This window comes from Anoplopoma fimbria, chromosome 12 (genome assembly GCF_027596085.1).
Source record: "Anoplopoma fimbria isolate UVic2021 breed Golden Eagle Sablefish chromosome 12, Afim_UVic_2022, whole genome shotgun sequence".
Taxonomy (NCBI): Eukaryota; Metazoa; Chordata; class Actinopteri; order Perciformes; family Anoplopomatidae; genus Anoplopoma; species Anoplopoma fimbria.
In genome coordinates, this window is record NC_072460.1 from 18,731,451 (window position 1) to 19,016,529 (window position 285,079).

Genomic DNA, 285,079 nt, shown 5'->3' on the forward strand with positions numbered 1-285,079 from the left:
TCCCTTGGGTCATTGTGAAAACCACACCCTATTTTAAAAACAGACTGGGGTTATGCCTCAGTTCTTCTCATGTAAAGAACAAATCACTTTCATGAGTACATGGAGACTGCAAAATGGCAGTTCTGTTATGCAACACTGCCCCCAAAATGACAAAAGTGAGCTCTGTATGCAAACCATTCTTATTCAAAGTCACTATCAAATGTGTAAGTAACCCGTTTTAGATAAGTTAAGTATAACTTTTAAGTTAGTGTATTAAAAGAGAAAACACAATAACTTCAGTCAATGATCAAACTTTATTTTTTGACAATAAAATGCCACAGAGCAAAGATCATTAAGGGGAATGCATGCCTGTTTAATACTCTTCTCCCTCTTCCTCTCCATCTCCATCAACAGAGTCAGCTCCAACCTCCTCATAATCCTTCTCTAGAGCGGCCATGTCCTCTCTGGCCTCAGAGAACTCTCCCTCCTCCATACCCTCACCCACATACCAGTGGACAAAGGCACGCTTAGCGTACATCAGATCAAACTTGTGGTCAAGCCGAGCCCAGGCCTCTGCAATAGCAGTGGTGTTGCTCAGCATGCACACAGCCCTCTGGACCTTGGCCAGGTCTCCACCAGGAACCACAGTGGGTGGCTGGTAGTTGATGCCAACCTTGAAACCAGTGGGGCACCAGTCCACAAACTGGATGGAGCGCTTGGTTTTGATGGTGGCAATGGCAGCATTCACATCTTTGGGCACCACATCACCACGATACAAAAGGCAGCAAGCCATGTATTTGCCGTGGCGAGGGTCACATTTTACCAATTGATTAGCTGGCTCAAAGCAGGCGTTGGTGATTTCTGACACCGTTAACTGCTCATGGTAAGCCTTCTCAGCAGAGATGACGGGGGCATAGGTGGCCAGAGGGAAGTGGATACGGGGATATGGCACCAAGTTGGTCTGGAACTCTGTCAGATCAACATTAAGGGCGCCATCGAAACGAAGGGAAGCAGTGATGGAGGACACAATCTGACTGATCAACCTGTTCAGGTTGGTGTAAGAGGGGCGCTCGATATCGAGGTTCCTACGGCAGATATCATAGATGGCCTCGTTATCTACCATGAAGGCACAGTCAGAGTGCTCTAGGGTGGTGTGGGTGGTCAGGATGGAGTTGTAGGGCTCCACCACAGCGGTGGACACCTGGGGAGCTGGGTAAATGGAGAACTCCAGTTTGGACTTTTTGCCGTAGTCGACAGACAGACGCTCCATCAATAGAGATGTGAAACCAGAGCCGGTTCCACCTCCGAAGCTGTGGAAAACCAGGAAGCCCTGAAGGCCGGTGCACTGGTCAGACTGAGGGAAGAGAAGGAGAGACAGTGATTACACATGAGATACAGTTACGTAGTTTAATTTGATCTCAAGAATGGATACTGGGATATCATGTTACCCACCAGTTTGCGGATCCTGTCCAGAACAATGTCAATGATCTCTTTGCCGATTGTGTAGTGTCCACGGGCGTAATTGTTGGCAGCATCCTCCTTACCAGTGATCAGCTGCTCAGGGTGGAACAGCTGACGGTAAGTCCCACTTCGCACCTCATCTGAAGAGACAAAAATATTGAATCAGTTGAGGCTACCATTTACATAAAAAATGTTCCTAAATTATTGCTTATGCATAAGTGATGACACTTACCGATGACAGTGGGCTCCAGGTCGACAAAGACTGCTCTGGGGACGTGCTTTCCGGCTCCGGTCTCACTGAAGAAGGTGTTGAAGGAGTCGTCTCCTCCCCCAATGGTTTTGCCACTGGGCATCTGTCCATCCGGCTGGATCCCATGTTCCAGGCAGTAAAGCTCCCAGCAGGCATTGCCAATCTGGACACCAGCCTGACCAACGTGCACTGAGATACACTCACGCTGTGGAAAGAAATACATTTTTTATTTTTTTAAAAAGGCATGCTTTGCTGATTCTTGTGCCAATTTTAACCAATTCGATACTGAAGGTCACGCATCACATGTAAAGGACTGGGATAATGCAAGATTTAAAAGGGGAGGGGAGGGGGGGCTCTTTTGTAAAGAAACAGATACCAGACAGTCATGACTAAAGGCACTTGACGCAGTCCTCTGAACAGAGGACTACGTCATGATGGGGGAAAATGGCCTTTCTTTTATATATATAAATTTAAAAAAAGGACATTTTGTATGTATATAAAAGGCTCTTTTTTAAAGAAAGATGCCAGACTGTCATTACTAAAGGCACCTGATGCAGTCCTCTGAACAGAAGACTGCGTCATGATGGGGAAAATGGCCTCTCTTTTATTTATATATATAAATAAAAGAAAGGCCATTTTCTCCATCATCGGGATTATTGTGGTTGCACTTGTCACACACAGCTGTCTTTCATACAAAAGGTAGTCAGCCCTTCCAACATCAAAGACGAAACATAAAAGGTGCATTAGACTTTGGGTGAATAGGTTTGGGGTGAAGAGCCTGTGGTCGCAGTTTCATAAAAGGCAAGGCCTCTGCAAACAGGCGGTAAATGTCTCGGGATGAAAGCACGCTGACCTGCTCTAACTGGGTCACTGTGCAGACCTGAAGGCCGGAAATTGGGATGACGACTGTGCACAAATCTACCTACGTCACAATTTATTTAAGACGAAAATTCGATCAACACGTGACCTTTGTGTTTAGATAGTTAACACTCCTTTAATATTGATAGCTGCAGCACTAGGCTGCCACGTGATGACACTTCAATAGCGTTGAATTAGGTTGCATGAACACATAGATAAAGACAAACAATATTTTCATACTCACCATGTTTTCTTGAATTTGTAGGAGATTGGATTTAGAAGAGGACAAAGGCAAAGTTAGCTCTCACAGCGAGGGCGTTATGTGTCCAGTGTGAGAAGTAACTGACGTTTTTTTTTCTAGGCGGGGCTATTTATACTGTCTCACCCGGTGGAAAAGTGCGGATAAATCCCATTGGTCGAGAGTCACGTGATCCGAGCTCCTATTGGTTCAAATTGAACAGTGGCGTGCTCCAAGAGCTACGCAGTAAAAATGTCTGACTGGCAGCCGCGGGTGCTGCAATCCCATTGGTTGACGGAGAACGGCAACGCCCCTTTAACTTCATTGTCTAGCTCCTGTCAATCAAACTGGTGGCGTTGCATCGCTTTAAACGCATGATTTAACTCGCTTTTTGGTCCAAATCTTTAAAATGTTTTCCATTATGTGTGGCTTTGATTAAACATATAGAGCAAACTAAGATGAATAGTTGCTTCTAGTTGCATTAAGATAAGGTTATTTGCACCAAATCGAGTTAAACAAAGGGGGCTGTGATGCTCCACATGTCATGGTGTCCTCACAAAGCCTGAAAACAGCTCATCCTGGTTTGTTGTCTGCTTTCATTTACTGTGTGTTTTCCAGATTAAGTATGAACGTTTAATGGATGAACTGATGAATTATCAGACTACAAATGAGACGGGTGTTGGCATGAGACAGCTAGCGGGCACACCCTGCGGTCCTCCGGTCCTCCCCCCCTCTCCCCTCTCCCCCCCCGGCACCGGCTACTTCTCCGGCCGGAGGTACCACATTTATGCTCAGTCTGCCGGATCCGCACGGCTGTCTGCCGGCGGCGGAGAGTGAAGAACACGGTGATAATTAAAGGCCAAAACTGCACTTTACATATAAATCACACAATAGACATCAACAAAGGAACTGTTCCAGATATTAGTAGAGCAGAAGGAGCTCTTTATTGATAAATAAGAGGATTAGGGAGGAGGAAAAAAAGTGGGCGTTCCCCTGCTCCAAACGAGCCAATCAGAGCAGCGGGTGTTCGTCGTCGCTGTGATACCGTAGCATGTATGTTAAAAGTGGATGTAGTTGTCGTGACGTCACCTGTCGGTTTGAAACCTCGACGGTCCCAAAGCTTCGCCATCTTTGAATACGGACCGTCGCCATCTTGGTACTTTTTGCATCCGATAGGCGGAAGTTACCATATTTGGAATGAGGAGGAGTGACGTAATGACGCCTGATACGGCCCCTGGTAGCGGCAGCGACCTGTCAATCACAATAAGCCCGCCCTAAAGCATACTCCGCTTAATGGTCCATTTGACTCCAAATGGGAGCATAATTTGATAAATTAACATCATGTTGTATTGAAGAAGACATGAAACTAGCAATTGAGACCGTAAACTAATGTGCACAATGTTTACTGGGGTAATGAATCCAGTGAGAAGTAGGGCCATCTTCTCATAGACTGCCATACAATCGGATGTGTTTTTGCAGCCAGACCAGTCGCCCCCTGCTGTTTCTCATAACTTTTATTCCATCTCAAGTTTATAAAAACAAAAAGGCACAGCTCAATTCATGGTCAACGTAACAGATTAATATATAATCGAATAGCCAACAAAAAATTATAATGCAATACAAATACACTGTGCAATAATAGTTATTCTGTCTGTATATACACACGTGGACAAAATTGTTGGAACCCTTCCGTTAAAGAAAGAAAAACCCACAATGGTCACTGAAATAACTTGAAACTGACAAAAGTAATAATAAATAAAAATTTACTGAAAATTAACTAATGAAAATCAGACATTGCTTTTGAATTGTGGTTCAACAGAATCATTTTAAAAAACAAACTAATGAAAATGGCCTGGACAAAAATGATGGTACCCTTAACTTAATATTTTGTTGCACAAGCTTTTGAGGCAATCACTGCAATCAAGCGATTTCTGTAACTCTCAATGAGACTTCTGCACCTGCCAACAGGTATTTTGGCCCACTCCTCGTGAGCAAACTGCTCCAGCTGTCTCAGGTTTGAAGGGTGCCTTCTCCAGACTGCATGTTTCAGCTCCTTCCACAGATGTTCAATAGGATTTAGATCAGGGCTCATAGAAGGCCACTTCAGAATAGTCCAATGTTTTGCTCTTAGCCATTCTTGGGTGTTTTTAGCTGTGTGTTTTGGGTCATTATCCTGTTGGAGGACCCATGACCTGCGACTGAGACCAAGCTTTCTGACACTGGGCAGCACATTTCGCTCCAGAATGCCTTGATAGTCTTGAGATTTCATTGTACCCTGCACAGATTCAAGACACCCTGTGCCAGATGTAGCAAAGCAGCCCCAGAACATAACCGAGCCTCCTCCATGTTTCACAGTAGGTACAGTGTTCTTTTCTTTGTACATTACATTACATTACAGTCATTTAGCAGACGCTTTTATCCAAAGCGACTTACAGGAAGTGTATTCAACATAGGTATTCAAGAGAACTACTAGTCACCAGAAGTCATAAGTGCATCTCCTTTCTTAAACAAGCATCTTAAGGCATAAACCAGAGCAAAAGTATAGTGCAGAGGCAAATTACTACGAAAACAATAATTGCAACAGACTAATACGAATATAACAAGTGCTACAAACTTAGGATAAGTGCAGTAAACGAATACGAATTCAATAAGTGCAGCGGACTGATACGAATACAGTAAATGCAACAACTAATATGAATGCAGTATGCTGTATGCTTCATTTTTGCGTCTGTGAACATAGAGCTGATGTGACTTGCCAAAAAGCTCCAGTTTTGTCTCATCTGTCCAAAGGACATTCTCCCAGAAGCTTTGTGGCTTGTCAATATGCATTTTGTAAAATTCCAGTCTCGCTTTTTTATGATTTGCTTTCAACAGTGGTGTCCTCCTCGGTCGTCTTCCATGAAGTCCACTTTGGCTCAAACAGCGACGGATGGTGCGATCTGACACTGATGGACTTTGACCTTGGAGTTCACCTCTAATCTCTTTGGAAGTTGTTCTGGGCTCTTTGGTTACCATTCGTATTATCCGTCTCTTCATTTTGTCATCAATTTTCCTCTTGCGGCCACGTCCAGGGAGGTTGGCTACAGTCCCGTGGACCTTAAACTTCTGAATAATATGTGAAACTGTAGTCACAGGAACATCAAGCTGCTTGGAGATGGTCTTATAGCCTTTACCTTTAACATGCTTGTCTATAATTTTCTTTCTAATCTCCTGAGACAACTCTCTCCTTAGCTTTCTGTGGTCCATGTTCTGTGTGGTACAAACCATGATACCAAACAGCACAGTGACTACTTTTCACCCTTTAAACAGGCAGACTGACTGATTACAAGTTTGAAGACACCTGTGATGCTAATTAGAGGACACACCTTAGTTTAACATGTCCCTATGGTCTAATTATTTTCAATCTTTTCTAGGGGTACCATCATTTTTGTCCAGGCCATTTTCATTAGTTTGTTTTTTAAAATGATTCTGTTGAACCACAATTCAAAAGCAATGTCTGATTTTTATTAGTTAATTTTCAATCTTTTTTTATTTATTATTACTTTAGTCAGTTTCAAGTTATTTCAGTGACCATTGTGGGGTTTTCTTTCTTTAACAGAAGGGTACCAACAATTTTGTCCACGTGTGTATGTATATATAATATTTCAGTTTTTGTGGATTCTTTACTGTTTTTTATTGCTCATTTGCTTATTTATAATACTTATTTTGATCTTGTTTTTTTATTATGTCTCTTGTTTGCACTATCCTCTATGCTGCTGTAATCCTGTAAATTTCCCCGCTGCTGGACTAATAAAGGATTATATTATCTTATCTTATCTTATCTCTTATGAGTGATAAATAAAAGGTCATCCTGTAAATTTTGTTTCCAATTTGAATGCAATAAAAGTAAATTACACAATGCTATAAAAGAATGTTAACATTTAGATATTTTACTTGAGAAAAGCAATACCACAGTGTATAAATACTCGGTTACAGGTAAACTCCTGAATTCAAAATGGTACTTGTGAAAATTTAACAAAAGTAATATCACTCATTATGCAGAATGGACCATTTCAGAATAATACATTTTATATTATTTGATTATAATCATTGATGCATTGATGAGTTCACCAATGAATCAATAAAGGTGGTGCTAAGTTTAGCTTCACCTTAACTATAATCTATTAGTTATTCAGTATATTATTTTTTTGTCCATTCAATTAAGAAATGTTTAATATAATGTAAAAGTTATTTACACTGGGCTATAAAAGAAGGTGAACATTTAGATATTTCACTTCAGTAAAAGTAAAAAAAAATAGCATTAAAATACACATAAAGTTCCAAAAGTAATAGTACTCATTATGTAGAATGACTAATTTTAGAATATAATATGAAGGCTATAATTTGATTGGAATGAGTGATGCATTACATTACAGTCATTTAGCAGACACTTATAATCAGTAGTTCAAAGCTTATATTACATATCATTCACCCATTCACACACTGATGACAGGGCTACCATGCAAGGTGCCACCATCAGACTCTAACTAACATTCATGCAACATCCAGTCCACACTTGGGGTTAAGTGTCTTGCTCAAGGACACATCGACTGCCGAGGCCGGGAATCGAACCGCCGACCTTCCGAATGGAGAACGACCCTGCTCTCCACGGCGCCACAGCTGCATTAATTTGTTTATTAATTTGCGTAAATGCATTAATTTGTTCATGTTTTTTTTACTGTCTAAATAGGCTTATATTGAAGCACTTAATGAAAAGGAGAACGTTTGACTGGTTGGAAATTAAAACTTAAATTATTGGATTTAATGTCTCCAAGGTTTAAATAAAAAAAAATGAAACCTTTGTTCAGTGAGTATCAAATATTTACATAACACACACAATAACACATTGATTGATTTAAGAGCATTCAAGCAAACCTTTCCAGTAGGTATTTAACCCAGACACATATTTAAATGCAGTCGGTTACCAGAGTTTACATTGCCAATAGACTCCACAGCCCCCTGAACCAAAACATTAAGACGTCTACAAAGTGGTCATGTCTCGGTTTCGGTATCTTTTGTTCTGGTTCTGGATGTGAAACAGTTACTGCGGCAGAAGGAGGAGGAGGTTTTTTTTTTTTTATTTCTGACGCTATTCACCTGTTCTCCTCAAGAGGCAGAATGGGTACATGAGTGTGGTGCATCTGCAGATCTGCATCAAACACCGCACCCCTCAGACACAAACTCTCCTCTGGCTTGTCTCGTTACATTGCATAATATCGACGAGCCATCATGGTAAGTAACATTTTTAGAAAAAAAAAAAAAAAAAAAAAAAAAAAAAAAGTTATTTCCAGGGTTATTGTTTATAGAGGCAAAAAGAACGGGAGCAAAGGAGGTAGATCATAGATCATATTTTACTTACGTCACCCTCTCGTCTCTTTATTATAGTGAATGGTGGCTGTATATAGCGTTATTGTCTTTATGGCTGCTGATAGACAACTGAAAATATTGGTGATTCGCATGCTTAATAGACATTTTGCCTAATGTATCCCTGCATGCAAGCCCATTACCCTAATATTTATTTTAAATTAGCTTGATTAGTGTCTCTATGTGTTTTTTTTAATTGGTTAGTAATCCTGATTCAAAGACGCCTTTGATTATAAATTAATACACCTTGTTCTGAAGATGATTGTATGTTCAATTAATCATCCCGCTGACCCATCAGAACCGCAAGCCCTCTAAAATATGACATATAGATATATTTAAGATATAAATCACTTTTATTCATTATTCTCTAGAGATGCTACTGGATGTGAGCCTTCTATTCCCAGCGGAGGATGTGAATGTGGCTTTTTAAAGAGACAGCACACTGCAACCTGTCTGACCTAGATAATCCTCTCCCTACAGTAATTATGCATGCAATAGATACGATTTTATGTGGCAGCAGAGAGCAGTAAAAAATACATGTTCCTGTAAAATAAATGAAAGCTTGAACCTCAGACAGACATGTGTGCTGTCATGTGAGGAGTGAGGAGAACGAATTGAAACGGTCTATGATGAACTGCCATTTTACAGTTTATTTAAAGCCTATTTGATAAAGAAAAATAAATATGTGTTTAGCTCTGCTATTTCAACAGTAAAGGCAGTTTCTGTGAAAATTTCCTTTTAAAAGGTGATGATTTTTGACAAAATCTATAATACAAATCTTCTTTCTCTTCTCCACAGCGTGAGTGTATCTCTATCCACGTTGGTCAGGCTGGCGTCCAGATTGGCAATGCCTGCTGGGAGCTTTACTGCCTGGAACATGGGATCCAGCCTGACGGACAGATGCCCAGTGACAAGACTGTCGGAGGAGGAGACGATTCCTACAACACCTTCTTCAGTGAGACTGGAGCTGGAAAGCACGTTCCCAGGGCAGTTTTTGTCGACCTGGAGCCAACAGTCATCGGTAAGTGTCATCACTTCTGGCTGAACTGAATATTCATTTAGATGAATTTAAGTGTGCATAATTGGCCACAAAGGATTCAATGTCTGTTTTTGTCTCTACAGATGAGGTGCGCACTGGGACTTACCGCCAGCTTTTCCACCCTGAGCAGCTGATCACTGGTAAGGAGGATGCTGCCAACAATTATGCCCGTGGGCACTACACCATTGGCAAAGAGATCATCGACATGGTGCTGGACAGGATCCGCAAACTGGTGGGTAACATGATATCAGGAGGGAACCATTCCTAATTTTGATTTTAAATGTTTAATTAAATGGATCTCATGTGTAATAACTTTCTCTTCCTCTTTATCCTAAGGCTGACCAGTGCACCGGCCTTCAGGGCTTCCTGGTTTTCCACAGCTTCGGAGGTGGAACCGGTTCTGGTTTCACCTCTCTGCTGATGGAGCGTCTGTCTGTCGACTACGGCAAGAAGTCCAAGCTGGAGTTCTCCATCTACCCAGCTCCCCAGGTGTCCACCGCTGTGGTGGAGCCCTACAACTCCATCCTGACCACCCACACCACCCTGGAGCACTCTGACTGTGCCTTCATGGTAGATAACGAGGCCATCTATGATATTTGCCGTAGGAACCTCGATATCGAGCGCCCCTCTTACACCAACCTCAACAGGTTGATCAGTCAGATTGTGTCCTCCATCACTGCTTCCCTACGTTTCGATGGCGCCCTTAATGTTGATCTGACAGAGTTCCAGACCAACTTGGTGCCATATCCCCGTATCCACTTCCCTCTGGCCACCTATGCCCCCGTCATCTCTGCTGAGAAGGCTTACCATGAGCAGTTAACGGTGTCAGAAATCACCAACGCCTGCTTCGAGCCGGCCAATCAGATGGTGAAATGCGACCCTCGCCACGGCAAATACATGGCTTGCTGCCTTTTGTTCCGTGGTGATGTGGTGCCCAAAGATGTGAATGCCGCCATTGCCACCATCAAAACCAAGCGATCCATCCAGTTTGTGGACTGGTGCCCCACTGGTTTCAAGGTTGGCATCAACTACCAGCCACCCACTGTGGTTCCTGGTGGAGACCTGGCCAAGGTCCAGAGGGCTGTGTGCATGCTGAGCAACACCACTGCTATTGCAGAGGCCTGGGCTCGGCTTGACCACAAGTTTGATCTGATGTACGCTAAGCGTGCCTTTGTCCACTGGTATGTGGGTGAGGGTATGGAGGAGGGAGAGTTCTCTGAGGCCAGAGAGGACATGGCCGCTCTAGAGAAGGATTATGAGGAGGTTGGAGTCGACTCTATTGAGGGAGAGGGAGAGGAAGAGGGAGAGGAATATTAAAAAGGGACAAAAAGGCACTTAAACAGGAAACAATTGATTTAATTAGTCCTAAAATACATTCCAAAAGAAACATCTGTTAATTACCAGTTAGGCTGTTTTGAAACACTCCTGGAAATGTTCATTTGGATTTTAATTAAATTTGATAGGAAAGGTCAGAGAGGACATAAGGTTGTTGTTAGGTTGGAGTTTAAAAGGGACATAAAGCAATATTTTAACAGAAAAACATTGTTTCAAATTAAAGGCATTCCAAAATAAATGTTTGGCTTTTCAGACTAAGTGATCCAAGAAAAATGTCAGTTTGGCTCTGTTCTAAATAAATATCCTGAAACATGAAGTTGTCTGTGTTGTTTTTTATTTATTTTATGGTCTAACAATGAAAAATAATAGTCTGTAGTTAAAGCTACAGTAAGTATTTTTGAAATATGGCATTCCTTTACAAATTCACATTGATTTTTTTCCAGCTACATCTTTGTTTAGGTAAAAGATTAGGCTCTGTAGTTTATATACACCTAACATTTTAACTTGTGCTCCATTATGCAATTCAATGTTTGATCCATGACAGCTTAAGCTATATATTAGCCTTTTTACTTCAGAAGTCAACCTTATTTGTAACAAAAATGTAATAGATTAGACATGTTTTTGCTACAGAGCTCTTTATTTATCCTTATCCCAGTAAATAATGTGTCATCCCAGGGAATTATACATATCAGCAGCAGCTTATTTAAGTGTCAGATCAAGACACGAAAAACATTTTATTGTGTGTGATTTCTATGTGCTAATTCACAAGTGCACCTGCCTCTCAAAATGCCCTAAAATGAACCCCTAATTCTTTGTTTTCTTAAAAAGATAAGACGTGAACCGTTTTGGCTACATTTCCAGCTGCATGGTTTGTCATCACACCATCTCAGGATACACCTGCATCCTTCATTTATAGTGACAGAAGATCTTTTTTACAGGAGAGTATCTCTGTTCAACCTTGAGTTTATCTGTCACTAGTGTTCATTCAGTATCAGTGTTTATACTGGATCAAATAAACTCATTAATCTGTAATAATTAGCAACATTAAAATCGGTTTATATATGAGCTGTAGTTGACAGTCACTATTAGGACAAAAAAAACTAAAAGGAGAACAGTGTTTCTTAAAGTTACATTTTCTTTAGACAACATATTATTTATACTTTTTCCAGGCAAATTTTAGTTAAAGTGCATTTTCTAAATCATGTTAAGATGAATATGACAAAGTGGGTGATCTGCATTATATTCTGAATAATACAAAGCCTGCCATAGACCAACTCACACATAATGTTAATCCCACTGGACATCACACTGTCTGAGCACACAGCTTGTAAATGCAGAATTTTCCATTTGTATTACTACAGGGCCATATAACAATAGGTCTACTTTAAGTTATGCAAACATAACTGAAAAGCAAAAGTGGTCTGGTGTTTTGTTTTTTTTTTTTTTTTTGCTTAAGAGAAATCTCATAGCTGTTCTAATTTGACTCATTCAACTTGGATTGCAGAGAATGTAATTTGGTCAAAATATCATTACAATTTAAATTGGACTTACAATAGCTCTTTTTTCACTAGCAGTATTAACTACTATAGGGCCTGTAGGCCTACAGCATGAACTTGGAAGGTCAGCTGTTTTTTTTGCTGAAACCAGTATTAAAATGTTACCTATGAAAACACATTAGATCACTGTCTGCCTGGTATTTTTTGATGTTGTTCTATAAGCTCAGTTAACTAAATTTTCAGTTTCAGCCCAACCAATGACGCTGATTCTTTCATTAGACCTCTATGAAATGTGGTATAACATGCAAAAACCTACATTATTAATGTGTATTTCTGTCTCGTTTGTGTTTTCTTACTTTGTTTTTTTCTAAAAGCTTTACATGTGTTGTCAAAATGCTTCGGTTTTGTCTATTTGTGTGAGTCTTGAATTGCAGTACATTGATCTCTCTAGGCCATACTGTGGTTAATCCTGCCAGTTTAGAACTGCTATCATGAATGAATGAAAGAAGAACGCTTTCAAGGCACATATGTTTTTTCATGATATTTTGACCAAATTGCAGTTAAAAAGTAACTAATTGCTTTATCATCCTGTGCTAATACAAATGGGATATCAAGCATTTTCAAAAGCATACTGTGTGCTCAGACAGAATGCAGGGGTTTAACAGTGTTTCTGTGGGGAACATAAAATATGGGGATGTTGTGAGCTGGTCAGTAGCAGGTTGTTTAAAATGAAGATCAAATGCATTTTGTAACTTTTATAATAACCAAATGTAGGCTATGTGGTGGAGAGTAAACACATAATTTCCTCTTTATAGGTTGTACACCAATCTGGACTGTCACCTACATATAGCTCATATTTATACCATGGTATTTATTATTACTTATCATTAGAAAATCTGATAATTAAATGGGACAAGCAGGTTAATGAGTTCACATGATCCCCTACAAACCCTGATACTGAAAACACATTAGTGATAGATGTTTACAACAAATACACTGTTCTCTCATTTGATTACATTTGATTTCCAATACATGTGTGTCCTGAGGTGGTGTGATGGGCATTGATTTAGCTTGAAATGTACCAATAAAGGTTTTGGTTCTCTTCATTTCAAGAAAACTAAGGGTTAGGTGTTGATTTTGGATATTGCTGAGTGGCATGTTCACCTGTGCATTTAGTCACAGAAAATGTACACTGACACTTAAAGAAGCTGCTGTTGTAATTATCATATTGTAGTTCCCAAATTGTGGATAATTCAGTTGGTTTAGCTCTGTAGCAATACCATTCACACATTTCAATAATGTTGACTTCTGAACCATTAAAAAGGCTAAAATATAGCTTAAGCTTTCATAGATCAAACCTTTAGTTTCATAATTTGGAATAAGTTCAAATATTTGATTCATATAAGCCAAAGAGCCTCATTTTCTTTATAAGTCTTGAAAAAAATCACTGTTAATTTGCATAGGGAAGCCATAATTAAAATATGCTGACTGGTGTTTTAACTAAAAACTGTAACCTCATCTAAAAGATTTAAAAGTAGAGTGTAACACTGTTGGTACTGTATGTATCCAGCAACTTGTCAAACTAATGTCCTTATCTCATCACACAAACTAAACTCCCGATTGAAGGTTATTTTTCCTTCTCAAACCAACATATAGAAAGAAAACAACACAGACAACTTCATGTTATATGGAATTTATTTAGAACAGTGTCAAAATGGCATATTTTTGCAACAATTTGAAACAATTGTTTCCTGTTTAAATAAAGCTTTAAGTCCCTTTTAATACTCCTTTTCCTCACCCGCAAAGGAGTAAACTCCAACCAAACAACCTGCTCTGACCTTTCCTATCACGTTAAATTAACAGCCATATTGACATTTTCAGGATTTTTAATCTGACGGTTAAACTGTTAATTAACTGACATTTATTTTGGAATGTATTTAATGATGAATTTCCTGTTTAAGTGCCTTTTTGTCCCTTTTTAATATTCCTCTCCCTCTTCCTCTCCCTCTCCATCAACAGAGTCGACTCCAACCTCCTCATAATCCTTCTCTAGAGCGGCCATGTCCTCTCTGGCCTCAGAGAACTCTCCCTCCTCCATACCCTCACCCACATACCAGTGGACAAAGGCACGCTTAGCGTACATCAGATCAAACTTGTGGTCAAGCCGAGCCCAGGCCTCTGCAATAGCAGTGGTGTTGCTCAGCATGCACACAGCCCTCTGGACCTTGGCCAGGTCTCCACCAGGAACCACAGTGGGTGGCTGGTAGTTGATGCCAACCTTAAAACCAGTGGGGCACCAGTCCACAAACTGGATGGAGCGCTTGGTTTTGATGGTGGCAATGGCGGCATTCACATCTTTGGGCACCACATCACCACGATACAAAAGGCAGCAAGCCATGTATTTGCCGTGGCGAGGGTCACACTTCACCATCTGATTGGCCGGCTCAAAGCAGGCGTTGGTGATTTCTGACACTGAGAGCTGCTCATGGTAAGCCTTCTCAGCAGAGATGACGGGGGCATAGGTGGCCAGAGGGAAGTGGATACGGGGATATGGCACCAAGTTGGTCTGGAACTCTGTCAGATCAACATTAAGGGCGCCATCGAAACGAAGGGAAGCAGTGATGGAGGAGACAATCTGACCAATTAGCCTGTTCAGGTTGGTGTAAGAGGGGCGCTCGATATCGAGGTTCCTACGGCAGATATCATAGATGGCCTCGTTATCTACCATGAAGGCACAGTCAGAGTGCTCCAGGGTGGTGTGGGTGGTCAGGATGGCGTTGTAGGGCTCCACCACAGCGGTGGATACCTGGGGAGCTGGGTAAATGGAGAACTCCAGCTTGGACTTCTTGCCGTAGTCGACAGACAGACGCTCCATCAGCAGAGAGGTGAAACCAGAACCGGTTCCACCTCCGAAGCTGTGGAAAACCAGGAAGCCCTGAAGGCCGGTGCACTGGTCAGACTGTGGATAAAGAGGGAGAGACAGTGATTACATTTGAGATACAGTTATGTCATTTAATTAAATATTTTAAATCACAATTGGGAAGGGATCCGTCCTGATATCATGTTACCCACCAGTTTGCGGATCCTGTCCAGAACAATGTCAATGATCTCTTTGCCGATGGTGTAGTGTCCACGGGCGTAATTGTTGGCAGCATCTTCCTTGCCAGTGATCAGCTGCTCAGGGTGGAACAGCTGACGATAAATCCCACTTCGCACCTCATCTGTAGAGAAAAAAAATACAGTTGTTTACAATTTTCTGATATTTCACTTTTAATTTGCCTAAATGAAGGTTCAGCCAGAAGTGATGACACTTACCGATGACAGTGGGCTCCAGGTCGACAAAGACTGCCCTGGGGACGTGCTTTCCGGCTCCAGTCTCACTGAAGAAGGTGTTGTAGGAGTCGTCTCCTCCCCCAATGGTCTTGTCACTGGGCATCTGTCCGTCAGGCTGGATCCCATGTTCCAGGCAGTAAAGCTCCCAGCAGGCATTGCCAATCTGGACACCAGCCTGACCAACGTGGATGGAGATACACTCACGCTGTGGAAAGAAAAAAACAAGAGGTTATTTACCTTTATGCATTGTTGACATGTGACAGGGGGTAGAAAAAAAAAAACACACCTGTATTCTAATAAAATAAATATAAAATCTATTAGCATTTTTTGCAGAAATTGCAGCTGAAAGTAAGTATTAGGATTTAAAATGTTATTGTCAATATACATCTAATATGATCACAAACAACTAATCAATGGTGGCCTGGATAACCAACGGTACTCTAGACTAGTCTTTTTTTTTCTGTCTGGCAACGTGTGACGGAATTCATTTGATAATGTCAACCTTTAAACTAAAATGTTGAGAGAAAGTTAAATCTGAGGAAAAAAATATAACAACTAGTTATAAAACAACAGGAGACAAAACTCCTCTTGGGGCCGTTCTGCGTAGCTATCAGGAGGACCACTAGTGTCCATTAGTGACCAGCATGATTTATTTAATGCCTTGCGCCATGCTGAATGCGCACTTAATCCATTTTGCCTATGGAGAGGCTTTCAGTGGGTGTGGGACATCTGAAGACGAGCATCCTCCCTGTCAGTAATGCTGCAGTGAATTGCCCTTTTACAAATGACTTTAGGCCTGCTGCTGATGTGCTGAGACAGAAGCAAACAGCGCAGAGAGCATTTGATTGTCCCCAAGCCCTCATTATTCATTCTGTCCACATTGCTATCTGATGAAAACCTCTTTTGTTCATTCTAACCTCCGGGTACCGTAATCTAGCAGTCTCCTCCATCCACAGCTCCACCTTAACATCTCCCCACAGCAAATCTTATATATTAAGATTAATGATACATTTAAAATGATTTGTTTAAGAAAGTAACCTCACACCTTTGACATTCTCGAGATTATTCCAATTTGCCCTTCAGTGTTAACTAACGCTCCCTCGCATCACTTAAACAGACCTCACATTTTTCTTTTTATATAACATTTTAAAATGTCTTACCATTTTTGTTCTGTTGTTGAGGCTCCTGTGCAATCTTACAGTTCGACAGTTATGAGGTCGATGTAAGAGGTAATGGCGTGCATGAGTATGGACAGCGGTTTATATACAAGTGCAGCGCCGTCGCCGGGGGCTGCTGTGAAGCTATTGGTCAATGACCTGTCAGTCTGACGCTCGGAAGTCATCCGCGGTTTTCCATTGGATGAGCGTCCCTCTCGCTACAAGGACCGCCTCCCAGACCACACCCGAATCCCTCCATCACCCATTTATTGTGTAGCACCCATCTGAGGAAAATTTATGCCTCATTTTCAACGTGCTGGTACCACACAGGCTCAGTTTGGCATACATTAAACAGTTCGTTTGCATGTCCACATTAATAATGAAGAAATGAATTAATGCAGAAAAACATAACAGCTTATAGTAAAATACAAAAAAAATTACATAAATCTATCTTTATGTATGTATTTATAATAGAACAGAGTAGAATATAATAGACTCTGCAATTTGGGAATATATCGCAGTGTTGTTAACTAGTCACACAGATTGTTTTGTTTTTATCTTTGTAGGTCTCATACACTGCACATGATTGATGTCTGAACAATGGCAATGAGTCATCCAAAATATGAATACTAACCATCCGTTTGACTGCCTAACCATCCAAATCATGGTTTACTTCCAAACTTCATCTTACTCAAAGATTGGGATGCTGGTGTGTTATTATTAACCCTCTGCCTAAAGATAACATCAAGAAATATGCATCTGCAGTTCATGCAAAATGTCGTTTGAGCAGTATATTTAGCAGTATATTACTTGAGCAGTATATTTAGTTTATTTTTATTTCCACAATTATGATTTTATTTTAAGTCATAGACAAAAGAGGTCAAACTGTCCAGAGATGAGGGACATGTAGGCCACAAAGATCCACAGACGCCCAACCCCCAGCCCTCCTCCCCCCTAAGATTTAAGCGTTGCTAGGAAATGAATAACGTAGTTGCCTGGATACAGCCTAGTATCCACATGGACCGCCTTTCTCTGGCAGTCACGTGTTTCGGCTTAAATGGCAGCATTAACGGGCTGCAGTGCAGCTGACTCTGTGGGGGATGTGAGGCGCATCAGCCACCTCCTTTTCCAAAAATCTTTCAGCCTGATGTCCTGTGTCTGTAAGAAAACACACTTCATCTGGCTTTCAAGTGCATGTGTCCTCCCTTTCTCATAAAACCTATAACAAAAAAAATGAATAAAGACTATCATGAGGATGATAGGGTGTGGCCTCTGCAGACTCAAGATGCATGGCATCAATGTAGGTCAGCTCTTTTGTTCACACACATCAAGACAGTTATTTCTAGAAACAGTATTGTAACTGGATGTGCTTCACAGCTCTGTTTGTGTTAAACATTCAACTTACAATGAGAAAGATAATACATTGTTCTTCTGTGGACCTAAAGAAAATAAAATAAAACTAACAGACAGCTAAGCTGCTTAGTTGCTTATAACAAAGGAACTCTGTGAAAACAGAACGATACCTCTATGAATGTGAGGTGGCTTAAAATAAACCACTTTGAGATGCAAAGTCAATAGAAGATCTCTATCTTCAGTGACTGCATGTTACCTGCAGCCACAATCACAGTGAAATATCTTTTTTACCACTCTTTTTGGTAAATTATTTTCTAGACCACCACTCCACCTGTATTTTTATAGTCTATGCATTGCATTTTTGTCTGCTATCTGATGCCTTTAAATTTTAGACATTGAGCCAGCTGATATTATTAATTTATTATGAAATGATGAGTCATTCTAAATCTTTAAAAAGAGCTACATGCAATTAAGATTGAAATTGAAAGATTGCTGCGTCAAACTTTAAACAATTTATTTGCTTGAAAACATTTTGCTGTTGTTAATTCTGCTAGGTCTTCCTCACTCATCACTTTATATGCTAACTCAAATTATATAAAGGTTTTTAATGAGGGTTTGGTTTATTACTTCTAAATATTCATAGTTTATTAAGTCATAACAAATATGATCATTTAAGTATCCGAATGTTATGATTTTAACTATGCTGAAAAATAGATTAATAATCTATTTTATTTGTCTGAACATTTTTTAAGAGCAGATAGAGTTGGTAAAGGTGGTGGCATGGCAATATATTTGAAGTCTTATATACATAAAATTTCTCAGACTTCAGTGTCAATTCCTAAATATTTAGAATTTACTTCCTTGAAAATGTATCTGGGTCACATTAACTCAATAATAGTATTTGATGTCCACAGACCTTCTGCATTTTCAGAAGCCTTATAAAATATTTTAAAATGTGTATACAATTGAGGAATTAGGTCACTACTGCTGTCAGAAAAGCATAAACTGACCTGCACACTTTTACCTTTTCTTCTAATAACACAGGTACATTTTGGAAAACAGACATATCTACCATTAACAACACTAGCAAACCTCTTCCTGCCTATGTTATTGATGGCCTTACTCAGGTGACTGAACGAAATTACCACTGCTTTTAATGTTTTTCTTTACAGTTAACCACTAACTTATTTTACAATGACTTTTTTCTTGGGGATTTGACCGTGGAATCTGCCTGTCTTTCATAATTATCTCTCTGATTAGTCTCAGTGTGTCAAGACAGGTAATTTTTTTCTCCCCATTTCAAAGGGAGTTCCCCAGGGTTCTGTCCTTGGGCCAGTCTTATTCACTCTCAATATATACATACCTCTTCATTCTACAATTTTAACTCATCTTTAAGCAGATGACGCCGTCCTTTATTCCCGTCCAAATTCTATTCATGCCACCCCCCTAATCTACAGGTATCATTTAACCGCCCTAAACTGTGCTAACACAAAATGGATGTTGTTTTCAAGTACAAGAAATACTGACTATGGAAGTTCTGAATATTGTTTTGCTAATAACCCCATAATAGAGAAAGTGGAACATTCTAAATATCTAAGCATTTGGGCCGATGAAATACTTCCCTTTAAAGTTGATATTGACATATTGTGGGCAAAGCTGAGATGGAATTGGGCTTTCTTTTTTAGAAATAAATCCTTCTTTCCATTATTTCTATTTCTATTTCTATTTCTATTATTATTCTATCTTTATTTTGTTGTATAGTATGTGTATTTATTGTCTGTGTCTGTGTAGCTGTATAGTATGTGTATTTATTGTCTGTGTCTGTGTAGTTGTATAGTATGTGTATTTATTGTCTGTGTAGTTGTATAGTATGTGTATTTATTGTCTGTGTCTGTGTAGTTGTATAGTATGTGTATTTATTGTCTGTGTAGTTGTATAGTATGTGTATTTATTGTCTGTGTAGTTGTATAGTATGTGTATTTATTGTCTGTGTAGTTGTATAGTATGTGTATTTATTGTCTGTGTAGTTGTATAGTATGTGTATTTATTGTCTGTGTAGTTGTATAGTATGTGTATTTATTGTCTGTGTCTGTGTAGTTGAGCTGCTGCAACACTTGAATTTCCCCCATGGGGATCAATAAAGGAATATAATAATTTACAACAAAAAAAAAAACGTGTTGAAGCTGTTTCCTTCTTTGGTCTGCAGCCAGTTCCGATTCTTGCGAGGTTAACAAGGATAACGCAACCTTCCTTTTTTATCTGACAGAAAACTTTAGGTAACTTCCATATGCATTAAAACATTCAACATAAGGATTATGCTGTTGCAGATGGAAAATATGATTTGTCACTTTGTTGGGTATCATATTCTCTCTTTGCAGGATTCAGTGTGGTCAGTTTCATTCATGCTATGAAGGACCACTCCCATAGCATTCCCATCCTCCCTCTCTCCTCTTGGTGTGCAGCTGCTCAGACCCTCCCTGTTTCACAGCTGCTTGGGAGGAGGAGTAGGATGGGGAGTGGAGAATGTTCTCTCAAGAAGTCCTGGCTGAGAGCCGTGGCTGCTTCCTGTCCTTTTATTTCATCCCCTGCAGTTCTCATTGAGTACTTCAACCACAAAAAATGGTTGTAGATTATTCATCCTCAATTCCCTGCTGAATAAACAATAATAACGCCCACATTATGGTGGCTCCTCTAAAGCATAGTTTGGAGTTTAAAGATGCTTATTATGTAAGACGCATTATGCAAGCTTATTTTCATTCCCTTCAGGATTCCAGACAGCTTAAAGGGCAGGGATTTATTTGTTCAAGAAGTCACGCTTTGAGTAAGGACCTTATGCACATATGAAGTGCTTCAGTGCAACCATTAAGTCACATAAACTGCAATTTAGGCAATTTTCATTTCCTCAAACAAGACCAGAGGAAGCACGCCCTAAAGTCAGTGCAGCTGAAAGTCAGTGCAGCTAAAAGGCAGTGCAGCTAAAAGGCAGAAGGAGAAACAGGCTGACATGCTGCCACGTGATCAGCCCACTGGGTGACATCATTGCAGAGAATCTGGAACGAAGAGGGAGGGGAGCTGGCAAGCTGGTATGCCGGGCAGATACAAAGGCAGGCCTCAGCATCAACATGGACGCTCAGCTGATATGAGTTTGAGTGGTACAGAAGCATCTTGAGCAGCAGAAGCATTCAGCCATCTTGCATCATTTATAATGCATTGGGTTTGCAGCCACAAGAATAGTCACACAATGTGCTTAAATGCACCAGGATATGTTTAGCTTTGTATTGATTGCCTGCATTATAGATGTCCTTGCGCATTCCTCGGCCAACACATTGTCTCTATATGCATAATAAATTGGCTTTGTTTGAACTAGCCCTTAATCCATAAGAATTACCTTTCATTTATCTGCGCAAATAATATATGGGGTTACAGTGTATAAAACAGGGTACAACAAGGTTTCAAGTTTTTTTTTTAATCCATCACATTATAATAATGTTACTAGTCACATCAAAAATACCCTGCAAATAGTATAGGCTGTATCTTATTGTAGTGCACTTTAAGTAGCACGTTTGAACATTTTGTATACATTTGAACTCACAAAACAGTACAGATTGGTTTAAACAGCATTACCAAATGGAAGTAGTTAAACTCTTTTTGCCCACAATGCACAGAAGTTAATCCCCTCCCTCCATGTGGTTCCTATAAATTCTGCTAGCACCGCCCTCCCAGACAGCAGTTGTTGCATCGACCCCGCTGGGTACAACACGCAACGCAAACAACGTTTTTAAAAAGCCCTGTTCTTCACATTTTCTCCGTCTTCTTTTCCTCCTCCAACCTCAATCAAACAAAATGGTAAGTTGTTTTTCTGTCTGTCTGTTTGAGGCAGTTTTTTTTTGGTGAGGTAAAGATGATCAGCAGCCGGCGTCTTCGGCTGTTACATGATGTCCTTAACCGGTCTCCATCTCGCTGGACGAGCGTTTCCGAATGAAAAAAAACCAGACTAGACTTCTTAGTTTCAAAAATAGGTCTACTATGTTTTTGGATGAAGGTGAACAGTATAATGTTGCTGTTGATTTATGTGCTGCTTGGTCTGCACCACTGGCACGATGGCATTGTCATTGTGTATAGATGAGAACAATGCACCGACTGTCTCCATTCAAGCTTTAGGAACAAGACACTCAGGTGGATAAATCTGATTATCTTTATAAAGCAGCAGCATTACTGTCTTTATATTTATATTATTGTCAAGTTTATGGTGTAAATAAGATAAAATCGGACACCTTTCAAATGCACTACCCCGTTTGAAGGAAGGGAGGGGCCGATTGGGTGGGGATATATGACATCAGCAAATATGCTTTTAATCCAAAAAAAAACAATTATTATCATCTTTTTTTTTTTTTTATGCAACACAAAAGCCTCTATTTTAAGCCTAACGTGAAATATAAAGGGTTTATTTGATTTCATTTGATTGAATCCAAACTGCTAATTTAATTTGGGTCATACGCAAATATAATATAAAACGTTGTGATAGGGCAGATGATTTTCTCCAAACATCCGCTGTGATTGCGAGTCCTCCACATACAAGAGCAAGTGGAATATTCCAGTTGATGACGTGATGGGGCGGATAAATTTGCATTTGTGCTTATCCTTGCAAAGCAGGGAGATGGTGGTGTAAAGAAGACAAGAGGACAGAAAGGGCTGCAGGAAAGATGAGAAGAGCGTTCTGCCTCAGCGGAGGCTGCTGTCAGGCATTTCTGTCCCCTGCAGATTGTGGTGCAGGGAGGTGCCTCCTGCTGCAATGCCTGTTTGTGTCAGAAAGGGGGAGCAACTGAATGTTCACAATGTTGAGAAGCATTAATGTTGCAATTATTGTGGTTGATTTTATGTAAAAGCCAGCAGCATCAGACTGTAAATGAACGTGAAAATATCATTAAATGCTTAAATAACCTAACTCGCGTTTTTTCTTTCCGCAGCGTGAGTGTATCTCCATCCACGTTGGTCAGGCTGGCGTCCAGATTGGCAATGCCTGCTGGGAGCTTTACTGCCTGGAACATGGGATCCAGCCTGACGGACAGATGCCCAGTGACAAGACTCTCGGAGGAGGAGACGACTCCTTCAACACCTTCTTCAGTGAGACTGGAGCTGGAAAGCACGTCCCCAGAGCAGTTTTTGTCGACCTGGAGCCAACTGTTATCGGTAATCTCCAATTAAATATAGATGCCATAGATGGCTTTTGAATTTTTTTAAATTAAGTCAAACCCTTGAGCCATTTCTGATCGACTCGGTCTCTACAGATGAGGTGCGCACAGGTACTTACCGCCAGCTGTTCCACCCTGAGCAGCTGATCACTGGTAAGGAGGATGCTGCCAACAATTATGCCCGTGGGCACTACACCATCGGCAAAGAGATCATCGACATGGTGCTGGACAGGATCCGCAAGCTGGTGGGTAACATGATATCAGGACGGATCCCTTCCCAATTTTTTTTTAAGAAAGCTAATTAAATGACATAACTGTATCTCAAATGTAACCACTGTCTCTCCCTCTTTATCCACAGTCTGACCAGTGCACCGGCCTTCAGGGCTTCCTGGTTTTCCACAGCTTCGGAGGTGGAACCGGTTCTGGTTTCACCTCTCTGCTGATGGAGCGTCTGTCTGTCGACTACGGCAAGAAGTCCAAGCTGGAGTTCTCCATTTACCCAGCACCTCAGGTATCCACCGCTGTGGTGGAGCCCTACAACGCCATCCTGACCACCCACACCACCCTAGAGCACTCTGACTGCGCCTTCATGGTAGATAACGAGGCCATCTATGATATCTGCCGTAGGAACCTCGATATCGAGCGCCCCTCTTACACCAACCTCAACAGGTTGATCAGTCAGATTGTGTCCTCCATCACTGCTTCCCTTCGTTTCGATGGCGCCCTTAATGTTGATCTGACAGAGTTCCAGACCAACTTGGTGCCATATCCCCGTATCCACTTCCCTCTGGCCACCTATGCCCCCGTCATCTCTGCTGAGAAGGCTTACCATGAGCAGCTCTCAGTGTCAGAAATCACCAACGCCTGCTTTGAGCCAGCTAATCAATTGGTAAAATGTGACCCTCGCCACGGCAAATACATGGCTTGCTGCCTTTTGTTCCGTGGTGATGTGGTGCCCAAAGATGTGAATGCTGCCATTGCCACCATCAAAACCAAGCGCTCCATCCAGTTTGTGGACTGGTGCCCCACTGGTTTCAAGGTTGGCATCAACTACCAGCCACCCACTGTGGTTCCTGGTGGAGACCTGGCCAAGGTCCAGAGGGCTGTGTGCATGCTGAGCAACACCACTGCTATTGCAGAGGCCTGGGCTCGGCTTGACCACAAGTTTGATCTGATGTACGCTAAGCGTGCCTTTGTCCACTGGTATGTGGGTGAGGGTATGGAGGAGGGAGAGTTCTCTGAGGCCAGAGAGGACATGGCAGCTCTAGAGAAGGATTATGAGGAGGTTGGAGTCGACTCTATTGAGGGAGAGGGAGAGGAAGAGGGAGAGGAATATTAAAAAGGGACAAAAAGGCACTTAAACAGGAATTGATTGATTGCAATGTGTTCCTAGAGGGCATTCCAAACACAAATATTTGTCAATAACCATTTTGGCTCTGTTATCAATAAAACTCCTGACATGTGAATGTGTTTGTCTTTTCATAAATTCAACCTTAAAACATATTGAGTGTCTGTCAAGAGTTTTGAGCTATCCAATGTCATCAATTTGGAGGGATGAATACAGAAATCTATCATATCTTTAGGAGCTCATCTGCACCAATAATTAAACTGCTTCATGAGTAAATGTACTGTTAGAAAGGTGTCATGTTTGAGACAAAGTTTATTGGAAAAACATTCAAATTTAGTTTTGTCCAAATGAAGTAAACACTTTTAATACCAAACGTATAGGTACAAAAGATCAGAGCATGTCTTTAGTATATTCCGGGAATTTTGTTATTGAAAAACCCAAATATTACACACACATGAGTTTGTCAATAGAAAATATGTAAAAAAAAAAAAAAAAAGTATAAAAAGACATCTCAGGTGCAAAAAACTTCCAAAGTCGTAAGTTTCTTGGGTTTTGTATGTGGCGGTGTGAGGCTGCTTCACACCGGTCGCTCCTGCAGCAGGGGGCAGTCGTCTGCAGCTGCCCGGCTGCTCAGAAGCTTCCAGAACATGGAGGCTCCGGAGCGGACGTGGGCCCGGCCGTCCTGCGGGTCTGGAGCGATCAGGTGTTCCTTCAGAGGACGGTAGGACTTAAAGCGCCTGTCGAGTGAAGCACACAATACAGACACGTTCACTGCATTGCACCTGCTTTACGGATAAAGCAGCCGTCATGTTTTATTATTTTCCGCATAATCACATATTAAAAAAAAAACAAAAAAAGCCTCCAAAGACAACTGAACCAGGGTTGAGCTCGCGAAGCAAACACTGTTCTGTGAGCTCGTGCCGCGTGCACGTGCCTTGATTTTTGGTGCCCAGGTTTTAAAACAATATCAAATTTCTGGTTCTTTATTATCGTACAAGTTCCCTTCGACAATGCTCACTAATATGTATATTTAAAAAAATAAAATCAAAACAAGTAAAAGCATTTTAAACTTAAAGTTAACTTAGATTATAGCAACATATAAATATAATACATAAAATATAAAAGAATATTTAATACATTTGTGGTATATATATATATATATATATATATATATATATATATATATATATATATATATACAGATAGAGAGAGAGAGAGATGTGAACTAGTTCATTTTTTGGGACTATGAATATAAAAAATTGTGAACAATAAACGTGAACTTCAGTTTATTTTAATCAGTGTGAACTGAACTTTCAGCTAACTCCTGTGAATTGTGAATTTGCACTACACTTTACTACACATACTAATTGAATCGATTATTATTATTACATTATTATTATTAAACAGTTGATAAGGTATTTCCTTAAAGAACTGGGCTTTGTAGTTTTTAGAAAATGTTACTCAAACAGGAATAAATAGTTAATTTGTGGGGCACTAGTTTCTGCAGCGGATTAATACACACCTTCAGCTGTAGCAACTATTCACCAGCATGCCTGTGTTTTTTTAAAAATCTTTTCATGGGATTTGTTGGTAATAAGACATATCTAAAATAGCAATGAATGTATCCCTTAAAGGCAGGGTTGGTAATCTCGATAAACTAGCAAGAGTGTGCTAGATTTTTTAAATCATCCAAGTCCACAAGTGAAAACAGTTCTTACCTATAAGAGTATGCCACTACTCCTACTGCTAGAACGAGCACCAGGGAACCCAACACCATGCCGATGATGCCAGGAGAGGACAGACCTGAACCTGAAACAAGAATCACACGTTCAGTAAGCAGGATAAAGCAGAAACGTACTGGACTGTTGTGTTGTGGTTAAGTTGCGTACCTATGTCGACGTTGACTCTGGCACTGGTGACGGCTAAACTGACGTCGTTGGCCATGGACACGTTGATGCAGTAGACGCCAGAGTCGTTGAAGAAGTGACGCAACACCATTTGGCACTCTTTGGAGGGCTCCACCATGTTGCATGCCGTGTGAATCGGCCTCAAGCACTCTGCATCCAGAATCACGCTGCACACCTCTTTTGGAAGGCTGGAGGAAGAAGATGCTATAGTGAGTCAGGATAAACAACATGCTTGTAAAGGATTGTTTGATGAAGTGTAGATCGGGAGCGTTCACCTTCCCTGGCAGGTAACAGTGATATCCAAAACATTTCTGTTCATGTCCGCTGTTGCCATCACAGAATTGTCCATTTGCACAATCTCCACTTTTTCGATGCCCTCTGAAAACAAAGACAAGAGGTCACTGACAGTCATCTCAAAGGTTTTCATTGTTTTAATTTTTACATGTTGTTGAAAGGTTACTCACCAAAAATGTCGATGCCCGTGCAGAAGGAGCCATAGCGATAAATCACGCAGTCGTCATCGGACGGTTTATCATCAGCATCCCTCTTTGCAACGACTACCACCGTAGCTCGGCCCGTCAGGGTCACTGGGCGCTTTGCCCCTGGAGGAAATAAACAGAGCAAAATAATTAGTTTACTAATAACAGATCATTTTTACATTGATACCGTGTCAATTTGATTATGTCTGTTCTACTTGGTGTAGTGGTTTGACCATGGCAAATATTACGGAATGCATCTCCTTAAATCAGTGGTGGAAAGTTACTTTTAAAATTTGCTTCATCTTGACCAGCTGCAACATTAAAGTGATGTACAAATGAATGCATCAATAGTTAGAATTTAATAATATAATATACATGATTCTGAAATAGGCCATTCTGCATAATGTTTTAAGTATAGGTTTTATGCTGTTACTTTTTGAGTTTTTTCTACCTCGACTTTTTACTTGAGCTATAACTTTTCTTACCTTAATGTTTCTAAAAATAAATATAATTAAATCAGAAAAACTGAGCTGAACACTCTCAATCAGCATGCGAATCAAGATACAAATGATAAAGCACAACAGAGCATGTCATTTTGAAGTGCTTTACGTGTTTAACACAATGGCGTCTTTAAATATTTACATCACATTTACATTTAAGGAAATCGGCTGATGCTCCTCACTTGTTTGTCTCAGCCAGCTAGTACCAACTCAGTGTTTTTCACTTTCACAGGACACATTTCAGTCGTTGCACACACTACCTCAGATGGGGATTAAACAAATTATCTTCTTATAAAATGATATTCTAGATTATGTACAACTATTTAAAGAGTTTACCTTTCCTCGCCTCATTGTCAGCTGGCATATCATTGACGTGATTGACGGGAGAGGGAGTCTTGGCCACTGTGGGTGCTTCCTGGGCCGGTTGAGTGTTGGCCGCACTGGAGGCCTCATCCTCAGTGTTGTCCTCCTCTGTGTCCGAAGGAACCATGTTGACAGTCAGACCAGTGGCCTTGGTGGAGACCAGTATGGGGACAGCGGACGCCAGTGCAGCAGCTTTCACTACGAACAGGGAGGACTGTTGAGTTATGTCTGGGTTTCCATAACAAGTACATGTAAAGCCAAGGTAATATAAATGGCTACAAATACTGTGAACATTGTTTTGCTTTTGGATATTTCAGAAAATATTTGCAACAGCTTAGCTTAGCATGGAAACTGGAAGCAAACCGCTAAGCTGGCTTTGTCTAAAGACTGTACGTCCCCACTTAACAGCTCTAATGCTCATTAATTAGCACGTTGCATGTTGTTTGTTTAACACCCGTTCTTTACCTGTGGTGCCCTTGTGAGTTGGTGGACCTGGGGCCTTGGTTGAGGTATCAACCGGTGGGTCGCAGGCCTTATCTGGGATGACCGCCTGGATCACCACCTTAGGCTTGTACGAGCCAGAGGTGACGTAGGTGTGAGTGACAGTCAGCTCTCTGGATATCAGGGCGCCGCTTTCATCCCCAAAGTCCCAGTTGAAGGTGATGTCTGCGTTGCTGAGGTACCGGCTGGGGTCGTGGAGGGTGATGGTGAAGGCTATCGCCCTGTTCTGGATGAAACGCATGTCTCCGGCCACGATGTCGTTGACTTGGTCCAGGGACACAGCGAAGGGGATTTGATCTGAGGAGAACACAAAAAAATTGTGTCAAAAAAAGTTAATTTTACTTTTTCTGGCTTTTAATTTGAGCCTTTTAAAGGTCCTTAATGGATCATCTGGAACCTTTCAGTTAAATTGGTACATTTCAATGGAAAACGATCCCTAAAATGGTTTAAAGTATTTTAAGTAAAGTGTAAAATCCCTTTAAATGTACAAAATAACAATGTAGGTATCTAAGCCTTAATTGTAACCTTAAGGATGTGTATTTTTATTTTTTAAGACGAGTTTCTAAGCTGATCTTACCTTATGAATCTCTGAGTCATGTTGGAAAAAACACTCCAAACCTTTCAGTGGATTAAAGGTGATGCAGTTCCATAAAGGCTGTCCCACAAGCTAGAAAGCTTTTTACGATTTATTATCTCTTCCATTTAAAATGTTGTTATGTTTTATGGCTTTTAAAATGAGCTCATCTTTATTAAGGGGTTTGAATGGATTATCTGCATGATCTAGTGTTATTTATAAGGGTTAACAATCCCTTAAATCAGGAAGTAAAAAACTGGTCATGACAACTTAGTGAACACTTATTCAGTCTCTATGGTAACACATGGGAATGGCAAATTTTTAGTTTTTCATAAAGTCCCCTATAACTCACCAGTGATGGAGAACTGAGTGGAGGCGTATCCCAGAGGAATGAACTTCTCTCTGCTGCGGTAGTGGTAAATAACAATGTCCATGGTGTAGGAGCCCAGTGGGATGTCATCTGTATCGATGGTCAGGGAGGAAGAGGAGTCGTCTGCCACCTGCCAGTACTGACCTGCCAAACGAGCATCCAGAGTACATACTATGTGATACACTTTGTGCCTCTTCACTACAAATAACTTTACGTTTTCTTAGTGTATTTATCTAACAACATCAGGTTAAAATCCCACACGTTTTTTTCTGATGTGTTTAGGGTCAAAGCTTGCTTGAAAAGAAGAGTAAACATGAGTAACCTTCACATTTTCTACTTTTTAGTAATAACTGAAGCCTTGTGCTATAATGTATAAAAAGTCTGATTCCCTAAACTGAAATGCATGCATTGTTTGCTTAAAGGATTTTTTTCTTACATGTAGGGCAAATGAGGTGATATAATCTGATCATATGCTAAGGCTCATACATAATCCTGGCTCATGTGTTACGGTCATGGCATGGGCCTCAAGAAACCCTGTGACCATCAGAAAAGACGAAAAGCTCCACTCACCCCAGGTCTTCCAGACAAACACGTAGGCTGGCTTCTTGTCCTTGTTAATTGGTGTCCCATCAGGAAAAACAGCTTCCCAGTCTGGGTTATGAGTTGGGTATACTGGCTCAGACTCACGGTACTTTGTTCCTGTAACACAAGCAAGAATGTTGTGACTATAATTAGTCAAAAAAAAGTTTGACCCTGTGATGTTGCTAAATAAAAAGTTTTTACAATTCAACCTGAGGAGGACAATAATTTAATGTCTGCACTGATCCATCCAAAAGTTGGTGAGACATTTCACCAAATAACACACATGTGAACCTCATGGTGGTGCTAAAGAGGAAAGTTCGAGGAATCACCAGAGCTCTTAGGTTTCATCATCTAGGTATCATGAATATTTGCACCAAATTTCATGGAAATCCATCCAGTAATTGTTAAGATATCTCATTGACCACAGCCATGTTGCTGCCGTGGCTAAAATTACAGTAAAGTGTGTATTTTGCAGTGTGTGTGTAGCATTTTACCATTTTGTGTGTGTGTGTGTCTGTGTGTGTGTGTTACCATTGACTGTGCAGTCTTTGGCCCAAACAACGTCTCCATTAGGCTGCACCTTCTGGTTGTGTGGGAACACCAAGTCGATGTTGAAAGTAACTTTGGCTCCAGTCAGAGTCGGGGAATCGTTTCCCACATCGAAAGTAACTTTTCCACCTGGAAAAAGAAAAACAAGAAAAGTAATGGACACAAAATGAAGTCTGCGTCTCCAAATAGGTTTAATGAGCCTCAGATCAAATACATAATTATTTTCTTTCCAGAAGCATCAAGTTATAACTGCTGTGTAAGAACATTTAATCACAATATCCTAAGGGATCTTTGTTGCATATTGATATATTTTTTTCTCCTGACACTATTTAACAAAAATAAACATAAAAAGATATATAAAGTAAAGAAAATATGAGCATATAGAAAGTATTTATACCAACAACACCTACCTTTCCAGGACTCTTTGTATCGTGGGTCTCCATCCTTCCAGATTGGGTACATCTTATTGTTCCATGATGGATAACGAGTGAAACGGTTTCTGGGCTCTGAAAAATCAAAAATGAATATTGAAAACAGAATGTGAACACTGGTCCTTACACATGTATTTTCCCGCAATGCTTTTCAAGGGTCTCAAATTTTCCAAATAACGTCAAAGCTTTTCCTTGAAAGCTGTATTAATATTAATAATCATTATTGTAATAGTGGAAATACAGAGACAATCTTCCCTTCGTAGACTTGAAAGTAGTTCATTCCAATTAATTCTTAATCTGGAGAGACTTTCAATTAGTGCTCTGCAGGTCAGCTGAACAGGGAAAAATGTGAAAATTTGTCTACAGCGAATTTACAGTTCAAGATAGAATCAGAATAAAGATTCCAGTTAAATTATTAAAAATTAAAGATGAACCTTTGGATTATATTAGCTTTGGCTTTAAGGACCTTCCTGTTTTAAGCTTAAAACTTCCAAGGAAATTTTAAGGAAGTTACAGACCACTAAAATCTCTTCTTTTGAGATATATTTAGATCTAATTTTACTCTCTAAAGTTTCCAAAACACCATTGTTGAAATGTATATGTTTTATTATAATATATAAATTGTTATATTTACAACCAATGATTTGACAAAGGGTTAAAATGAAAGAAATTGCCCGCCGGAGCCAATGTAAATCTCTCTTTCCTTCAATCCCTCTCATGTGAGGCTCAGCTGAGTGCGAGCAGGATTTTTATCACAGATTAGCAACATCACACGGCTGGATTTGGATTAAACACAAAGGCAGATAACAGTGAACTATGAGCGGAATCAGACACCTTTTGAATGTGATTATGATTTCAGCCTGTATTATTGTTTTACAGTAATCACTCTCATTTTTCTTTTTCTCTTGTGGTTTCAATTAATGATGTTTCAAGTGTGAAAATTGTAAAATGAAAGTTCATACAATCAATGTGCCGGAGCAGCTAATTTATTCCTCTGAATTCCTTCCTGACACTTCATTTCTCAAAATATTATATATATTATTGAATTGAATTCTTTGTGCTTTAGATGTTTTTTTTATCTGTTATTATTCCCTGGAAAAATCTCTTCTGGTACAGAGAGGAAGAATTATTATAATGACATAAAAACTCTTTCAATGCACACCTAATGTAATGTGCCTAATGCTTCAAGTCATATTTGGAAGAATGTTGAATTTACCCTTTAAATTGAGAATAAAAGGATTAAGATAGATTGTCTGCACTTTGCTTTACGAAGGTCACATTCTGTGTCATTTACATTCATGCATGGTTGAATAAAGAGGTCATGGGAAAAAAACATGAGACTGGATCTTCAAATCTATACATCAAAACACTCACAGTAATTTATTTAGTAGAAAACTGGGTTTACCTCCATGTAAGGAAAGAAAATGTTTACGTTGTTGAAAGTTAAAGGTCGCCTCACAAAACTTTGATTGACAGCTGTGTGCCAGGTATCTGAATATTGTCTTTAAACAAACTAATGTTTGAAGATTAAAGAAGATTCCTACGTCCCCGCTGTGTGGGAACAGTTATGACAAAGTGAATACATTAAAAATAAAAAGTCCTGACTGGAAATTAAATCTTTACTGAATAATATAATTAAAACTCTAAATGTAATATCATGTAATATAAAGTCTGTTTATGTTTTGGAAAGCAATTATGGAAAGTATCTGAGTATATTTACCCAAGTACTCTACTAAAGTACACACTTGAGATACTTTTCAAAGGTAACTTTATACTTCTCCTTTACTACATTTCAGAGATAAATATTGTACTGCACTCCACGACATTTATCTGACATTGAGTCAAGTAACAACTAACAAAGTATTTTTGTAGATTTTACATACAAAACATGTTATCATCCAAAATACAATGTTCAAACTATGCATAGTAGATGAAATTAGCTCCCTCTTGATCAACTTCAACAATAAAATGTTTATTGCACATAAATGCATCAGTATTAATAATCCAATAATATAATATATACTTGAATAATACTCAATTGGGCCATTTTCCTGAATTATGAGGACTTTTACTTTTAACGCTTTAACACAATTTATCTAATAATACGTACATGCATGGCATTTCAAATGCAGCACTTTAACTTATAAAGAAGGTCAAAGATTGCAATATATATAATATTGAAAATATTGACACTTTTACTTAAGTAAAGGATCTGAATACTTTATGCATCACTGTTGAAAGGACTAATAACTGATTATTATCGTTAACTATCTTTCAGTTTGTGAGAGTCGAAATCTCCTTTAAATGCTGTGAATGATTTATTTCGCTTCTTATCCAGGGACTCCAATAAGAAATAAATAGTCACTCTGAAATAATGAATAGTTATTTTGAAGATAGAAGATGTATTTTCTGTACTTACTTGCCACAGTGTGTGAGGCCGCTGCCAGCAACACCAACAGCACCAAAGACGTCCACATTGTCAGGGCTCCTCCTCAGTATGAAATATCCCTTTTGAGAGCACCAGACAACAGAAATCAGGCCTTATAAACTGTGTGATGTTTGACTTCACTCAGATTATATGAAGAAGAAACGCCTCCTTCCTCACAAAGCCCTGTAGACCTCCTCCTATCAGAGTTTAGGGGACCGGGACTGGTTTGGGAATTGTGCATTTACAGTACAAGGCACGTCTCGAGGATTTAAGACGCAAATACTGTATAGAGAAAGGAGTTCATAATCACATAAGAAAGGTTGAATGCCACTAGTTTTTTTTTTTGCATGCATGCATGCAACAGATTTGGTCATAAGACATGCTCGAGTGTGCATAAACCCATCAAAAGAAGTAACAAATAAACATCCTAATAAAGCTGCACTTAGTGATATCAATACAGTTAGTGGTGGAATGTAACGTTGCTTATATTCTTCCTCCAGTTTATGCCACTTCATACTTATAACCCACTGCATTTCAGAGAGGAAATTATTGTACTATTTACTCCACCATGATTATTTCACGGCTGCAGTGACTTTATGGATCAATTTACATACACAATAAATGATAAACTTATAAAATATGATTCATTGTTATAGATTTAATTGTGCAACAGTGATAAAGTAGTTTAAATTAGCTCCAAATAGACCAGCTAAAACATTAAATGCTGCTTTAACATGTGATAATAAAATTATCTGCATAATAATGTTGATTTTGGTGGTAATATCTCTATACTTTTACTTAAGTACCATTTTAAATGCAGTTATTTTACATGCAAGTATTTGTAGATTGTGCTATCCGTGCTTTTACTTTGATAGAGAGCTGAAATACTTTTTTTACCGCCAAATATATTGTAGTTCAGTTATATCTGTGTAAACATGTGTTGTGTCATAACATCAAAGTCGTGTAATTATTCTTTCTCATGCTGATTTTTAGGATCCTTACAGTTAACCTGTTTAAATATTTTTGGCATGTGTGTATTTTGGATTTGCAAACAGTGTATTTTTTTATTTGCACTCTCTTTATTGCTCTCTGTCCTACTTAGTTTTTCATTCCCTCAGGATAAATAAAGTCATCGTATCCTGAACACAATGAAAGGCCCCTGTCAGAATAATAAAAAACAACGAAAATGTATAAATTATTAATTAATATTAATTAGACTTCTTAAAGGTTTGTGCAATACCAATGGATTGTACTGATATCATGAGGTTACAGTGTCATGGGTCTTAGGTGACAATTCCAAAATTCACAAATCACATGTTTTCGAATACAATATGAATAGTCACCTAAATCTCTGCTGAAATCAGCTGACACATTTTGGGCTGCCCGTCTAATTTTTCCTAATTATGTGCGGATTTACTCTGAAATTCAGGTTGCTGCTGATGATTTAATCCATGAACTCTAAAAACAACTTTAAATTTGTAGAAGTTATATAAACTGATATACTTGGATATGATGCTGTGATGAAATATAGTGTCTTGAATATTAATGTTTAAAGGGAAGTTGTTAATTTCTGTGTCATTAGAAAAATAGGTCACACAGTCTGCTAGGAGACGTTGTGCTTGGGGGAAAAAAGGGAGGAATGCAGCTTTAATGAGGATTATTGAAGCACTTGTGACTCCCTAAATTCATCCGGCTTTGTCCCTCTACCCCCCGAGAACTCTCAAGTGACATTGTTGAAGGATTATTTGTCTCCATATCATATGTGCCAAACACATACCCTGTTTAAACCTCTTTTTTTAAACAATGTCAGCATTCACACCAAATCCTGTTCGGACCTGTTTCATCACGAACCCTTTAACTCCCTGCAGGCCTCAACATACATGTAAAGACCCATAATATGAATGAAAGCATAAATACATGACGTCTCTGGTTAAAAAAGACTGAGGCATCAGATAATGGGATGAAAATTAAACCTGGCTAAAGCTTTTAGTAAGTAAGAGTTTAGAAGATTGAGACGACTCTCATATCTTCAAAAATAGGCCTGCTTATTCACTGATGTAGTAATAGTATCATTATGAGATTAGATTAAAATGTATTGTTATTGCACAGACTAAAGGTACTGAGAAATTGACGTGCAGTTTAGCACCAACACATAAGTTGATCAAATTAATATATGGTAAATATGAATATGCAAAATGATATATAGTTCAATCATGTGCAGCAGTTATATTAGACAAAACATATATAGTTCAGGCATAAATAGTGCAGGCATACATTTTTTTAGTTATCTGGAGAAAGCCTGGAGACACACAAAACAAGCTCTTTATCAAGATAAACTGTAGGTTTTGTAGCAGTTCTTCATCAGTGTACAAAGCATTTGCATTCAATCAACATTTCAAATCTTATTTGAAAAATATATGTGCTTTATAATGTGGTAATTTATTTTCACCACATGTCTTGATGTTTAGTATGACAAAGAAATTTGAATCTAACTAACTAACTAACTAACTAACTAACTAACTAACTAACTAACTAACTTACAAGCTTTCACTTACTGTGATGGACTATTTTTGCATTGTTTCATTAGTACTTTAACACGAATAAAATGTTTTGCTTCAGATGTTTGAGGCTCAAGGTCAAAACTGACAACTGACAGTGATAACTAAAGATCATTATATTGTTTGGTGAGGAGTTTTCCAAGAGACTTAAAATGGTTTCTGATTTGTTTTTTTAATTCTAATGTAGTGCTTTCATGTATGTGTACATGTGTGCAAATAGACAATATGTTGCTGAAACACAAGGTCAGTTTTTAAATAGCAAAACACACCGGCTATGATTTTGACATTGCCTGGTTGGCACCCTACACTGAGAAAACCTGTTTAAACATTGGCAGCAGTTATATTAGACAAAACATAGATAGAGCAGGCATAAATAGTGCAGGCATACTTTTTTTTTTAAGTTATCTGGAGAAAGTCTGGGAGAAACATAAAACAAGCTCTTTATCAAGATAAACTGTAGGTTTTGTAGCAGTTCTTCATCAGTGTACAAAGCATTTACATTCAATCCACATTTCAAATCTTATTTGAAAAATATGTGTGCTTTATAATGTGGTAATTTATTTTCACCACATGTCTTGATGACAAAGACATTTGAATCTAACTAACTAACTAACTAACTAACTAACTAACTAACTAACTAACTAACTTACAAGCTTTCACTTACTGTGATGGACTATTTTTTGCATTGTTTCATTAGTAATTTATTTTCACCACATGTCTTGATGTTTAGTATGACAAAGAAATGTGAAACTAACTAACTAACTAACTAACTAACTAACTAACTAACTAACTAACTTACAAGCTTTCACTTACTGTGATGGACTATTTTTTGCATTGTTGCATTAGTACTTTTAACACAAATAAAATGTTTTTTGGGGTTGAGAAAACCTGTTTTTACACTGACCTGCAGTTCGTCCGTCCGTCCATCGGGGGGCGCTGTGATTTCCAGTGAGTGAGAGCGGAGGTGTTCAGAAGTAGAGCCGCTCCAGTTTGATTGGAGGAAGTAACACATCAACAAAGAAAGATGGCCGAAGTGATAGAGTTGCAGAAACTGAAGGTTGGTAGTACCATAAAATTGTATTCATAACACACACATGTTGCTTTTATTGGTATATATTGTGTGGGATGTTGTTAGTGGTGATAGTTTAACAGAAGCGGGGTTAAAGAGAGGTTTGAGCCGAGAAACGTGTCCGCCGGGAGGAGAGGCTGACCGCCGGCGTGTTTCACGTTGTTCATTCAGATGCGCAGCGGGACGAGTCCACCGCGCAGAGACACGATTAAAACCCATCCTAGCCTCTAAAACCCAGTCGGGGAAGTTATAATATAATGTAATGTTTTAATTTAGACTGTAAATATTGACCCTGATGTTGGATATAAAGTGTCCCGCCATATGTGCCCCTGGTCCAATCAAATCAGCCAATTTACATCGGGTGTGTTGGATCCGTGGGTCATGTGATTTAAATTCACGTCTGTTCCGTGTATTTCCTCTCGTGGCCCAGTTCACGCGCTGTTGGCTGATCTTAACAACCTTTACTTAATTAACTACAGTCGCGCGGATGCTTAACCTAATCACGACATGCTCACGAGCAGCGGTGGAAAGTAGAGCTACAGTTTTAGGAAGATGGGGATATTATTGTACTGTTAGGCTTTTCTGTTCAGGTCAATTTAACATGTAAAAGATTTGCTCTCTTTAAAGGATATTATTCATACTTAAAATATATTAAGTTGTTAATTTGCCCTACATTGATATTATTTAATGCCTCTAACTTAAATCAATAATAATTGTAATCAGTTATATATATATATATAAATAACACTTGTTGGGTTGTTCTGCACAAGGTGTACCTTTTTTACTTTTTGATGCTAATACTTCTTTACTTGTATTCTTTGTTGCTTGTAATGGAGTATTTTTTATTACATTACATTACAGTCATTAAGCAGATGCTTTTATCCAAAGCGACTTACAATAAGTGTATTCAACATAGGTATTCAAGAGAACTACTAGTCACCAGAAGTCATAAGAGCATCTCCTTTCTTAAACAAGCATCTAAGAGCATATTATACTGTGGTATTACTACTTGTACTTGAGTAATATATCTCACTACTTCCTCCACCACTTTACTTGAGTACTGTGGATAATGCAGGTTAAATTGGATAATCCACACATTCCTATATTAGCAGTTTTATTTGGGACTACTCCATACCAAAGAAATTGTCCCAGTGAAAATCAACAGCAAGGCTAGGTCTTTAAATGTTACGTGTTGTATTAAAAGTGCTGTTTCTTTTTCTCGTTGTTTTTTTTTTTAGCTTGCTGAGCTGAGGCAGGAGTGTGAGGCCCGAGGTCTGGACTCAAAGGGAAACAAAGGAGAGCTCATTGCTCGACTGCAATCCTATCTTGAGGAGCATGGTGAGGAGGCATCCTTCACATGTAGACATGGTATATATACAGTATGCGAAAGATGGGCTGTAATCAGAAACGCATGAACTGGTTCAAGTTGGTATGAATTGTATCTATGGGCACTTCTGATATGAGATGCTGTTGGGTCCTCATATGTAGTGACTCTGTGTCTGGTTAATTGTCCTTTATGGATTTAAAAGCACCGATCTCTCAATCTGACCTTCTTTCTTTCTGCTCTCTGGTGGTGTGAATTTATTTTACCCTTTAATCCAAACAACAGAGGAAGATGTGGACGTGGATGAAGTGCTGGCAGAGGATACAGAGGTAATGGGATTGTTGATACTTTAACATCCCCTCAGACATCATTAGACCATTTTGTGAAATAATAATAAATGTTTCTATTTTCCTTTTAGGACTTCAATAAAGTTGAGAATGCCGACAATGGAAAAGAAGAGAAGATTCCAGAGTCTACTGAGCCTGAGCTGTAAGTTTATTCTCATTTAGTCTACAGTAATCAAACAAAACAAAATAAGCATATTTTCCAAACTGCGGCACCTTTCCTTTAATTTTGGATAGTATTGGTAATATATGTGGCTTCAAAAGCAAGTCAATCCCCATAGACTCCCATGTTAAAATGCCAAGCTTTACAGCAGAAATAGACATGTTTGGTCTCTATAGCTAATCTCTCCATTTATGACGACTGTATTGGGGTTGAAATTTTATTACAACCTACCCGTTGAAATGATATCAAGGCTTAAAAGTTAGGGAATATTTTCGGCTTTTGGCAGCTTTAATTCATAAGTTGGTGCAGTCTCAGATCACCAACTGTCTGCTCTGCAGCGCCACCAGAAGCCGCCTCAGCTCCACCAACGGTCCACTTCTTTGCCCTCTTTTAGAGGTAGTCTGTGTCGTCACTACCAAGATGGCGACGGCCGTAGCTACCCACTTTGAGTTTCACAACGGCTCTTTACAGACCTATGGGTGACTGCACGGAGACTACCACCTTATTTCAAAAAGGTCTATGGAAAGAATAGAAGCAGTAGTCTTTGACCTAAGATTGGACTTTATGACTGAAATGCATGTCATGCTCAATCTTGTCTAAAGATTTGTGGGTGTTATTGGGTATTATTAAACAGATCGCTCTAATCAAGCAATCTGGTTGGTTCATAACCGTGATATAATACAACCAGGTTTATAATGGGTCTTCAGTTTTCACCACTAATCAATCTATGTTCTTTCAGACCCGCTGATAAGAAGGTGGTGAAGATAGCTCCTCCATCATCTTCCACTGAAGTACGTATGAAATGTTTGCATGAATTAATAATCCGATTAGAAGCCTTCAATCTGCATACTTTTATACGATAATCAATATCATGTGTGTAAGGGTGTTCGACCCTAGAACTCATAATAAAACCTTCCTTTGCACATATAAATCAGCAGAACCAACAGCGTTACCGATAGCTTGTGTTCTGATTTTAAATCTAACATTCTGTTGAGCAGAGACTACAAAAGAGGGCAGAACGTTTCAGCATTCCTGCAACAGCTGAAAGCAAAAAGGCCATACGTGCAGCAAGGTAAGACTTACCCAGGATCCTTCACTGACTGGCTATGCCCTACACATTACTGCATCAGTAACTAGTTCACTGTTAACATAACTTATAGAAATGTTGGCCAAAACTGTAAAAATAAAAGCAATATTGGTATAAACTTGTATTTATACTTGAAGTATATATACTATGCCATGTTAAATTGATTATGCTCCTTTTCTTCAGGTTTGGTGAATCCACCGAGAACTCCAGTCCAACTCCAGGTCTGTAGTCACTCTCAGCTCTTTTACTGTTTGTTTGCTATCCAACAGATAGCAAACAAATAACTTGATAGTACTTTGTCAACATTTAGTTTTACTGTGTTTTTTATAAAGTTTTATGTTCAAGGTCTCATTGTTTTTTACCGGCAGCTTCTCACTACAAAATTTTAATAATCTGTCTCCCTAACAGGTGTCGTTGCGAACAGTAAAGCTCCTGTAAGTGTTGCATCATTTAGTTGACACATTTCCTTAATTTTTCTTTAATTAGATAATATTTATTGAAAATGTTTTTGTGTCTCATGAAGGTGAACGTCGATCAGCTGAAGAAGAGAGCAGAACGATTTGGCATAAACGTTTCATCCGTTACACAAAAGGTGACTATGAGCTAGGACTGAGCTAAGTGACGTCACGTTATCGGTCATTTCATATCTCGATAACAATGTATGTCACAATATAGCCTGCTTTCTGGTAATTCAATAAGTAAATGGTCTATTTAAAAGTTCCACATGGTTCTGTATAATCCTGTGTTGATTCAAAACTTGACAAATGTAAAGAACAGTAGTATTTTTGCATTTAGTAATTAGAATTTTTAAGTGCAAAATTATAAGAATTTCTGAGAAACTTTAGTAAGTTATTTATTATCAGTTTAGACGACATTGTGTATCACAATATCTTGTTATCTGATTTCATTATCATATGATTCCATTGAAAGACGATAAATTATCATATTGTATTTAGTGCCCAGCCCTTCAGATAGCTTAAATTCATAGTTTATTTATATTCTTATGTTGACATTTCACAGGAATGACATAAATTTGTCTTTTTAAATGGGGGTTTTTCAGATTGAAGAGGATGAAAAGCTGAAAAAGAGGAAGGAGAGATTTGGGGTCTCAGCCGGTGCAGTTGTCGGTTCAGCCGAAGTTGAGGTTTGTGTGGATTTTTATTTTTTTTTGCGTTGATGTTGTTTGACACTTTAGGCGATTGTGGTCATTTATATTTCATATTGAAGTTCATTCAATTTAAACAGTTCAGAGGGAATTAAAAAGGAGTGATTGGGTTTTAATGTCAAGGTTTTCTTTCTATCTTTTTCTACAGGCAAAGAAAGTGAAGCGTGCTGAAAGATTTGGAAAAGTGTGAATAATGTTTTAGAGCCTATGTTTTTTTTTTTTTTTTTTTTTTTGTAAAGCATTTTCATTGCTGCACAACAGAAATCCCTGAAGACGACAAATGTCTCTAATAGGATTCCTGTAAATCAAAGGTATAATTAAATGCAATGATAAATTTGTGAGTTGTATCATTAAATGGTTTGGAAAACAAAATAATAGAAAGAAGCTCTCAATCATTTATAAATCCTCAATGTCAGTGGCTAATGTAAATTAGAAAAACATTATCTTCAAACCACCTGTTTAGTATCTACTGGCGCACCATTTTCTTAATCCTGAGAGGCCTTTGAGCGCGTAATCTTTAATTTCCGTTACTTTTAATAAATGAATTAGAGGTTTGTTTATACCACACATGGCCAGTATTAGCTAATGTGTAACATAGAGGTTTTGTTTTCCCCTCTCTACTAAACACACTGTTCTCTGCTTTCTCAAAGTTTCAATGAAGTCAATTTAAGTCTTTATCCAGCCACTAGTCAAACAGATCCTGCAGTTGCTTCACAGTAAAAGCATTCCAGCTGTTTGTAAGGGAGAAGTAGTTATCCATGTGTCAGGTGATGCTTTACTGTCTAACCTTAAATCAAAATGGTACATTAAACCAATCAAAATTTCACAAACCAAACAGAAAATGTGAGCGAATGAAGCAGGGAATGCATTTACTATGAAGCAGCTGTAGAAGGCAGTCTGAAAGTCTTTGCATGATAAAAGATGTCTTAAATCGAGTTCCGGACATGTTGGAGCTTTTTTTGTGGGCGTGTTACTGTGAATAGACTTTTTGTGGCAAAGCATCGTAAATAAGAGCAGGTCAGAAACCAGTGAGGCTCCTACTAGTTGGATAGAAACAAGAATATAAACTAAACTCAAACTGTATCAACTCCTAGAGTATGCAATCTCTTTGTCATACAAGCAACAAGGAAAATGGACAAACTTTTGGTTGTTGGAAAAAGGAAATTGTTCAATACATATCTTCAAAGACCACAAAAATTCAAAAAAGTAAATTCTAACAGCAAAATGATCTAGTTTACTTTAGTTGAAAGAGTAAAATGTAAACCATTTAATATTAGTTCATTGTTAGTAATGCAATTAACAAACCTTTTTCTAATAATCAATTACAATTATTTAACTCACTTATTTGTGGTTACGATATGTATTTAATTGTACTTTTGATTTTTCAGATAACCTATTATTTTTGTGTTTTCTCTTTGGTGCACTGCTTCAGTTATCTGTCCATTTTATAACATTTTGTGATTTAAAATAAATTGTTTTCAACTTTTGGATATCTGCTTCATTTGACTCCTGTTTTTTTTTTAATTTATTTTTTATCTACGGAATGTGTATCTTTATTGTACCCACTTGGAGTTTGTTTTACAGAGTCACTGACTTGGCTTTATGAAGATGGTGAAGATAAACTTAATGTTCAATATCTACTTGAGTCACCTTTATTATTCTCATCAATACTACGACTGTCTCATATGAATCCTTTTGCTATTGTAGACCTATAGCTATATAACATTTAGGGTGATTATTCTTAAAATAAGGCAGGGGTACTAATATGTAAACAATTACTTGCTCAAATACAACACATTTACAATTTGATCACAAAACTAGATTTGGATATTGAATTGTTGGTGAGCTTTCAGCAGTGAAAATGAACCATGAAGTGACAATTCTTGTAATAGACTATTTAATGTGTGCAGCGCCATTAAATAATAATTGTTGCTTTATGGGACAAAAAGTGTTTATGAACTGCAATCAGAGGAACTGCTGTGGCCTCTCTGACATTCACAGAGGTGGAGAAGATTGAAGATTTTAAACTAAGGACTTTGCTCCTGTCTGACTTCAGTAAATGTCACTCGTGAATTCATACAAATCTGAAAGTTATTTCAGTATCATAATGAAGGTACAAAACAAATCCATAAAAAATGAAAAGTAATAGTTTAGGTAATGTGGAGTGTTAAGTCATCCTTTCTCATTTTTGTGATATATTTGAAACTTGATTGTATTGTTATTTGATATTATAATTATAAACAATGTTAATATATTCTTAAATGGTTGCTAATGTGCTGCATGGTTTGAATCTACTGTCACATAATAAAATATACTTTTGTGGATTTATAAAAATACTTATATAATACTGTTTACAATTGCATTCTCTGTAACGTGGGCAAAGTACAATGCGTCTCTTGAACTAACTCATTTTACATCCAATTTGCACACCGTACAGCATTACACCATACACTTTATACTTTTAGTACTTGTATTTTTGATATTTGTTTCTTTGCTCGATTCTTCTTCAGTGGGGTTTCATTCGTGTACTGCTGCTGTGACATTAGAATTCCCCCCCAGGGATAAATAAATCAAAATCAGCTTGATTGATGAAGTATTTGTACACACAGAAGGAAATTGGCTCCGGTAGCTCAATTTACATACATAGAAAACGAAATACAGCTTAAAACAAGGGGAACAAGGCTTGATAATACACATACACACACACACACACACACACATATATATGTGTGTGTGTTTATATATATATTTATATGTGTATATTTGTGTAAGTATATACACATATATATTTATCCTGCTTACGCATTTATATATATATGTATATGTATATACATATATATATGTGTGTAAGTATATACACATATATATTTATCCAGCTTACACGTTTATATATATATATCCAGCTTACACGTTTATATATATATATGTGTGTAAGTATATACACATATATATTTATCCAGTATTATACGTACATATATATTTATATATATATATATATATGTGTGTAAGTATATACACATATATATTTATATACACATATATATTTATCCAGCTTACACGTTTTATATATATATATATATATATATAGTTTATATATATATAGTATATACACATATATATATATACAATATATATATGTGTGTAAAAATACAGACATATATATTTATCCATCTTACACGTTTATATATATATATATATATATATATATATATGTGTGTAAATATACACACATATATATTTATCCATCTTACGTTTATATATTTATATATATATATATATATACACATATATATTTATCCATCTTACGCATATATATATATATATATATATATATACAAAACAGAGTTCCCTTTAATCCCCAGTCTTCCCCTTCATGCCCCCTGCTGGCCCTGCAGTGAACTACACCACCGTTGCTGCTCGATGTGACGTAGGTTCCTGTGACGCGCAGAAATTTTAAACTATCGTCCTTCTCAGTGATGGCGGCTTCGTTTGGTTCTCTCCCTGCAAGCTGTAATAACAAATGGTACTACACCCGACAACAGATCGACAACAGCCCATCTCGGCGAGCTGGACTTGATCCGGACAAGGAGCTGTCCTACAGACAACAGGCGGCCAACCTGCTGCAGGACATGGGACAGCGGCTCAATGTGTATCTTTTGTCGGGGACGACTAGCCTGCGTTAGCATGCTAGCTAGCTAGCGACGCTTAGCCGGTCAGGCGAAAGAGCATGCCGTGTGGGTTGTTGTTGTGTTTACTTCGAGGGCTTTTTGTTTGTTTTCCTGTCTCCCTGTTTGTTTTCACGCAGTTGTTTGTGATGTAACCACGTAGACGTCACCGTGTCTGCTGTACCTCGGAGCGGCGTAGTGGGCTAAAGTAACCCGGAGCCACGGAGGCCTGAGCGGTCTGCAGGCCTCCAGGACGTTAGCATTAGCTTCACCTCTGACTGTGGGTGTTTGGGGAGAGAAGGTGGAGATGTAGTGGGACAACACTCTGTAGAAACGTTGTGTTTAAGCGTGTTTAAGTGTTTTAAATAGTCTATATGTTGGGTGGACACTTGTATTTACTAAAATAGCTAGCTTCCGGCTAACACCTGGAGCTAGCTAGGGTGTCTGTTTGTGTCCCACTGCTGTGATCATGAGCTTCATTTAACCTCCTTTAGTTATGTTATTTCACATGTAGACCACTCACCCCTTGTTATAGTCAAGATGTACTATAATGCAGATGTTGCTATTGTTTACTACGTTGTCCTTAACAACCATGTATCAGGTCCCAACTCACAATAAACACAGCCATCGTGTACATGCATCGGTTCTACATGGTCCAGTCCTTCACCAGATTTCACCGAAATGTAAGTGTTGATGTCACTTAAAGTCCAAGGTTTTTCTTTATTTTTTATTTTTTTCTACATTGTAGATTAATATTGAAGACATCCAAACTATGAAGGAACACATATGGAATTATGTGGTAAACAAACAAATGCTCAACAAACCAGAATATGTTTTATATTTTAGATTCTTAAAAGTAGTTGAATGAGAAGGTGTGTCCAAACTTTTGTATGTTCAATCAACTCATGAACTTCTTTTGGTTTTCCTCTCAACAGGTTATTTCTCCTGCCGCACTCTTTTTAGCTGCAAAGGTGGAGGAGCAGCCCCGAAAGTTGGAGCATGTTATCAAGGTGGCCCATGCATGCCTCAATCCTCAGGATCCTTCACCAGATGTACGCAGTGATGTAAGTGTTGGGCTGTTGTCACAATTGCCTGCAATTGTGCTCTGTCTCCCCCCTGAGCTTCTCTGATGGGGTAGAGATTTAATCTCCAAGATCAATATTGCTTTATTCATTTTAATAATTATTTCGTGATTGATTTTCGTTCTGCCAAATTAAGTTTTGTTTTTTTCTCCGTCCAATAGCTGCTTCAGTTCTGATGCTCTTATATGGACTGTTTTTTGGCAATAAGTTAACCCGCTGAGCTTTCTTCTTTCTTCTTGTTTTTTTACATTTGATTTAAACTGGGTACAACTCCTTGACTTGGTGTTTTGTTATCAGCCACTTCAGGTTAGGAGTGGATGATCTGACAATTTTCGATTTTGATTGATCCTTTAAGGTGTCCATAATCTCCTTTTCAAGCGAATTCCAGATATTGCGGTATCTAATGTATTACATCTGTTCTCAACTTCCCATGACCACAGCGATATGTGAACAAACCAATAGAGTGATGCAGCTAAATAGATGACTATTTTGTTTAGATGTGGCTCGTTCTTGGGTGACGTATTGTAAACAATGCAACATAGGTTATGGCTAGTGGCATGGCGGATGTAACCTTGAAGGCAGCTGGATTATTGCAATGTCTCTAGTTCACATGATACCTACAGGAACACGTATCACAAGAAAATCATTGGCATTGACCAATCAGTTACCTGTGAGGAGCTAGTGGCTTTAGGTGTGAATTAGGTGTGTGCGTGATAACGGGGAGAGGGGACTGTTTGTTAAAAACTACAATGGCTGCTCCTGAAGAGGTTAGTGTAGATGCAGCTCAGTTATATCAGAACTCTAGAGTATTTCCTCATTGAAAGAACTCTACTGAAGACTTTTCTCAATGGAAAAGATGTTTACGCTCTGCTCCAGACTCGCTTCAGTAAGCGTTTGATTGACAGATGGTGTATCCAATCACTTGCCAAGTATTTTTTGAAAGTTCCAATCGGTTACCAGTGACAGCTTCTCGGAAGGTTTGGTTTATCAAACCATCTTGTTGGTCAGGTTATGGTGGATGAGCAGCTTAAAGGAGAAGGCGCAAATATATTTCCAATACTCACATCCAATATTTTTATTTTCAGGACGTATTTACCAATGTGTGATTAACAGAATTTCAAAAGTGTATATTTGTGTTTACATTTTTACTGAGTATTGTTTTGTGACATTTTGCTTTTTCTATCTGAGTTTTGAGTACTTGAAGTGTTATTTAATGATGTTTGATTTTGGCTTCTGTTTAAAACTTAAAATCCAATGGTTTTAATCACCATTTAAAACACGTGTAGTATCTTACCCTACCTCAGGGGTTTTTCCTTTTTGATAAGTGGGTCTGTGTAGGTTTTCAGTGACCCAGGTTGTGTGATGTTTAGAAGTAAAGCAAAAGCATCTGTACTTACTGTTCAGCTTTTAATCGTCTCACTACTTATCTGTGAGGCTCCGTCAGCTCTCCGTGAAAGGTGGGTTTAATGTGTTTGTCAACGGATGGAGGCCTCCCAGTTAGTAACGTGCCTGTCCTCTCAACCTCAGGCCTACCTGCAACAAGCCCAAGACCTGGTCATTCTTGAGAGCATAATACTCCAGACCTTGGGTAAGTTGGGAAGGAAAAACTGGGTCCCTTGATTTCCCTCCAGTAATGATAATAATAGTGCTAACCTGTTTTACCTTTGTCCACAGAAAGCCATATGCAGTTAGCAGCACAGGAAAGAGACATTACGTTTAACATTAGCAGCACTTACCCACTGTTGCATTACAGTGTTGCTGCTTTTGTCTATAACTTTTACATTTCCCTCCTTTTTTTTTTTCTCTACATATTTAAAGCCATTTGTTTAAGGACTAAGTGACGGATCTCTGGTTTAAGCTTTTTTACCCTGTTTTCAAGCTTGTAGGCAGTTGAAGAAGATAAATGGTTTTAATTGAAAACTCCAAATTGTGATTTTGTTTTTTTTGTAAAACAAGACTCAGTGTCATGCAACAAAAGGATGGGAATCGAGAATTTTATCTGCATGCTTTTAATATTTTTTCACATTCATCTGTTTTCATCTCGTCCAGGATATTATTGAAAGACCCAAGTTAATCTCTGCAACACTTAGTTTGTTATAACAGTATACATTTCTGGTTTTCAGGGACTTGAGTGAAATCTGTGTGGTGCATATGTTAGTTTGACTTCTGCATTTCATTTATCGAGCCTTGTCTCTTTTTGTCCCTTTTTTTTTTTTTTTTTTTTTAAATTACAGCTTTTGAAATCACCATTGACCATCCTCATACTCATGTTGTCAAGTGCACTCAGCTCGTCAGAGGTGAGCATTAACTCTTCAACTTTGCTAACTCGTGCTTGTATATGTCAGCATGATAGGAAGTTTGCATCTTAAATTGTTAATACGCAGGTTTTAAGTGTGTTTTTTTGCTCTATTGTTGTTCCAGCGAGTAAGGATCTGGCTCAAACATCATACTTTATGGCAACTAACAGGTATATACGCAGTTCACTGTTAAATAATAGCTTCTGTCGTTTTTTGATTAAAAACAGTAAAATGGCGCAATATGCTTTCATATATTTTGTATTTATTATGTACAATCCTCTAACTCAATATGTCTGCTCTCTTCTCTCTCCTTATTTTTATGTTTTTTATTGCCTTCTGGGATGTATCCTGCCACGTAGTCTGCACTTGACCACGTTCTGCCTGCAGTATAGTCCGCCGGTTGTGGCCTGTGTGTGCATCCACCTTGCCTGTAAATGGTCCAACTGGGAGATCCCGGTGTCTACAGACGGCAAACACTGGTGGGAGTATGTTGATCCCACAGTAACCCTGGAGCTGCTGGATGGTACGTGCTGTAAATGACCTCTTAAATCAAGTACAAACAGGAAAATTGTGTCTGAAAAGGAATGACAAGTTATACATCAGTTTTTTTTTTAAGCTGACGTTGTCTTTACTTCTCCATAAATTATTTCAGAACTCACACACGAGTTCCTGCAGATTCTGGAGAAAACACCCAGCCGGTTGAAACGGATTCGCAACTGGAAGGTACATATTTTATTTTCCATTTCTCCTTTGCGACCAAACAAAGTACAGCTAAGACATCCTGCAGTGTGTGGACATTTATCGTTGAATGACTTAACCTTTGATGCCCCTTTTTTTTTTCTCGGCTCCCAGGCTGGAGGTCAGACACCAAAAGCCAAGACAAAAGCTCAGGAGGAGGGTGACCAGAGGGACGCCATGATGAGCATGATCTCTATGTCCTCATCGGAGAGCACCGTGGCAGGCTTGATGAGCCTCTCAGCTCCACCTTCTGCCTCCTCTTCCTCATCCACCGGTGACAAGGACAGGGGTGAACCTGGCAGTGCTTCGACTTGGAGTGGAAAAGGTCAGGCTGGATCTGAGCAGCAGCAGCCCAACAACGAGGTTCACGCTCCAGCTAAGGTGTCGCTGAGTGAATACAGAGCCAAGAACGCAGACGTCCTGGCCGCCCAGAAGAGGAAGCTGGAGAACATGGAGGCCAGCGTAAAGAGGGACTATGCCAATGCTGCCCAGGCTCTCATTGGTCAGCAGCAGAGGAAGGAGAAGCATCACCAGCAGTCCAGCTCATCCTCGTCTGACGTGTCCAATCCGTCGCCCATTATTCTGAAAATCCCCCTGGAGAAGGAGCGGCACGAGAGGACCTCTCTCAAAATGCGCCTCCCCCTCGCTGGGGGAGGTGGCAGTGCTCGAGGTCAGGAACAGGACATCAAAGTTAGAATACGAGTGCCTGATAAGCAGAGGGGGAGCTCAGGAGAGGAGGGCAAGAGCAGGGACAAGCACAGGGAACGGTCTAACCACCACCACCATTCCCACCATTCCCACCATTCCTCCTCTACCGGTGCTTCACTCTCCTCTTCACACAAACATTCATCTAGTTCTAGTGGGACTGTCGGAGGCAGCAAAAAAGTCCCCAGCGACTCGTCTAGAACGAGCTCCTCATCCTCTTCTGCATCACGTAAGAGGACACACACCCAAGAACCCACTGCAGGAACTCACCCTGTCACTAAAGTCAGCAAGTCCTCTAGGAATCCGTACCAGCTACCCTCCCTGTCTTCCTCCTCTGGGCAAACTCTGGGGCACGGCTCTGACATTCTCCCCGCCCTGGGTCTCCCCCACCACCAAGGGAGCTTTCCCCACTCCAAAGGTGACAAAACAGACACTAATGGGCACGGTGCAGCGGGGGGGCCCCAGTCGAACGAGTACCAGGACACTTTTGAAATGCTGAACTCACTTCTGAGCGCACAGGGGGTCCAGCCATCACAGCCGTCCATGTTTAACTACAGATCCCAATATGGGGAATACCGGTACAGTGGTGGCTCCAGAGGGAACAACTCCAGGCCCCCACCCCTCCCTTCAGAACCACCTCCCCCACTGCCCCCACTACCCAAATAGGTTCCTGATCAGGAGACGTATTATGTACATTGTACTTGACATCACCAACATCCATCTTGTTACATAAAGTATTGTATAATGTTTTTTTTCTTTTTAACTCACCCAGCAATTTTTTATAGGTGTTGGTGTGACAGCAGTGAAATGTACCGGTGAGATAAATGAGTATTCAACCTTATTGTTTTTACACTTTTTGGGCAATAATGAGTGGTTTTTAAAAGCTTGCAAAATGTGAGAAGAAATACAGGAAAGTGTAGATAATATTTTTTTGCTCTTCTGTTAAACTCAAATGAAATGTGATAACGGGACCTGGTAATTTTAGCATCACTGTTTTGGTGGAAGTTTTTGTCTTGAAATCATGAGGAAAACTAAAAGATTTCCATCACATACCTGTTAGGTCTTCTTTCCGATTGTCTTTTTGTAATGTTTTTATAGTATGTTATTTATTGATTGAATGCTTTTTAAAATAACATAGCCCCCTTTTATACCTTTTTTTTTTTTTTTTTTTTTTTTAAGGTTTGCCCTCTTTGTTCTTTTTGGGCAGAGGGATATTTCTTCATCAAGACTGTACAGGCTAGATTGAGAGTGCATGTCTCCAAAGCCATCTTTTCAATATTTTTGTCCTTTTTTTTTCTCCCTCTTTTTTTTTTCAAACAGCCATAACCTAAAAAAAAATGTGCGAGCCCATCCCTGGTGTTTATCTATTTTAATTCTTTATTTTTTTTTTTGGTAAGCTTGTACAAAGACTGTAAAATGTTTAAAACAAACATGAAATATTTTTTACATTTTGTTATGAAAAATTGCAAAAAAAGATGTAAATTAAGGAATCTTGTACCTTTTTTGTTTTTAGATTTTGTGTGTTGCAGTCATTGTTTTAAATGGTTGTAAAATATTCATATTCAGTTCTCTAATTATTACACTAATGGACAAAGTTCATACCAAGAATATACATCTATGGTTTTATCAAAGGGTTCAAACATACACAATTATGGTCACAATGAAGGAATTGCCAACAAAAAAAAAAATCCCTCTAGAGAAGAAATGTGAGTTTTTAATTCTGTCATGCAATTTGGCACATATGCATCTGTTTCATCTGGAGAACCAGTCTTTTTATGATCAATGCAGAGAAAGAAATGGGCGTAATGTTTTGCTAAACAACATTCTTAATGGTGACAGCAGTGCCCTAAACCTGCCAGAAAGAAAACAAGTTTTCCTGCTGGTGCTCACATACATTAATTGAATTTATGATGAATTTGTGTTTTTAAAAAAAATTGTGGAAGAGGTGCATCATCTGTACATTTACTTCATACTAAGCTTTATGTGGTTTTGATTGTATAGAAATACTGCTCTTAACCTGCTTTCGTTTATCAGTTTGTAATCAACTTAAAAAACTTAAACTTTATTGCAAGCGTTATATACATACAGGTACATGCATTAAAAAAAAAAAATACCTCTGTATTTAACCCATCCTAAGCATTTCAGGAGCAGTGGGCTGCTGTAAAGCGCCCGTAGAGCAACTTGGGGTTCAGTGTCTCGCTCAAGGTCCCTTCGACATGCATAGAGTAGGGGCCGGGTATCGAACCCCATACGTTCAAGGATCACCCGCCGAACATTAGCCGCCCTCAAAAACACATTTGTTTTAGGCTGTTCACAGCAATGCAGTACAACAAATCATCAGCCATACAATTGTAATATATTTTTGTTCCCATGATTATATGGAAGACAAGCTGAAAAGATTACAGCTCTTTGCTCAGGCAGAAGAGGTTTATTGGTTATTCAACTCTTGGTTGTAACAGGGAAACAGTAAATGCACTGAATATTTATCTCAGTAGGTTGGCCTACAATGCAAAAGATAAAGTGTTACATGTATAATGGTTAGGCTGTTAGATTATATGTCCACTATTTTGCCATTTTCGAAAATTTGTTTTAATTGGTCTGGACAATTCTTCAAATTTAAGTATTGACCTTTTGTTGTGAGAAAGTCATAAAAAAGGAAGCTCATTTCAAAGTAAAACAAATATGTGAGAAAAAATGGAAGACACTCATGCAACCTAACAATGCAAAAATCCAATAGCTACAGTTAGTTTCATGTTTTTCATGTCTTGGTGTATTTAGTGACACTCAGGTCTGGAAATGAAACGTTTTGGGATTTTATTTGTTTTCAGTTGAAACGTTATATGTGAACACTGTTCTTTTTGATAATATGTGGTTGCTTTATTCTCAATTAAAGTCAATAAATATTTTAAGAAAACTCTTGCTGCATTACATGTATTTATTAAACGTCCCTGCTGCAGTATTGTGGGCGGAGGAGATTTTTTTTTTTTTTTTTTTTTTTCGGTTGGTGCCACTTTGATTGGCAGCTAGATTGGCCAATGAAATCCCCTGAGCTTTGACCAATCAGAGCTCAGAGTGGGTGGGCTTAAATTGAGCTCGCTGTGGCTGTGGCAGTTATCGGCGAATGCAGGGAAACCTCTGTGGTGCGTCGCGGAAGCAAGTTGAGCCTAGTCGGACCTTTGTGACGAAGGTAAGCAGTTTTAAACAATAAATATTCACTTTCAGACACGGGTGCATTTTGACGTTATCGATAAAGATAACAGCCTGTTTGCTATTGTTCGGAAAAAAAACTCCCTTCTTGGCTGCAAATGGTGAAAAGTAGCGGTCGGCTAATGTTAGCAACTGCTAAACAAAGATGGCCGCGCCATAACTGGAAGCCTGACGCAGCACGTCGTACGTTCGAACCGTTCACATTGTTTTGATATCAGTGACGTCATCATGGTAATCACTCATTAAAGTGAATGTAACTCACAAAAATAACGTCTGAACCTCTTCAGACGTTATTTTTAGTTATCACAATTTTTTTTAATTTTTTATTATCTAATACATTTATCAATATTGTGACGTATTTCACTATGATTTAAAAAAAAAAAAATATATATAATTATAAATAATCAACAATAATGTGGGTGAATTAAATTAATAGAACAGCTGGAAATGTCTGGTAAGTTCACTTTACTGTTATGACATTGCAACACCCAAAGATATTCAGTTTACTGTCATACAAAAAGCCAGAATGAGTGATTGCTAGTTTTTCCTAATTTAAACAAATGACTTGCCCACTCTCAAAATAGTTAATTGGTTAATTGGTCTGTCAAATGATTAATCTCAGAACTAATTGTTTCAATTCATTATTTCTTTTGCAGGCTTGCAATGAACAGAATACGAATCCACGTTTTGCCTTCGAGTCGGAACCGAGTGACCCAGACAGCTCGTTCTCAGGAGCCCCAGACGTGCTCCTTTACCCAGAGACCATGCTCTCAACCCCGCCTGGACGGCCTGGAATTCTGCATCAAACACATCTTGGAGGATAAAAATGCCCCGTACAAGCAGTGCAGCTATGTCTCTGCCAAGAACGGCAAGCGCTGCCCCAATGCAGCACCAAAAGTCGAGAGGAAAGATGGGTGGGTGCAAAGTCAAAATTTAATTTGCCTTTAACATCTAGAAACAAGTTGCACCTCAACTTTATTATTAACTGTAAGTCTTAGTATGGAAGACACTTTCTCACATTTCTTCTCCAATGACTCTTTCTGTTCTTTAGAGTGACGTTCTGTGCAGAGCATGCTCGCAGGAATGCCATGGCCCTCCGAGCTCAGATGAGAAAGGCGTCTTCCGGTCCATCCCCAGAGTCACTGTTGTCTCAGCTTAGTGGTTACAACCGTGCAGAGACTCACAGCATCGACGGCGGTCGCTCTGAAGCTAGCCGCATTTTAGGTACAAGGTCTTGTTTAGTTTTTGTCAATTGTTGGCACAAGTTAATCTCGGGTGCATTGACATTCCCTCTGTTGTGGGTTAATCGAGGTGGTCGGTTCTTTTGCAGTTAATGTTTACATATGTAAATATAATTTTTAATGTTTAACTTCACCTGCTCTGGACAGACGAGGACAGTCTGAGTGAGGAGGAGCAGGGCCCCTTGGTTCTAGACCAGACGTGGAGAGGAGACCCTGACAGTGAGGCAGACAGCGTTGACAGTGATCACGAGGATCCTCTGAAGTAAGCTAAATTAAGTTTTTGCTCTAAAGTTGCATTGTGATTTTATTGGATTTAGATTGTAGTGTTTGCTTAGACTTCCAAAAGCTGTGACTAGTGGTCTAACGGATCATAAAACTCATGGTTTGGATCGTTTCATGATAGTCAGACTGGTTGGAAGAGTTGAATACAGAGTGACTGGGCCCTTTTCTGGTAAATACATTTGTTTACTTTTTTCTTTTTGTAAATTCCAGACATGCAGGGGTGTACACAGCAGAGGAAGTGGCCCTCATCACCCGAGAAAAACTCATCAGGCTCCAGTCCCTCTACATTGACCAGTTCAAACGCCTTCAGCACCTGCTTAAAGAGAAAAAGCGCAGATACCTGCACAACCGCAAAGTGGAGCACGAAACTCTAGGTAAATATAATACTTATGGGTAACTAACTACACTTTTGCCTTGTTGACATACCTGTTTAACAGTTCTTTGTAGAAAATCACCCCACACCCTGTCACGTTTACGACCTCACAGCCCTGAACGTTATCTGTACTTGTTTATGTTGCTGTCAGGGAGCAGTCTGCTAACAGGGCCTGAAGGTCTGTCCATGAAGGAGAGGGAGAACCTGAAGAAGCTCAAAGCGCTGCGCCGATACCGTCGTCGGTACGGCGTTGAAGCCCTCCTGCACCGGCAGCTTAGGGATAGGAGGCAGGCTGTGACAGACGGAGCATCTCAGGTGTGACCCCATCACAGCAGTAGTAAAACTAGTAAGCGTTAATACTAATGTTTAAGGGTCAGTTCACCAAACCCTACTCCCACTGGTATCTGGCCTTGAAAATAGTTTCACGTTTGCTTGTACATGTTTCCAGATATCCATGTCTGAAACTTCATTGGCCACCCTAGTGTACTTGTGAAGGGAAATATCTTTGTTTTAGAGTGTTATCCAACAGCACATGTTGTTTCTCTCATAAGGGATAACAGTTGAGGGGTTACTCAATACTCGTTTAGAGCTGGGCCATAAACAGATTCCATTAATTCAAATTAAATGTTTAGGACAAATGTTAAAAGGAGCAATATACAATATTAAGAGCATTAATATAGTAGCAAACAACTATTTGCTATTTAATGATATAGTGGAGTAATGTCTACCTGGCCACAGAGTGAATGCACGCTCACTCTCTGTGTGTAGTTATCGGAGCTTCTCCCTGCTTTGTTGACGTAGCCTGGCCGTTCAGCATGCCCAACCGGCCAGCTCACGGCTGTCGCGCTGCACTGCTCTCATATGGCGGGTTCAGCTGACAACGTCTATAGTACCCAACCTCTAGTTGGCTATAAAGTTTGTCGAAAAGCCTGTGCTAACTGAAAGAAGCGGCACAACTGATTTTATTCTAGCATCTCAAACAGAGGCACTCAGCCAAGTGGGAAAAGCATGTTTTATTTATTTAACAAAGACTTAAGTATGGTGAAAGCTAGGTTTAATTAATCCCAATAGGGGAAGAAATCCATGTCTGCATTTACCTATCGTTAAAATAAAAACAAAGTTTGTTTGAATAATTAGTTGTCTTTTAAAGGCCCATTTTGTTTTAAGTGAAACGTGTTTGTGGCCATCTTCATGGCCACTTACCACTGAGAGGGATATTTCTGGGTAATTTTGGTGCACTGGCCCTTTCTGAGGTTAACTCAAAACATCCAGGATGTTGAGCATAAATGTTGTTCCTAATGTTTTGATTGACTAAATGCAATCTTTTTATATTAAAAAAAAAAAAGAGAAAATGTCCTGTTTTCTTAAATGTAGCAGGTCAGTAGTTTCCAATAATGTATAATACTACACTGGATGGGGGAGATGATGCATACCAGTGGGTTTGGGATAATGCTTAACATATTTGAGTGTAGCAAACTGGAATTTCCTTCTTTTTTTTTTTTTTTTTTTTTTTTTTAATTTTTATAGACATTTTCTTATAATGGTTCTTTTGCAATCAGGAATTATATTTTTATTTTATTTAATTTTTTAGGGTGACTTTTAGTTATAAAGGAAATATATATATATATATATATATATATATTTTTTTAATTCTGTTTTGACTTTAAATGACTCTTCTTTACTCTGTTGTAGCCACACACAAGAACAGTGCACGAGAAGTGCATCTCCTTTGAGGAGGGAACCCGATGTACCAACCCCTGCCTGCCCATGACCCGTCACTGCATCTCACGTATCCTCAATGATGTTTTCATTTTGTGTTTGGAAAATGGTGTGCTCTGTTTACATACAAAACAACCTGGGCCCTGTTTCAGAAAGCAGGGTTTAACAAACTCTGAGTCTAGCCTTTACTCTGTCTTGACTAACCCTGAGATGCAAAACCTTCTTGTTTTTAGTCCAGAACGGCTGATCAGAGTTCATTCAATCTCATTCAAGTATGAGTTTATTTACAAGCGTGGTGAATGAAAATATCCATCATCAATGGAGCTCAGATTCCACACTTTATTTATTTTTAAAAGAAATTGCAAAAAGAGACATTCAGAGGGTTTTTTTTCGGCCGAGGGTGACTTGACTCTATAATACTTGAATGTGAGCAGGTTAGGATCACAGTCCGTTACCACGGTAACACACCTGTCTTCCTGACATTGAAAACCCAGAGTTTCCCTCCTCTCAGAGTTAACCAACTCAAAGTTTTCACTAAACCTGTCCTCTGAAACAGGCCCCTGTATAAGTTGAATGAAAATATTTACATGTAATCATTTTCACTTCACTTCATAATGGCCCTGATCAAGACCAGTCGCTTGCAGTAGCTGCTGGTTTCAAAGGGTGCCTACATAAACTCCTTCCTGTGGTCTGTTGATTTTTCCCAGAGTTATAAAGGGTCTAATCTTTTCAGTTGGAAGGAACAAAATCCCTTTTCAACCTGCCTTCCTTTTTTGCCCCAAATCCTTGAGGCTAGTCTCATACTTCTTCTATCTTCAATACTATTTTTATATTGTAGATTTTCCTCAGCTAACAACAACAAATAGTAATAGTCTTCTTGCCACTACTTAAGTTTGTGTGCTTCTAATTGTTGTTGTAGTTGGAAAAAAGATTTTACAAATCTGCTCTGCAGTTAAGCCTTTTGCAATAGGACTGGAGCGATATGTTGTCATAGATGACAAAAATGCATCGGAACTCTGCAAATTGGAATTGGCGTACCACAGCAGTACAACTGCTACGCATGAGAAAATTGCGGACCGGATTTCAAGCTCCGCGCATGTACGGAGGTGTTTATACTCTATGCACTGTTCGTTGCATTGTTCTCCAGAACACCAGAGGGCGTACAAACAAAATGAACTGTAAATATTCAAAACAACCACCAGTTATATCCCTAGACTGTAGGTGTAACCGGCCAAAAGCCATAAACCAACCTCAACGACGCCGAGGAGGGATTTTAATTATCTGTAAACTCATCTCATATTCATGAACTACGGTATTGCCTTTTTATAAGCCCTGTCAGGAAACTATTTTAGTATTGCATGTGTTATAAAGAAACAAAGGTTGAATATCCTGTAAACTATTTTATTAGGCTGCAAAATATTTACTCACATTAAGGTTTTTAAGACTTCCTGTGTCTTATTCAGCTTAAAAATGTGTTGGCCTTCTTTTGTGTGATTCCCTAGACATGTAAATGGAGCTTTAATCAATGACTGCTATGTGATTGTGATTGCGCATGCAGCGTTACAAAATTTATGCGCACCACATGCCGACTTGATTATGACATTTTCTGGTGGTCTCGCCGTCTTCACAATGGCGAATTGACACTAAGCTTAACATTTCAGTCTTGGATTGTTGTTACAATCTGAAAACTGTTTAGATTTTCCTTGCCCCACACTGATCCATTTGCTTGTGATGATCTTAACTTCATATTACTCAAGTTATTAATTATATCCATGTTTAACTGATTAAAACAAATCTATGTGCTGCCCTATAAAAGATTCTAGTCATCTGAAGGATTTTACTTCATGCAATAATTATCCAAACTTGTGAGGTTAAAATTTCTCGTTTAATAATAACCACAGGTCAGAATTTCATTTAACCTTTTAAGATGAGAGGTTTCTCTTCATTCTTTGAGTTATTTTTTTATTTTGTGTTTCTGTGTTGACGTCATTGTCCTTGACCACCAGACACTCAGACATCTTCCAGGACAGCAATCAGTTGCTTTTCAAAATGTGCCCGGGCCTGCAAGATGTCCCGTGTGAACGCACCGTGCACATGGGGCAGTCAGACGATCCTCGCTGCCCGCTTCACCTCACCCTGCCTCCCCCCATGTACCAGCCTGAGCAGGAACCTCCACCACAGGAGCAGATCACCACTGCAACCAGAGACATGTATCTGAGTGCGGCAGAGCTTCAGCCCACAGAGAGTCTTCCCCTAGAGTTCAGTGATGTACGTAGAAATGATGTATATGCATTGTATTAAAAATGTCATGTGCCACACTTATCGTTAGGACAGATTGCTGGTGTGCTAGGGTGCTTTCACAACTACGCAACCATCTTTTAATGCGGTTCAAACTAACTCTGGTGCTGTCAGAGTGGTCCTGTTTTTGTTAAATCTAAAGAAGGCAATCCACTGTTTCTTGCTCAGGTCAGACCTCGACATGCTACAGGAGCAGTCTAGCTCAAACTTGCAGTGTATGCCATGTAGTTGAATCAGAATCATGTTCCGAAAACAAATGCAAAACTAAGCCATTTGCTTGTGACGGGACTGGGGCCACTTCTAAAGGGTCTCGATTCTGTTGTTTTGATCCGCACCGAGTACGATTGTTATGCTCAGCTCTGCCAAAGTGAAGTCAACAAAGGGGGTGAAACGACCCAGAGTCTGATTACGCAGGTTGGAAAACACCTTAACGCCAAAAATGCACCAAGCAGTGATTGTAGTGTGACGAGCTGAAGCACAATGTGTATGGGAAGCTGTGGCTGCTGCTCCAAACTTGGTGACAGCTTGATTCTGCAGTGCGGCTAAATGTTTGGGATAATTTGACTCTGGGTAGCAAATTGCAGCCAGAAAATACCCGCAGCCAATCAGTAAACTGACTCCTGTTACAAACATTTTTTTATTTATTTTTTTAACCTGCTTTAAACGCATGAACACGCACCCTGGCAGCAAAAACATTCCACCACTTCGCTTGTTGCTTTTCAGGCGTAACTGATACGGACAGAACATCCCGACCCGGTCTCTGTCCTCTCTGTGAAAGTGGATCTGGGATTTTTAGCAAGAATTCAAAATGATTGTAAATTGTTAATATATAGCTTGATGGATGGATGGACTTTAGCTCTTGCTTTGTTTGTACAAAGTCAGTGTGAACCAGACCAGAACCATGAAAGGCAAACATATTTTCAGCAAAAAATGTACACATTTGAAACTACTGACATCTTTAGAAGATGGGAAAATGACGTGTTTTTAAATGTAGTGACTGTTTGCTACTCTTAACAAGCCACTGAGGGTCTGCTACTGCCAGATTTAGTTGTGATGTTTTTCTGATGATCAAACATTTAGATTTATTCCACAAATCTCTGCAGCGCACCGTTTTCAGTTTTTAGTATTGTACAATGTTTTATAAAAAATATAAACACAAAATTGGGCTTAAAAGAATGCTGGATCACAAGTGCAAAAACGGCATGCTCCTCCGACATACAAAGCAGCAACACCTGAAGCTGCTTGCATTAATCTAATCATCCCAAAACGAGGACGCTCCACCGGGTGGCCGGAGGTGTAAACATAAATAAAACATATATACATACAACGTCAAATGGCTCCTACAACTTGTGTTAAGCTTTAGATTTCATCCTATTATACAGGACCTGGATGTGGAAGGGGACGGTATGCAGGGTCCTCCGTCCCCCCTACAGTTTGACACGGCCCTGGCCCTGGAGGACCACACCATCAGAGCCATCGCCGAGGGCCCGATGGACATCCTGACCGGAGGGGACCCAGACCAGGTGGACATGGACGCCTCGGGACAGGAGCTCTCAGAGAGAGATGTGGATGCCATCATGCATGACCAGGTTAACTCTCAATCAGGGGCATCTTGAGTTTTTTTCTTTTGAATGATTGCGCCCATACACTGTTCATTATATGTAATGTGTAGGTCTAATAAAATATTGGTCACAAAATTTGTCAGTACAATATCAATTTTAAGAGGTGTCAGATTGTGTGATGGATGACTGGTCAATTGTTAAAAAAAAAAAACTTTAATAATAAAATGATATACACTCATATTAGCTTCAGTTAAACTTTGGAATATACTCTTTGCACAGAATCAGCACTGTGTATTCTGTCCCTCATCTTGTGCATTGGGAGAATGTTAGGATGGGATCTCTTCAACAGCCAATACCAAATAGCAGATAAACTATTTGTTAATGAAATCTCTCTGCCTAACTAATGTTTGTAAAATGTAGGAAAACAATCAACCAGCCTTCGGCTTTAGTGCATCAAAAAACCTAAAAAATAAAAAGAGGCGAGAGAAGCCAGTCATGTCCAGGTAAAAGGAAAATATGGATTGAGATGGTTCGATGTGAATGTCTTTTATTGGGGTTTCTTGTTTGCTCAGAGTTTAAGGCACTGACTATGAACTGAATATTTCCCGGTTCAAGTCTGTTTGAAGACCTTTTGTTGCAAGTCATTTCCCTTATTCTCTTCCCACTAATTATCTGTAATTTATCTACTGTTGACTTAAAATAAGGACAGAAAATGCCCTACATATATATATTTTTAACATTATTGTTTAATTTTATTCATCCCCCAAAAAAGATGCAAGTTTCAGTGCTCACATCTTTATCAACCAACGCTGATTGACCAAAACATCACAAAAAGTCACCCATTAAATAAAAAAAACAAAACTATATTATTTATAATAAAACAATTAAAAACTGTTAAACAGAACCTCTCAAGCTGCAAAATGAAAGTAGGCTAAGATTAAAGTCATTTAAAATCACAGTTGATGTCCTACTAAGGAATCTCTATATGTGCTGTCACATCCCCTGGTCTTACTGGGAATTAGTTCACTCCACTTTAACCTCCACTCTCTGTCCTCTGAACCAGCTGCCAAACTGTCTTCATCTGGCCCACTGAAATGAACTGAACAAAAATCATTTTGTTTCAATCTTTTTTTTTTTTTTTTTTTTTTTTTTAAATGAATACATTGAATAATTTATTTTCTGTCTTAGTCACACAGGGAGGGAGCCTTTATCAGTCGTTATAGATAACGTTAATAAGTTCACAGCATATAAACAGGGCTGGATTTGTGTGATGGAATCAGCTGGAGATTAGGCTTCACTAATTGCACTGGAGGAAGAAAAAATAGGCCCTTTAACCTGCCGGTGTGCTGAATAAGACTATCCACACTGTCCACAAGCAGCAATGTCCCTCATCCTCCATAACCCAAATGAACATATAATATACTCAACAGAGTATTTGGTTCTGTCTGTTATTCAGCACATTGATTAGCAGCAGTCACATTGTGGGAGTTTGGCTACATTTCTTTTATTGTCAGATTTCTGAGGCAGCCTGTCTTGAGCAAGGTTTCCATCCAAATCCGTTGTACATTTTAACTCACAATCACATTTCTCCCACAATCCTCTGCCCTAAAATCTGAACAGGCTTTAAAGTGAGATGTTATAAAAAAAAAAAACTCTGAAGCAAGTCAGAAAAAACTCCAACATTCTTGTACTTCATCTCAGACAAACATATGTAGGATTTCCACCATGACATCAACACAAGTAAAAGCCTTCTTTGTCTGAAAATGGCACTGTATGTAGTCAAAACAGCGGAGCAGTAAATGTGTCACTGTCCTCCTAACTTCCTGTTCTTCCACCTAGGTGGTGTCAGAGGTTATGGGAGGTGAAAAGGAAGACGCCACTGATAATCCACTCCAAGACATCGTCTCTGCTGCAGTTGATGCTCCTTAATGAAAATCCTCGGCGGCTATATATAAAGAATTTGTTTCACTTTCTCAAATACCTTTACAGACCATTTTCAATAGTTTATTAGGCAAAACATTCATTGATTGTGCTTATGTACGTCATGTTGAGGTTTTTTTTTCTGGGTTCAATTGCCATAAATTGTACTCAATCTGTTCATCTGTTTTCAATAAAAAGGAGGACACTCATCTTTCATCCACAAAATCAAACAATTTGATGATACATTTGTTGAATTTAATGATCTCCAGATGGTATTTAAAGCGTATTAGGTAACGGTTGCAGTTCAACAATGGGATTCACAGTGGAGTGCCAGAACCCAACATCCAATGAACATAAAACAATGTGATAAGATAGCAGAACAATCCCAGACTTCAAAATCAAGGAGGACCAAACACTTCACACTTCCACTATTAGATTGGCTTACAGCACAATACACATATGGAGACCTCTGCAGAGCGTTTGAAGTAAACAGATTCACCTCAGTATTATACATATATTAAACATATGCCAATGCCTGTTTCATGGAGCTAAAATCATATACAGCTTTTTTTCAAAAAAAGTATATTGAAGTTATGTTTGGCAGCATGGGGACAGCCTCCCTAAAAAAGAAAAAAAAAAATTGGGGCGGGTAATGCAATTTCATGCAATGACATCACTTTTCCTCAACCCAAAACACTAAACGCCGAGCAGAGAGAATAGAAAGCGGCTGCTGCTGCAGGGGAGGACGCTCCAAGAATGAGCACAACATAGACATGTTTTAAAAGAAAAAAAAAAAAGAGTATATTTCTGTATTTTTTATTTATCATGCAGAGGCAGCGTCGTCTTCGACAGTTTCCAACCAAATGAGGTGAGTTTTTAAAAAAAAGAACCAGGAAAAATGTCGTTTCATGTCCGCTGTGTCGAGAGGATTGTAGGAATACCGACAGAGGCTTTTGGGGGCTTTTCATTGATTTAACAGCACCGGTGAAGGGAAGGTCTGGACGGCTGTAACCTGAAGCTTACCGTGCGGGTATCTTTCTCTAACGCCCCGGTGTTTGTGTGCGTTTGTGTGCGTTTGTGGGAGAAACGCAAAGGGCGTAACGACATGAACGCTACCCGGGTCCAAGGGGACGCATGTCGGTGCAGGGTTTGGTTTTTCTTTTTTGAAAGGCCTGTCCCAGGAAAAAAAAAAATACATTTTTTTTTTTGTTCAGTTGCATGCACATGTTTTCTTTAAGGGGTGAAACCTAAAAGGGGAACATGGAAAAGGAACTGAGATCCAACTCCTAACGGTACTATTTTTTTTTTTTTTTTTTTTTTTTCACAATGACGATGAAAGGATGCAATTTTTTTTATGATGGAAATAAAACAAAGTGTGTCAAGAGACAGTTGCACACATTCACCAAGCTTAAATCAACCAAATAATGAATGCATTAAGGTGTGAGGGTGTCTGCAGCAGGGATTTAATGGAGGATAAACCACCCTGGTGTATGTAATGGATCGTTTCTAGGGATAAAATAACATTGATCAATGTTTGCCTAATGCATAGTCTGCAGGGATGTGAGTCTATTTTTACCAGCTGGTTTAAAGTTCCTTTCCACTCAGAAATGTGCACATATTTGCATCACATGGATGTTTGAGCTTCACTGTGCAGAGTTTGATACAATCAGGTTGTTTATAAAGAGGGGAAGTTTTGTGACATCTCAACTTATGTTAGTTTGGAATCTAATAGTGATCTGATTATATAATAATAATTACATCTTGCATCACACATAAACTGACAAAAGATCTCTCAGTAAAGTGGAACGTGTTTTAGGAAAAGGGAAAATATGTACGTATTTGTAGATTATTGTTTTTTCAATGATGGAGAAGTAGATAATATTTATTTGTGAAACAAAAACATAACAGTATTTTTAGTATTTGTATGTATCTGCATTGTTAAATTATTGAAAATTTATATCAGTATCTGTGTATTATGTTGGCAGATAAGTGATACAATTACATAGTTTGTACACCAGAGATTTTAGCATTGGAAGATGTTCCACTAAGTATGTATCTTGGTCACAATTCAAACAAAACCTAAAATTCATCCTAGGGATCCCTTCTAAGAAAGATATATGTTGCAACCAGATTTTTTAACTTTCAAATATCAGCTTAAACACCAGAAGGTTAGAGGAAAAGGAAGTGAAAACAGTCATTAGACAGACTTCCATCCAAATGTCGCCCACATTTTAACCGCCTTACAAGCAAATTTGGCAAAAGAAAATTCAAATGAATGTATGTTTACCTCCCCTATACTGTTGCATGACATGACATAATTTAAGACCGCCAGTCAAATCTCAAATGGTGGAAAACTACATAGAAGTTTGGCATTTATGTTTGTTTCATGTATTAATTTAAGGGAACGTTATAGTCTCGTTGGTTGATGCAGATCTGATGTTTACGTCAGCTGCTATTTTTGGTCTTTTTAAATGTTTTTAAGTCACATGCTTCATATATGTCAAGACTTATTGTACTAAGTTTGGCATTGTTGTTGATTTTTTCTTTTATCTAAACACTAGCTTTTCCAAACTTTCTTGCATTATTTCTTGCGTTGTTTTTTCTTCGTATCTTCTCCACTTTAAGTCAGGTTTTTTATTCACAAATTGCAAATGTGCACCAAACTAATCACTATTTTCATTGTCCTATTACCTATAAGTGTAAGGAAACAGAGAGAAAAGCAGTTGTCACAGTTTCTGAAAGCCAAAGGTCACTTCCTCAAATTGCTTGTTTTGTCTGACCAAACTTAGTGATCATATGAAGACAAAGAAAAGCAGTAAATCCTCTCAACTAAGAACCTTTAACAGGGGAACGTTTGGTATTTTAGTTTGAAAAATAATTGACGAATAGTTTAAGCTTTATTAGGGGTGCTCCCCTCAAAGTAATGGACTGGATTGGTGCCAATATTGGCCAGTACAGAAACTTATTTGGAGCAGTATTGGCAGTGGATTCCCGTTTTTGGATCATACTCTAACAATGCTGCTATTCAGTAAATGTGATACCACATTTTCTGAATGGCGTTCCAGTCACGAGGAGTGGATTGTTTCTTGTTTGTTTTCACATTGTTAGGGATTTTATTGGCCATAACACATGTGCCAGTAATCTTAATAAGTTGTGAGGAATTTTCTGAGATTAAACAAGTAAGACATCTAAAATATTGCTGTGTAGCTTTTCCAGATTCCTTTTGAAAGGGAAAAACATCCACGCTTAATGATCTGTGTGTGTTGGTTTAAGGCCAGATATAAGCTCATGCTGTTTTCATTGTCTCGTCGTCTTCTGAACTAAGACCAAACCTTAGGTCAAAAAGAAATGAGGATGGAAGGATTGTTTGAACTCTGGCCGGCGTTCAGGTCGTAAAATATTTAAGTTTCACTGAAGATCTCCTATGAAATGCTCGATGAATCTTTGCAGAAATGACGTGTCCATGGTGCCTTTTCCAAATTGTATGTTGATGTAATGTTGTAGTTTGTTGATGTTGGCCACTAAGGACAAATACAGTATATCATGTAATAAATCCTTGTAGACTTCATGGCACAAAGACACATTGAAACAGTGACCTCATGATTGGAACAAAGTGATGGAATCGTTTCTTGAGAACCAAATCACAAGGTTTTTACTTTGCATGTTTGCTTGTCAAAACCGCCTACATTACCCGAAGTGGGCCCAAAAGGGCGCCCCAGTAGCTCATCTCTTCCCTGTCTATCAGTCTGTCCTATCATATAAAGGCAAAAAATAATCCTAATGAAAATGCTAATATTAGCATCTAGCTTGCTGCAAAGATTAGGAGCATGCTACAGACATCTGGTATCTCACTTCTTTCTAACTCCACACCCACAGATTGTTTTACAAATCCGGTTCCTTCGGTGACGTCACTTGAGGCACTTTGAGGAATCTTGAACTTTTTTCACACATGCAGTGGTTCTCCTAAAGACCTGTAAACATACGTTTAAAATATGTAAAACCGGTGTTGAGTTGCCAAACATCATTTCTGATATGTCTTTCCTCAAAAGTTGCTCAATCGGTTGCGTTATAAATTCTTAAGATTACATCTACACGTTCCTCTTATTCGTCTCTGAAATATCCAGAATCACATTTCTCATTAGATCTGAACTAGTGGACCCGAGATGTCTCCTACTTCACTGAAAAGTCCATTCATGAAGTTTCCACGTCACATACACCTGCGTGAGTTGCACATTGGATTACCATTGTCTACTTGGTCGGCTGTAATGCCACAAAATCCAGCAGATTATTGTGATAAACAATCTTCTGGCACCAAACATAATCCTGCACAGTTAAGGTCAAACATCCAGGTGAAGAAAGAACAAGCAACAAACATTTATGGAGTGGATGGAGACGTTAAAAATCAACCACAAGGGCAGAAATGCAGCAACGTTAATATTCAAAGTATACTCTGTTGATTGGGTTAACTTATTGCTTCTTTTTGGGGGGGGAGTCTAGGGAGGATTTAAGAATGAATGTGTCACATTTGGTCAAGAACATAAGGACACAGTGGAGCTGTGAACATTTTTGTCCTGAGGAATGACCTCAGAGCTGCAGATAAATCTGGTTCCACTCTCCTCTCGCTGCATTACATTTATGGACCGTGTGCTCCATGTTTGAGCTTGATTGAAGTTTTTGTGAGAGGCTCGGTCCCAGCGCAACTTTGAGATTGCATATCCCAAGCCGCGCCGCATTACATCACGAAGAGCGGAGCCAGTGACTTATTCAAGTGTAATGGGCAGTATAAGTGCTTGCTCGCTCTGTTCGCCTCTAATTGTTCACAGATGTTCTGCACGCCTTTGTGTCCCACATCTTGTTGCAGCCACAGACGGTGTTCAGACTTTATTATAGAGGGGAAACGTGGCATGGAGTAAGTGTTTATTTTGGCTGTGGATCCTGTTAACTGGTTTTGGTTATTTAAAAGGCGTTGCAGTCCACAAAACATGATGCAGATGAAATGATAAGTCCAGTACTTGATCATAATTATAAAGGTGTTTTTAAAGCATCATAAGTATACAGGTGATTCAAGCAGGTATTTATAGCCTGATGACAAACAAGAAGAGCGTCACAGAGGAATTGAAATGAGGAAGCATCATAACAAGCAAATTCTTCTTCACTTCTGTTAACTCATGAAGCCGGTTTTTACTACAAACTGTCACTAAGGAACAAATAAAATGCTGAGACGATTCGTCACAATTGATCTACTTTGATAGTTGTTAAATCATTTAAGGCATTTTTTCTAACCAAATTATCATCTTCTCACTTCTCACTCGCAATTTGGCGATATACCAATCAAATGATGATTCAATTAATTGATCAGCAGCTCATTTGAAGACATGACTCTGGGTATATGTGATGGCCATATGGGGCATTTCATAGACTAAATGATTGATCAGTCACAAAATGAATCATTAGCTGCAGCCATGATGCTATTTGCTGCTATGATTGAGGGCTACAGCTAAAGATGAATCAATTTAATGTGTTTATTAATCGTTGAAACTCAGTCCAATTTGACATTTTCAAATGTCTTATGTCCAACTTGTAGTCTAAAACCCAAATATATATAAATATATGGGTTCCAAAAGATTTAAAAAAAAAAGAGAAAAACAGATCATTCTCACATTAGATAACCTGGAATCTGAGAATATTTACCATTCCTCTCAATATTTGCTTGAAAATCAATTATTCAAATAGTTCCCTGTTGATCAGATAATAGACTAATAGTTTCAGCTCTATGCAGCAGCAGCTGTTGCGATTATGACTCCGTCAACCTGAAGCAAAAATTGGGTTTTATGGAGCAAAAGACATTACAGACTCTCAAGGTCAGTCCGTCTGTGAAATATCATTTTATTACGTCGTAGTTCAGCAGTTTTACAGAGAGGCAAGAGCAACGGGACAGTATTTCAGTTAGTTTGAAGTCTGGTAGGGGGGCGCAGACGGGTCAGAGCCTTCTGCAGTCGGCCTATCTCTCCACTATCGCACCCCCCCTGCTGTATAAACGACTTCTTTGAAGATAGGCCAGGCTGGGGCTGAGACCTCCTTATCAGCCACGAGTTAAATCACCCCCGCTGTCTGATGCCTTGTATGCAGGTACTGTAGTTACCATGGTTATACACCAAAGGCACTTCTGGGGCCTGCATTAGCATCGCGAAATATTCATTAATTACCCCGCTGAGTCGGTGCGATACAGCAGAGCTCACAGCAGGAAGAGAAGACTGGGCTCTGCAGCATCATCATCATGGCTGTTTACACAATGCAGATATCGAGATCAAAGGGATATTATCTTCTCCTGCATTGTCTCCTCTGAGCCCTGCCACCTCTACTCAAGTCTTATCGTGAATATTTGCATGCAGAAAAAAAATCAAAAGAAGAAGTCGGAACAACTCAAAAGCGCTGCCTTGTCTTCTCCATCTTCACATGGAATGTATTTGGTGCCTTCTGTGTCTGAAATATGCGTGATTGAATATGCTCAAGGAATCCTAATAGTATACGAGAGAGAGAGAGAGCGGAAAGAGCTCACACTTATTCAAAGCCCACCCTTCGGAGGAATCTGTGGTCATACAAACATTAAAGTTGGCAAAACACTGCTTTAGCTGCTGCAGCTGCAACAAACATTCAATTCATCAGTCTGGCCAAAGAAAATATGGCCAGGAATTTAGCTTTAATCAATTCAAGCAAACCGGGTCCCCTCCACGTCCTGTTTGGACAAAAAAGGATTAAGAAGCCATAATTTTATTCCGTTTTTTTTAATGCCCACACAACCTATTATCTTCCTCGCTTGGATTTATGACCCGTGATAGCTTGGATTAACACTGTGTAGGTAAAGAATAACGGCGACAGTGGGAGGTATTTTGTCTTTATGCAGGCCGTCTTGTATCCTCACAGTGTTTCTTTGTGTACCCCTGAGGTTTATTTTCATTTGTCTTAAAATAAAGTTGTTATGGAGGAGCTTTATGCCGCCCCTCCCCCCACCCCTTCAATCCCTTAACCCTCTTCCACAAGGTGCTTCAGTGAGCTGCTGCTGCTTCAGTGTTTTTTCAAATCCTCATGAGCTTCCTGTTTCACTACTCCAACCTATAGGCCTTGAAAAACACCAGCAATCCTCCCATGGAGGTCGTGTTTGTCGGCGTGATGGAGAACAGATTGTTTGGAGGCTTAAAAAAGAATCTCCATATATAACCCTCCACATTATCTTTGACTCTGTACCATAAATAGGTTTTCCTCTTGGCCAGACCTTGGGAAAAGGATGTGGATGATGAGTATGCCGACTGCTGGTTGACTTTGAGCTGTAGCGGCTGGTGGCCAGATGTGGAGACACTGCCCATCGCCCAGACACTCACTCTCCTCCTATACCGTCTTTTATCTGGTCCGTCGTAAAGTTCAATTCTGTCCAGCTGTTTAGCTCACCTGGCTTAAGGTATTGAAGGTATTAAATTGGGAATCTGGATAATTGGGTTTATTAATCCTACTCAGTGGTGTTTACATTAAATCAAGTACAGAACTTAAGTACAGTTTTGAGATACTTGTACTTTACTTTACTTGTATTTTTGTGCTACCTCTTTCTCCAATATAAATCAGAGGCAAATACTATGCTTTTTACTCCACAAAAAAAATCTCTGTTTTAAATACAGAGGGAATACCTGGTGCTGTATGTTTCATCTTTGCAGCTCTTTAACGCTATTGTAAACTCCTTGTTAGGTTCTTGTCTGAAAAGTGACTCCCGTTTGCCAGTGAGCTAGAGGTGTAACGCTGCATAGAATAGAGTTTTGTTCAAATCCCGTTTTTGCAGTCATGGTGTGCGAGTTATGTATAGCAGAAACAAAAACAAATGCCTAAGGATACGCTTCTTTTCGTTTATTTTGAACAAACAGTAGTCGTGTCAAAGACGCAAACGTCATGCTTGGGACCGAAGTAGCATTTAGTGGACTGGCAAGTTTGGTAAACTGTCTGCATGAAAATAAGGAGCATTTCAACCACTTCTGTATTGCAAAGTACGGAAATGGAGCAAACACAACATGTCACAATAGGCTATGAAATTGAAAACATCTCTTATGCTATAAAGTATAATATACAAAATAGTACCGTAGTATAATACAATAAATAAAACCTGTGCATTGTGACTGTTTTAATTAGCACATCTCTGTGATGCCGTTGAATGTGCGTTAGCTTGTTTGATGTGTTTAATTCACACCCCTACAACAGTAGAGCAAAGGCGACACCCAGTCCTCGTCTTATACACACTTTCTCCGTTGCTGTGACTGTTTAGCATGCCAATCATCACATGTTATCTCACGCCTGTGTCTCCTTACCGTGTATTCTACGTGCGGCTGCATGCACGGAGCCGTGACCACCGTGCCATGACTGTTTATTACGAATACAGGAGCCATTACAGCCCGACAGCGAGCTGATTAGTCAGTATTCGTGCTGATTTAACACGTTTTGATCCTGGCAGAATAGGTTACAATATTGATCTACTACAGTTACCATGGTGATAAAATGGAGTCATTGTCATGATACCAGAAAACCTGATTTAAGCCCAGAGATGGTTGGACTGGTCTGGCTTTGTGGTGGTTTTTGCTCTGCAGTGTGGTACTATACCAGCTAAAACTGGACACGATGACCTGGATTAACTCGTCTGGCCTCCTCGTCAGCGTGTCTTGTTCAACCTCCACATATTTTCCAGGCATGTCAGGGTTCAGCAGTTTGGTGCGAATATGACTCACTGAGGAATCAGGTATTGAAGACAATTGTTGACTCAAATGGAAATGTAGCGTGCAGCTGGACAAAATGTCAGTCTGGTTACACCGCTCGTAGTCTGGGTTGGCGGGGGACGCCACCTCTCCGTGGAGTATTTACGGTGGTATGAAACCTGACTTCAATAGAGGCCACGACAAATGGTTTTCATTACTGGGCTTTTATGATTGCAGAAATGAACTCGAGTGCATACTTGCTGAGTTTTTGTTTTTTTACATGTGAGGGATTTGTTAAGATCACTGTAGCTCTGGAGTGAGACCTTGATCGAAGAAAAGTTACTTACATATCTAGACCTATGTGTTTGGCATTGCATGTATTTTGGATTTTGCACCTTTATTGATAGTTTATATTTGCACTCACGCAGAATTGTTCTGCACCTGCTGCACAACAATTTTGGGATCTCTGGATGAAGAAAGTTCTGTCCTATCTTATAGGCCTATTCAAATCGCTTGTTTTGTCTAAGAAGCTGTTCAAAACCTGAAGATATTCACCTTGATATCAGAGAAGGCAAAGAAATCCTGTAAATATTTATTTTTAAGAGGCTGCAACCAGCGATTGTTTTCTCAGGTTACGACTTACAAAATGACTTCAAAATAAAGATGCTGCCAATTGATTTCTTCTTGATTGTTTAATCGTGAAGGTTATATCTCCTGGCTTGGCACAAACAGCTAACATAGTTCACAAAGCCACTGATGGCTCACCGGCTTCAACTCCTGACTTCCTAATGAGGTCCGACTGAGCCGAGGCTTCATGCAAATTAACACAAGAGGCCTCCACCGACACCGACGGGGTGTTTACAGCCCCGGCTTTAAACCCTGCACATCTCCTCGCCGAGGCCCGTGTGTCACATTTCTTGTCGGTGGATTAGCTCTCCATCCTCTCATGGAGCTGCAGCCATCAGTGGCCATTAAACTGTCGACCCCTCAATGGAGGTTTTTACCCCTCGAGTCTGATTTACAACTCTTATTCAGAACTTCCCTGACAGTTCCTTCGCTTCTGCCGCCATGACTACAAACGATGGACCATCTGCTACCGGATCGTTGCTTTTTGTATTTTTACATGGCCTGCCTGCACCAAACAATCAATTTAATTATTGGCTAATCATCTCATTGATTGTTTAGTCAATTGAATGTCAGAAAATTGGGGAAAAATGTCCCAGAGTAAAAAGGTAACGTCTTCAAATCACTTGTTTTGTCAACCAAAGTCCCTAAAACATTCAATACATATGTGACAAACATATCCTCACATTTAACTTCTAATTTACATAGTTAAGTTCTCAATTATGCAACAAAATGATACTTTATCAAACACTGCACTTATTTTCATAAATTGTTAATCCATTGATTATCTTTTCAAATATTTGTTGCATTGTTTGGGCCACGACACATCTGAAAATCATGAAAAAGGTCCAACTAAATTTGACAAGAATAAGTGCAGAGCAAAAATCTTCACATTTATACGCAATTAAATTCTCATTTATGCATCAAAAGAACACCTGAAAGAAAAGCTGCAACCAGCAAATTATAATATTTTTGCTTGAAATATTATTTAATCGACCGCTGTACTCCATTTCATTATTCATCTGATCCATTGATTATTTTGTTTTGTAGTTGTTTATTAGTTTGGGGCAACAAAATGCCCATCATCATTTCCTAAAAACATAGACTTTAAATTGCTTGTTTTTTCAAAACACAAAGATTAAAGATAAATGTTAATTTTCAGTCAATCAGCTCACTGGTTAATCGACTAATCTTTCCAGCTCAGGCCTTTTTTGTTTGGATGATATTGTTCTTTGTTTTCTGAAGTTGAGGCATTTCCTTGTTGTCATTTTATCTAATCATGACATTATGAGCTACATGTTTTTGAAAAAGATGTGCGACGTCCTGCTTTACATGTTGTTTGCATTGAATTTTAAATCCGTCACATGTGTTGGTCCAGTCCAGTTCGTTCCACTTAGTTTCCAGGGAAAGTTTCCCTCCATTAAGACACACAGAGGGTTTTATTGCCCCTTGACTCTCTTTATGTCCACATTAACTCTGAATTTTTTGAGTTGGGGAAGCTCCTCACTTGAGGTGAAAGTGGATGTAGGAGGGAGGTGACAATAAGGCTTTTATGTCGAGAGTTATCCTCATTTCCCTTGTGTTAGCTCCAGGGGACCATGTGACCGGTTCTCATTCAGGTCATGACGGCCTGTTCAGCCTTTGACCCTCTTAGGAGGGAAGCCGGTCCCTCAATGTCCCATTCATGCCATACAGATGTCTGTGTGCGTTAACGTCTGACACAGCTGAGTATGACGATCTCCTGACAGTCCTACATTCATTGGTTAACTGTTTCTTTGCTGAGCTGGTGACAACAAGAACAATTCCTCTACTTGGTGATAAAAGGTCAAAAATGTTTATCTCTGTCTTAAAACAATACTTAGATGCCTTAATGACCTTTTGAAATAGTTTTTGCTTGCTGTAGTAACTCTCTGTTTCCAGAGAGTTACACTCCCTTTTAGTTTGCATTTTGAGCCTGAAAAGTTGGTGTGTTGATGAAAGCAACATGGGAGAAACTGCAATGGAAACGGACTTGTTGAATAAATCTTGTTGTACATGAAGCTAGGGCTGGGCAATGTGGCATAAAAATGAAATCACATCCGATTTACAATTTGAAAAAAAGTATTTTATCCCTTAAAGCTACATGTGTTAGATAGATAAATGTGATAGAGACAGACAACAACTGTGCATAAGCATGTTGTTCCATTTACATCATCCCTTAAACAGTGGCCCAACAATGACACATTGTTCTCTTACAGGTCTGACAGCGTTTTCATTTCCTCTCGCATTCTTCTCCCATGGGAAACTACAAGAATATGATTCTACTTATGTAAAATAGAGTAGGTGTTTTTAGTTCTGCCGCCTTCTTGTGCAACTCGCAGAGCCGCACGCTTCCTCTTGGCCGCGTGCCTCTGTTTGAGATACGGCAAGAAATCAATCAGCTGCTGATCTCTGCCGCCACAGACTTTAGATAATCTTTACATCCGAGAGCGTTTTGCTCGATGTAGCTGAGGACACGGTGCCTTTTTGGTGAACAAACTCCTCCCTTTTATTAGCTCATGCTAGTGTGGACTAAAAGACAAAAAAAGTACAAGTATGTCAATTTTGCCGTTAACTACAGTTTTTGAGTACATGTCCTTAGTTTGTTCTGCATCTTAATCATTCATTGTTGGCACATTATGAGATCTTTTAGCGACTGTTGATTTATTGTACATTTGGGCAGCTGACTGTTAACATATCTTTTACAACCCGTTTTAGTTGATGCAGCATTGCTCCCATGCAGGTTGTATACATGTCTTCCAGCCACTAGGTGGACAGAGATTAGAGGCCTGGCGAGGAGGACAGACTGGGCAGGACGGCCATATGTGTTCAGTAATAAGAGGATAAATCCTCACTGGACACAAGCTCTTTTGATCTGGGTGATGTTTTATGTCAAGCTCAGCGTCTGTCGAGCTTCTTTTTTTTCCTTTGATGTGGTTCAGTCTTTATGACTGGTGCAGTATTTTGTCTTTGGGGTTTCCCCTGATTGTACATATTGTATTTATCAGTGTCTTTTTGTTTGGGCAGAGCAGAGCTCACCTTCTCTCATTTCAGCAGTGGCTGAAGAAGTATTCAGATCCTTTACAAAAGTACTAATACCACACTGTAGAAATAATTCTCTACAAGTAACAACCCGCATTCAAAGCTTAAGTAAAAGTATATTCAGCTATATGTACTTTAAGTATGAAAAGTAAAAGTAGTCATTGTGCAGTAAATTAATTCATATTACAGCTGCATTAATGTGTATTTTGCATTTTACTGCTGTAGATAGTTAAGGTTGTGCTCATTTTAACTGCTTTCATATACTGTTGGGTAGTTTAATCTACAGAAATGCAACATATTCTATAAAATCATAATGTGTTTGTAGAGTTTTTATTCTGTGAGAACCACGTATCTCTAAAAAGTCAACTTCTCCTGATCTCAGGAAACAGCCCTGTTTTCAGCTTTGTGATGATGAAAGAGGGGTTTTAAAAAGATTATTTAGCTTAAGAAGAATGAGGATTTCTCAACACATATGGAGAACACTTAATCCTTCAGTTTATCAGAAACATTTAAAATCAACACATCTGGAGATTCTTGGTCTTGTCTGGGACAAGTTGTACACTCGCCAGCATGGCTAGACTGTTTTGGTCAAATCTGAATGACAATAGCTTGAAACAACTGACATTCATGTGAGCACCCTGGGGCGCTTGATTTTGGCTAAAGGAAGTCTGTTGTGGGGGCAAAAATCGATTCAGGTCAGGTCCTTGTCGACTCAATTAGGGTCAAATTGAAAAAAGCTCAACTTTGAATTGAGTGCTTATAGATCTGTTTTTTTAAAGAATAGTTTGCAGATTCAGTTGTTGAGATGTTTTGTCTTCCATTATTACTTTATCCTATCATTCTCTCACATTCTATACCCGAAACCTGTTTTTCCTCCTCCTGTTGTTGTTGTTGCCTTGGTGCCCAGTCGTTTTGTCATCAGACTGGATTTAGTGTGTCTGGTATGTCTGAGCATGATGTGGCTTCATTAACCAGGAGAGCAGATGAGTCACACGGGGGAGAACCTGCAGAGATAAATCACACTGAGACACTCGTTTAGAAAGCCTCCATGCTGCTGAGCAGTTTAGACATGACACAGTTTAGTTTAAACATGCTGCTGCTGTGATAATCATTCACAAAAACCCTCACTGTATGTGAGAAAGTAACTGCAATAGAATTGACACTAACTGTTGGTTGATTGATGAGGTGAGCCTGGAGCTATTTGGATTAACAAATGTTAAATATCTCTTCTTCCTGCTTCTCAATGTGTAGTTTTAATTTTTTTGTTATATATGATTGTAAACTAAATATTTTTGAGTTTGGGACTGTTGGTCTGACAAAAAAAACATCTGAATAAGTCACACTGGGCATTTTTCTAAAGCTGAAACGGTTAGTCGACAATCAGCAGCCATTTTGAAAACGAATAATCATTAAAGTCCATTTTTTCCTCAAGAAATACCAAATATTCACTCATTCCAGCTTCTCAATTGTGAAGCTTTTTATGCGATAGTAAATTGAGTATCTTTGGGTTTGAACAAAACAAGCTCTCAACATTTTAGATTCAAAACAATGAATCCATTGATCTACAACATAATCAGCGGATTATGATTATTTTTAGTGTAAATTGATCTAACATTTATTTTTCATTCAGTTAATCAATGTAATCGTTTATCTGTCAAATGTCAAAATAATTAAGGGTGCCTGCTATTACAGTAAAAAAACAAAACATTTAGTTTATATTCAGATATGACAAAGAAAAGCAGCGAATGATAATGTTTAACAAGTTTTTACCAACAAATGTTAGAATTATTTTGCATGAAAAATGACATACGATGAATCGTTTGCCGAATTTTTTTTTTGTCGATCGACAAATCAATTAATCAAACAAATTGTTACAGCTTTGATAATTGATGATGGAAAGTACATGCCAACCTAAATTGTTTAAATAATGTTGTGCAACAAAGAAGCCATACATTTTAAAAAATGTTCTACTATTCGATTATGTCACCAAAAAACTACCGATACTGGATGCTTGAGCCCGATACTGATGTCTTCAAACATAAATACGTAATGTAAACAAACAATATTGTTTAGTCATTGAGTCATGATCTTGATACTTTATTTTTGTCTTAAATATTTAATCGTGACATTTTACCGTGTAAAAATCATCTTGTCAGCGCCCTCTGGTGGTAAACATTGATGTCACAGTGTCACTGGTTTTAAATGACCTTAAATTGCAATATTATTGATCTGCAATAAGGTTAAACAGGGCCGATATGTTTGCGTCGCTCTCCTTCCCGCATACGACAGTCGAACCTCAGCGCAGCCTCATTCCAACACTTATTACCGCTGTGATTGAGAAAGACAATCCTCTTAGCACAGAGCCTGTTTTCTTTCTAGGGCACTGAATGCCTCTCTGCAGAAGTGCTGTCAGTTCAGCGGGCCTGTCGGATATCCTCTCTCTGTTAAGTTCCTTTGTCCGTTACATGGTAGGGTCTCTTTTGAAACACAACCCCCCTCTCCACCTCTTTTATGGGCCTGAGCCGGCAGCTGCAGGGTTAATGTTTAGAAGCAGCAGCAGCAGCAGCAGCAGCAGCAGAGAGAGGCAGGAGTTGTAGGAGGAGGAGGAGGAGGGGAGGGTAGAAGGAGAGCGGCAGAGAGGTGGGGGCTGGTCCACAGCTGTTGTAGTAGGCAGGGTCTATTGGGGTAGGAAGCCAGCCTCACTCGCCCTGGAACAATGGGAGACATGGCAGCCTCTGCAGACAGCTCAGACACACACACACACACAATGCACATGCCCAAGGACAGGCCTTTTTCTAGCTGAAGCGTAGAGGAAACCGGCTTCCTCGCCTCACTGGCAGGGTGACGGCACTTTTAACAGGGAGGAAAATAATCTCCTCCTCCACCGCAGCAGCCACCGGAAAACAGAAATGTAAGGTTGTGGCCTTTCTGCTGATCTTTTTTTTTTTTTTTTCCACCTCTTCTTCTGGTGCCTTTCATTCTGCTGTGAGGAGATCTCTGGATGCGCCGACTGGATGACTGAAAAGGCAGCGAGAGGAAGGTGAGCTGACACAAAATGTGTGCTGGATGGAGGGGGTGGATTTGTGTAAACCTGTGAATACTGATTGAATTTTAACAGCTGACATGGTGTTTTCTGGGCTTTTTAGTTGTGTCTTCCTGTTGTGACGGGGCTCCTGTGTCAAAATGAAGCTGGTTTTCACTTGTGTGAGAATCAAGTGGTGTGACAGAGAGGGAACACGTGTTTATGTGAGGTTTCATGGTGTTGACTTAACATGAATGGACTGGATAATGACACTTAGGGCAAGTCTGGTTTGCTGTTTATGTGTGTATGTTTAGGTTAGCATTGATATCCCCGGGCTAGCTTACATTTTAGGAGCTGTTTTACTTCAAGCTGTCGTTTTTTTATTTTGGCCGAACAAACACAGAATAATGTCGGGATTGTTTTTGGTCGCAGCGAACAATGTGTCATAAATCTGCCAAATGTCTACGCCGATGTTGGAGAGCGCCGCCTAAATGTTGTTGGCGTTTGATGAAACAAAAACACAGTTTGTGTTTTATCAGAGATGGAGAGGAGCCTGTGATGGGTTTCCTCCTCGGGGTGTGCAGGTCGCCTGGCACAGATTTGAAGAAGCATCCCTGGAAATCAGTTTGGTTGCTCTCAGTCGTACATGGCGCACATCCAACCTTTCAGGCCCTTTTGGGAAAGGAGCTCCCTTCCCCTCCTCCATCCCCAACCCCCCATCCCCCACCTCATCTCCACCGCCTCCGCTCCTCATCCCAAATATTGCTTGTGTACGATTCGTCTCGGTTCTCGTAGCCAAACATCAGACAGGAAGCCGCACCGAGGGGAGCTCCCCCAGCCTGATTCTGTCTCACCCACACCCCTCCTCCTCTTTGATATTTATCAGTATTAATGATGCAGACAATCGCTTGGTGATGGTGTGTCTGCATTAAAATAAAATAAAAGACTTTGGCCTACATTTTCAGTCTTCCCCGATCTTGTTTAATTCCACCATGCGGGGATTTAGGTTTTTGTCACATTGTTTACATATCCCGCCTACACACTTTGTCTACACAGCACGAACTTCAATCTCCCAGATTGGCAGATGGAAAGGGTGGTGTTTGACATATCCTGAGACAGCCTTGCCTATGCCAAATCCCCAAGAGTGCGACTGACATGATTTAAGAAGCTTTTGTGCATTTCTTCCTCTCACTGCTTCGGCTCAGTCGCCTTTGAAATGGTTTTTCATCTCTGCCCTCATTCCATGAATCTCATCTACTCATCGTCTTCTGCAGCATCATTCGCTCAATATTGCATCATTTTCTCAGCGTCCAGCTGCCGAAAAATCAAAGCCAGCCCTCAGTAAATAAATACTGGTGATGTGCAATCGTCGAGGTCTCTCGTGCTTTTAATTTTTGATCCCTCTGATCTGCCGTCTTTGTGATCTCGCTCTCATGACACAGATCACAGATCACGGTCTGCCTCGTTTCTCAGGACCAGGTGGACTGAGGAGGATTCTGCCATAGCAGCTGATCTGCTGTTGCTCTATTAAAACCCAGATTGAGAGGGCAGATGCTCAACACCTCTAATCCCATTTCAGTTTGACAAGCTCTTAAAGGATCAGGCCTTGTTACCCTTTTGGAAATGAAGAGTTAACGCCGTGGCTCGACGTCTAAACATATCTGAAGTGATCAGACAAAACGCCGGCTGAAGAGATGCCGCAGCAGACGGAGCGTCACATTTAGGTTCCAAATGAAACCTTTGTTGCAAAATGAACATAATTAACAAGGGACTCTGTTGAATGGGGAATCACACATTAGACGGAAAACTTTAAGAATAAATCATTGTGTGGCACTAAATGTGTACAGTCCTGTGTTGGCAGAGAGACATAAAAGGGGAATTCTTAAACGCTGTGTCTGCTTAATTATTCATTCATCTTTCTTTCATTACACTTTACAATGACTCAGAGATGAAAGGGAAGACGAGCGGAGGGGAGCGAGATAGAGGAGTGGGGGGTTTGTGGTCTTGACATTGCTGGCGTCTGCAGAGGGCTGGTATCTCCCGAGAGCAATGGCGCGTCTCCCTCTCCTCCCCGGTTTCCTGTTAACGAGGAGATCGAAGGAAAGCTGTAGCCTTTGCCCGCCAACAGAGGTGACATTGGTTTCAACCCCTCGCCCCCAACGATGACCCTAAAACACCCAGAAATCTTTAAGATCTCATGACAAGCGGGCAAATCTTTTGGTTTCTGTTTTATGATTTCAAGACACAAATTCGGTTGGCAGAGGTGTCAGTGTTTTTTTTTTCACCAGAAAGCCTGATGGAGAAGGAGGAGGCTTTATGGATGTTTGGAGGTTTTATGAAACTTAAAATGTGTCCTTTTGTTTTCTCTCCTTTCAGCTCCTTGGTTGTGTTGTTGGGAGACAGAGGTGCCTGACAGGAGACTGACTCCTCTTCAAGGATCATAACGAGAGCTGAAACTACAGGTGAGTGTCTTCATCATGTAATCAAATGTATCAATGATCTAGGGTTACTATTATTTGATTATCTTTTAATCTGCAGATTAATTGTTTGGTCTTTTAAAATGTCGCCCGAGAATTTCCCAGGGAAAAGGTGATGGTTGTTTTCGGGATGCCACTAACAATTGTTTTCATTCTCGGTTAATCTGCCGGTTGTTTTTCTGGATGGATCAGATCTCTGTTTCGTCCACAAAATGTCAGACAGAGGTAAACAAAATGCCCTCAACATTTTTCGAGAGTCCATGCGGTCATCTTTAAACAGCCTGCTATGTTCAATACCCAAAGATATTTTCAATTTACAGTGATATAAATCAGGGAAAAGCAACAAATCCTCACATCTGAGAAGCTGGAACCAGAGAACGTTTATAAATTACTTAAACGATTGTTTATTAAAATGATTTTCTGTCGATCCAGTTATCAATAAATCCCCATTTTTTCAGCTCTAATTTGCTTGTTTTGACGGACTTAAAGTGATACGCTCGTTGGTATCACTGAAAATAAAGAATTATAAACACGTTCTGTCTCGGTGATAAAACACCCCTGAAAAGTTACCCCGACCTTTGCAGAAGTTGTTTAAAGGACACCATGGATATTTTTTTTGACAGTAAATGACACATAAGTTTTCCTCTGGTGTCAAGTTTCACTTTATTTGTGTGCTGATGAATGCTCACCAGTGTGTCCACAGCTCACATTCTTCATGTACAGGTACCTGTCTGAGAACAAAAGCAGCACATGCTCACTTGGCTCAGAGGCGAACACATGATCCTCTCTGTGTTGTTCAGTGATTGGACCTTCCAGCTGCGAGCGCTGAGCCTCGTTGCTCTTTGTTTACACTTGGCAATGTCGCATTTAGAGGCTGGATTTTTTTTGAGAGGGCTGGATTTTTAAGAACAAAACAAAAAGCTCTGTGCTGACGTTGACCTTCAGCCTAATCTGTTCTTATATTTGTGTTCTTCCATCGTCCTTTTTCCTATCTATTACAGCATCCTTTCTTTATTCACTGCTATAATCTTTCTTTTTTGTAGTTGAGGTAAACAAAACTTTTATGGCTCGATCATTGCAGATGTTCTGTAGAACCGTTTGTTACTGGGCAATATGCATTACACCTAGATTAACCCTTTGAAGGTATCTCATCAGGGCAGCAACTAATGATTAGTTTCCTAATCTACTAAATTGATGATTTTTTTTTCTCGCTGAATCGTTTGGTTTATAAAACAGAAAACCCTTTTGCTTCCACATTCCACAAGATAACGTCTCAAACAGTCCCGAAGTCATGTTATATTATTCATTGGAAATACATCACAAAGAAAGGCATTTAATTGTGACATTTGAGAAGCTGGAACCAGCAAATGTTTGGCATGTTTTCTTGAAAAATAACTACAATGATTGATTATGAAATATAGACGGATTCATTTCCTCTTAATCGACTGATCCATTAACCAACTAATAGACTAATCGTTGAAGCCTTACTCATGAGGCTCTCATCCAAACAATTTGTGTCTCTTATCTTAAAATTGACTTTTACTTTTTTTGACAATATTTTCTCCACTGTGCTTTACAGTGACACTTCCATAAAGGGTGGGGACTTTAAGAGAGAGATTTAGAAACCAGATTTGGTAAAAAAAATTGATGTAGCAGAGGCCAAGATATTTTTGGTTATATTTAGTCTCTAAATGTCAGGAAAATGATAGATCCTACCCTCCTTTCCCATAATGCAGCTGCAACACTTCTTTCGAGCTCCAGACCTCCAGTTTATAACAAACTGATGTAATCCCTGATGACATCACCATGACATCATCATGACATCTTCAGGGTTAAGTTCCCTTCAGAGCCACAGAAGACAAAATAAAACAGTTTTCACATATAGTTTCACAGTCAGAGGGAAATATTAAACATTTTGATGCACCACATTTATCTGACAGCTGTTGTTTTGCGAAAATGTGTAACAATAATCTATTGATATAATAATATAACAGTCACAGGAGTCATTTTCCTGATCCTGAACTTTCACGCTTTTACTTGATGTTGGAAGCAGGACTTTCCCTTGTAACAGAGCAGCATCATCAGCTCGGTTTGCATTCCCCCCGTGGCTTCTCTCTGACAGCACCAGCGGCTGTAAGTCTGCCAGCAGAGCTCTGTGGAAGGAGCTCCCTGACACTGCAGCCCCACTGGGACTCACTGACCCTCTCCTCTGCCCCGTCAATGAGCCTCTGTGTGTTCACAGTCACTGGCTCCGAATCCTCCAACATGATTACAATACTGCAGTTTACAAAGCAGCTGGCAGCTTTCTCCCTCTCTCTGCATTTCCAGAGGATTTAAATTCACACATAAAGAGCTTAAGTAAGTGCTGTATATCTGAGATAAAAAGGGGCATTAAGGTAAGATATAAAAGGAACACAAAACAATATACAAAACAAACATTTTGACAGATTAGAGCTTAAACGTGCTGCAAAAGTAAGTTGGATCGTTTGTGTTGCCTGGCAAGCAGATGTGGAAGCAGATCTCAAGTTTTCTGGGAGTTTGTTCCGTATTTGTGATTTGTGAAACGTAATTTAACAGAAAATTAGTTGTCATCTATTTTGATCATTGATATTTATAATTTTAGTCATATTTCAATTAAAGACTTGATCATTTTGGTTGCAGCTTCTACAATAAGAGGATCTGCTGAATATTTTTCTTTTTCAGACTGTTGGTCGGTCAAAACAAGATATCTCAAGACATCACCTTGTACTAAACTAACTAGTAGGAAAACCATTTTTCACTGTTATCTGTTTACAAACTAATTGATCAATCATGGCATAAAGTTGGCAGTGTAATTAATTGTTAAAATATTCGTTAGTTGCAGTGTTTTGTCCCTAAACATTTCAGTTTTTTATAACCAACAGTGGTATTTAAAAATAAATAAATATAAGAACATAAGAAGCCAGTCCAAAGATGAGATCACTGGAGTGATTGTGTGATTAATAATGACTGAACCCCTTCATGTTCTTTCATCAATTGATCTGCTCTTTGATCGGATATCAATAGGTCCTCAGATCCAGCACTTGTTTTAGGCCTGTTGAGTTCTGGATGAAAGGGACTCAACTTGTTTTAAGAGATTCTTCATTCTGGTGGCATTTTCAGTGAGGCTTGTGATGTGAACTCTGCACATCAAAAAGAAAACCGCAGCAGCAGAACCACATTTTCATGTTTATATTTAGCTGCACTTTGTTTGTCTTTTTCTCCACGCTGTAATTTCCATGTGCATGTTCGCACAGGGAGATGAGTGCTCGTATCCCCGCCCCTGCTGCCCCGAGCTTTAATGTGCATTAGGTGAAGAGAAAAGCCGGTATTTATAACCGCTCAGCATCCCAAGGTCAAACGGGCGGCTAATATCTGCTTCCGTTCTTAGATGGGCTTCATTGATCCGCCCTCCATTATACGTGTAGATTTGGCTGCATTCGGTCAATCGCTGCTCAATAAGCGCTCTACACTTTGGATGGTGCTGCTTAGGTTTGGCAGTCGGGCTTCACAATCCACAGTGACGTTCAATAATCTTCCTGTAAACGCTTTGCAAACAGCTCCGGTTACATGAGGCCCAGCAGGTCTCTGCTGATCTCTTATGAAGGCTTCCCACTAGTGAGTTTAATGCTCCCAGTATGTTTGATACTGGTGTCAATGAGGTTGACGCATTACAGCTGCAACTAACAATTATTTTAAACATCGATTAATCTGATGTTTATTTTCTCAAATAATCAATTTACCTTTTAGTCTATAAAACATAACGTAAACATAAATTCCATGAATAAATGCCAGTTAATTTTCAGTGAATCGTTGCAGCTCTTCTTCATGCTGAGTACTATATAAAAAGGCTTTTCTACAGAAGCTTTTTTTCAGTTTAAGGACAAGGCTGCTGTTAATATGCATTTTTTAATCTATGTATTTTAAATCACATGAAAAGACCAAAACAATGTGTTAGTCTGTTTCTCAGTACTTTCCAGTTTCACCACGCTGGCTCTAAGCCCTAAGACCATTCATTGTTGCTGAAGACATAAATCTTTTAAGCGGCTATAATCAATAATTTTATCCTAACAATGGATCACATGACTACTTGTATGTGAAAGGGGTCACTTATGGTTATGAAACCACAGATAATTATTAACCGACTGAACTGCAGTTCAGTCTACAGAGACAGAGACTTCACAGAGCTTTTAAGCGTGATTCAGCTCATTGTTATGGTTAATAGACACAAACACGACTCCCAATGAATGAAAGTGTTTCTCTGTAACTGCCGGATGTGTAAATAGAAAGCAACAAATATCTGTGAATGCAGGTTTAAAACAAGCATATAGATATATATGCTTTTTTATGTTATTAAAAAATGCATGGTATTTTCCTAAAACAGCTGGACACTGTAGTTTTTAGCAAAAATGACATAAACGGGGATTAACGTGCATTTTTGGGGACTATTTTCAGCTGCGGATTAATCCACACTTGATACTCTAGTGAGTATTTGGACAGCAGGACTGTATATGAGGGATTAAATCAAAGAAATAAACTACAGTGTGTGTGTGTTCATGCTAATGAAAGGACATTTCACCCAGTGCAACAATGTGGTCCACTGGTGTGTATTTTTAATATAGTTTCTGGACGTCAATGGAGCTCCAGGGCACAGAGGAATAAGATATGTGAGGCTTTGGATACACAGACGATCCTTGTTGGGAAGATCATTTATTTTTTGCTTTTGTTTTTTTCATGGGTTTTAAAGACAATAAAAAAAGTAGGCTATAGGATATAATTAGGAAATGTCTGATCAAAGAATAAGTAAAATAAAGTCTGATAATCTGACCAAGAATTTAGGTAATGACAGTTTTTTTCTAATGCTTAAGACGCATTTTAGTTGGTTGGATACTGGTTGGTCTCTAAACATTTGAAGCTAACTGTGTACATTTACACATATACGGTCATTTGTTTGTGTGTGTCACCTGTAAACTGTGCCAGTTCCTGATTGGCCTCCAGCCAGAGAATCAGGCTCGTCTCATCCGCTCTAATGACTCCTTAAGATGTGATGGTTGGATCTGGGTCTGTTTTGACTCACCTATTTCCCCTCTGTCAACACACACACACGCACACACACACACACACACACACACACACACACACACACACACACACCTGACACACCTGGAGCCATGCCTACTAGACTGGTCCTCGGCCATATGTCCTGCAGGGTAGCGTGCTCACAGACTCAGGCAGCCTGTGCAGCTCAGCGTGGTTTCTGCAGGTTGAGCTGGTGAACTCGTCGAAGCTGCAGAGGAATATGGACGCTCTTCTTTCTATTTCAAGTCCATGTATCTGAAACGATGCAGGATGGATGGATTAATGCACTCGGTGATTCCTAAATATACAGTAGGTTTGACGTCTCAGCCCTGTAGATGTGTCCATGTCAAAACTCTGAAGTGGTGTTGAAGAGAAATGTTGTGGCTGTAAGATAAACAGAATATAAACTTTGTTACGTACGGTAATAATGTTAATGTCAGTGTTGAAAAGAGAGCTGGTTCTGATGTGAAGCAGATGGGGTTTACTGCAGCAGGACATATCAGATACAGACATGTAGGGCTGAAAGGGTTAGTGCAGAGTAATATACAGAATAAACTGTATATAGAATAAATATAAAATGTAAATTGATGCTACAGTACATACAGTATGAACAGCATCAATATCTGAATATGAATAATCCTCCGCTTTTACAGTTTTCAGTTTTATTTACTTTTATGTAATCTCTTCAAACGGCGTCCTCCTTACTGTCTGGCCTCCAACGTCTAGATGAGCAGAGCCCTGAGTAGATTATAATGTTGATACATTCATTATTACTGTGAGCTCAGCAATTATCTTTACAAGGCACAGCGAGTGCTTAGTGGACTTCTTTTGCCCTGGGTTTCACCTCACAGACTGCATTAAGGCTGCACTATGTGATTAAGGTTGTTGGGAGAGGAAGACACAGCTATCGGCTAAAAATAAAGATTCAGCACTTCCAATTGTTTTTGTTGGATAACCATCATTATGGAAAGCACGATAACCTATTTCAATGTCAGTCACAATTGGGAAAGTCATTTAAATAAATCTATTATGATAAAGTATAACACATAACATTTTAGTATTTGAAAGCTATTGTCGTTAATTTCTCTGAAGAGAAAGACGGTTGCTTATGATGAGACTGAATTGATCTTTTAAACCTGTAACCTTTAATTTATTCATACATAAATTTTGATATGGATTTACTGCTTTCTGAAAATGTATTTTGCTTTTCCACAGACTTTAAGGAAGTAGTGGTAATTCTGGAGAATAGAAAAGAGTGCTGCTACATTCATCATAATGTGTTGTGTTTTAGTTTATGAATTATCATATAAATGATATTATATTAAAGAGTTATTTTTTGGGTTAATGTGGTGAAAGCCCCTGACTTCATCGTATCTCCCCATCTATGATTCTGACAACTCAACTCAGGGTATCTGCAGATACAGAGTACGAAAGTCAGACGCTGGTATTCACTTTTTCACAAATTTAAAATCTGCATGCCTTACTGTCCTGAGCTCATTGCAAATATTTTATGTGAGTCAGTCAGCAGCTTGTATGCAACTAATAACAGAAACAATACTTTTTTATTATGATATTGATTGAAGTATTTCATGTGCTGCATATCAGATCTGTGCATTCAGTAGGAACAAGATAACGGCTTGTTACAGGTCAGCTGTGAGGTATCAAAAATAATTAGTTGTGCATATGAGAAGAACATTATATAGAAGCGATTGTAGCTACAGCGCAGGGCAGCAAAAAGATATACGATGTGCTGAAACTTTTAAGAAATAGAGGGCATTCTCATAAAGTTGGTCACCTTCCAGAGCTGCTGGTGTTATATTGCCGTGCGTTGTTTCTGGAAGATCACTTTTTATTGCTTTAGAGATTGTGACGGTGATAGTTGCAGTGTCACCTTGTGTGTTTACAGATGAGAACAATGTCTGATGAGACAGAACAGAGGATGTGTGATGAAGACTTCGGTTCGGACGAGGAAGGCGAGGAGGGAGACGTGGAGTCCTTCATGGAGGACAACAGCAGCGAGCTCATGGACCGACTGAGGGAGCTGGAGGTGAGGAAAAAAATAAAACCACGCTTTATCACTAATTTAGAATTAAACTGATAATGAACAAATTAAATAGTAGTTAGTCAGGTGTGACTTTTGGGAGACGCAATGCTGCCATGATGGTCAAAATCTGGAAGGTTTGTTTGTCAAAACTGCAGTAGACATAAGATGTATGTGTGTGTATGTAGTCATTCATGAATTAATTATAAACATAGTTTTTATAATTATACCTTTTTACTTCTACAGCAGTAGAATAAAAACAAACCATAGGAATAACTAAACAGAGAGAAATAAATACCCATACACATAAGAATAAATAATATGTTGGTTTCTATTACAGTAACTGAAAAATAGGATATAAAAGGTGTACATATTTTGCTATCACTGCAGTTAACACTTTATTTGATCTTTAATTAAGTATTATTAAGTCAGGTTTTATTCTTCCAAATACAGTGTAATATTCATGACTCTAAGCGTTAGCGAGAAGTTTGGTACAAACATGAAAGACCACCACAGAGTGCACAGACTCTTTTGTGAACCAGAATTAAACTAAAAGTCTAAAAGATCCCTTAGTTTTAAATAGAGAAAGGGTTTAAAAGAAAAGACCTTGTTTGTCACTGAGATTAAAGAGTCTATTTCAGGTTTTACTGCTCGTTATATGATGTTTTTAAAGGAACAGCATCTCTAGAAGGAAGATCATAAATGAACACGTTGTTTCAACCATACAAAGTGTAAAGACAACAATTTGCAATTTTACGCGACTGGGACCAGTTTACCTGCATTTAATTGTTAAATATAAGACAAATGTTTCACCAATGCAGCTGTATTTTTAAAAAAATCATATATCCACTTGTGCTGGACAGTTAAATGTGCATGCCACGATAAATAAAGTAACTAACTAAATGACTGTTGTTTTGTGTTTAATTGCTGTTTACCTCACAGGCAGAAAACTCATCTCTGATGTTGGCGAATGAGAGTCAGAGAGAAGCTTATGAGAGATGCTTGGATGAGGTGAGTTCATGTTGCAGTAAATAATGTTAAAAAAAAAGAGAATATAATTATAAGCTCATTCGTTTTGTGTTAAATGTGATGTTCTCTGGTGTTTATCAGGTGGCCAACCACGTGGTCCAGGCTCTTCTGAATCAAAAGGTAACGAGAAGCTACATTTCTGCCTCTGTGTTTGGATTTTAACCACCTGTGGCTTCATCCGTTGTCTCACTGCTCCGTGTGTCTCTGAACAGGATCTGAGGAGGAGTGCATCAAGCTGAAGATGTTGGTGTTTGACCTGGAGAGACAGAACAGAGCACTTTGTGAGCTCTTTCAGCAGAAACTGCCCAACCACCCCACTGCTCACTACCAGGTAAATCAAACTATAGTGATTCATAAGTGACTTTGTATCATATGCACTCTGAACTTCTTCCACTGAAGCCTTGCGGAGTACTGCTGCACATGTGAATCATTTGAATCAGTGTTGTTTGAGCTGAAGACTACACATTTGAAAATGTTAAACCTCTTGTGATGAGGAATTAGAAGAAAGTGAGTTTACTGGACCTCTTTAAGCCTCTGCTAATCTCCACTTCAGGCTAACAGCTTGAGATTACATTAGCCACGACTAGCATAACACACCCAAAGCTCCTGCTGACCTGTCGGTGGTCAAGTTGCATTGTGGGTAATGTAGTCACCATTGTCAAGGAAGGAGAATGTGTGAAATAAATAAAAAATGTCTCTGGTTCTGCTGCATGGATTTTTGTCCTGATCTTTTTATTTCTGATCATATGTTTGACATGTAAAATCATAATCTGCAAATTAACAAGAAACTACAGCTGTCAGATGAATGTTTTGAAGTAAAAAGTACAACATTTCCCTTTGAAATATAGCGGAGTCAATGTATAAAGTAGAAGAAAATGGTACCCCACAAATTCACTTAAGCACAGTACTTGGGTAAATGTATACAATGCACAGCTCTGATTCTCATAAACCGAAGGAAGCTGCTAATTTCTTTTTCACCTCAGCCTCATTCTTTCAGACGCTGCTGGGCCAGTAATGTAGAAGAAAATCTCAGGCTTTTAAGCACAGTACTTGAGTAAATGTATACAATGCACAGCTCTGATTCTATATTTTCTTTTTCCAACAGATGCAGTAGAACAATTGTTCCAACAGATGCCAGAACAATATAGCTACTAGTTATTTGTGTATACGATAGCCTCTAGTGTATACAGTGTCATCATAATTGCCTCATGAATCTCCCATTACAGGTCCAGGCGGGACCCCTCCCAGACTACAATGCACAGCTGCACAATGACTCTGCCAAACAGGTGGAGCCTGCACAGACTGAAGCACAAGCCAAGGTGATTATTCCAAAGCCTTTTGCAAACATTAAGAGTGAAACAGTGGGATTATGTCAAAGCCTCTTAGTGAGACCTGTGTTTGACGCTATAACGAGCTCTGACATTTGCTCTGTTTTCAACCATTGTGCTTTCAAAAGACGATCTGCCCTGCTCTCATTTCCTGTACGCAAACACTCTAAAGGTCTCGGTGAAGTAAATTGTTTGGCTTCGCATTGAATTTTATGCTGACGTAGATCTTTTTCTGTCCAAAGGGAAATGGCTACCGCACACAGCATGCCTCCCCCGGCCCTCGTGGCCCAGCCGCCTCCATGGAGGCCCTGTCTCCCTTCTTCAAGAAGAAAGCACACATCCTGGAGGTACTTCGCAAGATGGAGGAGACGGACCCTCTGAAATTCCACCCGTCGACCGCAAGCTTGTCTTTCTGCGACTACAGCCAGGTGCTAATGTCCACAGAGGCTGTTTTAGCTTCTGCGGACCCCCTCCCACTACCCTGCAAATCCCACCACACACACTGCCACTACTCGTGCTCTGACACTGACTCACACCAGCATGTCAACGGCGACGGGGCAGTGAAGTGTGAGGGAGGGAACACCTGCTGTTTACACTGCAAGAGGAGCCCAGGCAGTCCTCCAAAGCCATGCAACCACGTCTGTAGTCCTTCAAAAGCCCACTCAGCCACCCAGAGCCATGTAGTTCCTGCAGCTGCTATAAGCGAATGTCACAGTAAGAACCGAACGGCGGAGTCTGTTCCCCCGTCTAAACAATGCACCAAGAATGAAGCCCACCAGCAACCGGCAGGCGCCACCGCCCTCTCCTCAGTGACCGAAACAACCGATCAGAGTCTGGAGGTTATGGAGGTGGAGCAAGAGCAGGACAGCTCTGAGAGTTGTCCAAACGCTAGTGTCTCTGAAGAGCTCACTGGTTTCTGTCCCATCTCCCACCTGCCCAGCTCTGTGAAGGAGACTGCACAGGTCTCCCACGCTGATATGGAGACAAGTGATGGTGTTCACAACGGCGTCAAGCCTGCCATGTCGAATGACCCCTCAGCCGTCCCTGAGAAAGATTGCACAGATCAGGAGGCCTCTTCCGTGAGAGCCAGTGCCTCCGTCAGCCCCAGCACGTCGTGCCTCAGCGACGTCAAAACCGCCGCCATCAACTCGCCGTCCAAACTGCTCAAGTTCTTGAAGATTCCCTCCATAGGGGAGAAGTCTCAACCTTCAACCTCTGCCGTCCGTCTGAGCCCCCAACTCACCCGCAGCTCCAGGATCCCGTGTCGCACAAACAACTACGAGGTCTACCACTCGCCTGTTCCCACACGCAGAGCCACAACCACAGAGAGGTGCAGGCAGCCCCCTCCACCACCCGCCAGGTCTGAGTCGTACCCCGCCACGCACTCAGCACCGACTTCCCCTCCTCAGCCCGAAGACATCTCCCCCCCGCCCGCTCAGGATATAAGCTACAGCAGCCTCTCTGCACCTAAAGCCAGTGCTGCTACGAAGATGGGAGCTCCGTCCTCCGCACCCTCCTCCTCACCCAAAGTATCTCAGAGGGTTCCTCATTATGAAAATGTCTGTGTTTTGTCTACCAACTCCAGAGAGGAGGAACCACCCCAGGTCCTTGAAAAGAGAACCACACTTCCATCCCAAGCAAAGGCGAACGGGAGTGAGAGGAAGCTTGTTAAGTCGCTACCAGAGAGTGTCCTCAACCCTCCTCCTCCTCAAAGGAAGCAGTCGTCCTCGTCCACGTCAGAATCCTCATCAGATGAAGATGAGGATTCAGACAGCCCAGTATGGGTTAACCACCACAGCCTGCCCAATACGTCCGCCATCAGCAAGGTCTCGCAAGGCAGAGCCAACTACTCTCAAACCAGAGAGAAACAGGTGGCAGATGTCAGGGAGATCACCGCGCAGAGCTCTGAGGTTGCCCAGCAGCAGCAGCAGCCGCCGCCACCTCCGGTCAGGAGGAGCGACTCTTCCATCCCCAAGAGGCCTGCCGCCGGGGTGGCCAGACCCCCGGCTGATTCCAGTCACCACGCTTTCAAGGACAGGCTGGCAGCGCTTGGAAAGCTGAGGAGCTCTGAGGATTTACAAGTCGGTCTCAGGCCGGTCGACACGGTGAATGAGGGCGCCTACGAAGAAAGACTGAAGGAGCCCATGGAGCTCCAAAAAGAGGAGCAGAGACATTCAAAATACACAGACGCTTCGGATGGTAAACCCAGAGTCATCAGTGGTGGTTTGAAGTATCCTGCCTCGTCTCAGCTGTATGAACAGGCTGTAAAATCTTCTGGTTCAGCGGTGGTTAAACAAGAACTGTGCTTGACCAAGACAGAGAGTCCCAAGAGTAAAATTGGTCTGCCGTCCCCCAACGCAGATGCTCCGCAGGTACTACGCAACAACATGAAGTGTCCTGGCTCCCTGAATCTGGCCTATAACCTCAAACCAGTTGTTGGTCCTCACAGTAGCAACAGCCCCAACAAAGTCCCCCCAAAGTCGCCGTCCAAACCTTGCCAGGCCACGTCCGTCCACAGAGGGGGGAAGCCTGCAGAGGCCCCACGTTACTCGTCCAAGTCAGAAGAGAGGACCAAGATCGGCAGCAAAGGGAAAAAGAACCCTATGTACGGAGACAGCCTCCCACCTCCTCCCCCGAGACCTCCGATGTCAGAGGGGGAGAAGCCATTGCCGCCGGTTCCCAGCCCACAATCCGCCATCGAGCAGAAGGTGATGAAGGGCATCGAGGAGAACATGCTGAAGCTCCAGGAGCAAGACCGAGGAGGGCAGCCCAGCGAGGTCAAGCAGAAAGCCTCCAACGGCATCGCAAGCTGGTTCGGCCTGAAGAAGAGCAAGCTGCCAGCGCTGAGCCGCAAGACGGACGCCACCAAAGCAAAGGACGAGAAGAAGGAGTGGAAGATCAACATCCCCTCGGTGGGCAGGGACTCTGTGAAAATGGCCACCAAGTGTAAAGAAGGAGTGGAGGGTCTGAACATCTCGACTCTGATGGAGAAGGCAGAGGGGCTGAGGAGGGCGCTGGAGGAGGAGAGGGCGTACGTGGAGAGGTCAGGGAGGGGTCACTCCTGTGAGGTGGTGATGGACCCGGCTCAGGGACAGCTGGCTGTCATGTACAGAGGAGCACGCTCTGACAACTTCATGCAGCAGCTGTTGAACAGGTGAGGACTCAACAAGGTCAAGTGGATTGTAAGGATGCTTTGTAACAAATAGTAATTTAAATTAAAGGAATAGTTTGACATTTTGTGGTTCATTTGGCAAAATCAAATACACTGGAGTTTTTTGTTCTTCTCATCTTATTTTCAGCTTTATAGTGAATGAGTATGTTTCCAAAATAGCAAACCATTTTCTTTTTATTCTTTGTGAAATCATATGATTAGTTTTGCATAATTAAATAATAAAACATTAATATATAATACATGCTATTTTAAGGTAACAAAGAAAAAAAAAACGAAGACAAATATACTAACCAATTTGAGTCATAGCAAATAAAATAAGGAAAGATGAACATATCCATCTTCTGGGGATTAGAGTTGAGGTACAGTTGTCACTACATTAATGATCCTGGTTGAATAGTCTGCATTGCAAACTATCCTTTTCAATGGGAGAATTCTAACACTGACTTTTTGTGGTAAAGCATGGACAACTTAACTCAACTTAACTTGTGTCTGATAAATATAGAGTCGACGGGAAAGACGTGATCAGTGTGCCCCAGCGTCGGCTCTCGTTCGATTGTAAGAGCTCCAAGCCGGTGTTTTGTCAGCAGGGCGACATCATCAGTCACACCACCAGTCGTGACGATATGGAGAAGGTACTTCATTAGTTTCACTTCAATTTATTTCTTTGTAGTCAAACACAAACCGACACGATGTTTACATCAACAATGGTTATAAAACCAACTGACCTAGAAGGAAAACACGACTCACTTTCATCCAATGCATCAAGCTCTCAGGTTTCAGTAGTGCACCACTGAAATTCAGTACACCACATTTACTCAGGTATTGTACTTCGATGTAAAGATTCAACGTAATTCTACCTAATTGAGTATTTCCCTTTCATTCAACTATATACTTCTCCTCCACTACATGTAAACAATACAGACAAATGTAGTCTCTGACAGCTAAAGCAACTTTCAGGTTGCAATTTTTTATTCCCTTCCTGTCCAGTGAAAACCGAACTATGTCTCTCCAGATGTGTTGATTTTTCTAAGCTAAACATACTAATAAAAAACCATCTTTTTCTGAGCTGAAAAGATGAGTTTTTAGATACATGGTTCTCACAGGACAGCGAAAGTATATGAAGTATGTTCGGATTGTGGAATTTGTACTTTTACTTAAAGTTACTACAAGGAACTTCATTTCGTGTTGATTTTCGGCGGTCCCTGTGGACGTAAGTGGTGGTGTTTCCGAGAGCCAGAGACCCTTCAGAAAACCTCTCATTTTACTGCAGTAGGGTCTGACAGTCTGCTACGAGCAGTCCCTACAGCGGGTCCAACAATAAGGCCCAGGTCTCCACCAGCTTGGTTTCTATGTTGGCTTCCTGCGGGGACCGGCAGAGCAGCGAGGCGAAGCTCAGCGGTGGTCTGGTTCCCTGCCAGAAACCCATCTGGAGTCTGAGCTGACGGAGTGTCTGGTGAACCTGCATGAATTTATCTGATTTTGTGAGGAATCCGACCCGATGACACCAATAACAAGTATTAAGATAACTATATTGAAATAGCCAATCTTCCGCTGATGGTCTCTTTTATTATGTAGGTCACATACAGATGTCAGTCTTAAATTGAGATAGTGTCATAACAAGTTCAAAGTTCATCACAGTAACTTTAATTGAACGATCTGAATACCTCTTCTACCCCTGGGGAAATTTGTTCATCATCATATAAACTTTCACGGCTAAACTTGAGTTCAACTACTGTTTGAATAGTTTCCTGCATACTGATGTGAAGAGCCGACTTTTGGTACATTCACTCCATCTGCTGCTTTGTTGTTCTTTCATGCAGGGATCAGACAGAAACGGCAAGATAACATCAGATGAAAATCTTGCAGATTCAGTTCACTCTCAACACTTTGCAGGTAAGAGTGTCTCTCAGGAATATATAAGAGGAAAGAAATATCACATAATTTTTAAGGTTTATGAGCATTACGACCTCGTTAAAGATCAATCAGACTTGTGTTGAACTAGTCTGGAAATAGATGAATGACTAAATAAAGAATTTCAAAGTGAGAAATAAAGTAAATGACTACATTTTGATGTATAATCACAGGAACAGATCACAGATCATCCGTGGTGGAATGTACATTTACTAGAAGTTATCAACGTGAGTCATAAAAAAGTCAACTCATAGCATGAAATAAAAAGTAATCGTATAGTAGGCAGTGAAAAATCAAAATAAGTCATAGCATAGTATGCCATAAAGCTATGATAAATATTATATATAAAATTCATAGTATGATTATGTTGAAAAAAGGTGAAAGAAGTCATAGTATCGTATGTTTCAAAAGTCATAGTATAGTATGTCCAAAGAAGTCATAGTATAGTATGTCAAAAAAAGTGAAATAAGTCATAATATAGTATGTCGAAAAAAGTAATAATATAGTATGTTGAAATAAGCTGAAAAAGTCGTAGTATAGTATGTTTAAAAAGTCATAGTATAGTATATCGAATAAAGTGAAAAAAGTCATACTATAGTATGTCATGATAAAAGAAAAAAAAGTCATAGTATGTTGAAAAAAAGTTTAAAAAGTCATAGTATAGTTTGTCTTTAAAAACTCATAAAAATGCCATGTATACTATGTCGAAAAAGGTCATACTATAGTATGTTGAAAAAAGGTGAAAGAAGTCATAGTATAGTATGTTAAAAAAAAGTCATAGTATAGTATGTCGAAAAAAAGTGAAAAAAAATCATAGTATGTTGAAAAAAGCTGAAAAAGTCATAGTATAGTATGTTGTGAAAAGTGAAAAGAAAGTCATGTATAGTGGGTTGAAAAAGTCAGTCTAGTATTTCAAAAACAAAGTTAGTATAGTACAGTAAATCATAGTACAGTATGTTGAAAAAAGGTAAAAAGTCACAGTACAGTTTGCGAAAAAAAATCATGGTATGTTGAAAAAAGTCACAGTATAGTATGTCGTAAGTAAAAAAAAAAATATTAATTCTATAGCATGTCAAAAAAAGTCATAGTACAGCCAAAGAGTCATAAAGTCATAGTATAGAACGTTAAAAAATGGAATAGTTTAGTATGTCGAAAAAAGTGAAACTATAGCATATCAAAAAGTCACAAAAAAGGTTCATAAAAGTCATAGTATAGAATTCCTATAACTTAAAACAATTATCAATCCCCACTAAAACATGAAAAATGTAATTTATTTTATTTACAGTGCAATTGCTATATTAATGATTCATAAACATTTCCATTTAAAAGTAAGTAAGAATACACAAATGTATACAGATACAGTTAATGTATTTGTGTATATATTATCATAGGTCTATGTTTCATAATGGGTTGATTAACTTTGTAATTATTATAATGAAGGAAAAAAATGACACACTTGAGGCACATACACATGTTTATTAATACGCACATATGGAGTGAACAAAGACACTTTTAAATCCTTTTTCTTTTGAGGACAATAATCTGTAATCGGTTTTATCACACTGTTGTATTACTACTTATACTTAAGATCTGAGTGTTTCTGCCAGTAATACAAATCTTCATCAATCCATACGGTTTTCAACTAACCATAATTTGCACAATGAGGGAAAATTAATTGTCTCACACCTTATTTAGCATATCAATGGTAAATAAACAAGGCCATGCTCCAGAGGAGTATCCATTCAGAACTTCAGTAAAATATCAAATAAATAATGGGATGTTCATTCATTTACACATTTATCTCTAAATTAATTTGTGTATTTTTATTTATAAAACATTTTTTCAGTCAGTCACAGAATTTCTCTTTTCAGGTTCTGGGGCTTCCACGTACACCCTGGACAGCGGCATCGGTACGTTCCCCCTGCCCGACTGCAGCAGCGGTGCAGCAGGACGGAGCCTGTCGAAGACGCGGGCCGGGGCCGAGCGCCACTCCTCCGGCTCCCCGGGGAGGGCCGGCCGACGGGCCCGCACCCTGGACAGAGAGCCGACGCCACAGGAGGAGTGCTACGCTCAGCACAAGCAGATGATTCCGACCATTCAGTATGGCTCCATGATGGAGGGAAGAAGCTCCGCCGGCATCATCCATGAAGGTGCCATTAAACATCCCACTTATTCATAACAGCTGAACATTCAGAGCATTGTTAGATGTCACTTAGTTATTTTATATAGCCTCCAAACGTGCTTCTGTACAATTGTTACATTCTGTAGTAATATGATGTAGTCTGCAAACTCGTACTGCACTCATGAAAGCACTGATTCTGGTCATCTATTAGGGAAATATTCTTATGATATATGTTAGTTCATTTCTGACTCACAAGGTTGAGCTACTTCCCATACTGTCGCTCAGACTGACTTTCAGTACTGACAAGGTACTGAAAATGAAACAATACTACAGTCATGCTGTGAGGATGTAAAGAACACAGACATTACACTCAAAACTAGAAAACCAAAAATAGTACAGATACACCCTCTGGGGAGCATGAACGTCTGTACAAAATATCACAGCAATTCATCCAGTAGTTGTTGAGATATTTCAGTTTGGATCCAGAGACAAGACTTTGTGCTCCTGATAGATTATATTTAGTAATGACGTGTAGAAAGAAGATAAAACGTGTCTTAAAATACTCCATGTCCAGACAAAGAGGCCCACGGAGCGAACATGTTCTCCCCTCGCTCCAAAACCTGGACCTTCCCCAACCTGAAGACACCAGCAGGGCCTGCAGAGGTTTACCTGGCAGTGGAGGAGGAGGAAGAGGAGGCGGTGTCCTTTGGATCTCCATTCAGAGGGGTAGGGATGCTATTGTATTAATAATGTAAAAAATGTCAGAAAAGACATATAAACTGTCATAGTATAGTATGCCATTTAAACCTTTTCATTACTTTTCTTGACATACCATACCTTGGCTTTTTAGAAATAATATACTAGGATTTTTTTCATACTTTTATGACGTTTTTCATAAAGATATGTCTTTTTAATGATTTTTTAAGACAAGCTATACAATTTTTTTCCCCCGATATACTAAGAATTTTGTATGATTTTTTGTTTACATACTAAACTATGATCGTTTTACTTATTTTGACTTAAAATACATTGAATTTTTTTAAAACATTCTATACTATGATTTTTTTTTTTAATACTATAGTATGACTTTTTTCACTTTTTTTCGACATACTATACTATGACTTTTTTAACATACTATACTGACTTCTTTCACCTTTTTCCAACATACTATACTATGACTATTGTCTACATTCTTAACATGAATTATTTCATCATGCTATACTATGACTTATCTCAACAAACTATACTATGACTTTTTGATGAGCTGTTTTAGATTTAGTTTATGATGTATTTTTTATGGGGTTTTCTTTCATCATGCTATAGCATGACTTTTTTTTGCAATACTTTACTAAGAAAAAAAAGCAAAAGAAAATCAGGAGACAATATTTAATTCTTTTTTTTAAAGTTATTCTTTTTTTTCTTCTCCAAATTAATGTTTTTAATTTGAACTCTTCTTATAAAAACTGTGCAGGAGTATGGTTAGAGGAATAATCTGGGTCACTAACAGACTGAGTACTTTGCAGGCAGTAAAGTTAGATACATTTTAAATCTGCACTCACATCTTACATAATGTAAAAACACAGAGCCGCATTCTCCCTTTAGAAATTATTAATCAGCTGAGTATTAAAGATTCACAGTTGTATGCTTTATATAACCCACTTTTGGTTTTTTTGCACCTGAAGGCGTTACATAAGAGGAAAGACATGACCTAAAATGTTTCTGACCCCACTGTGCCTTCTTTCAGAACATGAAGGCCGGCGGTCCCTCCTCCAGCCGGGTCGTTGACCCAGGCAGCTTGCCCGTCCCTGCCCAGTCGGGGATGATCCGCAGGGGGAAGACTCGGACTCCCAGCGTCCCCGAGATGAGCAGGGAGGCCGGGCTGGAGCTGCTCAGGGAGCGGCCTGAGGAAGCTCTCTCCCCGAGCCGCCCTCAGGTCCTGGAGACCCCCGAGTCCCTCAGCGATTCTCTGTACGACAGTCTGTCGTCTTGCGGAAGCCAAGGATGATCCAGCCAAGGCTTGTGGAGGACAGAGAGGAGCTCATCTAGTCCACAGACAATAAGACCCAGCCCCCGCTCTGAACATGTCTCCTGGTTGCTGGCTGTACTGTGATGCTGCTGAACCGCCGCCATCTTTGAGGAAGAGAAACTGTGCTGTGGTGATGATGCTTTCTCAGCAGCTGTTTCTCTGTTGCAACTGGAAAGGGATCAATAGACTTCTCCTCAGGATTTCCTATAAACATGAAGCCAAAAGCCGCCCCAAATCATATAGGTTGTTCACCTTTTTCACAATCAAGACTCTTCTGTGGACACTCTTTAATTCATGTATAGAGGACTACAAAAACGCATGGCTATGCTAATGATTAGCACAAAAGTTGTCACTCCTGGTAGTTGTTCAGCGACTTGTCTTATGTTTTGAATCATCTTGGTAGACAGATCGTCGTTGTGTACATCAAGGAAGAGCTGATCAGTTCAACGCCTGACGAAATGTATCAATACATTCATTCTGTTCTGGAAATAATTTCGTCACATAATGTATTGAAGAAAAAAAAAACAGAAAAACATCGAGCTCCTTAAAAAAATGAATGTTAATGTCTGTGATTCTTTATTGCTAAACTCATGCATCACGATTTTAAATGTATAAACGATTTTATTGAACATGTTGATATCGTTTTGCGACCGATGAAGGTTGTCAGAATATGTCTGTTTTAAATCATAATACATTTAAAGGTAATATATACCAGCAATAATAACATAGATAAGAGAAATGGCTACACTATTCAATGAATATGTATTTCTATTATTTATTTATTTTTAATGTACATCATTTGCAGTCATCTTTTCTTTCTTTGTGTAATCTTTCTGTGAAATTGCAGTCGCTTCGCTTAGTAGATTATGTTCATATCTCGTATTTCAACATCTCCGTTGCTGTTCGTTCCCTAGCCAATAGAGGTCCTATGTACCTACTGCCGTTTTTCAACTTTCTAATTAAAATGTTTTGATTTACTTCTTTGTGTTAAGTAGTTATTTTAGCCGAGCGTATCAATTACAGACATCCAATGGGTGGAAAGAGCATTTACTAAAAAGTGTTTTGTTACTAATACTTTGTGTATTTCTCTTAAATGCAAACAGTACTACACCAATTTAGCAGAAACTGATATCGTATTATTAACTCGATGCATTCCTCATCCATCAGAAACCAACATCACCCATAATGCAACTCATCCACATTTTAAACAATCTAGATTGCAGTAAAAGTAGAAAGTATACAGTATAATAAATGTAAATACTCAAGTAATGTACTAGTACCTCAAAACAGATCTTGAGTAAATGTACTTAGTTACTTACCACCATAGACTTGATTCTTAAAATTAAAGTTTGCTTTTATTACTTCTGGTACACATCCAGAGGGAAATATTTTAATCTTTACTTCGCTACATTTTGTTGACAGCTGCAGTTACTTTACAGATTAAGATTTTACTAACAAAATATAAAATATCCTTAAAATATGATCATTGTGGTAGATTAAACTACCAAACCATGTATAAAAAAACTACATTCACTTGCCACTTACATTAATGTATCTGTAATAATATAATAGTGCATTTTCTGCAGTATAAGTATGTGTACACTAAGTACATTTTGATAATACACTAAAAGTAGTCTTACCTCAAAAGGTATGAAGAATATTCCATTGCTGCCGATGTATCCACCTTCTTCTCATTGTTCCTTTAAGCAACATTTTTAGGATTGCAAATTAAGTTTTTTTCATTTTTGATTAACCTAATAACATTTTTGATTAATCATGTGGTATATCAAAAGGAAATGTCAAACAAATAACAAAAACTCAAAAAACTTATTCTATTTAAAAAATCTTACATTTCAGCGTCTGCAACTAGCAAATATTTGGCAGATTATGTGGCAGAGGATCTGATAATTGATAACTCTTTTTCAAATGCAGAACTATTACTTATTGAGTATTTTTGACAGGTATTACTACCTTATTAAAAGATCCAAATATTTCTTCCATCACTGTTAATAGCAAAATAATAATTGAAATAGCCCGATACGTTCAACACATTTATTTGAGCAAATGTATCAAATTATTAGTTTAAATTTTACATCCATAAAATAAATTCTTCACAGTATACACTTTCCAAAAATCTTAAAGGTTAACATCACATCATTTGGCAAACTACTTTCTAGACAACAGATATTTAGAGAAATTTACACAGGGAGAGGTCTGAATAACTCGCCTGCTATCCAAGACAGATGGCACCGACTCTTCCTCCTCCTCCTCCTCCACCTGCCAACACCCAAAACCCTGAATGTCCGTCTGAATTAGTTATTGTAGATCATCATGACTCCGAGAGGCTTTCAGGGTTTGTGTCAGTGTTACCAGGCTTCACCATTCTTACTCAAAATGTTGGTCACAAAACAAAATTTGTAGGAACTAAAAACAAGGACAGGGAATTTTCTCAAAGGGGGGAAATCTGTTGTCAAAATCATGGGACACCATATCTTATGACACTCCACTGAAGAGAATGGAGGAAAACTATAAATAAGCAAATCAATGAATGAAATTGAATAACTTCAAATAAAACAACGATTAGCCTCAGAAGCTGACATGACCCACTAAAAAGGAGCCCATCATGTCATTAATTTATGGCACTAAATAATGAGTATCTTCATTAAGTGCTGCTCAGCTTCTGGGAGTCTTCATAGGACAACACTCCCCTCTACAGGCCAAGCATGTTCACTGCAGCATTAGTCTAATTCTCCATTCACAGCCAGGATGGGGACTAGCGTTAGTTTACCATAAACTTACATTCAACTCTTGTTGAAAGTTTGAAAAAGAAATCAAAAGAAATTTCAGTAATATAAGACCACATAGGAGTTAATTCAATAAATGAAGACAGAAAGTGAAAAGCACCAAGTGCGTTGCAAATTGTGCCTCTTCAGACAGTTTGTTTTTAATTTCCAAACGTTCTTTACTTCTTTTCCTTCTTCTTCTCCTGAAAAAAGGGAGAAATAATCAGAGTTGTAAGACATATCAATCTTTGAAATGAATAGTTATGTAAACTTTTCAAATTTCCACTTTACTCTAAAAGGTATCAAGTCCATGGTCAAGCCCTACACCCCCGCTCTGCTACCTCGGGGCGATTGGTTGCCAGTACAGGTACAGTACAGGCGGGAAATACAAGGAGGGTGAATAAAAAAATCCTGTTTTTGCTGCACAGAGCAGTGATCAATCACATTCTAATTAATCAGCTCAATAAGAACCCTTTATTTGGTAAAAGGTAGTACCAATAAAAAAGTATACAGATGTTGAGAAACCATAACAAGGTTTCAAGATGTATGGCCGGTGAGTTCATTAAATATAATTAGTTTTCTCATTGTATTACACACCCCACAACCATCATACTGCGGTCGAGGCAGAAGTCTCATATCACAAAAAACCCCAGCAAGTAAAACCAAAAGTATCTGCATGGCTAGATTCTACTTGAGCTAGATAAGAAAATATGTTGTTTTTGTTGTGACTTGGGTGAGCTAAGCAGGTCAAAACATATAATCCAAAGTATTATAAAAAAAATAAAAAAATAAAAACTGTAAAATGCATTAAAGAACTTGTTTTTTTGTCTGTGGGCTAAACTTGTGTAACACCTCTGAGTAAATTACAATTTACCAGTTTTTCTTGTAGGAATATTCAATCTTTGAGGATGGAAATATCCTTCACCATGTACAACAAATCCCATGAAAACAGAAATAACAACAATGCCTCATAGACCGTCTCTCAATACTTTCTGATTTCCCTACGCTGTCTGTGGCTCTAAAGCCAACTGGTTCTCAGAGAAATTATTCATCTTAAAAAATAGGTCACATATACACACACCTTCTAGGCTTCGGAGATATGAGATTATCGTTCAAAATTATATTGTTTGGCCAAAATAATGGTTCTCATGTCCACGATAACAGGACGATATTTATTGAAACAAAAGACTTGGTCAATAATAAACGCCTGTTATGAATTTAGTGCTATATTCAGCCTCTCTTTTCTACTGCTTTCTATATGCTTCGACACATTGTTGTGACGTGTCAAAAAAAACAAAACACCAACAACGTGCCAGCAATAAACTGTCACCAAGTGCAATGGTGCGGCTCATTTATGTGTTTTGAATGTTTTTGGACAACAGTTAAGCTCTCTGGCACAGAGGAATGAAATATATCAGGCTTTGGAAACGCGTTTTAATAGGATCACTTTTTGCATTTTTTTGCAATAGTAATCATTCTGTCCGTCTTTTATATCATATTGTAGTTATAGCTCTTTTAATGTTTTTACTTATTTAATCTTATTTAGTATACCTGTTTTGATCTTATTTTTTTACATATGTCGCTTGTTTGCACTCTGCTGCTGTAATCCTGCAAATGTCCCCGATGTGGGACTAATAAAGGATCATTTTATCTTATTTCATTATTTCCTTTGGTCTTTTCATTGGATGTGTTGACCATAAGGAAAATACAAAATATGACAAGACGTATCCATTAACTTCACCAAAAAATAAATAAAATAAAAATGATAACATTCTGTACCTTATCGTTCATGGCAAGGATGACCATGAGTTTTCTGAAGATGGTGATGAAATCAAGGAACAAGTCCACGCAGTGCCTTAAAAAGATAAAGTATATCAGGATTGTTTCAGAACTGATACATATGCTTTGGGGAAGAAAAAAACTGAACATACATCATTCAATATCTCTAAAATAAGAGCATCTGGCTATAAAATGTATCCATTCATCTTCTAAGGGCTGAGCTCAGGTTGCACCTCTGATAAGGTCACATTAATTTAGACCCGGCTTTACTTACTTTTAGGAACTGATGCTAAACTACGCCTCACTATGGAATGATGCATTTGCATGCCATTTTGTTATGAGGAAATATGAGCCAACAGATAAGGAAAACAAGAATACAAGTTCTCACCAGATGTAGTCCTTGTCTCCATTTTCTGCTTTCTCAATGATGAGCTGAGTGTCAAACAGGACGAAGCCGCACATGATGAGCAGCCCGAGGTACATGTGTGCCTGTCAGAATACATGAAAAATAGGATTTACACCAAAACATTGACACAGCCGATCAAACGTTAAGTGAGGAATGGTTCCACTTGGTTCAGCTACCTTGAACAGCATCACAGATCCAAAGAACATGTTCATCACAGACATCAGGAACAGGAGGGAAAGGCCAGACATCAGTGTGCCTAAGAACAATCATGAGTTAAATGGGTAAATCAGGTGAAATGTAAGTATTGTTGTTAAAGTTAAGATAAGTATACGGTGTAACGGGTCACAACATTGATTAACAGCCTTTACCTCCCAGGAACAGGTAGCTCCTGCGTTTGGCATAGAGAGCGCTGAGAGTGAAGCAAACGAAAATCACAGAGGTTCCCATGAAAGCCGTCACGATGATGCTGAAAAACAAACCAGAACAAAATTAAAGTTTTCAGGAAATTCTTACTTTCAATTATATGTGTAAAGACTCTCAGAGAGACGGTTGCCAATCATCACACAATGCTCTTCTCATTGTTGTTTAGTTTATAATGTTTAACTTTTAGTCAGTTAGCTGCCAGCTGCTGATGTGCAAGTGTTAAACATTGAGTAACCTTTCACATACCTTGGATTGATGGCGATGACAAAGTCCATAGTGGGGCCAAGGCCAACACCTGGAGAGGGAGAGAGGAAGGAAAACGCTGTTTTTAGACTTTTACTTGACTGTAGACTAACAAAGACAGCACTGTTCGCATGCCAAGTGACAACAGGAACTGTTACAGCAGGTACTTTACCTGTGAGGAAGGCAAATCCTGCAAGGATAGCCAGTCTCTTCTTCTCTGTTTCAGAGTTGTGTGGCGTCATGGCCAGCCAAAACATCATCCCCAAGGAGCCGAGCACAGACAGCAAACCTCCCTGAGAACAAGGCCACAAGTTTGAGATGGAGCATCCAGTGCACAATGTGTGGGTGACGTCACTGAAACTATAGTTGTTTTGTTCCTTCACCATAAGACGTTAAGATTAGAGAAAGAAAATCACCTGAAAGGTCTTTTTTTTTTGTCTTATCACAACATATTATGGTCATTCTGATTCAAATTACAGGCAAGTATTTTGATCTCTGGTAACTGTCCTGATATACAGGAGAACGTAATCTAAAAGTCCCTTGTACTGGTTGAGGAGACAGAAGTTCTTGCTTTTTGTTCTCTCACATTTTGTCTTAGGTTTTTGATGCTTACCAGTTTTACTTATAACTTTTATGTCACTTCTAACCTTTTTTTTTTTCTTCAAATATGTTGATTTTATTGTCTAGGACCTATATTTTTTCCAAGTCAATACCAAGAAAAGCAAGCCTTTTCTTTTGTGATAATGGGCTATACAAATTTAACTAAATGGGGGAAAAAAGGGGAATTTCACCCTCAGTCTTATATCCACATTCACTTTCACATTCAGTATCTAAAACTGTAAATCCCAAAGTAATCCGCATTTTACAAACTGTTTATAGTGGAGGCAGATATATCACCTAAATGATAGACCACCTCCACTAAAATCCTAAAAAATATGAATAAACTTTCTTGAAATTAAAACTTTGCTTTCAGGGAAGAAGATGCACTACATTTCACAGAAAATTAAATGTATTCAATCGATGTAGCGTTTGCATAAAAGATCAACTAAATTAACCATAGAAAGAGAAGAATTAAGATAAGGGTAGTTTACCAACTTTGTTGAACAAACACTCGATAATGCTGGACTTAAAATGAAATGATCTATAAATAATGTTGCGCATGTAAAAACTATCACATATTTATCTGCAGTACATGTTTGCAAGCACCAGGTAACTACAAAAACGCATCAATTGGGTTAGTTTTAGTAGGACAAAGTACTCCTGTCTGCACTTTGCCTAAGAGCACCATTTGCATAGACGTACATGATCAACCTGGACAGGGAGACTCAGTTGTTTCTAGTAATCGTTACCTGAAAGAGGCGTGTGACAACATGGACGTAGGAGCCCGCTGCAGCCACGAACATACAGAGTGCCAGGCTGGAGTACACATTCTTCAAGTGCACCTGGGTGGAATGAGATCTGCAAAAATATGTTTACAATGAACAAGGCTGGGCAGTAAACACTTGAGTTATGGCGGAGAAAGTATGTGACTGAGATAGCAATCTACTGCATGCTTACGCACATTTGGGAGAACTTGAGGAGGGAGTCAAAGTTGATGTTGCGGTCAAACACGTTCATGATGAAAGCAGGGATCGAGAACTGAAGAGATTCTTGAACGAACAAAGTCTCCTCTGAACAGAAACACATACGATTACACTTGAGCTCCACTTTCACAGACAGAATCAAAGCTGTTTCACAACAACAACTGCAACATTCAAAAAAGGTTCCACTGGTGCAATTTCTTGTTAATGATCAATAGTAGGGAGCAATAGCTAGACTTACTCAGATACAATTTTGAGGTATTTTACTTGACTATTTGCATTTTTGTTCTACTTCTATCAAAATTCAAAAAGATCTAACATTACGGCATGTTTTATTCCGCCACATAAATTAAAAATAAACAGCTAGCAGTACTTTTGATATTTAGATTTTTGAAACAACACACAGGAACAGTTAATAAACTATGGTAGATTGAACTATCCAACAGTAATATAATAATATAACACTGACATAGCATGCTTTATTCTATTATTAAACAGTTCTGTACTTTTACAAGACTTAAGCAAGACTCTCCAATGAAGCACGTTCACTTAAACTAAGTTAGAATAACTTGAATTCTACTTTCACTTATCAAAAGTGCGCAGTTAAGTTAAATGAGCAGATCACTGAATGTTGACTTCGGATCTTCCTGCCAGAAATGTTTTATTTTAACACAAATATGACCTATTTATAACCATTACAGGGTGGATTGGCTACTTAAGGTTAAGGAGATAGCTGGCAGGAAAGGTTTACTGGCAGAAAGCCCCTACAGATGAACTCCCGTTGTGACGGAGTGGGACATGAAGTTGCACAACAGGTCAACACTGACTGATAAGCTCACTGACAATATATCCTCAATTCATGAGGACGATGTTGCCGTGATCTGGCAACAAAATCAAAAGCAACTGGACTTCATTAAACGTTGTGAAACACAGTTTAATCCAACACTGTGTTTGACGTATGAGGATGTGATATGGACAGCTAACGATGCTAGCCAGCTAGCTAGCTAACACTTAAATGCCTCGCTAGGCTAGCTATGCTAACGCTTCTGCAGCTCGTTTGTTTACACAACTCGACGTCTGGTTTATTAGCAAACACAAAACAATTGCAGTGTCACATATAACAGTTTATATTAATGAGGGCATTAGCAAAAAAAAATATCCTAAAAATAGCGCTTACCTTTAGCGTTGCTTCACTCTGCTACCAGCTAACAACTGTTTAGCTTCTTCTTCCTGCTCTACGTGTCAGTGGCCTGGTGACGTCACGGTCGCCACGCCCAGAAGAGTTGTAGTCCTCATTGTAGTCCTCATCCCCAATGTGTGAATTGCGGGGTTTTTTTCCCCCACGTCGCTGTTGGACATGAATCAACAACTCGCAATTATAATTACTCAACCTTGAATAAAAGTTGTCGTTACCTATAAATGCGTGCTAAGAAAGCTTTATGTTAAAAGGTACTTCCGGGTGTGTCACCGAGTAAAGGCCCCGGTACACCTAAAATGGCCGACTCATAAATGGAACTGCACCATTTCAAAAGGAGAAAAACAACGACTATGCATGGATGTTAAGCAGTTTGCAATTTAGAGTGTACGTGTAATCAAAGACTAATTAGCTCTACTATGAAATAATCAAACTAAAATACATGTATTCTTAAGAGCTTATATGGGTGTGAATCTTGATGAACTACATGCAACATGTTCTCAATATTTCATTTAAATGTTATGGGTTAGAGGTCTTTTCTTTTATATGAAGGCAAAACATTTTGCAGGTGAAATTCTACAACTGATAGTGTTATTGTTGTTGTTATTCATATTACTACTAGTTAATACTGATTTTAATTAATCAGTTGTTATAACTATTGTTTTACTTTATTATTGATTTCTAAAGTGTTTGTCTGTCTTTTGCAGTGCCTTAAGACCTTATGTCTGCATATGTGTTTTATATTTAAAAACATATTAAACAAAATTGTACATTGTACATTAACTTACCTCTATGTTTAGACTTATGCTGGTTATGAAAAAACATATGTATAATTAGTATCTGTAAATTAATAAACTTCAATGGGTGGGAGAAGTATTCAGATATTTCTCTATAATAAAGTAGCGTATACTCCATTACACATAAAAGTCCCACCTCCAACACTTTAATTTAGCTCCAAATGAACAACGAAATGTAGCAAACGGAAAAGTAATTATGCAGAGTGGTCCCTGTCATATTTAATTATAAATGATAAATATCATATTATAAAGTAAGTACTGCTTTATTTACTGTTGGAATTCAGGTCCTGGACTTTCAATCATAGATATATACTTGAAAATTAACTATAGCTGTTAGATTTATGTAGTGAGGTAAAAAAAAGAATGTCCATTGTCTCCGTAGAAGTATAAGTAGCATAAAATCAAAGTACCAATTACTTTAAAGTACAGTATTTCAGTAAATTCCACTACTGTACAGGTTGAAAATATAAAATGTATAAGATATATTTTGAGTGGCCAGCGTATGGCTATGTTAATATGTGCAAGTAGTACTGAGAAAAGGATACAAATATAAATAGGATTTTTAATGTACTCTTTCTCAAAATTACCCAAAGATGTGAGTAGAACATAATGGTACAAAATGTATTTGAGACCATAATTATTTAATTATTTAAAACTTAATTGTTTTATAAGAGGACATACAGTAAAATGTATTCTATACTCCTAGACAAATGAGGAGATGTGTCCTTTAGTGTCAAAGGGAAAAAAACACGTACAAAGACTGTACAATATAACCAATTTTTATTATAAAATAAAAACTGGTAGCACCTTGCCTTTTAGAGTTTTGGTCAGATTGGGTAGACAAAATGAGTGTTTGATTTATTCTGATACACAAAGACAAATTGTGACTGTCTAAACAAATACTTTTGGTCATCACAACTGGTACAATTTCATTGTCATATTTTACTGGTTAACATGCAGGCAATAATTGCATCAGACATTAAACATCATGGAAAAACCATATTACCCAGGAAACACACCCCACAAAATATCTGTTGTACTGAAAAAAAAATTGAAAAAGAAAATGTGTTCTTGCATGATTGAATCTTGGATTAACATCTATCTGTTAATTTGATTTAACTGCTTAATCTTTGAATTATCTTTGAATTTGACAGCAAAATGTGTGATTTTTAGGCACAGATAAAACAGTTAAACACAAGGCCAGCCTCAAAGTAGGCAAAGGGATGACAAAACAATGTTAAGCATTTAGATGTACTGGACAATACAGATTTTTGGCCAATAAATATAGAAAAAAACACTCACACATGCTAAAAAATTTGATATTTCAAGTGTTGCACTGCAAGTACCACAGCCGCATGGCATTACACTTGCTCCTGACAGTGTTTTCTCACGCTCAGCATGACACATCAGAGTGTGTAGGCCTACAAATCTCTTCTCAGGCAGAACACCATTCTCCGTCCGGATTTCAAAGGCACAGTTTTTACTTTCAGCACTGTCAATATAAAACAAGTGCAAGTTGTTTGTCATATAGTAATAAAAGAAAAACATAGTAACAAACGAGTTATTATTACACCTCGAATGAAAACTGGCATTTATGGTCGTCCTATGTGCCAACATATTCCAGTGTGTCTGCTTTCAACGGACCATCAAAGACAAGATTTCACCCTGTTTACTTAATTTATAACAAATAATGATCCGACCACTAATGATGTTTATTTGCATGGTTTGTAGAAATGATGTTTATAGTACAAATAAGTGAAAACACTTTTGTTTTGCTGCTCCCTTACAGGTAAATAAGGCTACAGTAATGTTTACATCTATTGGATGCAATTATTGACTGGCTACTTCGGAGGTACTGTCCATGTACTTACAGAACTGGGTTGCATAGAAGAACCATGTTCACCGTTTAAAAATAGATTTCCTTATAAAACAACCTATAAAAAGAAATCAATAAATGTATAAAATCTGGTGGAAATTTTAAAAAAAGAGCTGATGTTTTTTTGTTGTTGTTGTTCCATAAAAGGCACAAGAATGAAAAAATAAGGAGTCCAAAAGTCAAGTCAGGGCAGGCAGGCTTCTGCTTTGGCAAAAGAACCACTTTAATAGTTACTGGAGTGATTGTGATGGGATTGCTTTGGTTGTTGATTCCCGCTCTTTCAAATAGTGGTTGTCATTAATGTCAGCACTGAGGTTTAGAGGAAAGGCCTCAGATTGTAATCTATAGTTTCAGCTGAGCCAAACACATTGTGTTTTTCAGGTTTAGGATTTCCTTAACCCCCACGCAAATACCATTTTCTAAACAGAGGATTTTGTGCAGAGGCAATGAGGACAGCGTCTGAAAACTCTTACATCTATAGTCGATAGAAGGTTCTATTGGAGCTGAAGAAGTTTCAAGCTGGAGCTTTTAAGAGGAGCTGAAGAGCGGGTCCACTGAGAGTTTAATATCCACGAAGCTGGTCCAGCTGGGTGTAAACATTATCAGCTTGACTAAGTTCCTCAAACACAGGCAGAAGGTTGAGCAGCTCAGCGTCATCCACGTCATCAAACCATGACACCACGGGAACCTGTAGAAAACAAACAGTCACTCACAAACTGTTGGCTTTTAAATTAAATAATCACATATGAACTGCGCCTGGCAGTTGTGAATAAAAGTTTCACAAATGCCAAAGTTCTGAAACAAAAACCCAAGCGAATGTAACCAGAGGCGTACAATTTTAATCTGTCCTTAATGTGTCTTCCATGTGGAGTGTATGGTTCTATAAATCAGGATTAGAACTGAAATACTAGCAAATATTTTGATAATCAAAAAAATAAAGTAGTAAAGTGGTAATTTTTTTAGCGGAAAAGCCAAAATTTTGCTGGTATTATAGTGGGTATTTCTCACTATTTGTTACTATACACCATTTTCTATATTACCAACAAAATGATAAATTATATTGGTGACAGGGGGTGCTTGCGAAGAGCTCAAAGGATATTAAAAAAGACAATACCTACCCCAGCCATAGCCTGTTAAATGAACCTCATAGCCTGTATAACCTTGTAATGCGCAGATTTATTGATTATGAAAATAATCATTAGTTGCAGCCCTAATCGGGGTAAAATTTGGAATACATTTGGAACCATGGATATTTCTCAAAACATCGAGGACTAAATCTGCCAACGTGTTTCATTTCGCTTGATTATCATTTTGTAAGAGTTAATCTCGCATTGCCAGACTTGCTTCTCATCAAGTTTGTGGTCTGGAGAAAATATTTCCAAAATATTTAGGAAAATAAAATCTTGCCATCAATACAAACAAGTTAACTTTTGCACAGTTTTTTGGTCCCACAGTGCTAAAAAAAACGTTGTGCTTTTGTGCTTGAAGTCTTCCAGGTCTTTGTGAGCTTGATGAGACAGAGGTCTAAGAGCTGGAGCCACATCTTTTGAGTGATGGTTATAAATATTATTAATAACGATTGTCAAAGCTATTTTCAGAGAGGTACATCATATCTGACAGAAGCAGACAAAAACTCACAGCATTATTAGGGTGGAAGATGTAGGAGGCAGGAGAGTTATCCAGGATGAGGGTTTTGTGGAGATCTCTGCCCAGGCGGCTCAAATCTTTGACATAGCAGCCCTGGTGGAATACACAAGATTCCCGGAATAACCGGGTCCGGAACACACCACACTGATCCAACAGGTCCGTCACTGGGTCTGCATACTGATGGAGGTCATGGGAGGTGGGGAGCAGGTGAGGGAAAAGCAGGTTGGACTAATGAAGCACTGTGAACTAATGGTGAATATTTTATTTCAACAGCAAATAGCTAAAACATCACTGGAAAAGATCTGGATCAGGTTGCACTAACTACACAGCTACACTGATTTCTACTTTTGTGTTGTAAAGTAATATTTGCGTAAAAAAGAAATACTAAGTAGTCAAACTTGTGGTTTACTAAACAGAGTTTGAATAATTAAACGTAAATAAGTCACTGTAGCATCACAAGCTGTAACAATCTGCCAAAGATAACAGTTTTAGGGGTATTTTCTATTTTAAATGTACATATGCAGGGTAAATATGTTTCTCAGAGTAAGTAGTATTTGTGCATTTATAGAATGAGTGAAAATGTATGATTGTGCTTACTTTGGCGGGGCTATTTAGTCATTTAGTCTGGCTTTATTAGCGCAGCATTCGGTAATCTCTTATATTTTTCATGAAAAGTCCTTTAAAGTCTTCCCAGTTTACATCACTATTAAAAGCATAATATTAAGTGCCAGGTCAGATATGTCGACTATAATATTACCTCTTTATCTTCAATCTAAACAATTCATATTTTTGCAAACTAACATTAGCTTTGTCACTTGGTTCAGTTAGCTTAGCAGCATTAAATATTAAATATTTAGTAACAAATATTATGTGTGCGTAGGGAAACCCATTTTAATGTATTTAAGCCTAAATCTCCACGTGCATTATAATAAGGCTAATTAAGAACTTAAACAGAGTTGATGCAAGCGGCTCCAGTAAACACAGAAACAAACTATAGCTTTAAACATGAGCAGGGTGTCTACTAAAGTGACTAACAGCATGATAAGCAGCTGCTATCACAGTAAATGGAAGACTGCAAGGCAAAAAGCAGAAAAAACTCTGATAAATCTGACATGACATCAAACATCTTAACAAAAAATACTTGGTGCAGAATAAATAAATATCTATTTTAGGATCTGTTTCAGTATCTGATGTACTGTACCTTTGCGAGACTGGCTGTAAACAGCACACATTCAAACAACTCTCCCATTCTCTGCAGGAACTCATCCACGTACGGCCTCTTCAGTACATACACCTGTAATACAAACAGACCATTAGTAAAAAAAAAAGTCCCACCAACAGGACTATTTCAAATTAATTTACATGTCTTCGGTCACATTTGCACCATCCACTTCGGTCTTCCGTCCGTCGGCTGCTAGCGGCCAGTTCCTGAAACAAGTAATCAAGAATAGGCCGTGCCAGAGTTAACCAGCCTATCCTGGATTACTTGAACCAGGCAGAGGCCCACAGTGGAGGCCTACATGCAGATGGAGTCCCAGGAATCATATTTCTTAGTTAATTATATTTCCACATGTCCACAGAAGCTCTGCGCCCAAGTTTAACATATGGTCCAACACAGTGTGCTAGTTGAGCACTTTACAACATCTTCACAGAGGCAGTTATATGTACTGCATCACATATTATTACATTTTAAATGAACTGGGCTGAAACGACTCATTTACTTGCTGATCTATCCACTTCCACTTTCTCTTCTCTGTTCAACATCTGGCCAGTAGATGGCTCCGTACGCCCGTCAGAACAAAAACCTGGCTGATCAGTTACAAGACCCATCCCTTTTTTCAGCTCAGCAACCGCTGCAAGCACATCAACATACATACACAAACACAAACCCCTCCTCCTCCACAGCAAACCCACTCACACACAGCATTTTACCTGGTGTGTGGTCCCCTCTATCTCCACAGGCACGATGAAGTCTGCATTACTAATGGGCTGGAGGGGGAGAACACAGAGGGGGTTGGTTGGAAAGCTCATTCACATGTGCCGTGCGATGTACATTCACATGGCATTACATAACAACTGAATACTGAACACTGAGAACCATACTCCACACTGCTGCTGTAAATCACAGCGCAGAGCCTACACAAACAGAATGTAATTCACTTGATGTTCCTCTAGAGCATGTGATGGTTTTAAGAAATAATCACCATCATATTTCTGGTGAATCAGAAGGAGCTTTCACTCAAATTACACAAAAATACTAAACATATGAAAATGAATCCTTGACAATAAGTTTATTTGGTGGCCAAGTGAGTGATTTCTTTGCTTTGGTACCTTGAATGAGCTGTGCACCAGGGTCTCATCCAAGTCTATGACCACGCATATCTTCCCTTGGTCCTGGGCCTCCAACTCAGGCAGGAGGCTAGGTTCAGGTTGCTGAGAAGACACAGAAATACTTTTTTTAGTGGTACTGTCAAACATGCACCTACATTATTTGACCCGTGCTATGTTTACACCTAAGGAGCATTAGTAGCCCTGATAGTACACTGATTAATATGAAAAATCAAACCTTGGCCGTTTAATTTCCCCTCTGGGAAATTAGACTCAGTTTAAGAGCTGCATGTATGTGTGGATGAAGGCGAGAGCCTCATAATTTCAGGATATTATCTTCTATGTTGCAATTATTTAGGATTAGAATATTTATGTATTTCATTATATTTCCCAAAAGCATTTCCAAAGACATTCACCTGCAGGGAGAACACATTGGCTTGATATAATCTCATTTTTAGATATTCAGTTTTCCCCCCTTGTTAACATATATATTACGTTACCTTACATATTACATAATGTAAACATATAATCTGTTAAGGATGGACGTTTAGACTGAGAATAAATAACATACATGAGCAACAGCAATATTATTTCACCAACTAATCAATGCAATGCAACATAACCCCATCAGTGCCATCGTTTAATTCGGTTTCAGTTTGGATCCAGACAATAACCAGGCCTCACAGAGGCTGCTTCCTGTTTGCTCCCAATGCTGGAGGACACTCCTCAATGTGAACAAACATGGCATCTCATTAAAATGCCCCTTACATGGTACTGAAGCTCTAATCAGGCTGACAGCATTCACCAGCGTGGCCAGCCGAGTGCAGCAGGCGCTCAAGGCTTTATTTTTTCTCCACCTCAGCAATTACGGTCACACAATACACCATTCTCTGCACGCCGTCTGCCTAAAGGATTGATAGTCGCTCTGTCGTTCTTATCTTCCTTGGAGGATCAAGTGTGAACATCAAAGTGATTCCATATCCGCAGACAGTTGCGGTTAGCTTTCAAGATGTTCGAAACAGGTGCAGTAGTGGTTTTAGTGCTCACTGCAGTTGTAAAAAAAATAATGCTTGGAGACAATAATAAGCACATTTTTACAACAGCCTGTTTGGTTTATTCCTACAGATGGCCAAACTATTCAAACACCTTCCTTTTATATGGAAAGAAGTGTGTGTGTGTGTGTGTGTGTGTGTGTGTGTGTGTGTGTGTGTGTGTGTGTGTGTGTGTGTGTGTGTGTGTGTGTGTGGGGTTGTGTGTGACAAGGAAGTGAAATCTTACATAAACAAAAAAAACCAAGGCATGACTGAACTGAGGACTTCAAATTGTTTTCGGTGATGTGAAACATTGCTGGAAATGAAGAACAGTGTTACCTTGACAACCATCCCATTTTCTTGTGACTCCAGCAAGGCCTGATGGGGAGGTGGTGGTGTTGGTGGTGGTGGTTTGGGGCCATCCTGAGCTTGGAGGCAACAGAAGAGTGCTTTGAAGATGTTACAGCTCCGAGGCTGTTTCAGGGCAGACCGGCTCACCTGGCCTGTTAAGCGCAGAGAAAGAGAGACTTTCATGAGGAAACCAAGTGAAACTGCATGTTGTCAACATGGGAATGTTATAGGGCCTTTAAACACACATCAAATACACAAAATTTGATCTTCTTTTTTTTCCCCCACACACAAAACAAATCTAGTTACACAAAAAAAGATTAAAATTATTATTTAAAGCAATAACTTAAATTCATCATAATGAGATATTTAGCTACTTGTAACATGTAGAAAGCGCTTCCCCCATTCCTAAAGGCACCATCCATCTGTCTACAGGGATGGCAAAGCCTGCACTGTTTTTAATGCGCCTGCCTCTGCTGCTGCTGCTGCTGCTGCTGCTGCTGGAAATGGCTGGTACATGTTATATAATCACAGAGGGCGGGAAAACCCACACTTTTCAGCACTACCTTCAACAGAAAACACAGACAGAAAACATTCCAACCATTTTAAACTCCAAGACCTTCCAGGGCTGCCTGGAGCTAACCAGAGCAGGCAGACAGACAGACAGACAGACAGACAGACAGACAGACAGACAGTCAGCCATTCAGTCGGACAAGCAGTCACACCTCAATGCTCTGTGCAGGTCTTTGATCAGTCACCATAGCCAGGAGTGTCCCAGACTCCACACAAGACTTGTAGTGAAAGAAAGGGAGAAAAACATTCCTGCAAGTTCCCTCTAGTTTTTTTTTCATGTGAGGACTTGCAAACATAATTTAAACCCATCAATCATCAATAATGTGGCATCATACTAAACACTACTATAAAGAGGAACTGATGAAAAAAAGAGTCAAATATGCAGAGAGAAAGATATTTACTCTTTTTATTTCTAATAATCTCCATGCTGACCCTCAGAGCTCGGACTACATAATGCCGAAACACAAATGACCATGTTACACAACACCATCTTTAAGCGACACAGGAGCCTGATCTGCTAATTCCTCACATGTCCTTCATTAGTCCTGCACACTATTTTCAGAAAAACATCAAGATATCCCTTCAGTATAATCCAAATGATTAATGTGAATCCTGATCCCTGATAGAAAATCAGTTCAAGCCAGCCTATTGATTTCCACACAGGAAGGCGGTATTGGCCATGTATGACATAACACATACATTATATCTCCCCCTGCATGTGAAATGGTGGGCACATAACAGCAGATTAATCCAGCAGAGACCTATTTTAGCACTTCAACACACCCAATCCAACAAAACACGCAAGGGAAAAACAGATTGACACATTATTTAGTGTGTAATGTAATCATGCAATATGCAGGCAGGTAAGGGAGCCAGAATCAATGAGCCGAGCTTCTTTCGAGCCCGAGGAAAGCGTGCAAACAAGGAGATCTTTGAAACGGCTCTACAATGGGCGTGAGCAGAGGGGTGTGTTTGTGCATTCCGCTGTCAACACCGAGGCACCTGGTATTTCTTCACAGCCCCCTCAGTTAATCAACAGCCCGCCTCTAACTATGGATTGTGATTTAATACAGGAACTGCATTGTTTGTGCGTCAGGTTGAATACAAGCAAACTTGGGAACAGTGCAGCAGTCTTTAATGCTACCATGCACTGATGTGTGATGTGTGACCCCCCCCCCCCCCAACCACCACCACTACTAAAATATGAACAGAGCACCACATCATAGTTTATAAATGAACCACACAGCTTGGTTTGCACTGTACTATAGTGCTGCCTGTGGTGACAGGAGAGCTGTACCTGGTAGTAGTAGGATATGGGATGGTGCCAAACAAGCTGGAACCTGATCGACATAAATACACAGCAGCTTGTTTTTTGGAGAGCTGGCCATGATCACCAGCAGCAGCAGCAGCAGCAGTGAGAAGAACTCAGCCATAATCACAACACCACATGTTAAGAAGCAACCGAGATACACACACACACACACACACACAAAAGGAGATAAAAACAGGATCAACAATAAGCTCAGGATGGCATACCCAGTGCGTAATGGAGACTATGAACTTTTAGTTGACCCTTTTTTTAATAGTATAGGGACAATTTAACAGTCTACATCATAATCTCGCTTCTCATTGATGTTTTCATCTTTGCATTTTTTTTATTCTAACAGTTTTATGATCTTTATAATCTGCAGGTGAAAAACAAAAAAAAACGTGTTTGTGAAATAAAGTATTAGTAAAGAAGGATATTAGGATTCTTTCTGACTCTGTGGCTCTGTATCTTATAGGGATTAGGTCTTAATATTTTAAGATTTGTTTGGCTAAATGTAAAAAAAAATAAAAAACAAAAAACAAAGGGGGGCAATGCGCCTCTTTGACTGCGCGCCACCAGAGTCCGCAGCGCGCAGACTGTCAAATGGGCGCATTACAGGCTCCTCCACACACACAGCATTACCCAGAGGAACAGTCCATTAACAAACAAGACCCCACCAAACGAAGCAGATACAATAACACTTTCAAAACGCACACAGACAGGGGCCATCTCACCTGTTTTCGGTGACACTTGGACGTCTTCTTTCTGCACTTGGGTGATAACAGAACTTTCCATCTGACAATCACGGAGCCCTCAAAATCCTCAAATCCTGTCCCCGAGCACCGATGGGCATCCCTCATTGGGTTTTATTGGAAAGTCGACTCAATTATTCACCGAGGTAACTTGTCATCCGCCTCAGTAACAATCCCCAATGAGAGAAGGGTTTATCTGGTTCCTGGGTTTCTTTATTCCCTCGCTTCTTCTTCTTCTTCTTCTTCTTCTTCTTCTCTCGGAGGTCCGTCGCCCGGGGAGGGGGCAAGGCACTTGGATATGTGTTTTTGCAGGCTATTTGAGACTCTGTCAGCTCCGTCGTCTCGGGTTCACCACTACTATTAAGGGTAGTATCGCCGAGCAGCCCCCCTCTACCCGTCGCTGCAAAGCCTTCACTCTTGCACCAACAACATGGAGAATCCAGGCGAGAGAAGGAAAACAACCGAGGAAATGGGGCAAGGGAGGGCGGTTTCAAGCCCCCCCTTACTACAAATAAACAACATCGCCCGAAATGCTTTAAACAGCGACGAAAAACGCAAAAAAAATCGACCTCTACTGTCGGTTTGGATGCAATAAAAGCTATTCCCGTGTGCGCTTAAATGTAAAATATGAGTTTTGTTGTTATCCGGGGCTTTGTTTTTCTACGGATGGGACTCTGCGGGCGCCTTGAAACCGTGCTGCCTCCTGATTGGTCGCATGGGATGAAGGGGGCGTGGCCAAGGCATTCCTCCCCGTTCTGCAGGCGCTGCACCGCCGAACACATTCCAGCGCTGATTTTACAAATGAGATCACATTATTTGTAGATTATTCTTTTAAAATATGTTTATTTATATGCTATTGCATTCATATATAACGAGTTCATGTTATATACAAGGAGTGTAATATGTCATTTTTCTCTCTCAACTTGTTTTTTTTTTCTTTGTTTGTTTATGTTTCATATACAAATAAAGGCTATTTATTTAGTGATCTAGTTTGCATTTTATGACTGTTGTTCAACTTTAATCATTGCACCAGAGGAGTTTGAGATGTTGTTAATTATGAGAAAAAACAATGCAATTATCTTCAAAAAAAAAGTACTGTATAGGCTATTTGTTGACTTTGATACACAACCAAAACTAGTAGGCTATTATTGTCCTGGAGCTAATTGTAGGCTTTGCATTTCACGCTACACAGGGGTAACCTTTTAGGTTACAAACATAAAATCGTCGTTTTAATGTGTAAAATTGCGATATCACAACCTCCGATTAGCAAGGAAACCGACATTAGCGGTGAAGCTTATTTAATAACCTATCAAAGGATATATTCAGTCAACAATAAGCATACATGTAACAGCAGATGTTTCAAGTTTCAATTAATCCGATGACCCCCTCTTTGTGCACTAAATATGTCTCCACCAGAGTTTTGGTTGTAGATATCTTCATGCAAAACAACATGCCAACTGTCCTCAGTAGTACTTTATGTGTGTGGGGGTAACAGAGGGCAGAGTGAAACCAATGACCCTGGCTCTTTTTTATTTTCTCTTTCCATTTGCTTCCCTTTACTGACACAATAAGAAAATGAAACTGTAACTTGTTTTTGCCTGAAAACTGCAGGGGGACTTTTCAACCACTTCATTATGGTAATCACCAAACATTTGTGCAACAACAGGCTCTAATGCAGTTACTTTACCACAGGACTGCATCGTGTAAACATTTTTATTGTTTTAGATAATTAAGGTTTTACTCGGCTGCAGACAAACCCTGTGTATTTTATAATCATTTTTGATTGAAGAGAACTAAAACACACTGTTTTACCTTGTTAGCATAAATAGAAGTGGATTGACAATATATATTAGGCAATATGGTCAACCATAGGTCCACCATATAGCTACCGTGTGTAGTTTCTGCAGTGTCCTCTTATCGTCTCAAACCTCTTGAGTAAATCACATTGATCCCCTCACTGTCATGCATGTTGAGCACCTGTGATTTGGAGTTTAGCAACAGCAGATATTTGCTATATCTATTCACACAAAACACACATGTGATGTAGAGAACACAAACTGCATACATCCTTAAAACAGTTTAGCTGAAGAAATCAGGGAGAAACAATCAAATAAATTGGTTAATAAAAGAATAACTACACAGTTGAACTAAACGCTCTATCCATTCCAAACACATGTGGGCCCCTCACACCACAAACTCAGCCAGTGCCCACAGTGGCCACAATGCAAGACATAAACAAGAATGGCTCTGCTGTTTGCATTCCTGGTGTCGGGCGTTTTAGGGCAGCACCGACAGATCTGTGTAAAAATATATACAAAATAAGTATGGACCGCACAGCTGGAAAAAGTCATGCGGTTTACAGCTGATGCCACTGTTTACTAAATCAATTTGAAATTCATTATCTTTGCCTTAATCACTGGTGCTTCTTGCCCTCTCGTTCTTTTAGCGTTGCATTCCTCTGAGAGGAAGAGCAAAGGGAGAAAGCTGGCGTTTGAGGCCCTGAGCGGAGTGTTGAGTGTGCTGCTGTCGTTGTACCCCTGGAAAAAGCTGTCCAAAACATGTGACTTCAAACATCAGGTACAAGTTAAACCTACATCCATCTTTCACCAGTTAACAGAACTAATGCGCAAGCATGCATGTAAAAAAAACACACGAGATGAACATAGAAATAAACCCCAAGTGTGCCACATTTCAAACCAAAAATTCATGTTTAGGTAAAGGAAAATATATGATATGCAAGCCAATGTGACTTTTTTTTAAATAATCCTGAAAAACAATTCCTGTAGTCCAATGCTGTAGTTTATTGTGTTAACACATTTAATATTTTTTATCATTGCAATTAATTAAATTTGTCAGTTCTGGCAAGCCACAGTAATAAAACAACATGGGGCTTTCTGCTACTACAGCTTCATCAAGGATAATGTTTTCCAGAAATAAATCAGCGACTTACATTTGCAAATCAGTTACATGTCTACACATTAAAGCAAATATACAAATACAACACTGTTAAAGTAGCTTATCAGATTAATGTAAATCATTTTTATGGGAAAAAAGATTCAGAAATAATCCTTACAAAACTATTCAACAAGTTAAACTGCATAGCAAAACTGTCTGTGGAGATGTTTACATTGATGGAAAAAGAACATTTACCTCTTACACACACACACATACACGCACTGAGGTACACACACACATACACACAAATAGAAATACACTCCATATACATCCATCAGGCGTTGTGGTTCTATTTCTACATTTCACACCTGGGAATCCACAGCGTCTCCTTACAGGCTCATGCACTCGGCCACGCTACGTCCAATCACGTTGATGACAAACTAGCTGTTGAAATGTGCTTGCAGCATCTGAGCCTCATGTAGGGCCGGGGCTGTAGGGTCTACAATCATGTGATTTGCTGGAAGCGCCCACCCTCCCCCTCTGCCCTCCTCTCCTCCCCTCCCCTCCCCTCCCCTCCCCTCCCACCTCTGCAGGCCCCTGAGTGGCCTCTGCTAGGCTATGTTTCCAGGAAAGGGGCCTACTGGACAGGCTGTGAGGCCTAGGCAGGGAGACATTGGCTCATTGAGAAAAACAAAAACAGAGAGGGGCGGTGGGAAGACTCTCCTCTCTTACATAACTCTGCCTCCATGACAGGAAAAATAAAAAAAAAAGTTCCCCGCCACAATGCAAAGAAAAACCTGTCTCTCTCCTGGGCTTGCAAATGCCGAAGCACTTCAGGGCTGGAATTCTAGGAACACTGAAACCAGCAGTGCTTGCTTGCAGTTGCACAATAGTTGCAACTCCTCAGACATACCAACACCTCAGGCATGTCAAATTTCAAGTGAATGCACAGGAATATAGCAGTCAAATCACCGCAGCTAATTATATTCAACTTGTTTGATCCAAGAGTGCTGTTCCTGTGCAGCCGTAACGACAACATAAAACGGGATGTAAGTCATAAAACGTGATGTAACACACCGTGTCATTTAGTGTGTTGTGTTATGTTGTTCAGCTCTGGCAGTGAGACATTTACTGTATCTGAGGAGTGTCTTTGGTGGCCTGCACCGCCTCCCTGTGTTCAAAAGGGAGACTGCACTGAGGCTTAAAGTGCATTGAATTCAGTTTCCCCAAACAAAAGTGTTAGTTTTTCATTTGCAAAAGTCTTATATATTTGGCTGTCGAGAGATGTTACACACTTATAAATTACAGTTATTGTGTCATCTTATCTCATGGTGCAACAGGAAGCTGTTGTGTTTTTAATTGGTTATCTGGGTCCAGGTATTAATTATCTGGGTAATTAATTATATTATTAGTAAATAAACATATATTTCTGCTGGGAAGCACTGAAAAAATCTATGTGCTTTTCCATCATCATACAAAGATTTATTTTTGTTAAGTTTTATCTGGTGGATTACCTTATTTTTCTCATGTTTATTGAGAGTTTTCATAATTAAATTAACCGTATTTTGTTTAGTAGTTTAGAAAGTGACCTTCATGGTGCACCGTGCCTTGCAATAATAATAATAAATTCAGAGTGATATAATGTAAGACAGGGAGGTGATGTAGTGAGGCAATGTATAACGTTTTGTTTTCAGTGTTCAGTTCTCCTACTGTTAAGGCGGGCATTAAACGAAGCATTCCATATACTCTATCAAGCAACTATCAGGTTTATAGTTAACTCTTAATGTAACCAGCGTTAAAGTAAAACTTCATTACACCTGTAAACCAGTCAATTAGGCCAAACTCATCTTAATTGTTTTGTAAAATCAGTATTTGAACCGTCACTAAAGATACAGACATTAACAATATCAGTTTCTTGATTACTAAATACAAAAATATATTACATTAATTTCTGAACTTCTATTTTTAATAAATTGGCATTTAAGAAGACTAAATGTGCTGGAAGAGAAAACAGTTAAAAGGTCCATTAGGTTGCTCACAGCTGCACTTTTGAAAAGGTCCATAAGTGACTCAGGAGTCAAACTCTGGCTGCTGGTCGATCAGGATGGTTGTGTCGTTCCCTCTCATTGTGGTCGGATCCAGGCAGGAAACTCCCAGAGCTATCAGACACAACCACACCTGCAGCACAGACAGAGAGATTCAAAAAGTATCAGTCGATTGATCAGACAAAGATCCCATATTCAGTATGAGCAAGCATGCAAGCGATGTTTATTAATATGGCACCTTTGACGGATACCAGTCACAAAGTGCTGCACAGTCAATAAAATAAAATAAGATCAAGTCAAATCAAATGAATAAAACACCAAATAAACAAAGGGGAAAAAAGAGAAAAGACACAAGATAAATCATAAAATGCAAAATGCTACAATGCCTTCCTGAACAGATGGGTTTTTAGCTGTTTTTTTTCCACTGGGACCAAAGACATCAAGATTATTGGGAGACTATTACAGTTTATAGCTTAGAGCTGCTGACTGGAAAGCACAATCTCCCTGGCGCTTAAAATGTATCCGAGGTACATGTAGAAAACGAAAAGACCTAAGAGCTCTGGTTGTGGTGTGGGAGTGCAGAAGGTTGTGATATTTTTGGCTCTATAACTGAGCTCAACATATTGGAATTAACTCTAAAATTAACAAGAAACCAGTGCACTGAGGTTAAATTAGGTGTAATGTGTGACCATCTGTTCGATTGTGTTAAGAGCCTAAAGGCAGCATTTTTAACAGTTTGTAGACGGTGTAGGGGGGATTTATTAAGGCAGGTAAAAAGAGAATTATAGTAGTCCAAATGTGATGAGATAAAAGTATTTATGGGCATCTCCGTTACATTTCTCGACACAACAGACCCAAGTTTGGCCATGTTTCTTGAAAGAAACATGATTGGGTAAGATTTTAAAAACTCATGGATTGGTTAAAAATCACATCAAGATTATGCAGACTAGACCCTGAAGATAATGATGAGGCACCAAGCTTCTGCCTGATTGCTGACTGAAAGTATAGGTACCAATAATCAAGAGTTTTATCTGCATTTAATTGCAGAACATTATCTGCCATCTAGTTCCTAATTGGATTTAAACTGAAATTAAAGGATATTTATTAAAGACTAAAATAACAAGCAAATATGACATTTATGAGGCTGGAAGTAGTTTTTGCATTGTTGCTTTAAAAAGTTAGTGATTATCAAGACAGATATGTTTTCTTTCGACTAATTCATTAATCAACTAATTGTTTAATTTCCACGGCAAATATTTATCCCAGTAATCATGAATAATAAGGTATAAAAGGTTTTTATACTTCCCTAACATTATCAGATTTTTCATGAAATTTTAAACCATCTTCGAATCACCTGGCATGAGAAGGGTTGTCGGATTTTCACAGTTAATTAGATTAATAACAGGCTGGTAAAAGCAGCAACGACACTGTAAATATCAATAGACCAGACAGCATTCTCTGGTTTTGTGACTTGCTCAGCGATATATTCTGAATGTACTTATAATAGAAGATTAAGTCGCTGGAACCCGTTTTAGGTTTCACAGTGGAACAACCTCGATCTGCTCCCTTAATGTTACCTACCAAATATCCCACAAATGCCAGGTATGCCATGCAGAGGAAAGCTGCCAGCACATACAGCCACACACTGTCGAAGTCGGTCACGTAGACCACGACGAAGTACATGTTGATGGCGCACACGATCAAGATCACGAGTCCTCCTCCGATCTTAGTCACTCTGCAGGAAAAAGAGAATGAGTGTGTTTGAAGAGACGATTATCGTTTGTCTCTGTGTCTTTATGATGTAGATGAACTTACAATCCATTGGCAAACTCATTCATGAGAGATGGCAAACTGGTGAAAGTCAGGATGGGAATGAGGGCAAATGGCAACTGTGAGAGAAGAATGAATATGTGTAATAATGTTAAAATGTAGTTTATACAATTTCATGAGAAGTCAGCAATGAACAGGTATTTCAAATAACAGTTAAAACTGATATAGGATTCCCCAAACACAAAACTGAAGGGACATTGCTTTGTTAAAGTACAGTTAAAAAGTCTTTGTTACTGTGCTACATGATTAAAAATCGGAAAAAGAAAGGTTCAAGACTGTGAGATAAAGATTTGGGCAATTACAAAGTGGAGCCAGTTATTTAACTCAGTACTATTGGCTTGAATAAAATATTTGAATCATATTAATGTCTTCCTTTTGATTGAATGAATGAGAATGTGCTATGAGAGCAAAATGTGAACTAAAAGGTGATATATTAAGAAAAGATAATGCAGGTGGAGGTGGAGAGCTGTTGATGAAGCTGCGAGTGAACTAGCTTTCAGTTTTGCCTGACCTGCATGCTCTGCAGCACGTTGAGGAAGTCATTCATGCCCGTCAGGTTCTGCACGTCCTTGAAGATGGCCACCAGCAGGGTGGGAGTGATGGCAATGGAGCGGGTCAACAACACCCGAGCAAAACGCGACCAGCGCAGGTTTAAGAAACCCTGAGGAGAGGAAAACACATCGCTCTGTGACATTTACAAGAAAACTGCACTTGTTTGTGACAGCAAAGCAAACAGTGTGCATATCATGACATCGCTTAAATTAAATAAGCCTGATTCCACACAGACATTTTGATATAAAGCTTCCTTCCCACTCCACTGACCTCCATGACAAACTGGCCGGAGTACGTTCCAGTCATTGTGGAGCTCTGCCCGGCTGCAAGGATCCCCACGGCCCAGATGTAGAGCGCTGCTGGGCCAAAGAAACAGCCGAGCACCACTCCCTGAAAACAGACACGCAAACAAAGAAGTTTGCTCAACTCAACAGCAGCGTTAAATTCACCAGTGAAGTCCCACGGTGCTCAATTAAAACAGGAGGGGAATAAAATGATTATGTGAAATGTGAAAAGGGGTCACTCATAATGAAAAACCTACAGCAAATTATCACCATACCTCAACTTAACAGAGCAGTTTATCATCTTTCATCTCATTATTTTGACAAGTAGTCAACCTGCTCAGCACTAAACAGCAGTCTCCTTCTGTGGCTTCAATTTTTTTAGCGTTCTTTTATGGTAAATGGTAAATGGACTGTACTTGTATAGCGCTTTTCTAGTCTTCCGACCACTCAAAGCGCTTTTACATTACTAATCATTCACCCTTTCATACCCATTCATACACTGATGACAGGGGCTACCATGCAAGGTGCCACCTGCCCATCAGGGTCTCTCTAATCATTCACACCCATTCATACACCGATGGCACAGCCTTCGGGAGCAACTCAGGGTTAAGTGTCTTGCCCAAGGACACATCGACATGGACTGCCGGAGCCAGGGATCGAACCGCCGATCCTCTGATTGGAGGACGACCCTGCTCTCCACTGAGCCACAGGCTCCACTACTTAACAGCTGAAGAGCCCCTTTAACTTGATTAAATTGATACTGCTCAATCAACAAAATCCTACCTCAAGTTAATTCACTGAGCTGAACTTACCCCTTTGTAGAGGTTCACCTCCAGAGTTTCATTGTTCAAAGGGAAAAGCTGTGAATGAGGACTTCCTGTTTGATTGCAGACGCTGTACTGGAATAAATAAAATAAAATAATAAAAACACAAACGTCTGTAGCAAAGCAGCCAAAGAAAAGAAACATACAATTTTCTACTTCCAAAAGACATCATGAAATTGAACTCTTCTTAGATAATAACAACGGGTGCAGAGATACTCACCACCTCGAGGTTTGTGCGTCCGTAGAAACCCTCCGCAAAAACAGCCACCACAAACACGTTGATGAGGAACGAGATAAACAGCGCGATGGTCGACTCAATGAAGATATATTTGTTGGCCTCTTTTACATCTCTCCTGTTCGACCGATCCACTTCTCGAGACTAAGAGGAGATTAAGACACTTGTGAGGATTTGCTGATACAGGTTTCATAAAGCTGATTTAAAAATAAGGGGGAATGCTATTGATATCCAGCAGTTTATCGCACCTTGACAAGAGCAGAGTGGAGGTAAATGTTGTGAGGCATGATGACGGCTCCCACGATGCCGACGGCCTGACCCAGCTGAACGGGCCCGCAGCCCTCGCAGTACGGCATGAACATCCCCTTCAGCAGCTGGCCTTGGTCTGGACGCACCATCACATACTGCCAAAGAGAAAAGAGTGCATGTGTAGAGGTTAATGATAAACCAATAATGAAAATGTCCAGATTTGGATACACAGTGTGACCAGAAATGTTGCTACAGAAAAGGAAGTTTTATTGTAAAAAGCCTGTTTTGAACAAACAAACAGCCATCGTAGATCTGATGTAAGAAGATTAAGTCAAACCTAATTTAAAAATCTACCAGAGATATCAAGCTAAGATCTCATTAAGTGACAATAAAGATAACGGCAATCTAAAGAAAAACCTACAATGTTCACAGCCTCTGGGTATCACATGCTTAATATATATTGTATTACAGCAAGATCACTGCATTAAACAAAGCTAAACAGAACTTATGGCATCACAATGTAGGTCAGCTAAGAGCTCAGACTTTCACACAAGAAGAGATGACAAAGAAAGAAAGATAATAAGATAATTAGCACTTAAAAGAAACAAAAGGTCTCTCGGTTTATGTTACTCTGCATGAAAATGAAAATGAATGCCTTTCTTGTATTTTTAGTAGAGGCATCTGCAGGTTGTTTGTTTCTTTAACTGTATATGTGTGACATTTCAGTTGAGAATAAATGGTGAAAATATTTCTTACTATGAGGCTATAGCACTGGGTTGAAGTTAAACGGCAGTGCATTTAAAAAAACATATGTTGCTTGTAGTACTTTGCAGATACTTTATTTTAATTTTAAAGCAAACTACAAGAAGTTTGTAACTGGTTATGGAACAGCCTCAATTTAATACGGATGCTTTGATAGAGTGGTGCAGCAATGAGTACTGAAACCTGTAATTTAGTTAGCATTTTAGGACTTCCAATCCGTAGCAACATCAATGTTTCTTTGAATGGGTTTTTGGTTAGTTGGCTGATATAAGGAAATTAAGTTTTGTTCTATGACATAAACGCCCTGACTGCAGATATGTGAATGTTTGTACCTCATATCCAAAGGTGATGGCCATGACGGTGATGAGCAAACCGAAAAAGGCTTCCAGCTTCCTCAGGCCTGCAGAGACAGAAATGAGGATGTTTTACTTATTGTTGTTGTGGCGACATATTTCCCTGTAAGAGTTCGACCACAACCTACCATACTTGTCTAAGAAGAGGAAGACAAAAGTGTCGATGACCGTGATGAGGACACCACCCCACAACGGGATCCTAAGGGTAAACACACACACACACACACACACACACACACACACACAGTGGTTATAATCAACACCAAAGAAGTAATCAAGACACTCATCAAACTGTGACTCCGTCCGAGTGTCAGTGGTGGAATTTGGAAAATGGAAAAGTCCATTTACTCAAGTACTGTACTTAAGTACAGTTTTGAGGTACTTGTACTTTACTTTTCATGCCACTTTAAACTTCTACATTTCAAAGGAAAATATTGTAGTTTTTACTTCACTGCATTTATCTTACAGCTTTAGTTACTTAAGATTTTTACAAAACAGAAGAGCTTATAAAATATGATGAAAAATAGAATTTTGTTATAAATTAAACTTTAAACCAACAGTTTATACAAGTATAGCTAAAACAATAAGTCAGTTAGTTGATTGACAGAAAATGAATAGTCAACTACTTTGTTAATCGTTTAAGCCTTTTTCCATGCACAAAGATTTGCAGCTTTTCCTTTTAAGTATTTTAATGATTTCAATGTATTGAATTGGATAGAGTTTAATCATTTTGAGATTTGGACTGCTGGTCTGACTAAACAAACATTGTTAAGATGTCACTTTGAGCTCCGGTTAAAAACAACAACCAAACAATCAATTGGTTAATGGAGAAAATAATCAGCGAAATAATCCGTATTGAAAATAATAATTAGTCAAATGACCAACTACACCACCAACTACAACAGTAACTACAACAGTAAAATCCTGCATTTGCATTAATGCATGACTAATAAACTAATAGTAGAGTATATAATAGTATGATAGTGACAGGGGACATTTTTTACTTTTAATAAGAAAATAACATATTCCTGATTATACTTACATACTAACTGAAACATTTTTAATGCAGGACTTTTACTTGTAACAGAGTATTTTAACTGACTGGTACTTGTACTTAAGTTAAGGATCTGAATACTTAATCGACCACAGCCCAGCAAACAATAAACTAATGTTGTGTCTGTTCACATTACCTGCCGGAGGATAGAAGGCTGAAAGCGATGGCGCAGCCGATGACCTCCTGCATGTCCGAGCCGATGATCGCCAGCTCCACCATCAACCACAGGATGATACGAGGCACCTGGACAGACAACACAGGTGTGATTATTTAGAAAACACAATCCAAGCTAACAACAGATTCACCAATATTCAAGATGAAATATTCACATGAATATCTGGGTTCTAAAAGTTAATCAATTGAGTTGAATGAAGCTGGTCAGACCTCTGTTCTATCAGGTTACAGTTTGTTTGTTTGTCACATGATCCAAGAAAAGTTCAGCTGAGTGACTGGAAACACTTGAATTGTGTCTGAATCTGAATATCTGAAGCTAAATAATTAAAATGAACTTCTGGAAACAAAGAGGGGAAATTAAACCACATAAATTCGGATGGTTTTCAATGTAAAATATTTCAGTGCAAGAAATTCAGGGATATAGTTAGATACACTTATTATCACCTTGCATTGGTCCATTTATATCTCATACTCAGTCAAATGCTCACAGCTTTAAACTTTAAAATAGTTTATGTACATGAACACTGACTGGACTGGCTGGGTAATACAAAAGACATTTGCTTTCTTCAGCTGTGCCTCTGGTCCTTTAAACACAGGAACAATCTCACTAGGGGAGTTTTTCCTGTGCCGATGTGAGGGAAGGACAGAGGATGTCGCATGTGCACAGATTGTGCTATACAAAATAAACTGAATTGAATTGAATTGAATTGAATTGAACTACAGTTGGACAAATGGAAACATTAGAAAATGTTTCCTTTCATGCAGCTCCCTGCTTTTTTTTTTTTCACACAAGCATTGCAGCCTCTTAAAATGTGTCCAGCAGAAACACAGTAGTTAAGCTCCAGGGATCAAAATGGCTGGTCACACTTCTTTTTTTTTTAGCCGTGTGGTTAACAGTTCTACTTTAGGAAGCAGAGGCATTTTAACACCAACATTTTATAAGTTACTCTGGATTCATTTGTAAATTCAAACACATTTTCTCACAGTTTTGAAAACCTTTTTAGACTTGTATTTTTTAGGGTTTTGTGAATATTTTCCTGTTATAATTCAACGATTAGAGCTTCTGTAACAAGTTAGTTCCATTCCGGTTATGCATGAGGCAGTGACATTAAACCAGGGCCACTTCTGCTTATAAGGGCCATATTCTGCTCTTATAGCGTCATTTCTGCATTTCTGCATTTCTGCTTATTATCATTAATGAAACAGTGACCAAAGTGAGTGTTAGCAGGCGCTGTAGATAATTTCATGCAAACAGCTGGGATTACTCATATCTCACCGGGTGGTACTGGCGGTTGCAGACTTCGGCCAGGTGCATCCCTGTGACGACGCCGAGCCGAGCCGCCAGCCGCTGCAGCAGCAGACCGATGATGGTGGCTGACAGCAGCACCCAGAGGAGCTGACAAGACGAGAAAAAGAGTCAGGCATCATCTGTTAATTGGTCGTCTTTATGAGCTCAGATAAGGTTCAATACGATTTTGAGTTTGTGAAATGATGTTAAGAAAAAGGGTTTATACCTCTGTTAACATGTGAAATGAACTTGACAAGAAAAAACGTGTCAATGTTTTGCATGTTTTATTTGCACATATAATGTGAAAATTATATTGCAGGTGAGACACACGGTAACGATGGCTCACTTCCCAGAAAGCCATGACAACGAACCAGCATGCACATGTGATGTAACTCAATAATATGCATTAATATGTGCATTTGGCTGCATTACAACACAAAGTAATCACAGACAGCAAGAGGAATGAAGTGGAAACCATTTTCTGTCATCTCTAATTTTCTCTGTGATGGATTATTTTATACGTTGATATAGCCGAGGAAGTTTTGCTGTTTGCCTACTGAAAAAATGGCAAGAAAGAAGAAAAGATGTAGCTGTTTTTTTGTTGTACATGCGTTTCTCTGTGGACTAAGGTCGCTACAAAAACTTTAATATTAGACGGATTAATAGAGGTAGTATGAGTCTTTGTGTATCCTCACCGTTGGTATAATTTGTGCAATAATTTCATTACACATTCTCAAGTCTTTTCTTCATGTTCCCCGACTTGAATTCCTCACACAGAACGTTACAGGTTCACATAACATGACATGTGATTTGCAATTTCAGAAAAAATCTCAAATGCTGCCAGGGAAGTTTAACTTTCAATCATGTGTGACTCTCTGTTTGTCTGTTTCAAGATATTGTCCAGGACAGTTTTCTTGTCTTTCATTGTCTTAAACACGAAAATGACCCTATTTTCCAAAAACTTGACCGCTTGAGCCGTTTCTAGAATACATTTATCCCAACAATATTGGGACATTAAGTTCTTTAGAAACACAACTAAGTGATATTTTTTGCCAATATTTTGCAGCCTTAACTTGAAAACTCAACAGTCAGGTTTGTGACTGAGGGCTCGGTCGCTCTCTGTGAATATTCACTCCACCTCTCATTCACTTTATTTAAAGCTCCTGCGACTTACGACTTCAGGAATGTGTTTCTAGTTTTTGCAGTTCAAAGTTCCCCTTTGTTAAACTTTGACCTGCAGTACCGTGAGACTCTCTAATGTCAGAGCTAATTTGAGATGGAAAGGAAATGACCTGTCCTTTAAGTCTCATTGCTTGTATAGTTTACATGACTGCATGGTGACAAACTGCAGAGTGAGAGGGAAGCTTCATGTCTGGCAGTGTTTAAGTACACAGCTAGTGGAGTCAACAATGTAGTGTTTGCTAAGTTGACTCATTTTTCAACTTGTTGAATTACATTGTCAACCTACCAGTCAAGTTATTTCCAGACGCTTATAATTGTAACCCAGCCCACATTATTTACAGTCTTTCCTGTTAAAGGCACACCGACAACATGTCATCCAATCTTACCCTGTCAGGTCTGAATTCAGTCAATTACTATAATAACATTATTAGTTAGGTGGGACAGTTGTAGGTAGTATTTGTTTTCACATATTTTAGTAGGATTTGGGATGTTAATCCATTTGGGATGTTAATCCAATTGAATTGTTTTGTTTTGCTGACAAATTAATGTTTTTGAGAAATCTACAATAAAAGGTAAAGTTTTGTTTCAGGGAAACATTATTGCTTAGAAAGAACTATGTAATTTGGCTTAATTCTGGTGTAAATGTAACTATAGGGAAAACAGAGACTGCTTTTTAGACTGCTATTTAAATACCTTTAGCAGTTAATGGTGTTTTTTTCTGGAAACTTTATTCTTCATATATGTTGGATTATATGTTTACCTGCAGACAAACTGCATATTTTTGCAGGTTCAGGTGACCATCTGTGCAATGACTAGAAGACTCTAGTATATGTAAGTTTAGCATTAAACCTTAAGTAATTCATTTGAAGTGTACCAATTAGACTTTGTCTCTATTTTTAACTATGATAGGCCCAAGGACATAAATAAAGAATTGCCCAATTATAAACTAAACTAAATTAGTTATTAAAGTTGCTGCTTAACACATGAAGAGCTTGGTCTCATGAGACACATGTTGATATAAAACAGTTTGATAATTTGATGTGTTCATATGGTGCTATATCAGAAAATATCCACTTAATATCATACAAATTCATTCAAGCACACATCAAATGATTGTTAATCAACCAAAGTGAACACAACAGTCAGTGTTAGATATTGTGGTCCGAGCATCACTTTAGTTACCTTGAAGCCAGCTTTAGCACCAGACTGCAGGTCAGACTCGATGTTACCCGGGTCCAGGTAGGCTATGCTCATCAGAAACCCCGGCCCAGTGAAGGCCCACAGCTTACGGATACTAAACACCCTCTACAGGATACAGAAAAAATACAAGCTGTAACACCGACATCTTTACATACTATACTGCATGCAGATAGTGCACTTTTCATGGACTCATGTATTACCTCGCTGTCCTCCTCAGGAACAGGGACCCTCTGCTCAAAGTAAGTATCTGAAACAGGCTCATTATTTTGTTGCTGGAGGAAGACCGAGGGGGCAGTCACTCTGTGTGTGTGTGTGGTCTGGATCACTGCTTTCTCTGACTCCATGTTATCGGCTGAAATGTGACAGAAAACATGATGAAATAACAAGAACTAACCCCCACAAGGATTCAAGTTCAAGTTAATTTCTTTTTTTATTTAAAAGTACAGTTTTACATTCAAATGCAAGGAAATGCATCTGCCCTGGCTCTCTCTCATTCCCTTAAAAATGGTAAATAAACAACAACAATAAGAAGAAATCTACAATAATAGAAAAATAAATAATAATAAAAAGTTATTACAACAATAACTATAGTACTAATAAATGTGGGTTATCAAAGTGCTTGTGGTTGATTGACATTACACACAGATCATACACTGTAGTAAATGCACACAATGCCACAATGAATGACTCCAGCACATTTACACATTTGATCAAACACTAAGTTTGTTTTTACGCTCTCATTTGATAATTATATTGACTAAAGTTTTCTTGCACGGTTAAGCCTGGAGAGAGAGAGTGAGATGGATGGATGGATGGATGGATGGATGGATGGATGGATGGATGGATGGATGGATGGATGGATGGATAGATAGATAGATAGATAGATAGATAGATAGATAGATAGATAGATAGATAGATAGATAGATAGATAGATAGATTTTATATTTTCGAAGATATCTGAGAACCACAAATAATGCGCTAATTCATCTAGTACTCTTGTTTTATTGTATTTTAATTTATATTCGTGTTTTTTATTGCTTGTTGTTAAAGAAATAATAGTTCTAATGCATTTTATTTTCATTTGCAAAGAACTCTGAATAGTCTCTGTTGATCTAACTTCCATGACAATCCTTCAGCTAGTTATCGGGAGATATTTCAGTCTGGACCAAAGTGATGGACGATTTCTAAAAACTAGGACCATGCTCTAAATATAGCTACACAGTGACAGGGAAGGCAGCCAGATGAAGAGAATTGGATGAACAAAGATCAGTGATATAATGAGTTTTTTCTGGTTTAAGGTACAAAGAATGATGATTCAGTGTCAGAGGAGCCATCTCAAAACATCCTCACCTTCTCCTCCAGTTTGTTCTGGTTCCTGGTCTGTGGGAACACTGGGAGGCAGAGAGGAGATGTGGATGTTCTCAGGAGCGGGGTCTCTGACTGGAAGCAAACAAGTAATTATATTGAGATTATAACTCTGTTATGTTGATCACAGTACACACAAAACAAAATCCTGGGAAAAAAGTGCAAAGGTAATAATTATTGTTAGTCGCAGGCCTGCTTTGCAAAGTAATAATAATGTCTGTGATCCTGCTCTTATCTGACTAATGTTTCACCTCTGCAGTTAAAGTATTTTTGATGTCTAAGTGGTCACTTGTATGTGTATTACGGTGGTGGAAAGTAACCAAGTACATATACTAAAGTACTATACTTAAGTTCAATTTTAAAGTTCACTTTATACTTTGACACCACTACACTTTGGAGGCATACGTTGTAGTATTTATTCCACCAAATTTATTTAACAGGATGATTACTTTGCATATTAAGAATATTAATAAGAAATATCCTATACTATTTAATTATGATGTCGTATTATAGATTATAAAATACCTGCCAATGTTAACTAATTCAAATGAGCCCCAGCTTTACCAGCTGCAACATTCAAGAGATGAACACATTAATAAATCAATAATTTGATCCATTGATACAATATATGATTCTGAAATGGGCAAATCTGTGGAATGACTACTTTTATTGTTGATTAATACATTAATTGATAGACACTTTTAAACCGACATTGGTTTTATTAGTTTTTTGGGCATTTAAAGAAGACACTTTGGACTTTTTGATTGTGTTTTGACATTTTATAAAATAGGTGGCCACTTTATTAGGTATACAATACAAACAATAAAACATATATGCAATACATTCTATAAAGATATTCAGATTGTATTGATACTTTTAACTACATATAACTATACCTATTATTATTCTTCACTCCTGTACAAACACTTATCTTTACTAGATATGAACACAGACATTATATTTATACTTCTGTCTATACTGTATTCATTCATCATCCTTCATTCAATCATATATTTACACTATATTTGATATATAGTGTTTATACACTAAACTCAAACTATATCATACTATCAGCTGTTTATTCTGTATATATTATTTCACTCTAATTACTGTATGTATCGTAGCATATTCATATCTACCCCTTCCTGCTAATCATACATTCTATGTTTATTCTGTACATTTTGACAAAGAGACCCTCTACAAGCCCAGAGCCATAAGATTAGGACCCATTGTAATTGCTATTATACTTTAATGGTGCAAATATCTTAATAAGCCTATTACAGAGTGAATCTAGGGCTTCTGTGCTCTCTGTTGGTAAAACAGCATCACTTCAGCAAAACAGTTATATGTTCCTGTGAGAACTTTATGGGGGATGTTATGTTGTAAACCAACGGAAACGATGGATGCCATTTAGAAGGATGAGGTCAATCGGAACTATTGTTATACTATAAATGACTTTTAAAACGTTTTAAAATATACCGAGGGACATGTGAGGAGAAAGTCACATATCCAGCAGCATTTGATAAGAAGAATATAAACTGTGGTTGAAGTAAAACTACCAACACTACAAACACACTGTAAAAATATTCCACTACAAGTAAAAGTCATTCATTTAAAATCTTAGCAAAAGAAGCAGTATTAGCTGTAAAATATACTTTTAAATCCCAAAGTGAATTTAGCTAATTATGCAAGAATAAATATATATATATGACATTTTTATATTGTTAATACTGTTGTAAAAGCAGCTGTAAGAGCTAGTTTTAACTGCTTTATATGAAGACAGTTAGTTTAGTCCAGTGGTTCTCAACCTAGAAGTCAAGTCAATTTGTGTGTAAAAAGTTCTTACACACAAATCAGTATTGTTGAAAAAAACTTGAATATTTGCCTTTTTGTAAAACATTAGATGGTTTCACCTTTTTGGACAAAAAAAACCCAAAAACATTCATATTATCTTCTCATATTGTTTTTGTGGAATTTTTTTAATTTGAATTAATAATTACTCTGAACTGTAGTGGAGTAGAAGTTCAAAAAACAGCTTACAATGAAACCAGTAAAGTACAAGTACCTCAAATGTGTGTGTACTGTACTTGACCAAATGTTACATTCCCCACTGCTGGCTTTATAACAACACTGCATGAAACCTTAAACAAATCCACTCACCTGACCGCAGGAAGGGAAACATCTTCTTCTTCCTCTGTGACATTATTAGTTTCTTTAAACTCTGTGTAAAAAAAAAAAAAAAAAAAACCACCTCCTCAACTTACAAACGAAACCAGCAGCTACATTCCGGGTGTGAGATACATTGTGTTCTCCTCCTTGCTTTTCCCGGAATCTGCACTGAGGAGTTTATAGAGAGCAGGAGCATCCGGCAGGTTGGCCACATATGTTGGACATCGTCCTTCCGAGCTAAAGGTGGACTCAACGGACAGGTGAGGAAGGAGGAGGAGGAGGAGGAGGAAGAGGAGGAGGAGATGGGACATGTGGGACAAAGTACACCGGTACAATGTCTCACAAATGAATCTGACGTCCTGTTTCTATCACGTGACACGGTTAATACAGTGAAGCTGTCTGAGCTGACCCCGGATCAGGAGGAAAGGAGACTTATTGAAGGGTTATTGATTCCAAAAATAAAACACATATTAGACAGACAGGCGTGTGTGTACATATACATAATACACTTGAAGGATGTTTGTTTTAGGTGAGTTATAAGATTTCTTTACTTTGTTGTTTTTTCTTTTCCATATAAAAGTTTTGCAACGTAGAGCAATGGTTGTTTCCTGCTTGGAGTTTCAAAATAAACCCTAACCAATCGATGAGTTTGTTTCTCTGAACACATAAGCCATACTTCAGATATTACAAAAACAATTAAGTACACCTATTGTTTATTCTTTGTATCTATTAAATTAGCTGTTTTATAAATAGTTTTCAGTTAATCTATTTTGTCGGTTGGCCTTTGAGTTGTCACAATTTGAAATATTTACCCTTAAAATACTGGTGGGCTCATAATATACCCAGTATATCATTTAAATCCCCCAAATGCATGACCTCAATGGTACAGTATAAACGGTAATGCTCCTAGTAAAGGTCAATATACAGCTAGCTATATTTGCTTTAATACAAAATCTAGAGCTTTATTTGATAAAAATGAAAGGATGTGTATGAAAGATTAAAAACTCAGCAGACATGTTGTGATTTCCAGCTCTCTCCTGCTGAAGGTATTTACATCAACCTCTAGCACCATTAAGGGGTGTGTTTCTGTTTTTCATGTCCTGCAGAGAAAAGATCTGGTTTCCTATTGAAGGAGTGTGTGACCAGAGCAGGAACAGCCACTGGGTGGAGACAAATACCAACCGATATTTTGTTGTACTACATTTCAGTTATACATTGATGTCAAGGTTTGAAATAAACAACAAATAATCTGATTTGACAATGACTTTTCCTTTAGCTCCACCAGAGGCTGACATTTGTGGTGTTGAGCGAAATGTCTCGAGCATGTTGCCATGCTTACATTACTATGGAGCTTGCTGTCCTATGAAAAAGAGAGTGAACATGCCCTCTTTGGACCTCCTTTGGGTATATAATTAATAAATTACTGATATTTTGTTGTGGGGATATTTTTGTGTGTCTAGAGAGAGCTTGTCTGACAATACTTTATCACTTATGCTATCAACTGTATTCTTGTATTCTTGTAATCTATCTTATAACAAGTAATAATGTATCAGTGGTTTTAAAAGTACATTTATAATGATGGTATTGTAATTAATTCGATTTTTTGCTAAAATATTTGGTAACACTAAATAATACAGCCCCTTTTTTACTGTATAATTTAGTTGTATGCATTTTGTAAAAAGAAAAATACTCAAAAGTTATTTTTGATTTCTGTATCACTCCCTCCTATATGTTATCACAGTAATCCATGAAGCAATTCTCCTGAAAACCGTTCCATCCAAACTGTAAGAGTCTTAAATATGACTCATTAGATGTCTGATCAGTTTTATTCAGGTTTGGTTGATTATCCTTTGGAGCCAATATGTTCACGTGAATTTTGGTCTGGATTTATCTGAAAATGACAATTACATATTAGAAACTTGAATACTTGTTTTCTTTTAATATTAGACACTTGAAAGATACTTGGAATCAAAGTTTTGAAATTGAACTAGGGCTGCCACTTATGATAATTTACACCATATATTATTCTGCTTAATAGTTTCCCAATTAATAATATAATCGTTTAGTCTGTAAACCGTCAGAAAATAGTGAAATACAGCCATCACAGTGTCTTTTGTTTTTGTCTGGTCCGAAAGCCCAAAATATTCAATTTAAAGTGGTTCAAAACAGATAAACAACAGCAAATAATCCCAATTTTTGCTTAAAAAGGGATTATTTGATTATCAAAATAGTCCCCAATTAAATTTCTGTCAATCTGCTAATTCATTAATTCACTTTTTGTAGCAGCTCTACTGATCATATCATCTCAACGGATCGGCTGGCCAATGATTTTAATTAACCTGCAGTCAGGAAGAGTTTTAGTCAGTTTAAACAAGTTAATAAATGAAAATAATCATTGACAATAAAGGATGTCCCATTGTGTTTCCCACAAACTACATTTACACAAAAAAAACAACAACAACACATCGGACCAGACCATGCATGCTTTCAGCTGCAGGTGGAGTAAAGAAGAGACGGAGTGAAACTTAGTAGTAAGAGATCATCTGATCCCCATGTTTAATCCAATAGTTTACTTATTATCAAATCTGAATCAGCACACAGCAGCAACAATCTGTATTTTAGCTGAAATAGCTGTAACACACTGCCATTTGTCATGTTGACAAAAAGTTGGTGCAATGAAATCAGATGTTTCTAAAGTGTTTATTTTGGCAAGCACCATTGGAAATAGAGCAAATTTGTCATGTGCTTATGTTATGTGATGAAGAATAAAATTATATACCCATGCAAAATTCCCTGTGAAATGTACATACGTATTGTTATTGCAGAAAGGTTAAGTGTCACTGAAATCTTACTGATTTCTTTTTTTATTATTTTTTCTTTTCTTTTCTTTTTTTTTTTTTTTTTTTTTTACTTGTAATGACTTATTGATTCAGTTGTCACCTCTTTGTTTGCCCTCATGTTGGTTTGTTTCAGTTTTCGGTCTATTTACCAGCATCGGTTGTCTTTGTAGAAATTTTAAGATCATTATACATAGTTGTCTGGAAATGTCTGGCATGTATGGAGTTACATGATTTCCTCTAAAATCATACAGCCGTACAAAATCAAAGTGAGTAAAAAACAAAACAAAAAAAGAAATAGATACAAATCAAACCAAGAGGATCAAATCAAAGAGAAATGTCTGTGCATCCTGATATTGAACTGGAAAAAACGTCTCACCATCTTGGATTCAGTTATAAAGCCTGTTTACACTTTTTTTTCCCTCCACACATTTCTATGTCTTTTAATGCATCATTATTTTCATCATTAATTATTGAAAAGGAGCGTCTGGCGTCCTTTTGTTGTACGAAACATGAGGAAAAAATCCTCAAGTGTCTGTTGATGTGGCATCACTGGGCTCCTTTACAGGACTCCTGTGGCCTACGTGAGTCTGTAGTATTTAATATAAGGTCCATGAGTCCGTCCTCCCATTTACATCTGGACACAAGGACCAGGTCTATCCCCTCAGAAAAATACCGATCCGACTCATACGGTGGTCACCCTCATCACCACCTCCCGGTTGGCGGCGGCGCTGATCCGAGGGTCGTTGGGCCGCAGTTGGCTTAGGATGTGCAAGATGGTGTATCCGCAGTGGTGGTTCAGAATAGTTCTTAACCTCCTGCTCTGTCGCCCACTGCTGCTGCTGGCCAGACCGTGAGGGTTACCCCGAGAGCCACGGTTCCCCGTCTTGCTGCTCGAACTCAGCGGGTCGCCCAAGTCCTTTGACTTCTCATAGTTCAGTACTTTCCACTGCTGATTGACGGCCTGCCATCGTTTGAAGATCCGATACACTGATGACCCCTCGTGGATGATGAGGCCTGGGCAGAAAGAAGAAGAGTAAAGGACGGTGCCTGAATGAATCCCCTCTGCTTTACTTCAGATACTGTGCTTAAAAGGGTCTGCAACCAGCCTCATAACAGGTAAGAACGTTCCATCTCGTCTGTGCTAGACAGTTGGCAATAAAAACACGGTGCTGATATCTGATGCCATCTGTTCTCAGTGTTGTCTTACACGGGCAACTCACAAGAACAGACAGCCAGGTTGGTTCAAAGAAAACAGAGTCTCTTGTTCTCTGCGACATCTTAAAAAAATGCTTTTATAGTGAAGTTGTCATCTTCCTAGTTTTGCACAATCTGCTTATTTAGTTTGGTTTCTGTGTAATTTTGTTTGACCTTAACAACCAACAGAATGTGAACTGAATACATGTTTTTTAGTTTGTCCTTGCATAATGCAACCTATGTTTATTAATACACTTTTGTGTTCTTGTTGCATAATGTATCCCTTCGTGCTCTGGAACCCAAACCTTCTACTACGCCCAACTTCTCATGTGATATTCTTATACAATTCGTCTGTAACTGCTGCTGCCAAAGCTTTTCATGTAATACTGCCGTGTGATTTTATGTGTTCGTATCTTGGTGTCAAAGTTGTCCTTTTACCTATGCACACGATATCCATGAAGCCGTACATGCCATAGCAGATTTGGAAGAGCAGGTCCTGACGTTGCCACTTGGCCGAGGGGCTGAGGGAGGACCAGATGAGCCAGGAGATGCTGGCGATGAGGAAAAGGGAGCCCAGAATGATGGCCGCTATCTGCACCTTCTCTATCACCGTCAGAGAAATGGCCTGCCACTGGAGGAGAAGAAAAAATGTCTAAATGAGTGGTGGAGGAAGAACTCAGATTTTTGAATTATGTAAAATACCAACAGAACAATGTAAACAAAGGCTACAAGTAAAACTTCTGCATTCAAAATCCTGTCCAAAGTCAAGGTTATTTCTTTGTTCTATGCATTCATTTTTGTCTTTGTCAGCACCTTTTAAACTGTCCTTACTCCACATGCCCACATTTTTAAGCACAAACTCAGCTATAAATCTATTATATAACAGCTCATGGTTCTAAAGAAAGTATGACGTCGCCATTTATACACACAATTACAGCTATGTACGATATGAAGGTATATTATACATTCTATTAACTTTTATTAATTGATTTTATTCCAAATCTTTTTTCTGCCATTGAATATCTCTGAAAATATTAATAATTCAATGGTTGAGCTAGTTTTAACTACTTTATAGTTAATAATAATAATAATAATAACTTTATTTATATAGCACCTTTTAAAAACAAGGTTTACAAAGTGCTTCAAGTCGAGTCTTTCTCAACCTCAAAATGTGTAAGCTGTATTCTGTTCCTGGCTTGTTTAAACTTATGGTGTCTTGTTATTATATGCATGACACAATTAAAAACTTAATTAATTCATATCCAATTATTATTTCAAATGTTAATCCTGTTTTAGCTCACTATTTAAAACACGTATCCATTCATTTTAATTGACTATTTCGACCTCTCGAAACTTTTAGAATCAAATCAATAATTTAAGATATATCTTCAAATGAGTTGAAGTACTCCACAATATTCCCATGTACCCCCCCAAAAGTACTGAGAGATCATAAGAACAACTACTTTAATCTGTAAATAGCATGGTTAATTTGTTTTCATTTAAAATCTTAATCTGTAAAGTAGAAAGTAACTATAGCTGGTAAATGTAGTGGAGTAAAAAGTAATTTTATTTATGTCTGATATGTTGTAAAATGGAAATACCGTACTGTACTATATATTGTACATAAGTGCAGTACTTGAATAAGTACCGTTTCCATAACGTTAGATATCACCAATGAGAGAAATCACCATATGAGTCCATGATGAATACACGCATTAACAAATATGTCAAACACACACAAACACACACACACAAACACATACATGGCATCTTCTCAATAGGTTTTAGAGTCATTGGCCGCCTCTGAAAAGGAGGGCAGAAGGACAGTGACGCAGAGGGAAAATGTGTCAGCACAATATGGCAAACAGTCCTCACACCACAGCGACGGCCTGAGATTTGTTCTAGCAAAGAGTTACTAATTCATCTGGACGGGCACAGTATCAGCGCTTTAGTGAATTCTTATCAGAAATCAGGGTTCTCAGATCTTTCACTTAAAGGAACAGTGCGCAGCATTTAGGCAGATCTATTGGCAGAAATGTACGTTTTTTTGTGTATAATTACCCGAAAATAAGAATCATTGTGCTTTTGTTATCTTATAATGAGCCGTTTATATTTACATAAAAATAAAAATGTCTAAAGAATTCACGCTTTAGTGTTTTCGCATCGGCCACAGTAGTTCTCCTACACGCTTAGCAAACGGGAGAAGTTTCAGTTGGTTGAAATCTACAACCTCCCCGCTAGATGTCGCCAAACACTACGAACTACACCTTTTATTAAAAGTACAGATACTGTTCCACAGTGTGGAAAAACTCTGTTACAAGTAAGCACTACGTTTAAAATGTTACTCCTGTAAAAGTACAGAAGTATCAGCATCAACAAATACTTAGAGTACCAAAAGTAAATGAATTATTATGCAGAATGATCTATTTGAATTGAATTATTTATATGCTGCTTTTCAGCTCTGCCAGATTAATTATCCAAGAGGGGAGTGTGAAGCCGTATTTTCCCCAAAATGAGTTTTTCTTTGTATTATAATCATTTCTCCACAGTTTTGTTGGTGTGTGTTCGTGCTGCAGATTCCCTTCACGTTACCTGCAGAGGGTTCTTGGTGCTGATAGCCAGGACCTGGTACTTGAAGTAGCAGAGCTCACAGCTCCAGGATCCCCTCTCGCTGATCCAGCGGATGAGGCACGGCTGATGGGTGCAGCGCACTGAGCCGTCACAGCGGCAGGGGCTCAGCAGCTCGCCCTGCAGGACAGACGAGGAAAACAGCATGATGAATTCAGGGAAAAACAAATATTGTTTTGATATTTTCTAAACATATTTTCTGATCGCATTCCTGCAAGTGAAACAAAAGGATTTATTTTTAATTTAGAGACCTGCAAGTAAAAATACAAACAGAGATGCTGCTTTAAATACAAAAAGATTGTGTCTATTCTAAGGGACAGTATAAAATGTAGTGTAGATGGGACGAGGGCTGAACTATTCACTTTTTAAAATCCCCATTAATTATTCATATTATCTTTGGTCCCTCCCAACACCCTCTGTAACTGTAAATAATATGACATCAAGCTTGTTTAAGTTCACTTTCTTGGAGAGTTAGATGAGAAGATCGATGCCAGACCTTTTCCATGATTTGTTTGAGGGGAGGCCCACAGTCTCAGACTTTGAAACCCCCATCTTAATCTAATATTATTTTTCATAATGTGCGCTACCAATACACATTAATTGAAAATGAAGGCAAACAAATGATGCATTCCTTTAACCAAATAATCCAGCTCCTCTCAAGTTCTTGTTTTGTAAGTGGATTTGGTTTTATATGTAAAGTGATACATTAAAACAAAGCTAAAAGTTTTTTGGTTACAATTCGTTTAACTGTGAAATAGCGGATGATTAAGTTTGTGAGTTCAACTGAAAATGCAGGAAAAGATTAAATTAGATCATATCTTAGATTATGTATGCTTCATCTCTCAACACTGAACAAATGTGTGGTGCTGAACCAACATTTGAGGTTAACTTTATATGGTACATTTCATTCTAATGCAGATCTGCAAGAGATAAGATCTATCACGGTAAGATCCACATGTAGGCAAATCGGCCATATTGGTTCCTCTGCTTATGGAAATATTAATGTAATAAATATCACAAGGAATGACTAAATTAAAATACGAATACTAGGTAAGAATAAAAATGATCTCTGCTTCAAGCATTTATAAAAAATTACCCTCTTTCTTTACTGATCCCCCCCGTTCTATCTAATCATTTTGGTACAGTCTCCAAGAAACAGGTTAGTGTCTCTTCGGCACCACTCCCGCACTTGAAGCGTGTTGGCATTTTCGCCACATAAAGGATGACCACATTCAGGCTGTCATCACCGCTCAGCGTCAAACATCCATTTTGTCAGAAGGCTTCAAATTTGTTGGCATGTTTTGCCTCAGAGGTTGGCAAAGTTCCTACTTAATGAAAAGAGAAAAAACAAAAACCAAACCCATGCATCACAAATTAATGAAAGCTTTTAGAACACCAGTGGTGGGTATATCAGTGTGGATTGTTGGTGAATCTGTTGGCGGAGGGGCACGTTAGCTCAACAACAGCAGGGAGCGGTGGGGCTTTCAAAACCTGACAGGTGAAGGGGAGACGAGCTCACCACGATTCACACAAACTCTGAGTGAGCTCTTTGCAAACTTCCATCTCGCAGACTAAAAACATACATTTTGACTTTTGGGTGAGTTCACTTCAGTGGTGTTGAATTTTTGAAAAGCATTTACTGTTTGTAAACTGCACTTATGTGTAAAATATGGACCAAATGTCTTGGATATTTCGCTTTCCTGTTGAGAGTTAGATAAGAAGATTGATATAACTCGGACGTCTGTCCGTTAAAAATATGAAGCTGGAGTCAGTTAGCTTAGCCTAGCATAAAGACTAAAAGCAGGGGGAAACAGCTAGCCTGTCCACAGATAACAAAACCTGCCCACCTGCATCTCTAAAGCCTACAAATTAACATGTAGATGTACATCTCGTCTCTCTGACAAAACTCCAGGAAGTCACTAAAATAGTCCAACATACAACACAAAAACACCCTGTTGATTTTATTGTCAATTTTTGTTGGAATTAAACAAACAACATATCACTTGGTAATTATAGAGCTTCAGATATCAACCTTCCACCAAATTCCCAGTAAGACAAAAAAACTAAGTTAAACAGAGCATTATTGGGATTATTAGCTGTAATCCAATTACTTAATTAAAAATGATGATCCTTTAAATTACTGTTACCGAAAACAAGTAATTACATTACTTTACTTCCCAACAATAACAGCTGAAGTAGCAGAGGACTACCAGTGTAATCAAAACAGATTTTATGCAACAGAGGACTCCGTTGACACAAATAATGCTTCATTTCTTTTTCCTGTCTGCCTGCACTCTGTCGGTCCCCCATCTGGCTCGTTTGACCTTCCCACTTATAATAAAAGTATTCAAGTGTCCCGCCGCATAAAAGATTGGATTTAGCAGATGAGCCACATGCCACTCATAAACTTTAAAATAACTTGCCTGCTGACATTATAAAGATAACACAGAGAAGGTCAGACGTATATGGGAAACTAAATAAAAAACATATGAAAGCAAACAATTCTAAAATGTCACGCTGTTGATGGAAAGTGTGCGTGTGTGAGAAAAACATTTTCCAGCTTGTATGAGGACGTTAATGTCACGATCAACTAGAGCAAAATAAAAACAAAGACCTTTAAAAGCTGTGATTATGATTTTAAACCGTCACCTCCAACAGAAGCCGTTTAAGCATAAAATGTGATATTTTTGTCTAAATGAATGTGTCATCCAAAGAGGAACAATTTATGCAGCTACTCGATGAGTAAGAAACACCATATTTTAGAAAAGGACTTTCTCAGCACAAGCGTCCAATCATCACTATCAAGTATTAAATAAAAACTCATGTTATTTACATTAAAAAAAACTTCAAAGTGTTTTCTGAATTCGTCCCAAAATAAGGTTCAACACTCAAATTCTTGGGGAGCTTTGTTTGATCTTCACATATATCGATCGGCCTGCTCACAGATCACAGGATGTACATTTAGTTTCAGGAAACCAAACTGAGGGTGTGAAAGATGTTTTTTTGATGTACTGAAGTCAAATAAGAAGAAAATGTTGCATCTCCAGAACAACCTGCAACAAATCAAACCTTGTTTTGAGCTTCATGCAGTAAAATAAATTCTGCAAATGAGGTCAATGCAAAAATGACTGTACAGTTAAATCTAGCAGAATCAAAGTTGAATGTTTTTCTTCTAAAGTAATACTAATAATGATTTGCAAAGGTTTTTTTTCTAATTAACTAAGGGTTTACATTTATACTTTCATATTCAAGATCCTGCTGGGCAAATTAAAAAAGCTATGAAACTGAACTGAATCAAATCAAATTGATGAAATCCAACAGCAACTGACTAAAGATAGAAGTATTACAACACACACACACACACACACACACACACACACACACACACACACACACACACACACACACACACACACACACACACACACACACACACACACACATTGAAGGCCTATATATATATTTGTAATGTGACTTTTCAATTTACAGTTTCTCCCATTTGAGAGTGAACCCCTCCACCTGAAGGCAACAAACAATAATAAAAAATAAAAAAACAACAGAAAGGGACATGAAGGTCACATCTGGACTAGCAGGATGTACTGATGATCACATAAACTAGAACGTGTGGAGTTACACTGTGTTTGAACAAAACAGTGAAGTCGACTGTAAAGCATCATCACAATTTACACTAACCTACTTCATTTTAAGGGATGAAGATGGAGGTTTTCTATTTTTTTTGTTATTCTAAAGAAACCAACGACACGGCTCCAACTGAAAATCTTTCAAAATGTTTATTTTATTTTTGAGAGTAAAATTATTTCCTAAAACAGCTGGTCACTGTAGTTTCTGTCAAACGTTCCTCAAACAGGAGGAAGTGTATTTGGGGACTATTTTCAGCAGTGGATTGATCAACATTTGGTACTCTCGTGAGTTATTCGGCCGGCAAAAGAAAATTCAGTGAACGTTTCAACAAAACATTTAAGAGGTCACTGTTCATTTCTCATTTCCTACTTACGGTCATCTGTTTCTTTTAGCTAGGGCAATGAAGGTTCACTGAACTCAATGAACTACTTAGTTTTACAATGGTTTTACTAAACCTAACCAAACCTTGAACCTTCTATAACATTTTTCATTGTCCTGTTGATGACAGTAGTGGAAAGTAATTAACCCAAGTACTGTTATAGAGTAATTTTGAGGTCTTTCTGCTTTTCTTGAATTTCCATTTTATGCTAATTCTGACTTCTGCTTGTTTAAGAAAGGAGATGCACTTACAGTTCTCTTTTATGTTGAATACATTCTGACTGGATCTAAATGACTGTAATGTAATGTAATGTAATGTAATTTCAGAGGCCAATATAGTGCTTTTTCCTCCACTACAATTATTTGATATTTTTAGTTACTTTACAGATTTAGATTTATTAACACAATAAATCAACTAATAAATTATGGAATAAGCTACCCAGCAGTTTATTAAAAAAATTAAAAGCATAGCTCCACCTTTACCAGCTGCAACATTTAAGTGATGAACACATTAATGCATCAGTAACTGCATACATCAATGAAATTCTTCATAATGAGTACTTTTACTTTTCTCTCAAATATATTACGTAAAAAGAAATACTTTTGTTCTTTTACTTAAGATTTTTGAATGCAGGACTTTTACACTGTAGTTTTGCTACTTTCACTTAAATATAATATCCGAGTACTTTTTCTAACAAATCGTTTATCGGGGCATCAAATCAGAAAATGTTTCTATGTGTTGTTGCACAAATAAACGGTGTACTTTGCCGTTTAATTTAGAGGACTTGTGTTTTAAATCAGTCTTGGACATCAATGGAGCTCAATGGCACAGAGGGATGAGATGCATCAGGGCAGACACACACACACACACACACACACACACACACACACACACACACACACACACACACACACACACACACACACACACACACACACACACACACACACACTTCCTGCTCAGTTTATCTGGCGTGGGTTTGTCCCCTCAAGGCCACTTCACAGAGCATGAAGGTGTTAATTTCGTGTGTCACTTCTGTGACTAAGAAAATGGTTTTACTCCTCAGCTGTAACCTTTAGACAATAACTTGTGGCCCCCCTGAGCTGCAGACTGTGTGTCACTGTGGAAATACGCTGTTGGGCTCTGCAAGTGAAAAGGGCAGGCAGGGGTGATCACCACCACCACCACCACCACTTCAACCTCCACCCCTCCTCACTCCATCATGGCAGTAGCCTCTCTCCATGCAAGCATAACACGGCCAGCCCCTCCAGCAGGCTTCTGTGAATCCAGAGCTACTGTACGTCGACACACACTGACACCTTTGACAGACAGTTAATAAGGATTCATACTCAATGCAGCCCACAGAGCAGGGTGATTATGTCTGTAGGTAATTGGCCCCGCTGACAGCGACATGATTCCGGCCCCTGTTGAGACCTGACTGAATAATGAAATAACAATAAAATGTCAAACGTGACACACACCTCACACCCCACATCTTGCACCCAAGGATGTATAAGGCACTTTGAGTGCAGAAAAAGAAAATAAGTTATGATGTAGTAGTGTAGTCTCAGGGTTTCCCCTCAGTTCTTTGTTTGCTTTCTCTTTGTCTGTAGCTAAAAGAGGCAGCTCAGAGCCATGTTGCACGATGAGTCACCTTGCCGGAGAGCATAAAGTCCCAAACATGAACCTTTTATTACAGGAGGACCTTTGAGTGGGCAAGACAGCCACCTGGGGTTGATCCCCGACTGAAACTTCAAAAGGCTTCGTATCCCAAACAAGCTTAAACTGATTCATACTCTGTCCCGTGGCTCTCAGATTTACTATGTCCCACAATAGAAACTCTAAGGCAGATGTCATAAATTAGCACGTGGGCTGTAATGACACTAGGCCTATACGCCTATAAGTGACTAAATGGTAATATCCATCTGTGCTTCTACAGGATTTACAGTGTTTCTAATTATCTCAGGCTTCAAGACTACCTGCTAAGCCAGGCGGCACAGGTTTCTGCACATCTGGTGAGATAGACATTTGGCCAGAGACCAAAAGAAGATGCATTTACTTATTATTGTGTTTGGGGCTCTGGGAAAAAAATTAAGCAGAGAGGAGGTGGAGGAGGAGGAGAGAGAGAAAAGAGTAGAAATAGATAACAAAAAAAAAGGATGACAAATTCGTCTAACTTGTTATTTAACGTCACAGTCAACACCATTGTCTGGCCCGGAACAATGATCGTCACAAGATTCATTAGCTGATCATCCTGTTCTGTGACACATGCGGACAGGGGACAGTTGATTTACATTTACAAAATGTTTGTGACTCATGCATATTCAGTCCCTCTCACTCTATTTGTCATCCTGCAGACCTAATTGGCTAACTTTCTTTGTTGCTATGCTGGCCGGATTTCAGATGTGTGGGAACTGCTGCCTCTCTCCGCCACTGATTAGCTTAGCTATGAAAACAGTGTTATTTAGTCAACCACATCACTGAGCAATCAAAAGAAGAAAAAAAAAAGGAAAATATTTGCTTCTAAATCCAGGGTTTAGTGAGTGAGAGTGTGCCGATTTAAAGCCCTATGCGTGAAACTAATTTGACTATTTTTACATAATTAAAATCTTGGTTTCATCCTAAAGGAGGTACTTGAGTGTGAAGGTGGTTGAGAAGAAAGAGGAAGAGAGAGAGAGGGGGGCAGGGGGGACAGGATGGTTGTAAAATCCTCTGAATGAGAGATACACACTTTTTTGATTTGCTACAACAACAAAAAAAAAAAAATCAAAATGGCAGTTTACACTAAAGAACTTAAAATATGACCACTTCCTGGAGGAAAAAAATAAATAAAATCCTGCTCTCATGCAAAGTGAAATGGTTCTCCACAGCAGCACAAAGGCTCAGCAGCACATTTAGAAGCACAGAAAACACAACAGCCTGTCTGATCCACGGGACCAGGCTCCAGCATCACATGTCTACCTGCTCTGGGCCTTGGAAACAGATCCGGCACTGGGGGGTCCGCAGGCTGCTGGCGGTGCTGGCCAGAGACACGGCGTCCAGGCCCACTTGCAGCTTGGGCTCCTTGTCCTCAAACGCCAGGCTCCGGGGCCGCGGGTCGCTGCCGTAGTACTCCTCCTCGTCGTCCCGGGAATGGCAGTCGACAAAAGGCGGCCAACCGCAGCCGCCCATCCCCAGACCTCGCATGGTGGTGGTGGACCGTCTCTCTGTGTCTGAGCCGGACTGTCTCGAATCGGATCGCATAAACACCAGGACTTTCAGTTCATTAAAAAACATGCGGATCCGATATTTGAACATGTTTGGCTACATAAAGAATCCGCCAGACTGGAATTAATGAATGAAGTGTTTTTTGTCACCTCTCCCTCTATTATTATTATTATTAGTATTATTATTACTATTTTTATTATTATTTCTATTATTATCACATTTTTTCCCCCCATACACCCAATATGTTAATTGTTATTGTAATATTTCCATCAATGCCACAAACAGCCTATCAATTGGAAAAACCAGAGAAATAAAGGCTCTCGCCCCACTGATGGCATGTGTGTCTAAGCCAATGCGGATGAAAGATTTTCCCTTTCAGCTGGCCGACACACTCTTTCAATATCCATTCCTCAAACAGCTCGGTAAACGCATCTCCCACCGCACCTCGGGAACAAAAACACTACAACTTGCACAGGTTTTGATTTCCACGGTCCATTTTTCTCCAAAAAAGACACCTTTTTTTTTTTTCTTCTTCAGATGCACTAGGCTTGCAGCAAAAAAATAGCCTACATGTTTTGCTACCCAAAGCAGAAGACCGAGAGAGAGTGGACGAGTGGAAGAGAGAGCAACACAGAGCCAGGAAATAGAAGATGGGGTGTAAAACACAACGACCTGCCATCCATACAGTCACATCTGGGACTCCTGTCAAGAATCATAATCCAAAAAGGAAAATGAGAGATGAAATGGAAGTTTGATTCTTATAACTATAATATGTCAGGTTTTTTTTTTTAATATATATATATTGTCCCTCACTGTAGCATCCCAGGCGTCAGATCATGGTCCATTTTTTCTCCCCCCCTCTCTCTCTATTTCATCTCCTTTTTGTAAAGCCTCCACGGAGAATCCGAGCCATTCACCCCGACCATCCACGTCGAGATCAAAAACACAATCCTTTTCATTGTTTTCTTCTTCTTCAGAAGCCTAGATAGCCTGGAAACACGGCAACACAAAAACACCCGAAAGCTCCATGTTTCCCCATCCTCGCCTCGGTGTCCATCAGCATTTCATCGCAAGCCCCCCCCCCCCAAAAAAAAACAAAAAAACACGGTCAAAGAGAGCGAGAGGAGAGGCAGAATGAGAGAGGCAGGATGAGAGAGGCAGAATGAGAGAGGCAGGATGAGAGAGGCACCCTGCGAGCTTTCTAATTAGAGAGAAAAAGATGGGGGAAGACGCATGGAGATGTCTTCAAATCCGAGAGCAATTACACAGCAGTAATGGCATTGATTATTGGATCAGATAGATGGTGGTGATGATACTGCTGGTGATGGTTTTCCTCCTCGAAATGGTCGGCTTGGAGATTGAACCAACGCAGCACTACTTCCGGAATATGGAGCAGAAGAAGAAGAAGAAGAAGAGGAGAAAACTAATTGTCATCCAGTAAACAAGGCGGCGTTTTCTATCTGGTCATCCATTCGCCTCTCCGGTGGGTGACGTGCCTCTCCCAGTGCTCCCAGCAGCTGGGCAGGAAAGGCGCTCTGGCTGCTTTATTGTTGACCAGCCAGCGCTGTCCAGGGTGCTGATCTCCTCTGCTGACGTGGACGCTGCGGCCCATGAACCGGGAGCCCGCGAAGTACGAACCGGACCTGGACCTCTCCGTTATAGTGTGTGTGTGTGTGTGTGTGTGTGTGTGTGTGTGTGTGTGTGTGTGTGTGTGTGTGTGTGTGTGTTGTAATACTTCTATCTTTAGTCAGTTGCTGTTGGATTTCATCAATTTGATTTGATTCAGTTCAGTTTCATAGCTTTTTTAATTTGCCCAGCAGGATCTTGAATATGAAAGTATAAATGTAAACCCTTAGTTAATTAGAAAAAAAACCTTTGCAAATCATTACTTTAGAAGAAAAACATTCAACTTTGATTCTGCTAGATTTAACTGTACAGTCATTTTTGCATTGACCTCATTTGCAGAATTTATTTTACTGCATGAAGCTCAAAACAAGGTTTGATTTGTTGCAGGTTGTTGTGTGTGTGTGTCAAAAAAACATCTTTGTGTGTGTGTGTGTGTGTGTGTGTACATCCTGTGATCTGTGTGATATATGTGAAGATCAAACAAAGCTCCCCAAGAATTTGAGTGTTGAACCTTATTTTGTGTGTGTGTTTTTATTTAATACTTGATGTGTGTGTGTGTGGTTAGTGGTTAGTCTATATAATGTGTGTGAGAGCAGATATAGCTAGATGTAGTTACTTTGCAGATTCAGAATGATAATAGAGAATATCCATCAACTTACAAATTATGATATATTATTATAGGGTAAACTACCCAGCAATTTATAAATTAGCTCCACCTTCAATGTCTTCATATAGATTACATACTGTAATAGATTATTCTAATGGGCCTTCATGCATTATGTGAGCTTTTTACTTTTGGTAGTTTTTAAATGTTAATACATTTTGTACTTTTGCATAAGTTAAAGACCTGAATACTACTCTATGTCAATACCTGAGGAAGCTCAGTTTTCTACAAGCAATAGCTCAAGTCCCTATTATGAGACTGATACTGTTCTTGTAATACAGATCGTGTTATACAGACAGAAGTGCAACCCCCAGCTATATACACAATACTTGTACTGAAAGTTTTCTCTCTCTCTCTCTCTCTCTCTCTCTCTCTCTCTCTCTCTCTCTCTCTCTCTCTCTCTCTCATGGAAACACTTCCCACAAAACCCCCCTGTCACATTGATCCTGATTGATTTTTCACACTCTGCTTGTTACAGATATGGATCTACTTTAAGCTTGATTTGATTTGATGCAATGCCATACCTCTCCTATCATGATATTGTCCCCTATACCATTTATAATGATATATTAATATATATGCACAAGTACACATGCATATACTAAGTGGTGGTATGTGGCTAAGTACATTCACTAGTACTTAACTTAAGTATTTATCCACCAACTGCTCCATTACATTTGTCTGACAGATTTAGTTACAGGTTACATTCAGATAAAAATAAATTCCCCTGAAAACAGGGCTGTTTCTCTGAGTTCATGAAAAGTACATTTTAGATATGTGGCTCTCACAGGCCAAAGACGCTACAAACATAATGATCTTATCAACACTATATGAAAGGATTTCAAATTAGCACAACCTTAAACATCTACTGCAGAAAAATACAACATACACAAAAATCAGCAGTGTTATTAATACATCCACATATATGATACTAAAACACTGACAGGGAACATTAAACGCCAATAAGTACTTGTAATTTTCATACTTAGGTAATTTTGCTAATAGTTTTGTATTAGCAAAATTAGTTTGTAATGGAGGACTTTTGTGTGCAGTGGAGTATATTTTCACAGTGTGATATTAGTACTTTTAGTTAAGTAAATTATCTGAATATTTCTTCTACCACTGCATATAATATACTGTACTGTGTTCAGTTGTTTGTATTGTATTGTATTACAGGGGGCCATGAGCGTGTTTAAAGTATTTTGAACATCATAACAGCAGCTATAAGCGTATTTTGCTAACATTGTTATCGTGCAAAGCAATTAATAACATAAAAAAAACATCACTGCAGCTAAATTTGTTCATCTTTCACTCATAATTTGACCAACATACATTAGCATTACTACACACCTTTGGAATAAACTGTTCTGCAATGCGCTACATGATGGCACATTGTGTGGGAGGGTTATTTTATGATGATTCTGTGTGTGGGGAGGGTTGGTGCTAAATGCTAATGAGGTGATAATTTGAGAAAAAAAAAAAGTCTATGTAATGGTGTCTGAACATCCCATATTTTTAAGATGTATATTTCATGTCTGCTCACCAAGAAGTCACCTTTATGTTCAATGTAATGTTAACCTGAATTCCTCACCTCCTTCTGTCACTTTTTTCTTCCTTCATTTCCTCCAATTTTTAAAAGATTTTTTCTTAATTATCTCATCAGCTAAAGCTCGGGTTCCCTTTGTGTGTAATGTACCCTGACAAAACGCCTTCAGATGAGCTCAAATAACCCATATCAACGCCTCCTGTCATGTTCTCAACATGTTTTCTTTAACTGATTTGAAGCTGGATGCTATTTAACACTATTACAAATGTGGGGTTGGATAGACGCTTACAGGCAGGCAGGTGCAGATCCAGGTCCAGGTGTAGGTCTAGGTCTAGGTGTAAGTCTAGGTCTAGGACTAGGTCTAGGTCTAGGTCTAGGTGTAGCTCCAGGTGGAGTTGCAGAGTTGGGAAAAGGTTCAGGTCTTACTTAAAATTCCAATACACATGGCAACTTTTATGGTCTGGTGGGGAAGGAAAGGAGCTGGGCCGGCATATGAACTGAGCTGCTGATGAGGGAATAAGATGCAGGTGAGCAGGTGGGCTGGGAAGGTGAGGAGGAGGAGGAGGAGGAGGAGGTGTGGGGCAAGGAGGGAGCGTCTGAGTGCATCTGGTGGACGGATGGAAACTGAAAATGAAATGACCTGGGGAATAGGAAATGTGGCTGAAGAGGTGGGAAGGAGAGAGAAACAAATTTCGGAAGATATTCACTTGATTTGAAGAGCTAACTTTTGAATACATTTTGCACAGAGACCCTAGATTTTAACTGAGATCTCTTCCTTTGAAAGCATGTAAGCAAGGGGATCCATTTAATGGCAAGTATGAACAGGAGGAATGATTACAGCAAGAAAATACAGTCCTGACTGTTCCTTTAACTCATGTGGAGACGGTGGTACGAAAAAATGAATCGCCATTTTAAAGTGATGTACCCCTTTAAGACATGCATGCTCTGATTAACTCCCTGCATCACCTGTTCCGCCCTCCCATCTGAGGACTAACAACATGCATCCGTGCTCTGTTTCATTATTGATAGGCCATATTGACCCGTTTGTCTCCCTTCACTGATGAGAATGATTTGCCTTCCTGTTTGTCCTCCCAGTGCTGTGAGAAGAATACAAACCCATTAAAGCAACACTGCTGTTTATCCCCAGTGATCCTGTTCCCAGTGTGTTGAAATAGCTATTGTAAAAATCAAACACACATTTACATTTTCAATGTATTTATTGTATTGAGGCTCAAAGAGGTTTAATAATTAAATATTTTCTTAAAACACGAAAAAAAGTTGCATTTTGAAAAAAAAATATTCCCTCATTAATCACCTCATGACGCCCCAGATCAATCTTGTGACCCTTTGAACCCCTGGGTTGGGAACCACTTGACTGAACAAGCTGACCGAATATAAAGTAGTTAAAGTAGCTCCACTTCAACCAGCTATAAGAGAAAATTGCATCAGTATTAATAATGTTACAATAATAAATATTTACAGTGACCACATTTTAGCACATTAAGTACTTTTACTTTAAGTACATTTAATTGATATTACTTATTTCTTCAGTAGCATTTAAAATCCAGGACTTTTATTTATAATAATTAAATTATAATATTATTTTCACATTGCTATTGAATGGTCTGATTATTACTTAGTGCTTGTCCTGCATCAACATGATGTTTATAAATAAAACTATGAGATTGAATGCAAAAATGTCTGGATATAAGATATAAATATACAGTAATCATCAACGTTACACATTAATATAGTTATATGTGTTTATTTGTGGAACTTATATATATATATATATATATATATATATATATGTTTTTGTTTTTTTACTTTGATATGCACAAAATAATGTGATGCATATGTATATATATTTTTTATTATTACTTTTCCATGTTTAATATTAAAACAGCTCAATAAATTATTCCCATTTAGATATAATTTGTTAACGCAAAAGGCTTCTGAGTGCTTATATATTTACAGTATTTTTATTTTAATTTAAGTAAAATATTTGAGTACTTCCTCCACCACTGAGAACAGGACTATTATAAGGAACAATGTATTGGTCCCTACTGAGCCTTATCTGGCCCCATGCTGAAAAGCTATACATAATTAGTTCTGCCTATAGGACGAGCCGTTGTGAAAGCCTTTCCACCATGAGATATAATGGACCAAATGTTTTAAGATCCTGCCTTCATGCGCTTGCAGAGTCCATGCTATATCTGTAAGAGGACAGATGGCCATCCCTGTTGGTGCAATTCTCCACAGCTTCTCAGAGCTAATACACCCGGCATATGGACATGCATCACAGGGTGGGGACTGGCACCGGGCCCTCAGGAGAGCATGCTGACAGGATAGGGGATGCGATATGTGGTGCAGTTTTTCCGAAGAAATGCTGGTCTCAAGCCACCGGCAACACTCAAGACCCAAAGCCCTTAGCAGGCACATTACACTTACATAAATGTTCCCACGTCTCAGGAAAAGTGAACCTGCAGGTGCTCCCTGGCTGGGTGCACCAACGCCAGAGATTAGGTCACGCCTTTTTTATGGGGGGGGCAGCAGGGACGGTGACAGTCTGCCATGGGCCATTAGGATGAGGGCAGAGGAGCAGTTTATCCTCATTTAGGACAACCTTGGTTGAAAGGTATCCGGATAATCTCCTCATGTGCTCCTCTCTATTCCCCTATCAGAGTGTACTTGAGCTCTCCTTCTGCTCTGCCCCCCCCCGCCCCGCCACACACACACACACACACACACACACACACACACACACACACACACACACACACACACACACACACACACACACACACACACACACACACACACACACACACAACCCACTCCCACATTACTGGACCCATCCCAGCTGAAGGGATTAATGGCCTTCTGAAGGAATAGCACAGGGAACCAAAAACCTACTGCTTGAGCTAAATGAATTTTATAGCTGCCATGTCGACGCCGTCCACCTTCAACTTGGATGCAATCACTCTGCAGGATAATAGTCTATAGAAAAATAAATCACTGTGTAAAGATTCCTTGCTTGTCTTTACCCATGTCAGAGCAGGACAGAAATAACAGCTAACCAAGAAGAAATGGCAGCAGTGGAGACTCTGCACTGCCATCATGTGGTGAAATGTGTCTTTGGTGTCATCACTCCTTAACTCTGTCCTCCACTCTGACAGTATTATGTCACAAGACATTTTTTAGTCAACAGTAGTGGAAGTAGTAAAAAGATGTTTTACTGAAGTAAAAGTAGCAACGCTTCAAGAAACAGTTAAAAGTATTAGCTAGAAAATATACTTAAAGTCCAAAATTAAAAGCTTTCATTGTGCAGAATGGCCCATTTCTGGTATATATATATAGTACCAGTCAAAAGTTTGGACACACCTTCTCATTCAACTACTTTGAATAATCTAAAATATAAAACATATTCTGGTTTGTTGAGCATTTGTTTGTTTACCACATAATATATGTGTTCCTTCATAGTTTGGATGTCTTCAATATTAATCTACGTAGAAAATGTAGAAAAAAAAAAAAAAATAAAGAAAAACCATTGAATGAGAAGGTGTGTCCAAACTTTCGACTGGTATATATATATATATATATATATATATATATATACATATCTATATATACATAAATATATACATACAAATATATATAAATAAATTATGGAATTCTAATTGGTGATTAATTAATGTATATATCACTGGATTATTACAGCTGGGGAACATAGGAATTGTAGGATTGTAGCTTTATCTATAACAGCATATCATTATTTAATAGTTGGGTTTTATTATGTGTTAATACTCTAAATCTGCAAAGTAACAAAAGCTGTCGGACAAATGTATTGGAGTATAAGTATAAAATAGCATACAATGAAAATACTCAAGTGAAGTACAAGTGCCTCAACATTGTACTTTTGTACAGTACTTGAGTTAGCTTCATATGGACCCCTATAGAAACAACTTTATAACATCATTGCACCACTCAGTGCAGACACAAAGAGATGTAAATCAATGACTCAAGTCAAACGGTTCGCAATTTGAGGTTTTATTATTTGGAAAATTAAGGTTCAAAAATCCAAGATACAGTTGAATAACAAGTGCACACAAATTCAAAGTGAGTTTTAATATATGGCATTATGATGCTTAAGATCTGTCAAAACGTTTGTTTACACCAGCGATGACTCCAAATCAGCAGCAGGAAATTCATAACAGCCAAGTTGACAGGTTCAAGTAAGACAAGTAGTTACAGTTTGTGTTAGTCCTTTAAGTTAAAAGCATTTCAAAAAGAGAAAACACATCTTAAAAGAGAGAATTGATGAGCAGTGATTTATCTACAAGAAATGTCAAACATCGAGTTAGGCATCAAAATTATATCATCAAAACTACGACCTAAATTGAGCCTAATGTGCATCCTCAAACTTAACTTAAATAGGTCCTGAACATATTTTTTTACAAAGCATTTAACACTGATGAACAAAAAGCGCTGATGGCAACGGAGAACAAAATCACTCCACAAAAGAAAAGAAAACAAAAGAAAATGAGCACTATTCACAATTAACACTATTTAAGACAAAATTGGGTTTGCAATGAGCAAGTTTTGGCCAAATTTGCCCGAATTATTTAAAATCAAAACAGCACCTAATTTTATTTCTATTTGTTGTGATTTCTTTCAGTTACACAGAAAGAAATAGTACGTACCTGAATCCACCTCTCTACTAGCAGAATCTATACTAATCAACATAACTGTGCAACACAAAGAAACATTAAATACAGGAAGGGTGGATTATTGTGGCCTTCAAAGACCTCAACTATGCAGGCAAACCTCCCAACTACACAGGCAACTACACGGCAAACCCATCGAGAGAGATTTCTAAAAGATTATGTACAACATCAAGGCTGCAGTCCATTGGCCTCCTCATATCTCCGACTGTTTAAAGTTAGTTGGCTCAGTTACAGTTCATAAATATTTTGAACCCGAGAGACTAGCAACTACATTAACTAACATCTATTCTTGCCTCCTAATCCTGTTATATCCCGGCATTTGTGGCATCTGAAAAAAAAAGACCATTTACATACAATTCATAAACTACCTTACAACACATGTCCAGTATTTTTCCTCCTGTTGCCCCCCCCTCCCCCCTAACCCCCACTGACTTTGCGCACAAACTCATCGCACTGGACATGTTGGGTATACAGCTCTACACATCACCGACAGCACTGACCAGAGGAATATATTTGTCGTTATGTGGTGGCACTACACTGGAGACAAGAGGAAAGAATTCAAGGTGCATACAAGTTGATTTGTTGGACACGGCACAGTCATTTGGTTGGTGTGTGGATTAAAAATCAACAAAGAGGCTGTTTGTCTGTGCAGGCCAAGGACACATGCAGAGACGTCTCATCCATTGTTACATAGTTGGAAACTAGCAGGAAATCTGGTACTCAAATCAAGGCTGGGTTGCAACACCAACAAGTCACACTTCTTGGTATTACAAGTTATCCTTTCATACACAAGTATCCAGGTCTTCCGGCTGGAGATCTGGCAACATTTCTGGACAGGTTGTTGTAGTTTCTCAGTCTCAGTTAAAAGGTGTGTGTGTGTGTGTGTTTGTGTGCGTGTGTGTTTTGTTTTCCAGTGTTTGTCAGGTGCTGCGTGCGCTCGTCCATTCTGTGTTGTTGTAGTCGGTGTGATGCTGTATTGTATGTTGGGGTGTCTGCCTCTAGATGTGCATGATACTATTTGTGCCATCTGACACGGCATCTATGGGGCTGTGCTGCGTACGGGGGACAGACTATAGGAAAGCACTCGGGTTCGCTCGTGGATCCTTCTGGTTCCTGTAGCGCACGGCGAGCCAAACTCCCAGGATCTGTTAAAGACAAGACAGGCAAAAAAAGATAAATGCTATGGCGCACCAGAAAATGTCTCTTCAAAATAAGTCAGCAAGTCATCAACAGATGTGTGGTGTGTTTCGACAAAGTGTCGACTCAGAAGGCTAGCTGGCCAGCTAACCGCTAACACGCTACCAGGCCAGGAACATGATTGTCAATAATGAAAGCTTCTTCCCATTTCCTCTAAACTGAGTCATTTTTGTGGGCATCAAATTTTGCAAAAGAAAAAAATATATATATTTGCAAGCAAGTCCACTGACTGAGGAGATAACATTAGACTGAATTGATTTCGCCACCAATATTGAGGTTTTATAAATACTGATGGGATCGGGCATTTAAGGAAGAACAAGAAACAAAACTGCCAACCTTGCGATTACTGGATTTGGGCTAAATCAGTCATGTTAGCACCACTATAAACTCAATTCAGTGTCTTTCTTTTGATCTTCAAAGACTTATTAGACTGATTAAATGAGTGGGTGGTTACAGATCTAGGTTGGGAGACCGGACACTCACCTCTGTGAAGCTGAAGAAGAGGCCGACGCCCCCGAGGATCTTCAGAGCCTCAGTTGCATGAGTCAGCATCATATCCCCGCAGGTGTAACAGCCAGTGTTCTTTTTGCATAACTGGAGGGAAAGACACAAAAAAAGAATAAAAGGCCTTGAGGCTTCAGCAGGATGAGTCAACTGTTGTTGGCCAAGTCAGTATAAGCTACCAAAATCTATTATGAGAACTACAGAAAAAGTCCAACTTTTAACTTCTCCTGGTTAAGGGAAATGCTTATGTGACTAATGTTCAGTGGGGCAGATTGTGTAACAGGAAATATACTGTGAAACTGCAATATTTATCTTTGATGCAGTTGAACATTGTATTTAAGGAACACCATATTCAATGTGAATGGACAGAAACAAAAAATATAGTTTAATTATGCAGCAACTCAAGACTGTGATTGTACTGTTTAAGCAGGTTTTCTACTAAAAAAAAATGATGATATTTAAGACTCACAGCGGGGCAGTTCTGCAAGTCCAGATCAAACTGTGCCCGGCTGGCGGTGACGTTGAGCAGCCCACAGCAGTTCAGCTGGGTCTCTAGGTTGGTCTTGGTCTTGTTTTTCAACATTCTCCAAGCAGAGTTCAGAAGTGCCTCCTGGAAAAGCAAATAAGATGAATAAAATGAAGCAAATTTCTTGTAAAAAAAAGTCACAAAAATGTATTTTGCAGATATAGACATGTTTTGGTAATAAGTGTTTATATTAACATCGATGCAGCTAGTAATATTCAGTTTAATTAGAGTTTTCTCACCTGCTGTCCGCGGTTCATTGCCAAGCAGGAACAGGAAACTCCGAATTGGAACAGGAAAACGATAAAAAGGATGACCATGTACTTGGAGCAGGAGGTCAAAGAAACAACAGGGCAAAAACGTGGAAAGAAACACAAAACAACACGACAACCGCATTTTAATATCACAGTTCACTGCAACTGACCAGATAATCATCTGTGCGTCAATGCAAACGAGGGGAAAGGATACAAAGAAAAGCATGACTTGGTGGTGGTGTATTGCGCCAATGAGTCCAACAATAGCGATGAGCAGCAGGAAGACGCCCACTGCGATGACCCCTCCGATGATGTGGATGCTGGACACCAAGCCGAACCCTTTCCCCCATGCTGCTACTCCGATCAGCAGCAGCCCGACCAGCTGAAGGGAGAAGAGGGAAGGAAGGAAGTTAACCAGTCAGCTGAGACAGAGCGCATCTAATGGGACTGAGCTTATCAAATGGTCATGGTGCCGAGTTTTGATTACCACAAACACCAGTTATCCTGTAAACACCAGCAAGGTCTGATTAAAGTTAAAATGTCTGCAATATAAATAATGCAGGGGAAGAACAGCAACACAGTTAAATAATCGGGCTGACATAGTTAAGAGTTCATTGTTAACATTTCTTCACATGGCACGCGGCAATTAGACTGCTGGCCTCTAGGCAATACAATGAGTTCATTGTTTTATTTATTTAATTGATTGATTTCTTCCAGCAAAACATTCCTGCTTATATTCTGTAATACTATTGACTTGTCACTTCCCCTCTGATGGGAGATGAAAAACAATTACACAATTCATATTTGTATTTGTCATGTCTGACCCAGGAGGTTCCTCTTTTCATGAAGGTACTATTTGTCCTTCATGACTTTATATGTATTATTTTACTGAAGTTCCTGCCTTGTTTTTACAGCATCTACAGCGTCACACTCGTGACAGTTAGAGTGACTCAGCCAGCTGTCAACATAATTGGTGGCATGCGTACATGTTCCACGGTTTTCTAACTGGGTGGGTTGTGTCTCAAGTGTTTATTTCCGCAGTGAGGCTAAGAGTGTCACAACAGCAGGCAAAAAACGCAAAGCTGCTCTTAATCCCATGTTTTGCTCAAAGTGCATACTTGGCAAACAAAAAGAACTAACACAGCAGGTAGAAGTGAGTAGGACAAACACAATAAAGCGATTTATGACTCAATACTTGATAAGAAAAACGTGACATGTTAGCAAAACACTGTGGGTACGTTTACACATAATCAAGATATTTTACTGAACAAAACCGTTGATGAAAGTATCATTCCACAAAACGAGGTCTGCAACTGACGTTACTTATTAATTCGACAGATTGCAATAAAACAATTGATTATTTGGTCTATTAAATGTCAGAAAGTGCCCATCACAATTACACACAGCCCCAGATAATGTCTTTAAATTGATTTGTTGGGCAAGCTCCAAAGATGTTGAGTTTATTATAGAAAAAAAAGAAGAAATGCATAAATTTGTCACATTTATTAAGTTATCCATTTTTATTTCTATTTGCCATGGATCAGCTTAACTGTTCGACTCAGCTTGACACAAATATAGAAAGACAGATTCAATTGTGTCAGATCAGTTGATTCTAATATTGTGTCTACCTCATTCACATACAGTACCAGGCAAAAGTTTGGACACACCTTCTCATTCAATGGTTTTTCTTTATTTTTATTTTTTTCTACATTGTAGATTAATATTGAAGACATCCAAACTATGAAAGAACACATATAGAATTATGTGGTAAACAAACAAATGTTCAACAAACCAGAATATGTTTAATATTTTAGATTCTTCAAAGTAGTTGAATGAGAAGGTGTCCAAACTTTTGACTGGTGCTGTATATGAAAGAGCAAAGTTACAAGATACAACAAGACAAAACCACAGCATTACAATTCACCATAAACCATCCTCTTCAGGAAGGGGTCACATTTACTACAGGACTGTCTCACTGGGACTCAGGACTGTCTAACTGGGACTCAGGACTGCTTCACTGGGACTCAGGACTGTCTCACTGGGACTCAGGACTGCTTCACTGGGACTCAGGACTGTCTCACTGGGACTCAGGACTGTCTCACTGGGACTCAGGACTGTCTCACTGGGACTCAGGACTACTTCACTGGGACTCACTGGGACTCAGGACTGCTTCATCGGGACTCAGGACTACTTCACTGGGACTCAGGACTGCTTCACTGGGACTCAGGACTGTCTCACTGGGACTCAGGACTACTTCACTGGGACTCACTGGGACTCAGGACTAGGTGAGCTGAGAGGAGGCCAACATGTTGACTATAACTCACATGACTGACACACTAACAAGTGAGATGTTGTGTAACAGGCTCGGGTGACTGATATGTGGGAGAAACCCCCATTTACAGATATCAATTTCACACTCCGTGGGGTCAGCCGGCCTCCCAGCTAACGGTAGCATCCTGTCACATAATGGCGCTAGCTAACGGTACATTTATGTCTAAATAGCTAACAAACACAGACATGTGTCTAAGGCTAAACATGCAACAAGCACAGATGAGTCCATACCAGTCATCGTCTGAAAAATGAAAAACAGAAGAATGTGAAACAAAAGGCACAATCAGTCATCTGTCTGCGCCTCTAGCTACACGGCTAGCTGACATAACGCTAGTTCATTCACAAGCTAGTTCGGCTAAGCTAACGCGGCTAAGCTAACAGTTAGCATCGCGTTACAGTCTGCACACTCACCATGTAAACCACATTCAGGGAGCAGAGCGCGTTTTTGGAGCAGGTGAAACCGCCGCAGACCATATTGGAAACGCCTGAAGACGACTCCCGGAGAGGATTTAATAAAAACACAGTGTTGTTTATCGGGGGGGCTGCGGAGCGCTAGCGGCTAGACGCAAATGTGTTGGGTCAGCGGAGAGGGCGTGTCCAATGACGTCAGCGCCGCATGTGACGTCAGTCGAGCGTGTGTCATAAAGCCAGAGCGGTGTGGAGAGAGAGTCGCGTCGACGGAAGTTCAAAATGCTTGATTATCAGGGGATTCACGCAGACTTCCAGGAACTACTGTATGTGTAGAAATCAGTACAAACAGAGAGACAGAATTAAGATTGTTTGCTTATTAGTAGTCTAGAAATTAATAGATTTACAATGTTCACTGTAAACAACGACATACAAATTTGGATACATCAATTTTGTGGGGGTTTTTTTTGTTTTTTTTTAATAAAATTTGGAAACTTTTGAGGATTGGTAACGCTAAGTGTATCAGCTAGACTGCAGTGGTTCTCAAATGGGGGTACGGGAGATTTTTAAAAAATATATTTAAAATTAGCATCCATTCAAAAATCCTTTAAAAGTAGTTATTTAATAAATATTCAATACTTATATTGATAAGTGTAAGTTCATAAACTGAATTCAATGCAACAATGCAATCTTCAGTGTTGCCAGTTTAATAAATCAGACACTGATGACACAGCGCTGTGTGTTACATCTTTTTTTTAACCAAAAATGCTTTGCGCTGGTTAGGGGGTACTTGGCTGAAAAAATATTTCACAGGGGGTACATCACTGAAAAAAGGTTGAGAACCACTGTACTAGACGACAACCTGTATGCGTAGATATTGGTAGAAATCAGTACAAACAGAGAGACAGAATTACGATTGTTTGCTTATTAGTAGTCGAGAAATGAATACATTTACAATATTCACTGATAGCAACTCCATACAGTACCAGTCAAAAGTTTGGACACACCTTCTCATTCAATGTTTTTTCTTTATTTTTAGTTCCCTTGTTTAAAGGAAGATAGTGAGACTGTGGCATCTAGTGGTGAGTTTGCAGATTGCAAGCAATAACATAACCCTCCGATCACACCTCCCTTTGAAAGCATGTCTGAGAACTACAGTGGCCTTCTGGTAGGGATATTAACTTTGGGATTTTATAACTACAAGGACCTACTCTTATCAATACTCTGTTCTTTTTCTAAATGGTTGCTTTTAAAAATACACATAACGTTTTAAAACAAATAAATTCAGAACAGAATTAGAAGTTATTTATAATTTAGATTTATAACTAAATATTGTTTCTCGAGCAGCAACAGTCACGTTTGAAACCGCAAAGTCACTCTATAAAGTCATTAATATTTAACTTGAAACAAATCTAAAATGCCCATAAATAAAATAAATAACAATCTTGAGGGAAGTTTATAAATGATAATAATCAATAATGAAGAAGACAGACATCAGATGGTATCAGTCTCAGCCAGCAGAGAAGTTTAAAAGAAGAAACTAAGATAAGAACAGACTACAGACAGCTTTTGTTTTAGCTTGTTTGTAAAAAAAAGAAAAAAAAATGCTTTTGGCCAAACTTTCCAGATGTGCTTGTGTAAACATAGCGGCAGTGGAGGAGAGACTGTTATTTAAATTCATTGTCTGTTGTCTTTACTTCCGATTTAATACATTTTTATTGATTTTTAAATGCTTTGAAATTAATACACACTAAAAATGTCTGTAAAGCGAGGTAGTAGCTGAAAGAGAACAGTGGAGCATTAGAGTGTTTGCAGGTATCATTTACATTTAAGAACCTGTTCAGAAACCTCGATAAATATGTCTCCACATTTCTAATGACTTATCCATGTTTCTGAAACCAGGATGAGATGTTGCCTTTATCATTTACACAAAAAAAGAATCAACCCAAGTTGAAAACAAAATTTGTTTTGTTTGGCATTCATACTGATAAAACTGGATCCTTATGTAGTTTAATTTAGCTATAAATGAATTCAGTTTTATATTCATTTATTCATCTTTACTATTTTCTTGTTACTACATTGAGCATACATACAACCACATCCTGTGTCTGGTATGATACACTTCTATAAAACGATGACAACAAAAGTACCATTTAAACATTGAAAATGACACTCTGTTGGAAAGCATGGCACCTGTTACATAAGAATCACACAATAAGCTTGGTAATACATTAACGTGAAATCTGTGATTCAGCATGACGAGGACAAACAGAGAAATGTTTGACATTAGCAGTCATTTATTCAATTTCCTTGTTTTGTTTTTTTTTACAAATTCCCCAGAACAGCACTCTAGCAAAGAAAGCCAAACTGTAACATCCTGTTGCTCTACTAATACTGAGGAAGACACTGTTTGATTCACATTGTAGACAAGAACATTTCCCCCAAAAAGTGTCATAATTATGATGTTTGTCACAATGGATTCTTTAATAGTAGTAGCACAGGATTTTATGCAAAACAAATGGTGTCTTTTCCATGGTGTGGCCAACGCAGCAGTTTGAGCTGCCGTGTAGTGAGAATATGGTTTGAAATAAGGAAGTGAATTCAGTTCATTTCAAACCTGCAGCGGAAACTGAGACACACATTGCCGTGAGCTCACTTTTGTGGTCCAGAGTGAGAGAGAGAAACCCTGAGGCCAACGCCGCTGCTTTCTCTGCTGCTTCTGTGTCTTAAAAGTTCGTGTTCATCTTGAAGAACAAACGAGCCAGGAGTTCAAATGGGCTGAAGCGAGGCACTTTAGCTTCAGTTTACAAAGAGATCCATGTGTCAGGATGAACAGCAGCAGCAAAACAGCAAACTCCTGTGCAATAAAAGCAGAGATCAAGAGGCATGCCTCTCTGCAGAGTGCAATCAACAGACTTTCCAAGCAGTTTGAGAGAGTCGCGGATCAACAGCTGCGCTCAGGACTTAAGGTTTACCTCCACAGCATTGAAGGTAAGCTCATCCTTCTTTATTTATTGTGTTTGGGGAAGAAAGCGACATGTTATGCTGAATGTCTTAACGACCGGTTATCAGAATTTGGTGCATGTTCGGACTCAAAAGGTGCTCACTTTATTGAATTTCTTGTTATGATTAACAGGAAAACTCTTCAGCATGCTTTGGTTCAGAGTGAGTTCTGTTATTCAAGTCATTCACTCGGTTGTTGGGGCTTTGGGGGAACATGATAGCGTTGGTGATTGATATGTTCCTCTGTGTTTCCTGTGTCAGTCAGCGTGTCTATTTCAGAGAAGTCGATGTTCATTTTCGTTCTCATTTCACTCTGAGCAGAATAATTCACATCTCGGCATCTGATACATCGTGGCATTTATCTATCAGTCAGCCTCTGGACATGGGCAACCAATGGCAACATCCCTCAGCAGCCATCGCCATGGCAGCAGGATGAAACCTGCTGTGTGGCCTACTTCCTGTCTGCCAATCTGCAGCCGCCCTCAAAGCCACTTCCTTTCAGACAAGCAGGGCCTTTACATGTGAAGTTGATCAGTTGTACATCATTTCCTCATTTCTGTCCTTCCCACCGTTTCTTGTTAATGTGACACAATGTGTTACTGTCGTCAGACTACCTGAGTGTTTTTCGTAATCTGCATCCTTTTTCTGTTGAAGACACACAGGTGGCGGAAGCAGTATATAGATCCAATACCTCAGTAAAAGTAGCAATACCTCAGTGTAAGAATACTCATACATTCAAAATTACCTAAGCAAAAGTACAGAAGTATTACCAACAAAATATATCAATAGTATAAGTACATGCTATGCAAATTGACCCCTTTCAGAGTGATACATTAAGAAGATCAGGGATTAAAAAAAAAAAAACATTTGCAAACAAGATACAAATTTGTCTGGCGGAAAGTACATTTAATCAAGTACCGTACTTAAGTCCAATTTTGAGGTACTACAAAGAAATCCAAAAGTAATCTCTAACATCCTGTTGCTGTGGAGCCTCATTTGATTGACATTGTAGACCAAAACATTTCACAAAAATACTTGAGGATTTATATTTCATTCTACTTTAAACATCTACTCCAGAACATTTCAAAGGGGAAATTATTTTGCTTTTATACATTCATCTGATATTTGGAGTAACTTATCAGACCAACACTTTTTATTGCAAACACAATAAGATTACAAGATATGACAAATATTGTTAAAACTTGTTCTTATATTGTTGATACTTTTGTACCATTAATTAAGTAAAAATATGAACACTAGACTAAGATTTTTATAGTTTGGTATTGCTACTTTTACTTACAGTGTCAGGTCTAATCAGACACACTAGTGTGGGTATGAGGGGCTTTAATCTTTTATAATGCATCATATTTACTAAGTAAATAAATCACATGTGCTGTACTTTAAGGAAAATCAATGACAGATAGATAATGTTTGAGTAAAAAGTACAATAGTCACTCCTGAAGTACAAGTATAAAGCAGTATAAATAAGAATTACTAATGTAAAGTAAACAAACTTGAGTATATGTACTTTACACCACTGGCATGGTCAGACTCGTTGGAATACCTTATGAAATAAGCAGCTTACCTTTTGATTTCATCCGTTAACTCATCAGTGCAATGTTTGTTTGTGAATTGAAGGTCAATCAGCCCCCTGATGGATTTTTTTTCAGGATCTGGCAGATTATAACACGCTCTGAGAAGCACTTCCCCTATGTGTTAAACATTCAGCTCATTTTCTTATTTTTTGGGTATAATTAGGCTGCTGGAGCGAGGATCAAAGTCAGTGTATCCTCAGTGGGGCCTGGATCTGTGAGAGTAGAGTTCACTGGTGCTAAAAAGAGAGCCACCTCTCTGTTTTGGACTTCATAAGCGAGTGGGATGTGGTCGACTGACTGTCTGCCAAGGAAATGCTGCGAATAAGAAAACGAGATGGAGAAAAGCGGTGAGGTGGAGCCAAATGAAGACATTCAAATGTGAACCTGACTGGTATGTGCTCACTGCAGCATGGCAGCAGAGCGGAGGGGAAAGACAGGAAGGACAGCTCCCAGTGAAGGAGAAATGAAAAATCACCCAGCATGACCACTGCCCTTGGCCACTGTCCATCTGACAGCACATGCCCATAGGTGTAAATGTGTGTGTGTAAATGTGTGTGTGTGCTTTGTTTGTTTGCATGTGAGTCTATTCACATGCAAGAGTGTTTCTAAAAAGCGTCTGCCTTAAGACAACCTGATTTTTTGCGTAATATGCGGGTGTCTATTTCTTTTAAATAGTAAGACACTGTTCTTGTTAACAATTGATTTTTACTCACGTATAACGGCACTCCCCCTGAAAGTGTGTTTGGGTTATTATATTAAAAAAAGCAGCTTCTTATCCGAGGTTTTATTAATGAATCTTCTTCTGTGGTGGAGGCTGCGGTCCTCTCTCAGGTCATGTGTTTTTCCCCTTGAGCCAAAGGCGGCTCGTTGTCAGAGGTCTTTTGTATTCAGTGAGAGTAGTTATTGCCCTCTCACTGACTGTTGAAGGGGAGGAGGAGGGGGGTGAGCGGGCTGAGCAGGTGGACAGTCAGATCGTGTATTATGGGATGAATGTGGGAGGCTGAGACTGGTGCACTGTGGGGAAAAGCATCCTCTGATTTCACATCAAGGATTATTATTTTTTTAATCAGAGAGTAATTAACATGAAATTACACCAGATAATAATTCCAGTGATGGATGTGTGTAATCAGTGTTTGCTGCAGTGTCTCTGTTGTAGCACACAGCATAATTGCAGCAGTTTATCTTTAACTTATCTTCCTGTATTTTCATTTCTGTTACTTAACGATGAAGTCGATTGAAAAATGAATCTGTTTCAGTTTTCTTTTATATTGGTTTAATTAATCGAATTATGCTAAATATGTTATTTTCCTTATCTTGGATTATAGACATTTTTGGGGGTTTTTGAACGTTGATTGGACTGCATGTGACATGCCATCAACTTGGCTTCTTGTACATTTTTCCTGACTATATTCTGATGTTTTGACTACTAAACGGTTTATAGATGGAGGAAATAATGGACCGATCAAGGGATAATGAAATAATTGCAGCCCTAATTCTTTTTACTTCCCCTAATGTATTAGTAAAATACTGTATTTTGCACAACAGGTTTTAATCATAGATGAGTTACTGTATCTCGAAAAGCATATACAGGTTTTTTTTTCACATACTTCATTATATGGAATGTTTCTATGTTATGTTTAAATGGGTTTGTTTCATTCACACAGAAATAACAGTATCTGTGCTTAATATCTTTGGCATTCTGTGGTCAACTATTGATGTCCGATATGCTCTGCTTCATGCTGTGAGCCCAGAGCTTACCCACTTCTGCTAATGAACACATGCCATAGCAGGTAATAGACTACAGATCAATAACCTCACAGGAAATCTCTTTCACTCACATGTACGACGCAACGAAGCACTCACGCACTGAGAAACACCATTTTGATACAGAGATCCTGGGAGTGATTGCAATACAGAATTTACCACCGACGTAGGAGGAGGAGGAGGAGAAGGGAGGAGGGAGGAAGGACACGGAGATGATTGTGCCACCAGAGCCAGGAAGATTGTAACACCTTAGCAACAAACAAGCCAAACCTCCTACTGAGGAGGAGCCACACGGAGCCACACACACACACACACACACACACACACACACACACACACACACACACACACACACACACACACACACACACACACACACACACACACACACACACACACACACACACACACACACACACACACACACAAACACAAGCACAAATAGACAGCTGAAGACAGATGGATGATCTTGATGAAACTACTCTGGCAGCTGTATAAATGAGACAGGAAACAGACACTGGGAAAGCACACCCTGTCCTACTCTGTGTCTTTTTTCCTTCACAAACATGCATCAACGTTTTTTTTCTCCCCTCATTTAGCAGGTCCAGCTCGTGTGTGCACTGCTGCTTTACCACCAGCAGTTACCCGCTGCCTCCCCCCCCACCCCCCTCCTCCTCCTCTCCGGCACGCAGGGAGAAAGATGGAGGGGAGGGGATGATAGGGATGGGAGGGATGAGCAATAAAAAGCAGGGACCCTGCACAGTCTGAGAGGCAGCAGCAGAGAAAGAGAGAGAGAGAGAGAGAGAAAATTAAGGAGGGAAAAGGAAAGAGGAGAAGCAGGATCCTTCTGTGTTGTATGGATTGCCTATTGGAACAAGGAGGGGCATGTAGAGGGAGGGACATTGGAGATTCCTATCAGTGTGGTGGTGAGAGCAGCAGAGAGAAACGCAGAGTGCGAGCTGTGCATGTGTGAGGGTGTCTGTATGTGTGTGTGTGTGTGATTGGACTCGTTGAACCTGTGCGACGGTGTCTCTTATCGGGGGGGCTGTTTTAAGCAGTGACTCGCCTCAGCGCCTCCTCTGTGTTGTCCCGCTCACCGCCTAATGCGCCCAGAGGACACTGGCTGCCCGGGAGACAGCGAGAGGGGCGTGATGGCCGGACGCGCCCTGACTCGGCCATGCATCCCCAGATATCCGCCTGGGCTTTTGTTGGCTTCTCCTCCTGGATCCCCTTCAGCCCTCGTCAATGTCCTTCCTGTGCGTCTCCGTGAGGCTGCCTGCCTTCTTGCCGCTGCGCTCTCTGAATGGATGCATCTGTCAACACACATGTGTGGCTTGCAGTGAGAGCCCATGATCCGGACTGGACTGCACACAGCTCTGGGTATACTGTGCCATGCTGCTTTAGGGTGACACTGATGAATTTTTAAAGACGTTACCTTTTCACCTTACAGCTGCTGTTGATCACATTTCTTGATGACGTATGATGCGGGGCAGTTGTTATTCTGAATTGAATCCTGATTTTTTTTTTTTTTTTGGCTCTGAGTGAAGAGGATGGACTGAGCAACATATAAGATGGGGGTGCTGCACATAAAATAAGGTCAAGTAAATAATTACCATCAGGAACGACGCGCCATAATGAAGAATTAATTGCCTCAGTAGCTGCATACACATGCAGTGGATAGATTTGAATTGGGTGTTTTCTAGGAACAAAAGAGCTGCTTGGACTGCTGGAGTGGATTTGTTTTCTGTATTCCAGAGAAATGAAAATTACAGTTTGAGACGTAATCCGTGACTGAAATTAGTATCCGAAACAAAGAAATAGGGATTTGGGGGATGGATGAAATCAACAGCCGCTCTGCTGCTGTATCTTCCAAGGAGAAACTTAATCTTCCTCCATGTAAGTTTTCTGTCTCAGTCGTGCTGTCAGATTCTCTCACATCCCAACACGTTGGCAAACTGTCAGTCGTTCATGTGGCTCTGTCTGGTTTCATTCATCTACTGTGTGTCCACTGAAGCCTGACCCCATGAGCGGAGGCGGCGCCCTGCAGCAACGCACCACCTACCTCATCTCCCTCACTCTGGTCAAAGTAGAGGCTGTGGAGGAGAATGGAGGGGAGGCCAAGAACAGCAGCCAGGGGAAGGATGTGGAGGCCGGGCCTGAAGGAAGGCCAGGAGAAGAGGCCGGGGCCAGAGTGGAGGCTGAAGGTGAAGCTCCTGCTCAGGGTGAGAATGGAGCTGGACAACCACAAAGAGCTGAAGATGCTGCTATCCTGAAAGGGGGCAAGTTACCTGATGAACTCAAAGATGAAGAGAGAAAACCCATCAGCCCTTTGAAGGATAAACTGCCCTCTACTGTTGATGTCCTGATCAAAGGGAGTGAAAAGCCACCCTGCAACCTCTCCATCCCTTTACCTGCTGAGAGAGCGACAGTTCAGAAGACAAAGTCTGCCGAGATTGACCTTACACGGGTCGAGAGGACGCCCTCCACCCCAGAGGCAAAGCAATGCAGGTCACCATTACTGACCACCACGACTCCAACGGAGGTGGTGGAGCCCTGCCGCACCCCCACCAGGACCAGCCTCCCTATCCGCCCGGTGGGACAGCGTCCTGTGAGTCTGCTGAAGTCTCACAGCAGTGTGGCAACCCGCGGTCGCGACTCCAGGGACGGCAGAGAGCGCAGCCCTACCTCAGCTCAGAGCCTGGACCGGAAGGACTGCCGCATGCCAACGCGCTCACCAGGGCCCTGCAGGGCCTCATGGGCCGAGGCGAGCAGGCCCGATGGCTGGAGGGACCTGGGGGTTGAAGCTCAAGCTGGAATACCTCTGGAGATTGGAGGTGGCATGGCTGCAGTGATGAGAGACATCCCCAGGAAGGACAGACTGAAGACAGGTTCGGCCTCCCTACCTGCACCTCCCACCCAGGCCAACAAACCAGCACGCAAAGGTAAAAGCCGCACTCTGGATAACAGCGACCTGAACAGCCTCTCTGAAGACCTGGGGCTGGTCCAGCAGGCGCAGCAGGGCAACCGAGGCTCCACTAAAGACAGGAAGATGCTCAAGTTCATTAGTGGCATTTTCACAAAGAGCAGCTCGGGGTCAGCTGGGTCATCCTCCACAGCACCGCCTGTCTATATACAGAGAGACTCCAGTGAAGAGGAAGGTAGGAGGTCACAGCATCACTTTCACCTCTTCCTTCACGGCTCTAAATCTTCATGTCCTCTACATCCATGACTACACACCATTACCAGACAGACTTCTGTCTTCAGTTCCTTCGCCAAACAATTATCAGACATGTAGCTTCTTCAGCTATGCACAGGCATCCATTTAAAATGAGCAGGGGTGGGGTTGGGTGGGGTTGATCTCTTTAAAGAACCCCACACCGAATACATTTACAGGCTATAATACCGTCAAGTGCCAAGAAACACTTTCCCGAAGCCAAATTAACGACGGATGGAGTTCTTTGATCTGAGAACTGACAATAGAATCATCTTGGACAGTCTTAATCTAATTCCCCTCAGAGCGTGCGCAGATTTCACACTGCTGGAGGGGTAATCTCTGCACTCCCACATACACACTTAAGCAGCCTTTCCCAGCATGGGTTTAAATCTCATAATGAAGCCAAAGGGGAGAGGAGCCGGTGGCATGATCACGGATGGGTTGCGCTGCTCCGGTTGATTTTTGCTTTATTTCCATATAGGGGGAAAGACATGAGGGCGATATTTGTTCATCCACATCAAACAGGGAATGGTGCAACCACAGCCAATCAGAAACATTGTTAATCCTGTTTTTGATATTCCACCCACTACATGTTCTGCCACTATATGGGGGTTCATTCTTGTCTTTGTCTCTGTGAGGCATTCAATTTCAATTCCATCATCATGTCAAAAGCAGTCATGTGGCATTCTAAGATTTAGTATCGCCATCGCTGCCGTTGTCCCCTCTGAGCTGCGTGTCGACGGCTGCAGCGTACAACAGTGCGTCTTTTTCACAAACATGTTCGCTCAAAGAAAGAGCGTGTGTGTTTTATGGATTCATTCACTCATTGTGTATTTACACTGTTACACATGCAAGTAGTGAGACTAGCCCTGCCGACTGCATACACACACACACACACACACACACACACACACACACACACACACACACACACACACACACACACACACACACACACACACACACACACACACACACACACACACATATACACATTCTGAGGGCAGGGGGAAGTGTTGCCATGGCAACCGGCAGGACTGCTGCTTTCACTGCTGCTACAGAGGTAGAGTCTGATCAAACCGGGGGAGGAGGAGGAGGTGTTGGGTGTGTGTGTGTCTGTGTGTGCGCGTTGACACACAGGCTGAAAGGATTGTGACAAAATTCTCCCCCCAAAAATTTAAGTCAGAAAATTGGCAGTTTTGGATGTGAGATACAGGCGACATGTGGGAGTTTGCAGAGTGGATCACACATGATTGGTTTGGAGCAGAGTGTGCGGATAATTGGCTTTCTGTATAAATCTGTGGGTAGAAGCAGCAGAAGGATCACACAGTCGGATCACTGTTGACAACAGCAGCAGGCCATAAAGAGAGCTTTGACTCGGACAAAGATAGACAAACTCTGTGTGTGTCTCTGTGTGTCTCTGTTCGTGTGGTAGGGTTTGCCCTGTTTCCCATAAAAGATGCCTAAAGCGGCAGCTCTTTTTTTACCATCGTCTGAAGCACATCATCACCAGGCTGCATCTGTGTGATGTTGGCCTGGTTGTTCCATAGATTTAGAAGCAGGCTGGAGTTTAATCATCATCTGTCTTTGAAGGACAGATCACACATTCACACCCAGGGATGGCGGGCGCTAAAGTCTCCTCTGTTGTCTCTCTGTGATTTAATCCTTTCCTCCTTTTGCATTTTCCTGATTATTTTGTCTCTGAATTAGCTTTAGCAGCATGATCCCCTGACTTTTCCTCTATCGCCATCAGCAGGTCAAACATTTCACATATCCAGTGAAACATCTTAACATCATAGTGAGCCTGCTAGCCTGCTGATGTTATCATTTAGCTCAAAGCACAGCTGTGGCAACGAACGGCCTCAAAGGAGCTGCTAGCATGGCTGTAGTGAGTCTTAGTCTTCTTTCTAAAGTAATACATACACTTAGTTGCCAGTTTATTAAGTACACCTGGTTAAAACTAATGCAATCAAATACAACAGTCCTGCAATAAATCTTCCCTTCATGAAAGTTAAGATTTTTGTTAAAACTGTTTTAAAGAGATGATGATTCAATTGTTCATTTTTGAGGCTGTAGTTTGTGGTGCTGTTGAACTTTATCGCGTTATCCTGTCACAGACATGTGTTTCTATTATTTTATCCACCATATCTATATAAACAAGAGTAGGCCAAATATAGCATGTATAACACAACGCAGTTCAACAGCACCACAAACTACATCCTCCAAAATGATTGTACAGTTCAATCAACAGCTCGCTGAAACTGTTTCAACACAAACTGAACATTATAACCTTCGTAAAGGGAGAATTTATTGCAGGACTGTATTTTTTAGCTAGATGTACTTTATAAACCGGCAAATGTTTTTTTCTGTCTCTGAATCGGTTTCAGACTCTCCTCAGACTCTGTCTTTCTCTTTATTCTCGTCTCTCTGAAGCTGCAGTTGGTTTTGAGGGTCGCATCACATTGGGGACATGACACCTCTCTTTTCCCCAGTAGGGACGTTGGCACAGCTGTGTGCAACCCGACCCTTCTACACTACTTTACTGTTTGATGTGCATGTGTGTGTGTGTGTGTGTGTGTGTGTGTGTGTGTGTGTGTGTGTGTGTGTGTGTGTGTGTGTGTGTGTGTGTGTGTGTGTGTGCATGTGAGGGTTCATGTCACACCAAATAACACTCAACATTGACTTTATTTTTCCAATTTTGAGCTGATATGATTTGTTGGTTAATCCATTAGACATCTGGCGGAAAGATAAAATATTTTGTTATATAATATTTGGATTATTGGTAATTTGTGGTTTCCCTCTGTTTTATATAATTTCAAAACTGAATATCTTTTGGTTTTAGACTGTTAATCAAACAGAATAAGACATATGTAGATACCTGGAATGTTAATATTGATTTTTCTTCAATATTTTATGACCTTTCATAGTCAAAGTCTTAGTTAATCCGAGGATTGAAAAAGTAATCATTATTTGCAGGTCTAGCTATAGGGGGAGATGCCGTTCAAATCCACAGAGGAGTCTTTGAATGTTTGAATGACAGCTGAACTAGAGCATCCACTAAAGGCCACAGTAACTCACCACACAGCTGCCCGTCATTTATGGCACACGGGGGGCAAAGTGGATAAAGAGTAGTGTGGCTGGATGTTGTTGGATCCCCCCGTCGCGACCGAAAGGTTACATTCATTAAGACGACATGCGAGGCCACACGTGTGCTTACGGCCGTCGGTCACGCAGCAGCTGTGTGATTTATAGCTCTCCCACTGAAAGGCTGTTATCATGGCTGCCCTTTTTGACTGTACATGATCAAAATGATGAATCTCTCTCTGCATCTCTGCCTCACTGACTGTTTGTCTCTGTCTATCTCTCTCTAGTGAATATTGCCAACAGCCAGGAGTGGACCCTGAGCAAATCCATCCCAGAGCTCAGACTGGTGAGGCGAAAAGTGTACAAGTTACTGTACGACTAACAGTCCGTTAACACCTGAATCAGAAACAGAAGGATTTATTCATAATTGTGTAATTTTAATAGTGAAGTCTATTAGGAGTGCAAAATTAAAAACACAAAAGTTCTCTCATTTTATGTTAAGGTTAGTTGTTCCGGTCGAATCATATCTTGTCACTACACTTAGGGTGTGAAATTAAGACTATATGCAGTTTATTCTACAACTGTAGTGCATTTATACAGTGAAATATTGAATTTGTTATTCCACTTTATTCATTTGACAGCTACAGTTACTTTGCAGATAACGTTTTTTTTATAAGCAACTTGTATGTATAAACATTAATTAAATTAAACAGCCCATTAGACTATAAAGTTTACATGCAATAATAATCTAATAATATATGGTATAAAAGTACCTAAAATGGAGAATGGCTACTAAACTAAATCATATGTTATTTTTGCCTATAATGTTCTTTAACTATGACCTAGACATTAAACATATAAATGAATATACACATTTAAGAACACATCTACACAAACATAATGAGCTTCATAAAGACAGATTTTATGGAAGCCAGACTGTACAGGTGTAACTAATACAGTAGCCACTTTGTTAGGTACACTAGGGGTAACATAAGATTTTGTTAATTGGTCATTTCCATATTTAAATACATTTTGATGATTGTGCTTCTGTATTTTTACTTAAATGCAGGACTGCTCCTTACATAGTTTAAAAATAGTATTTTTGTAATGTGATATTGCTACTTTTTCTAAAGTAAAGGATCTGAACACTTCTTCCACCACTGAATAAACATGACTGAAAGGAACTAAAACATATTCAGAGGGGGAACTTTGTGTTTTAATTCAGTCTGAGAGTTATATTTGAAACATCACTCTGTGATCGAGCGTGCAGGCTAACCCTGAATGAATGGTGTTGTATTTCCTTCCCTCTTCTCAAAGGGCATTCTGGGAAGTCTAAAAAGCGGCAAGTCAGCGTTGGTGAACAAATACATCACCGGCAGTTATGTTGCTCTTGAGAAGTCTGATGGTAAGAAACATTAAACAAGAGAAAATAAATCAATAATTTAAAAAATCACGAGATAATAGTTGAGCTCCAACTCAACCAATTGCAACAGTAAAATCCTGCCTTTACATTAATGCATGAGTAATACTATTCTATTAAATAATATATAATAGTTTGACAGTCACAGGGGACATGTTTATGCTTTATATACTTTAACTACACTTGCCTGAATATACTTACATACTTTTACTAAAGTAATATTTTTCCAGCAGGACTTTTACTAGTAACAGTATATCTTCACAATGTGGTTATAATACTTTTAGGAAAGTAAATTATCTGAATTCATCCTCCGCCACTGGTCCTTCAATGCTGGTCAAAATGTTTGAGTTTATAAATAACAATTCATCTAAAATACATTTGTATCCCCATGCTTGCTGAGTGTCATGTTTAATTTGATTTGTTCAGAGAGATGTTTCGTGCATCCTGATGTGTGTCATGCTGCTGAATAACTTGTCTGTCATTGTCCTCGTCAGGTGGCAGGTATAAAAAGGAAGTGCTGGTGGACGGACAGAGTCATTTATTACTGATCCGGGAGGAAGCTGGACCACCTGATGCCCAGGTGTGTGTGAGAAACAGAGAGAGTTAGTGTGCAAAACTGTAATACCTGCTGACTTCATCATCCTCTTCTTTCTCCTTCAGTTCAGCAGCTGGGTTGACGCAGTGATCCTGGTTTTCAGTCTGGAGAACGAAGGCAGCTTCCAGGAGCTCTACCAGCTCTACAGCCAGCTGAGTGCACACCGCACGGACATCCCAGTCATAGTGGTCGGCACCCAAGGTCTGCACCAATCACAGCCATGTAGATTCATTCTGGAACTAAACCATGGGGGACATGTCAAATACAGTACACTGGAAAACATTTTAAAGATGGTTTTAAGTCCTTCCATGAGTTGTGAAAAAGTCAAACCAACCAAGTTCAATCAACAACTGTTCAGGTGCACGTTAAGATTTGATTTCCATTTACGTTATCACGGTTTGAAAATCAGTTCTTCCTCTGACACAAAGAAGTAAGACTACAGCTGTGGAGCCATTGTGTATCAGAGTCAATATTAAAATGATTTCACTAAGCAACTTTGTTAAATCATAAGCCTGAAGTAAACACTAATCTTCATCATGGTTTACATTGTTTTCATTATCATAAGAGGAAACAACTGCATGCTCATTCAAGCTACATCCCACAGTAACAGTACGCTAGCAAAAAAACAGCAGTAAACAATATATACTGTGTACTTTGCTTTAGGCTATTACCTGCTGTTTTTTGCTGAAATATCATAAATATGACAGACCTTTCAGCACTATAATAAAAACGTACACGAAAAGTAATGTTGGCAGTAGTGTGGGCTGGACATGTAATGGGAGAAACTGCTGTGCATGCAGTAAATTGTTATTCAACTGAATTCCTATCTAATTGGGATGCCGGTAAATTAACTGCACATGTGATGATGGAAGAGTGTGCTTATAAATGCAATGCATGGTTGCATTCAATTAAATGGGCATACCTTTGACCAAAAATGCCATAAAACTTTAAAATTTCTATAAAATAAATAGTTTATTATTACCAGACATGCTATTTAAATTGAACGTATGCAAAAAATCCAAAATTCCTGAGCTTAATTTCCCTTGATAACTCTCAAACCCTTTGCAACCTTGATTACATGGATCTTTGCGGTACTGCTGTTACCATAATTTTCCAGTTTTCTATTCACTAATCTTTTTTTTCCCTTTTAGATAAAATCAGTAGCACCAACCCTCGTGTGATCGAGGATCAGAGAGCCAGACAGCTGTGTATCGATGTGCGTCACTCTCTGTTTTACGAGACCTGTGCGACCTACGGGTTCAACGTCGACCGAGTGTTCTCAGAGGGTGAGTTCACAGTCATTTTATTAGTGCCGGAGGAAAAACTAGTATTTGTGACTCACACGTCTGATGAGTGAAACACTTTGACGTCTGTGTGTTTTTCCAGCTGCCCAGAAGATCGTAGCTCAGAAGAAACAGGCGGCGCTGCAGGCCTGCAAGTCTCTTCCCAACTCTCCCAGTCACTCTGGAGGCTCCACACCTGGATCAGCATCGTTCCCTGGACAGGTACATCCTCATAACAGCTTTTAATTGAGTATTTCAATTTTGTGCATCTACTCCACCACATTTTGGTGGCAATTATTGTACTTTTTACTCCACTAAATTATATTTTAAAGCTAAAGTTACTCTGCAGATTCAGATTATTAATACAACATATAAATCAATTTATCAATCATTACATATTAACATAATTATATAAAGTAGTTAAAATAAGCTACACATTTACCAGCTGCAACATGAAACTGAACTTTTACTTTTGGTACTTTTTAGTATATTTCATAGTAAATTAGATATATTAAGTGCAGGACTTTTACTTGTATTGAGTATTTTTACACTATTGTATTGATACTTTCACTTAGGTAAAAGATCTAAATACGTCTTTCAACACTTCTGTTATACTCTACTTACTGTACTTTCAAAAAAACTCACATGGCTCCCATCCCACATCTCCCACTACAAACCTTTTTGTGCATACCCAAATAAATATCTAACAGCAAAGATTCACACATAGAAATATTTCTAAAGCCCTGACAGAAGAAGAAAATGATTCATATCAGAGGGCCGAAAACAACACACATTCAGGTGTGAAACTTGTTATTGTCTTTTTGTTTGGGTAAACAAATATTTTTCCTGTCTAGACAGATATTACGTAAGACCTGATAAAAACAGGACACAGATGAAAGAGTTCTGCTGTTGCCGTGCTGGTGTTTTTTTTCTAAATTAAACTTTTGCTGAGCATGTCTTTATTTTACTGCTCACAGCCATAAAACTTCAGGAGCATTTCATATTGGTCCTGTTGCCAACAAAGTCACCTTTTTTTGTGTACATTGAGTATTGATGGCTAAAAGAGACACTATTACATCTTAAAGAAGGGTTTCCAGGGAAAACAAAACATTTTCAGTAATAGGATTTTCTCTCTGGGCAGCTACATGTATTATACAATTTAAAATCATCTATCAAACTGAATTCAAATTTTTAACACCATGTCCATCACTCCCTCCACAACAATCTCAGCTCCATCAGTAGCACTTTCCCTCATTCACCATGAACTACGGCTATAAAATTCAGTCAATCTTCACCCACATTTTAATGTAAATCTACTTCACCGTTTTTTTTTAACTTTCATGCCATTTTCACTCTCTACATCTCTTCCCTCACCCCTCCATCGCCATCCACCCGGCTGTCCTTCCCCCCCACCCTCGCTCCTCCTCTCAGGCCAGTAATGGCCCGAGTTGTGGCTACGCCTACTCCCTCCCCTCCACCCCTGTGATCAGTCACAGAGATCTGCGGGTTGCACAAGGAGAGGGGGGAGGCAGCGTCAACTCACGTTCGCTGAAGGGCATCCCCAGACGGCCCTCTCTCTTCAAGGTCAGTAGTTTCCAACTGCCGGGTGTCTCACACCTTTTAGTCTCCCATCACCTCTCATAATCATTTCACTCCATTCAGCTCCACCTCTGCCTCACTCTGCTGAAACCTTCTAAACACCTCCCTGCTGTTGGATTTTTCAATTCAGAATCGGGACTCAGATAAGAAGTCTGGTGATGCTAAAGGAGACCAGAGCAGCACACGGGGCGTTCCCATCAAACAGGTTTGGTTAACATCACAAAACACGACACACAATAAACCCACTTTTCAATGATGCTTCAGTTTGCTTGCAGCACAATAATATGTACCGATTCAATTTTCAGCAACAAGGTGGGAACAAACTATTTATTTAATCTTACATAAGCAGCAAAAATCTGTATCAACCTCTCTCAAAGGTGTACTATTAATATTGTGCTTTCAGCTATTGTTGTCAGACCACTTTACACTTTGACGAAATTGCCTCGACTCTAAATTTAGGCTGATTCAGAGACGCTTTTGTTGCAAGTGCAGTGACCTCGGTTGTTGTTTTGACAGAGCATCCTGTGGAAGAGAAGCGGCAGCTCTCTGAATAAGGAGTGGAAGAAGAAATACGTCACCCTGTCCAACAATGGCTCGCTCTCTTACCACTCCAGCTCCAGTGTAAGAGAACACCAAAAGACGGATCGATGCAGCATTAAAAACACAGTATTCAGAGTTTTCACTGTGAAGAAGATAATATCTGCAGCTTTTTAGATTTAACTGTAGTTTTAACTTCAATGGGTTTTATTATAGGACTATAGGAATTGCTTTCAAATGTTTACTTACTATTGATTTATTTTTATTTTTAGAGTTATTTTATGTTTGTATTTATCATTGTTTTTTCAGTAATGGAAAGTGACTTAGTACATTTACTCAAGTACTGCCCTTAAGTAATGAGCTACTTTACTTGAGTATTTTCTTTTCATGCTACTTTATACTTCAGTGCAATTCAGAGGTAAATATTTTAGTTTTTGCTCCAAATTCATCATCTTAATACAAATCTGTAATAATCAATTATTACAGGCCAAGATAAGGCAAGAATTAATTGATCCTCAGGGGGAAATTCACAATGCAGCACATTATAAAAAGTAAAGTAAAGTAAGCTCCACTCTACCAGCTGCAACTTAAAGAGATGAAAACATTAATGCATCAGTAATTATAATCTAATAATGTAATAAACATAAATCTGAAATGGGCCATTCTGCATAATGAGTACTGTTATGGCATTAAGTATATTTTGATACTAATACTTTTGTACTTTTACTAAAAGTTTAATTTTGAATGCAAAAACTTTCTTGTAACAGAATATTTCTACACTGTGGTATTGCATCTACTTCCGTAAATGATTTGAGTACTTCTTCCACCACTGTCTCTGTATCACAGTGTAGGCTAATGTTAGCAGCTCTGTTCTGCTCTGTTGTACTCAAGGACGTTTACACTCCTTTCACTTGTAATGTTACGAGTGAAACTTGCTGTTTCAAAATACAAACCATGAAGCATAAATCTGATCTTTGACTTGCTTGTCAAAGTATTTAAGTTAAGTAGGTTAACAAGGTTATGTTAGAGTGAAATAATAATAATTTTTTTTGTAAATCTACATTTTAAAATGTAGTCTTAAGTTATTCCATAAGGTCCGTTAACTGACACAGAAATATGTCTAGCGGTGGAAGAAGCACTCATATCTTTTATTTTAGTAAAAAATAGCAATACCGCTCTCAAAAAATACTGTCTACTGTATGTATGTATACTGTTAGAAGTATAAGTAACAGGAGCCGACTGTACTTGTTGGGTAGAGAGTTGTATTATTATACTTATATTATTATAATACTAATACTGATGCTTTAACATGTAAGTAGTATTTTAATGTTAACGTTCAGCTACTGGTCATATCAAGCTGTAGCAGCAAAGGTGTATTTACTTTCTTATGAAATCAACTTATAATTTGTAAGAGGAAGTATTACTTCTTTTAAAAGTTGATGTTCTTGTTAATACATATTTCCGATGAATAGGTCTAATATGTGTGATATACATTCTGTTTCAGGACTATACGCAGAACATCCACGGAAAAGACATCGACCTGCTGCGTGTTACGGTTAAAGTTCCCGGGAAACGTCCTCCAAGAGCCGTGGCTCCTGCGGGGCCCTCACCAGTCCCCCCCGGCGGTGCACCTGGAGTCAACGGGCTGAGTAAGGAGCCAACAGCCGCTGACAGCACCAGTACAGGTACTTCTTCTTGTGTATAAGTATACTGAGCTTTGTCACTGAGGGTCTGAGGGCAGATGTTTTCATTTAAAGTTTTATATGTTTTATACTTAAAAAATCCCATGAAAAGACCAAAACCAAGAATGTGTTGGTCCGTCTCATAATACTGAACATCACTTGTCTGTGGCACTCAGACTTAAGCTCATTAGTTCCTACTATTCAGAGGTATTTTTTATTTCATTCGAGCTTCTCCATTTTATACTTTATACTTTTACAACACTTCATTTATTTTACTTTTCATTATTTTATTTTACGTATGATTACTTTATAAAATATGATGTGTTATAAATTAAACTACCCAAGCAGTACCACCTGTACCAGCTACAACATTAAAGTACTGCTGACATGTTAATGCATTAATAATGCTGATCTAATAATATAATAATGTAATACTAATAGAAAATATTCTGCATACTTAGAACTTTCATTTCTGCAACAATTTGTTGCTTCAACTTCTGTACTTTTTCTTGTAATGAATTATAACTTAAGTAAATAATCTGAATATTTTTACCATATGTTGTATTACATTGCGTCAAAGTTTTAACAAATAACAAACAGGATTTCATTCTTGTTTTAAATTTGACATACCGTGTTCAAACTTTTCACTTCCTCTCTTGCTGTCAGTTCCCCAGTTGTGTCCCGCCACTCTGTCTGTGGTTGACGATCGGTCTGGTGGCCTGTCGCCTCAAGGAGGGGATAGAGGCCTTCAGCGCTGCCCTTCCTCTCTGTCCACCAAAGCACAAAGTGTTGGTACGAACTGCCGGAAATAAAAACCTTTCAGTCATTGCCACAAATCAAAAACACATTAGCTCCACTAAGATTGCATTCAATGCTGTAATAAATACACAATATATGATTCACTATTTCTGCACCAAATGTCAGATGCCCTTGAAGCAGCAGCCAGTCCTTTCGCCGGAAAAGATCCCAGCCAATCATCTCCCATGAGTGACAGGAAGAAGAATAGGAGGAAGAAGAGCATGAATCAGAAAGGAGACGCAGCCGTTGGGCAGGCTGAAGGTAAATCAATACAGAGAATAAGTTTTCACCAGGACCTATTCTTTTTGCATGAAATACGCTGGTAGTTTGATAAAAAAAGAGGCTTTTTTCTGTTGTCTGTACAAATATGCAAACACACACTATAGTGGGTGGTAAAAAGCATCAACGTGTTTTTTTAAGCACCTAACTAAAAAATGAATGCATTCATAAAACATTAAACTCCGTTTTTAAAAAAGAGCAGCATTTGATTGTTGCAATTATTATTTTAAACAACTCAAAACTACAAAAAAAAGTGTGTTAAAATATTTACATTTACATATTCCAGTGCAGTTTTCCATTTTCTTAAGCCTCTGTCTCTTCTGTGAGGATAAAGATTAGTGCTTGTCTTTCCCTGAATATTTCTTTGCAGCCTTTTCTTAACACTTGTACTTGTCTTTTCCTGTTTCTCTTCTTTTTCTTTTCCCTGTGCTCATCTCTCGCTCGGCAGCAAAACGCAAAATGTGGAAATTAAAAAGCTTTGGTAGCTTGAGAAACATTAATAAAACAGGTAACAAGTGATGATGATGATGATGATGATGATGATGGAATTTGCTTGTGCTCTTATTTCCATTCTTTTCATTTTCCTCTTCAGTGAGTCTGACATCTTAAGCTTGAGTTGTTCATTTTACTTGTTTTGATTGCAATAACCCCAAGATTTTTCTGTTCTCACCTTCATAAAACTGCTGTTTTGTGTTGTTTTGCATTAGTTTTGTAACTCCCACACTGACTTTGTATTCATAATGCCCATAACATCATGCCATGATAAATTAGCTGTCTCTGTACACGTGCAAATCTTACCTGAGTTTGTTGTTCTTTCCTTTTACTCGCAGATGAAGAGAATGCAGACTTTATCATAGTGTCGTTCACCGGGCAGACGTGGCACTTTGAGGCTCAGAGCCTGGAGGACCGGGACTCCTGGGTTTCGGCTATAGAGAGCCAGATCCTGGCCAGCCTGCAGTCCTGTGAGAGCGGCAGAAACAAGGTACACAAGTTTGTAAGACTTAGAACTTTTCTCAGGTTCTTACTATGAGCGTCAGGATCCAACACGAGCACAAATTTGGGGGGTTTTTTCGGCAATGATGTTGGTTTAGCGACATCTGATTCAAAATCTGATGACAGCTGTGGGGTTCATCCACATCTGATAAAACACAGTCCTGATGAACCAGATTAGTTTTTGAGAGGTAAGGCCATGACACAGTGGCATTTAAACACTGCACTGTTTTGGCAGGAAAATAAACTCCAATGGTGTGGATGAATTTCACCAGGCCTACAAACTCTACAAATATGATAACTTGTAATTATTTTGGCAGAATTTTAACTTTGATTGTTACCTATGTAGTCATTAATATATGTAATGATATTAAGCCTAAGTACTTAACATTTTAAATAGCTCTAAATAATGTACCTGTGGAGGAAGCTCCCTTCTATAATCTTACCAGACATGTGTCTATTAGGCAGGTGAGTGTGAAGCAGACAGAAATAGTTCAATGATTTATAGAAAAAGAAAGGAGAAGATACGAAAGCGTACTGGCATGAGTAGCTAGTCCAAACAGAAGTAATTGAGAATCCACAGGTGAACAGGAATTTGGCAGGCACAGATAAGGGTTCTCGTTCTGGCGGCTGGGAAGCAAAGCACAAAGCAACATTGACAATCAATGACTGGGACTGGGCAGCCGGGCAGAGATCTGGAAGTTGTGGCAATGTCTCCATAATCAATTTACATGATGCACCATGTTACCCTTTGTGCTTTGTTGTAGGGGTAATTGTTTTGACAAATAAAGGATTTTAATATGTGTGTTTGTGTGTAATTGTGCAGGCTCGGAGGAGCAGCCAGAGTGAAGCTGTAGCGCTGCAGGCCATCCGTAACGCCAAGGGCAACCATCTGTGTGTTGACTGTGAAGCACCAAGTGAGTTCAGCGTCTTTCCCCCCAGCTGCAGATTCACCCTGAAGGATGAATCTTTCCTTCATGCGCCATCGACCCCCAGTGGTGGTGTCATGGACTTCACTCTGTTTATACTCAACTCAACAGGGGTGGAGAAAGTACTCCGATCTTTTACTTAAGTACAAGTAGCAATACCACAGGAAAGAAATACTTTAACAGAAGTAAAAGTCATTCAAAATATACTTAAACTACCAAAAGTAAAAGTACTCCTTATGCAAAATGTCCCATTTCATATTCTATTTTTTTTTTATATTATTGGAATATAATTATTGATGCATTAATGTGTTCATAACTTTATTGTTGCAATGGTGAATCTGGAAATAACTATTAAGTTATCAAATGAATGTAGTGGAGTAAAAAGAACAACATTTGCCTCTGAATTGCAATGTAGTGGAAGCATAAAGCAGCTGGAAATGAAAATACTCAAGTAAAGTACAACTACCTCAAAATTGTATTTAAGTACCGTATTTGAGTAAATGTATTTAGTTACATCTCACCATGGCTGCTCAATAATCTGTGTTAGCTCATTATGGCCGTCCTGTAACTAGTCTCCCCTCCTCTCTTTGTCCTGCAGATCCCACCTGGGCCAGCCTCAACCTGGGTGCGCTGATCTGCATCGAGTGCTCGGGGATCCATCGGAACCTGGGGACTCACCTGTCCCGCGTCCGCTCACTGGACCTGGACGACTGGCCGGGAGAGCTCACACAAGTCCTGGCTGCCATCGGAAACCACATGGCCAACAGCATCTGGGAGAGCTGCACCCAAGGCCGAACCAAACCCACACCTACTGCAACACGGTGGGTATCAGCACATTCATTCACAGGATTTTTGTAAGCACTGTAATGGTATTATTAAGTGCTCATATCGGTTCTCGTATTGGCAAGTACCCAAATGTAAGTACTTGTACTTTCAAAATGTTGCGAGCTGCCTAAGATCTAAAACGCCAGGAATTCAATTTGGAGTACATACTATTCATGACTAAATCTCCTGTGTGTCTGTTTTCCAAGTGAGGAAAGAGAGTCGTGGATCCGTGCAAAGTACGAACAACGGGCGTTTGTGCCGCCCCTTCAGCCGACCCCGGGGCCCCAGCTTCCAGACAACGGTATGCCGGTGTGGTTGCTATCTGCAGTGACTGAGAGAGATCTGCCCAGACTGCTGCTCCTTCTGGCCCACAGCACCAAGGAACGGATCAACGCTCAACTGATCGGAGAGACTTCACCGCCTCGCTCGGCCCTGCACGCTGCTTGTCAGCTGGGAGATGTAGTCATGACCCAGCTGCTCGTCTGGGTGGGTTTATCCATTCTGTTCACATTTCTTTTAATGTCCTTTTATGATTTATCATAGTTCACCCTCTGTACATTGTTACCTGCTCATATATTGCAAGGAAAGTAGAGCAACATAATAAGGTTTCACATAGATCACATTGAGATGTTCTTGCCATGGCATAAACTGGTTTGAGTGCTCCAAGGCCAAGGCCCCCTCTGTACATTGTGAATATACCCTGTCGCCTTCAAGTTCTCAATAAGTTCAATGCACAGAGAAGACAATAAAGGTGTTTCCACTGCAGCAGCTTCCCCAAGGGACCAAGAACCTTTTGAGGAACTCAAGAAATTGTTTCAATCGGAGGAACCACAGGATTGATTTAGTTCCAGGTGTAAAAATATCATCAGAGACATGCAACAGCAAATACAGAGAAGGACAGCACGACTCTGTGCTGTTGCTTCCCCTTTTTTGAATGCATCGTTGGACTAAATTACCTTATCTTCACATCTCTTCAGATGTGGTCGAACAGTATTTTGCAAAAGGGACTTTTAGTTCCTGGTTTAGTTCCTGTGGTTCCATAGTTACTGGGACATCGTGGTAAAAATGTCTCTATGGCATGTAAAGATATTGTGCAGTAATGTCTACTTGAGCAGAGAATTAAGTCACTCGCCGTCTGTTTGTGTTGCAATCGGAGCTTCTCCTTGCTTTGTTACCAGTAGTGCACGCTCACATGCACTAAAAGACATGTGTGGTCTACACATGTCTTTTAGTGCATGTGAGCGTGCACTACTGGTAAGCTCACAGCCGCTGCTCTGCACTGCTCTCAGACAGTGGTTAAGGCTGATAACGCTGTTCCGATAGATGGCATTGTTGTGGAAGCGTAGGACCCACCCTCTTGTTAACACTTAGCTCTGTCTGCATTGTTGCCGTTGGTTGCACCGTTTGCTGAGAGCTGTCTGCTCAGTCATCACCATGTTGACAGCGGGTAGGCAATCCATCTGCTCTGATTATCGAATTTAGCACCTTTATAAATTCAGCAATATTCACCATCTGAGCACAATATGAACTAATAAAGATCTTAAAATGAGATTTGGACACAGGACACACACTTAGCTAGTAAGTGAGGGCTCACATTTGTCCATATTGCATTGTAATTCCCCAAAAACAATTGATATGCAGTGAACGTGGGACGGTTAGGGCTCCAGAGTTACCTGCTTTTTTCCAAGTTAGTCTTCTCTGTCTTAGGTCTTGCAGACAAAAATGCTTGTCTGCTTTGTCTCATGACATATTTAACATATAGCTTTATAAGAAATGTGTTTAATTCTAATAGTTTTCAGCAGCACGTTTGAATAGCAAAGAGCTGCATGTCCCTGCACACACTGTTGTACCTTTCAGCAATGTTTACTCTATAAATAAGCCGGTGAATTAGTTTATATTGTTTTTCTCTCTCCCCACAGTACGGAATTGACGTGAAAGCAAAAGATAACCAAGGCCAGACAGCCATGAAGATGGCCAGAAAAACAGGGAGCAAAGGCTGCATTGATATTTTGGTCCAACACGGCTGTCCCAACGAGACGTCCCCCACCACTCCCACTCCAGTCCTCTCCCGCCGGTCCAGCACCGCCAGCCTGGGCCGAACCAGCTCCAGGAAACGGGTGTCGTAGCGCGAACTGAAGATGCCACCACACGGAGGGGCTGGTGACGACTGGAGGAGGCTAATTGTTTAGAAACCTTTTAAAAAACACCACATACAATGAAGAGCGGCGAACTATAAGAAAAATGACAGGACTATATTGTAGTACTAATGATATACAAAATTGTTTCTGAAGACTGAACATATCAAACAACTTAAAAGCAATATTCATTCAATTTGTTGATGACAGATATGTTGCTGAAATACTGTGTTGTTGTTGACCTCATTTCAAAATGACTCAAGTAGAACTTTGTAGCTGTCTTCTGTAATTTTAGAGCAGACAAACTGCATCTTCTTTCACTTCCTCCAGAAGAAGTGCAATAATCCAACTATGATGATGAAAAGCAACAAGTTTTAGAGCGAACTATGTCTGTACGGTCAATACATCGAGAGGGTGCTGCTTTTATTCAAATTTGTTGTGACTGGACCAAAACAGCTATTATTTTCTTTGGCTTTACAAATAAAATCTACAATATGTCATGTTGATAGTTATGTGTGCCTGCGGCAGCAGTAAAAAGGCCAGTTTGGCCGATATAAACTGTTTTTCAGTGACGAATCAGCTGAAATAATTCTGCTTAGACTAGAAAAATGAATGGTTTGGAATATGAACTATATCAGTGTTACTCTCACAGGTCAAAGATATTGCGTTTTAATATACTGTAAATGTACCTATACTACATACTTAATGTTAAACTCTGTAACGAAGACACAACAGAAAAATCAAAGACTGAATTTTGTAAATGATTTCTACTGGTAGTTTTGAAAATATGTTTTTTTCATTGTCTTATAATTTCTTATTCTCCTACATGTCATAAAAGCATAAACCAGTAAACAAAAATGCTTTTACATAATGTAAACATGTGGCTATTTGTTTAAAGTTTCTTTGGGGATGGCCAAACAACTACATAAAGACATCATTCATGTCCATATTACTGTTGTGTAGGTCTATCCCATGAGTTTACAGTGAAGTATGAAGAGTTGCAGGTGTCATCGTTATTTTTGACACTTTGTGGGTCGTGTGAATCTGTCATGAGCTAAAAAAAATGGTTACCGAAATCAAATAAACTTTTTTTAATTAGCATTATTACGATCGTTCGTTTTGTTTTATTTTGTCTTTGTGGGTCTCAGCCTGTCTGCTGCATTAACATTTTGTTTATGGAATGTTTTTAGTTTTTCACGCTAGCAGTGATGTAATGTAACTAAGTACAATAACTCTAGTACTGCATTTAAGTACAAATTTGAGGTACTTGTACTTTATTTGAATATTTCCTTTTATCTTTGCTACTTTATATTTCTACTCCAACACATACTTATGACATTAGTTACTAGTTAATTTCAGAATCAGATACAAAATATAAAGAAACCAATAAAGTCAAATTTATGATTATGGATAAAGCCGGCAGTATATTTCAAGTAGTTTAAGTTAGCTCCACCTTTACCAGCTGAAACATTATGTACATATATGCATCAATAAATAAAATCTATATATTATTCTGAAATGGACCATTCTGATCATGAGTACTTTTGATACTTTAAGCATTCTTTGATATGAATACTTTCTAATAACTAATTTACACATTTGAATGCAAGACTTTAAGTTGTAACTGAATACTTTTACACTGTGGCATTGATACTTTTACTAAAGTAAAATAATTAAGTACTACCACTGGCAGTTTTTGAAAATGAATTTACTCGAGTACAGTACTTTACACCTAAACTTCACTTGAGTATTTTAAATGCTCACTTGAGCATTTCCATATCACTTTATACTTGTACTTCACTACATTTCAGACGTAAATATTGCACGTTTTACGTCACTACATTTATTTGTCAGCTAAAGTTACTAATTACTTTACTTTAAAATAAAAAATTTAAGCTGAAAGATTAATCCAGAGTTTTCTAACCTTCTTGTGATGTGTTGCGTTACTGAGTGAGTACACCTTGCTCCAGGTTAGGAAGGAGCTCAATTTTGAGTGCAATAACCATATGTAATTATAATAACACTGCACCACAAGTTAATTCAGTTAAATTACACTTTAGTTTGCTTGTGAATAGCAAAACAAATGCATAATTTACATCGATATGAAAAATAAAAACTGGGCCCTTGACACCATTAGTTCTGCGTATCATGTGCATGTGAGGCCAACAACTGAAGAAAGTAGAAACCATTAGCTCCACGTATCATGTGCACGTGAGGCCAACACTGAAGAAAGTAGAAACCATTAGCTTTAGGTATCATGTGCATGTGAGGCCAACACCGAAGAAAGTAGAAACCATTAGTCACAGTGGACGCTGGAAAACCTAACAGAAGATAAATGATGGTGTATAGAGCAGAGAGTAATAGATAGGGGTAGAAACAGTAGCAGGGAACTTAGAACTAACATCATAGGAAATAGAGTTGCTCCTTGTACAAACTCAGTTTACATGTACTCTGTTTGATTTTGCAGTAAACTCATATTGAACTCCACTGAATCTGTGCGTTGATTGTAGAATATTTTAACCAGTGTGGTAGGGGACATGAAGCCATCTTGGGTCTCATTTATAAAACAGTGCTTAGGATCCACACTAAATGGTTGCTTGAGGAAAATAAACGTAAGCAAAGAAATTCTGATTTACCAAACCTTGCGTGCGCCTGCCTGTGCGCAATTTCCATAATAAATCCCATGTGGATTAGTCCCATATCCCGCCCATTACACACCCACATTTAACTATAAACGGTCGATGCAAAGCATGAATGTTGATGAATATAAATGAGCCTGCTGATAAATGTGCTTAACTGTGAATCAGGGCAACTACCAAGAGGAAGAAAAGTAATTTTCGGACACAGAAGTTTAGGCGCTTGTTGGTGAGGTGGTCCCTAAACACCCAAATTATTTTAGTCACGCAGTCCTCTAACAATGCTAGTCTTTCTGCAGCATTGCAATTGTCACAGCAATATATGTATGGTTCACATTAATCACACTGATTGCTTCCAAAATGATCGCGACAATCAGTGTATCCCTCACCATGGGCTATCATTTGAAACAAACTTTAATTATCTATTTAAGTTTTGTTATGGTGAGCTTTGGCTTGCATCTTGATTAGGACTCATAATAAGGATATGGAGCATAACAATTGTGCGAGAGCTCTCACTGGCTTTATCTCACTCATATCAGACTTTGCTAATTTTCAAAATCCAAATGTGCAGGTGGTGAAAATGTGCCGGGTAAGGTGACACGACAAGGCCGAGTGTGTGACCATCACAATGTTGGCTCCATTGCAGTCTGATACTTGCATTGATAGTTGTTTTCAGATTGTCTGTATACAGTATACTGTATCATTCCCTATAGAAGATACCATTAATGAGGTGTTGTGTCACTGCTGTGATTTTACACACAAATATGAAAGCTAAACTCGTACTTGGGGATATATGCATTGTATTTGAAGATATTATTGAAAACTATTGACTCTATTTTCTACAAGTCTTTGATGCTATTTGATGATATCTTGTTATCTCTTCAACCAATGCTTATGATTTCATCTGCATGGTGCGCTCCACAGCTGACCACTTGTGTGAGAAGTCCTCTCCTATGCACTCATGGGTGCAGACAGCACTGATGAAATATTGAGTGGATTTTGATTTGAGATTTGTAATTGTTTATAAAAGAAAGCCTCTTTCAGGCCTTGTTTTATGGGTATGCAATGGTTATAAATGAGACCCCTGGCTCACCTGAGGGTTTTCTCCCACAGAAACATTGTGAATAACATTAAATTCACACTTCAAACATCAAATACATTTCCATTTAAGCTGTTGATATTCAAAATAATAATAAATTCTTGAAAAGGCTTTTCATAGAAATAACTTTGATGCTAACACACAACAAACTAGTAAAACGGAACAGAAACTGTCCCTCGCGCTCGCAAACTGCACTGCTAAAAGGTTAATTTTAGCTCGAGATGAGAATAGTAGAAGCGAAAAATTTTATATTATATATTTTTACATTTTATAAACTACAGTTTTCACAAATTAAGTGTCTAATAACTAAAATACATGCATTAATTTAAAACTTAAGTCGATTGTTTATATTGTTAAAAACTATTCATTTCGATTGTAACCTGTTCATCTGGGTTACATGACACTTTATAAATCAAATTCTAGTGTCGCTCCTTGGTCATTTCAGATGAGTTGTTAGCAGTTCCACCAACGACTCCCCCCCCAAAAAAACTTCTCAAGTGATATCATTTAAATAAATGGTGAGACATTTTCAAAAATCTTACAAAAAAAGTATAAAAAGTAATGTAAATTTTTTACTTCTTGCTCTCCAATAATGATCTAACTGCCCCTCAGATTTATATTGGGGAATTTGTAAGGGATCTTACCCATATAGTTTGGGAACCACTGGACTAAACTACCTAATTGTATAAAAAAGTAAATCAAACAACCTCCACTTTTATAAACTAAAACAGTGCTTATAATGCATCAGTTTTAAAATTAAACAATATGATATATTGTATTATATGAATATTTTACTGCGGAAGTAGCCTACTCTCTCTTTTGATATCTTAAGTACGTTTTGCTGATTATACTTATGTACTTTTACGCAAGTATGATGTCAAATGCAGGACTTGTAATTTTTTATTGGCAGCCTACTTTTTCAAATCATGGCAGAAATACTCAGATATTTTGAATCCGAGCAGCTCCGGTCCTGAGGTCTTGAATTCCTAAATTAAGTGACATTTTCACTTAAATAAAAGTACAGAATTATTATAACCCAAATGTGCTTAAAGTATCAAAAGTATTTTTACCTATTAAGCAGAATGGGTCCTTTATTATACTGTAGAATATCTTATTATTATTTTTATCATTAACAAATACACGTAAGAGAATTTGTATGTTGTAGTTCATTAGTGTGGGGCCTACTTTTGATACTTTGTGTACTACTATTAAGGTTCAAATCAATTGTTATATTATTTACTTTTTTTACCTGACGTTCCTCACCAGTAAAGTGTATAGCCTTTCTAACATTTCCCTCTTTAATGCAGTGGAGAAGTAAAAGTACAAAGTCATATTTAATGGAAATACTCAAATAAAGTACAAGTATACAGTACCAGTCAAAAGTTTGGACTCACCTTCTCGTTCAACTACTTTGAAGAATCTTAAATATAAAACATATTCTGGTTGGTTTACCACATAATTCCATATGTGTTCCTTCATAGTTTGGATGTCTTCAATATTAATCTACAATGTAGAAAAAAAAAAAGAAAAAAAACATTAAATGAGGTGTGTCCAATCTTTTGACTGGTACTGTATAGCCTTTCTAACATTTCCCTCTTTAATGCAGTGTAGAAGTAAAAGTACAAAGTCATATTTAATGGAAATACTCAAATAAAGTACAAGTATATAAAAACTGTACTTCCTCAGAGTACTTAAGTACTGGTTACTTTCCTCCACTGTCTTTGAGTCACACAATCCTCTCTACACACATCCTCCTTTCAGTGCAGTGCCTCGTCCAGACTGTAGGGAGCGCCTCCCATGGACTGTTGTTGACATACGTCACAAACATGCGACGGTCGATCAGCGGGGTTGTAAATTATACCCGTGGACGACCACCAGACTCCCTTTGAAAACATAGTAAAAGAGAGCAGTGTTCGTCCCCTAGACACATATTTTAAATGGGTAAGTCATAATGATACCAACGACACGGTTACATTAAAGAGAGGGTGATTTTTATTACGAATGAATTATCAAAATGTCAGATTTAGCGTTTAGTGAACAGAGTTGCTATAATGTGTCTGGAAAGGTGGCTACGCTTCGTTAGCTTCTTGTTGGAATGAACAGTCTTTAAAATGTAAACTCAAGAGTATAAAACACGTAAAAAAAGAAATTGATTCCTTGAAACATGTATTTGTTTGTATTGGTCAGATTACCAGCTTCATTTATGTCTACACCACTGATGGTCGTTATTCTTCTATTTGACTTTAATAATTAACAAGTGTTCTTGTTGCAAAAGGGTTTCATGGACATGATATGTTAAATTATGATATTTATTAGTTTGATCATAGTAGTTAGTTACAGTCGGAATCTATTTCCTTTGTTTTTTTTTATTAATTCTGTTATGGAAATTGTTATTGTTTGATTTGCAGAGGACGTGTTATTAGTGTATTGTGGTGAGTAGTGTGAATTTGTATTTCTGCAATTTGCACCATGTAAATTCTGTGTAACCCACAGAAAGAATAGCTTCTGCGATGCAAAAGCTTGTGGGGATCTTAATAAACAAACACATAAACAACTTCAACTAAAAGGTCTTAAATACCAACTGGTTGAAAATAACCCCAGCTGACTGCGTATGGAAGTCTGTCTGATTGTTTACATTACATTACAGTCATTTAGCATTTAACTGAACTGTTCGCGGTTGCATGTTGCAGGCCTTGACACTTTCCTCTAGTTTGTCACACGAATATAAACGTGTTGACTGACGCACCTCTTCCAAATAAGTAATTAACTGAAAAAAAGAACTGTTGTGTCATATTTTCTTGTTCTAACAGGATAGAAATTAATAAAACAAGTCAGGCCTGTATATTGACAGTTGTCCTGCCACATTACCTTACAGTCATTTAGCAGACGCCTTTATCCAAAGCGACTTACAATAAGTGTATTCAACATAGGTATTCAAGAGAACTACTAGTCACCAGAAGTCATAAGTGCATCTCCTTTCTTAAACAAGCATCTTAAAGCATAAGCCAGAGCAAAAGTATAGTGCAGAAGCAAATTACTACGAAAACAATAATTGCAACAGACTAATACGGATACAATAAGTGCTACAAACTACTACGAATAGGATAAGTGCAGTAAACGAATACGAATACAATAAGTGCAGCGAACTGATACGAATACAATAAGTGCAACTACGAATGCAATAAGTGCTACGAGGAAGAGTATTTCACTGTCTTCCTCTCATATTTGAAGACAGTCAGCAACCAAAGTGACAAATATCCAGTGGTGGGTATTAACGCGTTACATCTACTCAGTAAACCTACTTGCAACTACTCAAATGGATTTACATAAATATGTAGGCCAAGTTATACCCCCTTATTGGCTTCACAGGTCTCAATACTTTTACTGACGCATTTAGTCTTGAATATTTTTTATACTCCGCTGAGCTCACACACATGACAGCCATTTTCAGACAGTGAAAGCCAGCCAAAGTTTTGTCTTATCAAGTTTACTTTATCTGAAAACAATTCAAAGTGCTGTACATAAGAAATAAGAGCAGGCACATACTATAAAAAAGGAGACATATGTATAGTATTTTAAAGAGTACGCTGGAATGCAAAATCAAATATAAAAAAATAAGCTGCAAGATGTGAATAAAGAAAATGCAGTGGCAAACAGAAAGGTTTTGAGCCATGATTTAAAGAACTCGAGATTGGGAACAGACCTAAAGATTTCTGGAACAATAAGAGTTTTATAAACCAATTATTTGACGTTCAGGAAGCCAGTGCAACGATTTGAGAACTGGAGTGATGTGATGCACGTTCTTCATCTTAGTGAGGTTTTTTATGTGTTTGTTAGACCAGAGGCTTTTGGTACATTTTAGATAATTCTGACTGATTTTGTAAGTGCTTGGTTGTGGATGTTGAGATTTAGGTCTGGGTCCATGACTACACCTGAGTAACTGTGTAAGCTGAGTAACTGTAGATTCTTAAAAGGCAAAACATCCTAGTTTCTGATATCCAAGATCTAAAAATGTCTTTATTTGTTTGTTTTTCATGCACTGATCATTTCTGGGCTATTTTGCTTCTGACGAGTGGAAAGAAAACATCCAAAAAACACAATCATGTGTTTATTTAAAGACATAACTGAAGCTACTTTATAGATTTGTTACTGTAGATTTCACCAAAAGTTAGTAATGCCTAATTTGAATGTTTAAGACAAAACATTTCAGAACATTTGTAATACGAAAGCGAGTGTCTTAATAGGAGTAATCAACTGGAAAAGTTTCATGCGGATATCTATCAGCTATATTTCTTTTCCTGTTCCCCTGTAGTAACATACACAAAACATACCAGTTTCATTCATATATTCTGGAGGCTTTCACAAAGGGGTTTGTTTATACATTATCCATAGTCTGATTTATGTTTTCTTCTTTAAAAAATGGCTAAATTTGAATTTGTTGAATGGCTGTCGACATTATTTTCTGATTTATGGGGTAATTAAAAAAACAACTTTGAACTACAACAAAATGAAACCAAAAAAAAGAAAATGAACCACACTTTCCAAATTAGCACATACTTAATATTGATAATGTTTCGTTTGCATATACAGTACCAGTCAAAAGTTTGGACACACCTTCTCATTCAATGTTTTTTATTTTATTTTTTATTTTTTATTTTTTTCCTACATTGTAGATTAATATTGAAGACATCCAAACTATGAAGGAACACATATGGAATTATGTGGTAAACAAACAAACAAACAAACAAATGCTCAACAAACCAGAATATCTTTCATATTTTAGATTCTTCAATGTAGTCGAATGAGAAGGTGTGTATACAGTATATATACATAGCATTTCAGAAAACTTGTCAAACAAAATATAATTCCCTTAATGTATATAATTGATATTTATTTTCCACCTGAAAATGTCATTACATCTGATCTGGAGCAGAATGAATGAAACTTGTTATTTATCCAGATATTATAATATATCCATAACCATTGATGTCCTGTCCGTGAAGTGACCGTTCCCGCATCGTCCGATACCTTTCTGCTTGCTCGTTAGGTGGCGGTAGCACACCTTGAGTGGCTGTGAGACGCATTTTAACCCAGACGAGGGCTGCGTTGGGGGGGTGAAAAAAGGGAACGAACCCGGGGACCAAACCGAGAGCATGACGCTGCGAGCAAGGAGAGCAACACAGGCTCCGGCACCGGTAAATAAATGCAAAACCAGTGAGCAGTGCTGGGAGGCAGACTGGTTTGGCGACCGGCTGACACTGTGCAGCGATGCGTGCACAACTTTGTCATGAAATATTTCAAACTGGGGACAATGGGTCGTAAAAATGCTGGATTCTCGCAGATGGAAATGTGCGCTTTGCTTTGCTTGAGTCGTTGGCCGCTGCTGCTAGTTTGGCTTTAGTCCATAGAGATGATCTGCAATCTCACACCAATGCAACTCTTTCTAATCGAGCACGGATCACCTTGAAAATGCACCGGCACAAACCTGAAAACGGGGCTTTATGAAAAGTTGACTTTTCAGAGATACGTGGTTCTTACTGGACATAAACCCATAAACCCATAAACATCTTAATGTTAGAGCAGTGCAATGCAACAGACACTTTAATGCTGCAGTAGTATATTAACCCCCCCAAAAAACATCATGTGTGATAGTAAAACAATGCCGCAGAACATTTGAATGCACAGTGAGTACTTTTACTACTTTTGCTGGTATATTTTGATGATAATACTTGCATACTTATGCTTAAGTAAGATTTCGAATGTTTTTACTTGTAGTGGTGTATTTTTTACTTTCTGCAAAATTGTGATTTTATCTCACTTCTGTTAGGCTTGGACTTGGACACTGTTATTATCTTAGAATAAGACGCTTTTTATTGCCTTTTTTTTATACAAGGAATTTGTACTTTGCACACTCACAGAGGACAAAATCAACACATCTAGTATACTATAAATGGTTAGCATAACTTTGTAAGGTAGAGCGCTCTACCCAGGCTCTTTGCACTTTTATAGAGCAAATTAAAATTGTTTTACACGCACATTTTTGTATGTAATTATAGGTCAAAGGTTGTAGTTACTGAGTTGTGAACTTGTCTCTACTTTGCTCTCTTATGTTTTTTATGTGATTTTTTTATTTATTATGATTTAAGTCTTAAGCGATTCAATTTGTACTTATAAATTGTGCAGATACCCTGCTGACAATTTATAAACAATAAAACGATCAGTTAATAATGAAAGTTAGTTGCAGTCCCAGTGACAGTCAACTGAGCCTAAGTTCCGTGGCTGCACATTCAAGTCTAAAGAAATGTATCAATCTTAAAGAAAGAAGAAGTTACAGGATATTCCTCTTCTGTTCTGACTCCTCTTCTCTGCTCCTGCAGTTGGATAGTAGCGCACCAGGAGCTGCAGCAGGGATGAGGATCCAGCTGCAGGGTCCCGGCCACGCTGCCAGCCTTCTCGCTCAGCTCAACAGCTGCCGCCAGTCGCGCCAGTACTGCGATGTGCTCCTGCAGGTTGGCAACCGAACGTTCGCGGCGCACCGCGCGGTGCTGGCCTGCGCCGGGACCTACTTCCGTAACCTGTTCGCCCGGGCTCCATCCTCCTCCACAGCTGCCTTCTCTTTGGAGTTCATCTCACCGGCCAACTTTGAGAAGCTGCTGACGTTCGTCTACACGGGGGAGATCCTGACTGATCTCATAGATGTCGGGGTGCTGTATGAGCTGGCCGAGAGGCTAGGCGTCAGTGAACTGGTGAGGGCCTGTCACGCCACCTTCCCTGACCTGCAAGCGTCTGTGTCTGCAAACTGTAAACCAGGTAGTCCTGGAGACCTCAGCCTGAACTCTAGCATGGTTGCTGCTGCTGCTGCGACAACAGTGGCGTCCGTTTGTGCAGCTTCTGCGTCGTCCGTGTGCTCCTCTGCCGCCTCCTGCTCGTCTCTGTCTTCGTCCGCCGCCCCGACCCCTGCTGCTGCTCCCTCACCCCTCTTCCAAACCAGGGTGGCCGGGGCCAGCCATGAAGCTCACACCGGGGCTCTGTCTCTCGGCCTAAAGGAAGAAGACATGCGGTCTCATATCGGCTACGGGCAGTCGGCGGCGGATCAGCAACAACCAGGAGGACACAGTCTTTTAACCAGCAGCCATTCCATTCAATGTGATGATGTTCTGCCTCCGGGGCCCGTTCTCCAGCTGAAGATTGAGCCCGGGCTGGAGGAAGAGGAGGGTAGCTGTGTGGACAGAGACACAGATGGACGAATGGTTTCCCAGTGCACGGGAAGTTCTCTGCCTCAGAGCAGCGTCGTTGCACCGTCTGACTCCTGCTCCTTCCCAGACTCCTCGGCTCAGCCCGAGGCCTGCGCCCCGACGTCCTCCTCAGTCGAACCTCTAGGCATCCTGCAGGTGGTGTCAGTGGAAGGCGGCATGGTGGACGTCCAGAGGGACGGCAGGCTGGTGTTTGGAAAGGTGGAGGAGGGAGAGAATGAGGAGGAGGAGGAGGAGAGGGAGGCTCTGAAAGGAAACGGATCCATGGAGGGAACAGAGGAGGAGGAGCAGTGGAGACAGCTGGCAGGGGAGATCATCGAGCTGAGCGACGACGAGAACTTCATGGAGGAGGGAGACGAGGAGGACGATGAAGACGAGCTTGTGTACGTGGAGAACGGAGACGGAGGGAACTCAAGCAGCCAGGTAATGTTTGAATTCTTCAGCCCTGAAATGTTTCAGGTGATACAAATCCACACAACCGAACTAATGCTTTTCCCTCCTCCAGGTGACGGGGAACATGCTGCCGTGTAAAGCCTGCGCGGTGCTCCTCCCAGCAGACCCGGATGCCATCAGAAGACACGCTGAGAGCCACCTGACGGAGCTGGGGCTCTGCAGAGTGTGTGCCGCCTCGTTCCCGGACCGCGACTCCGGTGTCGCCCACTCCCTCTCCCACGTCGGGCTGCAGCTCTTCACCTGCGACATGTGTCACTTGCAGTTCTGCAGCCAAAACAAACTGTTGCGTCACCATCGCCAGGCAGCCTCCGGTTACACGATACCACAGGTGGCGCTGACCAGCAGCAGCCAGAGCCTCGACCCCGAGCTGCAGTGTGCCGTGTGCACCAAGACCCTCAGCAAGGACTTCCAGGTTAGTGGACATTTAACATGTGTTAATTGATGTAGGGTATGCCAGTTTACATGGTCAATTGTATACATAATTATGTAATAATAATAATAAACTTTATTTATAGAACACTATAAAAACAGTTATAAAGTGCTCTGGGCGGAAAAAATCAAGATAAAACAAGTCAAAACAATACAAATTAAAAAAAAGAGAGTAAAATAAACAAACAGAGGAAGTATAAATAAAGGATTTTTTATTTGATCATATTCATTAGTATAATTTAGTATTATTTGGTAGAGTTCTTTGCAGTCTCGGGCAGGTTTCAAGTCTCTGCAGCTGATTTTAATACCGTTATGAACTTAACTAAGATTAAAGGCTGCCTCAATGATCAGTCAAAACATTGTCAACATATGCTTCTTAAAATTGTTAGTAGTAATTTAAAGTATATGGTGTAAAGCTGAGACGATTATTCAATGGTAGAATGCGGAAAATTTATCTGCAACAGATTTTGAACATTTTAATCATGAAAGTCATTTTTCAAGCTAAAAGACACAAACATTCCTTTGCTTCAGCTCCTCAATTGTGATGTGAGTTGGACTTTAGGATGTGGCTAACAGGCATTTTCACAATTAATTGATTAATCAAAACAGTTATTGACAGATTACACTATGATTAAAATTGTTAGTTGCAACCCTAATATGGTGTGTGTATATATATCATTTATGGTAGACTCCTTCATAAAAATGTGTGTGTAGCCTTCAGGTAATTTGTAACTCTTAGAACAATAATTAGTTAAAAAACAAAAAACAAACATACAGTGTGTTGAGGTGTCTGTTGTTTGTATAATTGGTAGACTGTCATGAGCTCTCACATTCATCCACACTCTCTCACCTCCCTCACAGACGGTCAAAGACCACCTGCTGAGCCACGTGTGTCCGCAGAGCCTGAGCTGCGGCGTGTGTCACCTCCCCCAGCTCTCCTTGTGCTCCCTGCTGTGGCACGCCCTCGCCCACCTCTCTCTGCCCGTCTTCACCTGCCCACACTGCGCCTGCTGCTTCGTAGAGCGCTCCATGCTGGACCGACACATGACCGCGCACGCCGAGGAGGCGGCAGCTAAGGAGCGGGAGCAGTTGGCGCTGAGGGCTTACAGGGTCGGGGGCGGCGGCGTGGCAGGACTGGAGGAGCTGCATTGCTTCCTGTGCCCGCAGACTTTCCGCTCCGCCTCTGCCTTTCAGTACCACCTCAGCCTGCACACCACCGAGTCCCTGGGGGGCGTCGGAGGCGTCAGGGCCCAAGGCTGGCTGGGTAAACGTAAAGCTGACCAGTCTCTGGAGTGCCTTCCGTCTTCCTCCTCCTCTCAACGGGAGGTCGGCGGCCTCGTTAAAATGAGCAACATGGGGCTGGGGCTGGGAATGAGCTTCAGCATGCCAGATAAGTATTTCCAAGGGGCGTTACACAGCCTGCCCGCTGGGGTCCTGACCAACGGGAGCTCAGGGCAGGACGGGGGAGCCGGGGCAGCAGGCGTCCGTGGGAAATGGTACCGGTGTCGCTACTGCGGCAAATGCTTCGCCCACTCGGGGGAGTTCACCTACCACCTCCGCATCCACACCGGGGAGAAACCCTACCAGTGCAAAGTGTGCCTGCGCTTCTTCAGAGGCCGCTCCACCATGATCTGCCACCTGAAGACGCACGCCGGCGCTCTCATGTACCGCTGCACGGTCTGCGGCCTCTTCTTCTCCACGCTGAAGATGGTGTCGTCGCACATGGAGCTCCACACGGACCACCTGCCCCCGGACTTCAACATCGAGCAGACCTTCATGTACAATGATCACTCTAAAGAACCGCTGCCCAATGTGGACGCCTGATGTGTCGGACAGTTTCCCTTCCTCGTTCCTCTTACCTCTCTCCGACACTTCCTCTGTGTCTGGTTGTCGTGGACCACATACTGCATATAATAGAATAGGGCTGAAACTAATGGTTATTTTCATTATTGATTATTTTTGGATTAATTGTTTAGTGTGTAAAATGTCAAATCATTTAAAAAAAAAAAAAAACGGTTGTTGCTCTAATCTTCAAATTAATTGTTGACATCTTCAAATCAACCGACCAAAATCAAAAGACATTCAGTTTATAATGATGTAAAAAAAGGTGAAAAGTAGCAAATCCTCACGCTTGAGAAGCTGCAAAAAGAAAATCATGACATTTTTGTTTGATAAAAAACATTACTTTTCTGTCGATCGACTAATGGCGTCCGCTCTATAATAGAAGTAGACTTGTAGAATGTAGAGAACGTATTGTCTGTCAGATGCCGTTCACTGAGTCGACCTCTCTGAACTAAGATGAAAAGAAGCCACTTGGTGGCAGTGTATCCTGTTCTGTGTCGGTGAAAGAAGGGAAGCTGGTGGCTTGTTGACCTTCATGCAGCACTCTGCTTATATTCATCTAATCCGAACAAGTCTGTATCTTTACAACTTAAATATGAGGATTGATTTTCATGTCAGTGGTTGATGATTATTAAAGTAGCACCTCATTGTAGCATAGAAATTATTTTCCTATATTTGCGGCCACTATTTTCACACTTTTTTATGTCTTAAAGTTTTTTCACTCCAGAGATACATAAAAGTCACATGAAAGATGGCATTTCATTTGTGATTTTAGACGTGTTTTTCATGAAGTCGTTTTTACGAATGCTTTCAGATTCTGCCACATAGTCACATGCTTTATACACTTGTTAAGAGCGTGTGATCAGTCGTGCTGTAGAAATTATTTAAGTGCCCATCACAAGTTTGTGTCTTACCTCATATTTATGATGGCAGTATAACTATTTATTATTTTTATGCCTTTATATGTTATCTGTTTCTAAAGCTGTATGAATGTTGGCTTTTTTTATTGTTCATGAAAAGAATAAAATAAATGCCTCTTAGAAGATTGTTATCAAATCGAAATGATGTTTTAATCTGTTTTGTTGATAAACTTTTAAACGAAATGAATGAACGAATGAAACCTTGATTGCCTCGAGGGATTTTTGCTTTGCACAAAGAGTATGAAAAAAATATCAGAAGAACAGCAACGACCAACATGACAGTAGGGCTGGGCGGTATGGAGAAAATCAAATATCCCAATGTTTTTGACCAAATACCTCAATATCAATATTGTAGGGTTGACCATCAGTGCTTTTACGAAATATTTAAACATTGAGATTTTTTGATGAATAATCATCTGTGATTTGGATATAATGACTTAAGTGGGTCAAGGCAAATAATGGGACAGTCTGATAAGTTTAGTAAACTACAACTCTTAAATGCACCATTTAAAACCAGGACATGACAACACTTTTGCCATTTTACAATATCCAAAATCTAAGACGAATATATGTCTAATATCACAATATCAATATATCGATAATTGCCCATCATAAAAAGCATAATTTTGGAAATCTATAAAGGTCTTTAGGTGCATGTTCATGAGGTTGCCAAATTCAGACCATGTGATCAGAGCTTATTAAGCATTTGAACTCTGTGTGGGACAAAGTATGTGATGCCTCTTATAGCCGGCGTCCTGGACATGCTATACCTTCATATCTATCCTTAGAGGGTGCAGTTCATGTGAGCTGAATTCATGTTGTCCAGTTCCATCACATGAGTTATACTTCCACCCAGTTTAACAACCCTGACAATACTCCCAGCCAACACTGAATGGTCAATATATTCTGAATAAATCTTATTATACAATGTCAGCATAGTTCAATGTCCACATTAAAGCTTTAAATCAATAACAGTGCCCAGGTTTCTGAACTCCTTTACACCTCAGTGGTTATGTTGTTCATAATTACAGGGGACAGAAAGAAGTTTCTTCTGAACTCAATAAGGATTTATTTTTGTTTTTCCACTGAACACAAGTGGTTAATCTCAGCTCTTCACTGGTCTAAAGTGTCCTGAACCACAAAGTCCATCCATCATCACAATTTCAGTGATGAACTTGCAGAAATCTGCGTAGCATTGTGAACCTCCTGCTTCCAGGGGCTTGTGACCTTTGCCCTTTTTTAAAGCTCTGCCTTTTCCTGCTATTGTGCCATCCATGGACTGACACCCCCTTTTCCTTTTGCTGCCTTCTTATCATTTCAACAGTCGTCCGTGACACATTCCAGATGACAGAAATGGAAATGAATGTAAAAAGGTCGAGAAGGAAGATAGTTTCGTGCAAAGAAAGCAAAATCGTCTGAGTAGAATAAACACGTCCCCAAGTTTAGTTATTGCTCTACTCTGCATGCAGAACAAAGTACAAACTCTTCTGCAGCTTAAATGGATACAATTGATGTTTATTGCATTTAATCTGAATTACATTACATGTAGAACACAGCAGCATCTAGGAACAGATAAATAAGCATTAGGTGACATGAATTATGATTTATCTGTTAAATTTGTAATGAAGAGAAACAAAAACATTTAAAGATGTTTATGAGGGTTCTTCCTATCTGGCACTGGACCGACAGCACATTTGTTTACACACATTCCTGGTTTATTCTCTTATAAGATTTTAAATTCCATTCCTGTGGGCGTTGAGCAGCTTTGAGGAAAAAAAAGAAAAACCCCACACCAAACATTTCCTGCCTTCCTCTGTTTAAAACTGCGATCAGATATATGTAAAAAAGGTGGAAAAAAGGAAGTGGATAATGCGTGGAAGGTGTCTGTGAGCCCATCAGCAGTGTAACAAATAGCACAATGAGTCTATGACCAGAGGTGAGATGATACCTTGTAAAATCTATGCATCTGGTTTTCTGAAGCACAAAGACTGGATTAAGTTCTGACGTCTCGCTTTTCTCAACTCAGCTTTGTTTTTTATGATCCGATATCAGACTGGCTGGTGCTGGCGTTACTTAGCTTGCGTTGCTTCCCCAGGTCCAACCCGCCTCCATTGGGAGCGTTGGGCTGGGGCCCTGCTCCCACCTGGTCCACAGGAACCTCTCTGGGTATGTAGTCCACCACAGTGTTGATCAGGTTGGTGCGGAAGCTCTTGCTGAGGAAGTTGTAGAGGATGGGGTTGGCGACGCAGTGAAACAGAGACAGGCTCTCCACCACGTTGATGGAGAAGTAGAGGGCTTCTACCGTGTTGCAGGTGAGGAGGTACGGGTCCAGGTCATCTATGATCATCAGGAACATGACCAGGTGGTAGGGCAGCCAACAAATGACAAACACCAGGGAGTACACGTGCACCAGCCACACGTCCCGCCGGCCCTGCACATCCTGCGCTGTTTGAACTGCACGAGCGATCAGAACATTGCAGGTGATGATGACGGCCGCGGGGCCCAGGAACTGGAAGATCAGGCAGAGGAAAGCCACAGAGACGAACCATTCGGTGTAGTGGTACTCAGGCACCATGAAACAGCCCGGCTCTTCCCACTCCAGAAGATCCACGTGGACGTTCTCCATCAGAGCCAGGATCAAGGAGAGCGCCCACAGGCCTCCACAGAGCAGCCAGCGGCGCCGGCCCACCACAGGGAAGAAGGCCGGAAACGAGGGCCTGGTCAGGGACAGGTAGCGCTCCAGGGTCATGAAAGCCAGGAAGAAGGAGCTGCTGTAGAAGTTGATCACATAGATGAGGTTGGTGACCTTGCAGAGGAAGCGTCCCCACAGCCAAACCCTGTCCATGGTCACCTCCATCATGAAGAACGGCAGGATAGCGATCACCATCAGGTCCGACAGGCTCACGTTGATGATGCAGAAGAGAACCCCGTTAGCCGAGTGGCGTCGGCGCCAGTTCACCCAGACGACCAGCCCGTTCTCCAGCAGGCCCACCATGAAGATGAAAAGGTAGATCAGGAAGAGGGCGATGCGCCGATAGTCTGCAGCAACATCCAGCTGGAGGGTGCATTCGGAGATAAACCATGGTGTGCCATTAAAGTAGTCCAGTGAGTGGTTGTGCTCGTGGGCGCTCATGGTCTGGAGTGAAAAGCAGATCAAAACTTTTATATCTGGAGTTCAGACCTACTTTGGGGTTAATCTGATTATGTTTTCAGACATTACATAACAGAAGCACAGGAGGAGGAGGGTGGAAGACTTAGTTGAAATGTTTCTCAAATGATTTTGATAGGTGGATACTAAAACCACAACAGATTATTAGAAAGCCATTTCACAACCAACAACATGGATTTCAGAAGCTATAAATGTCTCACTGACGGGCTGTGAGTGTTTGGCTTCTTTTATGATTAAAGTAATACCTGCCAACTTATAGCATGCCATGTAGCGCTAACAAAGTGATACGTAAAACCTTAAAATCAATCTTGACGTAAACTGGAAGCCAGTACAGGGAGGCTTAAATGGTGATTATGTGATCATTACATTACATTACAGTCATTTAGCAGACGCTTTTATCCAAAGCGACTTACAATCAGTAGTATATTACATATCATTCACCCATTCACACACTGATGACAGGCTACCATGCAAGGTGCCACCATCAGACTCTAACTAACATTCATGCAACATCCAGTCCACACCGATGGCAAGCCTTCGGGAGCAACTTGGGGTTAAGTGTCTTGCCCAAGGACACATCGACTGCAGAACCCGGGTATTGAACCACCGACCCTCTGATTGGAGAACTACCTTGCTCTCCACTACGCCACAGCCGCCCCTCTCTATTGATCTCTATTGTTTGATCCACTTAACAGTCTAGCTGCAGCATTTTGGATAACACAGAAGGCGTGAACTTACTTTATTGTTTAGGCAAAGAGTGAATTAAAAAGTAAATTCTTGAGAAAACAATTGCTTTCTCCAAGTCAGAGAATCAAAGAATTAATCTAACTTTTGAAACCATTCAAAGTTGATAAAAACAGGACTGAACTACATCTTGACATGATGATCGAAAGTTAAATTGGAAGACTATCCCATCGTTTCAGGATTCCTATAACAACTCTGGTGGACTTTTTTTTATCATATCATTTTGTCTTCCTTGTCGAAACATAGTGCCTAAATGACCCACAATGCAACTCAACGCAGAAAGTTTAGTCTGAGATTCGGGTCGATCTGATATGCTAGTGGCAGCTAATGTAGACTATGAGCAGCAGGGTACAGGGGTCGGGTCGGGTTTTTTTACATCTTCAATCTTGGTCTTCAGACCCAACTGATGCTGACTCAACTGGTGGCATCACTTGAGGCAATTTATCTGACTCTGGATCCACAAAAGGCTTTTTTAAAACATGCAGTTCAACACCTGTAAACGGACTCCAATGTTTAAAATCAGTAGAGATGCTTTTTCATAGAGAAATGTCTGGAAAAACATTTAAAGATTACAGAACTGGACATTTCCGTACCTTGTTGTGATGATGAGCGTATTGGTGATGAAGAGGCCAGGTCCCTCCTGAAGCCTCGCTGTCTTCTGGAGAGTTTTCTGTTTGAAGCCTGCAAACACCAGATGACTCGTTCCAGCTCTGTCGTTGAGGACTATCTCACGTTGAGGGTTTCTACCCTCCCATTTCTCACTAACACACACACACACACAAACACACAGACACAGACACACACAATCACACACACAGATATAACAGGACATCCTCAGTCAGTAGTGAGGATTGGTGTGGAAGTCCAGGGACGCCCACATAGCTAAAGGAAATGTGAATTTATGTTGAAAAACTAAATATTTTCAGTTCAGACATAAAGGGTGTTTTATAAAATGTCTATTCAGTAGTAATGGATGAACCTAAACAGAATACAACCACATTTTCCATCCAAAATACGAGTTCATATCTGACAACTCTTAATTGCACCAAAACAACTGCACTTTAGTACAATTTTAAGGTACTTTATACTTCTACTCCACTAATAAAAATGTGTGTATCAGAATTGTTTTTCTTCTTTCGTCTTCCATTAATCATCTCACGATCCCTTTGGTTTATTTTGTGACCCTTTGGAGGAGCCTGACCTCAGACTAAACTACTTCACCTGGTCATAAAAAGTGGTTGAAGAAGCAACACTGTCCGCTACTTGTGAGTTGATTTATCAGTATAAATATTGTGCATATAAGAATAATATTAATACTTTAAGGAACAAATACTTTTATATTTTTTTTAAGTACATTTAGATTATAATTATTCTGCACTTTTACTTAAGAAAGATGTCAAATTAATTACTTTTACTTGGAATGGAGTACTTATACATCATGGTATTGTTACTTTTAGTAAAAATTTGAGTACTTCTTCCACCACTGTATATAGACAATACCTAGATACATTATGTGGATATGGTCCATCTGTACTGATCCACATTACGTTCCAGCATGAGTACAGGGTCCCAGTAAATTAGATTTTTTTAGTAACAGGTTAATAAAAAAACTAATCAGTTTTTTCAACAAATATATATATCTATTCTGGTCAGGTCATATCAGTTCCCACAGATTTTAATACATTTTATCACCACTTTTGGTTTGCATCAGCAAAATCCCTGCATGACCTTCTGTGTTTATAATGCTGGTAGGAATGGTGCAGAAACTGTAAAAACAGGCACCACATAGTGGAGAACAATGCCAGGAAGCTGAGGGGGCACGGTGAGTGATGGGCAGAACGGTGGGAAGCCTGGGGCACATCACGGAGGAAGGGTGCTCTTTTAACCTAGACACACACACTCATTATTTCCACATTCAAATATTTAAAAGTGGGCTGCAGTTTGACTTCCCTTCAGCCTGTGCAGGTGATGACAGAGCAGATCTGGCTTGTTTAATTGAGACAGTTTAGGGGTTTAACTTGATAGTGGACAGTTTCCTCAAGTGTTCATCTGCCATTGCGAAAGTGCAACCTTTTTGTTTCTTCCGAAGAATCTTTGCCATTGAGCAAACCGCATCAGCTCCCGTGAGCCCAGATGTGTCCTCGCCAAGGTCAACACTGAGGTCAGCGTCACACAGAGAAAAAGCAGGAACGTTTGTGTTGGCTGTGACTCACACTGATTAATGGGGATCTGCTCCCCTGAACATTGTGTTCCTTCTGCAACTCCGGATCGTCAGCAGTTTGAAGCTTGCTGACCTCTTCAACGACGTCCTCCTTCTGTCTAACTGCTCATCCTGCCTGAATCCTATTGTCTATATCAGTGAAAAAAAATAAAAATCTGGTGAAACAAGTGGGAACCAGTCAGCAAATTCTGTCTCTTCTGATGAAACAGGAAGGAACCAGTCAGCAAAAAAAAGTCTCCCGGAAAAAGTAAGACAAAAAAACATCCTAGACCTATAATAACAAAAACCTGAAGTTTATCCGATATGCTGACTTGAAAAAAAAAATAAAAAAAATACCACTTAGCTACCTCTGAGAATATGTTTTACTGTAGGTATGAAGGTCTGCAGGCCTGTAAGCACCAGTGTGAGGCTTTGAGATGAACGTCAGCATGGTAACGTGCTGATGTTTCACAGGTATTTAGGGATAACCAAGGTGAATCAATGCATCCTGAGGGGAACATGAATTTATGTACCAAAACGCAGGGCAATCCATCCTATAGTTGTTGCGAATTTTCATATAAAACCACAAACATCAACCTGTTGGTGGCGCTAGAATAAGAGTCAGAAGATCATCAAAGTCAGCAAGATTCCTTCATCTGGGGACCAGAAATGTTTGTAAAAAGTTTCATTAATCTGATTTTTCTGTCTGAACCAAATTGTTGGTTGACCGCAAGATGCGCAACAGCAGGAAAAAGACATCCGTGTTTGTCGACGGGTAGAAATGATCACACAAACTTTTTTCAAAATAAAAACAAGATAAACACTTTTCAGAAATTCTTTGTAAAATATATTTTGGTCCAAAAGCTGATTTGCAAAAATACAACATGTGCAATCACCGAGTAGATGAGGCATCATACAGAGTGACCTGTAGCTACACTGCATCGCTAGTGTTAAAGGAATGCTCGACATGTCACTGTGTTTAGCCTAACTGCAGAAGCTCCTGAAATGTAGTGTTATTGACAACAATGTATCCCGCTTATCACTAAATCTCAAATGTCATTACAATACACAGACAGTAGTTCCTATTGCTAGATTTGTCTAAATCTTATCCTATCACAATGATTCACATAACACATTTGCCATTTTAATGCACAGAACACTACATCCAGAATGATGATGGATGGGCTCATTCTCAGGAAGTATTGCGATATTGACTTACACATGAAGGTATTTCATTAAAAAGCCTAAAATTTGGACATGTCACTTCATTAACGCAGACCCAGCTCTGTGAGTAAGAGGAAACGCTCCGAGGTCAGCCACCCCTCGTTCTCTTTACAGGCTCCGGTAGCTGAGAGATGCCGGACTTGTTTACAGGCTGAATTATTTGATGTGCTTTCCATTGAATTTACACACATTTACCATTCCAATTGACGAGGCTGTTCTTTACATTTTCTTCAAATTTAGTAGACTTTGGTGGGAAATCATATCTGATCTGTTCAAATTTCATTTAACTGTCCCAACAGAGTTGGATTAAATTGTGTGCAAAACACAAATCCTGCAACAATAAAGCTTTGATCCCACACATTTGGCACTCTAAACATTCAAATGGCCTGCTTCAATAGATAAATAATATTATTTCTAAAGTGTAGAGTCTAAACTACCATTATTGTTTTAATACCTATTTCCATTTAAAGATTATTCTAGGATGTAAGGAATAGTTTAAAGTTTTGGGAGCTACGTTTATTTGCTTTCTTACAGAGAGATGAGGATTGTTACCAATACAAGGCTACAGCCAGCGCCTACTTAGCTTAGCAGGAAGGGTGGAAACAAGGGGGAAACAGCTAGGCTGGCTCTGTTACGATAACTAAATCTGCCAAAAAGCTCCTCTAAAGATCACTGATTAAAATGTTTTAGCACATTTGTTTAAGCTGTATAAAAACGTGTACATAATATCTCATAAACCTCATTTGGTTACCTCTGGACAGAGCCAGGCTAGCTGTTTACCCAAATCCTAGTCTTTATGCTAAGCTAACTGTCTCCTGGTCCTCCTATAGCTTCACGGTTAAAAAGGTCCCTTGTGGAGTTTTCTTGTAAACAAACAAAAGTAGGACTGGGCAATATGGAGAAAATCAAACATCTCAATATTTCTGTCCAAATACCTCGATATCAATATCTTGAAGATATTGTAAGGTTGACCACTGGTGCTTTTACAAAATATTTACACAATTACATTTTGGACATATAATCATCAGTAATGTGAATATAAGTGTCTGGTAGGTTCAGAAATTTACATCACTTCCCTGTAATGCAGCCGTTAAAACCGACATTTATGCCAAATTTCCAGATCCAAAATCTAAGAAAATATCTGGTCTCCTATCCCAATAGATCATCGATATATTGCCCAGACCTTAACAAAATAAGTGTTTACATTCATTGACAACATAATGGTTGTATCCTTGAGGTCTAATACGCATGTTGAATACATTTCCTTCCTCATAAAACACTTTCAAAGCTGAGATTTTAAAGCCAGCATTGTTTACATCCACGTTCACTGACTAGCAGTCTATTTCTTCTTCTTCACCGCTTTGCGTGTTACCACCACTTGCAGATCAGTGGAATAGTGGGACACCGTTGGCAGGACAGCGGATTGTGTGCATGCGTCCACATGCACGAGAAACAAAACAGGGACTCGCTCAAATAAATGACTCTATAACTCTACGAGAGGTTAAAAACTCCACAGGGACCTTTGACACACAGGAGAGTGATATTAATCTACCCAATTAACTTTTGCAAGAAAGTAAATAAGCACACTTCCGGAAATGTACGTTTAGTTCATGTCTGGGAAATAAGAAGACAGAAAAGAAAACTAGTATTTGATCTTGCACTGATGTGGTCTAACACTGATCAACAGCAGTTTGTTTCCATGTATACTAATGCTCCAGAGTTAAATCCTATAAAGAGTGCTTAATATCTATAAGAAATGCATCTTACATCTTAAAAATAAATAAATGCGTCAGAAGTAGTACATTATGTTGCTACAATGAGAGGAGTCTCATCTCAGATCACCACATTTAAACAATGATCTTAGTGTGTGCATACTATTTTTGGTCAAAGGTAAAAATAGCTCTCAGTTGAAGCGACTTATGGCAGCGCTCATTGCCTAGTGTTACGCAAAGATGTTAAAGATGAAGTCGCGAAATCGTTTGGCGTACTGCTCGGGGTGGACTGTGGAGATCTCGGCACCGGCCTGCAACAGAGAGATGGACACAAAGAGCAAAAAAGAGGAAAATGAAGGGTCAACAACATCATCTGTTTACATTCTATAATTCATGACATGACATGAGAGCGAACATCAAACGTTGGCCCTCCGTGCAGGTACCACTGGGTGTTTTGAAGAACCCGACAGCAGCCCTCCACCTCTTTCCTTCCTCTCTTGTGCTACTCACCCCGTGTTTGACAGTTTTTGCTGCATGAGCGGCTTTCTTCTTGGTGTCGTACTGAGTAAGTACGTCAATCAGGCCCATGAAGTAAACCTCCCTCTGAGGCGCTCCTGGGATTAAAGAACAATCGGAGTTATTTTATTGGGCTCGTATTGACGGTATTGTATTGGGACATGTCTTAATAATCATCACGATTCAGGCTCCCTGGTAAGAAATGAATGTAAAAAGCCTCGGAAACTAGATCATTATCATTTCTCAAATGATCTGATGACGGTAGAGATGATCTCATATGAAGAAGACTTCAGAGAAACATTCAGCACAAACAGATTCTGTCTTTGGACGGGCTTTAACCAACTATTAATCTGCAGATTGTTTTCTCCATTAATCAATATAAAATGTTGGTAAACTGTATAAAAAATAAAATAAATAAAAACATAGCTGAAGGTGATGTCCTCAAATTTCATCCTGTTCAACAGGCTAAAACTCAGATTTATTAATTTTACATAGATATAAAAACAGAGAAAAGCAGCAAATCCTGACGCCAGGAACGGAACTGAAAATTCAGTAGAAAATTCTACAGCATGTTATCTTATATAATGCACATGAATGATACTCATGAGTTCAATGCAGCTAGGACACGCTGTTCAAATTTTGAATTTGGGTAAAATAAAGCACTGGTATAGGACTGGTAGTTTAAAGCTAGAGTGGCAGACCTTTTCATATAAATGAATGTCTGTTACATTCAAGCACTTTCCAAACGAGTTCACACAATGCTGATTTAGCCTTCTGCTGCCAGGGAAAGCTCTCTGGATTTCTCAGTATACCAGAGAGGATTCAAATAATACCATTTCAAATTACTCTCACTACCAGTGGGGGGAGACAAAAGTTCCCACTCTAGCTTTAAGTATCAGGATCAGTATCGGGAGAGAGAAAGTCAGATCTGTGCATTGCTGCATAAAACAAGCATTTCTTTTCAAAACATCACTATTTAGTTTCATTATTCTTATTTTGTGGCCTTCACCAAGTATTCACCTGTGCAGCTACCGAAGGCGTACACATCCACATAGGGGTCGAACTCCCCGGGCCCCAGAGGTTTGCAGGAGGACATGTAACCAGCGATTCCCTCTGGAGAGGTGCCATACGAGCCCGCCGTGGCGCCCGCTGCCAGCCCGTTCTCCGCCTCTGGTTCTTCCTCGTTAGAAACCTCCTCGCCCTCCTCCTCATCCCGTTCAGCTCGACCCACGTCGTGGATACCGAGCAGCAGGCTGTAGTCCATGATCTTCAGCCTCACCAGAAACTGGGGACAATGGGAGAGGGACATTTGTCAGGAAGCTTTTAAAACAAGGTTTAAAGAAAGCATCAATTTACTGTGAGACAAAGATAGAAGGTAAAACAATGCTGGTAAATTAACTAGAGCTTAAACAATCCACAATTATTTTGATAAACTATTAATCATTTAACTAATTTCTTAAGAAAAAAAAAAAACACTTTCAAAGCCTCCAACTCCTCAAATGTGCCTCTTTGGTGTCTTTTTTTTTTAGCTCTGAATTATTGGTCTAAATTGTGACAGGCATTTTTTCATAACAAATTTTTGACTAAATCGCAGTTTTATTGATGATAAAAAGGAAAATTTGTTGCAGCCCTAGAGCTATCTCACAGATGGGAACCCGTATTGTTTATGTTAGTGGTGAAATTAAACACCATTTTCATCATCCATTCATCTGCTGATTTTCTTCTTGATTCAACAGTCAATCATTTGGTCTTTCAAATGTCAGTAGATAGCAAAACAATTCCCACTAATAAGATCCCCGGTCCCACGGTGATGTCTTCAAATACCTTGTTTGAACTGTGAAACAGTACACAACCATTGTAATCATTGAAGTGCCAGCACTCTTCTCCCAGAGCAACTCCACACATGCAGGTCTTGGTTTTTGAATGTTTTATTAAATATGCTCATTTGAGAAGTTGAGAAGAAAAGGACTTAAAAACTACTAAAATTGCTGCTGATTAATTTTCTATCATTCCAGTAATATATTAATCCTTTTATGTTCATTCCAATCAAGGCATTTAATATCTAAATGTACCTCTTTAACTTGTAAATGAATCCTCCTGCTGCTAAAATGGCATCACAGGAGAGGGGAGTCCGTTATGTGCCGACGCTGCCACTTTGTGGCAGAACGGAGCAACAACAGTGAAGTCTCACATTTAACAGGCCACCTACCTCCACATCTTTGTTGAGTTTCTCCATGAACTTCTCCTTCTGCTCATCCGTCACATACACCCTCTGCATGTTGTTCCTGAAGTCCATGTCCTTAAAGGTAGGGAGTTCTTTTCCCTTCAGAAATAAAACACATCTTTAGCAGGTCACATGGGATAAAATGAAGACAGCTGGGCACACCAAGACATACAATGGAGAGTAGGCATTATGTTTCTTTTACCCTTTCTTTGTCACTTGCTTCACGAGCCACCAGAGAGCCCTGCAAGAACAAATTGCTATAATTAAACAGGCAAGATGCTTTTTAAAATTGTGTCCTAAAAAAGTTCAGCCCACCACCACTGATCACTGAAAAGAGAAGAACGGAGTAGAAGACAATAGAGATCTCCTGATGCTGCTGCAGCGTTTATTGATGTTTATGTGCAGGCTGCAAATGTAACATATAATATATTTAATATCAATGTTATTCAGTGGCTTTTATTTTCCACCTTATGTTATGCGTTCTATCTATTCAGATTTGATTTATTTACATTTTAATCTAATTTTACCAGGTGTGTTTTATTTTCAATCTTATCTTGCATTAATATTGGCATTCTATCTCTTTGTCTATGTTCATTATAGTCTTTTTTCCGTCATTATAAAGCACTTTGTTCTGCATTTCTGGTATGAAAGGTGCCACACAAATAAAGGTTATATTATTACACAAAAACAGAAGAGAATGAAGTCACTTCTGGTCAATTAGGTGCGAGTTGCCTTAATTGCTGTGCATCTGAGGGCCATGTTAGAGAAAACTCATTTGTAAATAACTTGCTCATTGCTTTGCGAACCAGTGATGAGAAGCGGAACGTGTGATTAACTGTTGTGAAGTTCCTCCTCACCTTCAGGTCGTACTTCCTGTGTACAACCAGTCTGTGGCTGAACATGTTCCTCATGACGATCAGGTAGGTCTCCTCGCTGTCCACGCTCACACGGTACATACCCAGGAACTGAGGCAGCAGGGTGCTGCCATGACACTTCACTATGTGCTGCAGAGAGGAAGCTACTGTGAATTTGCATGGCAGGTGAAGAGAGTGTAACACTGTTGTCGAGGGCAGCCTCAATGATTCACATATAAATAGTAAAAACACAGTAGGAGCGGATTTACAGTTGAAGGTGAATACACGAATGGTCTTAAAAGGCATTCATTGTGCCATATTTAAAAAGGTCACTTTGAATGAAAAGCAATTACTGAGTGCATCCAGGTTGGACTTTAAGCGGCGCTCAGTCCGTTAAAATAGACACTCACTTCAGACTGACCTCATTCAGAGTCCCCTGAAACACACTGGGCAGGATGTTCAGAGACGTCAGAATACCGTTTTGTGTATTGATATTTTTTAAAATGTCTAACTCCTGGGTGCCTGTACCAGTAGAAAAACAGACTAAAGCAAAATGGGTTCAATCTCCTCATAATTATCCAGGAGTCTCAGTGAAAACAGAGAACAGGTATCATGTCTTTGTCACAGCAGGAACTTGACTTGTTTTGAGGTATTGTTTCGATAACTCCTCACGCCAACAACCAGTTTTTCTACATCCACTGCGTCACTTTCAAAATATATAGAACTGCGAGCGGGGCGATTGTGGCTCAGTGGTCGAGCGGGTCGCCCTTCAATAAGAGGATAGGCAGTAGCCCATGTCGATGTTGGGCAAGACACTTAACCCCAAATTGCTCCCATAGATTGTGCCTTCAGTTTATGAATGTATGAAAACAACAACAACATAAACAGCGCTATGAATTATTTTTGTTGAAGGTTTGTTTGCAGTATAATAGCCCTATATCTTTACTTATGAATATTTGGCAAAAACCTAAGATGACAAGTTTCCATCTTTAATCTCTGTTTGTGAGCATAACTAATGTGTGTGTGGTCTAAAGGACGTATTTGGCCTTCCGAGGCTGTCATGTAAATAAGAAGTGCAAAAACAATACAGAAAATGTTTGTTTGAATCGCTGGTCCGAATCCCTACACCTACCAGAAACGAAAAATCCTGATCCTCAACACAACAGAAACATCCACATAATGCCTGAATTCCAAATCTACAACAATGATAAAGCCTTCTGCAGCAAAGCCATCCTGACTGGCCCAAATGTTTTAGTACAGGATCTCAATGTTCAGTTATTTTGCAGCTGAAAAACAAATATGTAAATAACTCAGTATGTCCCTGAATACTAAACAGGTGTTCAGCATGCCAAAAGTGTAACCCTGGAACTAAACGATGACAAGAAAACCCAATGCAATACACTGCACCCTGCAAACTGTCATGATGAATGAGAGAAACTGTGCAATGCCAACACACATAACAATGAGTTCATTCAGGGCCAAGTGAATAAAAAAAATAAAAAACCCACTCTGAAACAGAGCTGCCATTTTTCCCCCTCATCTCCCTCCCAGTTCCATGTAGGCTGCGTAACCACAGGCTACACATTCCAAAAAGAGCTCAAAGCAGCCAAATGTTTACCCAGTAGCATGTTTAGCCTGAAGTGAGACCTAGTTTTGAAGTATCCAACAAGACTCGGCCACATAAGCATGACCACTGTTAACAGGCCGGGCAGCAAATGTAAAATAAAAACCTCAAACAAACAAAATAGAGGGGAAAGTCACATCACGCTATTCTCTTCAACAAGCGCACTCCGCTATGAACATATGCAAATATTCATGTCAACACAGCTATGTATATCTTCAGTAAACCAACACTCACAACAGAGTGTTTGTTCCCTATGCTCCGCAGTGCCTTAACCTTGATGATAAGAGGTTTTGTTTTGTTTGTATTCTCATTCAGTTTCCCCACAGGGAGGTCAGTGGTCAGTTTGAATGAGGCACCTTTAAGCCAAATTTAGGGTCTTGCTCAAGGACACTACAGCCGGTAAGATGTTTGCCATCCTCAGAATATATAGCAGTCCATACACCATATCAATTTACATCATTTTCAGCAGAGACAGAGCAGAAAACTCCTGCTGTTTGTGTTTCTTGACATCAGCATGATATCTGCAGACAGCAGGCTAGTTGGCGTTAGCTACCCAGCAGGACGAGACAGAAAGCAGAATCTGCAGACTTTTCAGCTGACTCCCCTAGAGGCTTCATCTCTCGTGACCCGATAACACCTCATCAACAAACAAACTGAGAGCGCGTATCAGTGTTCAGGACCTTTCAGTTTGCCCCTCTTGTAGATGTGACTGTTAAAGTCACATAGGTTTCAAATAGTTTAAGGATTTACAGTATATCTCCATGGACATGGCAAGGAAGTCTTAACGTATAGAGAGGTGCACTAACACACCATAAGATTTTGGGCTTTTCAAGAGATTTGTTGACAGAAAGAAAAATATAGACTATCGGCAGACTTTTCCTTTAGTCATCAGACCTCACCTGGTGATACTCAGACAGGATGCTGTGCATGTCTGCAACATCCTCGCTGGAGATTTGCTTGATGACCAGCGTTCGGTCGTAGGAGTTGAGGAGCAGACCTTCTCCCTGGTCCTCTACGCTCCTCATCGGGGGCTGCGTGTCAACGAAACCTTAACAACATGATGAGGTGTAGAGATTATCTACTAGTTTAAAGCACAATTATTGTAAAATAATTATATTTTTTAGACACAGACCAAATTGATATCACATACATTCCAAAAAATGACATACCTGATAGTCCAGATCCTCAATACCAAAACGTTCCCTTAGGTTTCGGAAGACCTGAGGACAGTATTCTTTAAACTTGAAATGTCCTGGAAGATTTTCTCTGCAAAAGGACATGAAGCCGTCTTAAGACACGCACAGATCTTCCACATGCCCTTTACAAATTCTTAAAAAAACCTGTTAAATTCTACAGTCCAACACAGACTTCAGGACTTTGTTATCAGTTTATGATCTTCTGCAAGTTTGGCGTAACGAGAGACAAGACAGTGTCTGGAACGTTTTATATGTTATTTACATTTAGACTAATCTTGCTTCAGTCTGAGAACTTCTGTCTGTGTCTTACTTGTTAAAGAGGTGGTTGTTGACTTTGATCTTGGTGTTGGCTTTAAAGTCGTCAGGCAGCAGCATGACAGGAACAGGCACCTGGTTGAGATCATTGATCTGAAAGAAATAAGATAAATGCCGAAAAAACACATTTATGACGTTAGTCTCTAAAATAGGGCTGCAACAAACATTTATTCTCATCAAGTAGTCTTCTGTACGCTTTATAATTATTAGTAGATTAATCAAATTGTCGAAGAAAAGTAAATGAATCTGCAACTATTTTGGTAATTGATTTATCATTTAGGTCATTCTTTTCTCAAGTAAACATCTATTCTCTGTTTATGTTTCTTCAGTGCCTCAGATTGATTGTAAACTTAATATTTGGGGGTTTTGAACTGTAGACGGGACAAATGGCACAACAAGAACATGCTGCATTGGGATCCTGAAACAGGGTTTTTTGCGGTTAAAAAAAACAATAGTTAGTTACAGCCCTACTCTGACTATTACCTTCTCAATAAGCCTAACTGATTGGTCTATCGGGCATCAAAAAACCCTGAAAAATGTACATCAGAAAAGTAATTTATACAACTGAAAGTGTGACGTTACATAACGTTAACTTGTTCAATAGGGGAAGAAGTTCTCAGATCTTTAAGATAAAATAGAAATATCCCAGATTAAATATGCTCTGTTACAAGTATAAATTCTAAATTCCAAAATATACTTAAAATTACTCATTTCGGAATAATAACAAACTGTATTGCTATCTTACATTTATTGATGCATTTATGTGAGCATCACGTTATTGTGGCAGCTGGTAAAAGTGGAGCAAATTTCAACTACTTTATATACTGCTGGGTAACTTAACCCTTAATACACTATAATGTCATGTATTAGTTCATGTATGTGTTGTATTAATAATCTGAATCTGTAAAGTATCTGGTAGCCAATGATGTCAAGTACAAGTAAGGGAGTAAAAAGTACTATTATTGTAGTAGAGTACAACATACAGTACCAGTCAAAAGTTTGGACACACCTTCTCATTCAATGGTTTTTCTTTATTTTTATTTGTTTCTACATTGTAGATTAATATTGAAGACATCCAAACTATTAAGGAACACATATGGAATTATGTGGTAAACAAACAAATGCTCAACAAACCAGAATATGTTTTATATTTTAGATTCTTCAAAGTAGTTGAATGAGAAGGTGAGTCCAAACCTTTGACTGGTACTTTAGGACTAAATAGGATTACAGAATAGCACTTTAGTAAACATAGTTAGTAGGTTAACATTACATTCCACCACTGCATTTGCTTTAAAGTGCATTCAATGGACCATAATATTCAATATGAAGTTAACATACTAGTGCTCCTGAACTTCTTTTAGCCTAGTCCCTTCATTCATGTCAATATCATTGTATTAGCTGTTAACAACAACAACAACAGTCTAACAGGTGTCCAGGTGTGACAAAGTCAGAATCTGAGTGTAACACCAGCACCTTGCTAAATGCTAAATGCTAACTCAGCTAGCTCCATTAGCATTAACTTTAGCTTCCCACGGGCTCACCGAGTGATTGACGCCCCACATGAAGACGCTCAGGACGGGGTCGCTGGCTCGAAACACCTTCACCTTCTGCTGCACGAAATGTTTCTTCTTTGTTTTGGTCTTCGGAGCCAAAACCACCATGGGACTGGACGCGGCCCCGGAGTTACCGAGGGCAGCCATGATCCGTGGACGGGCTCTCTCTGCTCGTCTCCGGGTGCAGGCGGTGACCCTTCTTCCTGATGCTAGCGCTGCTAAGCTAACGTAGCTAACGTGTTTCTCTCTCTCTCTCGTCGCACCTGTGGAGCTCCGGTTCTGCTACACTGACGCAGATGTTCTACCGTTTAAACCTGCGTGATGAATCATTGCTCAACTTCAGTAACGCCCGTCTACATACTTCAGAATCACCGCTGACAGTCCACCGACGCCCCCTCCAGCCCACCCGTGTTATTATCAACCACGTGGTGAGTTCATGATTGACAGGTGGCATCGACCAATTAAATCGATACTAATGCGTCATGTGACCACAAATGGGCGGGCGGACCGGTATTGAGTGGTGCGTTCACGTTGAGGAGGACGGTCGGAGTTATCGCCATTTATACATATGTATTTATATTCATACAAATATACATAAATATATATTTAAATATATACATAAATATATATACAGTACCAGTCAAAAGTTTGGACACACCTTCTCATTCAATGTTTTTTCTGGCAGCTGGTAAAAGTGGAGCAAATTTCAACTACTTTATATACTGCTGGGTAACTTAACCCTTAATACACTATAATGTCATGTATTAGTTCATGTATGTGTTGTATTAATAATCTGAATCTGTAAAGTATCTGGTAGCCAATGATGTCAAGTACAAGTAAGGGAGTAAAAAGTACTATTATTGTAGTAGAGTACAACATACAGTACCAGTCAAAAGTTTGGACACACCTTCTCATTCAATGGTTTTTCTTTATTTTTATTTTTTTCTACATTGTAGATTAATTTGAAGACATCCAAACTATAAAGGAACACATATGGAATTATGTGGTAAACAAACAAATGCTCAACAAACCAGAATATGTTTTATATTTTAGATTCGTCAAAGTAGTTGAATGAGAAGGTGTGTCCAAACTTTTGACTGGTACTATAAGAATATAAATATATATATATAATTTAATCCCCCAAAAATCAACTCATAATCTGTACCTGAATACAATACTACCATGAATCCCTCCTGATCATTCACTCATTCATTCGTTCATCATGCATGGTTTCCATATAACTAACTGTCTTGTTAAATTTTTACCACCTGACCTGCTCCTCCCACTAGCTCAACTGCATCCCACTTTCCTGATCATATATATATATATATATATATATATATATATACAGTACCAGTCAAAAGTTTGGACACACCTTCTCATTCAACTACTTTGAAGAATCTAAAATATAAAACATATTCTGGTTTGTTGAGCATTTGTTTGTTTACCACATAATTCCATATGTGTTCCTTCATAGTTTGGATGTCTTCAATATTAATCTACAATGTAGAAAAAAATAAAAAATAAAAATAAAGAAAAACCAAAAGTGGGAAGCAGTTGAGCTAGTGGGAGGAGCAGGTCAGGTGGTAAAACTTAACAAGACAGTTAGTTATATGGAAACCATGCATGATGAACGAATGAATGAGTGACTGATCAGGTGGGATTCATGGTAGTATTGTATTCAGATGCAGATTATGAGCTGATTTTTTGGGGATTAAATTGAGCATTACAGATTTTGATACCTGCTCCTAAATGCTTAAATTGTGCTTTCTTGAATACTTTATTTAACTGCAACATGTTCCTATAAAAATATACCGTGCAATATTCAATATTTGAATTACTGAAATTACTGAAATGTCGAGATCAGTCTGTAAAACATTCACATATACCCCCACAACATTAATTCCTATTGGAGCAAGACTATTGATGAAAGGCCCCACAGGTGTGTTATCAAACTTGATTAGAGCTCCTCTCGGGACTTTGTAATGTTCTTACACTGTGCTTGACTGACTGTTAGCTTTTTTGCACCTGCTTTTGTTGGAGCAGGGGTCTTATCAGCCAGAATAATGGATAAAACCTGCGAGGGGCCTTTAAACTCATTCAGTTAAGGTGAATGACAAGGATGCTGCTGATCCCCCTCACCTGTGTGCTGTGCAGACTTTAAAGACACACGGAATGTAATAAAAAGCATCTAACATGGTGGCTTTGGGATTTTTACTTCTGTTGATGATGTAAATCCGGCATTATCTTTACTTTACCCTCTCGAAAACTCCCACAATGGCACAAAAAAGTAGTGCACATTTACATGAATTCTTCGTTCAGCCATCAATCCTATGATGCAATGCTCCGTAGAATGCTGACGCAAAATTACAATGATTTATAAGTGAACGACATCTTAATGTACAGCATGAATGTTTTTTAATCTCGTTATCAATATGAACGCACTGCACACTTTGTGAGGTGTGACATAACTGCTGTGCCAATGTTTATAACAATGTGTATGTAACAATCTTTATGCAATGTGAGTTTCCTCCATTTAATACTCTGAATGTATTGATGGTAAGTGTCATAACACCCTCATCGTGCTGTATATAGGACTACATTAAAAATCCAATCGTCAAGGCTTAAATCCTTAAGGGAGACTCCTCATCTATGTGAAAAGAAAGACTTGAGATAACATCATCTGTATTTCCTGATGTATTGATCTTTTTTCCATCCTGCTAAACCTTTTATTTACAGTCGTATAGAATCAGGGGGTTATCAGCATCAGAGGCCGCCTTCAATAGGGGAGGTTGCTATGAGACGGCCTGAGCTTTAATCCTGTGCTGTATATTAAACGGACAGTGGAGAAGATGTGTGCAGCTGTATGTGTGCCTGATACATGACTGAATGCACCTTTGTTTGTATTTGTGCAAACCTCCTTGGAGTATGTTCATTTACAGAATATTCTACATTTAATCTACATTTAATCTACAGATCACAGGAACCATTGAGACATTATGTTATTGATTTAATAATGGTTTTAACTGGAACATTTACTCTTATCCTACCAACTGGGGTATACTGTTTTTATTTATAAATGTGGATGTGTAGCTTTCATCACAGGAAACATTTTGATATTGATTAGTAGTTGTCAGTGTCCTTTGAAATTGTGCTTGTTTGGGTTTTAGTCAATAAAACTGTCTGAGATGTCACATCAAGAGTCATTAAAAATATAGAGTGTGCAGAAAAACACAGACGTGTGATTTATATAATCAACCTTTATAAGAACTTTGTTGATTAAAACGGGCAAATATGGTAAGAAAAGTGAGGTATATTCTGCATATCTTTTTTACAATTACATCTAATTGCATATAAGATTGTATGTATGAGTATCGTATATGTCACTGTTGCATAAGGCAAAGCAGAAGAACATGGGAGTGCACGTTGACCAATCCTTTATGAGACCAGTATATAGATAATCTTGCAAAAGTGTTCATGCATACATCCTCTGTGTTACGTAGAAGCCTGACTCTCCATATGTCTAACTGATAGTGTGATCATCACTGTGTAAAAGCTGTGTATTTAACTATATAGTGTGTCTATGTGTATTGCAAAGAACTACACTCACTATAGAACATCTGCACTCAACATTTGGGAATGCTTCATATGTCATAAAGGGTGCAATTTACTATAACATTTGAATTTGTCCCCTTTTTTTAAGGCTATTTACAATCCTGAGGCAACAACAACACTTAACACTTAATTAATTATTTTCATACAATTGTAAAAAGTTTGCCAAAGTAGGAAATGTTGCATCTGGTCAGTTACTGTATTGGTGTTGCCTGATGAATGCAAAATATTATTTAGTGTTTGGAATTGAAAATGATGAGTTTGATGTTATGTCATAAATAGGCAGATGATAGATTTATTTATTTCCTGTAAAACATAAGATACTCTCTATCTTCTCAGTCTGCTGTTAGATGACATACATTTAGTGAGAGACATCTCTGCTGGGACCATTAAACCTCGATTTAATGGTTCTTCAAGCCATTCAGTTCAAAAACACATTTCATGTACAGTAGTGATCAATACTTTCTGCCCTGCAATCAAAAACATCATAAAGAATCGCACACAAGAATTGATCAACCATATAGAAGAATACTGTGTTGCAAATTCATATTTTATATGACCCTGGGTGGGGGGGGACACCTTAAATGTTTTGCTCCATCAAGAATTTTCTATAAGGAAAGTTACACATTGTTTCCGTTAAAGTTAATTTCTGTTCAATATATAAACAACACAATAAAATAAAAATCACTTTACTGCAAAAAAAATATATATATATATATAAATATATATATATATATATATATATATATATATATATATATACATAACTCTGCCTGTTTTGTGAAATACAAAGAGTCTTACATTAGCATGTTGTCAAGCCCACATTTGAAAATTAGCAATAAACACAAAGTACAGCTGATGTTGATGGGAATATTAGCTTTACAGGTTTGTGGTCATAAACCAAAGTTTTGGACAAATTAAGGCTGCCGGTGTGACTAAAAATAAATAAAATAACTCTTCCATCATTTCTCACAAAATACGAATTTCTCATCTTTCAAAACGCACAACTCTCCTTTGAACTACTGAAGCAGAAATATAAATATATATGGATGTCTGATGAAAGAACTACAAGCTGGTACTGCCTTTATTACACTTCTCACAAGAGGAATGTAATTCTTCCAGACAGCTCCATGTCACCGGCTCTGTCAACCTCGTTCTAGCTCAGTGTCCCTGCAGTTATGGCGAGCTGTTATTATTAATCAACCCCCTCCCATGTTCTGCTGAGAAAACATTTATGGCTCTGCTCATCAGCTTTTTAACTGTAGACTATAGAAGGAGACTGTGTGTATGAATAACTGTTTAGCTTATTTGCCCAAAATATTAATATAATTCATAATACGTGTTTAAATTAGACATCTGAACAAAGAAATATCCCAGCTGTCCTCTTACAGCAGAAAAGTCTGATCCATAATCAATTAAATGCATCCTGGTCCAGATCAATTTGATCAACACATAAAGACGCTACAACTGTGCATGGTTTGAGGAGCTTACAGTGTCTTCAGAATGTAACTCATTACAATAACTCAAGTACTACTCCCCTGCTTCTCAGCCTTTTTCTGTATTTCAATAAGAACAAAAAACATATAATATTAAACTAAGTGCAAAACATAATATTTCCTTCTATCTATTTGTATACTCTTTGTTTAAATTTTCTTGTGGGCAAAAATTATTTATTTCTTATTTCAAGGCTCTGGATTCTATCAGTGCTATGACATTTTCCCGACAGACTGAAGTTCATATCCCAAACCTAACGGACATACATACTTAATTACTTAATATAAATTATAAGCATCCAGTTCTGACATTTAACCAGCACCACCGCAGTGGAGAGGGTCTACCCTCTGAGCACCACCGCCAGAGGCCTCCAGGAATTCAACACCTTCTTCCTGCAGTGATTCAGTAGATTAACAGAGAGAGATGTTTATTTATTTGAACCCTGACTGACTTGTGTTTGGAATGAAAGCATAGTCTGCAAGAAAGGGAATACATATTTGTGTGATGTGATGTTTTTCTTGTCTATAATATATAGATTTGCTATTAACATACATGCAATGGAACTAAGATTTGAGATCGGACTCCAGTCATCCAGTTTTAAAGCATCTGCAGTATGTCATTCATTATAGTATTCTTTTAATAGGCCTTTTTTCTCAGCAGAAGAAGAAGAAAGCACAGGTATTACTAATAACATTAACAAGGGCTTTGTTCTATCCATGTGTCCCAGTAATTTGAATCATTTTGTATTTAATTGTATTATTAATGCTGTACATTTCCCGCTTTGACATGTCAAAATATACAGCTTTCACAGCTGTCAAATCTTAACTTGAAATAAATTCTTGAGCTGGGAAAACTTGAAAGTATCTTTGACCTTTCAGAATATATCTAATTAATAGCATTACTTATTCAGAGAACAACCAGTCAGTCCATCAGAGGTACAATAACAGGAGATTGTGTCATTGACATTTAAAGAAAAGGACGTCATAGGAAGTCACTTCTGGTGTGACTAATTAGATAATTAAAGTTGTATTTTGGCTGCCATCTTGTTGTCTTATCTTCATCGTCTTTTCCCTGCATGTGGTTTTTGTTACACTTACTGTGGATAACTGCCATGTGGGAATACTTAATGATGGATGTTGGCTGTACTTTTTTCTTTTTTGCATGTATATTATATTCTCTATATTAATCATCTCAGAAAGGGCTCTTGACCACCATGGTGAGAACCATACTGTATATATATATATCATATCACTACCGACTAATAACTCACAAGATATCAAACTGCAGCACCCGTAAACATTAAGCTATAGTCTCAGCTCCTAAATCCAAACCAGTTATCATGTCAAGTTGTCAAATGCTTTTAACATCTTTTCTTAAGTCTCCTGGTGCTCTTTTTGTAAAAGGAAAAATGCAACCTAAAAACCCACAATTTTCCATGAGGCCAGGCTCACTCCAGCTTTTCACACTTTTTACACACTATTCAGTAAAAAGAAAAAAAGTTTTGTATAAAAAAGCATATTCAACAGATTAACGCCTACTTTTACTTTTGCTTTGAGAAGATATTAAAAAAACCCTCTATTGCCTCCCTGCTTTGTGTCTCAACAAAGTCTGCTCTCTGCATCATGTAGTTCAGTAAAGGAGATTCATTCAAACACGAGAGGATTAATGGACAAGAAATAATAAAGTCTCTTAACACAGCGTAATGGTTTTCCTGAAACAACTCAAACACTGTGACTGCCCTTTGATTTTTTGTGCTAATTTTAGACAAGAACTCTTGGGGATGCAGTGGATAAATAATTCATTCTCACAGAAGAACAGCACTTTTTGTTCTCTTTTATCAAAACGAATATTAAAAGATATTATACTAGCTGTTACCCAACATATGATTTATTCATGATCTTTAAATAAAGCTCAGTGTGGTAAAGCTGCTTTATGGCGTTAATCTGTGATACACGTTCAGCAGTATTTAGTTAATTTCTCAAACATATCTAAATTTTATTTTTTGTTTCCTCAGGTTGCGTTTGAAGATAGTTTAGAGGAAGTTTTAAAAGATAAAGATGAAGCCAAAGATATAACATAAAAAAAAGTTGTTGGAACAAAGGATGCAACTGTTTGATTTAAAAAATAAAAGTAACAATACCACATGATAAAATAAGTACTCATGGCAGGGTGGCCCCTGTCAGAATAAATATATATTAATATTTACTATATATTAATTTAAGGCTACCTTTGGACAGCAGGTTTCAAGTCCTTTTGCTAAGCTATAAGCTAACCAGCCGCTGGATGTAGCTTCATATTTCACAGACAGATAGACAGAGAGTGGTTTTAATCTTCTCATCGAATCTCGCAAAGAAATCAAATATTTCTACTATTCCTCTGAAGAAAATCACTGTTTATCAAGCAGATCATGCTGTTAAACATTATGACTAAATGGGCCAGCCTGCCATTATTTGTCAGTAGTTTTTCCATTGTATCTCCACAGAAAGTGGTTTGCATTGTCACATCTTTGTCTTTTGTCTGTTTGGACATTTGAGTGTAGGCTTCTGTCAAATTTGATGCACCAAGCAAAGGAAAGTGTTACGACTTTAACTGCCTGAAAAAGTTTAATTTCCAGGAATTAAAGAAAGTTTTCTGATGGAATCTTATCTTAATGACATATTAAAGAATAATATTAAGCAAGCACAATCAGTTCTTTAGTTGAGGCAATGGGTATTCTTATATCGGACATACAGTCAAACAAAACAAGAACCCCCTAACAACATTTATATATATTATATATATATTATTGATCCATGTTGTCACATTGAAGAGAAAAAAAGAATATGGCTGCTCGAGCCACTGGCAACATTTTTGCTGTAGGTCTCTGTGTATTTCTGCCTTCACTGATTCTTCCTCCAATAGACCTTTGTGGCATCTCTTTCTTCCCCAAAAAAATCCTTATATGGAATTACTGTAATCACCACCATTCAGACTGTCCAGAGGGACTTAAATGCTTTATACAATACTCTGGACGTGACAGATGCTACCGCATTAGAAAACACCAACTCTGTGACTATTGACAGTAACCTCACTTTATAGGTGCCCAACTTGCCGTGAAGCTGCATTTAGCTCTAACAAAGCCATCACATATTCTTTTACATATGTTTTGCCAATAATTTTTATTCATGTTATTTACATGCTAAATTGTATGGTTGATGCTTTTTATAGTTTAGAGCTGCAAAAGGAAACTGGGAAAACAAGCAAACAAAGAGGTGATGTGATTAAAAAAACACACGGTAGGATATAGGCTTATTAATGCAAATTAAAACAAAAGAGAATTAAAAGTGTGTCCTTGAAATTATCCATCTGTTGTCTTCTATTCATGGCTGTACTGTTGCTCTACTCCGACATGTGCTAGAGCTACAGTGCAATTCAGTTTATGTAAATCTCTATTCTTTCAAGGAAATACTGGATGAACACCATTTACATTTATTTTAATTCGACACACAAAACGCTAATGACTAAAGAGAACGTATATGTTTATTAGGGTTGTAAAATGTTTTTGTTAATCCAAATTAAACTACAAAGCCTGTTTGCAAATTACGTTAAAAACATAATATCAAACATGTAGAATATACATAATAAATAAATATATTTAAAAGATGGTGAAAGAGATTTTTACAACCTGGAGAGTTGGCTGTGTTGAGATGCACAGGCATGCAGTGATGATGAAAACAACAGCAATAAGACGACAGAGAGAGCAAACTTGTTGGAAATAATTAACATCAAAATATTCTTTCCCATAATGCACTTGCTGTCAGATTTGTTGCATCTCAAAGAGACGATTTAAAGACAACTTTATTTTTATCCTCTGGCTTGGCCGATATGAGCTATAGGAGCTTTCATGGTAATTACCTACTGCCTCCATGCTTGTCAGAAATTATATTGATATAACCTTTTCACACAAAGCGAGTTCCTCTGGAATAATCTGTCGTTATTTCTTTTTTTTCGATTGTAGACAAAGAAAATCCAGTGACATTTTCAAGGTCCAGAAGAGGGGTTTAGTTGGTGCATGAAGAAAAACATTATTGCTACTAACTGAGACCTAAAAGACCTGCCTATCCACACAGGTGTTTTGAATAACTCTGGCTAATAAACCTTTAGTGAAATTAGGCGAAGCTATTCTGGGAATTTCACAATGTCACCAAACTTTAATGATTCATAAAGGGTCCTCATTTCCTGCTGTCACCCCTCTACAGTCACCATTAAATACCCCCCAAAAAAGGATAATAATTTAAAGAACGAGCTAGCATAAAGTGACCATGTTCACCATCCTAGTTTAGCATGTTAGCATCCTACCATTTACTAGTTAGTGCTTAAAACATAAAACATTTTGAGGTCGGTGTGTGTGTACTCCATAGTAGTGGAGACATTTACTCAAAACCACAAATGTGAACCTCATAGTGGTGCTAGAGGAAAAGTTAGATTACCAGGGTACCAAAGTAAGTAGGATTCATCATCTGGGAACAGTGAATATCAGTCCAAAATGACATCACAATCCATCGAACAGTTGTTGAGGTATTTACACCAAAGTAGTGCTGTTAGCGTGGCTAAAAAAATCCATCATTCTGATCAATATTTGGATTATTTAGACAGATAGACAGATTTATCCATGGAAAGATGGCTCTTTGGCTCTGCCTAGTTGGCGTCTACCAATTTAACTTTTGATTAAATACCTTAACAAGTTGATAGAAGCTGGTACGTGATGTGACACCTTTAATAGTCATAGTCAGAAACATACAGCATTGTTAAAACTCGTTCCCTCTCTGTTGTTGTTGTCTGTACTGTTTGTATTTTCCTGTTGATGGTAATGGGATACATTTATATATTAGTATTAATAAAAGGGAGAAAATGTGGACTGTGTGTTCATCAGTTCTGTTGTAGATTGTGCTATATCTGAGTACAATCCAGCCTGAGAGTGTAACCATGAACAGCACAAGTGCACTTGTTATCAGGAGACACGCGCTGATTCTTTGATTAGGTCAGTGTTGCCCATAATGAGTACCGGTACTTGTCAAAACTAATTAACATTAAGCCTGGACGTTCATTTCAAGGCAAAATTAAATTAAACAGGATAATTTTTACATGTCACATAAAATGTCCATCTTTCATTCATTGTTTTTTACGTTTTTTAATGTGCACTTAAATGGTGAGTACAGTATTTACAAACATTTCAAAGAACCACTTATTTTTGTGCAATTGCAACAGATATTATGATGCACATTTTGTGCCACTAAGCAGCGTGAAGTACACTAAAGACAGCTCTCACATACAATACAGATTCAAAAGTACCTCAACTACTACACCACAATTTCAACATGTGTCACTGCAAACAAGAAGAATATCTACAGATATCAGAGGCAGTAAATACTTTTTCTAACAGGTGGAAATAACAGCAATGTTAAACAATAAAAAGTAAGATTTCCGCAAAACATTCCCTAATCCTAATGAAGCCAACAAACCCATTAAGAAATGCTGAAAGTGGTCGCGTCATCATCCGTTTCGTTGCACCTCCTGTTGGGTTTGCCGCTCACCTCCTCCTGCTCTGTGACCTCATTGCTCTCATGGGATGAATCCTTTATCACGCTGTAACACATCGGCACATTGTACTCTGCCGCCTTCCCTTTGTTTCGCCAGTTGCACTTGCAGAGCTTTTTGAACGCAACACGAAACTTCTGAGACATGAGGTTGTAAATGATGGGGTTGATGGCACTGTTGGTGTAGATGCACATGCGACAGAAGAGCAGGAACCAGGTGTTGTGGTAAGGCGGGTCGATAAAGGAGTTGACCACCACCAGTGTCCGATAAGGCATCCAGAGCACGGCGAAGAGGACAACCACCACAGCCAGCATCTTTGTTATCTGTCGATGGAGAGAAGGTGGCAGAGGAGCAAGGGAACAAGGAATAAAAGAGATGTAATTATGGGGCAATAAGGAGGAGGAGTAATTATCATGTCATGGTTTGAGAAGATTTTCTAATAACAAGAGTTTGCAGCAATGCCATATGATTTGTTAGGTTGTACCCACGGACAGCTGCGCTAAATGCTATCATCGGTATGCTAGCATGCTAACAATTACAATGCTAATGGCAAGGCCATTCGGAAGGAATAAGTTTTGATATCTGTTTTTCAAACAAGAACAATGGAGGGTGGGGTGAAAGGAAGCCCTAATAGAGAAGAATGAGACGCAATAATTGTAATATTTGCATAGATTTTAGTCAGTATCTTCTGGAAGGCAATCATAATGTTCCACTTGCTTGTCAACATTTATATATTGAGAGAGACAGAGACGTTCAAACCATTTCGCACCTACACACAGCTGGCTAATCCCAATGTGAAGTGCGTGTAAATGTCGGATTGAAGATTTCGGGAACATTTTTATAAATTGTTGCGCACAGCAGCCTAAATTTAAACTAATGTTTAGGCGGTATGATGTTTGCTTGCTTATAAGCAATTAACACAAAGTACGACTATAGCAGATGGATAAGTCATTAGTTTTCCAGGTATTTGGGCATAAACCAAAGTATTGGACCTGATGATGGTGCTAGATGAAAAGTCAGAGCATCCTGTTCATGAATGTCTGAACCAAATGACATGGCAATCCATTTAATAGTTGTACCACAAAGTCAGCCTCATGGTGGAGCTAGAGTAAAAATAACAGGTAGGATTCATCCTTTAAAAAATCATGAATGTCTGTAAAAAAACATCCAATAGTTGTTGAGATTGTTCGATTCTAAACATAGATATTTTTTCTCATTTACCACATTTATATTGAGGTCTAACTAAAAAGATTTTAATATTTTTCATAAAGATGCATTATACTCTAAACTGTGTGTCAGCATCTACTGTACCTGTTTCCTTGCAGAGAATGCACCTTTACAGGCCTTGTTAGTGCTGTTGGATTGACCCTGGTGAACCGACCCTCCTCCGTCGTTCAGGTGCAAAGGCAGAGGGCTCATGAACAAAATCCTGGCGATGAGACCGTAAAGCACAGTGGCCAAAACGAGGGGGATCACATAGAACAAAGTGAAGTCCAGGAAATAGATTGGCATGTAGTAGTTCCTGGAGACGCGATAGCCACATGTGACGACCACCCCGTTGGTGTAGACGGTTTCATCTGTGTCCACTAAGAAGAACCACATAATGCAGTAGAGGGAGGTGAAGATCCAGACTGCAGCTATGATCCTCTTGGCCCGGGAAACAGTGCATATGAATTGTGCCTTTATGGAGTGACAGATAGCGATGTAGCGTTCGATGGTGAAGGCCGTGATGGAGCAGGAGGACACGTTGATGCCCAGGTACTGAAGATAAGTTATGCACAAGCATCCCGTGTATCCGTATATCCAGAAGGCTACAACATCAGAGATATTAGGCAGCCCCGCAGCCAGGAGCACAATGAGGTCTGCCACAGCCAGACTGACGAGGTAGCAGTTGGTCGGGGTCACCATGTGTTTGGTGCGCAGCACGACCAGCACCACCATGATGTTCCCAGCAATCCCAATTATACAGATGAGCATTGTTAGAAATATTGTTATGACCTGCTCTTCTAGAGGGTTCAGAGGTATTTCTGTCAGATTTAAAACCTGAGTGACATCTTGAAAGATGGTCGTGTTGTTCACCATTGTGTTCTTGGCCACAATTATTCAGTTGTTCTGCAGATAGACCAAACAATAATCCTAAAGAAAGAAACAGAGAGAAACAATAGGGATTGTATGAAATTATTGGACTGGGAAGGGGGTATTTTAATTTTATATTTCATTTTTTTTAAAGGGAGGCACTCCCAATCATATAATTGACTTATAATGGCAGAAAACTGTAACTCCCTCCTTAATGTAAACATTAAAGCGGCTATAATCAATATCTTTACAGTTACAATGTAATGTGAGAATATGACAAAGTGAAAGGGGTCTCTCGTACTGAAAAACCCTATCACATGAATCTTCAGCTCCTTTATAGTGAGTTTGTTTCTGGCTGCCACTTTACTGTTCTAATTCATTTAAAGGTTCTCACAGCATCATTTTCAGATTAAACAGGCAGCTGTTCAGTTAAGAATCCTTACTAACTCACTTTACTCACTACCTGCTCAGCACCAAACAATAGAAATAAAAAGTTAAAGACAAGTTGGTGAACAAAGCGGAGCATTTAGCTGCTAGAGGGCCAGATATTTCCCTCAGGAGTTGGTAGAGACCGAAACAGAAGTAAAAGAGAGTGAATATTGGACTAACATTCATCAGGTGGACACAAATACAACAATTACTCTTCAACGGCTAGATATGTAAATAAGCAACCGTTTGCTAATTCATTTATTATATCAACTCAAAAGTTTATACGATCAATGTTGTGAGAACAACTTTCATGTGAAATCAGCTATTGGAGTATATATATATATATTTAAGGACGGTGTGTAGTATTTAGAGGAATATGGCATATAACATTCATAGCTATAGTGTGTGTATAATCACCTGAAACCAGATTAGAATGAGCCCTTCATATCCACAGAAGGTGCAGATTCTCTTCAGAGTCCAACATGTTGCAACGCCATGTTTCCACATTGCCCATAACATACAAACCAAACACTGATTCCAGCTAGAGCCTTTCTCATTTTTTACTTTATCTGAAGGCCACACACTGTCCCTTTAATGAAATAACAGTAATAAGAAATTTCCAACCTAAGGGCAACAAAAACAACATTATAAATATTCCAGCCACTCTCTATTTTAGAATAAAGACATACCAGGTAAAAGTTTAATAAAGGTCTTAATAAAGGTCAACATCATAAAGATGTGAATTCTGTGTTTCTCCAAACTGATCATTCCTATTAGCTAGTTTACTGTGAAGGGAAAAGGTAAGCACTGGTTGTCCGAATAACAAAGTGCACCTTAATAAATCCATAATGTTCAACTATTTCATCCTTTTCTTTTAAAATAAAAGATCACCTCCTGCTCTCCCAGAAAAGTCAGACTGCCCTAAGCAAAAAGAACAAATACATAACATTCCTCATTTTTTATTATTTTTATATTTAAGCAAACATGATTTATTTTTAAATTCACAGTTGATTAAAGTTAAGAAAATAAATGTGTTAGAGAGTAAATAGATATATATCAAATATTTCTAAGAGAAGAAAATGGGCAGCTTACCATCATTTGTAAAAGACAGCTCTCACTCTGGCGTCAGGTGCATTCACCAAAGAAACACACATGAATGCTTATTCTTTCTCAAGAGTCGCTCGAGTCGTCCCTCCCTCTCTCTCTTTCTCTCATCCCGTATTTTTTTCACAGTGCACCCCTCCCTCTCCTTTACATCACACACCATTACATCCCCACTGCAACACGCTGCCTTGCACACAGCAAACCAACTTAGAAATCAATTCCACCTCCCAACGTTATGTCAACCACTGAGGCCAATGACTGTAACCATAAACCCTGCAATTATGGAAAGAACAGAGGAACTAGCCTGTAATTCATCACACCATCCACTGCAGTGATTGGCCATTCAATTGAAATGGCACTAATTATGAAGTAGACCTTGTTTTGTGTCACAAGGAGACATAATTTGGCTAATTTTTCATCTTCTGTGAAAAGGCTAAATTTACATCTTTAGACATGGTTTTGCACAGATTTAGGAGTGTGGAATTCAAAAAGTATCTTGAGGGACAAAAAGGAACCCATATCATGAGATTAAGATTTTTTATATTCCTTTGAGGGTTTTTCAGCCCCTGGTACTCCGATTGTTCGGTAGCTGCTGATACTGTTACAACCTGTTCCCAAAAGCTGAAAAATTAAGAAATGATCATCCACAAAATCTTTCTCAAAGCTATGAAAATAGATTTTAATAAACCACTCTGAGTTCAGAAAGCTCTTTAAACCTCTTACTGTGGACAGAGCTGAAGGTATGAATGCTAATGCATGACAGATGCTTGCATTTTCATCATTTCAAAGAGTTTTCAGTCCACCAGGCTTCCTCTAATGAATAGATATCAGCTTCACAGAAGAAAAAAATCCTGCAAGGCAGTTTCTGTCCAGGTAATTGTTTGATTGAACTGCTGCATGCTAAGAAGTACATCCTTTACTGTGTCTGAATAAATGTTGTGATTGTTGTGCTTCTCGTGATGCTGTGCATCCAAAAATTTCAGATATTTATTATAATTTCCAGTTGGGATCCCAATGTTTCCAGAGGTACCAAACATGCCAGACTTGATTTTAGGGTAATGTATATAAAAGGAAAGCTATCTGTAATATGTGCGTTTTAGTATTCCACTAAGTGTAAACATTAAGCTTCAATTTAAAACTGGAACAATCAGAAAAGTGATAATGTTAGTGTAAAAAAGTAGTTTTTTCAAACCTTAAAGCTATTTAAAGAGAAAGAAAATGGCAAGATTTGACGTGAAGATCTACATTTTATTTACATTTTTTAAATAATTAATAATTCAGTTCACTGCATTTCCAACAGCAATAAGCCCAGAGATGTCACAAACATAAAGCAACACTGATGCTAGAATATATGATAGAAAATACATGAATAGTTTATAATTTATGTGTATCATCTTTACACAAACTGCTGGATTCTGAGAGTGGACAAAAAGTCAGAATTAAAAATAGATGATAAAGAGGTATTCTATTATTATTCTGGGATTGTATCTTAAAATAAACCCCTGAGGGCTCATGGGAGTTTTAAGCAGGAGTGTGCTGATAAAAATGCAAAACGTTTTCAGAGAAAGGAAGAGATCTCTTTTTTTTTTAGTAGGGGCACACTGATTAAAATTGGCTGGTGAATTATTCGATGTGCACATGAAACAGATTCATTTAATCTATTAAAGTCATCTCGGCCAATAAAATATTCATAAAAACTGTAAGATCCATCCTATTGCTGTCATTTCCTGACAGGGGGTACATACTATTCTCTATCCCCATCCGTCCAAAGCACCATAGTGGCATCTAGTGGGACTGAGGGGTAAAAACGAAAGACAAAGAAGAATTAACAAGGGTTTATACTGAACAACAGGACAAATAATACTGCACACAAACACTACAGAGAAAAAATATGGATCAAAACATCAGCTCTGTGACATTTATGTTAAAAACAGCAACAACCTGTTAGACAAACAAGATGAAAGCAAATTGAGCAGATAAGTAGGTACATCTGTGAATACCACATCAGGTCTCAGTGTGTCGAGTGGTCACACGCCTGCACAGGAAAAACTGTTTTAACACAGGATGCTCTGTCTTCAGTTTATGTTTCGCAAGAACAGACACAAAAAGAGCAGTGAGGGATGTGCTAAAAAAATGAAAGCAAAAACTGCACTTTAGTTAAGAAGACAGTCTTCTTAACTACAGAGTTTGCTGTATTAAGGCACAACATTGCTTTGAGGGAAATGCTAAAGTGCGACTGCTACAGGGTTATTCAGCGGTTTTCTAGTCTTAGCAACCACTCATTGTGCTTTGTAACAAAAGTCAGCATTCATCCATTCACTCACTTGTGGCAGAGCTTATCATGCAAACTGTTCTGGTTCTTCAGGAGGGATAAACATTCACAGCACACTCACTGTGGTTCAGTTTCTTGCCCAAGGAAACTTCAACATGTAGACTGAAGGGGCAGGGGAATCAAACTGCAGACTTTTTGCTTAGTGGACGCCTGCCCTACCTCCTAGTATGTCATATTTTTGGTATCCCTAAAAGCGTGGCCTCAGCCTGTCCTCCACATTTTGAATTGATCTCGAACCGTCACTGTTGTCATGGCAATACATAAAATAATTGTTAAAATATCAAAGCCGACCAACACACACCAACATTGCTTTCCCATCATGTTTGATAAACATCCTCAGAAAAATCAGACAAGAGTTACATTGTCCAGTAACAGTCACCCACGGCCAACCTCTACAGAAATAGTCTCTTTTTGATTTGCTCTACTCTGCTTCACTTGTACTTTCTTCATCAAGTAAGCCATCCTCCTCTCCTCTTGCTCTCTGAAAAAGGACGCAGAGATTTTCCTGCACAGCCGTCTGGCGTAAACCTCGAGGAACACCAGCAAGTAGCTCATCACCCAAAGACATCCCAGCAGGAGTGTCACTCCCAGGTTGGGAGCTGAAGTCGTCACCTCACAGAGAGATGGCTCGGGGTTGAAAGTCCACTTGTAATCCCTGTGGAAGTTTGTGAGCTCCCGCGTGACACAGGATTGTGGGATGATACAAAAGGCAGGGGTGAACCACTGAACCTATTTGAAAAAAAGATCAAATACTTGAAAAAGTGAGGAAGCAAATACGGCAGGAACAATAAAAGGAGCTGCAGTAATGTCTTACCTTATAATTGACAGTTATAATGGCAGATGTTGGTGGAAAATCCAGAATCCACGGCATAATAGCCTGAACTATATGATACACAACATAATCTAAAGCTACTATTAAAGTTATTGCAATGAAATATAATGTTACCACAACTAGTGTTATGAAACAGGAAGTACATTCCTGACTTGTTATTTTGCAGCTTTTATTTTCCGCTCTTTGCAGGAGCCCTTTGGAGATGTAACCATTATCAAACTTTACTGAAGCCAGAAACGATTTTAAGTAGCGGGCAGATTCAAAGATGAGCATAGCCACAAAAATGGCAGCCAGGATCCGGTTCGACAGCAGTTTGTATTCTTTCAGCAGGTTCTTGGCATTTGAGAAGTTGACCTCTATCTGCGCAATAATCTTAGTAAACCTGCTTTTGACTTCTGACACATCAACATGTGTGAAATGATCCAACTTCCTCAAGTTGGTGACAATGCTCAAGTCTTCCCTCTTCACTTTGATGGCTTCCTCAACAAGTTCTCTCTTCGCTTTATTCAAAGGCTCAGATGAGTTTAACAAAGTCTTTGTGAATCCCTCAGCGGTGCACTTTAAGATGCGAACGACCGTCCCTACGTTCACCGTAATGTTAGGGATGACGTTCAGAACTAGGATCATGACAGAGGCTGTGATGAGGAGCTTGCGTCCCTGTTTGGTGCAGACAGTGGGCAGAGTCATGGTCAGCACACAGCGCAGAGGGTGACACAGGAACGAGACCAGAAACATGCTCACACTGTAGATGCAGGCGGTCTGAATGGACGCTTCATGGTTGTATTTCAGAGTTTTTGACAGCCAGTGATGAAGCAGGCCGCCAGTGACAACGGTGAGTGTGAAACAGAGAGACAGTAGAGTCGGGACGTCTCTGCAGGCGGGTGCAGGTGCAGAGTAAACGTCCCATAGATATAGCAGGGAAGATTTTAAAGCCTGTCTCAAAAATCCTGTTCTGTTCCTGAGGAAAGATAACACAACCTGAACAATGTTGAGGAAGAGTTTTGGGAAATATTTGCTTTCTTGCAGAGAGTTGGATGAGAAACAACAGACTGTTAGCTTAGCTTAGCATAAATACTGGAAACAGAGGAGACAGTTAGCCTGGTACTGTCCAGAGGTTAAAAAGAAACCTGCCTACCAACACCTCTAAGTGTCTGTTGGTCGTCTTGCAACAAAGCTACACAAAGACAGAAATCATTCCACGTCATGGAATCTTAAATAATAAATTAAATAATAATAAATCTTTAAATTATAATTTTTACAATTAGTTTTTTGTACTGATTAAACAAAGAAGATACAACTTATTAACTAGTGGGCTTCAGAGATGTTTTACTTACTATAGCTAAATTCCTACTATGTTACACTATTTCCTTAAGTTTGAAGCTACAGACAATTAGCCTACCTTTGTACAAACAGCCTGGCTCTCTTCAAAGTGAAACATTTGTAAATTATATTAACTAATTAACACATTGTATGCTTATTTAATCAGTCCAGAACAGAAATGCAAAACAACAATTATAAATAAATGTGTATTAGGGTTAACTATTTAATGATAAAAAAAACAATCTTCTTATGTGCAGTGTATTTCCTTTAAAACCACAAATTGACCTGTTTCTTATGTTACTCTAAGAAAGCAAACCTATTTCCCAAGTCAAGTCGATTTTTTCATACAACCCAAGATCACAAATCTGTACAGGAGTATAAATTCAGCAATTCGCACATGCAATTGATTACTTTTAAATTCCAGTTGTGTCATTTTACAGAAACATACCTAACATATCAATGATGCATGCCTCAAACTGTTAAATTTAAGAGAATAGAAACGTTATCTACATAAACCACTTACTATAAAGCCATTATAGGATTAACCTAATGATAGATGTCTCAATTAAAGAAAAGGCTAAATTAGAGATAAATAGCAATTCTTACCTGATAGGAATAATAACATTCTCTGAGATAAACATCATTCTCACGACACATATATGACGATAAGAGTTGAAGGAAAAACAGGATTGGGAAGTGTTTGAGGATTGTGATGGTTAAAAGAGGAACTTCTCTGAACAGTCACTGTCATGTTGGTATTTGTGGGTTGCCTCGTGAGAAATGTAAAGACATCTGTTCTCCACGTAAAACCATAAATGACCCAAAATCATATGGAGAGGCGTGATGCAAACACACACACTCGATGTGACACAGATCACGCTCCCAGAATGTGTTGCAATTTGCAGCGTTTGTTTCCGTCCGCTCACACGCTGGGCTATGGTGATGTCAGCGTGATCACACATTGTTTGGTTACACTAGAAGGCTTTTTTTTTTCTTCTGCAGAAAGGGGGGAAAGTTAACCTGCTTGGTTTCCTTCAGTTGCATTACTGAACTGTTTGCGGTTGCATGTTGCAGGCCTTGACACTTTCCTCCAGTTTGTCACACGAATATAAACGTGTTGACTGACGCACATCTTCCAAATAAGTAATTAACTGAAAAAAAGAACTGTTGTGTCATATTTTCTTGTTCTAACAGGATAGAAATTAATAAAACAAGTCAGGCCTGTATATTGACAGTTGTCCTGCCACATTACATTACAGTCATTTAGCAGACGCCTTTATCCAAAGCGACTTACAATAAGTGTATTCAACATAGGTATTCAAGAGAACTACTAGTCACCAGAAGTCATAAGTGCATCTCCTTTCTTAAACAAGCATCTAAGAGCATAAACCAGAGCAAAAGTATAGTGCAGAAGCAAATTACTACGAAGACAATAAGTGCAATAAACTAATACAAATACAATAAGTGAAAGATACGAATACAATAAGTGCAACAAACTAATACGAATGCAATAAGTGCTACGAGGAAGGCTCAGGGTAGTACTTCTTGAAGAGGTGAGTTTTCAGCCTGCGCCGAAAGATGGGCAGCGACTCTGCTGTTCTGACGTCAGTGGGGAGTTCATTCCACCACTGTGGGGCCAGGACAGAAAAAAGCTGTGACCGGGTCAATCGGCCGCAGGGACCTCTGAGCGACGGGGCAACCAATCGCCCCGAGGCAGCAGAGCGAAGTGGTCGGGCGGGGGTGTAGGGCTTGACATGGCCTGGAGATAGGAAGGAGCTGTTCCTTTCACTGCCCTGTAGGCTAGCACCAGAGTCTTAAACTGGATGCGAGCTCTTACAGGGAGCCAGTGTAGAGAACGGAGAAGGGAAGTTGTGTGGGAGAACTTGGGGCGATTGAACACCAGACGTGCTGCAGCTTTCTGGACAAGCTCCAGAGCTCTGATGGCCGACGCCGGGGCTCCGGCAAGTAGTGAGTTGCAGTAGTCCAGGCGGGAGATGACCAGAGTCCCTGAAATGGTGATATATAACAGATACCTGCGTCAATCTCCGATGGCAAAGAGCACCGACCAGGCATCAGTATGTGATGACTTTTGAGTGAGAATGTGTTTGTGAACTATTTTAATTACTGTGTTTCTTCCATCAATTTATTATTGTTATGTCACAGTTATCTATGTGTTTCCTTGCTAATTAACTGATTAATTTCACTAGCTCTTATATAACAATCATTTCATCTTTTGTCCTAGACTGTTTTTGCAATTTCACATTTGCTTCCAGTAAACTTTTCAAAGGCAAACTGCTTTCTTCAGTCTTTATTGCAAGTGTGTTCAGCTCACTGCATAGCTGTGCATCTACGGCTGTGGCACATGAGGTAGAGCGCTTGACCCGCAACCACAAGGTCGGTGGTTCAAACCACTCTACAGGCAACATGCCGAGGTGTCCCTGTGCGAGACACCTATCCCCAAAATTGCACCCTGGGCGCTTCATTGCAGCCCACTGCTCCTCCGAGATGGGTCAAATGCAGAGAATTATTATCATTACAGTAGTGAAGGTAGAATTTTTTTTATTAGCGCCTCCCTGGACTCTATTTATACTCTCTCTCTCTCTCTCTCTGCAACATAGACAAACACACATATCTTAGTCATGTAAAGAGGTGAAAGGGTATTGGGATGTGTTTGAAATAAGGATACATTTATTATGACTCACTGAATATTGAGTCATTTCGATTCAGACTCTGGATCGTCAAAATGCACGGATATAAATGAGCTTTGGTTCAGATCAAAGGTTGTGCAGACAGTTGGGTACATCCTTCCCTGGTCTTTGGCTTTTAGTAGAGTATTTCATAGTTTTGCACAAATTAACCAGCCTTGCACAAGTTAAACATTGTTGTCGGGTCTCATGATTTTCCAGACTGTTTATTACACCAAACAAACGTTGAAAGGAATTTACAACTGTGTGCTCTCTCTGGCTCTCTTTGTGTGCACAGAGGGGGAAATGTGTTAAAACATGTGCTAAACCATCAGCAGCACAGCCAGAGATAATCAAGACCTGAGGATTGAGGGTTACATTTTGTTTTAAAACTAAGGCAGAATTCAGCTGTTGCAAATATTTTTAAAAACAAAGTTGAATAACAAAATTTGCATACTTTTTTGTATTTGTAACAGCAGGTATATGAATGGAAATCGCTTTGTAACAAAATGCATTGTTCGGGATTGTAGAAAGGTTTTTGAAAATATTGTATATGTGCTATGGCTTTACACGCGTGCCATATTATACATAAACAAGTAACATGATCCATCAGGGATTTTAACCAAAAGTCACTATATAATAATTATTATATATTTATATGAAATATATATTTAAAAATGATTCTTCACAGAGGTATGTCTCATTCTTCCAGCAGAGGTGAGCCTAGTCGCATCAATACAAACGGCACACTCTACAGTCTGACTGTGTTTCAAAAATATAACTCTTCAGAGCTCCGGCTGTCGCTGTTTTTGAGGTTAAATGTCTCTCCTGTCCAGTTTTATGAAGGCAGAGAGCAAAATAATGTTGCTTGTTTTTAACTCATTGCACCAATTTCTATCTTAAAACTTGTAGTGTGCAAAAATATAAACAGTTCACAGCATGAAATCTTGACACTTGAGTGTCAAAAACTGCATCATAGAAGGTAACAGCTGAAGCTCCCGACGTCTACAGACAGACTTTTGTCCCTGTTTAGTGTTTACATCTTTGTGCAGTGTTCTGATACATCTTAGGTTGTGTAATCAGAGCGTAGCATTGAGTGACTGGACGAGTGATAGGTGCACATCAGTAACAACAGCAGACTTGTTAATGGGGTGTGCCCAGTCTGGATATGAGCTCAAGTCAAACATGGCAACGCCCCACGTGTTCATGGCCAGAGAGACGGAGAGGATGCCCAGGATGTTCATCACAACGCCAGTTTTCACCTGAGAAAACAGAAGCAGAAAACATGAAGGTAGGCGATGAAAGGTATGTTAAGGTTCTGAGGCGAGGATCTTACCATGTCTTTGACCATGAGATGTCCTGATGCAAAGGCAATGGAGTTTGGTGGTGTGGACACTGGCAGCATGAAGGCATATGAACATCCTATTGTTGCAGGTATCATGAAGTACAGAGGGTTCACAGAGACGTGAATAGCCTGCAGAGACAAAGACAAATCCAGCATGTTTATTTGGGTAGGATGTAAATCATTTCATACCTTCGGTGGTAACATTGCAAACTTATTTCACATGGAAAAGCATTGTTCAAACTTATAAAGCTTCATATTCAAAACAAGATCTAAAGGTGTCCAAAGATACCAAATATGTCGGCCTTAGCTTAGAAAATGGTGCACAGGACGACTTGATTATTCTATTTAGTTTAAAATGGTGCAGCCATAAAGAAACTGTCTTGTGTGTGATGTGAAATGGGACTAGCAGTCTAAAGCCACGCTAGCATTTCTGTAGGCTACAGAAAAGAAAAAATAAATACTTTAGTCAATAGACTTTATCCTCTGTGGGCCGTGAATGAACATTTAATGGCAATCCATTAAATAGCTGTTGAGAAATTTCAGTCTGTACCTAAATCCACTTTGCCAGCTTTTCGAAAAAACAGTTTAATCTAAGTTCAAAGCTAAATGAGGGAATTAATGTTCAGTTCACACAAATTACACAAAGTTTTTTTCTCACTCAGATCTAGGTCTTTAAATATTGTTTGGGTTTAATTCATGTTGAGATATCCATCTATGAACTTTTTGACTCCCACACAGTAGAATGGAGGGGAATTTTATTTTGTTTACAGTACTGAACAGAGGGAAAATTACGTTCAGACCCTGTAACTTTAGATAATCCACTAAAACATACTATCAATAGTTTTCATTTATTTGTTAAAAAAATATTTCTAATGAAAACTGTTAAAATATGATCATCTCAGCTACAATTCGCTATAGGTTAGTACTATGGGTGAACTTTCAAGCAAAGCCCTGAGCGGTTATGGTCCAATAAGTTCTTCTTAGAAATGTTAACTCAGTCACTAAGTCTCCTATACATCCTGTCAACGATTCTCCGGGTGCGTACTTTGCAGTATAGGCACCGCTGCAAAGCTCCAGACAATGATTACTGCCAACAGCAGTTAATGTCCAACAGGCTACAAACATCAGAACATCTATCGCAAGAGTTAAACAACTATACTAAGCCCTTGACTAACACAAAAGCAACAAACCCTGTCCTGCCAAGTTTCCTGCCGAGTTTCCACAGCTTTTCTTTTAACTCAGTCTCCCAGTTCATCCACTTACTGTCATCTAATCATCAACAGAAACACATCTTATAAGGAGTTGCACCCACAATATGACTTACCAGTTCAGCAATGACGGGTAAGAATATGATAATTGTGGCCGTGTTGCTGGCGAACTCAGTGAAACAGGCCAGGAAAGCAGTGATCAACATCACAGCCACAGCAGGAGGGACCTCGGCCAAAGGCTGGAGGTGGCCCCCGATCCAGGTGGCGAGTCCAGATTCCTGCCAAATGCCACAAGATCGGGGGTCAAAAGGTCAAAGATCAAATCGCAACATAATAAAGCAAAGTGGAAAAACAGAACCAAACAGAGCAGAGCAACACAGAGCGAACAGGAGAGAGAAGAGAGGAGATGTGCATTTATAACACAGACTTATGACACGTCAACTTTTACAATAAAAGGAATAGTTTGACTTTCTTGCCTAAAGTTAGATGAGAAGATGGAAATAAGGAAATAGTACCACTATTAATATTTACATAGGTACATATAAACAAACATACAGGTTAAGGTTTGAGCAAATTTGCCACCGCAAGGTCATCTGTCCAATACCCCGGACCACCAGGATAACTCTGGATGGGGTACCCATGAGCAAGGCATTAACCCCAACTGTGGTTGTACTGGACAGCTTCAGGTGTGAATGTGCAGAACTATGTGAATGTGATTAAAGTGTATTTTCCACAATGTGAAAGAATAAAAGACGAGAGAACATGTCTCAACCCATTTACGTCGTTAGGTAAGTTTATGACTAATAAAATTAGAATGTGATTGTAACAACATGTTTACCTCACAGGCTTTAGCCATAGCGAAGCCACCCCCGAGCAACAGAATGATGTTCCAGGGAACAGAGTCCTGAGCTTTCTTCCATGATAAGAGAGGTACATAAGGAGTATTTGATGCTGAGGAGAAACAGGAGGGAAACAATCAATGAAGAACTTCAATAAAAGATTTGATATTATTTATAATAAAATATATACAGATATATTCATAAGCTCAATGTTTTCTAACTTGTCTGCTGGTTCAATATGAGATTCAGTATTTAGTGCTTCAAATCTGTCTTGAAAAAAAGTCTTCTTTACTTCCTGTACATACTTAATCAATGAAATAATACTTTTTAAAACATTCAACAGAATAAGATGATAATGACATATAGAACAAAAAAAATAAAAATAAGTTCAGTGTAGTACAAGTACAATCAGCATCTTAAAGTAAAACAACTAAGCCACAAAATGAATACATCGTTGATGATTCTTTTTTTTGTTACTATATCTCTACTGTGTCCTAAATGTTTTTATTATTATTTTTGGGTGAGATTAGAAAAAAAAGTTCCATTCTAGTGGAAAATAAAGTTGCATTCTTGACCTACATTGAGACGGACAAATGAGCCCCATGATTTGCTTCTTCTTTTTTTTCCGCTTGCATCCAGCAGTTTATTTGACCAGCTGAACATAATATACACAAACACACACTCTCACACACACTCACACGTATCTCCAGCGCACAAAGAACTAAAGCGTACAGACTGTACTTGCACACACAGTTGCACACACACACAAACAAAAACCCCAAAGTGTGACAACATAGTTTGGAGAGATTATTCTAATCACAGAAACAGAGAAACTACAGTTTCAGCTCAAGACTTGAAAATGTACTCAGACTCTCTAATCTACATTATTAACATTCCTTGACATATTTTCAGTATTTGCAATAGTTGTGCTGGAGACACAGAGTAAACTTCTTTCACACGTATTTGTTCATCTATATTAACTTCTGGCTCGACACAATCAGCGAACTGGTTGCTTCCATTTGTTATTTCTTTGATAAATGATATTCCAACTTTGTTCCTTTTTACAGCACTTTTTGTTTGGCACGAATCTAATCAAATATGTGCATTTCTACGATAACTTAAATTAAATCATCACTGTCATTATATAACTGACATCAAAGTACTATGTTAATTAATCGTTAACAGGGGTGTTGTTTATAGTAAAAGCTCACTGACCTTTAGGGTCAAACCACCAGCTCAGAGAAGGTTTCTGCGACGGGAAGAAGAACAATATGGAAACAATGATCACACCAGTGACTGCGTCTGAGACGTACCTGTGGGACAGCGAGGAGGGGATCATTATCAGAGATAGAAGATAATAAACAAACATCTGAATACATAGAAACAGATCATTTCCAAAAGAGAAATTATATCATAACAGATAAGTTACTTTATGTCTTTTTTATCAAGTGCTCCTTTCTTACCCTTTCTTAAAAAACACTGACCAGCCGGGGACAAATTTGGGATCTCTTGTGAACAGCAGAATGGCAAACAATACAAAAAAGAAAGAGATAGCTCCCTCTGCAAAACTGAAAGGGAAGTTGAAGTCAGTAAAATGGATCTGTGATAAAGAAAAATGCACACATTCATCCTGTATTGCATGAGATTTGAAGACATACACGAGTCCTCACTTTATGGGCCCTAGTTTTCTGTAGTCGTCCTCTATTAGAGCCTTTGCTCTGGCCTCGGCCTGGGCTCTCCGATCGTGTTGCGTAAAGCACAATCTGCATGAAATAAAACAAATACAGTATGTGACACATTATTCATGAAGAATATTATTGTACTCAATATTTACAGAGATAAACAAACAATGGTAATTCTGACAATAAACAGCATTTTCCCTCATACAAAAATACAACCACAGTGACGTTTTGCCTCTAATGTGTTGGCTAACAATGGGATATCAGTCCAAACATTATTTTAAAATGATTGTATAAAGTTTATTAATCTGCAGTAAGCATTACCGTGCATTCAATCCCCCGTGGAGAAAGGCGATCCAAATCCATCCCAAAAACAGGAAGAGAAGCATGAGCGGGAAAGCGAACGCAAACCAAGAGCCAAAGTTGATGAGGTCGCAGTCTGGGAAGTAGCTGTAAAACAAAGAAAGTTTTGTCACACTGCTCAAAAGGATTAAAAAAGGTTTTTAGTTAAGTTTTTACTGTATGAATTGCTGTACAAAATAAAAAAGTTACCTTTTCAGCTGTCCAACCAGGATGAGGTTGGGCGCGGTGCCTGTCAGTGTGGCCGTTCCTCCGATACTCGCTGCATAAGGAATACAGATCAAGAATCCTTTCCACACCTTCATTTGATACTGGGACTCCGATCGGATCTCCTCAGTCGTCCTGGTGTCGCTCTGCTCCGTCACATCCGTCCTTTTGAAGTTTTAAGAGAGACAATTACTTAAAATGAACTGTGAACTCCATCAGAGCTTGGAGAAGATTATCAAAAGAGTTTAATATGAGGAGATGCTCATATTTGCTTGCTTGCTAAGAGTTACATGAGAAGATTGATACCACTCTCATGTCTTTACAATAAAGATGGAAATTAAAGCCAGTAGCTGGTTAGCTTAGCATAAAGACTGGGAACAGGGGGAACAGCTAGCTTTGCTCTGTCCAAAGCTAGCAGACTCCACCTACCTCTAAAGCTCACTAATTAACATTTGGTAGCTTGTTTTAGTTTAACAAGACTCTTTCTAGGATTTTGATACTTTTGGAAAGAGCTGAGTTGTTTCAGCCTGCTTGCAACTTTTATGCTAAATCTCATGACTGCCTATTTACCATACAGGCATGAGTGCACTTCTCACCAAACTCTTGGTAGGAAAAAAATAAATATATTTCCCAAAAAGCTGAACTTCCTTTAAAAAACACCATTCAGACACCACTAGAGTTGGTTGTTTGAGGATGTTTAGGATTGTGTCAAACAATCTCAGTGTTTTTCTCACCCGTCTATTGACATCATTTGTTTTTCGGAGAGCACTGAGGGCAGTGAATGCAGCTTTACAGTAGTTTGACCTGAAAGAAAGTGAAACAAATAGTTTGTGTCCTGCAGTATAAACATGAGTCAAATATTCAGCTTGATGTTCTGTTCTGGTCATATGTATGACTTTAAGTTCATCCAGCATCATTAATCTCTTACCACTTGAATATTGACTAACTTTGTATTCGAGGACTCAGTGTATTGGAAAAACTGTACAAAGTTCAAATCTTAGGTTACATATTAAACAACAGTGAGGACAAGCTTAAAACAATACAACCATCTTCTTTGCAAATTTTAGTAAAGTCCCCCTTTTGACACCTTTAACATCAAATTAAACTAGCATTATTATTATTAATTTTATCGGTTATTTATACATCCAGCAGTAATGGAGCAACGTCAAAATGTATTTGAAGTTGTGTTTCTGGCCACTTGAAGAAAGCAAATAAAAATATTTACTCTCGTTTAGCTCTGTTTTTGGTCTCCACCAACTCCGTAACAAAATATTGACTTTTTAGCTACTAAAGGCTCCACTGCATTCACCACTTAGTCGCTAAAATTTTTGTCTGTTTGGTGCTGAGCAAGTAGTGCACAGTGGGTTGATCAGAGCGGTGAGAGTGAAAAACAACTGTAGTCATTGGCCAGAAAACCAAAAAGATCAGCTGAAAGATATCAAACAACTCATCACTAATTACTATTCCTTTCACATTATGCATAGTAGTTTCAGCCATTGTAACAATAGCAACATTGATTAGATCAGCTCTTTAGTAAACAGTCACATGTCAGGTAAGCGACATACAATGTACCATTGATTATGTCACCCTCAGGATCCCATGTGGACTTGCACTTCTCTTTCAGGGTCTCCAGGTCTCCGAAAAGACTCTCCAGGATGGCATTAGCAATCGGGAGCATCATGGCTGTGGTGGCGGTGTTGCTGAGCCACATGGACAGGAAGGACGAGGTCAGCATCATCCCAAGTATGAGCCTAGGAAAGAAATTCAATACCAAATCAGTAACTTAAATCACGATCATGGCTGCTGACTTGGAAGATGTTCTTTTTGGAATAAGGAGCACTCTCTAATACAGGGTAAAATTGCTATTCTGTATTTTTGTTAATAAATCCCACAAAAAGTCCAAGACCACTGCCACTGTCTGGTTCCAACACATGAAGACATACATTCATACCGATCTTTTTAAACATCTTTTGATTTCCTAAAACAGCTGGACACTGCACACTGAATTCAAACAGGGATAAATAGTGTATTTGTTTGGGACTATTTTCAGCTGCGGATTAATACACATTGGGTGCTCTAGTGAGTATTGTCAGCAGCAGGGTGGTGCATGTTGGATCGACTCGAAGTGAACTACAGAGCCCATATTCATAATAATAAAAGAAGATATTTCTTGGTGCAACAGTGTGAAGTGTTTTAATTAATTTGGCTATACAAGGAGTACTTCCTCATAGATCAATTCATTGTTGGGTGTGTACTTTTCATGACATTTTCTCACCAGGCTGGTTTTACTCCGACGATAGTGAGGACCTTCAGGGCGATTCTCCGATGCAGGCCCCACTCCTCGATGGACGACGCCATCACGAGACCGCTGAGGAAGAGAAAATTTGTTTCGAGGAAGTACTGAGGGCAGACTCTTTTGGATGGAAGAATTCCTAGTGTTGGGAAGAGGCAGACCGGAAGCATCGCAGTGACGGCCAGGGGAAGGGCCTCTGTGCACCAGAACATAGCCATCAGCACCACCACATAAAGACATTTTCCCTCCTAGAAGACAAGCAACACATGATTGTTAATGTTCAGCCAAATGCAAAAATGAGGACAAAGGGAAGAAAATGAACTGCACAATTTTGCTACAGTAAAGTGAGTCAAATTAAATACACAAGAATAGTGTACAGTGCATTTTGGAATTACTGCAAACTACTACTTTAACGGCTGGTTTAACATAGAAAATACTATATAATACATCTTTAATTTATTTTTTATTGACACATGTGCTACAACTCAGATACTTGTACTCTATTTTAGTATTTCCATATTAAGCTACTTCATCGACAACTTCTACAACATTTCAGAGGGAAATATTATACTTTTTACTCCATTGTATCTATTTGGCACACTTTCAAAAACACATGATATGCTTCTATGTTAAAGGCTATGATATGATGCTGGTAGACAAAGCAGCCAAGCAGCCAAACATTTGAAGTTTGTTAGTGATAGAACACAGAAAAAGATTAATGAAATCAAAGAAAAAGAAAATCATAATGCATAATACGTATATTGTTCATGCTTTCAGTAGAATCTGCTGATATTACTTATGTACTTTTACTTAAGTAGGCAAAAAAATAGAATTCAGGCCTTCTAGGCTACTTGTTAGATTGTGGTTTTCTTCTTTTCCGAGTAAAGGTTCTGAGTACTTCTTCCACCACTGAACCTGTAATTCATCCATTCATTATTAATGACGAAAAAAACTAATGGCGTCAAATCACTCACCTTCTCCGGAAGAGTAAAAAGTAGAGGCAGAAACAGGAGTGGGACGAGCAGGAGGACCAGCTGTTTGTGGACGCACCACAGCTTCTTGGACACATCCGATATTTTCATCTCCGAAGTGAAGTGTTGCTCCGTTTGGAGGAGAAGGAGCAGCGGACTGGCTGAGAGGAGTCAGGACGCACTTTGTCCCTCTGTCCCAGTTCACAGAAGATTAACTACGCCTAGGTACAGTTTAACTCCTAGCAGGGTGGTGACAAACAGTGGGAAAGAGACACTGCACAGACCAGAGGAGAGGTGAAACCTTAGATATGGATTTATTTTATTAACTTAGGTCACTGTGATTTCGTCCCTTTTTTTTTTTTTTTTTTTCCATCGTTGAATTTTCAGTCAAACATAAGCTTTTAAACAGCAACTTGCATATTGGCGACCCCAGTGTACAAACAAAACATGCATTCTTATATTCATGAACTTTAGTTTGGACAAAAAGGCACATTTAATATAAAAATATAAGCTAAGAGTTAGCCCCAACACCAAAACTACAAACACAATATTGGAACTATTCATGTGTGTTTCATGCGCGTAGCAGATGTATAGTCAAAAGACAAAAATAAAAATAGCAGGAGAATCTTTTAAAACTAGTAAGCCCTGCTGTATATTTCCAACTAAAACAAGGAATCCCCAAATAGCTTTTCTGTTAACAATAATAATGAATGTGCATATGGCTCTAATACACACGTGGACAAAATTGTTGGAACCCTTCCGTTAAAGAAAGAAAAACCCACAATGGTCACTGAAATAACTTGAAACTGACAAAAGTAATAATAAATAAAAATTTACTGAAAATTAACTAATGAAAATCAGACATTGCTTTTGAATTGTGGTTCAACAGAATCATTTTAAAAAACAAACTAATGAAAATGGCCTGGACAAAAATGATGGTACCCTTAACTTAATATTTTGTTGCACAACCTTTTGAGGCAATCACTGCAATCAAGCGATTTCTGTAACTCTCAATGAGACTTCTGCACCTGCCAACAGGTATTTTGGCCCACTCCTCGTGAGCAAACTGCTCCAGCTGTCTCAGGTTTGAAGGGTGCCTTCTCCAGACTGCATGTTTCAGCTCCTTCCACAGATGTTCAATAGGATTTAGATCAGGGCTCATAGAAGGCCACTTCAGAATAGTCCAATGTTTTGCTCTTAGCCATTCTTGGGTGTTTTTAGCTGTGTGTTTTGGGTCATTATCCTGTTGGAGGACCCATGACCTGCGACTGAGACCAAGCTTTCTGACACTGGGCAGCACATTTCGCTCCAGAATGCCTTGATAGTCTTGAGATTTCATTGTACCCTGCACAGATTCAAGACACCCTGTGCCAGATGTAGCAAAGCAGCCCCAGAACATAACCGAGCCTCCTCCATGTTTCACAGTAGGTACAGTGTTCTTTTCTTTGTATGCTTCATTTTTGCATCTGTGAACATAGAGCTGATGTGACTTGCCAAAAAGCTCCAGTTTTGTCGCATCTGTCCAAAGGACATTCTCCCAGAAGCTTTGTGGCTTGTCAATATGCATTTTGGCAAATTCCAGTCTCGCTTTTTATGATTTGCTTTCAACAGTGGTGTCCTCCTCGGTCGTCTTCCATGAAGTCCACTTTGGCTCAAACAGCGACGGATGGTGCGATCTGACACTGATGGACCTTGACCTTGGAGTTCACCTCTAATCTCTTTGGAAGTTGTTCTGGGCTCTTTGGTTACCATTCGTATTATCCGTCTCTTCATTTTGTCATCAATTTTCCTCTTGCGGCCACGTCCAGGGAGGTTGGCTACAGTCCCGTGGACCTTAAACTTCTGAATAATATGTGAAACTGTAGTCACAGGAACATCAAGCTGCTTGGAGATGGTCTTATAGCCTTTACCTTTAACATGCTTGTCTATAATTTTCTTTCTAATCTCCTGAGACAACTCTCTCCTTAGCTTTCTGTGGTCCATGTTCTGTGTGGTACAAACCATGATACCAAACAGCACAGTGACTACTTTTCACCCTTTAAATAGGCAGACTGACTGATTACAAGTTTGAAGACACCTGTGATGCTAATTAGTGGACACACCTTAGTTTAACATGTTCAAATTATTTTCAATCTTTTCTAGGGGTACCATCATTTTTGTCCAGGCCATTTTCATTAGTTTGTTTTTTAAAATGATTCTGTTGAACCACAATTCAAAAGCAATGTCTGATTTTTATTAGTTAATTTTCAGTAAATTTTTATTTATTATTACTTTAGTCAGTTCAAGTTATTTCAGTGACCATTGTGGGTTTTTCTTTCTTTAACGGAAGGGTACCAACAATTTTGTCCACGTGTGTATAAACACAACCAATCATGAAATATGTCTATATGCAAGAATCTTTCTCCCACTGAGTATAAAAAAGTATTTATGAAAGTGGTAATCGTCACAATTTGTTCCTCTGTCCATAATCTTCATCCACATTTTCCACACACCTACACACCTGCAGCAGACAAATCAATTGGGAATTTTGCCTTGTTCACGTATCAATTGTCATTTGATGTGATATTTTTTCATGTTTTAATGTTTATTTTAAAAGAGGTTGGAAGTAAATGAAAAATTAATCATTAAAATCAAATTTAAAAAAAGTCTTTCCAAATTAATTTTGTGGTTACCTTGAAATGAAATGATTAACTCAGCATAACAAGACAGAATAAGAACAATTTTCTGATATTTCTTGTCATTTATTTCTGTTTCCTTTTGCTTAGTTTAGTGGTCGATGTATCATTTCAAAAGGTAAATTTGATTAATCAATTTATAAAAGATTTTATTAAACACAAGTGAAAGTTTATAAGTATTCCTCACTTCACTGAAGCATCATATCCCAATTAATATAATTTAAATCCTGGTAAAATCTTGACTGTGGTGGTGTCGTCTGGGGATTTGCCAGTAGGTGGTGATCTGTGCACATCTTTCTCCACTCTGTACCTGCTGAGCTGCACTCAGTGGGATGCCTCTTTTATGATCTCAAATCAATATTTACAAAAAGCAGTGATCCATTTAATGCCTTTCCTGCATTAGTTTGACTTTGTAAACCAGGAGGAGAACCCAGCGGTAGACTCTCTCTCCCTCACTGTGATGATTGGTGGGTTTTACTGCAGGTGTCTGCAGGATAAAAGCTGCTGGATTTCTTTACATCCCCTACAGGGGAAGTCAATACTGACTGGAGCGCATGAATACAGCCTCTCAACATGCAGCACTTTCACCTCACTTCTTAAACAGGAACTGCACTCTGCTCAAGAGGGCTTCGCTATCCAAAAAAAGGTTGAAAGTGATAGTGAATCTAGAGATGTGTTAAAGATAACGTAACCACAATATACATCTGATAAAGGCTTGTTGAAATAACATTTATTGTTGTTTTTGGTGCCACTTCAAAGTGATATTTTCTTTGAGCATTTGATTCATGAGAGGAACTAAAAGCATAACATGAGGTGGGTGAAATCCACAAGCTTGGTGATACAGTTGCTGAGTATCATAAAAACAATGAAATGTATTATTTTACATTTATAAACAGAACAATTAAAACATGAATAACACGCTGACCATTGCAATTATACTTTATGTTAGCATATCAGACGCTTGTTTAATACCTGTGTAAATGTTTATACATGTAGCAGTGCGTGTGTGGTGTTTGTGGTTCCTCCTCCCATGTCAGTTCCTGTTTAGTTATATCAAACTTTTATGGTTGAGTTGACATCTTTCTTGCCATGACAAATGTGGTTTGGTTCAGCACAGTGACACATTTTAAAAAACGTATAAAAAATACATGAATATCTCTGAAAATAATGTAAAGTATAATAAATAAGAATGCAAAAAATAAAATCACTTCCAACTGCTGACTTAGATGATTTGTGTGTCTATATAATGTCACAGGTCAGCTTCACCACTTATGCTGGCGTCGTCTTGAGGACCTCATACGAACAGCTTGAATAACCTGAACGACCACAAAGAAAGGGACAAAACAAATCTATCAGTGAATTGTTTCACTGGAAAGAAGCCCACACACTATGTATGTTACAAAAAATCCCTCAAGGTGGTAACGGGTTGCTTTTAGCGGAAGTGGTGCCTCAGAGGAGGAGTCAGCTCGCCTACAATCTGTCCACAAACACAACCAAACATCATAGTTTAAAAAATGTAATGGTCTCACACTGGGACAAACGGCTTAACTCATCTACAGTATACAGGGTTTTCACACCAACTAAAAAAAACACAAAATCTAATGCTGCATGAGTTTCTGTGTCAAGTTGAATAATACAAAGTTTTACAATAACACATCTGATCATGTGTAACTCCTTTTAAAAACTATCCTCCATGGCCACTTTATTACAAAATCCCATACAACAGCTCAGCCATTCATTCTACCTCTACAGAGATAATGCTCAGTTTATTTTGACTGTCGGGGAGGTATTCATTGAGCAACATGTTTATGATCAAAACATTAGAAACATGTCTCAATATAATGTAGCCTCAATAATATTATAGCCTCAATAATAAACATATAACTGAATTGATACCACTCAAAACACCAGCCAAAAGAACAAAACATTATTATCTATCTAAGACAGAATTTATGGCTGGACTGTTGTGTTAAATTGTATAACATTTTACAGGAGTATCTAATAAAGTGTCCACTTAGTGTAAAATACAATAGATCAACGAGTCCTCCAAATTGAATAACAAATGACATTTCTTGTCAATGCCCTCGAGAACGACACATAAAAGATGATCTGACTCCCCCACCTGCATGACATCATCATTGTGGTGTTCGTCAAGGATCTATTTTAGGCCCCATCCAATTTAAATCATATACTTCCACAGAAGGCACAGCAGTAACACAGCTGTAATTCCCCTTCAAAACCAAATATGACAAACCTTTTTCTTGCTAAACAAAAGCGAGACACAGGTGTCTTCATTTTTCAAATCTGTGTTTTCACCACTATTCTTTGGTTTGCAAATGACCATGAACATGCACAAAAAAAAAAGAAATTCATTCTACCTTAAATTTTATGGGTTTTCGGTAGTTTGGGCCGTAACATTTTACAGATAAAAAAACACCAAACACAATATGTCGTTAAAGCACTGCATTGATTGGTACCAGTGCCTCCCCTACTCCACCTCCAGAACCCCTCAATATTTTAACCCATATTCATTACACACTCATTTATTTTCATTTTATCTATCTATAGAGCACTTAAGCCATGTGTTTTATAAATACATTTTTGCCTCATAACTTGTAACAAATCCAAACAATGTGTGAAGATAAATAGAGTTTATTTACCTGAATGCTGATTAGCGATAAAATGATTTTTACGAAGCCCACTGCCGAGTATCCTAAGATGCTCCACATGACTGGAATGTCTTCCTCTGGTTTGTGGCAGAGCAGGTTGGGCAGAGTGGCGTTCAACACAGTTGTTATTGTTGTCATGTCAGTCTCACACTCTGTATTTAGACAAAGAAATCAGGCTATAAAATAGATATTTCAGTCTAGACTGGTAGAAATCTAATCACAGCAATAAGTCTTGTTTGATACCTAGAGCTTTCTACACTAACATGTTTTTATCTGAAATGGAAATTGTTTCATCAAATGCAACATTTGTCTGTTTGTTGACATTTTGTTTAGCTGAATGGTAAAATTCGTAGGTAGGAAAAATGCACAATTGTTACAGTGGAAAGGAAAATAGTGTGTTTGAGGAGACAGATCAACCTACATGGTGTTTCCTGCTCTTTGATGTGGCTTTGCACATTCTGTGACTTTTGACAGATGCAGAGGTTGAAGAAGACAAGTGTGGGTCGTAAAAGTAAATTAAATAAAAGATAAAGATGCTTTCAAACAGGTATAGTAAATACATCATATTGATAAAGTTCTCAATGTTTGGTGCATCTTCAAAAAACACCACCAAAACACATTTTTGAGCATTAGTATGCATTTAACCCTCTACTCCCTACATATTTTTTATATTTTGGCAAATATGACTATGACTCTGGTTTAACAGAGTTTAATGTATGTGTGTATCTTATTATATACAGGAAACTGTGATGCTAACAACAATTACATTGTAGACTTCAAATACTTTTGAATCTAAAACACAGATTTGTGTTTAGCTCAGTTCAGCTGGTTTAGTTGAGTCATATTTTCTGCAAAGAGTGGTGAAAATAGAGTCAAAGCTTACCATAGACCGTTAGTTGGACTTCAAGATACTGATTTTGACCCCCTATATTCGCACTGATTTCACATTCGTAGGTGCCCGAGTCTTCAGGTGTCACACTGGGGATCAAAAGACTGTGTTTCTCTCCAAACCTGGGTTTGATTGAACGAATGAAGTTGCTGTACCGCATGGTCTTGTTATCTTTACCCTTCCTGATGATGCCAATTTTTGTTTGGTTTATCTGTTAAAAGTAAACAACCAAAAAGTCATTTGTTTACATCAGATTAAATGAAAGTCAATCACAGCTTCAATTTAGCAACGTTTATGAATTGATTCACTGACCTTGTACCATGCCACAGACATGAAATCCATGCTGTCAATGTCGAGAACTGGACACATCACTGTAGCATCTTCGTTGCAGTTGGCATAAATTTGTGGCCGACTCAGGGTTGCGTAGTGCAGCAACAGCAGCTGAGATAATCAACCCGCAAATATATTCTATTAAAGTACAGCATCGATAAACTAATTTGAAATTGTGTCTTTGAAGGAAATTATCAATAACATAGGAATAAAATGTTACAAGCTTGAATTTTATTACTCACCTTAATGAACAATACCTTCTGGGACATGATTTCCACTTCATCTGTCACTTGAGTTGAGCTGTAACAGTTGAGTAGTTTCTTTCTCACTTCACTTAAAATGGAGATACACATTTCCTGTAAAAGGTGCACATTTGAGCTGAGGGTTAGGGGATATTCATTGGCTGAGAGAATATGCCACCAAGTGGTGCTAAAGAGCAATGCATCATAACTCTATTACTTTATCTCAGATGTTTTTAAAGGACACACGATTGGAGTTTCGGGTCACTTCCTTAACACCCACAGTTCAGTTTTGTTAAGATCTTTTTTGCTCCTCAAGTGGATTTATTTTCAGCAAGGCAACTTCTAGAGCAATCTAAAGGGGGGCTCCACAAATGTTACACAGGGAATACAGTGTACTTGCTGCAGAAAGTCAGTCTGTGTAAACCTTTACAAAGTCATCAGGTTTATCTCAGCTTTGGCATGAGGTTTAAAAACAAAACAGAAAGGCTGTGTTACAAAGTGTTGGATTTTAAAGAGAGTATAATGAAAGACACTAAGACGAGTTGCATTAAATAGTAGGATCTAGTGTTTTTGGGCCATACGAGGGACTCAAATTCAGGATATCTCAGATTCCACTACTTCCAATGAGTCTTGCAAGTCCACCAACCTTACTCCACTGACTCCTCAGTTGCTTTAGATTACCTAAAGTGTTCCCTGTCTGACAGTCTCCCAGTTTATTTCATTTTGTTTGTGTGTATTGTTGTCGCTGTGGTCTTCCTTCTTCGTTCTCACGGCTCTCAGCTCTGCTCATCATGCACACCTGTCTGCAGTCACCTCTCCCAGTCTGCTCACCTTCCTCTCATCAGATCATCAGCTTGCAGTTTTTACACAGTGGTGGTTATGCACCTGGGCCGACTTAGTTTATATCTCTAGTGCGTCATTATATATGTGCTTTGTGCGACTAACCTGTGTCTCCTGTGCCTATGGATTATCACTGCCTGCTTTTCCTCTCATTCCTCGTGAGTCCCGTTCTCCATTATCTCTGCTCTTTTTCCTGCTGACATTAGATTTACATTCCCTGCCAGCTTCTCATCCAGATCCTCTCTTCTTACCACCACCTCCCTGTTCGTGTCCTGCCTTTGGGTCCCTTCTGTGTTCATACTAAATCATTTGATTGCTCACTCACACATTTTCGAAAATCCTGATTTTGCTGACCTCCGGTTGTTTGATGGTCGAGTTACATTTAAAAAGAACTGGTTTGTACAACTCGTGTTTATAGTTATAAGTTACAAGGTGTAGTGAAAAGCCGGTTGTCATAGAGATGTACGAGACACTTAAATATAGATATAATGGCAAATATTTTCAGACAGTTGTATGATATGTTGCGCTCGGTTGTTAACATTAAAAGGGACAGAAAATCTTACCTTTCTGCAGTGATGTAGAAGTGTACTCCAGGGTGTGCAGGTACACTGTGACATCACTGTTGGATGGGGATACTGGTGCAATACGGTGTAACAGACACTTTAAACCAGAGTGTCGTAACAAACTAACAATCAAACCAAATGTAGGGCAGCAGAAGACAGCAGATACATGTAATGAGAATAAAGATTAGTCAAATCATAGGTTAACATATAAGTATTGTATGTGGGTGTAAGTGGGTCAGTAAGATGTTTCTCTACTGTCTGGAGACTCACATAAATCACACACACACACACACACACACACACACACACACACACACACACATACACCCACACACGCTTATGAGGCTGGCTCATCCTGTTGTTTTCATCGCAGGGAACTCCCCATTGTCTCCCTTCAAGCATATTATTTGTATATGTCGCTCTTGTTGACAAAGGAGGTCGATATATGGTTATTAATAGCAGACTTGGCTTTATGGAAAAGGGAAGAGTGAGGTCTTTGGATTCCACCATCTGCATTAAACAATGCCTCATTCAGCAGCAGCTGGCACGGTTAGTGCTGGGATGTAGAATTTGACTGATGTTAACACAGAGCATCAGTGGAAATGAGGATTTTTCAGCCGCTTCCTATTGGACACCGGTAACTGCAGCTGTGAGCGGTTTTAGATTTATGACAGGGAGTAATCTAAGCATTGAAAATGCGTAAATACAAAGGCATGATACTCCTCACATTTTTTAAATATCTCTCACTTGGTCGGTCACTGCAGCTGCATCAAAACATCTTAATCAAACACCAGGGAGTCTTACAGTTAAAGTCCTACAAATGTGTTAAAAGGAAAAAAGTGTGGTTATAAAGTAAGTTCATAAGACTCATCAAAGTTGTGATTCTCTGAAGGCCTTATTGTTGGTTTAAATGTGAGTGAGTGCATGTGTGATGTGTGCATGCATGTGTATATATGCATGCTCTCCATGCTGTAGTTAAAGGTGTTGCACGCCACAGTAAATCCCAGAGGTTGTTAGCACGCCCAGCTGCTAGAGAAGGTCTCCATGTTTCTGTCAGCGAGGTTGTTCACTGCACACTCTGTAGCCTCTGATTGAGGAAATCCTCTGTTTGCTGAAATGAAACGTCCCAATGGTTCCGCCGTCTCTCCCTCAGGTCCTGTACACAGAGACTTTCCCATGAAGACTGTGCATGTTTACTGGGTTTTGACAGATTTATAGCTCTTTGATGGACCTTAACACTACCAATGTTTTGGGTGCTGGTGAGGATGATAGATGCTATTTTTAGATAATTCTCACGATTTTTTAATTCAACAGCAAAACTTTAACCTGAAGCCAAATAAAATCCTTCTTAGTTTGAGCAGAGAAACTTAATTCTCTGCTCAAGTAGACACTACTCTACTATATCTGCTAAACAAATGCTCTGAATATCATATAATAAACCTTTAAGGTGGACTGACCAAAGAAACTTTGGCAAACATTATTTTAAAAATAAAATCTATATAAATACATATATACGTGTATATATATATTTCTAGATTAGATAATGACGCACATTAACTAGTCTCAAACATTTACTATAATAAATATACAATATGCAGTCAGACATGCCTGAGAGGATGAGTAGAACAAGTTATTTTCTTTCTCATGTTTTATCAGGATAATACATTTGTTCTGTACTACTGAATACGACTGTATGCGGCTGAAATAGTTCATGTCTTTGTGAGGCTGCAGAGCTTAATCACACTGACTGTTCAATTGTTTGTTTAAGAAAGCAAAAACAAACAAACAAAAAACGTTCAGTCTGTATTTCTGCATTCTCACCTCAGCTTCTGGGCTTTGGCAGGCTACTGAGAGCTGGAGGCCGATTGTCCGAGCCTGCAGCAGAACAGAGCCGTGTTACGACGATGTGTATTGTTCCCTAATTTCCTCTTACCAGCTCCCCCACCACCCGCCCATCCTATTTCGCTGCACAGCCCTCCATCAGCCTCCCTCTGTCTGAAGGCCTTGCCAAACTCTCTGGCACATGAAAACAATTGTTCTTGTATGTTTTCAGGAGACACAACCGCCTCCTCAGACAGGCTTTTCTCCCCCACAGAGGCTCAGCTCACTGTCGGGCAGACAGACGTCCTCCTCCTCCTCCTCTTCCTCCTCCTCCTCCTTTTGGAAAATTGGTTGTGTTCAGTAAAATCGGAAGCGAAGTATCAGAGTCCTGAGCCACAAAGTGACTCAGAACCATTAATATCTTTGACATGCAGGTGGAGCGAGGGGCCGTCTCCCCAGCCAGTGAGGGTTTGAAACATGCTGAAACAGACTGTTAGAGCAGGAGCTATTCAAATATTACCATGTGCAGGTTTGTCTCTAACAAGAGCTCTTTGGCAAGACTGCAAAATGCTGACGGTAAGCACCCATCTGGGAATCAGGACTGTGCTCCCAGATGATGTTGAAAAAAATGTTTTACATCCTTCCTGTTCCTGGATCATCTATTTGAGCTTTTTTTTGTGTTTGGCGAGGCAAAGACTGGAACACATTTGAACAGTCAGAGCAGTGATTTGTAGTTAATGTGTGGAGATGTTTTCACGGAGCCATTGCTCAACAGGAGTGTTTCCTAAACGTTCCCTCTGCCATTTGTTTAAATCAATCTGTTAGTCAATCAACATAAACGGACACTTTGTCAGTTTCTTCTACATTTATGCATGAATAACTCTCACAAAAGGTAAAAACAAGAACACTAAACACTCAATCTGTAACGTACAATAAAGCACCGAGCTTCTCATTGGGCTTCATAAAGAAGACACATTTTGCAAACACAATATTGTTTTAGGTTTAAAGTGAACTTTGATAGTACGAGATTACCCAGTACCCATGGGTAGAAATCCTCCTGCAACAAAAGGTTGTGTAATTCTCTTTTATTTTACTGTTGGGTTATTTACCCAAATAAATAGGGTTTGGTTTCAAACTGTTATAGTCTACTCAATTTGTTTTACTTACATAAAGTGGTGGAAGATATATTAAGATATTTTAATTAAATAAAAGTTCTAAAACAACAATTTAAAAATACTCAATTACAAGTAAAAGTCCTGTATTATTTTCCAAATACACTATTGCAACGTAGACATGTATTGGAGTACATGTATATTATAATATTCTGTTTTGTTACTAGGAAATACAGAATGCATTTGAATGTTATAGTTTGTCAATGTAGCAACTTTGTATTGAGTAGATAAATAGTATAGTAATGCATCATATCATGTTATTTAAGTAAAAAGTAACTGTCAGTGTCAAATAAATGCAGTGCAGTACAAATACAATGTTTCCCTCTAAAATAAAAGTATTGCATAAAATAATAATACTTAAGTAGAGTAAGTACCCTAAAGCTGTACTTAGGTGGACATACTTAGTACAATTCATCATTACTCACATGTTCCTATTTGTTGCTTTTTGTTACTCATATATGCATCCTTTCAACACAACATGATCAAACATCTTTACGACAACTAACCGGTAAAACTCAAGTTTGTCGTTTTTAACCATTAAGTCATATTTTTATTGCACTGGTGATATATATGTTTAACCCAGTGATTTTTAGTGACACTGAGGCCATCCGTCCTTCTGACCTGCATGAAAGGAAAAAAAACCTTCTCTCTCTCTCTTTTTTTGGTCTCTTTGCTTTGTGTTTAGTTTAGGTTGGAAGAGTGAGTTTAGGCTTCATCCCTCAAAGACATGACATAACAACAGCAGAAAAGATTCAAAAGAAGTGTTTTGTTCTTGTTGTTTTAATTTCTTTATTTCCCCCCAAAATAAATCCGAAATCAAGATCATTTCTCATCTCGGGTCATAAAACTGGCAGCAGGAGGAGGACCTGCCGTCTAGCTTCATTTCATCTTCGCTGAAATTCTTCCTGCACAAAAACACTTTTGGGATTAAGAGATGCTAGCGTCCGATTCAAGAGGAACAACTCACCAAAGTGAAGCAGTAAACCTTTGCAGGGGTCCCCAGGTGGATCCTCTCCTGTCAGACATGTTAAACAGATCCACACTGACCTTATTCCTCCCTCTTCTCCTCTGATGGTCTCTGCCATCAATTTGTTACCTGTCATCTTGGGGGGAAAAAAAAAACCCGTCTACTTCCGAATTGGTTGAACACTCACTACATTGGCCTGCGCTCACTGAACAGCACCACCAGAGAGCTGTACATCTGGGTCCCAGCGCCGGATGAAGTCAGGACTGGCACTGACCCAAAGCCCGCCGCACAGAGAGCTGCTCACAGAGGTCGGCCGCGCGTTGTTTTCCCTTCCTGTGCCTCCGTGACGTCTTCCTGCCGGAGGGAGCCTCGGGGAGCCATTTGAGGAGGCCCCGGGGCCCCCAGCGTGGAGGACTTAGCACAGCAAATTCCAATTAGCCTGACAGGACAGGTGGGGGATGTGAGGGTGGGAGGGCGGTAGGGGGAGCTCAGACCCCCAGCATACACCTTTAACGGCCTTAAAACTCACTTTCCATACAGCCTCCCGTGTCGTTGGAGAGCCTCCCTTCTGTCGTTTTGAGGACCAGGTCTGCAGTCTGATTCAAAGCGATGCCAGACAGGAACTTGGGCTCAGCTGTCTGTGTGTCGGCCTGTTGGACCGATCACTGCTGTGTCTTTTTCAGACTGGAGAGGACAGAGAGAGGCCCGCAGAGACTGGGCTGCTTTTGCTCAGCAGCCGGGATCTCAGCAGTTATGAAATGTTTCCTAGTAAAAGAGGTCAGAATTGTGTCTGTGCTATGGTGACGATGCTGCAAGAGGATGTACAAGTAGAAAGCTGACAAATCTTTGCAGAAAATATATAAGATGGTAATTATCTTTCATGTTGATAGTGTGAGTAACAGACTGAGTATGAACTTCAGAGTGAATCTTCAACCTCTGCTGACACATGAACTAATCCTCTAATATAAAATGACACAAAGTTATCTTCCGGATCAACTGCAGCATTATATTTGCATCATTTTCCATGATTACACATCAGCAGGGTTTCACTTCTTTGCTCCACCGCGACCTCTGACCTCTGACCTCTCACCCCATAGCTCCCTGTCCGTTGGGCCCACAGCAGTGATTTATCCCTCTGACATACCAACAGCTGTGTTGGGGGCTCCGAGCAGAGTGTGGGCTACTATTTGCCGTGACTAATCGATAACAGACTTCAAAAAAACACTAATCGTGAGATCTGGAAAAAAAGTACACCAGTCATTGACACCAGAAACCTTGAACCTTTGCTGAGGCTCTGCGTGCTTCACACAACAACGTCTTGGCAACATTACTGGAAACAGTGGGAAAGTGTGTGAGAGAGAGACATCTTTCCATAAAGATATAAAACTAATTTAATACCACTGGTTTGATCCTTAAAAAAAACTGATATTTGCAAATGGAGTTGAGGATTAAATACAGTTGTTAATTCCACATTTAGATGTCAAACCAAAAAAGTTACATCCTAATTATGATGTCAATTTTGTTAAATAACAAGAGAACCTTTTTGAACGCAGCTTGAAACAGCAAAGGTCTCATAAGATTGTTGAAGTGAACATTTTCTTTTTTTCTTTTGGCAATTTAATCAATATACTACACTATATTAGTGTCCCAGTCATTACACAATCTGAAATATATTTTAACATGACTAACTTTTCATGGCACAAGTGTGTTTAACTGAAAACTGGGAATAAAGAAAATAACTGCTTTCATTTTTGATAAAATATATTTTATTTAAAACTTTCAGGGGGTAAAAAAGTTCATAAGTTTCAAACAAATGCACTGCATCTTTGAGAGGCTCATGATAAAATGTCTCAGTCAAGTATAAATAGTCTCTTCTTGGGTTCCATCATTTGATCCAGCATGTATGTGTGTGTGTGTGTGTGTGTGTGTGTGTGTGTGTGTGTGTGTGTGTGTGTGTGTGTGTGTGTGTGTGTGTGTGTGTGTGTGTGTGTGTGTGTGTGTGTGTATGTTCTATGTAACACCAGCTTCGACTCTTCCCTGAGAAAGTCTTTGAGGATTTTCAGGTTGCTAATCGTTCACTGGTCTCCAGTCAGCGTCTCATTCGCAGCGGACCCAGCCTTCGCATTTTTAAACAGTCTCTGCCATCCTTTATCTGGAAGAAAAAAAAAAAGAAAGGTGCAACAATATTTAATTTAACTGCCCCAGAAATAGAGAAAAATAACGACATAATTAATGACAATTTATTTTCTACAAATCCACAACTATTTTCAACTTCACTGTTTGATGTCACATTAATTCCCAAATGCACGAGGGAGCTACCAAATGAGTTGTACATCACATTATTGTTTTACTCTCACAGTAGTAAAAAAAAAAAAAAAAAAGAATAAGAGAACATCTGTGTCTGACTGTGTGAGGAATTTACAATGAGCGCCAAACATTGTGCCGTGCGTAAAAGTGCGTTTTACGCACGGCACAATGGAGTCACACAAAAGTGGTCACGATTGAAAAAGAAACAGATGCTACATTAGACGAAATATTCTCAAAAAAGCAAGATCAAACCAAAATAAATAGATTTTAAGCCGACAGAGTGAAACAGCATTTACCCCTTTCCTCTGGTTGCTCAGGCAGAAGGTGCAGATGGTCCGCGGCTGCTGAGCACCGCTCCCTCCCTGCCCATGAACCGCGCCGAGGCACGGCTGTCCATCGACCCCACCGTCTCCGAGAAGAAGCACGTTGGCCAGATGGGAAATGTAGCTGGATGCTAGTCTAAGAGTTTCAATCTTGGAGAGCTTTCTATCCACCGGCTCGGTGGGTATGAGAGTCCGAAGAGCCGTGAAGGCGGTGTTGACGCTCTGGGTCCTGCCTCTCTCCCTGGCGTTAGCTGCGCTCCTCTGCTTCACGACCACCGGGGAGTCGCCATCCAGTGTGCCCGAAAGACGTCTTCGGTTGTCGGAGGAATCGCAGTAACTTTGCTCCGAGCTGCCGTCGCTTTCGCTGCGGTTTTCATCATCCTCGGACGTGATGGTGAAGTCTGAATAGATCAAGTGCGTCGCCACAGGCCGCATCATGGCGAAAGTCATCTTTAAAAGTTAGGCGTCCCGGTCCGGCTCCAAGTCCTCTGTACGATCAGACCGAGAACAGACGCAGGCACCACTCCGGCATCTCAATGTGGCAAACAGTCTGCATGTAACCACCTGCTAAAATATATATATATTTTTAGTAAAGCTGACCAACTATTCACAAGTCGGTTTGGACTGGTCTATTTCAGGGATGGACTGAGTACCTGGTCAGCTGGGCTCTTATAGCTGGGTGGGAGGAGCTGCCAGCAGCACAGTGTTACAGTAACCTCTCAAGTGAAAACACTCACAAATAATAACTCATCATAATGATGCCAAACTCTTATAAATCACAAATGCAGCATAAGCTTACTAAACGACAAGGTGAATCAGACATAAACACACTGTGACCAGCAGAAATATTAAAGAAACATTAGCAGTGTGTGATTGTTTTTGACCATTTTTGTTGTCATTGTTTGAAACACTTTTAAAGTCATTATGGATTAAAAACAACTATTGCAAGACACAGTGTGTCAGTAACTTATACCTGTATTCAGTGGTGCAATAGATTAGATACAATAGTAAAAATACTCCATTGCAAGTAAAAGTTCTGCTTTCAAAATCTTACAACTGTCAACAGCAAAATGTATAAAAAGTAAGTTAGTGTCCATTATGCAGAATACCCACATTAAGCATTAGCTGACTGAATATTTTATGATTATTATACATGCATTGATGTGTGAGTAGAATCTTTTAAGCTCAAAAGTTTAAAATTCGTAAGTACTTTATGTAATATAATGACTAGTTAAATCCACATAAACACATCTTTTTTTTTTATAAACTGATAAAATGCTTCCATGTTAATTTGTTATCAGCAAAGTAACTTATAACTATATCTTTCAAATACAAGTATTGGAACCAAAAATTTGAAGATTTGCCAAAACAATGTACTTAAATGCAAGTACCACAACATTGTACTTAAGTACTTAAGTATATGAGTAATGTAAAAGTAAATGTACTGAGTAAATAAGCCAGATAAACTATCTGAATTCAAATGTTTGTAAGATGGAGTCTTTTAATGGTATTTAGGGACTAAAGCTTGCTCTTAAGTTAATTTACAGTTTACTATATTGTGTAAACACCCACTGACGCTTGTATTGTTTTGGTCTGGTAAACCACAAGACCAAAACAAACTTAATATCTTCACACAACTTCAGCTCGCTCAGCATCTAGATATAATTGTGCAGGTGTTTGGAGAAGTGTATGTAAATTCTGCTTGTCTCACCAAATTTCCAATGGAAATTGTCGAGTCAAATGTAAGAAGTTCTTTAATTTGAATATCTTTTTCATGAAGCCTGGCTAAATTATTTGACCTCGTATCACTATAGCACAGCAACAAACAGGTTTAGATTTGATGGAGTAAATAATCCGACTCCTAAATGCCATATTTAATATGCCATATTAAAAAGTCTCAATCAGGAGCTATTCTTAGGCAGCAGGAGAAAGTGGAGTGTGAGTAAGTAAACAGATGATCCTGGAATGGCAAGCTTGCTGCCCGGAGTTTAAAAAAACAAAACAGTAGCAAATGGCAGTCTCCTCCACCAACATTGAACCACTTCAGAGCGCCTCAGCTGCATCAACAGTGCGACATCAGACACCACAACTGTCTGCTGAAGGAGTTCTGAGGTCTCACAAAGGACACCAACCAATCACAAGAATCTGCTGTGGCAAAGACTGTGTGAATGTTTCAATTAGCAAAAACAAAGTTGTCTCTCTAGAGATTTGACTTCATACACCCACTGATTTAAATTTGTTGTGATATCTGATATGATGAAATAATAACACATTAAAAAGGTCAAATCCCCTCAACTATCAACAAACAAAATTGCAAGTCTCAGACACTTACTGCTGCTGCTGTGTATTTCATTAAGTGTACATTTAGGGTGTGTCTCTGTGGGGTGTGTGAAACAGTTTGTGTGAGTGTGATGACTTGGTACTAAAGATATTTGAAGTTCTTAGAAGAACTCTATCATTTCATGGAACTGTGAAACGCTCTTTTATTAATTTATTAATTTATCTATGCTGTTGAAATGACAGCATGTTGAGTTTCAATGTCCATCTGTCTGTCCATCACTTAAGAAGATGGATCGTCATGAAATTTGGTATATACATTCATGTTCCCCAGATGATGAATCCTATGGACTTTGGTGATGCCTTGTCTTTCCTGCTTGTGCCACCATGAGGTTGACATGTTTGGCTTTTAGGGAAATATCTCAACAACTATTCAATTTATAGCCATTGCATTTGGTTCAAATGCTCATTATCCCCAGAGGATGAATCCTAATGACTTTTGTGATGCCTTGTCTCACAGCAGATAATACTTGTGTATCTGTTTCCAGGCGGCAGCAGGGTGAACAGGTTGTGGCTTTCAAGTAAAAGCCCTAAATTCAAAATGTTACTTAAATAAAAGAACAGAAGTATTATCATCACAATGTACATGAGGTATCAAAAATAAAAGTTCTCTTTATGCTCCTTTCAAAGTGTTGTATTAGAACATTAGATATTAGTAGTATAATACTGTCATATTATATAAGCATATCATTTGTTTTTAATGTAAAAAGTAACTAGTAATTGCAAAGTGTTGAATAAATGTAAAAAAGGTAATATCTCTCTGAAACGTAATGAAGTAGAAGTATAAGATAACACGCAATGAAAATACTCAACTAAAGTACAAGTATGTCAAAATTGTACTTAAGTAGAGTACTTGCATACATATGCTTAATTGCAAACATTTAAAAAAAAGACAAATGATGGCAAAATAAAAAGCTCCCTTCACACAGGTGAGGCTGAGGTACAGTAGTAGCTAGTTTCCCTGAGCACACTAAACATTTGCATTTAAGTGCACAGCACATTAGAGCGAGTCTGTTTAATTCTGCTGGGCAGCTCACACGCATTCCACTTTATTTCAAAACGGCTGAGGGGCGTTGACGAGCCACTGCTTCACTCATCAGTGAGTGTATGTTGAGTCACAGACACTGGAAATCGTGAACAAAAAAAAGACTTTCCATTCTCCAGGTTTCCTCTGCTGCTGACACATTTGCTTACATGTCCTAAGAGAGCTGGTTAATGTTGTCCCTGAAATCCATTTAACAAGACAAGTCAAGAGATATCCTTGATGTTTCTTACCGTCAAACAACCCCATTAAAGAGCTAAAAAAACAAGCATAAATTTGTTCCTACTAACAAGTACTGCCTGTGTAGCCGAAGTCCGATATAGTTTATTCCTCTGAGCTCCATTGTTATACAAAAACTATCAAAAAAAAAATACCAGAGAGCCACAATGTTGCACTGTGTGACATGCAAATAGTCCCCAACAAATACACTATTTACTCCTATTTGATTAAAGTTTGCCAGAAACTCAAGTGGTCTTTAAATGGGATTTGGGCGGTCTGTCTCCCCTGTCTCTTAGTGTATGTTATGTTTAGGTGTTGCAGAGAATGTGTTATGGTTAAGGGTGAATATTGAGGTAAATCCAAGGAAAAACATAAATTAAACACAACAACGGCCTATCACGTATTTCCTGGGCCTTGTTCAGCAAAGCGGACTTAATCTGTTAGTGACAGCTGCTGAGTCCCTGTTGATGAACACTGCTAGTAGACACACACGTTAACATGTAGGGGAATCACCCACCTGCCTGACGGAGCAGTTTGTCTCACTGTTGTGTTGTGTGTGGACTCAGATGTGTGATGTCACAGCAGGGACTTTGGGCTTTACTTCCAGCTGAAGAGTGCTGACTTAGAGGACAAAGCTGATGTGAGGTACATGATAATATGTTTGGCCACAGGCAATGCCTTCTAATGAGTCAACCAGTCCTTTTCATTTTTGGCAGTGCAAATACAACGTACTGCTATGCTAAAACGATTTATAGATTGACAGAAAATTCCCTGGTATCTATTTTGAAATTGTTAAGTCATTTTTCATGTAAAAAAGGAAAACATTTCATGTTCCCATCTTAACAACTGTGAGCATTTGCAGCTTTGTGTTGCATATTTTTCAATTTATTTACAATACTTTTAAGGTATGGACCTTTGGTTGGACAAAAATAATTGTGAAGGTGTCTAGGTAATTACATTTTTACAAACAAGCTAGATTATCCAGATAATCAGCAGATTCGTGGTTATCCAATCCAAAATAGTAAAAAATAAGTTCCACCTCAAGAGTTAGAATAATCCAATGACATAATATATACTAATATAACAATCACAGGTGACATTTATCTGCATTAAATACCCTTACCTTAAATACTTTAAGTATGTTTTCCTGAATACACTTACATACTTTTCAGTAAAGGACTTCTACATGTATTTAAGTATTTTTACTGTTTTGTTTGTACTTTTACATACGTCAAGGATCAGAATACTTCGTCCGCTGCACAGAGCACACAGTGGTGAGGTCAGAGGGCGGATACAGCATTGCAAATCTGGCACAAATTACACGCCTGCAGCCACCGGTAGTCTGAGGGAATTCCGGATAGGAAGCTGTGAGAAGTCACCATCGCATCAAACACCTAAAGTCTTTCAAGAGGATTTGGTTGTAACGCCCCCCCAAGTGGAACAAATGGGTGAGCTGGCTAACCAGAGATCTTTTTTTTTAGCTGTATTTTAAATGTGGACGGACTCTACAGGAGATTTTGTAAGGTAGTTTTATTCTGCCACTATCACTTCAGCATTGATAAGAAGGCAGAGGTAAAGGTTTTTTATTCAATAACGATTATAAATCCAATGAGAAATCTGACATAATAAAAAAGAATGAAAAAGCAGATTTGTAAAATTTTAAAGAAATTGTAAACAACTTGCTGATTCGTGCCCTTTATTCCAAACTGTTATATAAAAAAACAAAAAGAGCAATAATTTTACAGCAATTCAGTTTCTACAATAAACGTGTACAAGACCATGAGACATTATTGAGGTAAAACAATCTGGCGGGATGTGAAAAGTAGAGAACAATGTCACTGCAGTAAGTTTAGTGAGTACTTTAGTGAGTTGCCGCTTGCAGCCCCACAGCCACCAGAGGGACAAAAAACTACAAAGAACAATGTAAAGAACGTTTTTGGAGTACCGTTGGAATCATTTCAAAGAAAAACAAAATCTTTGTTCTTGGTAACGATTAAAAAGATAAATTCATTTTTTTATTGATGTTGCAGGAGAGAAACTATACTGAGCAATAATCAAACTCTGCTTAGAGCATCAAAGAGGTGCCTCCAAACACAACTTAGTCACAATAATTTGTTCATTCATCTTTGAGCAAAACAGTAAACTGTAAAAAAAAAAAGTATATGAGAATTGACACGGCCACAACCCATTTAAGAAAATGGCCAAAAACACTTCCTCTTCTTAGCCCCCTAAACCCCCTTGATCTGGTTAAATCCTCAAAGATAAAATGTATAGAACCACCCATGGAAACAGCTCCCCGAAGCAACAGGTGCGATGTATTTTTTCATACCGGTGTTGCGTGTCAAAATCCCTTTGAGGATACGGTTACTTCCAGACAGTAAGCGAGCCACAGGAAGTCCTCTCACACGCGACGATTCAGAGGAGAAAATTTAGAGTCCTGCAGGGCCGGTCCGTTAAAAGCTGCCCTCAGGTCTCCCTTCATTTCCTCGGTGGCCACAAAGGGAGACCATTAAGCGGCTCTGGGCTCGCATTGTGAAGGCGTTGGGGTCGGAAAGGCCTTGTCTCTGCGCAATGCCCTGTGATATATAGTTCACTATTATAATTATCATACCTACAGTTCCTTCCTCCAAGAGGGGCAAGGGAACTGACTTAATTAAATAGGCAGGGCAAGTACCAACAACAAACATGCACTTCAAGATTTCTCATCACAGCAAAACAAACCATTATCATCATTGTAGCATGTTTGAGGAAGCCAAATGACTGCCATGCACGCTATTTACTGTAACTGGAATGCATTGTACTCCTAAAGTATCAGTAACTATAGTATGAAGCGTAAGCTATAAATCAGGTTATTTTCTTACACAAATAAATGAAATGATTTTGCCTGTTGGCTCTTCAAGGAAGTGAGAAAAGGTTTTGGTTTAGGAGGGTTTTCTTATGAACGGACCCGGACGACGGCAGCAAGACTGGAAGGTGACATGAAGGACGCAGGGTTAAAAAGGGTTAAAAAGACTGATGAGAGGAAGAAGGAGCAAACTCAGCAAGACTTGACAACATCTTGCATTTCGACACAAGATCTTGTCAGCCTGAAGTTGCATAACACCTGACTCCTTCTGCAAACCATCTGCTCTATAGGCTCCTTTCAATGCCCCTCTTAAGCTGTCTGAGATATCACAATCAGAGTTGTCTGTGCGTGAGATTTCATAAAGCTTTTGCTTCTTTGTTGCAACATTTGGTCGTACGTCATTTTTAGTACATAATTATTTTCTTAAATTAACACCACTGCCACAAAAGAAAAGGGGCCTTTTGATATCATTTCAGACTAAAATAACTTAAATGTATGACAACATTCAAATCTTTTCCCAGAACACAATAGAAGGAGTTCAAAAGGTGCACTTGAAGGAAAGCCACTGGTGGATTAATTACTCCTTTTATCACAGAACACATTTTGACATGTCACAGTAGGAAAAGCACAGGTGTAAATAATAAAATGAATGACAGCTGAACACCATTAAGTTGCTTTGGTTTCAAGCTCCTAGTACTATGCATGTTGGATCACTGTCATGCTGCCATAGCTCACTGGGACACTTGAATAGAACAAAAACATTTTTGGTTTTATTAGTAACCGTCGTGCTTTTCCTAATATGATCAAGTCAAAAATGTCTGCTATGAAAAAAGCCTCAAAATGTGCAACCATCCTTGCTCTGTAGTGTCACTTAGCCATGTCCTCTTATTAATGTAAATTCTGTATTTGCTGGACAAAAAGAAATGGCAAGATGGCGCTGCAATGTACAAGAAAGTAGTTGCAGGAAATTCACCTTTTTAATTGCTTTTTATGTGCAAGTACAATGATAACGCTATTAAATGACAGGTAATGAACTTGGTAAAAAGGCATAATTTAGAAAAGCACAAATCAACACACACTCAACCCCTTTAAATTACATTTCAAACACAAAATGTCATGTGTTTAACTAAGGAGTTACATTTCCCCCTGCTGGTAAATCCTTTGTTCTGCATACCCAGAGTGCAACAGAGGAGTCAAAACTGTGTTGGTGTGTGTGTGTGTGTGTGTGTGTGTGTGTGTGTGTGTGTGTGTGTTTGTGTGTGTGTGTGTGGGATCCACCTGAGCAAAGTCTCTCAAAAAGCAGTTTCAGCGTCACAGCAGATCAGGCGTCGAAGCCCCCAAGTAAGTGCTGAGGTCTGAGATGTTTGATTTGACGAGCTTGGCCGGGATGGTCGACATGTTCAGCCTCTGATATGCAGCGAACCTGTGACAGCCTCCAAAAGAGTAGTAGTAATTTCCTCCTTCTCTGCCTTTGATCCAGAGAACATCGATGGGAGGAACAACACTGATGTCCGATGTCTCTTGAAGGAAAGAGAATCTGATAATTAACTCATACAGCTAGTATGGAGCAGAAGTCTTCTGCTACGCAAGTATTAAAAAAAAATAAGTATATATACACAACGCTGCTATTACCCAAAAAATGTATACACTTTACTGAAATGATGAAGAGGGAAACTACAGTATGAGTGAGTAGCTAAACGTTACTACAAATATGCTCCTGTAGGAATATTGAAACAGCAGTGGAGGTAGTACTCAGACATAGAAGTGATAAGATAAGATATACCAAAATGGGGAAATATTCCATTGCTGCAATTCTTTCAGTAAAAATATAGAATTATTTTGAGCAAATCGTACTTTAAGCATCAAAAATAAAAGTATTTATTATGCAGAATTGTCCTTTTTTAGAGTCTGGTTGATTATTGGATTATTATCAAAGTGTTCTTGCCAGTAGAGGTGGAGCCAATTTGAAGTACTTTAAATAATATTGGGTAGTTGAATAAAAATGCATTCAAGATTTTAGAAAGAGTGAACCCCAACTTACTAAATCAATATTAAAAAACATAGCCATCTCCACACATCTCGGTCTGGTGCTGTGTATGTATGTCATTCTGGTAGAAAATACTAAGCATCATAATTCAGTCATCACTTAATTGTAATTAATTAATTAATTAGTTCAATTTAATATACACTCCTTTTTATGTCAATATAAAACCTCTACACTCCAATAAATATTACAGTGCTTATAAAAATGGAATTAATGAGATAATTAAAAAAAAGCACAAACACGAACATAAACATGAAGTGGCTTTTACTTTTGGGGGAGCTCCGTTTATGACGTCACAGTGCGTCTGAAACGTCATTACCTGTATTGTGTTCATTATACTCTGAACTTTCAGCTCATCCAGCACGGGAGGAATCGGCCTGATGATGACGTGCATCGGGACGCTGTGAACCTCCTCGAGGCTGTCCGAGTGAATCGACCTGTTGTTTTCACACGTGACCGACATGTTTCTCCGGGATAACACCGACACGTTCACGGGGCCACAGGCGGAACATGCACCTCTCTGACGGCAGAGCTGCAGGCGTGTGAGCGCTTCCTCACTTCCGGGATGCCTGGTCGTTAACGTAGTGCGTCCCCGAAAGGAAGCTTCTGATTGGTCCTCCGCGCTGTCAATTACAAATGTCAATCATAACAAACTCAAGGTCCTTTAACCCTTTCATGCATGAATTATGACAACCTCAGTCAGGATTTTTTTTAACCAAGTGTTTTTTATTGCTCTTTAGGCATGAAAAACAAGATTTGAACTTTAAAGATCACTTTTTCAAAGAGATTTGTACATGTCCACTCAGGTGGACAGCATGCGTTTTTGTTTTCAACTGAAGAAATATGTATTTAACAAACAAATGAATACAATTGTATATAAAGATGTGAAAACTATAAAATAATATATGATTATACAAAGAAAATGTGCAGACTATCTTTTATAATTCTACTGTAATAATTGCTGCTGTTATTATAAGTAGTCTTATTATATGAATCATTTATGTCATATACATTGAATGTGTTGTATCTCTGTTATGCTGTTCATTCTGTACACATGACATCTATTGCATTCTGTCCATCCTGGGAGAAGGATCCCTCCTCTGTCGTTCTCCCATAGGTTTCTTCCTGTTAAAGGGGTTTTTTTTTCTCCCTGTTAAAGGGGTTGTGCACAGATTGTAAAACCCTCTGAGGCAAATTTGTAATTTGTGATTCTGGGCTATACAAAATAAAATAAACTGAATTGAATTGAATTGATAAAATATTTTTTTAAAAAGCACCCAGGGCACAAAGCCACAAGACACTGCATGCAGATGTACTTGGTTCTTCGTGTGCATGCAGCATCATGGCATCTGTTTGCATTTTTTGCTTCAGTGAGCTGGGGCCAGTGGTTTCCAGAGCCAAACCTGATCTCAGGGGGTGCCTTGGATGTGAACCTATGCCATCAAAACCCATGCATATACAAGAAAACAACATTTGAATAGCTGTCCACTGTAGTGACCTCTATGCATGAAAGGGTTAAAGTTGATAATATGGCTGAAGTCAGCAAACTGTTGTAACTTCTTATATCCAGTCTATGTTGAATACACACCCAGCAGTCACTGAGCAACAATATAATGAATTACACGCCTTGTTTCTGTTTACCAGGTGAATGTAAGTCAAATATGTCTCTCTTTTTAGCTCTATTTTTGGTCTCCATACTCCAGAGTGGGATGTCTGTCTTTTTAGCTGCTGAAAGCTTCACTTTGTTCACTAGCTAGCATTAGTTAATAACTGTGTGTCTGTCTGCTGTTTGGTGCTGAGCAGGTAACATAGTGTACAGTGAGTTTTCTAGGGATTTTTCTCACAAAACAGCTGCCTTTTATAATAGTGGGAGTGAACTAAAACAGTAAAGTTGTGGGTCGGAAAAAACTACTGCTTATCAATGACCAGAAACTCACTATAAAGCTCCAGAGAGCTGCTAATTTACATAATAATTCTCTAAAGGTCCATCACTAGGAACGACCCCTTTTCATCTTGCTTTCACATTTTAATTTAGTGTTAAAAAATAAATTATAGCCGCTTTAAATATCCTTACCTTTATTTTTTTTACACATTCCCACAGGAATAGTTGTTAACTGGATGAATGGACAATTGTGTGTTACTTATCTAATGTAGTCAGTAATGCAAAGTCACAGAAAATTCATTTAGCCAAATACATTATGTAAAAAGTCTTAATTCTAAGGCTGTCAGTTGTTTACTTTAGCTTTACTCTACTCCCTCGTGGTTTTGGGTCCCACAGGCCCTGCTGCTGTTTGTGTCAAAATGATAATAGTAATTGCAAAATTAAAGATTTCTTCCTTTTAAATACGCGGTTTTACTTTTCTTCTGACCTTATCAAAATCCAACGTGTAGAGGTAATGATGTGGTAACTCTTCCCTTTGTCACAAAATGGGCTTGCACATTTGCATGAACAAATACTGTACATTCCCTATAATTGTCAAAAAGTAATTTGCAGACAAAGAAATGTACAGTATGTTGCATGGTGGCATTATGTTTGACGTAAATTAGACATCTCACAAAGAAACTTTTATGAAACTACAAAGATAATAAGTCTACATAAGTCAACACCAATTACAGATATATATCATGTGAAAATACCATATTTTACAGCTGGAGCGTCTTAAGACCCTAAACAGCAATAATGTGCCATTTCCCAGCAGACTTCTAAAACATGTCATCAAAATCATGTAAATGAGCAATTGCTATAAAATGAGAAAAAGTCATGAAGTATCAAGTTGACAAAACAATGTTCACTGTGATTTTATAAAACTGTCATTAAGGTCTGCTTCCTAGTATGTAAACAGGCCTGTATTGGCGGTATTTCATGGCTTGTACATGTAGAAAGACAAACTTTACCCCTTTTTGTAAGAGAACTTATTCATATAATGGCCGAACTGTTTCTCATTAAAATTCACTCCAGCAATTAGTCACGCAGTTGAAAAGAGTCGCTACAAGCCCAGAATCCTTTGGTGACAATAGTTTTTAATGAGGTCAGTGTTTCGTATTGTCGACTGTTGCATGATATAGGCTTCCTCCATCAAAGTGCACCACTTGGTGATTTTCTATTTTTGCAGGGATTTCAAAGAGCCAGCCAGGTTGCTGTGGTTATAAAAAAGGACGTCTGGGCTCGCAGCTTTGCACAGGTAAGTGGAAAGCTTCAAAGATCTGTGGAAGTGGAGCGGAAACAGAACTATTGTTGTTTTCTCCAACCCACAGCTACAGCATCTTCTAATGAGACAATTAAAAATGATTTCTTGGACAGTAGAGGCAGGCCATTATATTGAATTATTACAAATACTTTGAACCACAATGGCAGCGCCTTTTATGTTGATTAATTGGTCACACGGGGATCAGTTACAACATGAAGGAGGTCTATATATAGTATGTGATCATTAACAGTGGTATCAGTACATTATACATCATTGTGGAATGAAACTGAACAGAATACACCGTGTAATTTAGGCGCTTCAAAGAATGTAATCAACTCTTTCGCCTCGTTGTGATGTGACAGTTTTGCAGTTACAGCATCAATCTGTTTATAATTTCCCCATAAACAGCTTAGCTTTCAAAGCCACCTCACATTTTCTACTTTTTTTCCCCCTTAAAGAGCAATTTAGTTGACACCAGTGTAGCGTAAAAAAAACGCCTGAAAAACTCCAATTAGACAGTAATATGCTGACATGGATCGTGCAGCTGGCTGCATGACTCTGTGTTTCTGTTTGAATAACTACAGTATAGTAAATATGTATGGTGATATATCCCCCCTGGGCATTCACCATTTTATACAATGTCAATTTCTGCTCGCTTCTTTGCTGTCAATCAGAAACCACTTCATCAGACACCAAAAGAAACCAGCATCACTTGAAGAGAAGATAACCTGTCAATCAAAGCATATAGACATGTAAATCATCTCCAGTGCTGAGGTGTGTTTGGAGTCCCACTACACTCTGTGTGACCCTCTGCTGTCACAGCAGGACTGTACTCTAGTAGCTAACATATCTCAATTACTTAGATTGAGTTAGTCACACAGGTACAGGTCATGGAAGAACAGTTCCCACATAATGATTTGCTGTTAATATTAGATTTCAGTCCCTGTGGGATTGTCACACTTAGAGCAGCTGGAGAAAATTACCTGCCAGCTTTCCGACAGGGAAGTGAGCTATATTTATTTATACCTTCCCTTTTTTCCCCCCCACGTTGACATGCTTTTAAAGTGGTAATCATTCTGACGGAGATTTTCAGTCTTCAAACTATAGCTTTGTGATAGATGAATGTGTCTAAAATCACGGTTTAGCACCAGTGGATGTTGTTGTGTTTCTGGCTGAATGTGTGGCTGATTTGTTCACTGATGTTGATTATTCACTGGTGGCTATCACTGTCTAAACCTATGAAATTATTTTCTGCACTATCTCGTTCTAGTACAGCTGCCCGGAATTAAATTTCTGTTTAATGATCTTCTTTGCCTTGATATAATTTCGCTCACCCAGGGAGAGAACGGGTGCTTTGGAGTGAGGTTATTTAGATGTAGATTAAGCTGTAGTCTGTCTTTCCATTTGTATTTCAGTTCATTAACTCTACCCTAAAAACAAAGGCAGAATAAATGGTTTTTCCAGCTTGAATATCAGGATGGAAAGCCACAAAAGCATTTTTAAAATGATCTTATCTATGTCTGAAAAAAATGATAAACATCACATCTGTAATTCTTTTGCGATCCGTGTTTCTGCATGTTTTGTATATAAAGAGAAAAAAGGAGCTATTTAAAGAGTGCCCTCCTTGACTTTTGCTTGAGTGCTGATGACAAGTTGGATATCTTAGATGCATAAAAATGCGATTTTGACATGACTTCAAAAAGAGAAGCATACGGATGAGGTGGACCCTCTGCCAACAGAGAGACGGGGAAACAGATGGGTTTTACACAAACAGCACAAACATCAAGAACACTGAGTTAAAGAGCTTGGCAGTCTCACTTGATGAAACAGTGAGGAATGGAGGCGCTTTTAATGAGCATCTCTCCTGTGATGCAGAATGTGAAAAGACAAACTGTTAGCTCTTAAAGGAGCAGTTACAGTTGGTTGGCCCTGTCTGGTTGAGCAGTGACTTTGGTCAGATGGGTTATAACAAGGAGAAATTAAAATGGTCTATTGTAGAATATATAATTAAGTTGAATTATCCAGTTGAACCAATGGCACCATCCTCACCCAAAAAAAGCTTGTTGTTGTTGTTGGATTGTTAATGCTGACAGTTGGTGATCAGCCAACAGATGGCGCCAGATGTATGAGAAGGGTCACAGAGCAGGCCAGCACCAGTTAAAGAAGAGTATTAAATAATAATAGTTCACTAATTACAAAGAAGACATGTTGTTTGCTATGTCACCTGAGAGAATCTGAGAGACACAAGCTAAAATACTTAATTCAATACAGAATTTGAAATGGAAAGTGATCCCCATTCATAATATATTATATACTAGGACTGTATTTTTTTTTTTTTTTTTTAAATGAAGCGATTCATTTTCTGCTCTATAAGATGTCAAACAAATTGCAAAAAGCCATCACAAGTTTCGATAGCTTGTTTTGTCCGACCAACAGTCCAAAACCAAATTATATTCAAGTTACAGGATGTAAAAGCAGCATATATTCACATTTGAGAGGCTAAGACTGTGTATTGGGGCAGCTGTGGCGTAGTGGAGAGCAAGGTAGTTCTCCAATCAGAGGGTCGGTGGTTCGATACCCGGCTTCGGCAGTCGATGTGTCCTTGGGCAAGACACTTAACCCCAAGTTGCTCCTGAAGGCTTGCCATCGGTGTGGACTGGATGTTGCATGAATGTTAGTTAGAGTCTGATGGTGGCACCTTGCATGGTAGCCTGTCATCAGTGTGTGAATGGGTGAATGATATGTAATATACTACTGACTGTAAGTCGCTTTGGATAAAAGCGTCTGCTAAATGACTGTAATGTAATGTAATGTATTATTTTGTGTTATTGCTACTGAAATGATTTAATCGATTGTCAGAATTTTTGCGGATTCATTATCCGTTTATTGACTAATCAATTCATCGCCTAACTGTTTCAGATCGACTGTCATTTTAGCAACAGAGATAATCTCACTATGCAGGCTTAGCAGATCAGAATTTGTATAAATACAATGGCGCTGCAACTAACAAATCCAGGGTTTATTTTCTCAATTGATTGATTGATCTTTAAGAAAATAGTTGTGCTCTTTACAATCCTTCTGCTCAAAACCCCATCATTTCAGTTTACTATCACAAAAGGAAAGAAAAATGGCAAATTTTCCCATTTTACAAGCTGTAAACAGCGACATCTTGGCATTCTTGCTTAACAAACAATTTAAATCGTTAATCAATGTAATGATTCATTGTTTTTTTCATAAATTATTCATAATAACTGACTAATAGTTCATCTCTAAAATGACATGTTGCTTGCTGTGTCAGGTGTGAGCAACTAAAAGACACCAGTTGCAACTTAAATCTTTTTCTTATAATGGACAACACCCTACAAATGAAGTTTTTTCTCTATCTTCCTTTTTGCCCGTCATCTTTGCAGTAGAGATAATGTCTCCGCGCAGCATAGCAGTTCAGACTTTGAAAGAATATTGTTTTTCTGTAAAAAGCATGATTATCCGTCCTTTGTTACAACAGTATGTGTTGGTTAGTAGATGTATATCTGCTGCTACACGTAGATCTGTGTGGTAACCTTGTGGTAACCTCTCACCACATCAAAAGGCAGTTACGTCTTCTGTCAGTCGCTCAGAAGATGATGGTGTCTTCAGGTCAATATCTTTGAAGTGAGAGTGTTGCGCGCTCAATTTTGCAGGTTGTTTTCAATAATATACTTGATATGCTCTGAGAGTCTGCATGTGGCGATGGGAGGCTGGCGTCGTGCTGCAGAGAGTGTTTCAGAGATATGAAAAGGCCACAGTCTCCTTTTCCTTCCTCACAGTGCTGATCACTCAGAGCTGCTGTTGTTACACACACAGCTCACCCACGGGTGATGTAATTGGATTGCATGGGTCCCCATTTTACAGTCCATTGCCATGTAATGACATCAGTTATTTACTTTCATCATAAAATCTGATAAGGGACAACATCTGCCAGGGTAAAGTTTGAGTGAGTACATCCTGATCTGAAGCTCTGTGAGCTGTTTGCTCTGCGCGTACAAGAATAAACACTTGGTTGAATAAACTTGTCATTTGACTTTGCAAAATGCAACATGTGAGTACAGATATGACAGTTTATTTATTTTATCTTCAGTGACATAACGAAGCATAGAAGTACATAACGGCAACAGTGGCGAGTGTCTTGTTTTGGAGTCCCTGCTCTTCTCTGCTCTGCTCTTCTCTGCCCGCCGTCTCATTATGCTGCTGCTGTGCTGCTGGAGGACACTGAAGGACACAAACGATTAAATTCAAGTGTTGTATAGTCCCTGGAAACCAATCAAGAAAAGCCCCAGAATAATAATCCCTGTCCGCTGTCATGATTCATTTTTATTTTGCTCCATATTTTTCTCTTGGCTTTTGAGTCACTCCGAAAGAGAAGTCCCAGCATAAAATCAATGTTCCATTAAAATTTAATGACCAGGAAGGGCTTAATAGTGGTGGAACAGATGCCTCTGCTTTTGATAACGCCGACATCCCAGGAACTCTCATTCAAAGCTGTATTGGTGTTGTCGGGTCCTCTGACCGCTCCTGCTCTCAGCTGCGGTGAAAAACAAAGGATATTGGCATTCTTGTGCCTCGTAGCGGTGAATTAAAAGTTAGTAAATTGACAGTGAAGCTCGTAAAATTCATCAAACATCGACAGAGGAGGCTACAGCTGTTGGCACATTATAGCCATAACTATATTTACTCACTGTGTTAATGTTGACTCAGGGCTATTCAAGACACATTCCAGATTCACCATTTTTCTCGGTGTGTTTCATATTATACACATATATGTTATGAGAAAAGGATTTACAAGTTTGTAGAGAGTGAATTGAATGAACAGGTTGGTCTGCCAATGAACTCCTGCAGGCCATGTGTGTGTGTGTGTGTGTGTGTGTGTGTGTGTGTGTGTGTGTGTGTGTGTGTGTGTGTGTGTGTGTGTGTGTGTGTGTGTGTGTGTGTGTGTGTGTGTGTGTGCATGTTGGGGGCTGGGTGTAAACATTTTCTTGGTGATAAAAAGGAAAAAACACCCTTTACACCTTGAATGAAATCACAATTGACAATTTGAAAAGAAACTAGAGTGGACTTGTAGGTTTCTTGTGCTATTGTTTTTATTAACGTTATTGTTGCTATTGTTGTCATTAGTCATTATTAATAATTGTAGCAGAACAAGATAAATCAAAACACCCCTCAGCAATCATGGCTTAAGTTTCTTCATACTCAGCTGGGACAGAAAGAGAGAAGAGAGAGAGAGAGAGAGAGAGAGAGAGAGAGAGAGAGAGAGAGAGAGAGAGAGAGAGAGAGAGTGAGAAAGAAAGTGGAAAATCTTAATCAGTTTTTTTCTTCTTCTTTGAGGACCATATGGAAGGTTTCAAGCAGCCAACCATATGTTGAAGGCTTTTGTCATGGAAATCATACTTTTTGGCACTTTTTCATTGCGCAGCCAAGCCGGGCACATAAATAAAAGAAAACAAGAACAGAAAAATCATACAGAACATGATCAAATCTTTCAGAATACACAGAGTTTGAAGGTTTTTTGTCTGTAACTTACAACAGATAGCTTTTTAATCAAGACACTCCCTGATTCACATGGCCACCCAGACTGCAATTGGTACCTGTATTTGTCTTTTCTTTTTAATAAAAAAAAGAAGACAACATGAATAGAAAAAGAGCAATTAAATGTCTACATGCATTGTCATATTATTGCTGTGATATATTTACAAATATATTTACAAAAAGCATCAAAGAGGAACAATGTTTCCCTACATCTAAAATTCAGAAGTTTAGAAGAATCAAATTGTGCCTCCTTTTCTGTAATAATAATTTTCTCTAAAGACGATCGGTAACGCTGCCAGTTTTAGAAACCTACGGTACATCTCCAATTGATGTTTTTAATGATCTCAATGCTTTTATCTACCTCATTAAAACACATTCCCCAGGTTTTGGAGATGCATTATATCTCTGTCCCACAGTAAAAAATAAAGCATATAAAAAGGATCTATAGGAAGTAGTGATTTCTGCATTAGTTCAATAATACAGCGACATGCCAAACTGTTTGTTCTGCAAGTAAATCAGGCGCCAGGTGGTTTGGATGCTCTCATGCGGTGATTCAGCTGTAGCACTTAGACGACCATTGACAGGATGATGGTGAAGCAGGGACGAGAAGGCGGACAAATGGAGCAGAAACACCTCTCTTCTCCTCAGTTTTTGTGTTTTTGTTTTGTTTTGTTTTTAGGGCGAGCTCAGCATTACTGCGATCGTGTCATCCATTTGGAATATGCAAATAGCTGACAGCGCATTTGCCTGCTGGTGCTTGACCTTCCCCTTGGAGGTCGCTCACCGACTCAATTACGCTCCCTATCTGCAGTCTGTCTGCAAACACCTGTTATCCTCCCACACTCCACCACCCTCCGCCAATCCCACTTCAGCACATCTCATCCTCGGTGCGTCTGGTTAGATGCAGTTGGGACGGGATGGGGACAGCCGGTTGGAGGGGGGTGGGACTCGAGGCAGGGACAAATGATGGGGGAGTTGGAAGTGCATAACAGCGCGTCGTTTTATTACAACAATCTTTAAAAACTTTCTCTACCAAGACAGTTCAGGACAAGATCATTTCCATTAGTGCTGGTTAAAACGCATATACCTCCATCCATTCTCTCTTTTGAGAGATTTGCTCAGCTCTTTTTAATTGCACAGAATATTTTTGGAGCAGTTGTGACTTTTAATTTAATGCATTATTATATCAGTGACCTAAATTAGAATAAAATGAATCCTGTTGT

The 285,079-nt window shown here is 39.2% G+C and overlaps 24 protein-coding genes and 1 non-coding gene across 31 annotated transcripts; 9 read left to right on the plus strand and 16 right to left on the minus strand.

The window, feature by feature from the left end:
- Window positions 1-274: 274 nt before the first annotated feature.
- LOC129099662 (tubulin alpha chain-like) lies at window positions 275-2,903 on the minus strand. Of its 2 annotated transcripts, XM_054608989.1 has the most exons (4): window positions 2,793-2,903; window positions 1,673-1,895; window positions 1,432-1,580; window positions 275-1,333 (listed from the first exon to the last, which is right to left on the minus strand). In XM_054608989.1, exons 1-4 carry the CDS (start codon window positions 2,793-2,795, stop codon window positions 353-355), a joined length of 1,356 nt encoding a protein of 451 aa, XP_054464964.1. In that variant the 5' UTR covers window positions 2,796-2,903; the 3' UTR covers window positions 275-352. The 2 variants fall into 2 exon arrangements, with proteins under 2 accessions (XP_054464964.1, XP_054464963.1); XM_054608988.1 differs by lacking the exon at window positions 2,793-2,903 and having other exon boundaries at window positions 1,673-1,913.
- A 6,171-nt stretch (window positions 2,904-9,074) lies between these two features.
- LOC129100164 (tubulin alpha chain-like) lies at window positions 9,075-10,556 on the plus strand. The gene is made up of 3 exons (XM_054609722.1): window positions 9,075-9,210; window positions 9,312-9,460; window positions 9,565-10,556. Exons 1-3 carry the CDS (start codon window positions 9,090-9,092, stop codon window positions 10,543-10,545), a joined length of 1,251 nt encoding a protein of 416 aa, XP_054465697.1. The 5' UTR covers window positions 9,075-9,089; the 3' UTR covers window positions 10,546-10,556.
- Window positions 10,557-14,037: 3,481 nt separating this feature from the next.
- On the minus strand, window positions 14,038-16,570 carry LOC129100163 (tubulin alpha chain-like). Its single transcript, XM_054609720.1, has 4 exons — window positions 16,553-16,570; window positions 15,375-15,597; window positions 15,132-15,280; window positions 14,038-15,018 (listed from the first exon to the last, which is right to left on the minus strand). Exons 1-4 carry the CDS (start codon window positions 16,553-16,555, stop codon window positions 14,038-14,040), a joined length of 1,356 nt encoding a protein of 451 aa, XP_054465695.1. The 5' UTR covers window positions 16,556-16,570.
- A 5,060-nt stretch (window positions 16,571-21,630) lies between these two features.
- On the plus strand, window positions 21,631-24,554 carry tuba1c (tubulin, alpha 1c). Its single transcript, XM_054609719.1, has 4 exons — window positions 21,631-21,748; window positions 22,870-23,092; window positions 23,191-23,339; window positions 23,453-24,554. Exons 1-4 carry the CDS (start codon window positions 21,746-21,748, stop codon window positions 24,431-24,433), a joined length of 1,356 nt encoding a protein of 451 aa, XP_054465694.1. The 5' UTR covers window positions 21,631-21,745; the 3' UTR covers window positions 24,434-24,554.
- A 465-nt stretch (window positions 24,555-25,019) lies between these two features.
- On the minus strand, window positions 25,020-36,648 carry pmelb (premelanosome protein b). The gene is made up of 13 exons (XM_054608901.1): window positions 36,589-36,648; window positions 33,118-33,206; window positions 30,678-30,773; window positions 30,250-30,396; window positions 29,707-29,835; window positions 29,119-29,280; window positions 28,157-28,489; window positions 27,665-27,889; window positions 26,814-26,951; window positions 26,625-26,727; window positions 26,332-26,537; window positions 26,161-26,251; window positions 25,020-25,179 (listed from the first exon to the last, which is right to left on the minus strand). Exons 2-13 carry the CDS (start codon window positions 33,173-33,175, stop codon window positions 25,020-25,022), a joined length of 1,848 nt encoding a protein of 615 aa, XP_054464876.1. The 5' UTR covers window positions 33,176-33,206; window positions 36,589-36,648.
- Window positions 36,635-42,319, plus strand: sarnp (SAP domain containing ribonucleoprotein). The gene is made up of 11 exons (XM_054608902.1): window positions 36,635-36,741; window positions 37,992-38,091; window positions 38,363-38,406; window positions 38,496-38,566; window positions 39,324-39,375; window positions 39,583-39,656; window positions 39,855-39,892; window positions 40,080-40,105; window positions 40,195-40,263; window positions 40,732-40,815; window positions 40,985-42,319. The coding sequence occupies exons 1-11, from the start codon at window positions 36,709-36,711 to the stop codon at window positions 41,024-41,026; spliced, it is 633 nt and encodes a 210-aa protein (XP_054464877.1). The 5' UTR covers window positions 36,635-36,708; the 3' UTR covers window positions 41,027-42,319.
- A 1,955-nt stretch (window positions 42,320-44,274) lies between these two features.
- On the plus strand, window positions 44,275-52,213 carry ccnt1 (cyclin T1). 2 transcript variants are annotated; one of them, XM_054608977.1, is made up of 9 exons: window positions 44,275-44,485; window positions 45,103-45,184; window positions 45,437-45,565; window positions 47,111-47,171; window positions 47,818-47,880; window positions 48,005-48,050; window positions 48,240-48,403; window positions 48,533-48,603; window positions 48,733-52,213. In XM_054608977.1, exons 1-9 carry the CDS (start codon window positions 44,313-44,315, stop codon window positions 49,987-49,989), a joined length of 2,046 nt encoding a protein of 681 aa, XP_054464952.1. In that variant the 5' UTR covers window positions 44,275-44,312; the 3' UTR covers window positions 49,990-52,213. The 2 variants fall into 2 exon arrangements, with proteins under 2 accessions (XP_054464952.1, XP_054464951.1); XM_054608976.1 differs by having other exon boundaries at window positions 47,818-47,879; window positions 47,995-48,050.
- Window positions 52,214-52,423: 210 nt separating this feature from the next.
- kansl2 (KAT8 regulatory NSL complex subunit 2) lies at window positions 52,424-62,158 on the plus strand. Its single transcript, XM_054609866.1, has 10 exons — window positions 52,424-52,510; window positions 53,187-53,444; window positions 53,582-53,754; window positions 53,919-54,033; window positions 54,264-54,427; window positions 54,578-54,741; window positions 56,119-56,215; window positions 58,160-58,413; window positions 59,826-60,032; window positions 61,845-62,158. Exons 2-10 carry the CDS (start codon window positions 53,194-53,196, stop codon window positions 61,932-61,934), a joined length of 1,515 nt encoding a protein of 504 aa, XP_054465841.1. The 5' UTR covers window positions 52,424-52,510; window positions 53,187-53,193; the 3' UTR covers window positions 61,935-62,158.
- LOC129100434 (small nucleolar RNA SNORA2/SNORA34 family) lies at window positions 56,760-56,893 on the plus strand. The gene has a single exon (XR_008531668.1). It is a non-coding gene; the product is annotated as a small nucleolar RNA SNORA2/SNORA34 family (small nucleolar RNA).
- A 467-nt stretch (window positions 62,159-62,625) lies between the features above and the next one.
- On the plus strand, window positions 62,626-99,502 carry nckap5l (NCK-associated protein 5-like). The gene is made up of 14 exons (XM_054609760.1): window positions 62,626-62,793; window positions 77,332-77,378; window positions 79,737-79,822; window positions 86,841-86,981; window positions 87,918-87,986; window positions 88,086-88,124; window positions 88,225-88,335; window positions 89,231-89,323; window positions 89,575-92,486; window positions 93,007-93,136; window positions 94,325-94,397; window positions 96,287-96,565; window positions 97,112-97,263; window positions 98,282-99,502. Exons 4-14 carry the CDS (start codon window positions 86,841-86,843, stop codon window positions 98,540-98,542), a joined length of 4,260 nt encoding a protein of 1,419 aa, XP_054465735.1. The 5' UTR covers window positions 62,626-62,793; window positions 77,332-77,378; window positions 79,737-79,822; the 3' UTR covers window positions 98,543-99,502.
- A 1,099-nt stretch (window positions 99,503-100,601) lies between these two features.
- On the minus strand, window positions 100,602-107,063 carry tegt (testis enhanced gene transcript (BAX inhibitor 1)). The gene is made up of 10 exons (XM_054609086.1): window positions 106,955-107,063; window positions 105,759-105,867; window positions 105,547-105,655; window positions 104,370-104,490; window positions 104,201-104,249; window positions 103,900-103,997; window positions 103,708-103,787; window positions 103,514-103,614; window positions 103,126-103,201; window positions 100,602-101,549 (listed from the first exon to the last, which is right to left on the minus strand). The coding sequence occupies exons 2-10, from the start codon at window positions 105,812-105,814 to the stop codon at window positions 101,526-101,528; spliced, it is 714 nt and encodes a 237-aa protein (XP_054465061.1). The 5' UTR covers window positions 105,815-105,867; window positions 106,955-107,063; the 3' UTR covers window positions 100,602-101,525.
- A 1,322-nt stretch (window positions 107,064-108,385) lies between these two features.
- Window positions 108,386-118,343, minus strand: ctdsp2 (CTD (carboxy-terminal domain, RNA polymerase II, polypeptide A) small phosphatase 2). Its single transcript, XM_054609301.1, has 7 exons — window positions 117,616-118,343; window positions 114,991-115,154; window positions 113,624-113,725; window positions 113,225-113,281; window positions 112,494-112,586; window positions 111,284-111,469; window positions 108,386-110,333 (listed from the first exon to the last, which is right to left on the minus strand). Exons 1-7 carry the CDS (start codon window positions 117,674-117,676, stop codon window positions 110,208-110,210), a joined length of 789 nt encoding a protein of 262 aa, XP_054465276.1. The 5' UTR covers window positions 117,677-118,343; the 3' UTR covers window positions 108,386-110,207.
- Window positions 118,344-121,110: 2,767 nt separating this feature from the next.
- LOC129099244 (natural resistance-associated macrophage protein 2-like) lies at window positions 121,111-136,142 on the minus strand. Its single transcript, XM_054608410.1, has 16 exons — window positions 136,086-136,142; window positions 133,911-134,000; window positions 132,761-132,912; window positions 132,543-132,665; window positions 130,167-130,286; window positions 128,853-128,959; window positions 127,791-127,861; window positions 127,642-127,709; window positions 126,547-126,702; window positions 126,284-126,442; window positions 126,052-126,138; window positions 125,226-125,345; window positions 124,915-125,064; window positions 124,389-124,462; window positions 124,155-124,308; window positions 121,111-122,706 (listed from the first exon to the last, which is right to left on the minus strand). Exons 1-16 carry the CDS (start codon window positions 136,126-136,128, stop codon window positions 122,599-122,601), a joined length of 1,782 nt encoding a protein of 593 aa, XP_054464385.1. The 5' UTR covers window positions 136,129-136,142; the 3' UTR covers window positions 121,111-122,598.
- A 3,474-nt stretch (window positions 136,143-139,616) lies between these two features.
- marchf9 (membrane-associated ring finger (C3HC4) 9) lies at window positions 139,617-150,074 on the minus strand. The gene is made up of 4 exons (XM_054609064.1): window positions 149,739-150,074; window positions 142,721-142,876; window positions 140,567-140,759; window positions 139,617-139,948 (listed from the first exon to the last, which is right to left on the minus strand). The coding sequence occupies exons 1-4, from the start codon at window positions 150,072-150,074 to the stop codon at window positions 139,617-139,619; spliced, it is 1,017 nt and encodes a 338-aa protein (XP_054465039.1).
- Window positions 150,075-157,859: 7,785 nt separating this feature from the next.
- tspan31 (tetraspanin 31) lies at window positions 157,860-163,956 on the minus strand. Its single transcript, XM_054609218.1, has 6 exons — window positions 163,768-163,956; window positions 161,240-161,407; window positions 161,014-161,094; window positions 160,718-160,858; window positions 160,228-160,338; window positions 157,860-159,692 (listed from the first exon to the last, which is right to left on the minus strand). Exons 1-6 carry the CDS (start codon window positions 163,828-163,830, stop codon window positions 159,618-159,620), a joined length of 639 nt encoding a protein of 212 aa, XP_054465193.1. The 5' UTR covers window positions 163,831-163,956; the 3' UTR covers window positions 157,860-159,617.
- Window positions 163,957-166,237: 2,281 nt separating this feature from the next.
- On the plus strand, window positions 166,238-190,600 carry agap2 (ArfGAP with GTPase domain, ankyrin repeat and PH domain 2). 2 transcript variants are annotated; one of them, XM_054608844.1, is made up of 19 exons: window positions 172,150-173,284; window positions 176,712-176,770; window positions 177,742-177,829; window positions 178,339-178,424; window positions 178,505-178,640; window positions 179,591-179,725; window positions 179,826-179,944; window positions 181,154-181,306; window positions 181,452-181,526; window positions 181,838-181,942; window positions 183,363-183,543; window positions 184,207-184,332; window positions 184,465-184,599; window positions 185,066-185,125; window positions 185,448-185,599; window positions 186,434-186,524; window positions 187,135-187,357; window positions 187,568-187,847; window positions 189,281-190,600. In XM_054608844.1, the coding sequence occupies exons 1-19, from the start codon at window positions 172,150-172,152 to the stop codon at window positions 189,485-189,487; spliced, it is 3,546 nt and encodes a 1,181-aa protein (XP_054464819.1). In that variant the 3' UTR covers window positions 189,488-190,600. The 2 variants fall into 2 exon arrangements, with proteins under 2 accessions (XP_054464820.1, XP_054464819.1); XM_054608845.1 differs by lacking the exons at window positions 172,150-173,284; window positions 185,066-185,125 and adding an exon at window positions 166,238-166,755.
- Window positions 190,601-195,071: 4,471 nt separating this feature from the next.
- Window positions 195,072-204,270, plus strand: LOC129099885 (zinc finger and BTB domain-containing protein 39). Of its 3 annotated transcripts, none has more exons than XM_054609309.1 (4): window positions 195,072-195,172; window positions 199,609-200,907; window positions 200,990-201,349; window positions 202,228-204,270. In XM_054609309.1, the coding sequence occupies exons 2-4, from the start codon at window positions 199,642-199,644 to the stop codon at window positions 203,188-203,190; spliced, it is 2,589 nt and encodes an 862-aa protein (XP_054465284.1). In that variant the 5' UTR covers window positions 195,072-195,172; window positions 199,609-199,641; the 3' UTR covers window positions 203,191-204,270. The 3 variants fall into 3 exon arrangements, with proteins under 3 accessions (XP_054465284.1, XP_054465282.1, XP_054465285.1); XM_054609307.1 differs by lacking the exon at window positions 195,072-195,172 and adding an exon at window positions 198,347-198,426; XM_054609310.1 differs by lacking the exon at window positions 195,072-195,172 and adding an exon at window positions 198,355-198,915.
- A 1,356-nt stretch (window positions 204,271-205,626) lies between these two features.
- On the minus strand, window positions 205,627-208,835 carry gpr182 (G protein-coupled receptor 182). Its single transcript, XM_054609567.1, has 2 exons — window positions 208,635-208,835; window positions 205,627-207,264 (listed from the first exon to the last, which is right to left on the minus strand). Exon 2 carries the CDS (start codon window positions 207,259-207,261, stop codon window positions 206,164-206,166), a length of 1,098 nt encoding a protein of 365 aa, XP_054465542.1. The 5' UTR covers window positions 207,262-207,264; window positions 208,635-208,835; the 3' UTR covers window positions 205,627-206,163.
- A 2,236-nt stretch (window positions 208,836-211,071) lies between these two features.
- On the minus strand, window positions 211,072-221,881 carry pip4k2ca (phosphatidylinositol-5-phosphate 4-kinase, type II, gamma a). The gene is given in 11 exon segments (XM_054608961.1): window positions 211,072-213,488; window positions 213,688-213,791; window positions 214,714-214,978; window positions 215,903-216,016; window positions 216,120-216,158; window positions 216,775-216,921; window positions 219,295-219,428; window positions 219,431-219,443; window positions 219,565-219,661; window positions 219,902-219,999; window positions 221,448-221,881. Coding segments are annotated over 11 exon segments (1,251 nt in total). The 5' UTR covers window positions 221,607-221,881; the 3' UTR covers window positions 211,072-213,407.
- A 10,188-nt stretch (window positions 221,882-232,069) lies between these two features.
- LOC129100229 (thyrotropin-releasing hormone receptor-like) lies at window positions 232,070-234,224 on the minus strand. Its single transcript, XM_054609807.1, has 2 exons — window positions 233,454-234,224; window positions 232,070-232,465 (listed from the first exon to the last, which is right to left on the minus strand). Exons 1-2 carry the CDS (start codon window positions 234,222-234,224, stop codon window positions 232,070-232,072), a joined length of 1,167 nt encoding a protein of 388 aa, XP_054465782.1.
- Window positions 234,225-237,654: 3,430 nt separating this feature from the next.
- On the minus strand, window positions 237,655-240,879 carry ocstamp (osteoclast stimulatory transmembrane protein). The gene is made up of 3 exons (XM_054609941.1): window positions 240,842-240,879; window positions 238,898-239,873; window positions 237,655-238,812 (listed from the first exon to the last, which is right to left on the minus strand). Exons 1-3 carry the CDS (start codon window positions 240,877-240,879, stop codon window positions 238,459-238,461), a joined length of 1,368 nt encoding a protein of 455 aa, XP_054465916.1. The 3' UTR covers window positions 237,655-238,458.
- A 1,915-nt stretch (window positions 240,880-242,794) lies between these two features.
- Window positions 242,795-251,990, minus strand: slc13a3 (solute carrier family 13 member 3). Its single transcript, XM_054608960.1, has 13 exons — window positions 251,825-251,990; window positions 250,833-251,098; window positions 250,130-250,308; window positions 249,292-249,361; window positions 248,543-248,722; window positions 248,315-248,440; window positions 247,982-248,074; window positions 247,775-247,879; window positions 247,527-247,624; window positions 246,311-246,423; window positions 245,589-245,750; window positions 244,256-244,393; window positions 242,795-244,181 (listed from the first exon to the last, which is right to left on the minus strand). The coding sequence occupies exons 1-13, from the start codon at window positions 251,930-251,932 to the stop codon at window positions 243,999-244,001; spliced, it is 1,821 nt and encodes a 606-aa protein (XP_054464935.1). The 5' UTR covers window positions 251,933-251,990; the 3' UTR covers window positions 242,795-243,998.
- Window positions 251,991-255,214: 3,224 nt separating this feature from the next.
- Window positions 255,215-258,740, minus strand: LOC129100230 (uncharacterized). The gene is made up of 5 exons (XM_054609809.1): window positions 258,627-258,740; window positions 258,367-258,495; window positions 258,049-258,265; window positions 257,157-257,317; window positions 255,215-255,812 (listed from the first exon to the last, which is right to left on the minus strand). Exons 1-5 carry the CDS (start codon window positions 258,735-258,737, stop codon window positions 255,759-255,761), a joined length of 672 nt encoding a protein of 223 aa, XP_054465784.1. The 5' UTR covers window positions 258,738-258,740; the 3' UTR covers window positions 255,215-255,758.
- Window positions 258,741-266,005: 7,265 nt separating this feature from the next.
- tcf15 (transcription factor 15) lies at window positions 266,006-267,098 on the minus strand. The gene is made up of 2 exons (XM_054609576.1): window positions 266,593-267,098; window positions 266,006-266,141 (listed from the first exon to the last, which is right to left on the minus strand). Exons 1-2 carry the CDS (start codon window positions 267,067-267,069, stop codon window positions 266,079-266,081), a joined length of 540 nt encoding a protein of 179 aa, XP_054465551.1. The 5' UTR covers window positions 267,070-267,098; the 3' UTR covers window positions 266,006-266,078.
- Window positions 267,097-275,625, minus strand: srxn1 (sulfiredoxin 1 homolog (S. cerevisiae)). Of its 2 annotated transcripts, XM_054609578.1 has the most exons (3): window positions 275,426-275,625; window positions 274,341-274,580; window positions 267,097-267,183 (listed from the first exon to the last, which is right to left on the minus strand). In XM_054609578.1, the coding sequence occupies exons 1-2, from the start codon at window positions 275,567-275,569 to the stop codon at window positions 274,374-274,376; spliced, it is 351 nt and encodes a 116-aa protein (XP_054465553.1). In that variant the 5' UTR covers window positions 275,570-275,625; the 3' UTR covers window positions 267,097-267,183; window positions 274,341-274,373. The 2 variants fall into 2 exon arrangements, with proteins under 2 accessions (XP_054465553.1, XP_054465552.1); XM_054609577.1 differs by lacking the exon at window positions 267,097-267,183 and having other exon boundaries at window positions 272,331-274,580.
- Between the last annotated feature and the right edge of the window lie 9,454 nt (window positions 275,626-285,079).

Excerpts from the sequence above, each read along its gene's own strand:
- LOC129099662 (XM_054608988.1), bottom strand. The coding sequence starts at position 1,913 with ATGTATTTCTTTCCACAGCGTGAGTGTATCTCAGTGCACGTTGGTCAG. Across the intron at positions 1,581-1,672 it reads CCTGGAGCCCACTGTCATCG|ATGAGGTGCGAAGTGGGACT; the intron begins GTAAGTGTCATC and ends TTGTCTCTTCAG. Across the intron at positions 1,334-1,431 it reads TGGACAGGATCCGCAAACTG|TCTGACCAGTGCACCGGCCT; the intron begins GTGGGTAACATG and ends CTCTTCCCTCAG.
- LOC129100164 (XM_054609722.1), top strand. The coding sequence starts at position 9,090 with ATGCCCAGTGACAAGACTGTCGGAGGAGGAGACGATTCCTACAACACC. Across the intron at positions 9,211-9,311 it reads CCTGGAGCCAACAGTCATCG|ATGAGGTGCGCACTGGGACT; the intron begins GTAAGTGTCATC and ends TTGTCTCTACAG. Across the intron at positions 9,461-9,564 it reads TGGACAGGATCCGCAAACTG|GCTGACCAGTGCACCGGCCT; the intron begins GTGGGTAACATG and ends CTTTATCCTAAG.
- LOC129100163 (XM_054609720.1), bottom strand. Across the intron at positions 15,281-15,374 it reads CCTGGAGCCCACTGTCATCG|ATGAGGTGCGAAGTGGGATT; the intron begins GTAAGTGTCATC and ends TTTTCTCTACAG. Across the intron at positions 15,019-15,131 it reads TGGACAGGATCCGCAAACTG|TCTGACCAGTGCACCGGCCT; the intron begins GTGGGTAACATG and ends CTTTATCCACAG.
- tuba1c (XM_054609719.1), top strand. Across the intron at positions 23,093-23,190 it reads CCTGGAGCCAACTGTTATCG|ATGAGGTGCGCACAGGTACT; the intron begins GTAATCTCCAAT and ends CGGTCTCTACAG. Across the intron at positions 23,340-23,452 it reads TGGACAGGATCCGCAAGCTG|TCTGACCAGTGCACCGGCCT; the intron begins GTGGGTAACATG and ends CTTTATCCACAG.
- pmelb (XM_054608901.1), bottom strand. The coding sequence starts at position 33,175 with ATGTGGACGTCTTTGGTGCTGTTGGTGTTGCTGGCAGCGGCCTCACAC. Across the intron at positions 30,774-33,117 it reads GGCCTCACACACTGTGGCAA|AGCCCAGAAACCGTTTCACT; the intron begins GTAAGTACAGAA and ends TTGATTTTTCAG. Across the intron at positions 26,538-26,624 it reads ACTGTTACCTGCCAGGGAAG|CCTTCCAAAAGAGGTGTGCA; the intron begins GTGAACGCTCCC and ends TTCTTCCTCCAG.
- sarnp (XM_054608902.1), top strand. The coding sequence starts at position 36,709 with ATGGCCGAAGTGATAGAGTTGCAGAAACTGAAG. Across the intron at positions 38,407-38,495 it reads TGCTGGCAGAGGATACAGAG|GACTTCAATAAAGTTGAGAA; the intron begins GTAATGGGATTG and ends TTTTCCTTTTAG. Across the intron at positions 39,893-40,079 it reads GAACTCCAGTCCAACTCCAG|GTGTCGTTGCGAACAGTAAA; the intron begins GTCTGTAGTCAC and ends TCTCCCTAACAG.
- ccnt1 (XM_054608976.1), top strand. The coding sequence starts at position 44,313 with ATGGCGGCTTCGTTTGGTTCTCTCCCTGCAAGCTGTAATAACAAATGG. Across the intron at positions 44,486-45,102 it reads ATGGGACAGCGGCTCAATGT|GTCCCAACTCACAATAAACA; the intron begins GTATCTTTTGTC and ends ACCATGTATCAG. Across the intron at positions 48,051-48,239 it reads TACTTTATGGCAACTAACAG|TCTGCACTTGACCACGTTCT; the intron begins GTATATACGCAG and ends CCTGCCACGTAG.
- kansl2 (XM_054609866.1), top strand. The coding sequence starts at position 53,194 with ATGAACAGAATACGAATCCACGTTTTGCCTTCGAGTCGGAACCGAGTG. Across the intron at positions 56,216-58,159 it reads GACCCGTCACTGCATCTCAC|ACATCTTCCAGGACAGCAAT; the intron begins GTATCCTCAATG and ends CCAGACACTCAG. Across the intron at positions 58,414-59,825 it reads TTCCCCTAGAGTTCAGTGAT|GACCTGGATGTGGAAGGGGA; the intron begins GTACGTAGAAAT and ends CCTATTATACAG.
- nckap5l (XM_054609760.1), top strand. The coding sequence starts at position 86,841 with ATGAGAACAATGTCTGATGAGACAGAACAGAGGATGTGTGATGAAGAC. Across the intron at positions 88,125-88,224 it reads AGGCTCTTCTGAATCAAAAG|GAGGAGTGCATCAAGCTGAA; the intron begins GTAACGAGAAGC and ends ACAGGATCTGAG. Across the intron at positions 96,566-97,111 it reads CGCCGGCATCATCCATGAAG|ACAAAGAGGCCCACGGAGCG; the intron begins GTGCCATTAAAC and ends CTCCATGTCCAG.
- tegt (XM_054609086.1), bottom strand. The coding sequence starts at position 105,814 with ATGAACGTGTTTGACCGCAACATCAACTTTGACTCCCTCCTCAAGTTC. Across the intron at positions 104,250-104,369 it reads AGGATTTGCCTTCCTCACAG|GTGTTGGCCTTGGCCCCACT; the intron begins GTAAAGTACCTG and ends CTCCCTCTCCAG. Across the intron at positions 103,998-104,200 it reads GTCATCGCCATCAATCCAAG|CATCATCGTGACGGCTTTCA; the intron begins GTATGTGAAAGG and ends TTTGTTTTTCAG.
- ctdsp2 (XM_054609301.1), bottom strand. The coding sequence starts at position 117,676 with ATGGAAAGTTCTGTTATCACCCAAGTGCAGAAAGAAGACGTCCAAGTG. Across the intron at positions 115,155-117,615 it reads CCAAGTGTCACCGAAAACAG|GCCAGGTGAGCCGGTCTGCC; the intron begins GTGAGATGGCCC and ends TGCGCTTAACAG. Across the intron at positions 113,726-114,990 it reads AAAATGGGATGGTTGTCAAG|CAACCTGAACCTAGCCTCCT; the intron begins GTAACACTGTTC and ends GTGTCTTCTCAG.
- LOC129099244 (XM_054608410.1), bottom strand. The coding sequence starts at position 136,128 with ATGTCACAGAGGAAGAAGAAGATGTTTCCCTTCCTGCGGTCAG. Across the intron at positions 127,710-127,790 it reads CCTCTTCTTAGACAAGTATG|GCCTGAGGAAGCTGGAAGCC; the intron begins GTAGGTTGTGGT and ends CTGTCTCTGCAG. Across the intron at positions 122,707-124,154 it reads TGGCATTTGTGGGATATTTG|GTGTGGTTGTGTCTGATAGC; the intron begins GTAGGTAACATT and ends TCTGTGCTGCAG.
- marchf9 (XM_054609064.1), bottom strand. The coding sequence starts at position 150,074 with ATGTTCAAATATCGGATCCGCATGTTTTTTAATGAACTGAAAGTCCTG. Across the intron at positions 142,877-149,738 it reads GTTTCCAAGGCCCAGAGCAG|GGCGAGCTGCTGAGCCCCTG; the intron begins GTAGACATGTGA and ends TCTGTCCTGCAG. Across the intron at positions 140,760-142,720 it reads GCACCAAGAACCCTCTGCAG|TGGCAGGCCATTTCTCTGAC; the intron begins GTAACGTGAAGG and ends CTTCTCCTCCAG.
- tspan31 (XM_054609218.1), bottom strand. The coding sequence starts at position 163,830 with ATGGTCTGCGGCGGTTTCACCTGCTCCAAAAACGCGCTCTGCTCCCTG. Across the intron at positions 161,095-161,239 it reads ACCAAGTCATGCTTTTCTTT|TACATGGTCATCCTTTTTAT; the intron begins GTATCCTTTCCC and ends TCCTGCTCCAAG. Across the intron at positions 159,693-160,227 it reads TCTTCTTCAGCTTCACAGAG|ATCCTGGGAGTTTGGCTCGC; the intron begins GTGAGTGTCCGG and ends TGTCTTTAACAG.
- agap2 (XM_054608844.1), top strand. The coding sequence starts at position 172,150 with ATGAGCGGAGGCGGCGCCCTGCAGCAACGCACCACCTACCTCATCTCC. Across the intron at positions 178,641-179,590 it reads CATAGTGGTCGGCACCCAAG|ATAAAATCAGTAGCACCAAC; the intron begins GTCTGCACCAAT and ends TTTCCCTTTTAG. Across the intron at positions 183,544-184,206 it reads CGCTGACAGCACCAGTACAG|TTCCCCAGTTGTGTCCCGCC; the intron begins GTACTTCTTCTT and ends TCTTGCTGTCAG.
- LOC129099885 (XM_054609307.1), top strand. The coding sequence starts at position 198,385 with ATGACGCTGCGAGCAAGGAGAGCAACACAGGCTCCGGCACCG. Across the intron at positions 198,427-199,608 it reads CAACACAGGCTCCGGCACCG|TTGGATAGTAGCGCACCAGG; the intron begins GTAAATAAATGC and ends CTGCTCCTGCAG. Across the intron at positions 200,908-200,989 it reads GAGGGAACTCAAGCAGCCAG|GTGACGGGGAACATGCTGCC; the intron begins GTAATGTTTGAA and ends TCCCTCCTCCAG.
- gpr182 (XM_054609567.1), bottom strand. The coding sequence starts at position 207,261 with ATGAGCGCCCACGAGCACAACCACTCACTGGACTACTTTAATGGCACA.
- LOC129100229 (XM_054609807.1), bottom strand. The coding sequence starts at position 234,224 with ATGGTGAACAACACGACCATCTTTCAAGATGTCACTCAGGTTTTAAAT. Across the intron at positions 232,466-233,453 it reads CATTCTCTGCAAGGAAACAG|ATAACAAAGATGCTGGCTGT; the intron begins GTACAGTAGATG and ends CTCCATCGACAG.
- ocstamp (XM_054609941.1), bottom strand. The coding sequence starts at position 240,879 with ATGATGTTTATCTCAGAGAATGTTATTATTCCTATCAG. Across the intron at positions 239,874-240,841 it reads AATGTTATTATTCCTATCAG|GAACAGAACAGGATTTTTGA; the intron begins GTAAGAATTGCT and ends ATCTTTCCTCAG. Across the intron at positions 238,813-238,897 it reads TTATAACTGTCAATTATAAG|GTTCAGTGGTTCACCCCTGC; the intron begins GTAAGACATTAC and ends TTTTTCAAATAG.
- slc13a3 (XM_054608960.1), bottom strand. The coding sequence starts at position 251,932 with ATGAAAATATCGGATGTGTCCAAGAAGCTGTGGTGCGTCCACAAACAG. Across the intron at positions 248,075-248,314 it reads CACGGGGGATTGAATGCACG|ATTGTGCTTTACGCAACACG; the intron begins GTAATGCTTACT and ends TATTTCATGCAG. Across the intron at positions 247,880-247,981 it reads AGAAAACTAGGGCCCATAAA|TTTTGCAGAGGGAGCTATCT; the intron begins GTGAGGACTCGT and ends CTTCCCTTTCAG.
- LOC129100230 (XM_054609809.1), bottom strand. The coding sequence starts at position 258,737 with ATGTGTATCTCCATTTTAAGTGAAGTGAGAAAGAAACTACTCAACTGT. Across the intron at positions 257,318-258,048 it reads AGTCCAACTAACGGTCTATG|AGTGTGAGACTGACATGACA; the intron begins GTAAGCTTTGAC and ends GTCTAAATACAG. Across the intron at positions 255,813-257,156 it reads TATCGCTAATCAGCATTCAG|GTTATTCAAGCTGTTCGTAT; the intron begins GTAAATAAACTC and ends GTGGTCGTTCAG.
- tcf15 (XM_054609576.1), bottom strand. The coding sequence starts at position 267,069 with ATGACTTTCGCCATGATGCGGCCTGTGGCGACGCACTTGATCTATTCA. Across the intron at positions 266,142-266,592 it reads TGAGCAACCAGAGGAAAGGG|ATAAAGGATGGCAGAGACTG; the intron begins GTAAATGCTGTT and ends TTTTTCTTCCAG.
- srxn1 (XM_054609578.1), bottom strand. The coding sequence starts at position 275,569 with ATGTCGGTCACGTGTGAAAACAACAGGTCGATTCACTCGGACAGCCTC. Across the intron at positions 274,581-275,425 it reads GTATAATGAACACAATACAG|ACATCGGACATCAGTGTTGT; the intron begins GTAATGACGTTT and ends TTCCTTCAAGAG.